The sequence below is a fragment of the Oncorhynchus mykiss genome, chromosome 10 (assembly GCF_057628025.1).
Source record: "Oncorhynchus mykiss isolate SJ-2025 chromosome 10, ASM5762802v1, whole genome shotgun sequence".
In the NCBI taxonomy this organism is placed as follows: Eukaryota; Metazoa; Chordata; class Actinopteri; order Salmoniformes; family Salmonidae; genus Oncorhynchus; species Oncorhynchus mykiss.
In genome coordinates, this window is record NC_143031.1 from 69,100,512 (window position 1) to 69,387,500 (window position 286,989).

Consider the following 286,989-nt stretch of genomic DNA (forward strand, 5'->3'; position numbering starts at 1 on the left):
AGATTTTTAAAAATAGATTAATGTAAGTCGCTCTGGATAAGAGCATAAATGCTAAATGCTAAATGATTCAAATGTATAAATGTAACGTAAAAATGTGAAACTAAACTTTGATTTGTTGACCCCTTTTAAATAAAACATACCATAGAGTGTCTCTACAATATACAGATGTAGATACATCAAACTCTGCTTCTTCCGTGATGTGAAACCCCTCCTCTGGAGACAGTGTGGCATCATTGATCTTGAGCTGGTTTCAGGTCAGGCATCTCTTCTCCATCTAATTGTACCTTTGTAAGAGCTGCCAATAAAGAGCTGGGCTGTTTGAAGACTGATATCACAGGCCTCTGGGAGTGGAACGCTAACCCCCAGACAGCTCTCTCACACGCACGCATGCACACACAAACACCCTGTCACTCTGATAGATGCTGGTCCAATAGAATCCACAACAGGTTAAACACTAGGCCTCATTAGATACCTCTCTGGCGGTTGGTGCAATTAAACAGGACATTTTCGTAAATATCTACAGTATATATTTACAAAAATAGGTGTATGGGGGATTGGCAATGATGCAGAGAATATTAAAGCTGATCTACCCCCCCCCCCCCTCCCCCCTATTCAAAACACACACACACTCACATGCACACAAGTATGCATGGACACATTCACGCATACACACATACACACAATATAAACAATGTCATTCATCTCTTCAGGACCAAATGTTAAAAAGGACACAGCACAACTTCACTGATGTGATGTTGCGGCCAGAGGATGGTGTATCTACATAAACAGCATCTTTTAAATCACTGACCTCTGCTTTCTTCTGTGGATTACAGGCTAGTCTTCAGTACAACATGTTGAAAAGGGTATATAGCACAACTTAATTGATGTTGAGGATGCAGTATCTACATGTGCAAAGTGATTTGTAATTTACCCTCAGAATGGCCACCCCATGAATTACCTTAATTAAGAATATCACCTCAAGCACTTCCTATTGATCGGCTGGATAGCCGAGGTAAAACACACACACACACACACACACACACACACACACACACACACACACACACACACACACATGGAAGTAATGTTAGACAATTACAAAGGGAAGCCATTGGTGATTTATTGAGTCAATCCACGATTCCATTCCATAATTATTCTTTAACATCATTTCTGTTTCCTTTTAATGTGTCTTGGGTAGTTTTTTACCCGTCTCTATCGTGTTTTGTATTTTTAATTTCCGCTTTTTGATGCTTTGTAACTTTTCATGCCTTGCCAATGGGCTCCAATGGAGCATTGGTTTCCTGTTTGAAAAGGAGTCATTTCCTTTTATGAGGGACGAGGGTGTGTATAAATATTTTCCAATTGATTAATATGATAAAACCGTCGGCACATCTTTGATACGGTTCCTACTGGGGTCCTGGGTATTGTCATAATGGCAAGATTCAGGATTCAGACCCTATGCGAGACATCCCTATCTGCCCCAGAGTGGTGGTTCGGTCCCACAGACTCCCTCTGTGTTTAATATTACAACACTGTTTACAGGGGCGAACCAAAGCGTAGGGAGATGGGGGTTTGTGTTCCTGCTGGCACTGTGGGGACCCGAGTGTGTTTAAGGTCATGCCATCGTCAACATCACAGATTGGTTGTTTTTCTGGTGATCTATCTTCAATCACGGTGTCGTTTTTAATGCATGATGTCATTACAGATGGATGATTATTTGGAGTGTTGATGTTTGACTGTAACTTTAGACTTTAGACTTTTCTTTATGAATGCTATATAAAGCCTTTATGAGTTGAAGTTCGTTCAAAGTGGGACCCAAACAGCTATTTAATCACTAGGCCCATGAATAGAATAATTCACTAATTCCTCTGACTACACATTAGAAATATGTATCACAGAAACTATTTTTTTAACGCAAAGTGTGTTGTGATTTTAAATGCACTTTAAATAAAGTTTGATTTCATTTGAATTTGATTTGTTTTTCTAAACCGGAGACATAAAGATGGTTAGAGGGTTACACTAAGAGTTAATCATCAGAATTTTTTTTTTCCTCCATGTCCCAGAGGCCATTGCTCTCATCTCTCTCACACACCCAAAGAGTCATCTGGTGTTTATCCTGCTAAACAGGAAAGAAATTCCAGCAGTTCCTCAAATCCACTGCTGTGACCTGCAGTCCTGGTTTAAAATACCCAACAATTAAACTTTTTAATTGCTTAATGTATAATGCATATGGACTTAGAATCTAGATGCTAACTTACTGCTGCTCATTCTGGGGGTTCCTCCGTTCAGTGAGGCAGGGGCAAAGTGTTGAGGAACGGGGGGTGAAGGAAAGTGGAACGCATGCAGACACGTCTGCTTGATTTACTTTTCCATTCCACTCTTTTTAAAAGGGGACTGTCTCCATTGAAATATTTGTCAGCCTTTTTGAAAAATATTTTAGTTGTTGAGATGATCTGACAAAGGTTACCCAGTACCCGATAGTAGATGATAAACAGAGAGAAGGAAAGAGAGAGAGAAAAAGAGAGATTGAGAGAGAGAGCTGCTGTCTGTGAGCTATCTAACTTGTGTCCTGGTTTCTCCCTGCTAGATAATGATCTCCTGAAACAGTATGTTCTCTTCTCCCCCTTCTCACTCTTTTTTTGTTTTTTTGTGTGTGTGTGTGTGTGTGTGTCTGTGTGTGTCTGTGTGTGTCTGTGTGTGTGTGTGTGTGTGTGTGTGTCTGTGTGTGTCTGTGTCTGTGTCTGTGTCTGTGTCTGTGTCTGTGTCTGTGTCTGTGTGTGTGTGTGTGTGTGTGTGTGTGTGTGTGTGTGTGTGTGTGTGTGTGTGTGTGAGTGAGAGAGATGAAAGCTAGTTCCGGGGCTAGGTGCGCTCCAGCGCTGCATCTGACTGAGACAGGTGGTAGAAATGGAGATGACTGGCGGAGACTAAAGACAATACAAATATGAAGTGAAAACGCTACTGGCACGCCTCCTCTGTTCTTAACACATGAAGACAATCAATTATTCATCCGTTTGTAGTGTGTGTGTGTTTGTGTGTGTGTGTGTGTGTGTGTGTGTGTGTGTGTGTGTGTGTGTGTGAGTGAGTGAGTGTGAGTGAGTGAGTGTGTGTGTGTGTGTGTGTTCGTGTGTGTGTGTGTGAGAGAGAGAGAGAGAGAGGAGGTGTCTGTTGCAGTTAAAGAGCAAGCCCCTCGTTGTCGTGGCAGGGGCCCAGGTCTGTCAGTACTCTCTCTCTCTCTCTCTCTCTCTCTCTCTCTCTCTCTCTCTCTCTCTCTCTTTCTTTCTTTCTTTTTCTCTCTCTCTCTCTCTCTCTCTCTCTCTCTCTCTCTCTCTCTTTCTTTCTTTCTTTTTTTCTCTCTCTCTCTCTCTCTCTCTCTCTCTCTCTCTCTCTCTCTCTCTCTCTTTCTTTCTTTCTTTTTCTCTCTCTCTCTCTCTCTCTCTTTCTCTCCACATAAAGCCCTCCTGCCCGAGCTGTTCTAATGATGGGATCAGGGGGCCACATTTGGTGGCTAAAGTGCAGCTTCAGTTATAAAAAGAAAGAAAGAGCGAGAAGGGAGAGAAAGAAAAGACGAGGACGGTGTGGGTGAGGAGGAGAGAAAAAGGGGGGAAAGCTTTGTACACTGGGGGTGTTTTTCAAAGAAGTGCAGACTCGAAGCCATTGGGAGACTCCTTTGACTTTAATCTTGGGCTGCTCCTTTGAAAATTATGGCCGAGGACCACGGTTGCTTCATTAAAAGACTTGTTCTTCTCTCTTCTTGTGTAGTTTCAGCCAGATTCTTTCTCTCCTCGCTCAGTGCTGATTTCAGCTTTCCCCCTCGGTGCCTCCCATCCCACTACTGATGCCCTCCTGAGCATCTTGACACCCACGTGTTAAGGGCCATCCACTTTGGAGTGTGTGTGGGTGTGTGTGCACATGTGCATGTGTGTGTGTGTGTGTGTGTGTGTTTCTGGCTACATATGTAAATAGAATTTAAATTGGACTTGATATCCTTCCTGTTGGCATTATGGTAGGCACCTCTCTGCCCCCTCTGCCAGGGTTCTCACCTCAATCAATTACCCACTTGAGTTTAGACGCACTAGTGTTGTGTTTCAGGTCATTTGTGGTAAATGATGTTTCAGTTAATGAGTTGTTGTTGATCGTGTAGAGATCAATGTACTGAATTAAATGTAAAACACATTTTCACTAGTGTCTGTAGACAGGCTCAAGTACATCCATGATGTCTGAGGACTGGTTAGACCTCAGGTTGGTCTCTGGTTCTTCCCTTCATAAAGGAAAGGTCACTGGAGCAGACTTTCTCTCTCTCTCTCTCTCTCTCTCTCTGCCTCTTGCTTTTCTCTCTCTCTCTCTCTCTCTCTCTCTCTCTCTGCTTCTTGCTTTTCTCTCTTTCTCTCTCTGTCTCCCTTCTTCTCTTGCTCTTCTTTCCCTCTCTTCTCTTTGCTCTCTATTGTGCAGATTAGATGCTGGGGCCGTTTGAAACAGAGGTAGAGAGGAGGGCCTGTGTGAAATGCCAAACTAGGTACTAATCGATCCCTTGCTGTGTTCGCACACTGAGAATGCACCAATCAGGGCACAGCAAGCTGCCTCTAATGACCCCAACAAGGCCACCCACACACACACATTCTGTTAAATATACTGTACACAACACACCCCATATACACACCCCACACACACACACACACACACACACACACACACACACACACACACACACACACACAAACACACACACACACACACACACACACACACACACACACACACACACACACACACACACACACACACACACACACACACACACACACACACACACACACTGGAGAGGGGATCTGTTGCATTTCTCTTTCTCTCATTGGCTATAGTATTTCCCCCTCTGTTAAATATACTGTACACACACCCCATATACACACACCCCATACACACACACACACACACACACACACACACACACACACACACACACACACACACACACACACACACACACACACACACACACACACACACACACACACACACACACGTTGAGTGGTAAATGCTTTATGAAGCAGCTAGTTGTGTAAATAAAGGTACTAGTGTAATTGCCCAAAGCCCTTTCAGCAGGATGCTACTGCAGGTTGTGATCCTCTGTAAACCGTGGGCTTTAACAGTATGCACTATTCATGGGGCACTAGTGCTGCTGTCTGCTAGTTTAAAGGCAGGGTAGGGCGTGTGTGTGTGTGTGTCAATGAAACTCAACGTTGTGTGTGTGCATGCGTGTGCGCTTCTGTGTGAGTGTGTGACAGACGTCTCACCTCGTTGGGGGTTTTAACCTGCAAGAGCTAAACGAGCAGTGACAACAGCAAGGTGGAGCTCACGGGTCTCCTCTCAGAAGGTTTTTCTCCTCAGCAAGACTGAGGAAGACGCGCCAGAACACACCTCCCCAAAATGACACCTGCAAAGAACAACAGTGACACATAGAATGTCAGTTAAGCAGAATGAATTTCAGCAATACAAGTCGTAGCATTGAATGTTCCTACAAATAATGGTGATCTGCATTTGATTTAAAAGGTCGGTCGTCAGTGTCATATTTTTAGGCGGCAAATCTGTCCAATGTTGAAATGAATGAACATCGGAAGACATGGAACGTTCTTTTGTAAATGTTTATTTCATTATGTTCAGAATAGATGTCACTACTATGTGACATTTCCTTTATTTCCTTCTTATTCTAGGTTACTGGACGACCTTAAAGCTGCACTCCGTAGCGATGAAACTGCCACGTCCGTTGTCAATGTTACAACAACAAAGACGTAACTTCAAACAACCAGCACAGTTTCTTTCTCCCTCTGACATCACAGCACATCACTGCACGCGTGACAGAACAGCAGAGTGCTACCATTTAGATGATTTTTTTTTTACCTCGTTGGATGCTCATTTCCTCAATGCAAAAACCAATAACAAATGCCCTGGGTCGGCCAGTGGCGCTGTTTCGCCTATCGCGGATCTCAGCTTTAACATGGACAAGCACTTCCTGAATATTACCATACTGTTGCTCTAGAAACCGACCCACACTGCATGTTATTGTTGCTGGTACTGTATATTTTGGACCCTAACACATGTGGTTATTCTCAACTTTTCACATGAAAGCTTCTCATCAAAGAGGGCGAGGAGCTGCGCCAGGCTGGGGTAGTGTTTTGGGGATACACAGTCAAATGTGGAATACAGGGAGTTCTTCAAAATCTTCTCGTCTTCTCGTTATAAGAATTATTGTGCGCTTAACAGATGGAAGATGGGGCCCGTCTTAGGAAAGAGAAGAAGAGCACACAGAACTCCCTAAAATTTGGACAGAGTGTAAAACGTTAAACTGAACCGACAATATTGTTGATGTGCACCATCGGAGGCTGGTGGGAGGAGCTATAGGAGGACAGTCTCATTGGAATGGACTAAATGGAACGGAGTCAAACGTGTGGCTTACATATGTTTGATGTGTTTGAGGCTGTTACATGAATTCAATTCCAGCCATTACAATGAGCCCGTCCTCCAATAGCGCCTCCCACCAGCCTCCTCTGATGCATTGATAGACACTTTGTTGTAGACTGTATGTAACTAAATCATGTGTTACATACAATCTACAGCAAACTGTCTATCAAGGCATCAGCTCAAAACAGTACATAAAAGAACAACAACAACCCATGGACACACTTTAAAATCCATCAGTTTTACATTTGCTATGGTTAGTTGTTGAGTAATTGCAGTCAGCATGATAATTGATGATTATCATCAGTGGTGTGAAGCACTTAAGTAAAAAAAAAACTTGAAAGTACTACTTGAGTACTTCACTATTTCTATTTTTGCCAACTTTTACTTTTACTCCACTACATTCTTCAAGAAAAGAATGTACTTTTTACTCCATTCACTTTCCCTGACAGCCAAAAGTACTTGTTACATTTTAACAGGAAAATGGTTCAATTCACACACTTATCAAGAGAACATCCCTGGTCATCCCTACTGCCTCTGATCTGGCGGACTCACTAAACACACATGCTTCGTCTGTAAATGATGTCTGAGTGTTGGAGTGTGCCCCTGGCTATCCGTCAGAAAATTGTGCCGTCTGGTTTGCTTATTATAAGGAATTTGAAGTGGTTTATATTTTTACTTTTGATACTTAAGTACATTTTAGCAATTGCATTTACTTTTGATACTTTAAGTATATTTAAAACCAAATACTTTTAGACTTTTACTCAAGTAGCATTCTACTGGGTGACTTTCAATTTTACTTGAGTCACTTTCAATTAAGGTATCTTTACTTTTACTCAAGTATGACAACTGAGTACTTTTTCCACCACTGATTATAATTAAGGAAGTGTCCAAACAGTGAAGAAAGACAACTAAATAGTCCATGTACTCACATCCAGTGAGGCCAACACTCACATTCCACTGTTGCTATAGTAGCACAACGAAACTCAAACTGTCTCCCCGGAATGTTTACATGAAACAGACATAGAGATGGAGGCGTCCCTTTGATCAATCAATCCATAAACAAATCCTACTGTAGCTGTAGGAGCCCTGCAATTGGTTACACGGAGATCAAACTGTGTCAAATCATCACCGCCAACCGCCAGCAAATAACAAGCCCCACCACTCTGCAGTAATGGGCAACAGTCACCACAGTCACCACAGTCACACCAGTCACACCAATCACACCAGTCACAGCAGCAAATAATAAGCCACATCGCTCTGCAGTAATGGGCAACAGTCACCACAGTCACCACAGTCACACCAGTCACAGCAGTCACACCAGTCACACCAGTCACACCAGTCACAGCAGCAAATAATAAGCCCCACCGCTCTGCAGTAATGGGCAACAGTCACCACAGTCACCACAGTCACACCAGTCACAGCAGTCACACCAGTCACACCAGTCACACCAGTCACACCAGTCACACCAGTCACACCAGTCACAGCAGCAAATAATAAGCCCCACCACTCTGCAGTAATGGGCAACAGTCACCACAGTCACCACAGTCACACCAGTCACACCAGTCACACCAGTCACAGCAGCAAATAATAAGCCCCACCACTCTGCAGTAATGGGCAACAGTCACTACAGTCACCACAGTCACACCAGTCACACCAGTCACACCAGTCACAGCAGCAAATAATAAGCCCCATCGCTCTGCAGTAATGGGCAACAGTCACCACAGTCACCACAGTCACACCAGTCACAGCAGTCACACCAGTCACACCAGTCACACCAGTCACAGCAGCAAATAATAAGCCCCACCGCTCTGCAGTAATGGGCAACAGTCACCACAGTCACCACAGTCACAGCAGTCACACCAGTCACACCAGTCACACCAGTCACACCAGTCACACCAGTCACAGCAGCAAATAATAAGCCCCACCGCTCTGCAGTAATGGGCAACAGTCACCACAGTCACCACAGTCACACCAGTCACACCAGTCACACCAGTCACAGCAGCAAATAATAAGCCCCACCACTCTGCAGTAATGGGCAACAGTCACCACAGTCACCACAGTCACACCAGTCACACCAGTCACACCAGTCACAGCAGCAAATAATAAGCCCCACCGCTCTGCAGTAATGGGCAACAGTCACTACAGTCACCACAGTCACACCAGTCACACCAGTCACACCAGTCACAGCAGCAAATAATAAGCCCCACCGCTCTGCAGTAATGGGCAACAGTCACCACTGTCACCACAGTCACCACAGTCACCACAGTCACAGCAGCCGTTAGACCTTAGTCACATTGTTATCTCTCTGTTTATCCTACAGCTGAGTTAGACAGACAGAGAGAGAGAGAGAGAAAGAGAGAGGGAGAGAGAGAGAGATGGAGAGAAAGGGAGAGAGGCCGCTGTGTACACATTACGTCCAATTGCTACCTCACACTCGAAAGCAGGCTGCTTTCTTTCAATGTCTGTGTGTTTTTTTTTTTATTCTTTGGGTATTTATGAACCATAAATGTTGCCTTGTTGTCGGCGAATAGAAAATGCACCTGACATCCCCATTGTGGCAGTAGTGTTCTTGTTACAAAGGAACCTGTATGTAGAAGGATGGTGCACACAAGGTGCTATCCCAGTGTGGGGCATTATGAGTATGAGTCTGAGTGGACATTGTTTGACATGTTGTACTGTTGCTACAGTCAAGTCAGTTACACCTGGTTGTCATGGATACAGTGGTCAGGTTTGAGTTGAAGTGTTGAGGTTTACAACATCTCTTTCTTCTGTTCTTGTTCCTAGTTGGAGCTCTACCCCATGCAGCGTACCACTCTTTTAGCCTCAAACAAGTCCATCCATCGGCTTTGTTTTAGCCTCTATGGGGACCCCCCCCCCCCCCCCAAAAAAAAAAATGTTTTGGAAGGCAAGCAGGCTGAGCGCAAGTAGAGTAGCAGACTTTGGAATCAATAGTGTCTTTTTTTTCTCCAACTTGATTTAAATGAGGACTACCAGGACTCTGAAGATCCCCCTCTTCTCTGTCATGTTTGTCTTAAAAGAATGAGTGGTGGAGGGCTCGATGCACAGCGCACCGACTCTAAAGGCCCATACTGTTACCATTGGCCTATTAATTATTCAATGCAAATAATAATTGAGTATGCGGTTTGTGCGTGCAAATTTGAGTCAAAAAAAGGGGGGGGGGGATATTTCGGTGAGGAAAATAAAATGAGATGTTACACAAGCTTCTTTCTTGTACGGCGGGTCCCCTGGGGGCCAACACTAGAACCAATCCCCTCAAGAGCCGTACACACCGTCTCGTCTAGCAGGCTGTGTGGATGAGTTAGGTTCCATCAACCTCTCTCCTCTCCCCAGCGCAATTGTAGCTGTCAACGTGTCATCAGACTAGGTTTTCTCTGAGTAAACGGTGCGCTGACAAGCTTAGCGCTACCTCAGTCTCCTCTTTAATCGCATCCTCATAAGTCTTCGTCCTCACCAACCAACCTGAAGCTATAATATAGCCTGTTTTTATGGCCAGGTTGAATGGTATGTGGTGAACAGGAAGACGCGGGACAGTTTGCATGTCGCACACCGCAGAAATAGCTGATATTAAAGATTCCCCATAGCCATGGCTGTTCTTCGGCTCCAGCTCCGACGCTCCAGCCCCACTAGAGACAGTCAATAATTCATTTCAAGGGTTTCAGCAGATATTTCTTCACCCCCATATTGATGAAATAAGAAGTCTCTCATATAACTCTGTACTTAGTCTGTAGGCTAATTCAGGACCGGGGATGGAGGAAGGGGATGGGTTTTGGGAGAAACGAACCAATGGGGTTTTGGGTTTAATAAGGTTCCCACGCTGACTTTCACTTCCTCCTTTCGCTCCCTTCTGTCTCTCAGATCTCTATTTCTCTCTCTCTCTCTCTCTCTCTCTCTCTCTCTCTCTCTCTCTCTGTCTCTCTCTCTGTCTCTGTTGTCTTGTCACTGGTAGACTGGTACTGGATAGATGGGAGTGTGTTTTCTAGTCAGGCGTGTGCAGCCAGCGGTCAACCCTGCAGCCATGCCAGGCTGACGTCTCACCACCATCTCTTTCTCATCCTATCTTTAATGGGCACCTCCCTAGAGCAGACCTGCTGGGGTGTTCACACAGACACAGCCTCAGGACTTGACTTCAGAGTGATATAAAATGGAGTGTTTTAGTGTAGTCAACGAGAGGGTCTGGACCACAGGGCCTTGACTCAGTTTAAGGGTACTAATTATGAAGCGCACATGAGTCAGAATGATTGAAAAGACTCTATAGTGAAATTATAGTAAAAATGGTTGTATCATCACACTGCTATAACAATCAATTAATCTGCAGTATGCAAAGGATGCAGTAGTGACACACACACACACACACACACACACACACACACACACATACACACACAGACGAGAGAATGAATCAGTGAGTGCCTGTGGACATTGTCATGGTGGAACATATTAGTGCGGGCGCCGGATTCCTCAGTGCTTTATGTGTGTAATTTCCCCCTGATGGGGTAGTGCTCAGTTCAGTGTGGAGGGAGGAGCTGATGTAGAGAGATGAGGGGGCTGGAGACAGGAGTGCTGCCCCCAGTAATGAGGCCTTTTATAGGCTTTAATTTGTCCCGGCTCCCCTGGGAGACTGATGGATGGCGCTCTTTATCCTCTCTCCCCATCTGTGATGCAGACCCCTGTATTTATACCCCACTAACAAGTAGCGTCCCTAACATTATGGGCTACAGCTTCTGGCTGCTGTGTGGTTCACATCCTTGAAAAGAGATAGGTAGATAGCCACACTGTCGACCTGAGTTGTGTTCTATTGACTACCTAGGGATGGATATAAGAACAGGGACTTTTATTATATGTTGAATGGGTTGGATTCGTTGTGGAAAGCAAGCAGTAATGTACCTAAGTGTGTGTGTGTGTGTGTGTGTGTATGATGTGTGCATGCTTGCATGTCTCTGTGTGTTCTCTAATAGCCCTCCTCATCTCTCTCTACTCTTCTTCTCTTCCTATTCTTCATGTGTTTCTTTTCTTTTCAGTGAGGGGTGGAAAACAGAGAGAACATTCCGCCCAAAGGCAGCTCATTGTGAATTCTGTCTGACTCCTGGTGGGCTTGACTCTAGGGAAATGAAATGTAGAAACTAACTTTAAAGTTTAACACCGGTTGGCAGTTTTGGCAAGTGATAAATATGGCCAAGCTAATTTAGTCTGAAAGGCTCGATGGACAGAAATAGCAGGGTAATGCACACATCTAACTACACCGCTTTCAAATGAGTGTGTGTGTGCATGGGCAGGAGGCTGTTGCAGCAGGCTGATCACTAGAAATAGACTTCCATTTCTGACTTTTGAAAAGGTCCTGAGACCGTCGTTATATTCCTTCCTCATCGCTCACCCTAAAAAAAAACACGTTATTGCCTAGCACTTGTGTGAACCCATGATGCTAGGAGTGCACTGCTCTGACCCCAGCTTGCTGCTCAGACCACTGCACCACAACAGTTCACAATGCTCTAGCAAGCCGGGAGAATACTTAATGCTACTTGATGGAAACAGCGCATTGTTTATAATTAGTATGTTTTAAGCCTTCTCCAAACCACAGCCCTGACCTTAACCACTTGGAATAAAACCTAAACTTAACCCTTTGAGTTGTTTCTGTCTAACCCTGTAACCAGATGAAATGAGTCCTTTAACCACAGAATAAATGCGCAGAAAATAGACATAATATGTCTAATTTCAAAGTGAAACTATGACTTCTTGTTGCAGCAGGCAGAGCTGCTATGCACACACACACACACACACCTTGCTGGCTTGCTGATGTTTGATGATTCAGTCCCTGCACAGGGAGCCTATCATTCTACCTGTCTGTCTATCTCTCTATCTATCTCTCTATCTACCGCTCTATCTATCTACCTCTATCTATCTCTATCTATCTCTCTATCAATTCAATTCATTTCAAGGGGCTTTATTAGCATGAGAAACATATGTTAACATTGCCAAAGCAAGTGAAGTAGATAATATACAAAAGTGAAATAAACAATAAAATGAACAGTAAACATTACACTCACAGAAGTTCCAAAAGAATATAGACATTACAAATGTCATATTATGTATATATACAGTGTTGTAACAATGTGCAAATGGTTAAAGTACAAAAGGGGAAATAAATAATTATAAATATGGGTTATATTTACAATGGTGTTTGTTCTTCACTGGTTGCCCTTTTCTTTTGGCAACAGGTCACACATCTTGCTGCTGCGATGACACACTGTGGTATTTCACCCAGTAGATATGGGAGTTTATCAAAATCTGATTTATTTTCAAATTCTTTGAGGGTCTGTGTAATCTGAGGGAAATATGTGTCTCTAATATGGTCATACATTTGGCAGGAGGTTAGGAACTGCAGCTCAGTTTCCACCTCCGTTTGTGGGCAGTGTGCACATAGCCTGTCTTCTCTTGAGAGCCAGGTCTGCCTATGGCAGCCTTCCTCAATAGCAAGGCTATGCTCACTGAGTCTGTACATAGTCAAAGCTTTCCTTAATATTGGGTCAGTCACCGTGGTCAGGTATTCTGCCACTGTGTACTCTCTGTTTAAGGCCAAAAAGCATTCTAGTTTGCTCTGTTTTTTTGTTAATTCTTTCCAATGTGTCAAGTAATTATATTTTTGTTTTCTTATGATTTGGTTGGGTCTAATTGTGTTGCTGTCCTGGGGCTCTGTGGGGTGTGTTTGTGTTTGTGAACAGAGCCCCAGGACCAGCTTGCTTAGGGAACTCTTCTAGTGGTTCATCTCTGTCACGACTTCCTCCGAAGTTGGAGCCTCTCCTTGTTTGGGCAGTGTTCGGCGATCGACGTCACCGGCTTTCGAGCCTCCACCGATCTACATTTCTTTTTCCATTTGTTTTGTCTGTATTGTACACACCTGGTTCCCATTACGTTTGAATTATTTCCCTACTTAACCCTCTGGAGCCATCATGGTTTTCTGTGTGGTTATTGTTATCAGTTGTCTCATTTATGTGATTCTGGATTTTCGTTTTCCTTGTTGGAAGATTCTTTTTGAGTAAAGTTACTATTAATACTCATCTCTGTGTCCTGCGCCTGACTCCGCCTTACCCACATCACCTAGACTCTGACAATCTCTCTGTAGGTGATGGCTTTGTTATGGAAGGTTTGGGAATTGCTTCCTTTTAGGTGGTTGTAGAATTTAACGTCACTTTTCTGGATTTTGATAATTAGCGGGTATCGGCCTAATTCTGCTGTGCATGCATTATTTGGTGTTCTACGTTGTACACAGAGGATATTTTTTGAGTCTCAATTTGGTGTTTGTCCAATTTGTGAAATATTGGTTAGTGAGCAGACCCCAGACCTCACAACCATAAAGGGCAATGGGTTCTATAACTGATTCAAGTATTTTTAGCCAGATCCTAATTGGTATGCCAAATCTTTTGTTCCTTTGAAAGGCATAGAATGCCCTTTTTTGGAACACCATTATTTTTGTCTTACTGAGATTTACTGTCAGGGCCCAGGTCTGGCAGAATCTGTGCAGAAGATCTAGGTGCTGCTGTAGGCCCTCCTTGGTTGGTGACAGAAGCACCAGATCATCAGCAAACAGAAGACATTTAACTTCAGATTCTAGTACAGTGAGGCCGGGTGCTGCAGACTTTTCTAGTGCCGTCGCCAATTCATTGATATATATGTTGAAGAGGGTGGGGCTTAAGCTGCATCCCTGTCTCACCCCACGGCCTTGTGGGAAGAAATGTGTGTGTTTTTTTCCTATTTTAACCGCACACTTGATGTTTGTGTACATGGATTTTATAATGTCGTATGTTTTTCCCCCAACACCGCTTTCCATCAATTTGTATAGCAGACCCTCATGCCAAATTGAGTCGAAGGCTTTTTTTGAAATCAACAAAGCATGAGAAGATTTCCCCTTTGCCTTTGTTTTGGTTTGTTTGTTTGTCAATTAGGGTGTGTAGGGTGAATACATGGTCTGTCGTACGATAATTTGGTAAAAAGCCATTTTGACATTTGCTCAGTACATTATTTTCACTGAGGAAATGTACAAGTCTGCTGTTAATGATAATGTGGAGGATTTTCCCAAGGTTGCTGTTGATGCACATCCCATGGTAGTTATTGGGGTCAAATTTGTCTCCACTTTTATGGATTGGGGTGATCAGTCCTTGGTTCCAAATATTGGGGAAGATGCCAGAGCTAAGGATGATGTTAAATAGTTTTAGTATACCCAATTGTAATTTGTTGTCTGTATATCTGATAATTTAATTTAGGATACCATCAACACCACAGGCCTTTTTGGGTTGGAGGGTTTTATTTTGTCCTGTAGTTCATTCAAGGTAATTGGAGAATCCAGTGGGTTCTGGTAGTCTTTAATAGTTGATTCTAAGATGTGTATTTGATCATGTATATGTTTTTGCTGTTTGTTCTTTGTTATAGAGCCCAAAAGATTGGAGAAGTGGTTTACCCATACATCGCCATTTTGGATAGATAATTCTTTGTTTAGTTTTCCAATTTTCCCAAAAGTGGTTGGAGTCTATGGATTCTTCAATTACATTGAGCTGATTTCTGATGTGCTATTCCTTCTTTTTCCGTAGTATATTTCTGTATTGTTTTAGTGATTCACCATAGTGAAGGTATAGATTCAGGTTTTCCGGGTCTCTGTGTTGTTGGTTAGACAGGTTTCCCAATTTCTTTCTTCAATTTTTGCATTCATCATTAAACCATTTGTCATTGTTGTTCATTTTCTTTGGTTTTCTATTTGATATTTTTAGATTTGATAGGGAAGCTGAGAGGTAAAATATACAGTACTGTTAAGATTTTCTACTGCCAAGATTACACCTTCACTATTACAGTGGAATGTTTTGTCCAGGAAATTGTCTAAAAGAGTTTGAATTTGTTGTTGCCTAATTATTTTTTGGTAGGTTTCCAAACTACATTCCTTCCATCTATAACATTTATTTGGCTTTGATGCCTCATGATTGAGTATTGATCTGTTCAAGTAGACTGTAATTTTGCTGTGGTCTGATAGGGGTGTCAGCGGGCTGAATGTGAGCGCTCTGAGTGACTCTGGGTTGAGGTCAGTGATAAAGTAGTCTACAGTACTACTGCCAAGAGATGAGCTATAGGTGTACCTACCATAGGAGTCCCCTCAAAGCCTACCATTGACTATGTACTGAGCTGCAGGAGTTGTGACCCGTTTTTGTTGGTTATGTTGTCATAGTTGTGCCTAGGGGAGCATATGGGGGAGGGAATGCTGTCACCTCCAGACAGGTGTTTGTCCCCCTGTGTGCTGAGGGTGTCAGGTTCTTGTCCGGTTCACTCTCTCTCTCTATTTCTCTATCTCTCTATCTCTCTATATATCCATCTATCTCTCCATCTCTCTCTCTCTCTCTATTCATCTCTCTCTCTCTATCTCTCTCTATCTCCCTCTCTATATATATTTCTCTCTCTTTGGGCAGCAGGTAGCTTAGTGGTTAGAGAGTTGGGCCAGTAACCAAAAGGTTGCTGGATCGAATCCCCGAGCCGACAAGGTCAAAATCTGTCATCCTGAATAAGGCAGTTAACCCACTGTTTCCTGGAAGGCTGTCATTGTAAATAAGAATTTGATCTTAACTGACTTGCCTAGTTAAATTTTAAAAAATCTGTCTATCTTGCTCTCTCTCTCTCTCTCTCTCGTGTTGTGTAAACTTCAAATAGTTGTGTCACTCTAAAATAAACCCAATGTATCGCTGACCAAGTATGTCCAGTAGGGACGATGTCTACATGTATGTGTTTGTAACTGGGAGGTAGGAGATGTATGTATGCCACCCCATTACGTGAGCATCTTTCCTCCCCTCACAGATTCCAGGTAAGACACACGCGGGAAGCTAAAACAACAGCTTTCCACCTATTTCCTTCCTCACTCCATCCCTCCTATCCTTCCTCACTCCATCCCTCCTATCCTTCCTCACTCCATCCCTCCTATCCTTCCTTCACTCCATCCATCCCTCCTATCCTTCCTCACTCCATCCCTCCTATCCTTCCTTCACTCCATCCCTCCTATCCTTCCTCACTCCATCCCTCCTATCCTTCCTCACTCCATCCCTCCTATCATTCCTTCACTCCATCCCTCCCTCCTATCCTTCCTTCACTCCATCCATCCCTCCTATCCTTCCTCACTCCATCCCTCCTATCCTTCCTTCACTCCATCCCTCCTATCCTTCCTCACTCCATCCCTCCTATCATTCCTTCACTCCATCCATCCCTCCTATCCTTCCTCACTCCATCCCTTCTATCCTTCCTTCACTCCATCCCTCCTATCCTTCCTTCACTCCATCCATCCCTCCTATCCTTCCTTCACTCCATCCATCCCTCCTATCCTTCCTCACTCCATCCCTCCTATCCTTCCTTCACTCCATCCATCCCTCCTATCCTTCCTTCACTCCATCCCTCCTATCCTTCCTCACTCCATCCCTCCTATCCTTCCTTCACTCCATCCCTCCCTCCTATCCTTCCTTCACTCCATCCATCCCTCCTATCCTTCCTCACTCCATCCCTCCTATCCTTCCTTCACTCCATCCATCCCTCCTATCCTTCCTTCACTCCATCCATCCCTCCTATCCTTCCTCACTCCATCCCTCCTATCCTTCCTTCACTCCATCCATCCCTCCTATCCGTCATTCACTCCATCCCTCCTATCCTTCCTCACTCCTTCCCTCCTATCCTTCCTTCACTCCATCCATCCCTCCTATCCTTCCTCACTCCATCCCTCCTATCCTTCCTTCACTCCATCCATCCCTCCTATCCTTCCTTCACTCCATCCATCCCTCCTATCCTTCCTCACTCCATCCCTCCTATCCTTCCTTCACTCCATCCCTCCTATCCTTCCTTCACTCCATCCCTCCTATCCTTCCTCACTCCATCCCTCCTATCCTTCCTTCACTCCATCCCTCCTATCCTTCCTCACTCCATCCCTCCTATCCTTCCTCACTCCATCCCTCCTATCCTCCCTCACTCCATCCCTCCTATCCTTCCTTCACTCCATCCCTCCTATCCTTCCTTCACTCCATCCCTCCTATCCTTCCTCACTCCATCCCTCCTATCCTTCCTTCACTCCATCCCTCCTATCCTTCCTCACTCCATCATTCCTATCCTTCCTCACTTCATCCCTCCTATCCTTCCTCACTCCATCCCTCCTGTCCTTCCTCACTCCATCCCTCCTATCCTTCCTCACTCCATCCCTCCTATCCTTCCTTCACTCCATCCCTCCTATCCTTCCTCACTCCATCCCTCCTATCCTTCCTCACTCCATCCCTCCTGTTCTTCCTCACTTCATCCCTCCTATCCTTCCTCACTCCATCCCTCCTATCCTTCCTCACTCCATCCCTCCTATCCTTCCTCACTCCATCCCTCCTATCCTTCCTTCACTCCATCCCTCCTATCCTTCCTTCACTCCATCCCTCCTATCCTTCCTCACTCCATCCCTCCTATCCTTCCTATCGCTTTCCCTTTGACTGAATAGAAATGTGGAGCGTGGGAAGAAGAATAACAAAAGAGAGCAAATAGAAAATATTGGTTTGCTTGGCTTTTTTTTCTTTCTCGCCCCCTGGATACGTTACTGCCAGGTGAATCCCATCATATGTAAGAGGCTGTGTTGATAGCTGGCTGCACATCGGTTGTAAGTAATTCTCAACACACACACACACACACGCGCACACACACACACACACACACACACACACACACACACACACACACACACACACACACACACACACACACACACACACACACACACACACACACACACACACACGCAGCTATGGGGCCCTGCAGCTTAGCTTACATCATCCTCTGATCTGTGTGTGTTTCTGGAGGAGGGCCGGGAGAGCAGATGATTGACAAACACACACATCTTGAAAGCAGACTGGCTTCATTCCTGGCAGCCACGACCACTGCGAGTGTGAACGTTCTTGCCAAATATAGGCTGCAGACAGGCAGAACAATAGACATGTTCTGAGGTGTAACAACTATGCTACTAATTGTTAATACACAGCAATTACATGGCATGCAACTTTACTCAAGAATATCATCAAGGGCCAAGCTAAACCCTATATTCGATCTTGACACATCACCCATCCCCTTCCAATCCTTTGTCTTTGTTGGGAAAAGGGGTGTCTTCTCTCCCTCACTCCTCTACACACACACACATACACACACCACTGGTTTTGGGAGTGGAGCCCTCCTCTCTGGGGTGGGTGGGGAGCCCCCTTTGGCTGTTCGCTCCCACTTTTTTCTTCAGTGTCCCGTGGTCAGTCTTGGATCCTCCAGTAAAGTGTCTTACTTAGTTAGGCCTATTGTAGCTGATTTTATGTCAAGCACCGTGGTGAAGTGGTGAATTATACCTCAGAAACACCGCTATTACTGGGCTGGAGAAATGACAACGTCTGAGATTTTAAAGAACGTGAACTCCAGTTTATTACCATTGATAAACCAAATCAATGTCATCGATGAATGGTTGTCAAGCTGTGGTATGAGCATAAAGACGGACATTCAGAAAGTCATAAAACCCCTTGACTTTTTCCACATTCTCTTACGTTACAACCTTATTCTAAAATGTATTACATTGTTTTTCCCCGTCATCAATCTGCACACAATACCCCATGATGACAAAGCAAAAACTGGTTTTCAGACATTTTTGCAAAAAAAAGTAAAAATTATAAATGATATCACATTGACATAAGTATTCAGTCCCTTTACCCAGTAGTTTGTTGAAGCACCTTTGGCAGAGATTACAGCCTACCGTCTTCTTGGGTATGACGCTACAAGCTTGGCACACCTGTATTTGGGGAGTTTCTCCCATTATTCTCTGCAGATCCTCTCAAGCTCTGTCAGGTTGGATGAGGAGCTCAGTTTAGCCGGGCGGCCTGCTCTAGGAAGAGTCTTGGTGGTTCCAAACTTCTTCCATTTAAGAATAATGGAGGCCAATGTATTCTTAGGGACGTTCAATATTGCAGAAATGTTTTGGTACCCTTCCCCAGATCTGTGCCTCGACACAGTCCTGTCTCGGAGATCTACGGACAATTCTTTCGACCTCATGGCTTGGTTTATGCCCTGACATGCACTGTCAACTGTGGGACCTTATATAGACAGATGTGTGCCTTTCCAAATCATGTCCAATCAATTGAATTTACCACAGGTGGATTCCAATCCAGTTGTAAAAACATCTCAAGGATGATCAATAGAAACAGGATGCACCTGAGCTTAATTTCGAGTTTCATAGGAAAGGGTCTGAATACTTATGTAAATAAGGTATTTATGTTTCTATTTCTGTTCGCTAAAATTTCTTAAAACCTGTTTTCACTTTGTCATTATGGTGGATTGTGTGTAGATTGATGAGGAATTAGTTTTAATTGAATCTATTTTAGAATCAGGCTGTGACGTAACAAAATGTGGAAAAAGTCAAGGGGTCTGAATACTTTCCGAATGCACTGTATATAGTCACACACACGCTATCCCCTCTCTCTCTCTTTCTCTTTCTCTCAAACACACACACACAGAGTGGTAGGCTGCAGTCATCCATGACATTCGGTCGTGAATTCACTCAGGGCCTTGTGCCATCATGTCTTCATCTGGACCATGGATGATAAGAAACCGAGAGACGTTCTGTCATGAATTCACTCAGGGCCTTGTGTTAACAAACCTCCAAACGAGCTTCAATGCCATACAACACTCCTTCCGTGGCCTCCAACTGCTCTTAGACGCTAGTAAAACTAAATGCATGCTTTTCAACCGATCGCTGTCCGCACCCGCCTGCCCGACTAGCATCACTACTCTGGATTGTTCTGACTTAGAATATGTGGACAACTACAAATACCTAGGTGCCTGGCTAGACTGTAAACTCTCCTTCCAGACTCATATTAAACATCTCCAATCCAAAATTAAATCTAAAATCTGTTTCCTATTTCGCAACAAAGACTCCTTCACTCACGCCGCCAAACATACCCTCGTACACTGACTATCCTACCGATCCTCGACTTCGGCGATGTCATTTACAAAATAGCCTCTTTTGTCACCAAAGCCCCATATACCACCCACCACTGTGACCTGTATGCTCTCGTTGGCTGTCCCTCGCTACATATTCGTCCCCAGACCCACTGGCTCAAGGTCATCTATAAGTCTTTGCTAGGTAAAGCTCCGCCTTATCTCAGCTCACTGGTCACGATAACAACACCCACCCTTAGCACACACGCCAGCAGCTATATCTCACTGCTCATCCCCAAAGCCAACACCTCCTTTGGCCGCCTTTCCTTCCAGTTCTCTGCTGCAAATGACTGGAACGAATTGCAAAAATCGCTGAAGTTGGAGACTTATATCTCCCTCACTAACTTTAAACATCAGCTATCTGAGCAGCTAACCGATCGCTGCAGCTGTACACAGCCCATCTGTAAATAGCCCATCCAATCTACCTACCTCCTCCCCATATTGTTTTTATTTACTTTTTTGCTCTTTTGTGCACTAGTATTTCTACTTGCACATCATCATCTGCACATCTATTACTCCAGTGTTAATTTGCTAAATTGTAATTACTTTGCTGCTATGGCCTATTTATTGCCTTACCTTCTCACGCCATTTGCACACAATGTACTGTATATAGACTTTATTAAAAAATATATATATTGTGTTATTGACTGTACGTTTGTTTATCCCACGTGTAACTCTGTGTTGTTGTGTGTGTCGCACTGCTTTGCTTTATCTTGGCCAGGTCCCAGTTGTAAATGAGAACTTGTTCTCAACTGGCCTACCTGGAGAAAAAAAAGGTGCATTTTTCTTGTCTTCATCTGGACCATGGATGATGAGAGACCGAGAGACGTTCTGTCATGAATTCACTCAGGGCCTCAGATCTCTCTCAGAGGACTCAGCCTTCATCACCTCAGCTCTCCAAAGACAAATTATGCATCTCAAATGGCACCCTATTCCCTATAGGTCAAAAGTAGTACACTATATAGGGAATAGGGTGCCATTGGGATGCAGGGAGAGTTTATGCTCCTCTCCACATGGCACACTTTTAGAAGCCCCTTTATTTTGAGGAATGCGTTTCAAACACTTTTGCTGACTTTTGCACTTTTTTCTTCCAGATCTTGACAGATGTAGCCTTACTGTGTATCTGCAGATATGTCTAGGCAATTGTCTTATTGTCTCATGTAGCTTGTTGGGTCACTAGCCTGAATGAGATGACAGATTGACGAATCACTCATCTGTCTCAGTGTCTGTTGACCTGTGGAAAAGGTCAAAGGGGCTGTCTTTCCTCCTTTCTCTCTCCTTCTGTCTGCCAAGTCTTTCTTTCCTCCTCCATCGATAACATCAGTGTGACAGCCACCAGACCCAGAGCCGAGGGAGAACATTATGTTGTGACCCTAAGTACCGGCCTCCAGCTCCACTTCTGGTACAGGCCCCTTCTCCCAGTAGGCTGTGTGGGTGGGAGGCCAGGCGCTCGCCCTTCATGGCCCCTGTGTCCCCGGCCCGAATTAATCCCTGTGCTGTGACTCAATACAAATGATCCGCTGCTGTCCATGCTTCACTCTGCACTGTGTGTGTACCACCAACTATGAGCAACTAGCCATGTGACTGAAGACTTAGGCCTGCTATGGTGAGGGTGGATGGTGGATCTTGTCTGTGTGTGTGTGTGTGTGTGCTGGTCTGTGTGTGTGTGTGTGTGTGTGTGTGTGTGTGTGTGTGTGTGTGTGTGTGTGTGTGTGTGTGTGTGTGTGTGTGTGTGTGTGTGTGTGTGTGTGTGTGTGTGTGTGTGTGTGTGTGTGTGTGTGTGCGTGCGTGCGTGCGTGCCTACGAGAGAGAGAGAGAGAGAGAGAGAGAGAGAGAGAGAGAGAAAATAGCCAATCAGCATTGAGCTAAACTGAGTAGGCTCAGCCCAGAATGGTCCTGGCGCACCAAACAAAGTGTCAAAGGAAGCCAATTTGGATTTGGCTTCAGACCAATCACATCACAAACCAGCTAAACATCATTATAGACAGAAAAAAAACTTAGATTGTTGCATCTCGTGTTGTTCTCTTCCGGTGGCTAGCTAGCTAAAATCGTCAGTTTTCTAAATTAGCCATGGATGGGGATAGAGATTTGGACTTGTGGTTTTACTTAATTCTATGTACTGGCCAATGACTATAACAGCGATTCTGATCCAACCATAAATTACTACATTGGGCCCCTGGCCTGACAGGATGGAAGTTCAACTTGTAGCTAGATGTAGTATGCTAATGTTAACTAGCTGGCCTGGCGTATCCTTGTCCATGAAAGGAAGTTAGGTTAGCAAGCAAGTATTTTAGCCAGACAAAAACAAAAACTAAAAGCTTGTACTGTATGACAGAGTCATAGACCGTTTAGGCAACATGAAATAGTAGGGTGGCATTGGTGTTTCTCTACAAGTAGGGTGAGTCAACATGTTTTTCTACTTGCAAGCACACACACACACACACACACACGCACACGCACACGCACACGCACACGCACACGCACACACACACTCACACTCAGAAATCAGTCCCATGGACAGCCACAACATATTTAGCTTACGTTTGGACTAAATCGTTTTTGGTATATTTTAGTTGTCATTGTATTAGACTAAGCAGAGGTGATTAGATGTTGAAATGTTGAAGTTGGAATGGGGCTGGAATAGTGGAGGAAGCTGTGACTCTCTGTGGTTCTAAATCAATAGTTGTTTAGTAGTCAGAAAATGTCGTAAACATGACCTTGCTTGACCATGTTGTAGGTCATGTAACTGTTTGCTACATTCAATGTTTTGTGGACTTCACCAGACAGATGTTGCTCTCCGGTTTTGTAATGAAACAAATGTGTGGTTGAATTTATTCTGCCACTGTGTCTTCTTATTGTCTCGGCCTTCAGTCTATATATAACGGCGTTAAGGCATATTAACTAATTACAGAGCAAACAACACACAGGTTGTAATATGGCTTTTTTTTCTGGATTGGCTTATCCAGTGATTTTACCCACGTACCACTACTGACTCCCAGGGGTCCCCATGGACCCCTGGCCCCGCCTGTCTGTGTGTGTGTGTGTGTGTGTGTGTGTGTGCGTGTGACACCCTCCCACCCCCGGCAACCAACAGTAAGTCTACTGTGGCAAAATTGTGTTAATTTACCCAGCCAGTACTATTAACCATATTATATCAAATAACTGCCACAGACAATTGGCCAGCCAGCGCCGTGACTTCATTTTAATTGATTTCCTTACATGCTCTCAGCCCGCGGTGATTCAGTTTCGTCTGACAGAATGTTTATTAAAGGTTCATTGCATAAAGAAATAAATAGATATTGTTGGGCCGGTTTATATGAGCTTTGAAGGAGCGGAGGGTAGTCGAGGGTAACCTCACTGTTTTAATATAAGCCAGTGAGGAAGAGTTTAGTTCACTTGTGATCACAGTCGGTTTCAGGTTTAACAAAGGGGCTGAAGGATTGTTGCCTTAACTGCCTTCTCTTGTGTGTGTGTGTGTGTGTGTGTGTGTGTGTGTGTGTGTGTGTGTGTGTGTGTGTGTGTGTGTGTGTGTGTGTGTGTGTGTGTGTGTATATATTTGTTTGTGTATACACCCTGGCTATGCCTAAGCAAACACTACAGTCAACAATTTAGGTAGATTTGATTCAGTTGTATATATATGTGTGCAGTTGAGTGCTGATCGAATGCAGACACATTAGCCAAAAGGAGGTGTTTTTTATGTCTCACTTCAAGTGTAAATGCTGTGAGGAGAGGAGACCCCAGGAACATTACTGTAAGGAGACCCCAGGAACATTACTGTAAGGAGACCCCTGGAACATTGCTGTAAGGAGACCCCTGGAACATTACTGTAAGGAGACCCCTGGAACATTTCAGCCCTTACCAGCTGTCTCAGTCTTACAGGCATGCTGTTTGGCCCACAGAAAATACCACTAATCATATTTTTGTGTTTGAGGGCACAATATGCTGAAACAGGCAGTGTGCACACACACACACACAAACACACACACACACGTTCACGTAGGTTCCAGCAGCCTGCCTGCCGCTCTCATGTCCCTATGCCTTGAGGGGGGAAGAGGAAGGGAGGTGGAGCTCCGGTATAATCACTTGTTAGAGGTCTGACTTGGATCCCCCAGTTTCTCTCCTCTTAGGCAGCCTCTTCTCCCATGGACCCTCTCTCTCTCTCTCTCTTGCTCTCTCTGTCTCGCTGTCTCTCTCTCTCGCTGCCTCTCTCTTTCTCTCTCTCTCTGTCTCTCTCTCTCTCAGCCTCTCTCTCCCTCGCTGTCTCTCTCGCTGTCTCTCTCTTTCTCTCTCTCTCTGTCTCTCTCTTGCTCTCTCTCTCTCTCTGTCTTGCTGTCTCTCTCTCGCTGCCTCTCTCTTTCTCTCTCTCTCAGCCCCTCTCTCCCTCGCTGCCTCTCTCTCTCTCTCGCTCTCTCTTTCTATCATTTCCCCTCTCTACCATCCCTCTTTTTTCTCTCTCTCTCTCATACTCTCTCTCACTCTCTCTCTACCCTTCTCTGGCCCACTCCGGTTCCCCATCAAGGCCTTGCTTTATTCCATCCACTTCAGGTCAAACTGTGACTGGCACATCCTCCAGCATGTATTCTACAGTTGATACAGTTCCCTTAATGTAACGAGCCCTCTTAACAACAACACAGTGTTTGTACTGTGTAACTTCCCCGTGCGGTCAAATGACTTTATAAATGCACAGCTAATGGATCATTCTCTCACTGACTAATGCCCCGGTTCATTTTCTCCTCTCCGCTTGGTCGTACGTTGCCCAGCGCCGCAGCAACACTGATTAATGTCATCCCTGTAAATTAGATAGCCGCATAGCAACATGTTCATCATGCTCAAAACATTAAGAAATGTACCTGGGGTCCCGCCTTCTCATTTTCTATCAGTGTTTTCAAGTGGAGTGATCACACATCAAGTTGATGCATGTATTAATGCATAGAGGGGAAATATGAGCTGCAGTGTAATGCGCAGATGTGACCTCTCTTTCAAAAGGTCGCTAGATAGAGGTCTAAGGATAAGGTAGACACATACGTTATGATGTCTTTCCTTGAAGGAGAAATCCCTCATAAAGAATGTGGGTGACTGGGCCTTGACATACACTGTGTATGAGTTAACACAAGTTATTGTCTTGAAGCAGTATTGTTTTATCGTTGTACAAAGTACTGGATTCTAGCATTAGACAGCAGGAGCACCTTGAAAACACACACACACACACACACACACACACACACTCAAAAGCCCTACAAATATCACAAGCCTCAAGTTTTCCCCCAACACCCCCTCAACAATCACCTACCTTACATGCTGCTCCCCCAAGGACATTTTCCCCTTAGTCCTGCATGTTGGAACTTAAAGCCTAATATGTTCACTGTACCCTGCAACCACACCTACAACCCTGTACATATGACTATTAAACACTATGCATCTGAATCTAACTTGGCATTATTTGGAATGTTCTCACCCAACGTTCCCTCTCCCAGACTCCACATCACATCATAAAGAATAGATAAACTCCATCTTCCCAAAAAATGCCCCATCTCCAAGGCATCACCGCCTTGCCTACCACTGTTCTCCCTCTAACTCTGAGAAAAGAAAATAGGACGAAACAAAATAACTTCCCTCCACCAACTCCCTCAAACAGCCAAGCGCTGTAAAAAAAACAAAAAAAACAAAGACAATGCTAATAACGCTAAAATATGAATGGCGACTTGACATCATATTTACAAATGGGCTGCGAGGCGCCCCGCTAAACCCGCTGAACGGGGAACAAATGGCGTGGAAGAAAGCCCTTTCTGTGCTCCATCTCTTTCCGTAAGATGTTTCTCTGGGAGCTGTCAACAGAAGGCACATTTGCCTGCCAAGCCTCCCCTCTCTCTGAGCTCTGAGCGGAGCGGTGTGCCTCCAGCACGCCCCGAGCTCCTCTTTGACTTAAAGGGTTCATTTCACTTCTTCTCTTAGCCTCATTCACATGTGCTGCTGTGCCAAGCAAGAGACAGGGAGAAGAGAGCAGTGAGGGTTGTTTTGTGTGCTTACGTGTGTGTGTGTGTGTGTGTGTGTGTGTGTGTGTGTGTGTGTGTGTGTGTGTGTGTGTGTGTGTGTGTGTGTGTGTGTGTGTGTGTGTGTGTGTGTGTGTGTGTGTGTGTGTGTGTGTGTGTGTGTGTGCGCGTACATGTGTGTGTGTGTATGCATGTTCAAGACCCCTGCTATGATGGGCACAGCACAGACTGACGGCAGGGACCTCGTTAGCACACGATGGCCAGAGGGAACATATCCCAGTTCTGGAGAAAGAAGGGGGACTGGAGACAACAGACGGCCTGGTCCATCTTCACCTCATAACGACCAGTAGCTTTTAGTACCATGGTATCATATACTTCTGCTGTATAGCGTAGCATGCTAACTAATTGGCCCATCTTCTCCTCATAACAACCAGTAGCTTTTAGCATCATGATATCATCTACTTCTGCTGTATAGCATAGCATGCTAACTAATTGTACTGCAGACACTAGCACGTTTGATATTGATAACCTTCATTGGCTAGGTTAATCGATTCAATGACAGCCATCTTAAATGATTCAATGAACAAGAATTGATTCGATGATTTTGAGTCGACTCAGTTCAATTCTTATTTCTCTAGTACGAAGCCAGTGTGTTTTTGTGAGTAGTAGAGTTGTATTTGTACAGTATAGTCTGTGTATGTGTTTGTTTACGTCCTCACAGGGAATATTTCAATTGCATACTCCTCCCATCCTCTGTCCTCTCTGTCTTTGTCTCCTTCTCAAGACCTATTGGAGGAGAAGATCAGAGGGGCGGGACCTCCGGCTTTCTCATCCAATGCTTTTTGAAAAGGAAACGAGAAGAGAGGAGAGAGGTCGCGAGCAGTATGCAATTGAGATCTTCACATACTCTGCGGCTACTCTCTTCCTCGCCCCGCAGCCCCTGGTCAACCCAGTGAAGTAGAAGTTAAAGAGGAGGCCTTTGAACGTAATAGGTTTTGACTGGCATGTGTTACGCGCTCCACCGCACCATTGATTGAGAGGCTTGTTTGCTAAATCACTGCTGGTTTCCCCTGTTTGGCAGGCCGGTGACATATGGGTGGTCACTACTTAGCTCGAGCAGGAGAGTCCAGAGAGAGAGATGGGGAAGGACGGAGGGAGGGAGAGGGGTCTGGCCACAGTGAGATGGAGAGGAAGGGAGAGTGAGAAGGAGAGTGTGAAAGATGGAGAGAGAGAGAGGGAGGGAGGTGTGAGATGGAAAGGAGTGTGGTATTGTAGGCTTTTACTTCCTTTGTTGTGATTGACAGCTGATGGAATGTGAAGGGGAGACACACCTCATTTCATTCATGTGTCTTTTTACTTGGAGGATGGGCACTTACACACACACACACACACACACATACACACACACACACACACACACACACACACACACACACACAAACACACACACACACACACACACACACACACTCTACCCACTCAGCAGCCCCTCCTCCCAACTCATTCCCCCAGACATGCTTTTTACAGCTCTGAGACGGGGGGAGGTGGAGAGAGGTCAATGTCACTCAGTCATCACCACACAAGCACAGACAGGGGACAGCCCTCAGAGAGACGACCACCTCCACACCACCACCACCACACCCCTGGCAGCAGCCATGACGCACACTGACATCATCATAACCAGCTGGCAGACTGTTGTTTTATTATTTTGCTGTTGTCTAGTGCAAGGGAAGGAGAGATGAGACATACTGTAGGTCGAGAACTCTAGAAAACCTCATTATATTCCATTCCCCCTCTCATTCTAAAGACGTATTTGCGTAGTTGTGTGTGTGTGTCCATATGTGTGTGTGGACATATACTGTAGAAAGTTGTTGCCCAGGCTGGTTGGGGAGTCCTGGATATATCTCTCTGCCATGGGAAGGCTTGGGCGAGTAAACAATGTCTTTGCTGATTAGAGGCCCTCTCTCTCTCTCTCTCTATCACCCAGGATACACTGAAACAGTTTGATCTGAAATTGATTCGTTCTCTCTCTCTCTCTCTCTCTCTCTCCCTCCCTGTCTCCCTCCCCTCCCCCTCTCTTTCTCTCTCTCTATCACCCAGGATACACTGAAACATTTTGATCTGATATTGATTTGTTCTCTCTCTCCCTCCCTCCCTCTCTCTCTTGTCAGAACAGTGGGTAGAGTTGCAAAGAGAGGGTATATTACTGGAAACTTTCTAAGTTTACCAGTAAACTAGAATTTTGTTATCTTTCAAGGGTTTTATGTAATTCATCACAAGATATCTAGTGGCTCTTTGGTGGGTACTTCAGATTATCACAGGTCTCTAATTATCTCTGGCCCTGATCACATGTCAAATATATACAATTATTGAACACAATTATTTTAAAATTACAAAGCTGTAAAACATTATCCTAAATATAAACCATCAACTTTCATCATGAAATATCCTTTATATATTTTTGTACAAACTTTTATTTATTTTAGTATGTCAATATGTATTTGTTGTCAGTGTTCTGGTGACAAACTGGTGGCAGGTGTGAAAAAAGTAAAGAGTTGGAAGAGTTGCAGGGTTAATTGAAAATAATTAATTAGGCTATTTTCTCTTGAACCATAGGGTCTATCTACTAGAAACCGATGGACAATATGGACACAGATATGATACATGAATGCTGTACTGTATATAAATACATTTTGTACACCTATTCAAGCATACATTTCTGAAGAAACCACAGATTACCATAGATTTTCTGAACCTCTTAAGGATCCGACTCTTTTTTTATATTTTCGCCTAAAATGACATGTCCAAATCTAACTGCCTGTAGCTCAGGACCTGAAACAAGGATATGCATATTCTTGATACAATTTGAAAGGAAACACTGAAGTTTTCTGGAAATGTGAAGTTAATGTAGGAGAATATAACACATTAGATCTGGTAAAAGATAATACAAAGAAAAAACACCATTTTTTTTTTTTTTTACCATCAACTTTGAAATACAAGAGAAAGGCCATAATGTATTATTCCAGCCCATGCGCAATTTAGACGTTGGCCACTAGATGGCATCAGTGTATGGGCAAAGTTTTTAGACTGATCCAATGAACCATTGCATTTCTGTTATTTTCTTTCTCATTAATAGCTACTGTAAATTGGACAGTGCTGATCCTCAACACTGGGGCCCCTCATGGGTGTGTACTTAGTCCTCTACTGTACTCCCTGTTCACCCACGACTGCATGGCTAAACACGACTCCAACACCATCATTAAGTTTAAATTGGACAGATTAACAAGAATTTAAGCTTTCTGCCCATATCAGATCTATGTCTATGTCCTGGGACTTTTTTTGTTACTTACAACCTCATGCTAATCACATTAGCCTACGTTAGCTCAACCATCCCGCGGGGAGGACACTGATCCCATAGAGGTTAATTACCAAAATTACTGAAGATTCCGGTAACTTTGGTAAATTACCGGTAGCTTTGCAACCCTACGTAGGCGGCTAGTCTGCATGTAGGTGGCTAGTCTGCCGGTAAGCCGAGTTAGAAAAACAAGACAATGGCCTCTCTGGTGTTTCTTGCTATTACTGGCCTAAGACCAGAATATGAAATGGAGTGTGAAAATGAACACATTCAGCAGACAGTGGACGTTTTAGGCTAGTACGCGTCCTAGATGACTGCAAAGCTAGGATTCTATGTTGAAAGAATGGTGTTTTTTAGATGATTATGCAGACTACAGTAAATAGAATATTTGTCACATACAACGAATACAACATCTTACCATGAAATGCTTACTGACAAGTTCTTAACCAACAATGCAGTTCAAGAAGAGTTATGAAAATATTTACCAAATATACTAAAGTAAAAAATGATAAAAAGTAACACAATAACATAACAATAACGAGGCTATATACAGGGGGTACCGAGTAAGTGTGCGGGGGTACAGGTAAGAGATCATTTGTACATGCATGTAGGGGTGTAGTGACTATGCATAGATAATAAACAGTGAGTAGCAGCAGTGTACAAAACAAATGGAGGGGGGTCAATGTAATGGTCCGGTGGCCATTTGATTAATTGTTCAGCAGTCTTATGGCTTGGGGGTAGAAGCTGTTAAGGAGCCTTTTGGTCCTAGACTTGGCACTCCGGTACTGCTTGTCGTGCGGGAGCAGAGAAAACAGTCTATGACTTGGGTGACTGGAGTCTCTGACTATTTTATGGGCTTTCCTCTGACACTGCCTATTATATAGGTCCTGGATTGCAGGAAGCTTGGCCCCAATGATGTACTGGGCCATTCGCACTACCCTCTGTAGCTCCTTATGGTCAGATGCCGAGCTGTTGACATACCATGCGGTGATGCAACCGGTCAGGATGCTCTCGAAGGTGCAGCTGTATAACTTTTTGAGGATCTGGGGACCCATGTCAAATCTTTTCAGTCTCCTGAGGGGGAAAAGGTGTTGTTGTGCCCTCTTCACGACTGTCTTGGTATGTTTGGACCATGATAGATCGTTGGTGATGTTGACACCAAGGAACTTGAAATTCTCGACCCTCTCCACTACAACCCCGTTGATGTTAATGGGGGCCTGTTCGGACCGCCTTTTCCTGTAGTCCACGATCAGCTCCTTTGTCCTGCTCACATTGAGGGAGAGATTGTTGTCCTGGCGCCAGATCTCTGACCTCCTCCCTAAAGGATGTCTCATTGTTGTCTGTGATCAGGCCTACCACTGTTGTGTCGTCAGCAAACTTAATGATGGTGTTGGAGTCGTGTTTAGCCACGCAGTCGTGGGTGAACAGGGAGTACGGTAGAGGATTAAGAGGATCAGCGTGGGAGACGTGTTGTTGCCTACCCTTACCACCTGGGGGCGGCCCATCAGGAAGTCCAGGATCCAGTTGCAGAGGGAGGTGTTTAGTCCCAGGGTCCTTAGCTTAGTGATGAGGTTTGTGGGCACTATGGTGTTGAACGCTAAGCTGTAGGGAATGAACAGCATTCTCACATAGGTGTTCCTTTTGTCCAGGTGGGAAAGGGTAGTGTGGAGTGCGATAGAGATTGCATCATCTGTGGATCTGTTGGGGCGGTATGCGATTTGGAGTGGGTCTAGGGTATCCGGGAGGATGCTGTTGATGTGAGCCATGACCAGCCTTTCAAAGCACTTCATGGATACCGACACGAGTGCTACGAGGCGGTAATCATTTAGGTAGGTTAACTTCGCTTCCTGGTACAGTAAACTATCAGGTGAAAACCCATAGACAAATGAAGGAATCAATCAAACACAGTCAGGGATGTGTTGAAGTGTTAGAGCTATCCAATATTTGGTTATGCTTGACGTCTGAGGGTGATTAAGGTGTTCTGAAGAGCCAACTGCCAAGTTACTCAGACTCCTCTAACCTTAATGAAAAAGTATGAAGAAGTAGGGTCTAGTCTCTTCAGATAGTCTTTTTTCTTTCTTTCCTTCATTCAGTTTTTCCCTCTCTCTCTCCCCCCTCTCTCTCCCCCCTCTCCCCCCCCCCTCTCCTCTCTCCTCCTGGCTGTGAATAGTGTGTTGTGGCTCTGGATGATGAAGTTTCAGGCTGACGTGGATGTGCTATCCATTACAGGCAGGGTGCACACACACACACACACACACACACACACACACACACACACACACACACACACAGATAAATCACCTTATCAGGCCATGCCTCCCCCTACCTTCTCCCCACAGAGCACAGGGAGCAGAGCAGGCCAGGGGGGAAATCCATCAAGCTCCACAAAATGGGACACGACTCAGAGTCCCACATCATTCCTTCCCAACATTACACTACCTCTATCTGTACTATACCATTGTATGACTGACTGAACCTGCCAACACAGCTTAACACATATCATTGCAGTGCTTTACCTGCGACACTATCAACACCTACAGTTGAAGTCAGAAGTTTACATACACCTTAGCCAAATACATTTACACTCAGTTTTCACAATTCCTGACATTTAGTAAAAATGTCCTATCTTAGGTCAGTTAGGATCACCACTTTATTTTAAGAATGTGAAATGGTAGATAATGGTAAATAATAGTAGAGAGAATGATTTATTTCAGCTTTTATTTCTTTCATCATATTCCCAGTGGGTCAGAAGTTAACATACACTCAATTAGTATTTGGTAGCATTGTCTTTATATTGTTGAACTTGGGTCAAACGTTTTGGGTAGCCTTCCACAAGCTTCCCACAATAAGTTGGGTGAATTTTGGCCCATTCCTCCTGACAGAGATGGTGTAACTGAGTCAGGTTTGTAGGCCTCCTTGCTCACAAACACTTTTTCAGTTCTGCACACAAATTTTCTATAGGATTGAGGTCAGGGCTTTGTGATGGCCACTCCAATACCTTGACTTTGTTGTCCTTAAGCCATTTTTCCACAACTTTGGAAGTATGCTTGGGGTCATTGTCCATTTGGAAGACCCATTTGCAACCAAGCTTTAACTTCCTGCCTGACTGATGTCTTGAGATGTTGCTTCAATATATCCACATCATTTTCCTCCCTCATGATGCCATCAATTTTGTGAAGTGCACCAGTCCCTCCTGCAGCGAAGCACCCTCACAACATGATGCTGCCACCCCACAACATGATGCTGCCACCCCCGTGCTTCACGGTTGGGATGGTGTTCTTCGGCTTGCAAGCGTCTTCCTTTTTCTTCCAAACATAACGATGGTAATTTTGGCCATTTATGTTTCATCAGACCAGAGGACATTTCTCCAAAAAGTATGATCTTTGTCCCCATGTGCAGTTGCAAACCGTGGTCTGGCTTTTTTATGGCGGTTTTGGAGCAGTGGCTTCTTCCTTGCTGAGCGGCCTTTCAGGTTATGTTGATATAGGACTTGTTTTACTGTGGACATAGATACTTTTGTAACAGTTTCCTCCAGCATCTTCACAAGGTCCTTTGCTGATGTTCTGGGATTGATTTGCACTTTTCGCATGAAAGTGCGTTAATTTCAAGGAGACAGAACGCGTCTCCTTCCTGAGGTATGACGGCTGCGTGGTCCCATGGTGTTTATACTTGCGTACTATTGTTTGTACAGATGAACGCGGTACCTTCAGGCGTTTGGAAATTTCTCCCAAAGATGAACCAGACTTGTGGAGGTCTACAATTTTTTTCTGAGGTCTTGGCTGATTTATTTTGATTTCCCCATGATGTCAAGCAAAGAGGCACTGAGTTGGAAGGTAGGCCTTGAAAGACATCCACAGGTACACCTCCAATTGACTTAAATTATGTCAATTAGTCTATCAGAAGCTTCTAAAGCCATGACATCATTTTCTGTCATTTCCAAGTTGTTTAAAGGCACAGTCAACTTAGTGTATGTAATCTTCTGACCCACTGGAATTGTGATACAGTGAATTATAAGTGAAATAATCTGTAAACAATTGTTGGAAAAATGACTTGTGTCATGCACAAAGTAGATGTCCTAACCGACTTGCCAAAACTATAGTTTGTTAACAAGTCATTTGTGGAGTGGTTGAAAAACAAGTTTTAATGACTCCAACCTAAATGTACAGTACCTTGCGAAAGTATTCGGCCCCCTTGAACTTTGCGACCTTTTGCCACATTTCAGGCTTCAAACATAAAGATATAAAACTGTATTTTTTTGTGAAGAATCAACAACAAGTGGGACACAATCATGAAGTGGAACGACATTTATTGGATATTTCAAACTTTTTTAACATATCAAAAACTGAAAAATTGGCCGTGCAAAATTATTCAGACCCCTTAAGTTAATACTTTGTAGCGCCACCTTTTGCTGCGACTACAGCTGTAAGTCGCTTGGGGTATGTCTCTATCAGTTTTGCACATCGAGAGACTGACATTTTTTCCCATTCCTCCTTGCAAAACAGCTCGAGCTCAGTGAGGTTGGATGGAGAGCATTTGTGAACAGCAGTTTTCAGTTTTTTCCACAGATTCTCGATTGGATTCAGGTCTGGACTTTGACTTGGCCATTCTAACACCTGGATATGTTTATTTTTGAACCATTCCATTGTAGATTTTGCTTTATGTTTTGGATCATTGTCTTGTTGGAAGACAAATCTCCATCCCACTCTCAGGTCTTTTGCAGACTCCATCAGGTTTTCTTCCAGAATGGTCCTGTATTTGGCTCCATCCATCTTCCCATCAATTTTAACCATCTTCCCTGTCCCTGCTGAAGAAAAGCAGGCCCAAACCATGATGCTGCCACCACCATGTTTAACAGTGGGGATGGTGTGTTCATTGTGATGAGCTGTGTTGCTTTTACGCCAAACATAACGTTTTGCATTGTTGCCAAAAAATGTTGGTTTCATCTGACCAGAGCACCTTCTTCCACATGTTTGGTGTGTCTCCCAGGTGGCTTGTGGCAAACTTTAAACAACACTTTTTATGGATATCTTTAAGAAATGGCTTTCTTCTTGCCACTCTTCCATAAAGGCCAGATTTGTGCAATATACGACTGATTGTTGTCCTATGGATAGAGTCTCCCACCTCAGCTGTAGATCTCTGCAGTTCATCCAGAGTGATCATGGGCCTCTTGGCTGCATCTCTGATCAGTCTTCTCCTTGTATGAGCTGAAAGTTTTGAGGGACGGCCAGGTCTTGGTAGATTTGCAGTGGTCTGATACTCCTTCCATTTCAATATTATCACTTGCACAGTGCTCCTTGGGATGTTTAAAGCTTGGGAAATATTGTTGTATCCAAATCCGGCTTTAAACTTCTTCACAAAAGTATCTCGGACCTGCCTGGTGTGTTCCTTGTTCTTCATGATGCTTTCTGCACTTTTGACGGACCTCTGAGACTATCACAGTGCAGGTGCATTTATACGGAGACTTGATTACACACAGGTGGATTGTATTTATCATCATTAGTCATTTAGGTCAACATTGGATCATTCAGAGATCCTCACTGAACTTCTGGAGAGAGTTTGCTGCACTGAAAGTAAAGGGGCTGAATAATTTTGCACGCCCAATTTTTCAGTTTTTGATTTGTTAAAAAAGTTTGAAATATCCAATAAATGTCGTTCCACTTCATGATTGTGTCCCCCTTGTTGTTGATTCTTCACAAAAAAATACAGTTTTATATCTTTATGTTTGAAGCCTGAAATGTGGCATAAGGTTGCAAAGTTCAAGGGGGCCGAATACTTTCGCAAGGCACTGTATGTAAACTTCTGACCAACTTTACAATTCAATCTCAATTGATACAGTCCTCAATACATACAGCATCCATGCCATACTTTACTAACTATTCTCTACTAACTCCTTACAAACCTACCTTGTCCATACATTGTGTTACAGGACATAGGGACCATACAATCATTTGAACACCTAAATAATACAAGTTACACAATGAAACACCCATTTGTGTGTAATGTACTGTAGGTCTCTCACACTCACTTAATTACGCCTATGTCTTCTCATACAAGGTTGCTAAGCAACAATAACGATAGTGACCTTTTAGAAATCAGTGGGATCTGCCTCCTCCCTGATCCAAAGATCATGAGACAGACAGACAGACAGACAGACAGACAGACAGACAGACAGACAGACAGACAGACAGACAGACAGACAGACAGACAGACAGACAGACAGACAGACAGACAGACAGACAGACAGACAGACAGACAGACAGACAGACAGACAGACAGAGCCATATTGTTAACACCTGTTTATAGTGAAAATGTACACTGATCAAAAATATCACAAAAATGTGAACGCAATATGTAAAGTGTTGGTCCCAATTTTCATGAGCTAAAATAAAAAATCCCAGAAATGTTCCATGAGTAGAAAAGGTCTATTTCTCTCAAGTTTTGTGCACAAATTTGTTTACATCCCTGTTAGTGAACAGAGTGCCCCATTGTGGCGGTGGGGTTATGGCATGGGCAGGCATAATCTACAGACAACGAACACAATTGCATTTTATCCCAGTCATGTGAAATCCATAAATAATTTGTATTACTTTTTTACCTTTATTTTAACAGGGAAGATAATGAGACCAAGTTGATACAACATAAATATACAGTATGTATTATACACTATATATATATATATATATATATATATATATATATATTTACAGTGCATTCGGTAAGTATTCAGACCCCTGGACTTTTTCCACATTTTGTTACATGACAGCTTTATTCTAAAATTGATTAAATTCATATTTTTCCTTATCAATCTACGCACAGTACCCCATAATGACAAAGCAAAAAATGTTTTTTTAGACATTTTTGCACATTTATAAAAAAAAAAATAATGAAATACCTTATTTACATAAGTATTCAGACCCTTTGCTATGAGACTTGAAATTGAGCTGAGGTGCATCCTGGTTCCATTGATCATCCTTGAGATGTTTCTACAACTTGATTGGAGTCCACCTGTTGTATATTCAGTTTATTGGACATTATTTGGAAAGGCACACACCTGTCTATATAAGGTCCCACAGTTGACAGTGCATGTCAGAGCAAAAACCCATGTCAGGGAGGTGACCAAAAACCTGATTGTCCCTCTGACAGAGCTCTAGAGTCCTCTGTGGAGATGGGAGAACCTTCCAGAAAGACAACCATCTCTGCAGCACTCCCCCAATCAGGTTTTTATGGTAGAGTGGCGAAGTACAGGATTCAGTTGCAGAGGGAGGTGTTTAGTCCCCGGGTCCTTAGGTTAGTGATGAGCTTCTTGGGCACCATGGTGTTGAACGCTGAGCTGTGGTCAATGAACAGCATTCTCACATAGGTGTTCCTTTTGTCCAGGTGGGAAAGGGCAGTGTGGAGTGCGATTGAGATTGCGTCATCTGTGGATCTGTTGGGGCGGTATGTAGGTCTAGTGTATCCGTGAGTATGCTGTTGATGTGAGCCATGACCAGCCTTTCTAGGGAGCCAGCCAGCTAACGTTAGCTAGCTAACAGTACACTTTAGCTTAAGACATATATCTAGCCATCTAGCTAGCTAGGTAAACAATTAACCTAGCGAGGTAAACAACGTTTAAGATCACACACGTAAAGTTAGCTAACGAGCCAGACAGCTAAAGTTAGCTAGTTAAACAACAATGAACAAAGTGCAAACAATGCCACACAGTGCTGGGGACGCTAGCTAACATTAGGCTTTAACTGGAAACAAATAATAACAAATAATAACGTCAGCTAGGCGGCAGGTAGCCTAGTGGTTAGAGCGTTGGACTAGTAACCGAAAGGTTGCAAGATCGAATCTCCGAGCTGACAAGGTTCTGCCCCTGAACAAGGATGTTAACCCACTGTTCCTAGGCTGTCATTGACTTGCCTAGTTAAATAGGTCAAAAATATAATAAACATAAATTAGTTTAACAGTTTTTTGGTTATTACATGATTCCATATGTGTTATTTCATAGTTTTGATGGCGTCACTATTATTCTACAATGTAGAAAATAGTACAAATAAAGAAAACCCCTTGAATGAGTAGGCGTGTCCAAACTTTTGACTGGTACTGTATGTCGATAGATACACTAAATTGACCAAAAGTATATGGACACATTCCTTTGCAGCTATACCAGTCTCTACTCATCTGGGAAGGCTTTTCACTAGATGTTGGAACATTGCTGCACCGACTTGCTTCCATTCAGCCACAAGAGCACTAGTGAGGTCGGGCACTGATGTGGGGTTGAGGTCAGGGCTCTGTGCAGGCAAGTCAAGGTCTTCCACATCGATCTCGACAAACCATTTCTCTATGGACCTCGCTTTGTGCATGGGGGCGTTGTCATGCTGAAGCAGGAAAAGGCCTTCCTCAAACTTTTGCCACAGAGTTAGAAGCACAGAATCATCTAGAATGTCATTGTATGCTGTAGCGTTAAGATTTCCCTTCACTGGAACTAAGGGGCCTAGCCCGAACCATGAACAACAGCCACAGACCATTATTCCTCCTCCACCAAACTTAACAGTTGGCACAATGCATTGGGGCAGGTATAGTTCTGCCAAACCCAGATTTGTCCGTCGGACTGCCAGATGGTGAAGTGTGATTAATCACTCCAGAGAACGCGTTTCCACTGCTCCAATGCCCGGCAAGCTTTACACCACTCCAGCCAAACCTTGGCATTGCGCATGGTGATCTTAGGCTTGTGTTCGGCTGTTTCCCAAGGAAGCCCATTTCATGAAGCTCCCGACAAGTTCTTGTGCTGATGTTGGTAGTGAGTGTTGCAACCGAGGACAGATGATTTTTACGTGCTACGTGCTTCAGGTCCCATTCTGTGAGCTTGTGAGGTCTACCACTTCCCAGCTGAAACGTTGTTGCTCCTAGACTTTCCCACTTTACAATAACAGCACTTACAGTTGACCGGGGCAGCTCTAGCAGGGCAGAAATTTGACAAACTGACTTGTTGGAAAGGTGGCATCCTATGATGGTGCCACGTTGAAAGTACCTGAGCTCTTCGTTAAGGTCATTCTACTGCCAATGTTTGTCTATGGAGATTGCATGGCTGTGTGCTCGATTTTATACACCTGTCAGCAACGGGTGTGGCTGAAATAGCTGAATCCCCGAATTTGAAGGGGTGTCCACATACTTTGCCCTTGAGGAAATCCTAGAGAGGTAGCAACTAGTGTTTCACACACACATGTGCACACATTCACATACACACACACACACCTTGTTTTTTCCCCCTTCATTTCCATACTGTCACTTTGGGGTACCCTATTGGTATTCACCAGCAGCAGGTATCTTAGAGAGTCAACGTCTTTAAAACATCTTAGCCGTTGTTTGTTCCGTCTCTAGAGGGCAGGTACAGTACACTGGGGGTTTGACAACAGACGAGAGGAATTTGCTAATTTGTTTTCCGAGCTGTATTTTGCTCTGTAAATACGTTGCTTGTGTTGTATCATGGTGTTCTATATTAGGCCTAGATCACAGTGTTGTGTTGTGTTTTGTTTATTCTGTAAGATGGGTTTCATTTTAGTCAGAATTAATGAAACAACCTCTTTTAACTGTGTTTACATGATGTTGCCTGGTTTATGCTATTTGCCTCCTGCGGTTCAATGGTGATAGAGGACTTTGTTGTCAGGTTATTCAAGGCAAAGGTACACAGGTTCAAATGATCCCTGACCTTGCTGTTGTCGTTGATGTGACATAATGGTAGGTTGATTGGACCCAGTTTCTTTGTGGTACCTTTAGTATCCTGGCTGGATGTACCTTTAGTATCCTTGTTGGGTATACCTGTAGTATCCTGGCTGGGTATACCTTTAGTATCCTGGCTAGATGTACCTTTAGTATCCTGGCTGGATGTACCTTTAGTATCCTGGCTGGGTGTACCTTTAGTATCCTGGCTGGGTATACCTTTAGTATCCTGGCTAGATGTACCTTTAGTATCCTGGCTGGATGTACCTTTAGTATCTTGGCTGGATGTACCTTTAGTATCCTGGCTGGATGTACCTTTAGTATCCTGGCTGGATGTACCTTTAGTATCTTGGCTGGATGTACCTTTAGTATCCTGGCTGGATGTACCTTTAGTATCCTGGCTGGATGTACCTTTAGTATCCTGGCTGGATGTACCTTTAGTATCCTGGCTGGGTGTACCTTTAGTATCCTGGCTGGATGCGCCCTAGTGACATTTTCTTGGCAGAGATTTAAGTCCACAGGTCTGCTGTCCTGTATGTGTCCAGTGTTACTAGGTTTTGTCCGACTTTAACAGCAGACATAACACAACTCACGCCTCCTCTGCTTGAAATCACAAACGAAACAAAGGACCAAAACAAAGAGGAACACCTTGCGAGAGATCAACGACAGTGGCTCTCATATCCTCCTGGCCAGGCATCTGAATGACAAACCAGTGTCTCTGTCCCCTTTTAAGAAATCTGTTACAAGCCAGAGACACAGACACAGACACAGAGGCCTGGGCTGAAGAGCTGTATATTTCTATTCATAATTGATGACCCAGTGCCCAGACAGACGGCACACAACACATGTAATATGGATTCACTCTGAGTTTCAGATGCATGGGTCTCGCCTGGACTACTGACACACTGTGTGTGTGTGTGTGTGTGTGTGTGTGTGTGTGTGTGTGTGAGAGAGAGAGAGAGAGTGGTCCTGCTGTGTGTGTTTATTCATGTTGTTCTTCCTGTCTACAGTGTGGAGCTTGTTAGCACTTCAAGTGTCAGGTTGGCTTTGGTTGGGTGTTGGAGTGTCTGATTATAGGATACAGAGGCATGGTTGGTGACTGAAGTTACTTTAATAAATGTTGTTTTTATAATTTTTATAGTATTTGTTTATACCAAGTTGGTTATATATTGAACAAAAATATAAACGCACCATGCAACATTTTCAAAGATTTTACTGAGTTACAGTTCATATAAAGAAATGAGTCAATTGCAATAGATTCATTAGGCCCTAATCTATGGATTTCACATGACTGAGCAGGGGCTCAGCCATGGGTGCGCCTGGGAGGGTATAGGCCCACCCACTTGGCAGCCAAGCCCATCCACTGTGTAGCCAGGCCCAGCCAATCAGAATGAGTTTCTCCCCACCCCCTCACCCCCACTCAGATGATCCTGCAGGCGAAGAAGCCAGAGTTGGTGGTCCTGAGCTGGCGTGATTACATGTGGTCTGCGGGATTGTGAGGCCGGTTGGATGTACTGCCAAATTCTCTGAAACAAAGTTGGAGGTAGCTTATGGTAGACAAATTAACATTACATTCTCTGGCAATGGTGGACATTCTTGCAGTCAGCATGCCAGTTGCATGCTTCCTCAAAACGTGAGACATCTGTGTTGTGTGACAAAATTGCACATTTAAAGTGGCATTTTATTGTCCTCAGCACAAGGTGCATCAGTGTAATGATCGTGCTATTTAATCAGCTTCTTGATATGCCACACCTGTCAGGCGGATGGATTATCTTGGCAAAGGAGAAATGCTCACTAATAGGGATGTAAACAAATTTATGCACCAAATTTCAGGGATTTTTTTTTTCAGCTCAGTAGTATACAGGTGTAGGATCTTAATTTGACCAGTATTGCTGCAGCAACAGGATTTGAATGTTTAGTCCATAATGTTTCTTGATCGGTGGTTAGGCTATTAGTGGGCCAAAATTAGGCTACATGAAAAGTGCAATACTGTTAATATGACCGTGTGTTAGTGTGGGTTTTCAGTGAATTTAGATCAATCACAAAGCTCATCTGCATTTGCTGCGGTGCAGCAACAAAAGAGTGATCAAATTAAGATCCAACATGTGTATGGCAACACTGTATCAAGGCATTACGTAAAATGTAATTTTTGACAGAACAATCCACAATCACGTTTGTTTTCATATTGAAATTGTGGGTCACAATGGACTTCTGTAATATACGACCAACCCCTCTCTTGTCTTAAGTAAAGTTCACAGAGGTTGATAGTTCACCGCCTTAAGCTAACCCCTGTTCCCATATCAACACATGGCGAGTCACCCTGGGCCAGTAAATATCCCCCATCAGCCAACAGTAATGGTTTTGACCCCTGACCCCTAGTACTCTACCACTCAACGCAGATCTGACACACGTCCATGTGTGAAAACACAATCATCGTAGCCTGCAGCTCTCCGCAGCCCTCTCATCCCCACTGCATTACACCCCATAGCCTTCACAACCATGAAAGGGTTAACCATAGCTCTGCAATGACACCTGCCAGCTAAGAGGATAAGCTTATCTCAAAGTTGAACACCATCACTATACTATATGTATAGTGGGATACCACCACTGTAGCTTAATCAAATATCAGATGGAGGAAAGGTATGATCATGTCTTTACTTTGACTTCTATAATGTGGGTTTCATGGTTTGGCAGTCAGGTGTGTTGCTAAGCTGAATCCTTCAGTCCCTTTAACACCATCACTGGTAAAAGCACCAAACATTGTATATCTTAAACAATCTGCTTGAAAAGATATTACCTATGTCTTAACACAGACCCATGGGTCTATATTGAGGATCTCAAGGGTTGAGACAGTGTTTCTCAGTTATATGAGTCACTCAGTCACTTACCACCACAATCTTACTCACTCTGACCTCACAGAGGTCCCCTGTCAGGCTTTGGCCCAGACAATCTCGTGCTCCGTTAGCCTCACCCGCTGCATTATTAGTGAGAGCTCATCAGGACACTTAGCTACCATGCTACACTACACTATGCTAGCTAGCCACCCCATCGCTAACACCGGCATCCTGACCCAACCCTGCCCCGCTCCCAACAGTCTCAGCCCATGTTCACGTTAGCTAAGCTAACAACGTTAATAATGCTAGCTCGCTATGCCCAGGCCTGGGCTCTTACAGTATGTGCCATGCCCAAGTCAGGAGGCCCTTGGTGGGCATCCTACAGCCTCTAATTGCTAACAACAGGCAGGTAGCAGCGATGCTACGCTAGCATACAGAACAGAGAGTTATTTCCAGGGACTTGGCCTGTGAGGAGCCGGCTATCAGGCTCCATTATTGTTGTAATTAGCTTTCCCCTCCATGGTGGCTCCCCCCCTGGCTTGATATGCCCGACCTCCCTGTATCTCAGTCTGTTAGAGATGGAAACACACACACACAACTGTTGAGTCAACACGGCTCCCAGAGCTTTCGGCTGTGCTTGTAGAGCAGCAACACAGATATTTATTCATTTGAATTGCGGACACAGGAGAGTTTTTATCTCTCACCGCTGTCCCTCTGTATTCTGTTGACGTTTATCCTACCTGGGTTAGTTGCGGCAAAGGTAAATAAAGGTTGGAATATGAGAGAGACCCACAGCAGAATCACTTGTGTCCGGTGCAGGTTAATATGAATACATCTCAGTGTTTTTGTATTATCTTGTTGTCTGACTGGATTATACTCAAGTCTTTGAACCAAACTTCACCCTGCTAGAGTGTCGCAAGGGGCCAGTCAGAGTCCTGGAACCCAGGTGAAGCAACAAGAATCCATATGTGAATTCGAAATGCCTTTTTCCATTTCCATTTTAGTAATCCAGAACGACTTAAAGTTTGTGCATTCTAAGTACATTCTAGCTAGGTGAGAGAACCACATATCTCAGTCATAGTAAGTGCATCTGTCCAATAAAGGAAGACAATGGCGTTAGTTTTATTTCTCTGAGAGACATACTTCTCATACAGGTAGCCTAGCCATCAGCCACTGTTAGCGGTCCCCACCATGTACCTTTTATATAACACCTTGGCCTTCGACCGTCAGAGGCCACCACCCTGCAGGACAGCTGCACCTGATCACCAAGCAGTAACTGTCCCCTTCTGTGAGTGAGGGGGGGGGGGGGCCTGGAGGTCTGGATGTCTGCATGGAGAACCAGAGAGTACCAGGGAGGCAGGGGTTGAACTGGAAGGCAGGGGGGAGGACCAGAAGGGTGGAGGTCCCATGAAGGACACTGCTCCCAGGGTGGCTGTCGGGGTGGGCAGGAGAGCGTGAAGGACTGGGATGGGTATTTTTCCACAGAGGGTTGGTATTCCAGCCAGTTAGTTAGGACTGGGACTCAGCACAGCTCACTGCTCTCTCTTTCCTTCTGTCTATATCTCCATCTGTCTAATTCTCAGTCTGTCTCAGTATGTACAGTGCATTCGGAAAGTACTCAGACCCTTTGACTTTTTCCACATTTTTTGTATTTGGGGAGTTTCTCCCATTCTTCTCTGTAGATCCACTCAAGCTCTGTCAGGTTGGATGGGGAGCGTCGCTGCACAGCTATTTTCAGGTTTCTCCAGAGATGTTCGATCGGGTTCAGGTCCGGGCTCTCTCCCTCGATATATATATCGATCTATCTCTTTATCCCTCTATCTCACCCTAGATCTATCAATCTATCTCTTTTTCTCTCTCTCTCCCTAGATCTATCTCTTTCTCTCTCTCTCTCCCTAGATCTATCTCTTTCTCTCTCTCCTTAGATCTATCTCTCTACCTGTCTGTCAGTCAGTCTGTCTGTCTCCCATGTTTAAAGTGCATCATTGTGCGGTGGCATGCTCTTTGAGATTGTGTGTTTGTTTTACGTGTGGAAGTGTGCTGTGACATTTTGACCCCTAACATCTCTAGGAGGTGTGTGTGTGTGTGTGTGTGTGTGTGTGTGTGTGTGTGTGCGTGTGTGTTTGTGTTTGCTATGCCTCTGGCTCTAGACCATCTCCAGGGTATGTGTGTGTTATTGTCTGTGTGTGAGTTTGTTTAAGTGCCCCTGTATGTATTGGTGTGTGTGTGTGTGTGTGTGTTAGCTGATAAAGATGAACCATCACCCTCCCCATAGTGTTAACCCTGCTAGCCTGCCTTGTCCTCCTCTCTCCTTCCCGCATTGAGAAGGATAGACCTTGGCTTGATGAACATCCCCATAGTGCTTACCCTGCTAGCCTGCCTTCTCCTCTCTCCACTCCTCTTCTTATTGTATCTGATATGAGCCCCCTGTGACACGCTCGGTAATGAGGCCTATAAGGTGTTAGAGATAGAGAGATGCTACTGCAGAGCTCTGCTCTGAGTTATCGGCCTCAACACACACGCATACACAAACACACACACACGCCACACCTCGGAGACAGAGAACAGCAGCGTGCATATCGATCTAATATTGTTTCTTTGAACCCAACAGCTTCACTAGGCTGTGAAGTGCTCTCACAGAGGAGAGAGAGAGCATTCCCCCAGTGTACTGTAGTGTAATGCTCCTATCAGGGAAAGTGTGGGTGTTTGTATATGTGTGTGTGTATGCGTGTATGCGTGCGTGCGTGCCTGTGTGTGTGTGTGCGTGTGTGTGCGTGTGTGTGCGTGTGTGTGTGTGTGTGTGTGTGTGTGTGTGTGTGTGTGTGTGAAAGAACGAGAGAGAGAGAGAGAGGGAGAGGGAGAGAGAGAGAGAGAGAGAGAGAGAAAGAGCGTGACATTATCATTGAGGTGTGTGGTGTTCATTGTTTCTCTCCAGGAAATAGATCTGTAGTAAAATGTATTATGTGGATCATGGTTCTGATCACTTTGCTTATTGCTATCTTTAAATCACTTCTGTTTTATAATGGTAAATATCCAGCAAATAATCAAATCACCTGCTTAATTGAACCTTAAAACACTACTCCACATTAGTTTAGAAAAGTTTTTTAAAAACACATCTTAATGTGATGTGTGTTTTTGCTGTAGTTCAAGTATGTTACATCTGCCTCAACCCCTGCCGTGTTCCTCAGACACACACAGTACATGTCTATTGAATATGAATTGGACCTTTCAGATATATCTCATGGTATTGAAAACAACCTTGGCTTATTGTCCGGTTCAGTTCATTCCCACACGGTGTGAATGTGTATGTGCGTGAGTGTTCCTGCGTCTGTGTGGAGATGCCCCAGTCAAACAAGAAGGACTAAAGCGCCATCTTGTGGCAGCAGTGAGAATGGCGAGTAGAATGATCTTCAGAGGTGTTTGGGTTATATGATACTTTTTTACCTTCGCCTTAGAAAGAGACCGCCATACAAGTTAAAATACTTTCAAGTACTACTGAAGTACTTTTCTGGGGTATTTGTAGTTTACTTTACTATTTATATTTTTTAGACTTTTTTATTTTAACTTCACTACATTCCTAAGGAAAATAATGTACTTTTTAATTTTTTTTATTTTTTATTTCACCTTCATTTAACCAGGTAGGCAAGTTGAGAACAAGTTCTCATTTACAATTGCGACCTGGCCAAGATAAAGCAAAGCAGTTTGACAGGTACAACAACACAGACTTACACATTTTTACTCCATACATTTCCTTCATTTTCTTTCACTTTGAATGCTTAGCAGAACAGAAAATGGTCCAAATCGCACACTTATCAAGAGAACATCCCTGGTCATCCCTACTGCCTCTGGTCTGGCGGACTCACTAAACAGAGAACATCCCTGGTCATCCCTACTGCCTCTGGTCTGGCGGACTCACTAAACAGAGAACATCCCTGGTCATCCCTACTGCCTCTGGTCTGGCGGACTCACTAAACACAAATGTTTTATTTGTAAATGATGTCTGAGTGTTGGAGTGTGCCCCTGGCTATACGTAAAGAAGAAAAAAACAAGAAAGTGTGCCGTCTGGTTTGCTTAATATAAGCAATTTGAAATGATTTATACTTTTACTTTTACTTAAGTATATTTTTGCAATTACATTTACTTTTGATTCTTAAGTATATTTAAAACCAAATACTTTTAGACTTTTACTCAGGTAGTATTTTATTAATTTTCTATAAAGGTATCTTGACTTTTACTCAATTATGACAATTTGGTACTTTTTCCACCACTGCCATTATATGACAGTAATGACCCACAGCATGTCCCCAACAGCTGGTTGGTAGTGTTTTAACCTAAATTATAAGAATATGTGGCTTTGAAATGATTATGTGTAGGCTCCTCTGCAGCTTATAGGGTGTAATTATTTCATTTTCAGTTGTAGTATGATTCACCTCACATAACTCAATACAATATGTGTACTGTTTAAGGACTTGACCCTGGGGATATTTTACACTGAGATTACATTTGACATTTTTTGTCATTTAGCCGAAGCTCTTATCCAGAGACAATTCCAGGATCAATTGCACAAAGGCACATCGGCAGATTTTTCACCGGTGCTGGCTCAGGGATTTGATCCAGCGACCTTTAGGTTACTGGCCCAACACAGCCCTCACAATACCATGCTGCATGTTTACCATTGCGTCTATAACTTCTGAGCACACTGGCAAATACATACAAATTTAGATGTTTTGGAAGTTACATACAGAAGGAGTGGAAGTTATATACAGAAGGAGTGGAAGTTATATACAGAAGGAGTGGAAGTTATATACAGAAGGAGTGGAAGTTATATACAGAAGGAGTGGAAGTTATATACAGAAGGAGTGGAAGTTATATACAGAAGGAGTGGAAGTTATATACAGAAGGAGTGGAAGTTATATACAGTAGGAGTGGAAGTTATATACAGAAGGAGTGGAAGTTATATACAGAAGGAGTGGAAGTTATATACAGAAGGAGTGGAAGTTATATACAGAAGGAGCGGAAGTTATATACAGTAGGAGTGGAAGTTATATACAGAAGGAGTGGAAGTTATATACAGAAGGAGTGGAAGTTATATACAGAAGGAGTCAAAGACAGTTTGTTTTCGGGCTTTGCGCCAAGCGTCCAAGTTTAGTAGTAACCAAAACGACCCATGCACTCGATACACAGAAAATGCTCTCTCTTATTGCAACACAGTAATACTACTTTGTTCACAGCAAACCCCTTATCAATGTAATATTGATGCTGGCTGAAGGGACAGCCCTGCTATGTCTTCCCTAACGAGTATTGTCATGTGTCCCCTGGATGGGTTGTTCCACTGTCTGTTCCCACACAACGCTGTCCACATGAAGAAAGAAGGGAGAGACAGTTAAACACAAAAAGAAGAAGAGAGGGGAAAAACTAAAGGAGGCAGGATAAGAGGAGGAGAGAGGAGGAAGGAGGAGAGAAGGTGAGGAGAGGAGAGGAGAGGAGAGGAGAGGAGAGGAGAGGAGAGGAGAGGAGAGGAGAGGAGAGGAGAGGAGAGGAGAGGAGAGGAGAGGAGAGGAGAGGAGAGGAGAGGAGGACCTACTTAAGAATGATCTCCCGACAAGAATAGAAGTCTGGCACAGGCCCCCCTTCTCTTCTCTTCCCTTTCATACATAAATAGTTGTCTTTCCTTCACTCAGCATCTGAGCAAACAATGGTTGATCAGTGAGGAAGGTAGACCTAACCAGATAGAGAGAGAAAAGGAGAGAGAGGGAGGGGAAGCTATAATGCTACATGACAATAGTGCTACTTTGATATTGACTATCATTAGCTTCGTTAGACTGGTAAATGCCACTGATAAGATAGAATGGGGAAATAGACGCGGAAGGATGACTCCTTTTAAGTTGTGGGGAGAGATGTCATGTTAAAGTGTGAGGCGCATAGGCAAAGTCATTGTGTCTCTTTCTTTCTCTCTCTCTCTCTCACTCTCTTCTCTCTCTTTGGTCTGTTTGTGGCTGGTCTTATCTCTTGTTTTGATGGGACACTGTGTGTAGAGTCTTACTCCCCAGACGATCACTTTGGACCTCTGTTTAATTCATTCCAATGTCTTTACAACGAAGAAGAACTCGCCTCTGATCTTAACTCGATGTTTCAGATTGTTGGATACTTTCTCTGGAGTGACAGCGTTGATTAATAATGGAAATATGTCGGCATCTTCATCTGAAATGTTCATGAAACTTCTCTGTGGTGATTAAAGTGTTCGTCTTCTACCTGGAGTCACTCAGTGACTCCTCCCTTTGTTCATTGGGGAGTGGCAACAAATCATTAGACAGCATGTCAGTTCACGGAAAATCAGTTCTTCGTCGTAGGGAAAATGTCAGCCCTTTTTTTCCCACCGACATTTTGATCCTCAAAAAGCGAAAAAGATTCCATTTCAATTCATTTATTTGAATAAACCACAGAAAACCACTGATATGAATAAGAAGCATATTATTGTTTTGTTTTTTAAACACACCTAAATGTTTATACAGTATATATACAGTGCATTCGGAAAGTATTCAGTATTTTTCCCACATTTTGTTACGCTACAGCCTTATTCTAAAACGTATACAAATGTTTTTTTCCCCTCATCAATCTACACACAATAATGACAGAGCAAAAACAGGTTTCTAAAAATGTTTGCAAATTTCTAAGGAATAAAAACCTGAAATATCACATTGACATAAGTATTCAGACCCTTTACTCAGTACTTTGTTGAAGCACCTTTGGCAGCGATTACAGCCTTGAGTCTTCTTGGCTATGATGCTACAAGCTTGGCACACCTGTATTTGGGGAGATTCTCCCATTTTTCTCTGCAGATCCTCACAAGCTCTGTCAGGTTAAATTTGGACTCATCAGACCAAAGGACAGATTTCCTCTGGTATAATGTCTATTGCTCATGTTTCTTGGCCCAAGCAAGTCCCTTCTTCTTATTGGTGTCCTTTAGTAGGGGCTTCTTTTCAACAATTCGACCATGAAGGCCTGATTCACGCAGTCTCCTCTGAACAGTTGATGTTGAGCTGTGTCTGTTACTGCATTTATTTGGACTGCAATCTGAGGTGCAGTTAATTGCAGATTTTTGAGCCTGGTAAATCTAATGAACTTATCCTCTGCAGCATAGGTGACTCTGGGTCTTCCTTTCCTGTGGCAGTCCTCATGAGAGCCAGTATCATCATAGCGCTTGATGATTTTTGCGACCGCAACTTTCAAAGTTTTTTAAGTTTTCCGTGTTGACTGATCTTCATGTCTTAAAGTAATGACTGGCTGTCGTTTCTCTTTGCTTATTTGAGCGGTTCTTGCCATAATATGGACTTGGTCTTTTACCAAATAGGGCTATTTTCTGTATACCAAACCTACCTTGTCACAACACAACTGATTGGCTCAAATGCATTAAGAAGAGACCTGGGCACACCTGTTAATTGAAATGCATTCCAGGTGGTTACCTCATGAAGCTGGTTGAGAGAATGCAAAGAGTGGGTGGCTACTTTAAAGAATCTCAAAAATAAAATAAATTTAGATTTCTTTAAAACTTTTTTGGTTACTACATGATTCCATATGTGTTATTTCATAGTTTTGATGTCTTCACTATTATTCTACAATGTAGAAAATAGTACAATAAGGAAAAACCATTGAATGAGTAGGTGTGTCCAAACTTTTGTCAGGTTCTGTAAGTATTCAGACCCTTTACTCAGTACATTGCTGAAGCACCTTTGGCAGCGATTACAGCCTCGAGTCTTCTTGGTTGGCACATCTGTATTTGGGGAATTTCACCCATTCTCTGCAAATCCTCTCAAGCTCTGTCCGGTTGGATTGGAGCGTCGCTGCACAGATATTTTCAGGTCTCTCCAGAGATGTTTGATCGTCCGGGCTCTGGCTGGGCCACTCAAGGACATTCAGAGACTTGTCCCGAAGCCACTCCTGCGTTGTCTTGGCTGTGCGCTTAGGGTCGTTATCCTGTTGGAAGGGGAAGCTTCGCCCCAGTCTGCAGTCCTGAGCGCTCTGGAGCAGGTTTTCATCAAGGATCTCTCTGTACTTTGCTCAGTTCATCTTTCCTTTGATCCTGACTAGTCTCCCAGTAACTGCCACTGAAAAACTTCCCCACAGCATGATGCTGCCACCAACATGCCTCACCGTAGGGATGGTGCCAGGTTTCCTCCAGATGTGACACTTGGCATTCAGGCCAAAGAGTTCAATCTTGGTTTCATCAGACCAGAGAATCTTGTTTCTCATAGTCTGAGAGTCTTTAGGTGCCTTTTGGCTAAATCCAAGCAGGTTGTTGAGCCTTTTACTAAGAAGTGGCTTCCACCTGGCCACTCTACCATAAAGGTCTGATTGGTGGAGTGCTGCAGAGATGGTTGTCCTTCTGGAAAGTTCTCCCATCTCCACAGAGCACTCTGAAGCTTTGTCAGAGTGACCATCGTGTTCTTGTTCACCTCCCTGACCAAGCCCTTTCCCACCGATTGCTCAGTTTGGCTGGGCGGCCAGCTCTAGGAAGAGTCTTGGTGGTTCCAAACTTCTTCCATTTAAGAATGATGGAGGCCACTGTGTTCTTGGGGACCTTCAATGCTGCAGAAATGTTTTGGTAGCCTTCCCCAGATCTGTGCCTCAACACAATCCTGTCTCGGCGCTCTACGGACAATTCCTTTGCCCTCATGGCTTGGCTTTTGGACTGACATGCACTGTCAACTGTGGGACCTTATATAGACAGGTGTGTGCCTTTCCAAATCATGTCCAATCAATTGAATTTACAACAGGTGGATTCCAATCCAGTTGTAGAAACATCTCTAGCATGATCAATGGAAACAGGATGCACCTGAGCTCATCGCAAAGGGTCTGAATACTTATGTAAAAAATACATTTATTTAGTATATTTTGAAAACATTTGCAAAAATGTATAAAAACCTGTTTTTGTTTTGTCATTATGGGGTATTGTGTGTAGATTGACGAGGGACATTTAAATACATCTATTTTAGAATAAGTCTGTAACAAAAAAAGGTGGAAAAAGTAAAGGGGTCGGAATACTTTCCGAATGCACTGTATATTCACTACCGGTCAAAAGGTTTAGAACACCTACTCATTCAAGGGTTTTTCTTTATTTTTACTATTTTCTACATTGTAGAATAATATGAAATAACACATATGGAATCATGTAGTAACCAAAAAAGAGTGAAACAAATCAAAATATATTTTATATTTGAGATTCTTCAAATAGCCACCCTTGACAACTTTGCACACTCTTGGCATTCTCTCAACCAGCTTCACCTGGAATGCTTTTCCAACAGTCTTGAGAGAGTTCCCACACATGCTTAGCACTTGTTGGCTGCTTTTCCTTCATCCCAAATTATTTCAATTTGGTTGAGGTCCAGGGATTGTGGAGGCCAGGTCATCTGATGCAGCACTCAATCACTCTCCTTCTTGGTAAAATACCCCTTACACAGCCTGGAGGACTGCAACTTTCAAAGTTTTTTAAATTTTCCGTGTTGACTGATCTTCATATCTTAAAGTAATGACTGACTGTCATTTCTCTTTGCTTATTTGAGCTGTTCTTGCCATAATACGGTCTGGGTCTTTTACCAAATAGAGCTATCTTCTGTATACCACCCCTACCTTGTCACAACACAACTGATTGGCTCAAAAGCATTAAGAAGGAAAGAAATTCCACAAATTAATTGAAATGCATTCCAGCTGACTACCTCATGAAGCTGGTTGAGAGAATGCCAAGAGTGTGTAAAGTTGTTATCAAGGCAAAGGGTGGCTATTTGAAGAATCTCAAATATAAAATATATTTTGATTTCTTTAACACTTTTTTGGTTACTACATGTTTCCATATGTGTTGTTTCATAGTTTTGATATCTTCACTATTATTCTACAATGTAGAAAATAGTACAAATAAAGAAAAACCTTTGAATGTGTAGGTGTTCTAAAACTTTTGACTGGTACTGTACAGTACATATAATATGAACTGTATTTCTCTACTCAGCAGCACCAGTTATACAACCAGGCAGTATTATATGACAGAGTAGAACCCAGAGAGAAATCAATGTTTCTGTACTTTAGGGACAGGCACTGTGACTTGGAACACAACTAATAATGTTTTTTATGTCCCCCTCTTTGTCTTGATCATTCCAACTGTGGGGTTTAAGCATTTCATTCAAGCCGTTATAGGACTTTATTAACAAGGAATAACAAGAGAAGAGCACACCCAGTGGGCACAGACGTCCTTTCAACATCGAGTTTTGATTTACATTTGGTTGAGTTGTCAACTAACGTGAATTCAACGTGAAATCAACAACAGAAAACTGACCTTGTCATTGGATTTAGGTTCGAATTTGGGTGTGAAAAAAATATAATTCCTTTACGTTGATGACATCAAATCAGTTTTTCACATTGATTCAACATCATCACGTTTTGGGTTTGAAGTGACATGGAAACAACGTTGATTCAACCAGCTTTTGCCGAGTGGGCAGCCTTGAAAATTTTGAGTGGAAAGGTTTTCCATTCTCAGCACAGGCCAAGTTTGAGAGTGGACAACTTGCCCTTCGGTCATCAATATTACTACAGTATCACCTGATGATATAAAAATGGATACTAATGTTTTTATTATGTCAAGTCCACTCTTTCATTTGTATTAAATTACATGAATATAAGTTCAAATCATGTGTTTCAGGACTTGATGTGTGTCATACATTATCCCACTTAAAAAGAACAGTGGGACATTAAAATGCAAATGTTAAGGTTATATTTATACTTTTTAAAGAAAAAGACAATGATACATTATTTTATGTCGTGTGACTTTTGGCAGTGACAATTTTGTAGAGATGAATAAACTTCAAATGACTTTGACTTCCTGTGTGCCAAGTGTGTCTCCCTCTCGCTCAGTGAAAAGTGATCTATTTTTTAGGAGAATTTAATGACATTTCTGTTTTTGCGCCTTGGACAGGCTTCAGAAATGCAGCTTTTTTTATTTCCGTTCTTTTTTTAAAGGATAAATGCATTTGCAGTTTTCCGCTCAGAAAAGTGTATTTATATCTTAGGAGGCATTTTAAAGCTCTATTCGCTGTCACGGTGAGACAAGTGTGCTCTCACATTGGATTGCGAGGTGCAAATGTATGAAAAAAGGCACAGAGGCTGAGACTCAGCAGTAGGCAGCCAGGAGTGTTGTGGAAGCGAGAAAATCAGATCACTTGAATGCTTTCTCAAACATTTCTAGAGGAGACACCAGTATCAGCGCTGTTAGTATCTCTCTCTCTCTCTCTCTATCTTTCCTCCCTTTCTCTCTCTCTCTCTTTCTCTCTCTCTCTCTCTCTCTCTTTCTCTCTCTCTCTCTCTCTCTCTCTCTCTTTCTCTCTCTCTCTCTCTCTCTCTCTCTCTCTCTCTTTCTCTCTCTCTCTCTCTCTCTCTCTCTCTTTCTCTTTCTCTCTCTCTCTCTCTCTCTGTCTTTTTCTCTTTCTCTTTTTGCTCTCCCTCCTCTCTCTTTCTCTCTCTCTCTTTCCTCTCTCTCTCTCTCTCTCTCTCTCTCTCTCTCTTTCTCTTTCTCTCTCTCTCCTTTCCTCTCTCTCTCTCTTTCTTCTCTCTCTGTCTTTTTCTCTTTTCGCTCTCTCTCTCTCTCTTCTCTCTCCCCCCCCCTCTCTCTCTCTCTCTCTCCCCCTACTCATGACCTATATACAATCAGTTGTATTAGAGCATTTCCACGGTACTGTTCAGTGTACTGTATGCATGGTTCAGTTTTTTTCTTTAACGATGTTGTCAATACATTCCTCATTACCCCAGTAGCCTATTACATTTCAATTCAGATTTTAAAAAATACATTTTGTTATCACTTTACAAACATTTTCCAAGCAAAATGGTATATTATTGACTGCACTATTTCTCATCAAAAAATGATTCATTATTCTGAGTGATCCTTCAGGTATTTGTTTTTCTGTGTAGCTACCATGGAGGCTACATTAAGTTCAGTCAAATAGTCGCGCTTGTCCATTTTCCATTGAATTGTAGTGACACCAACTCTGTCCTCTCTTTTCTCCAGAATTGTGCAATATCTATGGTAAAGTTTTATTATTTTAGTCAATGTGAAACTCTCAGCACACGAGTACATCAGCAATCAGTCTACTGTACGTTAATGTGATGTATTGTTATGCTCGTATTCTCCATAATACTCCATAATACATGTTATGAATCATCTCATCATGGGTCTGTGGTAATACTCTGATCTCACTCTACTGTATGTACAGTACTGCTCCTCAGATCATCTGATCTCACTCTACTGTATGTACAGTACTGCTCCGCTGATCTGCTGATCACACTCTACTGTATGTACAGTACTGCTCCTCAGATCGTCTGATCTCACTCTACTGTATGTACAGTACTGCTCCTCTGATCTGCTGATCACACTCTACTGTATGTACAGTACTTCTCCTCTGATCTGCTGATCACACTCTACTGTATGTACAGTACTTCTCCTCAGATCGTCTGATCTCACTCTACTGTATGTACAGTACTGCTCCTCTGATCTGCTGATCACACTCTACTGTATGTACAGTACTGCTCCTCAGATCGTCTGATCTCACTCTACTGTATGTACAGTACTGCTCCTCAGATCGTCTGATCTCACTCTACTGTATGTACAGTACTGCTCCTCAGATCTGCTGATCTTACTCTGGACGTCTCCCACTCCCCTCTGTCAGTTATAGATCAATTTAAAATGGACCACGACACCTAGAACACTCTAGAATCCTTATTATGGCTTAATCTAGCTCTCATGAATTATACTGTAGCGTTGTCAATGCTGGATTCGTTACAATATCTAAGGCAACAATTTGTTCTGAAATGTAAATACATTAAAGACGAGGGGTCTTCTGCTTCTATTATACTTCACATCCAACACACTTATACTCTAAAGAGCAAGCACTGTAAATTGAATAAAAGTATATGTGTATAAATGAATAATAAAATTATATGTGTATAAATGAATAATAAAGCAATGATTAGAATTTCTTCGATATTAAAACAGGGGTTATAGTTATTTTATATTTTTCTAAATTCCTTCTCTCTACCTCTTCGCATTCTTTTCCCAAGGCCAAAAATACAAGCTTTTACATATATTACCTTTGTGATTAATGGAGTTATAGTCATTATTCTGCCCTATTGCTAATTAGACAACTCACCGCACCGCTAATGATATACAGTTGGAATAATGCTTGCCCACGAGGCACAATACCACATCAGACTCCTGCTCTTGCACTCTTGATACAACCCACCTACGTATTACCTCCTTCCCACCACCCCAGTCAGGCTTTGTCCATTACCAACGGAGTCACGGCCAACGCTGTCATTGTTTTTGTTCTCACATAATGAGGCCGGTTATTCCCTGGAGAGTTGTCGTAAGTAGAGAGCGCTGTGAGGAGGTACTCACAGTGTGTGTGTGTGTGTGTGTGTGTGTGTGTGTGTGTGTGTGTGTGTGTGTGTGTGTGTGTGTGTGTGTGTGTGTGTGTGTGTGTGCGTGCGTGCGTGTGGTCTAACTTCACTGTGCTTTTGGGATCCAACTGTCCTCACAAGGATGGTAAAATAAGGACAATTCTGACAAGTGGGCCATTTTGCAGGTCCCCACAAGGAAATATATTTTATGTTTACAATTACAGGTTAAAATTAGGGGTTAGGAATTAGGGGTTAGGAATTAGGGGTTAGGAATTAGGGGTTAAGTTTAGTTTGAGAGTCAGGAGTTTGAGGTTATGGTTAAGGTTAGGTTAAGGGTTAGGGAAAATAAATGTTTTGGTCCTCACTTGGATAGTAAAACCAACGTGTGTGTGTGTGTGTGTGTATAGGATGGGTAGGCTAACTGCTTTAGGGTGAATCCTCTATCTTGTAGCTGTATATATTTCTGTGACCATCCCAGCACTCCTTATTCTCTGTGAAATGATCCAGACGATACAACAGAAACGCCAACATAAAACCAACCGTAGACATTACCTCCACACCTGTCAGCTCATATTCTGACATCCAAATCATCTGCTTAACAAGGCAGCAGGAAGTCACACACTCACCCTGTCACACACACACACACACACATAACCACGCGGTGTATCCGAGGTCTGAACACCAGAGATTGAATATGTGTGTGTATCTTTGACTTGAGCGCTTAAAGCCAGTCTGAATGGGGCCCTGAGTGGCCTTTCTGTCATAGAAGACACACTGTTCCAGTATGACAGTGACAGGCTCATCACTAAACCACTAAACTAAATCATCTGCGGGTCTATTCCCCTGGCCGCCGCCCACTCTGTGTTAATGGCAAGGTGGGAGGGGACAGATGTATCGGTGCACCGGCGTCATGATGGAACGGTGACAACTGTTCCGTCAGTTGTCTGTTCAACTGTTCAGTCGACAACTATCTCGACAGCCAGCCGAGCCAAGCCACTAAGACCCCCTCTATCCCTGCAGCTATACACACCCACACACCCAGCTACGCCAGCCTGTCCTCTCTTTCCATCCTCCAGCAGTGCAATCGCTCAGTCCTTTGCAAAACCGGAGTGCCTGGCTGCAAAACGAAATGCGCTTCTTTCCTTCTTCATTTTCCTTTCATTTCTGCACCACAGATTGGTGGTTACGTAGTGTAGAAGAGAGTGATGGGAGGAAGCCAGGTGGAGGGGGTTGGGGGGGGGGGGTTAGGGGATCACAAGAAGCAGTGGGTAAATAGTGAGAAAAGGTCAAAGGTTAAGGTCGGAACATTGGAGAGAGAGGCCAGTGAGTCGTTAACAGTTCTCTCACTTACTTTCTGTGGCACAGAGGTCAGCATTTTCTGGAAATGACCTCTTGATTTCCCATTCTCTCCTTCCTCTATGAAAGCCCAGTATAAGGATATCATTACTACACAGTTCAACCAGACATACTGTAGGATCATTACAGTTGAGCAGAACATGGTGTAGAGTAGTAATGGGACCTTGAAACCTCTGGAGGGTACTAACAGTAGCCTGTTGGTGGAGGCGTTAGCTAGCAGGAATGACCATGGAGGTCAAGCGCCCAGAGTGTTCAGTGTTCACTCGTGTTGTCAGCCTCTCTCAATGAGTGGTCAGCCATGTTGGGTTCAATGAGTGGTTATCTGTTAGTTAATCATCTGTTTGTCTGATTTTGTCTGTACACACATGCACGCACACACACACAGAGAGACACACACACACACACACACACACACACACACACACACACACAGTGTGTGACATTATGTTAAACACAGCCTCTCTGTATCTGGGGCAAGACTCCACAAGAACTCTCAGGTGGCAGCTGAGTGCATGTGGAAGTTGCGATACAATCACACATTCTGTACCGGGTCTGTTTACTGTACATCTGATGCAGAAACTAAAGGCCCTGTTCAGTCAAACTGTTTACCAGGTTTGTGGAGCAAGACAAAAATAACAGTTAGACAGTTTTTTTCTTTGCAGGTTTCTCTGTCTCTCCAGCCCATTGGTGGTAGCAGCGGTATAAAGCTGAACTAGAGGTGAGTGTTATTTCATACAGTCATATCCATCATCCCTCCGTGTGCAACATCTTAGTCACATTGCTTTAAACTGGCAACAGACTTGGCTTGTATTGGACTACTTGCTGTCACTACAGTACAACCTCAAAGTTTTTTGAGGGTGAGGCAGTCCAAGTTAAGTTTGGCTCCAACCTTTTAATGGAATAACTAAAAAAATAAAAGTAACTTGATTCAAATTGTGATTTTATATATACATATTTTTTCATTTACCTAGTGACCAGAATCCTTTGGGCTTCTTTGATGCTGTCTCTTATCAACATTGCATGGCGGGGAGTGATAGTTCAACATCGCACTCTGTTTGCACTTTTCTGAGCCCCCTCCCACATTCTTGTTAAGTAGTAGTCAAGTCTCCACCGCTACGCCTCCGCTGCGGGCCTGGGTCATCATGGGAAATCGTAGTGCCATCCTTCACGACCGTCCCTCCTCCCCCTCTTCCTCCACACAGGCCAACCGTACGCTTTCAAATAGTTGGAAGTTCAAGGTGTTCGACTCAGGCTGGGGTATTGGCTCAGAAACCTAGGGAACTCAGGGACAGGGCTAGCCAATTATAAAATTATGAGAGAGGAGAGGAGATGTCTTTTTTCCCCCGTTGTCCCCAAGAACCCAGGAAGCCAGATAAGAAGACAAGAAGCCTTATCTTTGAACACCTCTCGCTCGCTCTCTCCCTTGCTACAAGATAACACAACCTTTCGCTTCCTTCGACTTCTGTCAGGGCAAAGCCTCCATGGCAGCCAGGAGCAAGGTTTATTTCCTTTTTTCTCTTCTTCCTGTGTTCCTCATAGCACTTTGGGAAGGGAACGGGTGTTGTCACATGTTCCAAGCTGGTGTCTCTCCACTTAACGTCGGCAACGTTGGCAACATGACAGACAAGAAGAAACATCCCGAGAGCCACAAATGACATGTTCCCCATCCTTTTCCAACGTGTCATCCTCCTTCTTCTGGACACCTGATTGATTCTGACAGCCTATATTGGGTATTTCATATGAAAGAGAATTTTGCCATTAAAAGTTAATGCGTTGGAATTTCTCTCAGTGCTTTTTATTACCAGGCCGCCAGTTTTGAACAATTTTTCAAAGTAACACACCCCAAATTCCACTGTTTGCAATGAATTAATAATAAACTCTTGTCACTGAAGTATCATGCGTTCTTTAATCAGGGCGGGTTGAAACAGAAAGCTTCTTGAAAGGTATTTTTTTTTCATGATCAGAACAATTAACTAAGCTAGCGCCGGGGTTCTGTGCAAAGCGTTGGAGCGAGGGTTGGAGTCATGCATGGATGTGCGACCCCCCGGTATCCTGTCTGTCTTGTAGTTTTCTCTATTTGATACAATTACAGCGTCTTGACTGCATCACAGCAGTATCACTCGGACGAGCATCACTCGTCCGGGGCGCCAGAGAAGACCCCGGCCGAAGGCTTTGTGAACTACAAGAACAAAAAGAACAGAGACAGTTCTAAGTCTTTGTTCCGTCATGTTCTGATTGCGCTATCCAGCCAAGTTCTAGAATCTAAAATAAACATCTGCAAGTTTAGTTGAGTGCCCCCAATCCATACAACTTGCAGCAAGCATATTTTGGATTCTGTCTGTCTGTCTGTCTGTCTGTCTGCCTGTCTGTCTGTCTGTCTGTCTGTCTTGTCGTTGATGTCTTGTGTCGTTGATGTCTTGTCTGTCTGTCTTGTGTCGTAGTTTGTTGTGTTTCTTTTCTTTGTGTTGTGCGGTATAGGAGGTGACACCTGTCTCATGTCTCCTCTCTGATTCACACCTGAGCACCACTCAACTACAAGGGAGAGAAGAGAGAACGAACGGCGAGACTGTTTCTAAAATGTTATTTCATCATCTTCAATGAGGGGTGGGCAAACTACAGCCTACGGGCCGGATCGAAAGCATGTAGGAATTATAATGGACCTATATCTTTTCAAATAACTGCTCTTTGTCTGGTCTGCAAATTGTTTTTGACGAACAAAATGCTTCCCAAAAAGTATGTGCGGCCTTCCGTTGAATTTCTAAGTCACAATGTGGGCCTTGAGCCCAGAATTTGCCCATCCCTGTCTTAGATTATAGCCTACCTCCTACCTCAACTCTTCCTTTACCATTTACTATACAGTACCCCCTTTTACCATTTACTGTACATTACCCCCTTTTACCATTTACTATACATTACCCCCTTTTACCATTTACTATACAGTACCTCCTTTTACCATTTACTATACAGTACCCCCTTTTACCATTTACTATACAGTACCCCCTTTTACCATTTACTATACATTACCCCCTTTTACCATTTACTGTACACAGTGGTAAAAAAAAGTTCCTAATTGTCAAACTTGAATAAAAGTAAATTCACCCTAATGGAAAATTATTCAAGTTAAAGTGAAAGTCACCCGGTAAAATTTTACTTGAGTAAAAATCTAAAAGTATTTGGTTTTAAATATACTTAAGTATCAAAAGTAAATGTAATTTATTAAATATACTTAAGCATCAAAGGGAAAGGATAAATCATTTCAAATTCCTTATATAAAGCACATTTTCTTGTTTTTTTTTATTTACGTATAGCCAGGGGCCTTTTCCAACACTCAGACATCATTTACAGACTAAGCATGTGTGTTTAGTGAATCTGCCAGATCAGGGGCAGATAGGGATGACCAGGGATGTTCTCTTGATAAGTATACGAATTAGGCAATTTTCCTGTCCGGCTTAGCATTCAACATGTAATGAGTACTTTTAGGTGTCAAGGAAAGGTATGACGTAAATAGTTCATCAATTTCTTTAGGAATGTAGAGAAGTAAAAGTAAAAGTTCAAAAATAGAAATAAAATATAAATAGTAAAGTACAGATACACAAACAAACTACTTAAGGAGTACTTTCAAGTATTTTTTCTTAAGTACTTTACATCATTTACTTTACAGTACCCTCTTTTACCATTTGTGTGCACTTAAGGTTCACAATCACAGAACAAATGGCAACAAGACAATATAAGACATAAGAATAAAGCAACAAAGCAAGCAGATACACCATAAAACAATTCAGCAATATGTGGAAGGTGGACAAACATATTGAGTTTTTCCTCAAAAATTGCTGCAGCAGCATAGTCCAATTATGTAATTTTGTCCAAATGGAACCTTTGCTGTACAGGAATGAGAGTTTCTAATGCTGTTTCTAGGTATCTAATGCTGTTTCCACTCCGGGTGCCATTGTGCAGCGTGTTATTCTCACTCACTCTGTACAGGCAGTTCTCATTGGGGAGAGCAATGAGAAGCTGTAGGAATAGCAGTGATATCACCAGTTAGGGTTCAACTAGGAGCTAGGAGCTAACAGAAGGGGTCGATGATGTTGAAATGAGTCAAAAGGCCCCCGTAGCTGGTGTGAGAGTTGAGTTTGGCAATCTCTTGCTTTGCGTTTGTTTTAAAGAGAAGAGCACACTCCTTACAAGCACTCTGGAAACCTTCACACTCGTTCTTTCTCTCTCTCTCTCTTTCTTCTCTCTCTCTTTCTCTCTCTCTCTCTCTTCCACCCCAATCCTCTCTATCTCTCCATCTCACTCTGTCCGTCTCTCTCTCTCCATCCTTCTGTTCCTAAGAACAGGAAACAGCAGTCTGAACAGTTGGCGTCCCTCAATAAGTTATACCCACAATCCCACCGAACACGCAACAGCATGGAAAGAAGAAGACTATCGCAGGTGAAGGCTAGTATAATTAGTCCTTATCAAAAATGTAATTCTTTTCCTGGAATACCGCCGCGAGGGAACCAACGCCGAGCCATGGCCAAAAGCGAAGCTACCTGGACTGAAGTAAAATAATGAATAAAGATATTCTAACCTCCAGCTATGGGTCCATTTATATGGCTGACGTGACTCGCCATCAATGTTGGGTCGAATTCTAATTTAATTTCTGAGGAGATGTAATGTAATGTTACCATGAATATGGATGTTAGTCACCCTAAATATTAATCCACACACCCCGCTCGTGGATATTGGGAGCATATTATCATACATCCTTCAGGAGAACATTAATTAATTTACTATTTTTGATCATTTAATATAATTGAATTTTTAGGGACTTTTCGCTCGTCTTGAACATATCTAAGATGAAATATAAGAGTGATTTAGTGTTTTAGAAAACGATTTAGTGAGAGTTACAAGGTGGTTAGTTGGTGGGCCCCTGCACCTAACACACAGATGACGCAATGTTTTTGCAACGATGCATCAATGTGTGGCCTTTATTTTGGGGGACTTTTCACTAGAAAATATGTTAGAAAAACTGTAGGTGAGATGACTCAGTAAATTGAGTAGGCAAGGTATCTGGTTTGCTGGTGGGGCCCTTAACCCATAACATTGTGTCATGATGATGTCCTCGTAATCCAGTGGTATTGATACTGTTTTAGCTGGGACCCTATTTTTCCGCCGGACATTCTGGGGACCCCATTTCTTTCCCAATAATTTCTCGCGGCCCCATCCCAAATCTAATGACACAACCTTAAAATCATCAAATGTAGATTTTTACATCAACAAATAATGTTCAATTCATTGCATTTTCATCTCTTAACCAAAATGAAAAGAAGCCCACGAATACATTTACTCAATAAGATGGTATTATTCTAAAACATTTGGGCTACCGTGACTTTGAATACCCGTCTTAATCTCATCTTTTAAATAAAGGTTAAATAAAAAATATATAAATAAAAATCTTATCTTGCAACGTGATCTCGATGTGTGGCCTTTACGATTTTAAATAATAGATTAATTAACAGAAGAATTAACATGATTCATTCCCCAGGTTTCAGAAGATGTACCTCGGCGGCGTCAGATTGAATCTGGCCCGCTGACGTCTGAGGGCCCTGTTACGGGGTCTCCTGTTGTTCATTTTCCCGACAGCACCGCCTGCCTCCTTCTAAAAGCTCGCAAGTGCCATTTGTCTGTAGGTTAACAGAAAGACGAGATATAGGCCAGGACGGCAGGCAGGCCGCTGAATTATTCACAACTCCCACAACACATGCACTTTTGCTTTTCAAGCATGAGTTATAATTTAATTAGAAACTTCTGGTGCGTTGCGTTTCTCTGGCTATTTAAATATTAAAATCTTCCGCTGATCACTTTCCATTAGCCACCCCGATGAAAACCTCCCTGAGATGTCCGGGTTGTGTTTCTCTTCTCTTCTTTTTCTTTCTATACTTTCTCTGTCTGTCTTCCTCTTCCCTCCTTCCTTTCGTTTCGTGTTTTCTCAGTGTTCCCGCGTTCGGAGATTGTTTGTCGACGTGGCGGAGGAAGGGGTCGCGTGGGTAATTATGTCTTCTCCTTTAGAGTCAACACAGGAGCCGACTCAGCCGAGGTATCTGGGAGGGATAATGGGGACATCAACGTGTGTGTGCCTGCGCGTGTTTGGGTCTAAGCATCCCTGTGGGTGGGCACAAGGGACACGTGTAAGTGTGTGTGTGTGCGGTGACTGACAGCCAGGGGAGAGCAGCTGGCATAAGAGGAGAGGCCTACTCTCATTACCAAACCCCCCACTTACCCAGGAGGACAGGTTAAGGCAACGTTCCATCAGTGTTGTCCGAATTCAGAGTGGCAAGATGGGGGAAGGGGGTTGGTCATCAAGGGACAATGAGGAAACTCTGACAAGATGTGATTCCACTCTCTGTCTGTCTATCCAGACCTGTTTGTCACGAGCCTCTTGTCTCCTAAATGCAACCTGTCGAAATGTTTGATTCTGGAGTGTGTGTGTGTGTGTGTGTGTGTGTGTGTGTGTGTGTGTGTTCGCGCACCCCTGTGTGCTTGTGTGTGGTTGTCTGTGTGTGTATGTGGTTGCATCTTACTGTATGACTTGACAGAGAGAGAAGGGCTGTACGTGTGTGCTGACATGTATTTCCAGTCTGGTGCTCTGTTGGATCAGATGTGTTCATCAGGGAAAGCTATGGTTCACCATCATACTGTACCATTTAGAAATAGGCCCCTTTCCTGAATTACAATGAATATGTGTGTGTGTGTGTGTACATCTGCGTGTGTCTACATGTGAATCTGCGTGTGCGCGTGTCTACGTGTGTGTGTGTGTGTGTGTGTGAATTACACACTTCTGTGTGTGTGAGTTATCTCTCTCTCTCCTGGATGACAGGTTGCTCAATCCTTCCCTAGCCACCCCTGTGACATCCACACTCCATCAGCTATGGCAGAGATGTACTAGTGATCCCTAGCTGAGGGCGACGGGGCTAATTATAACACCAGCATCTACTTTCATCTTCCCCTGACGGGTATTTATTCCTTTATGTATTAAAGCTATCTGTTAGCTTTAGCCGCGCCGCTCGGCACTCACGGTCCGCCAGAGACCAAGGGTTAGAGGGGCAGAGAGAGGAAGTGTGTGTGTGAGAGAGAGAGGGATAGAGACCAAGGGTTAGAGGGGCAGAGAGAGGAAGTGTGTGTGTGAGAGAGAGAGGGATAGAGATCAAGGGAAAGAGGAAGAGGAGAGGAGGAGGAGAGGCCATCATGTGTATGGCGGGAGGAGAAAAAGAACAGAGTAACAGAGGGAGAGATGGATTCTTTACCTGTCTGTGATTCACAAATAGCTCCAGTCAATTCCTTACCCTACCAACAAGCAGTAAGGGAAGAGTGTGTGCATGCACATGTGTGTATGTGTGGTTTGTGTGTGTGTTGTATATTACAGTGTGTGTGCGTGTCTATTCGCTAATGCTGTGTATGTGTACCGGGGCTCCAAAACGCCTGGGAGTGTTTCTTGTACAACAGCGTAGCAGGGTTGTGTCAATCAGGTAGTGCTGTTGACAGCAGGTGTGTGTGCAGCCGTGCGTGTGTGCGTGCATGCATGTGTGTATGTGCATGTGTGTGAGTGTGTCAATCAGGCAGGAGAGAGAGAGAGGAGAGAGAGAGAGAATACATCAGACATAAACAGTCAAAGTTTCACATTCTCTTGCAAAGTCAATGGACATGGATGTGCACTGATAATTTGTTTTGGTTCACACACGGTTCACACATTTAGCAGTTATGGTAAGTTGATAAGGGCTCTAAGTACGCTTTTATGCCTTTTCTGTTCAGTCTTTCCATTTGTAATGAAAACATAAGTGGACCAAGGATCAGTTCAAAGTCCGTTCTAAGGGCCGGCTCTAAGATAGAAGTCAAAGAGTGTTTTTTCTTCTGAGAGTAGGACCATCAGATTGCACCGACGATGAATATCATGGCGCGAGGCCGGTAAATTATTAACCCCGCGTTACATTTGAAGAATGCTTGCGAGGCGTGAGATTTAAAAGAAGTTAATGTTTCACTATCAAGCCATTTCATCCAATCTTCATAACGGATCTGTGTGTCGGCGAGGGCATTAGTTTCGCCCGTTACGCCATTTCTGTCAAATATGACGGTTCCTTTTTTTCTCCTTCCTTTTTTTTCTGTCAGGGACGAAGTCGTGGCTCGTCTTCTCCAAAGGAGAGAAGTGTCTTCTTCTGACTGGTCATTGGTTCTAAGTGGCTTGTGCATTTTTCATGGGACGGTCGTTCCACGACTAGGTTTGTCTCCCTATTAGGGAGGTTGAAGAGGTACGGGAGCAGAGAGTGGTTGAAGTGGGCATTGAAATATTCATCTCTGACTGCAACATACAACATGCAGCATCATGTGTGGTAATGTTCATTAAAGAATGTAGATATCGGTGGTCCCCTGCTTTCTACATAACATTATGGAAGCTTATGGAAGGCTTAAAGTAGAATGGCATTTAGCTTCAAGTCCCTTCTTAAGTCAAGTCCCTATCAGAACTTAAAATAAGTGATACTCAGTATATTCTCCACTTGTATACCAATTGCCACTGTAAGGGGTGTGTACTGGTGGCAGAGAAGTCAGGCGCAGGAGAGCAAAAACTGTGTTACAACGGCGCAGTTTAATAATAAAAATCACCATAAACAGAACAATCAATACAATGGGTACAAAACAATTCCGGACAAGGACATGGGGGGAACAGAGGGTTAAATACACAACATGTAATGATGGAATTGAAAAAAGGTGTGTGGAAGACAAGACAAAACAAATGGAAAATGAAAAGTGGATCGATGATGGCTAGAAGACCGGCGGCGCCGCCCGCCGAACGCTGCCCGAACAAGGAGAGGAACCAACTTCGGCGGAAGTCGTGACTGTCAGGTGCGTGAATGAGGACCCAAAAGCGAATTAACAAAACAGAGTTTCTTTAATGACGAAACACACGTAGGCTCAGATGGACAGGCAGATTCCGACAGGACAGGACAAGGTTAGATGAACAGGCAGATTCCGACAGGACAGGACAAGGTTGCAGCTAACACGACGATAGTCTGGTTCAGGCATGAGAAACACAAACGAGAATCCGACAAAGACAGGAGCAGGAACAGAGAGAGATATAGAGACCTAATCAGAGGGAAAAAGGGAACAGGTGGGAAAAGGGGTGAACGAGGTAGTTAGAGAAGACAAGGAACAGCTGGGGGAAAGAGGGGAAGAAAAGGTAACCTAATACGACCAGCAGAGGGAGACAGGGTGAAGAGAAAGAACAGGAACAAGACACAACATGACAATACATGACAGTACCCCCCCACTCACCGAGCGCCTCCTGGCGCACTCGAGGAGGAAACCTGGCGGCAACGGAGGAAATCATCGATCAGCGAACGGTCCAGCACGTCCCGAGAGGGAACCCAACTCCTTTCCTCAGGACCGTACCCCTCCCAATCCACTAGGTACTGATGACCACGGCCCCGAGGACGCATGTCCAAAATCTTACGGACCCTGTAGATAGGTGCGCCCTCGACAAGGATGGGGCGGGGGGGGGGAAGACGAGCGGGGGCGCGAAGAACGGGCTTAACACAGGAGACATGGAAGACCGGGTGGACGCGACGAAGATATCGCGGAAGAAGAAGTCGCACTGCGACAGGATTAATGATCTGAGAAATACGGAACGGACCAATGAACCGCGGGGTCAACTTGCGAGAAGCTGTCTTAAGGGGAAGGTTCTGAGTGGAGAGCCAAACTCTCTGACCGCGACAATATCTAGGACTCTTAGTTCTACGCTTATTAGCAGCTCTCACAGTCTGCGCCCTATAACGGCAAAGTGCAGACCTGACCCTCTTCCAGGTGCGCTCGCAACGTTGGACAAAAGCCTGAGCGGAGGGGACGCTGGACTCGGCGAACTGAGATGAGAACAGCGGAGGCTGGTACCCGAGGCTACTCTGAAAAGGAGATAGCCCGGTCGCAGACGAAGGAAGCGAGTTGTGGGCGTATTCTGCCCAGGGGAGCTGTTCTGACCAAGACGCAGGGTTACGAAAAGAAAGACTGCGTAAGATGCGACCAATAGTCTGATTGGCCCGTTCTGCTTGACCGTTAGACTGGGGGTGAAAGCCGGAAGAGAGACTGACGGAAGCCCCAATCAAACGGCAAAACTCCCTCCAAAATTGAGACGTGAATTGCGGACCTCTGTCCGAAACGACGTCTGACGGAAGGCCATGAATTCTGAAAACATTCTCGATGATGATTTGTGCCGTCTCTTTAGCAGAAGGAAGCTTAGCAAGGGGAATAAAATGAGCCGCCTTAGAGAACCTATCGACAACCGTAAGAATAACAGTCTTCCCCGCTGACGAAGGCAGTCCGGTGATAAAATCTAAGGCGATGTGAGACCACGGTCGAGAGGGAATGGGAAGCGGCCTGAGACGGCCGGCAGGAGGGGAGTTACCGGACTTAGTCTGCGCGCAGACCGAACAAGCAGCCACGAAACGACGCGTGTCATGCTCCCGGATGGGCCACCAAAAACGCTGGCGAATGGAAGCAAGCGTACCCCGAACGCCAGGGTGGCCGGCTAACTTGGCAGAGTGAGCCCACTGAAGAACGGCCAGACGAGTAGGAACGGGAACGAAAAGAAGGTTCCTAGGACAAGCGCGCGGCGACGGAGTGTGAGTGAGTGCTTGCTTTACCTGCCTCTCAATTCCCCAGACAGTCAACCCGACAACACGCCCCTTAGGGAGAATCCCCTCGGGGTCAGTGGAGGCTACTGAAGAACTGAAGAGACGAGATAAAGCATCAGGCTTGGTGTTCTTAGAGCCCGGACGATAAGAAATCACGAACTCGAAACGAGCGAAAAACAGCGCCCAACGAGCCTGACGCGCATTAAGTCGTTTGGCAGAACGGATGTACTCAAGGTTCCTATGGTCAGTCCAAACGACAAAAGGAACGGTCGCCCCCTCCAACCACTGTCGCCATTCGCCTAGGGCTAAGCGGATGGCGAGCAGTTCGCGGTTTCCCACATCATAGTTACGTTCCGACGGCGACAGGCGATGAGAAAAATACGCGCAAGGATGGACCTTGTCGTCAGAGAAGGAGCGCTGAGAAAGAATGGCTCCCACGCCCACCTCTGACGCGTCAACCTCGACAACGAACTGTCTAGAGACGTCAGGTGTAACAAGGATAGGTGCGGATGTAAAACGATTCTTGAGGAGATCAAAAGCTCCCTGGGCGGAAACGGACCACTTAAAGCACGTCTTGACAGAAGTAAGGGCTGTGAGAGGAGCTGCCACCTGACCGAAATTACGGATGAAACGACGATAGAAGTTTGCGAAGCCGAGAAAGCGCTGCAGCTCGACGCGTGACTTAGGGACGGGCCAATCAATGACAGCTTGGACCTTAGCGGGATCCATCTTAATGCCTTCAGCGGAAATAACAGAACCGAGAAATGTGACGGAGGAGGCATGAAAAGTGCACTTCTCAGCCTTCACAAAAAGACAATTCTCTAAAAGGCGCTGGAGGACACGTCGAACGTGCTGAACATGAATCTGGAGTGACGGTGAAAAAATCAGGATATCGTCAAGGTAAACGAAAACAAAGATGTTCAGCATGTCTCTCAGGACGTCATTGACTAATGCCTGAAAGACAGCTGGAGCGTTAGCGAGGCCGAAAGGAAGAACCCGGTATTCAAAGTGCCCTAACGGAGTGTTAAATGCCGTCTTCCACTCGTCCCCCTCCCTGATGCGCACGAGATGGTAAGCGTTACGAAGGTCCAACTTAGTGAAAAACCTGGCTCCCTGCAGGATCTCGAAGGCTGAAGACATAAGAGGAAGCGGATAATGATTCTTCACTGTTATGTCATTCAGCCCTCGATAATCTATGCAGGGGCGCAGAGACCCGTCCTTCTTCTTGACAAAAAAAAACCCCGCTCCGGCGGGAGAGGAGGAGGGGACTATGGTACCGGCGTCAAGAGCTACAGACAAATAATCTTCGAGAGCCTTACGTTCGGGAGCCGACAGAGAGTATAGTCTACCCCGGGGGGGAGTGGTTCCCGGAAGGAGATCAATACTACAATCATACGACCGGTGTGGAGGAAGAGAGGTGGCCCTGGACCGACTGAACACCGTGCGCAGATCGTGATATTCCTCCGGCACCCCTGTCAAATCACCAGGCTCCTCCTGTGAAGAAGAGACAGAGGAAACAGGAGGGATAGCAGACATTAAACATTTCACATGACAAGAGACGTTCCAGGAGAGGATAGAATTACTAGACCAATTAATAGAAGGATTATGACAAACTAGCCAGGGATGGCCCAAAACAACAGGTGTAAAAGGTGAACGAAAAATTAAAAAATAAATGGTTTCGCTATGATTACCAGAGACAGTGAGGGTTAAAGGTAGCGTCTCACGCTGAATCCTGGGGAGAGGACTACCATCCAAGGCGAACAAGGCCGTGGGCTCCCTTAACTGTCTGAGAGGAATGTCATGTTCCCGAGCCCAGGTCTCGTCCATAAAACAGCCCTCCGCCCCAGAGTCTATCAAGGCACTGCAGGAAGCTGACGAACCGGTCCAGCGTAGATGGACCGACAAGGTAGTGCAGGATCTTGAAGGAGAGACAGGAGTAGTAGCGCTCACCAGTAGCCCTCCGCTTACTGATGAGCTCTGGCTTTTACTGGACATGAAGTGACAAAATGACCAGCGGAACCGCAATAGAGACAGAGGCGGTTGGTGATTCTCCGTTCGCTCTCTTTAGTCGAGATGCGGATACCTCCCAGCTGCATAAGCTCAGCACCCGAGCCGGCAGAGGAAGATGGTAGTGATGCGGAGAGGGGGGCAACGGAGAACGCGAGCTCCTTTCCACGAGCTCGGTGACGAAGATCAACCCGTCGCTCTATGCGAATAGCGAGTTCAATCAAGGAATCCACGCTGGAAGGAACCTCCCGGGAGAGAATCTCATCCTTTACCTCCGCGCGGAGACCCTCCAGAAAACGAGCGAGCAAAGCCGGCTCGTTCCAGTCACTGGAGGCAGCAAGAGTGCGAAACTCAATAGAGTAGTCTGTTATGGATCGATTACCTTGACATAGGGAAGACAGGACCCTGGAAGCCTCCTCCCCAAAAACAGATCGATCAAAAACCCGTATCATCTCCTCCTTAAAGTCCTGATACTGGTTAGTACACTCAGCCCTTGCCTCCCAGATTGCCGTGCCCCACTCACGAGCCCGTCCAGTAAGGAGAGATATGACGTAGGCGATACGAGCAGTGCTCCTGGAGTAAGTGTTGGGCTGGAGAGAAAACACAATATCACACTGGGTGAGGAACGAGCGGCATTCAGTGGGCTCCCCAGAGTAACACGGCGGGTTATTGATTCTGGGCTCCGGAGATTCGAAAGCCCTGGAAGTGGCCGGTGGATCGAGGCGGAGATGGTGAACCTGTTCTGTGAGGTTGGAGACTTGGGCGGCCAGGGTCTCAACGGCATGTCGAGCAGCAGACAATGCCTGCTCGTGTCTGCCTAGCATCGCTCCCTGGATCTCGACGGCTGAGTGGAGAGGATCCGAAGTCGCTGGGTCCATTCTTGGTCGGATTCTTCTGTCAGGTGCGTGAATGAGGACCCAAAAGCGAATTAACAAAACAGAGTTTCTTTAATGACGAAACACACGTAGGCTCAGATGGACAGGCAGATTCCGACAGGACAGGACAAGGTTAGATGAACAGGCAGATTCCGACAGGACAGGACAAGGTTGCAGCTAACACGACGATAGTCTGGTTCAGGCATGAGAAACACAAACGAGAATCCGACAAAGACAGGAGCAGGAACAGAGAGAGATATAGAGACCTAATCAGAGGGAAAAAGGGAACAGGTGGGAAAAGGGGTGAACGAGGTAGTTAGAGAAGACAAGGAACAGCTGGGGGAAAGAGGGGAAGAAAAGGTAACCTAATACGACCAGCAGAGGGAGACAGGGTGAAGAGAAAGAACAGGAACAAGACACAACATGACAATACATGACAGTGACAGTACCCCCCCTTGACGCAAGGCTCCAGCAGCGCGCCGACACCGGCCTCGGGGACGACCCGGAGGGCAAGGCGCAGGGCGATCCGGACGAAGATGGTGGAACTCCTGCAGCATTGAAGGGTCCAACACGTCCTCGACCAGAACCCGTACGTACCCCTCCCACTCCACGAGATACTGAAGGCTCCTTCGGTCCATACTTGAATCCAGCATGGAGCAAACGGAGTACGCCGGGGCCCCCTCGATGTCCAGAGGGGGCAGAGGAACCTCCCACACCTCAGACTCCTGGAGCGGGCCAGCCACCACCGGCCTGAGGAGAGACACATGGAACGAGGGGTTAATACGGTAATCGGGGGTAGCTGTAACCAATAACAAACCTCATTCACTCTCCTCAGGACTTTAAATGGCCCCACAAACCACAGACCCAGCTTCCGGCAGGGCAGGCAAAGGGGCAGGTTTCGGGTTGAGAGCCAGACCCGGTCCCCCGGTGCGAACACCGGGGCCTCACTGCGGTGACAATCTGCGTTCTCTTTCTGGCGCTGCACGGCCTGCTGAAGGTGAACACGGACAGCTTCCCATGTCTCCTCCGCGTGCCTGAACCAGTCGTCCACCGCAGGAGCCTCGGTCTGACTCTGATGTCAAGGCGCCAGAACCGGCTGGTACCCCAGTACGCACTGGAAGGGAGAGAGGTTAGTGGAGGAGTGGTGAAGCGAGTTCTGTGCCATCTCGGCCCAGGGCACGAACGCCGCCCACTCCCCCAGCCGGTCCTGGCAATAAGACCGCAGAAACCTGCCCACATCCAGGCTTACTCTCTCCACCTGCCCATTACTCTCGGGGTGCCGAAAGACGTGAGTAAACAGTCTGTAGGTCCGTAGGGAGACCGGGCAGAGGGAGGAGACGACAGGACTTAGAGAACCGATCCACAACGACCAGGGTCGCAGTGTTACCCTGTGAGGGAGGAGATCGGTAAGAAAATCCACCAACAGGTGCGACCAAGGCCGTTGTGGAACGGGTAAGGGGTGTAGCTTCCCTCTGGGCAGGTGCCTAGGAGCCTTGCACTGGGCGCACACATAAACCCTCACGTCCTTAGCCAAGGTAGGCCACCAGTACCTCCGGCTCAAACAGCGCACTGTCCGACCGATCCCAGGATGACCAGAGGAGGGTGACTTGTGGGCCCAATAGATCAACAGGTCATGAACAGCAGATGGGACGTACAGACGCCCAGCGGGACACTGGACGGGAGCGGGCTCTGCACGTAACGCCTGCTCAATTTCCACGTCCAGCTCCCACACTACCGGCGCCACCAGGCAGGAGGCAGGGAGTATGGGAGTGGGATCCGTGGGCCGCTCCTCTGTGTCATGCAGCCGGGACAATGCGTCTGCCTTCACGTTCTGGGAGCCTGGTCTGTAGGCAAGGGTAAACACAAAACGGGTGAAAAACATGGCCCACCTTGCCTGGCAAGGGTTCAGTCTCCTCGCTGCCCGGATGTACTCCAGATTGCGGTGGTCAGTCCAGATGAGAAAAAGCTGTTTAGCCTCCTCAAGCCAATGTCTCCACACCTTCAAGGCCTTGACGACAGTCAACAGCTCCCGGGTTCCCCACGTCATAGTTTCGCTCTGGTCCCCCACGTCATAGCTTCTTCGAGAAGAATGCACAGGGGCGGAGCTTCGGTGGCGTACCCGAGCGCTGAGAGACCACAGCTCCTATCCCAGCCTCGGACACATCCACCTCCACTATGAACGCCAAATAAGGATCCGGATGGGCCAGCACGGGAGCCGAGATAAACAGAGCCCTCAGGTGACCAAAAGCCCTGTCCGCCTCAGCCGACCACTGCAAACGTACCGGGCCCCACTTCAGCAGTGAGGTAATGGGAACCTCTACCTGACCAAAACCCCAGATAAACCTCCGGTAGTAGTTGGCAAACCCTAAGAACCGCTGCACCTCCTTTACCGTGGTGGGAGTCGGCCAATTATGCACGGCTGAAATGCGGTCACTCTCCATCTCCACCCCTGAGGTGGAAATGCGGCAACCTAGGAAGGAGACGAACTGCTGGAAGAACAGGCATTTCTCAGTCTTGATGTACAGTGGGGCAAAAAAGTATTTAGTCAGCCACCAATTGTGCAAGTTCTCCCACTTAAAAAGATGAGAGAGGCCTGTAATTTTCATCATAGGTACACTTCAACTATGACAGACAAAATGAGAAAAAAAATCCAGAAAATCACATTGTAGGATTTTTTATGAATTTATTTGCAAATTATGGTGGAAAATAAGTATTTGGTCACCTACACACAAGCAAGATTTCTGGCTCTCACAGACCTGTAACTTCTTCTTTAAGAGGCTCCTCTGTCCTCCACTCGTTACCTGTATTAATGGCACCTGTTTGAACTTGTTATCAGTATAAAAGACACCTGTCCACAACCTCAAACTGTCACACTCCAAACTCCACTATGGCCAAGACCAAAGAGCTGTCAAAGGACACCAGAAACGAAATTGCAGACCTGCACCAGGCTGGGAAGACTGAATCTGCAATAGGTAAGCAGCTTGGTTTGAAGAAATCAACTGTGGAAGCAATTATTAGGAAATGGAAGACATACAAGACCACTGATAATCTCCCCCGATCTGGGGCTCCACGCAAGATCTCACCCCGTGGGGTCAAAATGATCACACGATGAGCAAAAATCCCAGAACCACACAGGGGGGGGACCTAGTGAATGACCTGCAGAGAGCTGGGACCAAAGTAACAAAGCCTACCATCAGTAACACACTACGCCGCCAGGGACTCAAATCCTGCAGTGCCAGACGTGTCCCCCTGCTTAAGCCAGTACATGTCCAGGCCCGTCTGAAGTTTGCTAGAGAGCATTTGGATGATCCAGAAGAAGATTGGGAGAATGTCATATGGTCAGATGAAACCAAAATACACATTTTTGATAAAAACTCAACTCGTCGTGTTTGGAGGACAAAGAATGCTGAGTCGCATCCAAAGAACACCATACCTACTGTGAAGCATGGGGGTGGAAACATCATGCTTTGGGGCTGTTTTTCTGCAAAGGGACCAGGACGACTGATCCATGTAAAGGAAAGAATGAATGGGGCCATGTATCGTGAGATTTTGAGTGAAAACCTCCTTCCATCAGCAAGGGCATTGAAGATGAAACGTGGCTGGGTCTTTCAGCATGACAATGATCCCAAACACACCGCCCGGGCAACGAAGTAGTGGCTTCGTAAGAAGCATTTCAAGGTCCTGGAGTGGCCTAGCCAGTCTCCAGATCTCAACCCCATAGAAAATCTTTGGAGGGAGTTGAAAGTCTGTGTTGCGCAGCAACAGCCCCAAAACATCACTGCTCTAGAGGAGATCTGCATGGAGGAATGGGCCAAAATACCAGCAACAGTGTGTGAAAACCTTGTGAAGACTTACAGAAAATGACCTCTGTCATTGCCAACAAAGGGTATATAACAAAGCATTGAGATAAACTTTTGTTATTGACCAAATACTTATTTTCCACCATAATTTGTAAATAAATTCATTCATGTGATTTTCTGGATTTTTTTTCTCATTTTGTCTGTCATAGTTGAAGTGTACCTATGATGACAATTACAGGCCTCTCTCATCTTTTTAAGTGGGAGAACTTGCACAATTGGTGGCTGACTAAATAATTTTTGCCCCACTGTACAGGTCATGCTCCAACAGGCGACCAAGCACCCTGCGCACCCGGGACACATGCTCAGTGCATGTAGCGAAGTATATCAGAATGTCATCAATATACACCACTACACCCTGCCCGTGCAGATCCCTGAAAATCTTGTCTACAAAGGCTTGGAAGACTAATGGTGCATTCATAAACCCGTACGGCATGACGAGGTACCCATAGTGCCCTGAGGTGGTACTGAAAGCCATCTTCCACTCGTCTCCCTCCCGGATACGCACCAGGTTGTAAGCACTCCTGAGATCTAGTTTGGTGAAGAAGCGCGCCCCATGCATTGACTCAATCGCTATGGCTATGATTGGTAGCGGGTAACTGTACAGTGATCTGGTTCAGACCTCGATAGTCAATACACGGGTGCAGACCTCCCTCCTTCTTCTTCACAAAAAAGAAACTTGAGGAGACGGGTGAAGGGGAGGACCGAATGTACCCCTGACGCAGGGATTCAGAGACATATGTTTCCATATCCTCCGTCTCCGCCTGTGAGAGGGGATACACGTGACTCCTGGGAAGTGCAGTGTCTACCAGGAGATCTATCGCACAATCGCCCCGTCGATGGGGTGGTAATTGTGTCACCTTCTTTTTGGAGAAGGCAAGAGCCAAATCGGCATATTCAGGGGGAATGCGCACGGTGGAGACCTGGTCTGGACTTTCCACCGTAGTAGCACCAACGGAAACCCCTAAACACCTCCCCGAGCATTCTCACGACCACCCCGTGAGAGCCCTCTGTTGCCAAGAAACAGTGGGGTTATGACAAGCTAACCAGGGTAGGCCTAGCACCACGGGAAACGCAGGAGAGTCAATAAGGAAGAGACTAATTCTCTCCTTGTTACCTCCCTGCATCACCATGCCCAGAGGAGTGGTGGCCTCCCTAATCAACCCTGACCCTAATGGCCGACTATCTAAGGCATGAACAGGGAAAGGCACAGCCACAGGAACAATAGGGATCCCTAAACTATGGACAAACGATCTATCTATAAAATTCCCATTCGCACCTGAATCGGGAATGCGGGGAAAACTCAGGAAAAGTGACATACAAAAACATATGTGCAACAGAGGACACTGGGTGAGAATGGTGCCGAGTCACCTGGGGTGACGCCAGAGCGCCCTGCCTGCTAACTTGATCCCCAGAGGAACCGACCGGCAGTGTGACCGGAAACGGCGGGTGAACCTCCTCAAACTGGTCCAACGCCGCATCTCCCTCTCTCCACACCGCGTTGGCCCACTCCAGGGCTTTCCCGGTGAGGCACGAGACGAGGGCGGACACCCTCTCACGGCCCGAAGGAGCCGGGTGGACGGTTGCCAGGTATAAGTCTAGCTGCAACAGGAACCCCTGGCAGTTCGCAGCCGTCCCATCGTATTCCTGGGGATGGGAGAGACGAATCCCACTGGGACCAGGAGAAGGAGGGGCGCGTAGTTGAGACCCCGGTTGTGCGGGTGGAGGCCATTGTCCATTGTCTGGACAACATGGTCCATGGCGATGCCAAGATGGTGGAGCATTGCTGCGTGCTCCCAGACGTGCTCCTCCACCCCTATACCCGGGGTACCTGCTCCTGCTGACTCCATAGTTTGGGTCCGTAATTCTGTAAGGGGTGTGTACTGGCGGCAGAGAAGTCAGGCGCAGGAGAGCAAAGACTGTGTTTCAATGGCGCAGTTTAATAATAAAAATCACCGTAAACAGAACAATCAATACAATGGGTACAAAATCCGTTGCACACCAGAATAAGGTGCACAAGCACTTACAATAAACAATTCCGGACAAGGACATGGGGGGAACAGAGGGTTAAATACACAACATGTAATGATGATATTGAAACCAGGTGTGTGGGAAGACAAGACAAAACAAATGGAAAATGAAAAGTGGATCGATGATGGCTAGAACACCGGCGACGCCGACCGCCGAACGCCGCCCGAACAAGGAGAGGAGCCAACTTCGGCGGAAGTGGTGACAGCCACTTTCAGTTCTTTATTGTTAATTAAGGCAGAAGCAGTGAGATACAAGTAAAATGCATAAAGCAGCAAGTATGATACTCATATAAATGTAGAAGTACTGTATAAAGGATAGGTAGCATAAATGTAACCACATGTAACATGGATTTGCATTAGTACATGCATCAATAGTCCCAATGGAAAGTTACACAACACTTTTGTATGTTTTGAGTAATTACATATACAGTGCCTTGCGAAAGTATTCGGCCCCCTTGAACTTTGCGACCTTTTGCCACATTTCAGGCTTCAAACATAAAGATATAAAACTGTATTTTTTGTGAAGAATCAACAACAAGTGGGACACAATCATGAAGTGGAACGACATTTATTGGATACTTCAAACTTTTTTAACAAATCAAAAACTGAAAAATTGGGCGTGCAAAATTATTCAGCCCCTTTACTTTCAGTGCAGCAAACTCTCTCCAGAAGTTCAGTGAGGATCTCTGAATGATCCAATGTTGACCTAAATGACTAATGATGATAAATACAATCCACCTTTGTGTAATCAAGTCTCCGTATAAATGCACCTGCACTGTGATAGTCTCAGAGGTCCGTTAAAAGCGCAGAGAGCATCATGAAGAACAAGGAACACACCAGGCAGGTCCGAGATACTGTTGTGAAGAAGTTTAAAGCCGGATTTGGATACAAAAAGATTTCCAAGCTTTAAACATTCCAAGGAGCACTGTGCAAGCGATAATATTGAAATGGAAGGAGTATCAGACCACTGCAAATCTACCAAGACCTGGCCGTCCCTCTAAACTTTCAGCTCATACAAGGAGAAGACTGATCAGAGATGCAGCCAAGAGGCCCATGATCACTCTGGATGAACTGCAGAGATCTACAGCTGAGGTGGGAGACTGTCCATAGTACAACAATCAGTCGTATATTGCACAAATCTGGCCTTTATGGAAGAGTGGCAAGAAGAAAGCCATCTCTTAAAGATATCCATAAAAAGTGTTGTTTAAAGTTTGCCACAAGCCACCTGGGAGATACACCAAACATGTGGAAGAAGGTGCTCTGGTCAGATGAAACCAAAATTGAACTTTTTGGCAACAATGCAAAACGTTATGTTTGGCGTAAAAGCAACACAGCTCATCACCCTGAACACACCATCCCCACTGTCAAACATGGTGGTGGCAGCATCATGGTTTGGGCCTGCTTTTCTTCAGCAGGGACAGGGAAGATGGTTAAAATTGATGGGAAGATGGATGGAGCCAAATACAGGACCATTCTGGAAGAAAACCTGATGGAGTCTGCAAAAGACCTGAGACTGGGACGGAGATTTGTCTTCCAACAAGACAATGATCCAAAACATAAAGCAAAATCTACAATGGAATGGTTCAAAAATAAACATATCCAGGTGTTAGAATGGCCAAGTCAAAGTCCAGACCTGAATCCAATCGAGAATCTGTGGAAATAACTGAAAACTACTGTTCACAAATGCTCTCCATCCAACCTCACTGAGCTCGAGCTGTTTTGCAAGGAGGAATGGGAAAAAATTTCAGTCTCTCGATGTGCAAAACTGATAGAGACATACCCCAAGCGACTTACAGCTGTAATCGCAGCAAAAGGTGGCGCTACAAAGTATTAGCTTAAGGGGGCTGAATAATTTTGCACTGCCAATTTTTCAGTTTTTGATTTGTTAAAAAAGTTTGAAATATCCAATAAATGTCGTTCCACTTCATGATTGTGTCCCACTTGTTGTTGATTCTTCACAAAAAAATACAGTTTTATATCTTTATGTTTGAAGCCTGAAATGTGGCAAAAGGTCGCAAAGTTCAAGGGGGGCGAATACTTTCGCAAGGCACTGTAACCAGTGGTGGAAAAAGTACTCAGTTGTTATACTTCAGTAAAAGTAAAAATACCTTAATAGAAAATGAAAGTGAAAGTCACCCAGTAAAATACTACATGAGTAAAAGTATAAAAGTATTTGGTTTTAAATATACTTAAGTATCAAAAGTAAAAGTGTAAACCATTTCAAATTCCTTATATTAAGCAAGCCAGATGGCACAATTTTATTGTGTTTTCTTTTATTGATGGACAGCCAGGGACACACTCCAAATCTCAGACATCATTTACAAACCACGCATTTGTGTTTAGTGAGTCCGACAGATTAGAGGAAGTAGGGATCACTAGGGATGTTCTCTTGATAAGTGTGTGAATGGGACCCTTGTCCTGTCAAAATGGAACGGGTACTTTTGGGTGTCAGGGAAAATATATGGAGTAAAAAGTACATTAGTTTCTTTAGGAATGTAGTGGAGTAAAAGTACAAGTTGCCAAAAATATAAATAGTGAAGTAAAGTACAGATACCCCAAAAAACGACTTAAGTAGTACTTTAAAGTATTTTTACTTAAGTACTTTACACCACTCCATATAACCAATCACAATTCCATAGGAAGCTGAAGTCATGTCGGAAAATCTTTCTCCGGGGTGTGACGTCATAACATCACATGGAGAAACCGGCGAGCCAGCGTATTCCCTATAATGTAAACTCCAACAGAAATAACTTCAAATGTACAACCAAATCGTTGGCACTCTCCTCGCTTGGTGAAATAAAAAAAATAGGAAGGAAGAAAAAAAACGGCCCTTTCTGGAGAAGACAGATTCTGGGCCCAGTTATCCCGCTCGCTACGCCTCTTCCTCTGGTAGCACAGAGTAGACTGTCCACACCACGTTGAGAAAAAGGGCATTGTGGGTAGTTTAGAAGATATCCGGAAATAAGTTAAGAAATACATAATAACCCAGAACATAACTATATTTGTAGTTATAGGTCAACAGATCGAGACTAACAACTAAGTGACTAAGTCTTTGACTACACGGTGTTGTTATTGTGGTGAGTAAAAACGTTATGCTTCCTACCCTTTAATATGCTTCACACTTTTTCTCAACCAGACTCGGCATGTAGCTCACCTATAGATAATTCCCCTGGTCTTTGCGTCCATGTTCCTGCTGCTTCCACTCCTTCACCCTGAAATTACACCACCGTCTTGCAGTTTATTAACCTTTATGTTCAAATATCCAGAGCATAAAGCCAGCATTAAATATTTACATACGCACTAACCACCACGAGAAATGAAGAAACCTAAGGTTTTATTAACCTGTAGTAATGTATGTAATGTCTACTCAAGGCCAACCCAACACACAAAAAATATGAATAAAAATGTCTTATTTTTGCACATTAAACCATTCTAGTGGTGGCTGCATACTAATATATGGTAAGGCGGGCTCCTAAGTAGATGCATTGATTAACTTCCTTTTAATATAACATTAGGTTTCCTTTCAACTGGCTTTAATCATCCAATTATGGCTTCATTCAAGGTGGGGAAAGGAGAAGAAACGTCAAGATTTTGCCTCGAGAAATAAACCGTTGCGACAAAGTATTAGCGTACCCCAACACAGTGAATTATCGTGACGTACAAGAGGACTTCTGCGTACACCACCATTCCATGAGCGTATAAGCAGGGCTCACTTGATTGTCAATGGGACTCAATGTGACTTCCTTGGCTAAGTAAAGGATAAATAAATGATAATGTCTGTCCCTGTTAAAGTTCCATTGACCACGTCCATGTTAGGTGTGTTTGATCTACAGCCCTTAGTCCTCTAATGGTGCGAAGCGACTTCACATAATTCCAACATTTTCAGGCCGAGGCAGTACAACAGTCTCTCTCCTCGGCCCCTGGCAATCCATCCCCTTTGCAGATAGATCCCTGGATGAGCTCAGTACTGAAAGGCCGAGGCAGTACAACAGTCTCTCTCCTCTGCCCCTGGCAATCCATCCCCTTCGCAGATAGATCCCTGGATCAGCTCAGTACTGAAAGGCCGAGGCAGTACAACAGTCTCTCTCCTCTGCCCCTGGCAATCCATCCCCTTCGCAGATAGATCCCTGGATCAGCTCAGTACTGAAAGGCCGAGGCAGTACAACAGTCTCTCTCCTCTGCCCCTGGCAATCCATCCCCTTCGCAGATAGATCCCTGGATCAGCTCAGTACTGAAAGGCCGAGGCAGTACAACAGTCTCTCTCCTCTGCCCCTGGCAATCCATCCCCTTCGCAGATAGATCCCTGGATGAGCTCAGTACTGAAAGTCACACCTTCAGTCTCTCACACATCCACGAAATCACAATCCACAGAATCTCAAGGCTGCGTTCTGAGATGTGTGTTTTTTTTTTTAAATCAATGAGTTATTGTCATGTGATGGAGCTTGAACTCTACGCATCTGTGGCTCTTGTAGTTGTGAACGTCCCTCTTATCTATGTAACAGGTACACACTGAAGCACTTATTGTCCCTTGGTCCATTGACCAGGCTGACTATCATTGATTCCTAGAGGGCTGTTCCATGTCTTTGATTAGTCCAGTTGAGCATGCAGTGCTGGTTGTGTTTGACGCTGGGTAACTGGTCCTGGAGGCTGGCTCCTGCCTGTCACCCAGTCAAGCCCTGGTAAAACGGAGTGGAAATACTGCCCATTTGACCACAGCGTGTGCTGGGCTCCCATCATTAGCACCACACACGGCCCCGGGTCCTCTGTAACCTCCGTGAGCGGTGTGGAGCGTGGGGTATTAATGTTAATATCACCATGCTGTAATGTTCCTGTAATCAGCCTGCTCTCACTGGAGCCGGAGCTTGGGGTAGAAACACAAATCTCTCTCTCATTTTCTCTCTCTCTCTCTTTTTCTCCCTAATTTTCTTGTTCTCTCGCACTCTCTCTCTCTCTACCTTGTTCTCTCGCTCCCTCGTTCCTTTGTTCTTGCTCTCTCCCTCGTTCACGCTCTCTCTCTTTTTGCATCTCTCTCTTTCTCTCTCCATGTCGCCCTGAACCTGCCGAAGGACAATCTGCCACAGGCGTCCCGATGAGAGAGACGCTAACAAGGACAGGTAGAGAAGGAAGAGAACAGGAAGAGACGGAGGAGAAACGAACGACAGAGGAAAGAGAGATCAGAGTGCCACAGAGCCCGTGAGTTTCCTGACAGACCAGGAAATTCAGAGAAAGAGACTGGCGAGAAAGAGACTGGCGAGAAAGAGACGGGAATGAGAGGAGAGATAGTTAGGAAAGAGAGACGTGAGACTGAGAGCTGGCTGAGTTGTAGGTGTTAATCTTTGATGCCTCCTGTGGGGTGTCGGTGGTGTGGTGTGGTCCATGAGAAGTAAGTTACAGACCTAGGGCCAGTGAACAGGCAGGCAGACAGAGAGAGAAATATCCAGGGTTATCCATGATTTAAGGGACGTGGGGCCGTCAGGACTCTGACAGGGTCTGACGCCAGCCAGGGCCTTTCAGCTCATTTCATCATAGATCCATGAAGCTGTAATGATGCCTGAGCAAACTTCTCTGAGCTGGGCCTCCTGGGGGGCGATGGAGGTGAATCTGAAGGGGGTATCAACGGCCATGCCCCAACCCCCAGGCCACAGGAGTACGGTGTGGGTGTAGGGGGCTGCTCCAGGGTAGGTCTGGAGAACCCTCTATGTCCCCGGGCTGTGTGAAAAGGTCACAGAGCTATACGTGCAATTCCACACAGTTGGGCGATCTAGATGTCGGGGGAGATTATTTTCTATTGCAAGCTCTGTCAAATGTATTTTCATTGGGCCGATAAAGTACAGTCTGATAACTATAGAATGCCATTGCTTGTTCGCAGCTCTGTAACCATGGTTTTGTGAAGCAATTCCATACCGGGGACTTTATCCCATTGCCACATCTCAGCTCTATCTCCAGATCTGTCTGGAGAAATATTCCCCAACCCCAGCCCAGACACCCACCACGTGGCAGACAGGCAGCATGGGTGCTTCTATAATGAGACTACTGCCCGTGGGGGTATGGGTGGGGGGGGTTGAAAGAGGAGGGTTCGGGGAGTCAGACGACCTGTCTGTTCACCCCGACCATGCCCTTTGTACAGCGTTAATGATGGTCCTAATATGTTCTTATAACGCCGCGCACACAGTGATTCATGGCTTTCATTAGCCCTTGTGCCAGGGTGTCTCTCTCCTCTCCTCTCTCTCCTCCTCTCCTCCTTCGTTTGCTCCCTCCTTTTATTTTAATGATGGCCTGGAGACGATGGAGGTGGCACGCTTGACCCTTAATCATAGGAGAGTGGAGCGGGCACACACACACACACACACACACACACACACACTGGTAGAGGCGGCGCAAGGGGGGCAGGCGATGCTGAGCCACTGGAGAGGTGTTGGGAACTTTCGGGAGAGAGGGGGAGCGAGGGAGAGAGGGGAAGAGAGGAAGAAAGAGGGAAGCAGGAGGGGGAGAAAGGGGGAGAGAGGAAAGGAGGAGGGGGAGTGAAGGAAGCAGGAGGGGGAGAGAAGAGAAGGAGAGAGAGGGAAGCAGGAGGGGGAAATAGGGGGAGAGAGGGGGGAGGAGGAGGGGAGCGAGGAGGAGGGGGGAAGGAGGAGGGGAGCGAGGAGGAGGGGGGAAGGAGGAGGGGGATAGAGGAGGAGGGGGAGAGAGAGAAGGAGGGGAGAGAGGGGGAAAGAGGGAAGCAGGAGGGGGAGAAAGGGGGAAAGAGGAAAGGAAGAGGGGGAGAGAGGGAAACAGTAGAGGGAGAGAAGAGAAGGAGAGAGAGGGAAGTAGTAGAGGGAGAGAAGAGAAGGAGAGAGAGGGAAGCAGGAGGGGGAGATGAGGGGGGAGGAGGAGGGGAGCGATGGGGAGAGGGGGAAGGAGGAGGGAAAGGAGAAGGGGAGGAAGGTTGCCCAGCTGGTATCTCTTCATAATCCTCCACTCCCTGGAGTTTGTTAAGCAAGAGAGCCCCATTCCCTAGAGGGACTGCATATAGAGGCTAATTCAATAGAGGCTATGCCTCTCACGTGCACAGGCACACACACGCAGGCATTCACAGGCACGCGCACACACACACACACACACGCATAAACACACACACATAGATATGCACAAACACACACACACTCGCTCTCACCCCTCTCATTAGTACCCATTCATCTCAGCAATATGCTCATGTAAGGCAGCTTGGGATGGTGTTAGCGTTCTCTGGTGTGTGTGTGTGTGTGCGTGTGTGTGTGTGTGTGTACCACCACACTGAGAGCCGTCTGTAGTTAGATCATGGTGGCTAGATAAATAAATGACAGGCCCTGCTTGTTTCCAGGTTGCCTCGCAGGTAGAGAGGTGGTGGTGGAGGGAGCAGGACCGTGCAGCACGGCTGTAGTCATGTCTCGTGTTGTGTTGTATTGTTGCGGCGAACGGCGTGGATAATTTGAATAATTCACTGTGTGATGTGATCACATGAAGTGCCTCCCGTGTCCCTGTTTAAAAATGCAGCCAGGGCTGTTAGGTACCCCCTGGCCCTGCCCAACGGCCACACACACACACACACATATGCACACCTGTAGCCATGCACACACAGAGACACACACACACACACACACACAGACACATATGCACACACGTAGCCATGCACACACAGAGACACACACACACACATACACACACACAAATGCACACATGTAGCCATGCACACACAGAGACACACACACACACACACATATGCACACACGTAGCCATACACACACAGACACACACACACACACACACATATGCACACACGTAGCCATGCACACACAGAGACACACACACACACACACAGACACACACAAGTAGCCATGCACACACAGAGACACACACACACAGACCACACACACAGATGCACACACATAGCCATGCATACACAGAGACACACACACACACAGACACATGCACACACACACACACACCCCTCTAGTACAGGTGAGCCCCGGTCATAAACGGCAGATGTTTACCCGACCGGGGGCCCTGCACCTCTGCCATCAGTCAAAGGCCTTTTTCGTCTCTCTCTCTCTCTCTTTCGTCTCTCTCTTTCTCTATATATATATCTATCTCTCTTTCTTTCTTTATCTCTCTCTCTCTTTCTTCTCTCTCCTCTCTCTCTCTCTCCTCTTTTTTTGGTCTCCATTCAACCCTCCAACTCGGCATTCTTTTTTTTCTTGGTTCCCTGCCGTACGAGAGACAGATTACAGACTAATCCCCTGCAATTTGGGCCGGGGCCTTTGCCACCTTTTGTCCGTGCAATCAGACCGTCACTCTGCTGGGCTCCCATTAGCTGGAGATCAGGAGGTTAAACCGACCCCATGATTGAGGAGTAGTGGGCAACTGGATGCTGGGCGGGAGGCAGCCATGTTTGGAAAAATGATGAGACGGCCCTTGAATAAACAGAGAGTCTGTGGAGAGTCGGGGTGGCTTCTCTGTGTGGGAGTGTTTAAGGGTGAGCGTTCCTGGAAAGAGGCGAGGGAGGAAGGAGAAGGAAGGGGCAGAAGAGAGAGAAAGTCCATGCGGTTTAGACTGGGAGACTCTGTTGTTCTCTTCAGAAGCTGCTGGCCAATCCTCTACCCCTCAGCTCTCAGGTTCATGGTTCAAGTCCATGGAGATTCATAGATACCAGAGGACTTGTCGAAAAGCCACAAACACGTGGAAATGATTATTCATGTGAAATGAAAGTCCAACTCTTATCTACTGTCTATGGATACAGTTAGTTAGAGAAGGTAGAGAAATGTATCACTCCACAATGAGACAACGATACAACATACAGATCGAGTGGAACAGTCAAATTGGAGTAAAAACAGTCAAAACAATCATGGTCAAACATGGTACATGACATCATCTATAGTACATGACATCATCTATAGTACATGACGTCATCTTTAGTACATGACGTCATCTATAGTACATGACATCATCTATAGTACATGACATCATCTATAGTACATGACATCATCTATAGTACATGACGTCATCTATAGTACATGACATAATCTATAGTACATGACATCATCTATAGTACATGACATCATCTATAGTACATGACATCATCTATAGTACATGACATCATCTATAGTACATGACGTCATCTATAGTACATGACATAATTTATAGTACATGACATCCTCTATAGTACATGACGTCATCTATAGTACATGACATAATCTATAGTACATGACATCCTCTATAGTACATGACGTCATCTATAGTACATGACATGACATCATCTATAGTACATGACATCATCTATAGTACATGACATCATCTATAGTACATGACATCATCTATAGTACATGACGTCATCTTTAGTACATGACATCATCTATAGTACATGACATCATCTATAGTGCATGACATCATCTATAGTACATGACATCATCTATAGTACATGACATCATCTATAGTACATGACATGACATCATCTATAGTACATGACATCATCTATAGTACATGACATCATCTATAGTACATGACGTCATCTTTAGTACATGACATCATCTATAGTACATGACATCATCTATAGTACATGACATCATCTATAGTACATGACATCATCTATACACATGGATGCATAAGTACAGGGGATAAAAGGATCCTTAGAAATAAAGGTCTCTGTTGGAGGATAAGATGGTAGGCTTTGGCCCAGGCATTTACATTATACTTATATTGGTCAAAATGTCACATCGTTTTATATTTTCCTCAATACTGTTAACATTTTCATTTTGTCTGGACAGCTGACAAAAAAGCGAACCCCTAATTGCGTTGTATAACTCTCCGTAAAACAAGACATACGCTTCAGTTTCAATGGCACCATCGTTGCAAAAATGAACATACACGTTTATCTAGGCGAGTGTTTGTGTCTCCACCAGTCTCAATAGCGAGAGGGGCCACTCCACATCAACATTTAGCTAAAGAGCTTTGATATTGCTTCAATATTGCTTGGATATGTCCACCTTGTTGTTAATGCTTTAGTCATGTTTAAGTATCACTATTGAGCAGTTACCACCTCCAAGTGGTCAAATACCATCACAAAGCAGTCTCCCTGTGTCGTGTTTCCACAACACAGTTTATAAAGCAAATACTTTTCTATACATTACCCTCTCCTCCATTCCAGACCTGTCAACCTCCCTTACACTCACAGCACAGGAGGCTGCTGAGGGGAGGACGGCATAATAATGACCCGAACCGAGCGAATGGAATGGCACCAAACACCTGGAAACCATGTGTTTGATGTATTTGATACCATTCCACTGATTCCTCTCCAGTCATTACCACAAGCCCGTCCTCCCCCTTTAAGATGTCACCAACCTCCTCTGACTCACAGGGCCACAGAGGGACGTGAAGGGCCTCCTCTCTTCTCCTCTTATACCCGTTGATCATCTAAGCCTGATGGCATGTCACATGAAAAGGCCAGGCTATCGTCCATCTGACCCCATTATTCATCCATATCTCCCAAAGACTTGCAACTCTCAGTGGGGGAGAGTGCAATAATCTAACCCCAGGCTTCAGGCTTCAGGCTCCAGGGAGGCCTTCCCAGTGGATTATGGGTCGTCAGGCCCAGTAATAGAAGGAGTCGTCCTATGAATGAGGATTACCCAGAATCCCAAGTACCTCTCCCTCATAGAGAATGATAGAGGCCAAAAGGCTGTTTTAGCATGGGCAGCGCCATTAAGGGCTTCCACCATTTTAATGTATTCAAATGAGTGGAACTTCTAACTTTGGAGTCATGTCCAATGGGTCATCAGAAGGGATCAGCCAATTGTGAAGAAGAAAATGAACTACTTCAAAATGGAGATTGCCTCAATGGCGCTGCCCGTGCCCTCACAAACGCAACTATATGGGAACTACAAACAGGAAACCAAACCCACTAAAGCCCATCTCTAGGAGTGTACATGTTTTCCCTTTTTCACAAACAGGAAAGACCACCAGACTTACAATTGTTTGTTTTCATGAAAACAGTCTACGTAACAGTAACTTCTTCACCGCAACAATCAAACATAACCACCATCTATCTCCCCTCTAACTCCATCCAGGAAGAGTTTTGATATAGCGTCAGTTAGTTAGTTAGTTAGTTACCTCAGCCCTGACTTCAAAGCACTGCAGTCCTAATGAACAACCACTGAACACAAAGACAAGTGTATGGTAATGTTAGCTCTCTCTCTCCAGATGCTAGCTAGCGCTGAAAGATACAGTCTCAAGTAGAGCTAGCCCCCTAGCCACACACACGGTTTCCAATAAGCATTTAGATAAACCTTTGTACATCTGCTTGCCTATAGGGCCCATCATTAGGTTTTTGCAGAGCCTCACACACACACTGTAAATCAATAACGACTGCTAGCCCCATGCACTAAGGAAGGTTCGCCAAAGCTTTTTTTAATTAAGTTCCATTTGTATTTAAAAGTAACACGAAGGGAAATGAATGAGCTCTATCCCATTTCTTATTTAGTATCTACATTTGAACAGAAAGTGGGGCTGGCTGCTGTATGTTGCGTCAAGTGTGTGGTTACATTTCTCTGAGTTCGCGAACTGAACGTTATCTAGTGTTGTCTCATGTCTGAGGAGTTAATGGCTGATGTGTGTGTTCACGCGCGTGTATAACGTGCGTCTGGAGGCTGTTCAGGTACTTTCAAATTAGTGTAGAAATGAAAACAGTCAACATGAATGCAAACATTGCCATCACCCTGCTCCCCCCATGCTGCACCATGTGCTCCCACCATGCTGCACCATGTGCTTCCCCCATGCTGCACCATGTGCTCCCACCATGCTGCACCATGTGCTCCCACCATGCTGCACCATGTGCTCCCCCATGCTGCACCATGTGCTCCCCCCATTCTGCACCATGTCCTCCCTCCATGCTGCACCATGTGCTCCCACCATTCTGCACCATGTCCTCCCCCCATGCTGCACCATGTGTTCCCCCCATTCTGCACCATGTGCTCCCCCATGCTGCACCATGTGCTCCCCCATTCTGCACCATGTGCTCCCCCATGCTGCACCATGTGTTCCCCCCATTCTGCACCATGTGCTCCCCCATGCTGCACCATGTGCTCCCCCATGCTGCACCATGTGCTCCCACCATGCTGCACCATGTGCTCCCCCCATGCTGCACCATGTGCTTCCCCCATGCTGCACCATGCCAGTTTAGGTCATGCTGACTGTTCACGCGCGTGTATAACGTGCATCTGGAGGCTGTTCAGGTACTTTCAAATTAGTGTAGAAATGAAAACAGTCAACATGAATGCAAACATTGCCATCACCCTGCTCCCCCCATGCTGCACCATGTGCTCCCACCATGCTGCACCATGTCCTCCCCATGTCCTCCCCCCATGCTGCACCATGTGCTTCCCCCATGCTGCACCATGTGCTCCCCCCATGCTGCACCATGTGCTCCCACCATGCTGCACCATGTCCTCCCCATGTCCTCCCCCCATGCTGCACCATGTGCTTCCCCCATGCTGCACCATGTGCTCCCCCCATGCTGCACCATGTGCTTCCCCCCATGCTGCACCATGTGCTCCCACCATGCTGCACCATGTGCTCCAACCATGCTGCACCATGTGCTTCCCCCATGCTGCACCATGTGCTCCCACCATGCTGCACCATGTGCTCCCCCCATGCTGCACCATGTGCTCCCCCCATTCTGCACCATGTGCTCCCACCATGCTGCACCATGTCCTCCCTCCATGCTGCACCATGTGCTCCCACCATTCTGCACCATGTCCTCCCCCCATGCTGCACCATGTGTTCCCCCCATTCTGCACCATGTGCTCCCCCATGCTGCACCATGTGCTCCCCCATTCTGCACCATGTGCTCCCCCATGCTGCACCATGTGTTCCCCCCATTCTGCACCATGTGCTCCCCCATGCTGCACCATGTGCTCCCCCATGCTGCACCATGTGCTCCCACCATGCTGCACCATGTCCTCCCTCCATGCTGCACCATGTGCTCCCCCCATGCTGCACCATGTGCTTCCCCCATGCTGCACCATGCCAGTTTAGGTCATGCTGACTGTTCCCAGCTCTATCACAGCTGAGAATGCCTCCAAGGCAACATGCAGCTATTCTTCAGTTAAGTGTTTCTCTCTCTTTATCCACACCTCTCCCTCTCTACCTCCCCCTCCCGCTCTCTCTCTCGCTACCTCTCTCTGATCCACTGTATATTTGAATCTCTCTGCAGCAGGTACACACCAGAAAATACACACTCTTTAATCCACGTTTACCTCGTTTCTGTTTTTTCTTTCTATCAGACACACAGAACCATACAGTCTTGGCAAAATTACAACATCAAAAAAAGCTGAAGGCATGTGTTTTGTTTTTTAACCAAAACTATTTAACATTAGAGTGAACCGTGGATATTTCCTCCAGATATGACTTTCTATCTTGCTGATGTCATTCAGATAAACAGCTTGACGGCAGCCTGTACCAGCTCTGACATGTTTTTTTACATTATTTTCTAGACCCTCTTCTCATTCTAATACGCTCTTTGATATAATGCTCTTATGGGGGATTCTCTCCCAGACCAGGTAAAACATAAAAGAGTTCACTTTTATACAAACAGTTCTGATTTACATTGGGGGTGTTTTGCGTTTGTTTGTTGGCTTTCAGTTTTTAGTGGTTTCCTCATTACTTCTGGGAAAGGAAGGTGTGTTTGACTTGTTTTTGTTTGATATGATATTATAAAATACTCCCAGTGGGTTGGTTGATTGTATATCGCCATTTCATTTTCATAGGCGCCACCACCACCACCAACTCCCAACAGAAGTCTCAACAGAGAAGACGAACATAGCCTCAAAACGACTAACGTACGAGCAAATGGCCTCTCGCACGACTCCCTCGGAAACCAGAGCGATCGGGAAACTAAAGTAGAACAACGGCTCCGATCCGTAAGGTACCCCCAATGCGACATCACAAACCGTGACAGTAAGAGCTACGTTTGTTTGTACACAATGTGCAACAAGTCTACTAAGCTGTAACAACAACGTTGCACTACCTGATCCCTTTTTTTAATCGTCCCACGCTAACGTTATTAAAAGCTAACCTACCTACTGCTAGTTTTTCTGGCAAAGTAATTACTAAGCCCGGTCTCCCGTGCCCATTTGTGTGGGATGTGGGAATACTGGTGCAGATCATTTGTGAGAAATCCCCCGCTCCCCTGCCAGCTAAGTGTGCCACGCTTACAGCTACAGTAGCAGCTGCAGTAGGAAGGGACCCAGCCTGCAGCAACACTAAAATGTGCATCAGAGAAAAACAGTTGTTTACTTTGTTTGAGCTGCAGTATCTCACCCCAGGGAGACGGTGCGCTTGAAGTTTCGCATCTTTCGATTTCTCGACTCGCGACAAAGACACGGATGAATAACAATGTCGTTCTACCCCTCCCAGCTTCTTTCTCCTTCTCCCTCTTCCTCATTCCCTAAATCTTTTTTTCTTCTCCTCCTCTCCTGCATCTGTATGTCTGTCTGGTGTCTCCAACTGTCACCTCAATTAAAGAGAGATGAGCTGCTGCTTCTGTTGGTTGACTTTTTAAAAAGGAGTGAAAAAACATAATGTGGTTTGTGTGTCACCATCAATTTACTGCATGCTGAAACTTTAAAGGACCCAATGAATAATTTCAGAGGAGAGGAGAGAGGGATGGGGGGAGAGGGGTAAAAGAAGAGTGATGGAGAGAGTGGAGGTAGAGGAGGGGAGGAGGGCAAGGAATGTGGGTAGTGAGAGAGTGATGGAGAGAGTGGAGGTAGAGGAGGGGAGGAGGGCAAGGAATGTGGGGAGAGAGAGAGTGGAGGAGGGCGAGGGGGGAGAAAGAGATGATGGAGAGAGAGAGAGAGAGACTGGAGGAGTGCATTGTGTAACTCAGTTAAAGTGAAGCGACAGGCAGTGCTCCTAAGTGACCTGGGTTGGCTCTGTGAGGAGAAGTGTCGCCTTTTGTTTATCTCCTAGTGTAGGCCACTAGAGACAAGCTAATGTGGAGGAACTGAGAGGTACAAACCCCGTGCCAGGCCTCTGCATACTACCTTAACGAAGAGCATTAGCTTTCCTTCCCCTAAACTGTCCTGTCAACCTTTGGTAACATGTCTACTTCACTCTGATACATAATCACTGTATTGTTCACTAAAACATATCTGTTTAAAGGTTGAAACATCTTGGTGTTCCAGATGCTTTGTAACTTGTGTGTAACCCAGTGACCTATACCACCTAATTAACCAAGACAAACCTCTAATGCAGGGGTGTCAAATATCCAGGCCGCAAGGGTTTCCTATGTGGCCTCCAGGTTGCCTGAGTAAAAAGAAAATATATGTATTCTTTTTTTTTTTGGGGGGGGGGGGGGGGGGGTGAACTCGATATACTTTAAAATGACTCAAATCTAATCAAAACTGTGTGGAAGTAATGGCCATACATGTATGTGTCCAGATCACTAATAATGACTGAAATGAAAGCTAGACAGTCAGGTAACAAAGGAAATTCCCCAAACTATGGATAGAGGACCTTTCTTTGCTGATCTTAATGGTGAGGAAATACAGCCAGCTTTCAACGCGGCACTCCAGACCTCTTTGAAGACCGAATGCGGTCTTTGACACTCCTGCTCTAATGCATTGCAGAAGATCCATCTGCAGACACATTCGATGACAGAAGAAGAACCCCCCCCCATTCCACTGGATGATGAAAAAGGGATGTGTACGAAGGTGGGATCTCGGTGATGTGTACCAACCACACACCCCCTCACTCTACTCCAGGGGGGTTGTAGTACTGTGATGCCTCTGGATAAGAGCAACAAATGATTTATTGATTAGTGCAAATGCAAGTGTCGCTCCTGTCATTCCTGCTCAGGCTGAGTTTTAAGTGTCCAAGTCCTCCTTTCTAATCCAGTTGATTATTCTGTCTTAATTATCCTGGTCTATAGGGAAACAGGGAGCCTGGAGTGTTATAGCCTGGTCCCAGATCTGTTTTTACCCAGGCTAGGAGTGTGCTAGGTGATAGAGGATACTGTAAGATAAAGCCTCAGGACTGTGGTTGGGTCTGGTTTGATGTTACTACACCCTTAGAAAAAAGGGTTCCAAAAGGGTTCCAGGTAGAACTCATCAAATCAAATGTATTTATAAAGACCTTCGTACATCAGCTGATATCTCAAAGTGCTGTACAGAAACCCAGCCTAAAACCCCAAACAGCAAGCAATGCAGGTGTAGAAGCACGGTGGCTAGGAAAAACTCCCTAGAAAGGCCAAAACCTAGGAAGAAACCTAAACTCATTTGGGTTCCATCTAGAACCTTGTGTGAAAGGGGTTTTACTTGGAACCGAAAGAGTTCTATCTGGAAACAAAAGGGGTTCTTTAAATGGTTCTCCTATGAGGACAGCCAAAGAATCCTTTTAGGTTCCAGATAGCACCTTATTTTCTGAGTGTAGCCACTTCGTTTAATTTAAAAACTCAAGTATTCGAGGTCAAGCATAACACAAATCTTTCTTGGGAAACCGGTTATTGTAATACTCTTTCTCTGGCTTGTTCTGCTTCTCTGACGTGCGATAGGGTCTTCAGTAAAGCCCCTTGCAGCTGTGATCAGAAGCAGATGTGTGTGCTGTGCATAGCTTCCTAGCTCACCTTCCACTACACACCTCAGTGGAACCGCGAGAGGCATTTCAACTAAGCATAATTCTGTGGCCACAGAGAACAGTATCACTCTGACTTAGAAGGTATTTATATAACCTAAAGTGATGAGAGAGAAAGTTAAACATCTGTGTTTTTACCCCAAACCCCAAACTTCTGGATTTGACTCAATGTTTTATAACAGTGTTTTGGGTTGAGATAAAATACTGTTAATGTGTCAGAATAAAGACAACTTGTTTACTTCTTCTTTCACACTTTGTCTCCATTTCCCTCCAGTGATGATGGGGGGGATGAAGAGAGAGAGAGAGAGAAATAAAAGGAGAAAAATGGAACATTTTTACCGCGACACGGCAAGAGACAAACAGGGCCGGGAGATCAAAGCAGTACAAAATGTTGTGGAGTGTCGCGTCGTCGCGGTTACGTACTGGGGACGGGTCCATCTCACCTCGCTGTCACTTCCTGCTCTTTCATCGCCGTGGTAACCCCACTCGAACAGGAAATAAATAAGTCATATTTAATATCTATCAGCCCATGTGAATGAGGACAGGAGGGAGAGCCCTGGAACGGAGGAGAGACCGAGCGTCTTGAGCACCACCAGATTAAGCAAAGTGTTGAGTAGAGGGATTATTTTTGCTTCACTTGAGAAAGGTCTTATTTTTCAAAGTGGCACTAAAAGCATGAGAGACTTATGTCACTCCCCGCTATAAGAAACAAGGAATGGAGACAGTAAGGGAGTGGGTAATTATAGGATCTTACTGGAGATGAATGAGTGATAGAGTAGAGAATGAGAGCAAAACCCATCCTCCTCTTTTCTCCAGTTCCTGACATTTCAGCCTGTTCAGTTAAGGCTCATTTCCTACAGTAAGACAGTGGTGCTGCTATGCTATATTTATAGCACAGAGCCCACAGCCAAAGCTAATGTTGTGAGAATCCACTAGTGCCATTCATATTGTTTTACCTCCCAGAGCCTGTGGTGGAAAATAAATAAAGTCAGTGACTGCTGCTGCCTGATACAGTGCTACGGGATAACGTTGTTTCTTGGAAGCCGCCGCTTGAATTTGAAAGCGCTCCTCTCCTGCCGGAGAGTGAGAGCGAGGGAAGGGGTGAGGGACCCTGTCACTTTGGGTCGGGTAATGTTTGATGAACGCATCATGGCGTCATGCTTGACAAGGGGAATGTGGCCGCGGCCTGTACATTAGAGGAGCTAGTCACAGCCAGCAGCTGGGGACAGGTAGTAATGTAGTCCCAGAGAGGAGGACTCTCTCTCTTTCTTTCTTTCTCTCTTTCTTTCTCTCTCTCTCTCTCCCTCTCTTTCTCCCTCTTTCTCCCTCTCTTTCTCCCTCTCTCTTTCTCTCTTTCTCTCTCTCTTTCTCTTTCTCTCTCTCCCTCCTCATCTGCTTACAACTATGTACTTGTCTACAGGCACAAAGAGACCCCCCCACCCCTCCATCCCTCCTCCACCCCTCTCCCCCAGCCCTCTATCCCTCAACAGAAATGACTTTAGTCAGAGGAAAGAATCCATTTACAATGTGTGCTTTATAACATCTCCTTGACAATGCAGCCAGTGGATTAGAGACATTTTATGATTAATCTTTCATAACCATCTACTTCTCCTTCTGCCACAGTGACAACTAAAGCTCAGAGTCCTGCCCGGTGAAATGAACGGCATGCACCAAGTGTCTGTTCGGATTCATCACACACACACACAGACAGAGAGAGAGAAAGAGAGAGGGAGAGAGAGAGAGAGAGAGAGAGGCAGCGGGTCCTTCATGAAAATAAAAGAAGAGGGAAGAAGAGTGACACAAGATCGTCGGAGTGGTGCATTAAAATTTATCTGCAAGTCAGCGGCTGCCATGATAGCTGGAATAAACTTCTCTTTGAAAGGCACTCTTTCTCTCTCTCTCTCTCGTCACTTCACTTGTCCTCAGCCATTCTCTGCTTCCCTCAGAACCAAGACAACTACCCTCTCTGTCCTCATCAATTCTTCACCGCTATTTTGATGTTTATTTCCATAATTTGCATAACCTCTCTCTCATCTGTTCTTTTTTTCACCCCTCTTTAGTTCGCACAGAGCTGCCGTTCCTCTTTCCTTAACTTTAAAACGCTACTTTAAAATGAATGCAAAGGAAATATATAAATATCTAAAGTTGGCATGATGTTGTTGTACATTATTCCCTTTGAAAAGTGATTTTGTTCTCACTTTAAGGGCACTCAGACAGATCAGAACAGGCTAACACACACAATCATCTCTGTCTTCTCAGGCCTCACCATCGCTCCTGTCTGTCTGTCTGTCTGTCTACACATGCGGAACACCAACCTTCTGGGAATGAGACCAATGACGTTCCCTTCTCTGTGTTTCTCTAACATGTTTCTCTGACATGTTTCTCTGACATGTTTCTCTAACATGTTTCTCTGACATGTTTCTCTGACATGTTTCTCTAACATGTTTCTCTGACATGTTTCTCTGACATGTTTCTCTAACATGTTTCTCTAACATGTTTCTCTGACATGTTTCTCTGACATGTTTCTCTAACGTGTTTCTCTGACATGTTTCTCTGACATGTTTCTCTGACATGTTTCTCTGACATGTTTCTCTGACATGTTTCTCTAACATGTTTCTCTGACATGTTTCTCTAACATGTTTCTCTAACGTGTTTCTCTGACATGTTTCTCTGACATGTTTCTCTGACATGTTTCCATGTCACTGTGGCGCCACCGTTATATCTTGTATTCAGGTGGTTCAGTCCTGCTCTCATCCACACTACTCACTAATCAAGAGAAGCTGTTGAAAGGAACGTTGCACGACACCAATACAAATAAAACTGTTATTGAAAGGGGATGTTTCCCCGTGTGGAAACAAGCTGAACAGGTAAAGCCACGGGGACAACTACAAGCTTTTATTTAGTTCGGTGATAAAGCCCTCATATAAAAAATAATATAGGTTCTGACTCAGAAAGCACGTAAGACAAATGTGCCTTGAACTGTACGTTTCTCAAACTATCTGATCACTGAGAGTTTGAAAGGTACCGATGCCCCTCAGTAAAAACACGCTGAATAAACCATTTCTAAGCCTGTACATGTCTTACTCCAGTTCTGAAGGGTTGGCAACACGGATGGGTTTTTCTCTTAGTCGTTTCATTCCTGTTTCTCTACTTCAAAACTCACACGTCTCTCCCATTGTCCGTTTGACAGAGGAGAAGAGAGACGGAGAGAATCCAGAAGAGAGAGAGAAAGAGTGCTGGCAAATGCCGCACAAAAAAAAAATATTAAAAATGTATCCCGTTCCATTTCAATTCGAGGTACGCATCACTCTCCATAAGCAGGGGCTGTCTCTTTAAATCAGAGGAACTGTCACTTCCCCAGCTGTCTGTTTACAAAATAGGAGGCTGAAAATTAGACCTGGTCCCCGTGGACAACCTTGTATAAATCTAAATAATAAATAAATATTAGATAAATAATTTCTGGAGTTTTAATAATGTAAGAAGTTAAACAATTCCCACACACGGTAGAAGGAAACGGGAGGTTGAAAGGGAAAAGGATAATGCCGTAAGTACAATGTGTGTGGAGAGGTAGACTGGAGAGTGATGTGTCCGGAAGAGAGAGGACATTAAGGTTCAGTAGGCTTTGTTACCCCGTTAACACCCCATAGATGCGTGTCATACTGGGAACAGTTGAGGCTGTACGGTGGGGGGAGATGGAAGAAGATATCATGGACAGATAATGCCCAGGTCTGGAGGGACAGCCAGGTGGAGGATCAGCTCAAACTTTAACCCAGCTATGGGAGGGTCTACCTGGGGGGAACAGGTTAGTTTGCATTGGGGTGGTCTGGATGTTGGACCCATTTAGGGCCTCTGCTAACTGGCTGATCATGAGCACCATGTGGAGAGACAGATATGATTATGAATGGGGGATTATAAAACGCTCACGCCATGTGCCAAAGCTAGATGTAATTAGCCTTAATTGGCTAATTGGGCTAGATTGGAGGATGGCACAAGATAAACGGCTCTGCTCTCCTCAATGTAGAAATGACTGTAGCTTCAAGTCAAGTCTACAGCTATCATGCAGAGTCTTTCTCGCAGTGCTTCTAAGAGTACATGTGCACATCAGTGGAGGCTGCTGAGGGGAGGACGGTTCATAATAATAATGGGAATGGAATGGTATCAAACGTACGAAAAACATGTTTTAAATACCATTCCATTTACATTTACATTCCATTTCATCCATTATTATGAGCCGTCATCCCCTCAGCAGCCTCCACTGGTCCACATGATATACAGTAAAGTCAGTCCCTCGACTGAATGTGGCAAAACGTACTGCGCTCTTTCTCACACCAACCCATGTGACTGTATTGTTACCACTCCCTCCCACATGTACAGTAGCTGATGTGATTCTCTCTGTAGCCAATAACCCAGCTATGAAACACCTTGTTAACTCTTATAGTTAACACTCATATGGGCTCATTTACACCTGGGAGATGAAATGTCAGGTCTCAGGCCTTCCTACCTCTTCCTTCCTTCCTTCCTTCCTTCCTTCCTTCCTTCCTTCCTTCCTTCCTTCCTTCCTTCCTTCCTTCCTTCCTTCCTTCCTTCCTTCCTTCCTTCCTTCCTTCCTTCCTTCCTTCCTTCCTTCCTTCCTTCTCTTTCTTTCTTTCTTCTCTCTGAGTGAACCAAAAGAACAGGGGCTAGTTTCCCCACTCTACTGACTCCCAGGGAGAGCTGCAGACAGAGAGAGCTAATAACACCATCTAGAATTCACATCGTCCAAATAGGTTCATGTGTTCTTGCCCAGAGGGCCCCATATACCTTAGCAGAGAAACTCTCTTTAGTTCAGGTTCCATTAACCAAAAACACCAACACCTATTAACCTATTAGCTGCTTCGGTGTATATGAGAAGTTGAAGTGTGTGTGTGTGTGTGTGTGTGTGTGTGTGTGTGTGTTGTTACTACCTGGAGGGTTCTTGTCCCTGGTTTTAAATGTTCTGAGAGAACAAAGTCTTGGCCCCTGACAGGTTGTTAAAGACAGTGCTGTGTTGAGGTCACTCCCTATGTGGTATGCATTAGCACTCTGTTCCAACCCTAAAGACACACACACACACACACACACACACACACACACACACACACACACACACACACACACACACACACACACACTCACTCACTCACTCACTCACTCACTCACTCACTCACTCACTCACTCACTCACTCACTCACTCACTCACTCACTCACTCACTCACTCACTCACTCACTCACTCACTCACTCACTCACTCACTCACACACTCACACACTCACACACTCACATACTCACACACATTCACACTCACACACCTCCACACTCACCTGCAGTAGAGTTTGGACATTATCATAGTGTAAATCAAAATGGCAAGTGGTGTGTACACCGTGCAGGTGTGTTGGTGTGTGAGAGAGCATCACACACAGTGTTAAACACCCTGGGGAAGTGAACAGAGGCCCGTTCTATAAACCTTTCCAAAGGCAAATCCTCTATTTGTGAAACCAATATTTGTTTAGACTGCAGATTCCTAGAGTGTCTGTGTTTTTTTTCAGTGCACAGTATATATTGTTTATTAATAAAGAAAGCACACATGAGATTGCAAGGAGTACACTTGTCCCTACACTGCAAGCAGAGCAGAACATAGAAATGGAACAGTCGTTGCTCACACTTCCTTACATTCAGTGTAATAAAGTTTCTCCTTCTCTTCATTTAGAAAGACTGAGGTGGATAGAGAGAGAGAATATTCCCCGTTGGAGAAATGCCAGAGATCCTCTTAGTCCTGTTCTAGTTTTAGGAGTGGGTCTATTGTTTACTGCAATTCTCTATCCTCCTTTCTCTCTCGTTCTCTCTTTCTCATCCTTTCCCCTCTTTCTTTCTCCTTCTCTCTTTCTCATCCTTTCCCCCTCTTTCTTTCTCGTTCTCTCTTCCTCATCCTTTCCCCTCTTTCTTTCTCCTTCTCTCTTTCTCATCCTTTCCCCCTCTTTCTCTCTCCTTCTCTCTTTCTCATCCTTTCCTCCTCTTTCTTTCTCCTTCTCGCTTTCTCATCCTTTCCCCCTCTATCTCTCTTTCTCATCCTTTCCCCTTCTTTCTTTCTCCTTCTCTCTTTCTCATCCTTTCCCCCTCTTTCTCTCTTTCTCATCCTTTCCCCCTCTTTCTTTCTCCTTCTCTCTTTCTCATCCTTTCCTCCTCTTTCTCTCTCGTTCTCTCTTTCTCATCCTTTCCTCCTCTTTCTTTCTCGTTCTCTCTTTCTCATCCTTTTCCCCCTCTTCCCTTTTTTTGATTCATCCCTTACTTTCCTCTTATTTTCTCTCTCTCTTTCTCTCTCTCTCGATTTCCTGTTGACACGTGCCTCTGCGTTCTTCCTGGTGCATTCGGCAGCCCTTGAAATCGTCCACGCACTTCTACTGAATCTAAAAGGTTGAAGAATGGCCTTTAATCAGGCATGTGATGCACGGGCGGTGCATTTGAGCGAGATCGATCTTGATGTACAGCTTGCTTGATGTATAGTCTGTGTAGTGTTAATCGTCGCGGTGTTGGGAGAAGCCGAGGGTGTGTTGTACACTGTAATATGCAGCTGCTGTGTCTTATGAAGCCAGAGGCCTTTTCTGTATCGCCCTCTTAGTGCACCTCTGAGAGAGGAGCCTACCTAAGGGCTTAGCTCACTGCAAAACTAGTCATTGTAGTTGACTTTTATGCATTGAATCACTCAAGTGAAATGATGCATGGGTTACCAAAGGATTATGATATAATTTAAAGATAGTTGGTATTTAGATGTAAATGACCACGTTTACATGTGAACATGTCTTCTGGATAGTAGCTCATATCCCGCTTACGGTCTTATTTCGGGATAAGCTGTTTACATACACCTTTGATACCGCGCTCCATGAATAAACAGAATATTCCTCATTTACGTTTTTTAGGGTTAAATGAAATAGTAACTGAACTATGGAGACTGACTGTGGACGAATAACCTCTCACATGCGGTAGTATACTATTAACTATTAACTCTGCAGAATTATGCATTTCTAGCAGTAAAACAAAACAACAAATGCACATTTACTCTCGATAACAGGAGAGGAGAAATATGATTTCTTTCTTTCAGCATCTTGAGAAAATGCGAATGCACTTGTAATGGGTTATCTTTGACCCTGTTATGCAATCAGACAGTATTTCAACCACATAAAGTATGCACCCAAGACGAACTGAAGTCTTATCAGAAACGTGTTTGATTGTTTTCTCAGCTTTTCATTTCCTTCAAATCGGTCAAACTGATGACATTTGGACATTTTGCACAGGACCGATCTTACCACTGTATATGAAGTTGCGTTTTCTCCCTGAAACAGACAACTCTACTGGTGTTAAATAGGCAACAAGTTATGACAGAAGAGATGCTGCATGTATCTAACTAGTTGACAAACAAAATGGCCTACCAAATGTGTGAAATGATAACATGGTCTACCGAGTAAATTATAAGCAGAAATGTAGGGGTGACAGTAGCCAGAAGGCCTATAGGGTTCTCCAGTGCGGAGTATTAGCAAAACAAATTATTATGGTGGATCGATCTGCGGAGGTAGGCTCCTTTTTTAAGTGTTTTGTTTGACAATCAGATGGAAACATCATCATCACACAACACCCATGACATGCGAAACTGAGCCTGCGCAGGTCGTGAAAAACCACAGTCAACGGGATAGGATGTTTACATGCCACAGTATCCCGTCTAAGATCAGCATATTGCAAGCATCTTATCCGGGTTTCTCATAACCTAGATTCCCCTTTTTTCGGGTAATTGTAAACGGGATATGATGTTTATGTGCGTCATCTCAAAAACAGAATACTTGAGTATACCGAACAATAACGGGATATTGGTGTGCATGTAAACGTGGTGACTGACTCATATGAAAGGTTTACTGTGGTCACTTTCATTTCTCATTTTGACTAGTTATTCAGACTGTCTTTACCATATCTACTACAAGGTTGTTTTCTGAACACGTTGTTTTGATTTCCCTTATTATGAAGCAATTTACCCGTTTATATTTATTATTACCCCAAATATACCCCAAATATATTTATAATTCAAATCTGGGTGGTTCGAGCCCTGAATGCTGATTGGCTGAAAGCAGTGGTATATCAGACCGTATACCACAGGTATAACAAAACATTTATTTTCACTGTTCTAATTACGTTGGCAGCCAGTTTATAATCACAATAAGGCACCTCGGGTGTTTGTGGTATATGGCCAATATAGCACAGTTAAGGGCTGTATCCAGATACTCCATGTAGCGTTGTGCTTAGGAACAGCCGTTAGCCGTGGTATATTGCAGTGGTGTAAAGTACTTAATTAAAAATACTTTTAAAAATTACTTAAGTCATTTTTGGAGGTATCTGTACTTTGCATTAGTATTTATATTTTTGACTACTTTTACTTTTACTCCACCACATTCCTAAAGAAAATAATGTACTTTTTACTCCTTACATTTTCCCTGACCCCCAAAAGTACTTGTTACATGTTGAATGCTAAGCAGGACAGGAAAATTGTCTAATTCACACACTTATCAAGAGAACATCCCTGGTCATCCCTACTGCCTCTGATCTGACAGACTCACTAAACACACATGCTTCATTTGTAAATTATGTCTGAGTGTTGAACTGTGCCCCTGGCTATCCGTAAAGTTAAAAAAACAAGAAAATCGTGTCGTCTGGTTTGCTTAATATAAGATTTTTAATAATTTATACTTTTACTTTTGATACTTAAGTACATTTAAAAGCAAATACTTAAAGACTTTTACTCAAGTAGTATTTTACTGGGTGACTTTTACTTTTACTTGAGTCATTTTCTTTTAATGTATCTTTACTTTTACTCAAATAAGAAAAGTGGGTACTTTTTCCACCACTGGTATGTTTGCCATATACCACACCCCCTGGTGCCTTATTGTTAAATATAGCCCATTGGTTTGATAGGCCATTGAAAATGATTACAAAGAAATTAGATGGGAAGATTTTGCTGATACAATGTCCTCATAGCACCAGATCCAATTGATTAAGCTTTGGGTTTGTAGACCTCACTCTCCCTGCACCAGTAGCAGGTGTTAGAGCGTGTTAGATGCTGAATGTACTGTGTATGCCTGACCCCTAGTGGATACGTAGAGAACTGCTACAAGCGGCACATACCACCAATAATCACTGACTTCTCTCCCATCCTCTTTAGGAAGTTCTGCACTCAGAACAGCAGGAAAAATGTATACAGTATCAATGCCAATTTGAAATATCTATTTATATTATTATGTTAATTGTAGGTCTAGCCATTCATTTAGAGTATCCGATTTGACAACAAAAAAAAGATCCCTGAAGCTTTTAATTCCAGACAACCAAACTACATGTATTTAATTCTAAATACATCAAAATTCAATCTCCAATTATTTATGATATTTTCCACTTCAGTCAATAAAAGATCCACAGACACACGATTGAAGTAACTTAGAATCCTCTGAACTGCAATAACCGCCTCTGTCTTTGAAAACAATATTTATTCTGCTCAATATGTATTAGGTGTATTACGTCTGAATAGTCCTAAGAGATGCAATGCATATATTTGATGAATTCTGTCGGAGGCGGCTGGACCAGTTAAGGAAGAGACAGGGAAACTAATGAAATGGATTAAAGATGTATAGGGCCTCCTAGAGTATGTCAAATGAATAGTACTGAACCACTTTGCCTCCCAGCCACCTGATCTGCTACAGGCAGCCCTGAACCACTGGAAAGCGCTCTGGAGAGAACTTGTTCTTGAGTGTGTGTGTAGTGTGTTTCTGTGTAGTTGCATGCGGACAGACTTTTTCATGTGTGTATGTACTGCATGTGTGTGTTCAAAGGCATGTTTAATTTTCAACTATGTGTGCATTGCATGTTTCCATGTGTATGTCTCTGTGAGAGTGTCTTCAAGTGTGTCCATCTGTGAGTCTATCCTCATATGCACTGTTGTTAGAACACTGCACCAGAGCAGTCCCCCCGCCCCCCCTGTCTCCTACAACCCACCCAGGTGGCCCCTCTGGCGACTGTGTTCTCCTTAAGAGGCCCTGCCCAGGGCCATGCCTGGGGCTGTCGTGTGGGGTGTCCCCAGCTCCAGGCCACTCTGGTGGGACTTTCCAGCCCCAGCACAGGTCTCTCCTGGGGCTTCAACCACCACACTCACCCCATCCTGGGCCTGAGGATGGATGGGTAGGGTATGTAGGAGTTGGGGTTAAGGGGGGGGGGGGGGGGGGGGGATATTCCTCCCCCTCCTCCCCCCATGTGACCTGTCTCAGTTTCAGAGTGGACAGCCATGTTTAGACAGAGAGAGAGAGGCCTCCCAGGCAGCATGGACTCACAGTGTGTTTACTCTACTGGGCCCTGGACAGGAGCCAAACAGCCAGGACTGGTAGACGAGAGGAGGGCAAGAGGAGGAGAGCAGGAGGAGGAGGGCAGGAAGAAAGCAGGAGTAGGAGGGCAGAGGGGAAGGTTAACACTGTTTTTCATGTCTGGGTGGAACTTACTGGAAGTGTACAGTGTGTACATTACAGTCGACCAAACTCACAGGCTTTTCTGACCGGGATTGTCAACGTTCTAACTGCAGATATACTCAGAAATATGATAATAATGGCTATGTGTATGTGATGATAATGTGATGATAATGGATGTGTGTATGTGATGATAATGTCATGATGATGGGTATGTGTATGTGATGATAATGGGAATGCGTATGTCACAATAATGTGATGATAATCTGACGATAATGGGTATGTGTGTGTCATGATCATGTGATGATAATATGATGATAATGGGTATGCATACATCACGATAATGTGAGGATAATGGGGATGCATATGTCATGATAATGTGATGATAATGTATGCGGTGATAATGGGATGATAATACGATGATAATGGGTAAATATGACTATGATGATAATGATCTCAATGCATATTAACCATGACACTGAGAGACAACAAGTTGTGAAGCCAGGTATTTCTTTCTCATGCACTGACCTTTCCACACAGCGTAAACCTCAGCAGAATAATGCCTCAATGCTGGTGTGTTGCTTGGTGGAGAGACCAGTACCACACAACACCACTAGAGGGCATCTAAGTGACTGAATATGACACAACCCCAGGACTCTAAGGAGACTGGGCAGGGCCTGCCAACTCGCCTGGCCTTGGCCATGCACCCAGGGAGGCATCATTTATTTTAGGAGCCTAAAACTATATGGCAGCTGTGAGAGACTGGGAGGAAGGGGTGAGGAGAGGGAGAGGAGGGGTGAGAAGAGGGGGAGGAATGGAAGGTAATGCTAACTCCAGTGACACAAAAAGCATTGTCCTGATTTAACGGCTGTGAGGTTTTGGTTCCGTCTCCCCCCGGTCCAAGAAGCCAGCCACGCTTAATTAGGACACAAATACACACACTTTCTCTCTCACACCTCTACCCCTCCTCCTCCTCCCCCTGCCACCTCCTCGCCACCTAAAATAGGATTCCCTCTGACTCAGTCATCATGGGGGTTGAGTTTTGAAAATGGGGCGTTTTTTTCACAACATATTCCATCACCCTCCCAGAGGGGCAGGACGCTGTACAATTATCACCAGGGGTTTTAATGTGAAGTTTGTGAACCATTTGATGAGTCACCATGTGTACTAACAACAGGCTGGTCGCTTGTGATTAATAACTACAGTATGCAGGTAGATGTTGTGATTTATTACAGTATAGGAAGGTGTGATTCATAACCATACATGGATAAGTTGTGATTCATTACTGGAACTTGTGATTCATACTGTTTCTATACTTGGACAAGTTGTGATTCATTACAGGAACTTGTGATTCATACTGTTTCTATACATGGATAAGTTGTGATTCATTACAGGAACTTGTGATTCATACTGTTTCTATACTTGGACAAGTTGTGATTCATTACAGGAACTTGTGATTCATACTGTTTCTATACATGGATAAGTTGTGATTCATTACAGGAACTTGTGATTCATATTGTTTCTATACATGGATAAGTTGTGATTCATTACAGGAACTTGTGATTCATACTGTTTCTATACTTGGATAAGTTGTGATTCATTACAGGAACTTGTGATTCATACTGTTTCTATACATGGATAAGTTGTGATTCATTACAGGAACTTGTGATTCATACTGTTTCTATACATGGATAAGTTGTGATTCATTACAGGAACTTGTGATTCATACTGTTTCTATACATGGATAAGTTGTGATTCATTATCAGTGGTGTAACGGCTTTCTTCAGTAGAAGGAGAGTCGGACCAAAATGCGGCGTGTAGATTACGATTCATGTTTAATGACAAACACACTAAACACAAACACTACCAAAACAATAAACGTAACGAAAACCGAAACAGCCTATACTTGTGTAAACTAACACAGAACAAGGACATCAAGACACTAAGGATAATCACCCACGAAACACCCAAAGAATATGGCTGCCTAAATATGGTTCCCAATCAGAGACAACGATAAACACCTGCCTCTGATTGAGAACCACTTCAGACAGCCATAGACTTCACTAGAACACCCCACTAAGCTACAAACCCAACACACCACATACAAAAACCCATGCCACACCCTGGCCTGACCAAATAAATGAAAATAAACACAAAATACTTTGACCAGGGCGTGACAGAACCCCCCCCCCCCCCCCCCAAGGTGCGTACTCCCGGACGCACACCAAAAACCATAGGGGAGGGTCCGGGTGGGCGTCTGTCCATGGTGGCGGCTCCAGTGCGGGACGTGGACCCCACTCTATCAAAGTCTTAGTCCCTCCTCCTCGCGTCCCTGGATAGTCCACCCTCGCCGCCGACCATGGCCTAGTAGTCCTCACCCAGAACCCCACTGGACTGAGGGGCAGCTCGGGACTGAGGGGTAGCTCGGGACTGAGGGGCAGCTCGAGACTGAGGCAGCTCGGGACTGAGGGTAGCTCGGGACTGAGGGGTAGCTCGGGACTGAGGGGCAGCTCGAGACTGAGGCAGCTCGGGACTGAGGGGTAGCTCGGGACTGAGGGGCAGCTCGAGACTGAGGCAGCTCAGGACTGAGGGGCAGCTCGGGACTGAGGGGTAGCTCGGGACTGAGGGGCAGCTCGGGACTGAGGGGCAGCTCGGGACTGAGGGGCAGCTCGGGACTGAGGGGCAGCTCGAGACTGAGGCAGCTCGGGACTGAGGGGTAGCTCGGGACTGAGGGGTAGCTCAGCACTGAGAGGAAGCTCAGCACTGAGAGGAAGCTCAGCACTGAGAAGAAGCTCAGCACTGAGAGGAAGCTCAGGCAGGTAGTTGGATCCTGCAGATCCTGGCTAGCTGGTAGTTCTGGCAGATCCTGGCTGACTGGCGGATCTGCAAGAGTCTGGTTGACTGGCAGATCTGGAAGAGTCTGGTTGACTGGCAGATCTGGAAGAGTCTGGTTGACTGGCAGATCTGGAAGAGTCTGGCTGACTGGCAGATCTGGAAGAGTCTGGTTGACTGGCAGATCTGGAAGAGTCTGGTTGACTGGCAGATCTGGAAGAGTCTGGTTGACTGGCAGATCTGGAAGAGTCTGGCTGACTGGCAGATCTGGAAGAGTCTGGCTGACTGGCAGATCTGGAAGAGTCTGGCTGACTGGCAGATCTGGAAGAGTCTGGCTGACTGGCAGATCTGGAAGAGTCTGGCTGACTGGCTGCTCTGGCTGCTCCATGCTGACTGGCTGCTCCATGCTGACTGGCAGCTCTGGCTGCTCCATGCTGACTGGCTGCTCTGGCTGCTCCATGCTGACTGGCTGCTCCATGCTGACTGGCTACTCTGGCTGCTCCATGCTGACTGGCAGCTCTGGCTGCTCCATGCAGACTGGCAGCTCTGGCGGCTCCTTGCAGACTGGCAGCTCTAGCGGCTCCTTGCAGACTGGCAGCTCTGGCGGCATCCTGCAGACTGGCAGCTCTGGCGGCTCCCTGCAGACTGGCAGCTCCTTGCAGACTGGCAGCTCTATGCAGACTGGCAGCTCTTTGCAGACTGGCAGTTCCTTGCAGACTGGCAGTTCCTTGCAGACTGGCAGCTCTATGCAGACTGGCAGCTCTATGCAGACTGGCAGTTCTGAACAGGCGGGAGACTCCGGCAGCGCTGTAGAGGAGGAAGGCTCTGACAGCGCTAGATAGGCGGGAGACTCCGGGACAGGCGAGGCACACTGTAGGCCTGATGCGTGGTGCTGGCACTGGTGGTACTGGGCCGAGGACACGCACAGAAAGCCTGGTGCGGGGAGCTGCTACCGGAGGGCTGGGGTGTGGAGGTGGTACTGGGTAGACCGGACCGTGCAGGCGCACTGGAGCTCTTGAGCACCGAGCCTGCCCAACCTTACCCGGTTGAATGGTCACGGTCGCCCTGCCAGTGCGCGAGGTGGAATAGCCTGCACTGGGCTATGCAGGCGAACCGGAGACACGTGTTCATGGCACTTGGCTCGATGCTCACTCTAGCCCTGCCGATACGCGGAGCTGGAATGTACTGCACCGCACCACAGCATAACACGGTGCCTGCCCGGTCTCTCTAGCCCCCCCGGTAAGCACAGGGTAGCCATACTCCCTGTTAGCCCCCCCCAAGAAATTTTTGGGGCTGACTCTCGGACTTCCATCCGCTCTGCCGTGCTAGTGCCTCATAATGCCGCCTCTCCGCTTTCGCCGCCTCCAGCTCCTCTTTGGGGCGGCGATATTCTCCTGGCTGAACTCAGGGTCCTCTTCCGTCTAATTCGTCCTCCCAAGTCCATTTCTCCAAGTAGTGCAGCCTCTCCCACTGCTGCTGCTGCTCCTGCCTGTCACCACGCCGCTTGGTCCTGTTGTGGTGGGTGATTCTGTAACGGCTTTCTTCGGTAGAAGAGAGTCGGACCAGAATGCGGCGTGTAGATTACATTCATGTTTAATGAAAATAAACACAAAATACTTCGACCAGGGCGTGACAAGTGGTGCAAAGTAAAGTAGGTAAAAATACTTTAAAGTACTAATTAAGTAGTTTTTGAGGTATCTGTACTTTACTTTAGTATTTATATTTTTGCCAACTTTTACTTTCACTTCACTACATTCCTAAAGAAAATTATGTACTTTTTACTCCATACATTTTCCCTGACACCCAAAAGTACTTTAACAGGAAAATGGTTCAATTCACACACTTATCAAGAGAACATCCCTGGTCATCCCTACTGCCTCTGATCTGGCGGACTCACTAAACACACATGCTTCGTCTGTAAATTATGTCTGAGTGTTGGAGTGTGCCCCTGGCTATCCGTCAATAAATATAAACATTAAATTGTGCTGTCTGGTTTGCTTAATATAAGGAATTTGAAATGATTTATACTTCTACTTCTACTTTTTACATTTGAGCAATTCCATTTACTTTTGATACTAAAGTATTTTTAAAACCAAATGCTTTTAGACTTCTACTCAAGTAGAATTTTACTGGGTGACTCACTTTTACTTGAGTCTCTTTCTATTAAGGTATCTTTACTTTTACTCAAGTATGACAACTGAGTACTTTTTCCACCACTGTTCATTATAACGTGTGATTCATAGCTATACATGGACAAGCTATTGACTAGAGGAAGAACCAGAAGAACCAAGTGGAATGTTCTGATGTCAACATTAGCATATCATTTAGAATATGCCCAATACATGACTTCGTTTTAAATAGTATGCAGATGTGGATAGTGTGGAAGAGTTGTCTGTTGTTGTAGGTATTTACAAGTGAGGTTGTTCAGGTATGTAATGATACGCTCTCTCAGTATTAAACCCATAGTCAATGTATTGAGGAAATATGTTTGTCGATTTTTATGAATGATCTACTTCGATAGAAATACACTGTTTTTTCTGTTAGACTAAAGTCAGCGGTATGATTTATTAAATACAATGTTTTGATGTCTGGCTGTGTTTTGAAAATGGCTAAGTCATTTTTTAAATCTATAAACCAAGATGGTATGATTGAAAGGTCTCTGTTAAATGATTTAGAATATTGATTGCGTTGCATTAATAACCATGTGAACAGAACTCGTTCACATGCAAATCCCAAGGCCTAGACAGACAGCATTAATATATATATATATATATATATATATATATATATATATATATATATATATATATATATATCAGATGGTAGTTGCCTTTCCTTTTTGTGTCGTGCTCAAATGAGCATGTCTCCCATTTGTTCTAGTTTCTAGTTCTCACAAAAATATATCGCTCATTCTCTATGTTTAACCACTGTGAAATATGCAGTGTGACATATTAAAATGTATATTTGACAGTTTCTTTGTTCAAAAATGAGTCTTAACACATAACCGTGTACAAGCCAGCGCAAATATATGCAAAAGTGTAATCTTTAAGGAATTTACAGTACATTGAAATATATACAAACTACCAACTCTATTATCTATCTGAAATGCATATTTTTGTTAATTATTCATTGTGAGGCATTGTAGCACCCAGGTCTTGTAAATGATTCATTCCCCTGGGGGGTCCAGTTTTGGGCTGTGGGAATTGCTGCGGGCCGAGCTGACAGGATTCTCAGTCTCCAGGCACCTCTTTCTTTACAGCAGAGGAAAGGAACAGATCCAGGTCAATTAAAATGGAACAAGAGGGTCCGTGGAGCTCAGCAGACACGCCAGTGACGCCAATAGTAACTGGTGGTAGTACCAACATTCACCACAAGATGACAGAAGGGCCTTAGTTTTGAACAGAGTGGCCAGTCAACAACACAGCAATCAAGAGGTGAAGGACTTTGAATCAGCCAAGTAATGGGACGTGTGGACGTACAGAACCTCACATGACAGCTTTAACTTGATGTCGAACTTACAAGCTAGCAATAGAGTGAGGCCTCCTACATTAACGTATTCAGGTGATATAGCCTTGCAGTAGTCACTTCAATAAAGGTGAGACGTTAAGGTGACATCAGCTTAGATTTCACAGCAGCGATATAATAGCTTGTAATGTATGATACCTAAACGTCTCAGACCCTTCACTTCTAGAGTGGCAGACAGTTTATAAAAGTCTATCAAGCGTCCTGGGCTGGGGGTGTTACCTGTGTGTGTTTCCTGTAAAACTGGTGTCTCCCTTCCCTATTGGTCCGTCCCTGGCAGGTCCTTGTCCTCCAGTCTGACTCGTCTGCATCCCAAATGGCACCCTATTCCCTTTATAGTGCACTACTTCTGACCAGGGCTTTTGACCGGGGCCCAAGAGGTTTGGTCAAAAGTTGTGCACTATGTAGGAACTAGGGTGCCATTTGGAACGGGGCCTAGGTGATATCGGACCCAGCAACCCCTTCTCCGCTCCTCTGACGCTCGTTAAAGCTCTCAAAGTGACACACCAGTAAAAACAACATAAGTGCCCCAACCTGGGTGGGAGTCACATTGAATTTAACGACCTCTTGTTTTGGTTTATTGGAATCATATCTTTATCTGATAGGTGCCTCTGCCTCCCTGCCTGGTACACACACACACACACACACACACACACACACACACACACACACACACACACACACACACACACACACACACACACACACACACACACACACACACACACACACACACCCTGCCTTGCTGTCCCTGTAATAGGCAGTGACACAGGGAGAGAGTGGAGGGATGAGGGACCCAGCGTCGGCCCAGGTCTGAGAGCCTTTAATTGTGTTTATGACAGTGCCCTGGCACTGGCACGAGTCCAGAGAGCAAAATGCGTGTGTGTGTGTATGTGTGTGTTTGTGGCATGCTTGACCTCCCTGATGGCCGGAGATGGGCTGAAGTCATAACTCTTCTGTCTGGGTTTACCCTTGAGCAATATCACAGCTTCTCTTTGAGCTGCGCAGCGTGCACTGAGTCAGGCCGATGAGCTTCTCTCAGTGTCACACACTGGCACACACACACGCAAACACACACACACACACTAACCTGCCCGTCCGCCAACCCAGACATACACTCTCTCTCTCTCTCACACACACACACACACACACACACACGCTCACAGGCTCTCTAAGGCATTGCATCATAACGTCTCCAAACAATCCCATTTGTAAGTAACTCGATGGGACATTATACTGTTAATCAAACAGAAATATGTCATATACAAAGTAATTTATCCTATATTCAAATGAGGAGGAGGGTGTTAATCTAAATTGCTCATGGCCTTGAAATGAAACCTTCCGTGCTCTGTGCAGTTCCATTAAACTACCACTATTCAACATGAAAGCAGTCAGCTCGCTGAAGGGGAGTCGTTTCACAATGATCTAAGACTATGCTGGGTTCCAAAATTAGACCCTGAAAAGAACACTTTGATAGAGAAAGTAAAAGAAAGAATAATCAGATACTGAGAGTGAGTGTTAACCTTCCATCTGGCCTCTCCCTCCAGCAGAGGTCAAGGGTCATCCAATGATTCCTGATCGCACAGCCAATGTCCCCTGAACTCCTCTTCCTCGACGGCTCACCCAGTGACACCACACAGCCGACACACTCACACACACTACACTACACACACACCACACACTACACACACACACACTACACACACTACAGCCGTTTACTTCGAGTAGGGAAAGAACAACAAAAGACTCTTGCGTCCATCAAACAATTCCATTACCATGTTGGGCGCTTGCCAGCGACACTCTGCATTACCTTCGGCGGCGGACAAATTGGCACTCGGAAGCGTGTTGTAATGGAGGCTAATTGCCTGAGAGCAGGGTTAGTTTGTGTTTCATGCAAATTGCAAATCTCCAAATGCAACCGGGAGAGACTGGTGGTGGACAGAACAGGATGTACTGTACTGTTGTATCCCGAAATGGAAAGAGGAGAAAGGAGAGGAAGACATAACCTGCGTACTGTTTGACAAGGCTACCACGGCACTGTTACTCAGATGTACCATTAAGTGGGGTTAGTTTGGGTTTCATGGAAATCTCAGAACGCACAGCTAGGGAGACTGGTGGGTTTGGGGGGATGTTAAATGGTGCTGTGCAGGGTGGTGCTCAGAGCAGTAGGAAGTGGGCTGGCCAGGTGCAGTGGTGCGACGCCTTAACTGACCCCCCCACCACCGCGTGTCCCAGGCAGCTCGTTACTTGCGAAAGTATTCGGCCCCCTTGAACTTTGCGACCTTTTGCCACATTTCAGGCTTCAAACATAAAGATATAAAACTGTATTTTTTTGTGAAGAATCAACAACAAGTGGGACACAATCATGAAGTGGAACGACATTTATTGGATATTTCAAACTTTTTTAACAAATCAAAAACGGAAAAATTGGGCGTGCAAAATTATTCAGCCCCCTTTTAAGTTAATACTTTGTAGCGCCACCTTTTGCTGCGATTACAGCTGTAAGTCGCTTGGGGTATGTCTCTATCAGTTTTGCACATTGAGAGACTGAAATGTTTTCCCATTCCTCCTTGCAAAACAGCTCGAGCTCAGTGAGGTTGGATGGAGAGCATTTGTGAACAGCAGTTTTCAGTTCTTTCCACAGATTCTCGATTGGATTCAGGTCTGGACTTTGACTTGGCCATTCTAACACCTGGATATGTTTATTTTTGAACCATTCCATTGTAGATTTTGCTTTATGTTTTGGATCATTGTCTTGTTGGAAGACAAATCTCCGTCCCAGTCTCAGGTCTTTTGCAGACTCCATCAGGTTTTCTTCCAGAATGGTCCTGTATTTGGCTCCATCCATCTTCCCATCAATTTTAACCATCTTCCCTGTCCCTGCTGAAGAAAAGCAGGCCCAAACCATGATGCTGCCACCACCATGTTTGACAGTGGGGATGGTGTGTTCAGCTGTGTTGCTTTTACGCCAAACATAACGTTTTGCATTGTTGCCAAAAAGTTAAATTTTGGTTTCATCTGACCAGAGCACCTTCTTCCACATGTTTGGTGTGTCTCCCAAGTGGCTTGTGGCAAACTTTAAATGACACTTTTTATGGATATCTTTAAGAAATGGCTTTCTTCTTGCCACTCTTCCATAAAGGCCAAATTTGTGCAATATACGACGATTGTTGTCCTATGGACAGAGTCTCCCACCTCAGCTGTAGATCTCTGCAGTTCATCCAGAGTGATCATGGGCCTCTTGGCTGCATCTCTGATCAGTCTTCTCCTTGTATGAGCTGAAAGTTTAGAGGGACGGCCAGGTCTTGGTAGATTTGCAGTGGTCTGATACTCCTTCCATTTCAATATTATCGCTTGCACAGTGCTCCTTGGGATGTTTAAAGCTTGGGAAATCTTTTTGTATCCAAATCCGGCTTTAAACTTCTTCACAACAGTATCTCGGACCTGCCTGGTGTGTTCCTTGTTCTTCATGATGCTCTCTGCGCTTTTAACGGACCTCTGAGACTATCACAGTGCAGGTGCATTTATACGGAGACTTGATTACACACAGGTGGATTGTATTTATCATCATTAGTCATTTAGGTCAACATTGGATCATTCAGAGATCCTCACTGAACTTCTGGAGAGAGTTTGCTGCACTGAAAGTAAAGGGGCTGAATAATTTTGCACGCCCAATTTTTCAGTTTTTGATTTGTTAAAAAAGTTTGAAATATCCAATAAATGTCGTTCCACTTCATGATTGTGTCCCACTTGTTGTTGATTCTTCACAAAAAAATACAGTTTTATATCTTTATGTTTGAAGCCTGAAATGTGGCAAAAGGTCGCAAAGTTCAAGGGGGCCGAATACTTTCGCAAGGCACTGTATGAGAGGTTCATGCACACACATAGTAGCCTAGACATGGTGTCTGACTCTAACCCTAAACCTAGACATGGTGTCTGACTCTAACCCTAACCCTAGACATGGTGTCTGACTCTAACCCTAAACCTAGGCATGGTGTCTGACTCTAACCCTAAACCTAGGCATGGTGTCTGACTCTAACCCTAACCCTAGACATGGTGTCTGACTCTAACCCTAACCCTAGGCATGGTGTCTGACTCTAACCCTAAACCTAGGCATGGTGTCTGACTCTAACCCTAACCCTACACATGGTGTCTGACTCTAACCCTAGATATGGTGTCTGACTCTAACCCTACACATGGTGTCTGACTCTAACCCTAAACCTAGGCATGGTGTCTGACTCTAACCCTAACCCTACACATGGTGTCTGACTCTAACCCTAAACCTAGGCATGGTGTCTGACTCTAACCCTAACCCTACACATGGTGTCTGACTCTAACCCTAGACATGGTGTCTGACTCTAACCCTACACATGGTGTCTGACTCTAACCCTACACATGGTGTCTGACTCTAACCCTATACATGGTGTCTGACTCTAACCCTAACCCTACACATGGTGTCTGACTCTAACCCTACACATGGCATCTGACTCTAACCCTACATATGGTGTCTGACTCTAACCCTACACATGGTGTCTGACTCTAACCCTAACCCTACACATGGTGTCTGACTCTAACCCTAACCCTACACATGGTGTCTGACTCTAACCCTACACATGGTGTCTGACTCTAACCCTAACCCTACACATGGTGTCTGACTCTAACCCTAACCCTACATATGGTGTCTGACTCTAACCCTACATATGGTGTCTGACTCTAACCCTACACATGGTGTCTGACTCCAACCCTACACATGGTGTCTGACTCTAACCCTAACCCTACACAGGGTGTCTGACTCTAACCCTACACATGGTGTCTGACTCCAACCCTAACCCTATACATGGTGTCTGACTCTAACCCTACACATGGTGTCTGACTCTAACCCTAACCTAACACATGGTGTCTGACTCTAACCCTACACATGGTGTCTGACTCCAACCCTAACCCTATACATGGTGTCTGACTCTAACCCTACACATGGTGTCTGACTCTAACCCTAACCCTACACATGGTGTCTGACTCTAACCCTACACATGGTGTCTGACTCCAACCCTAACCCTACACATGGTGTCTGACTCTAACCCTAACCCTACACATGGTGTCTGACTCTAACCCTATACATGGTGTCTGACTCTAACCCTAACCCTACACATGGTGTCTGACTCTAACCCTAACCCTACACATGGTGTCTGACTCTAACCCTAACCCTATACATGGTGTCTGACTCTAACCCTACACATGGTGTCTGACTCTAACCCTACATATGGTGTCTGACTCTAACCCTACACATGGTGTCTGACTCTAACCCTACACATGGCATCTGACTCTAACCCTAACCCTACATATGGTGTCTGACTCTAACCCTATACATGGTGTCTGACTCTAACCCTATACATGGTGTCTGACTCTAACCCTACACATGGTGTCTGACTCTAACCCTAACCCTACACATGGTGTCTGACTCTAACCCTAACCCTACACATGGCCCAATGGTGTCTGATTCTCACCAGCAGGGCAGTGGGCTACATATGTGTTTCCCAGATAGTGGGTCACAACTCAAGACATAGGCTTTGTTTACCGTTTGGCTCATAGCACAACACAATTTGATTACTACCATATATGGACTAACAGTGGTCTGTGCACTGTAGGCTCTTTAGGGTTAACAACAGTGGGAGCATGTATGTCAGTGTAGTGCATTGTGGGTATATGCCCCATGGCCTTCTTCCGAAGGGTACCTTCTCTCCTCACCCTCCTCACCCTGCTTAGACCAGCTGCACACTGTTGCCATTTGGGGCCAAGATAAATCACAGCACCCCTGCCCTGGGGCTTGGAATAGCTCCTTTCAGATAAGAAGGTCAGAGGTCACATTCCTGACCAAGGTTGACTGTGTGTATGGCTATGCTAGCTGCCGGGCTAAATTAAGAGGTTTGGGGTGGCGGGATGGCGGGTCCAGGGTCTCGGCCTCCGACTCAATCAGAATCAAAACACTACTGGAACTTGAGTTTGGTGTCTGCTTTTGGAGTGGACTTTCTCATGCAATAAATATTAAGGTTTAACATTGTGTTGTGAAAATGTGTATTGCTAAGACACTATTGCATTCTAAACCACCATTAATGTGTCAAACATTTACGTTAACTATTTGATTTTATAAAGAAACAGCATGTTGGGAAGAGCATGGCCTTCAGCAAGTATGGTTGACCAACACTAACACACTTTAAACAGCCTGTATAATGACTGCATTTTCCCTGAACTTGGAAACTGGATCTGAGGTGTTTGTTCCAGTGTAACCATTAACCTCTGACCCCTGACCCTGGAGTGGAATGGGAGACGAGCGAGAGGCCCCGTGCGGGAGGTGGTTATCATTTACACATGACAGGCAGGCAGTTAGGAGTTAAGACAGGGGGGGGGGGGGGGGGGGGTATAGCGGTTAAAGACAGGTCAAGTTCACACAGGACAAAGCCCAGATCCCTTTCCCATGCCTTAGGGTTTTTTATATATATACAGTGCCTTGCGAAAGTATTGTATCCAAATCCGGCTTTAAACTTCTTCACAACAGTATCTCGAACCTGCCTGGTGTGTTCCTTGTTCTTCATGATGCTCTCTGCGCTTTTAACAGACCTCTGAGACTATCACAGTGCAGGTGCATTTATACGGAGACTTGATTACGCACAGGTGGATTGTATTTATCATCATTAGTCATTTAGGTCAACATTGGATCATTCAGAGATCCTCACTGAACTTCTGGAGAGAGTTTGCTGCACTGAAAGTAAAGGGGCTGAATAATTTTGCACGCCCAATTTTTCAGTTTTTGATTTGTTAAAAAAGTTTGAAATATCCAATAAATGTCGTTCCACTTCATGATTGTGTCCCACTTGTTGTTGATTCTTCACAAAAAAATACAGTTTTATAAATTTATGTTTGAAGCCTGAAATGTGGCAAAAGGTCGCAAAGTTCAAGGGGGCCGAATACTTTCGCAAGGCACTGTATATGTTTATACACACACACACATTCTCACCTTGATGGTGTTGTGTGCAGTATTTAAATCATACATTGTCATTTTTACGACATCAACAAAACAAAACAGGCCTCCAATTCAGACATCCAGAAATGTTGCAAACAAAAACATGAACAACACATGAAATGTGACAAGTCACTAACACCTCCTTGCCCAATTTGAGGACAGGTATCCAGGCAGTATAACCTGAACAAAGCAATACCAGGTTATCCTTCTGGGTTTCTATGGTTGTCCTCGTCTATTTGATCCTGATGATAGACAGTGCTGCAGTGTGATCAGTCAGGGTCATGCTATCGCCCTGTCTCTTTCTCTCTCTCTCTCGTGTAGTTATAGGCTTTGGCAGCTGGTGGTGCTGTAAGACTTTGAGTCCTCTAATGGCTCCTCCGTAACAATGTTAGTGTGATAGAGAGAGTGACAGAGAAAGAGAGTGTGACAGAGAGAGAGAGTGTGACAGAGAGAGAATGACAGCAAGGGGTTACAAAGGGAAATGTGCAGTTGCAAAAGTAGACTGCCTGAAACCAATACATGTACATATATACTCCCAGACACACACTACTAACACATACACACACTGCTAACACATACACACACACTACTAGACACATACACACACACTGCTAACACATACACACACACTACTAACACATACACACACTGCTAACACATACACACACACTACTAGACACATACACACACACTGCTAACACATACACACACACTACTAACACATGCACTGCTAGACACATACACACACACTGCTAGACACATACACACACACTACTAACACATACACTACTAGACACATACACACACACTGCTAGACACATACACACACACTACTAACACATACACTACTAGACACATACACACACACTGCTAGACACATACACACACACTACTAACACATACACTACTAGACACATACACACACACTGCTAGACACATACACACACACTACTAACACATACACTACTAGACACATACACACACACTGATAGACACATACACACACACTACTAACACATACACTACTAGACACATACACACACACTGCTAGACACATACGCACACACTACTAACACATACACACACGCCGCTAGACACATACACTGCGTTAGGGCAGCGTACTCGGGAGTGTGTGTCTGAACAGTCCGGGCCAATAGCAGTACAATAGCGTGAGGTCTGCCACCAGGTCATTACTGTGAACAGGATTAATTGGGCTTCCTGCGAGGCCGCACAGCCAGCAGCTCCGTTATGATTCCACTAGGTAAATATTTGCCGGCGCTAACCTCGCTAGCGGCCATAATGATTCTACGCGTGTCTGTGTCAATGTGTGTGTGCGTAAAAGAGAGTGTGTGTGTGTCTGTATCAGTGTGTGTGTGTGTCTGTGTGCTCTGCAGCGTGCCCGTCTCTCCCCTCTCACTCGCTCCAGTCGCGGCTCGGCGGAGAGTTTGATCAATAACGCGTCCTTCATCCTGAAGTCAGACCTGACCTTGGCAGCCTTTTGTCTCCTAGCAGAGGCCAGAGTGCGCATGTATAGGGTGGAAAACAAGGCCCTGCAAAGTCTCCCTCCCCCCAAACCACCACAAGCAGTTGAATCCTAATGAATCATATATTCATTACGTTCTTCTCAGCATAATGAACTGGTTTGAACACATTGGCTAAATTACTAGTACAGATGACCTAAATGGGTTAAACATCCACATCTTTGCACACGTTATGCATGGTGTTTCAGGAGGTAGGCAGCAGGAATCAACTGAGGGGAGGATAAAGAGACAACTCATTGAGAACAAAAGCATCTATCCATCTTGTAGTTATGAGGGGTTCATGTGTTTGAGGAGTAAAGAAACGTGTGTGTGAGTGTGCTGAACGAGAGATACTTTGTGTGCGGGTCGTGAGAAATCCAATCACATGGCACACTAGACAGAACACCAACAGGCTGTATCACATTCAGTAATCACACCTCCCATTAACCATCTATATTCCTTCAATATAAAATGAAAATACTTCAAAACTCAAGTAGGGGAGTATACAGATGTACTATATACTGATACTTCAATATATAAGTATACAATATATGTGCATAATCTTTTACAATTATGTTAGGGTCATCATTAGACAAAAGAAAGGCAAGCTTTTGCTCTAAATTTAGGTGGAGAAAAACAGACTCTAGGAACAAAATTAAACTTCCAAAAACATTTATTGGATTGTTCTCCTTTTTACAAAAAACTAAACACTATTCAGCTCAGAGACATTAAACAATAGGAAAAACAATGTTCTCATATAACATAATCAACTGGAACAACGTCCGGGATAATACAAATTAAAAAAGGGACAAATCCTCTGCATCACATCTTCCTCTTCTGGGTGCTGATGTATAACACTAAGGAAGGAAATAGGAAATAATTAGTACAGAAAAAAACTCAGATTTTTTGCGAGTGCAAGATCTTGTATCGTGCTCATCTTGCAATATCTACGGTACATCCTGCTGTCTGTGGCAACGTCATATATCGGAAAGTCTCAGTTAATTACGAGTCATATCTGCCGTGTTCACGTGCTAGTCGGAACTAGGAAACTGACATTTCCGACCTGTTAACTGGTTAAAGTTATACACATGCCGCGTTCAACCAGTTAGCAAGTCGGAAATTTCAGTTTCATAGTTCCGACAATCATGTGAAAAGGGCAATCATCAAAAATAAGTAATTACTAAAATAAATGGGAAGGAGTAATACACTATTCTCCATAGCTATTCAATATCATGTTGACTTCTACACAAGTGCCACCAAGTAGTTAGAAAAAGCAAGTGTCTAGTTCTGGAGCTCTTACCATTGTTTCCTCTCAGGAAGGCGTCACCATACTTGTTCTTCAGCTGGCCATTGACATACTCCTCTGTCTGCTCCACTGCAATGTTCATATAGCCATCCAGACAGGCTAGGACACCTATAGAAAAGGCACAAACTAATGTCAATGGCACAGACAGGCACAGTCTATGGGCAATCTTTAAACATCAGATCAGGCATAGAAGTCAAATGCATTCTGTGTGGAGTAAGGATAGCACCAATAGTACTGTAACACAAACAAACATTTGCTGCTAGTCTTATTATCGATCCTGATGCCTAGTCACTTTACTGCCTTCATGTACATATCTACCTCAAACCTCTGCACATTGTTCTGGTACTCTCTGCATAGTGTTATTCTTGTATTATTTAATTCTGCATTGTTGGGAAGGGCTCCTAAGCAAGAGTTTCACGGTAAAGTCTACACCAATTGTATTTGGCGCATGTGACAAATAAAATGCAGTTCTTGGTTAACAGGCAGTCTAGAAATATCACATACTGGCCAACTAGGTGATGACTTATAAAAGGTGCAGTGTTACCTCTGTAATCCACTCCAGAGTTGAGCTTGACCACAACTGGTCTGCCAATGATCTGCTTCAGAAAGTCACTGGGGGTCTGCTTTCTGAGACTCATGATTCTGTCTGGAAGAGGAACATAGAGGAACAATAACTATGTATCATTTTGTATGATTCAAAATACATAGGAAACGTTGCATCAGATCTGTATCCTACTAACATGGAGAAGATGCTAAATAGCTGTATTAGCAGGATGCACATGATGAGAAATGCATCCTTGCAATGTAGGAGGCTAACTAGCTTGCTAATGAACAGGTAGCTAGCTAGTTAGCTTATCAGCAAAACACAGAAACGACTGCGCTGGCTGGGCTAATGTGGCTAACAGGCCTAGCTATTAGTTAGCCTGCTGAAAAGCCACATTGAATCAGTCTTCATGGACAAAACTGCATATGCTAGTAGCATAACATTTCACGGTACTGAAAATAGAATTACGTATCGAATCGTTACTTAGCTATGTTAGGCATCTACCGAATTAGCATTAGCTTGTTAGCAATCTAGCTACCCACCTGTACTTCACGTTCGTAGCTAGAATAATTTCTGTTGTGTTTTGGCTGTGAGAACAGCAGCCAATCAGCTACTTTTACCGAGCTCTGGTGTACGGTATCCAATAAAGGACAAATATCTGTCTTCAAAACCACGTTGTGGATTTCTCACTATTCTTGAGGGTATCATATTTAAAATATTTTTTGAAAACTCTCATAAAACAATTAAATGAATAGGTGGATATTTTGTTGTATGAGTGAGATAATGTGAAAGCTTTTATTAATTTGCATGCATTAAACAGTCTACTAGGTCTTCTGTCTAATCTGCATATCAGAATAAATTATTTCGAAATATAGGCTTAAAGTTTTTTTACTGTCATTTGAACCACTTCATGGAGACAGCACTATTATGTAGATACATTATATGTAGTTTAAATACCTGTATTTGCATTGCATTACCTTGTAATACTATGCCCCGTGATAATGACCGACTGACATGCAGGGCATTATGCTTTCATTGCCACTTATAACCACTTCATTAAAAATGCATGAGCATTGTAGCTGCAACCACTAACCACTATTTGATTCCTACACATCCATTTTATCTCACCATCACCAATAGAATAATGCTCATCATAGGATGGTGCAATACACTCAGAATTGTTCTATTGGAAGTGGAGGATTCCCATTCTGTTGATAATGTTTTCAGATCCCTGTGATTTTTTTCCTGTATAAGGTACATTATCACTCACCAAGATAAAGTATGTCATCTGATAACCCAGAGATGCTGGGGTGTGAGCCGTGACCCAAAAACCACACAGGTTTGGAGGTATATGAGAAATTAGTTTGTGAGAAGAAGAAGAAGGATGGGGGTATATGGAGGAGAAAGGAGAAGGAGGAGAGAGCATTGGGCTGTGTGTGTGTGTGTATTGGGAGAGAGGCAGAGGAGAGCGCATGGGCTGTGTGTATGTGTGTGTGTGTATTGGGAGAGAGGCAGCGGAGAGAGCATTGGCTGTGTGTATGTGTGTGTGTGTGTGTATTGGGAGACAGGCAGAGGAGAGAGCATGGGCTGTGTGTATGTGTGTGTGTGTGTATTGGGAGAGAGGCAGCGGAGAGAGCATTGGCTGTGTGTATGTGTGTGTGTGTGTGTGTGTATTGGGAGACAGGCAGAGGAGAGAGCATGGGCTGTGTGTATGTGTGTGTGTGTGTATTGGGAGAGAGGCAGAGGAGAGAGCATGGGCTGTGTGTGTGTGTGTGTGTGTGTGTGTGTGTGTGTGTGTGTGTGTGTGTGTGTGTGTGTGTGTGTGTGTGTGTGTGTGTGTGTGTGTGTGTGTGTGTGTGTGTGTATTGGGAGAGAGGCAGAGGAGAGAGCATGGGTTGTGTGTATGTGTGTGTGTGTGTTTTGGGAGAGAGGCAGAGGAGAGAGCATGGGCTGTGTGTATGTGTGTGTGTGTGTGTATTGGGAGAGAGGCAGAGGAGAGAGCATGGGCTGTGTGTATGTGTGTGTGTGTGTGTATTGGGAGAGAGGCAGAGGAGAGAGCATGGGCTGTGTGTATTGGGAGAGAGGCAGAGGAGAGAACATGGGCTGTGTGTATGTGTGTGTGTGTGTGTATTGGGAGAGGCAGAGGAGAGAGCATGGGCTGTGTGTGTGTGTGTGTGTGTGTGTGTATTGGGAGAGAGGCAGAGGAGAGAGCATGGGCTGTGTGTGTGTGTGTGTGTGTGTGTGTGTGTATTGGGAGAGAGGCAGAGGAGAGAGCATGGGCTGTGTGTGTGTGCATGTGTGTGTGTATTCGGAGAGAGGCAGAGGAGAGAGCATGGGCTGTGTGTGTGTGTGTGTATGTGTGTGTGTATTCGGAGAGAGGCAGAGGAGACAGCATGGGCTGTGTGTGTTTGGAGGGAGGGAGGGAGGAAGAGAGAAGAATGAAGCAGTGAGAGGAGGAATCATAAAGTACATGTAGCTTGGTCTAGACAGGTTTCTTGTTAGCGGGGCATGGCTAGCCCTGCGGAGGCTAGAGGTTAATTTGGTATCTGCTGCTGTGTTAAACTGAGGTCAGTGCTACAAGTCCTTAAATCATAAACAAGAGTAGTTAAGAGTCTTGTATACACCTAGGCACAGGTTAATGAATATTCAATTAGCTGTTTTTTTTCTTCCCCCTGTTGCCGTCTTCGGAAATCGGGCGCTAGTGTGTAAATAGGATTTTGCCAGGGAAAGACCAAAGACCAAAGACAATAATGTCTACATTCATTATAGAGATGTACAGTAGAGAGCATCTTTAATTTGAATTTATAGTTATGAATGTTATGTTATGGCTCCTGTGTGGCTCAGTTGGTAGCGCATGACGCTTGCAACTCCAGGGTTGTGGGTTTGATTCCCACAGGGGACCCGTATGTAAATGTATGCATTCACTACTGTAAGTTGTTTTGAACGTAAAACTTAAATGTACTGTTGTTTCCCTCTCATTGTATTGGCACACACATGCTTAACTATAATGGCTTGGAGCCATGAATTCAGTTTGTAAAGTCATACTGAATTGAAATACATGGTCAACGGCCATGTAGAAACACACGGGTCACGTCGTCTTCTCCATCATCATTGTATCTTGGTGGGGGATTTTCTAATATCACCTCTGGTGTGAACCCAACCTGACCGTGTACGCCCCTCTGCCTTTGTGCGGAAAATCATACCCTTAGAATGACATGTCAGAGAGGTATCATCAGAAAAGGCATCCAAGCTTTATATATATTTTAGCTATGTATTCATTCCAACTCTGTGCAGAATTCATACAGAAGGGAATGCTATCTGCTGAAAGGAAAAAGCCAAGACAGATTCACATTCATTACAGTGACTTGCAGTGACCCAAGCTCCCTCCACATTGTGTATCAGAAGCTTAACCGATCACACTGACCATTACAGGGGGATATTGAAAGTTGAAAATGGCAACCTCTAATATAATAACTATGTGCTGTGGCCAGATGTGGCTTCTCTTTGCTCTGTCTGACCAGCCTAGTATCTATAACAACAGAGGTCGGCTCAAATGGACAGCCAACAAGAGCAACAGTCGATTCTCAGACAAATCCCTCCCTCTCAACCTAGAGACCCCTAACCCCTAGAGGAAGGGCCGCGAAATGGAAAGATTATGGCGGTGAGAGATGCTGTTGTTGCTTAGGGGTTGGAGGGATAGAGAGAGAGGGGGGAGGTAAGGAGAGGTTGAAGGTGAGAGGAGGTGGGAAGAGGTGGGGGGCGGCCCTCCATCCTTCCATCCCTCTAGTGTCCGCAGGCAGGATGGATGGAGGGCGGAGGAAAGGAGGGGGGTTGGGTGCAGAGCGTCTAGACTGAGTTGACCCTCCGAGGCCAGGTTTTCTCTCCAGGTCAGGCTGGATATGGAGGGGGATAATGGAAAACCTCGAGGGAGTTTTCAACTGAAAAACAGATTGCCTGCTGGCGTGGTCTTGTTCTATCCCAATACTAATCCCTTACTGTATAGAGGTAATCGGTTGGAAGTGATGGGCAACGGTCCCCCTTGATCAGAAAAGGACCATGGAAACCACAGCTGCCACCTTCACTATATTCCCAGATACCTGGATGTCTTTAGTCTGGTGCTGGGATGGTGTGATGTTATGAAGGCCAGTTCCATTCACTGGTGGTGCTCTTATGATTTCATCCAAGGTTTGCCTGTCTCTCCACACTAGGAGATATACCAATAACTGTCATCCACCAAGGCTACTGTGGTGGACAGGTCACTGCTTCAGTTCAGATGCAGCACTATTGATATAGAAATACATTGCCAAGTGTAAACAGGTGGATAAAAGATGAAAGTATTCCTAGAATGCATTTACAAGCCCCTGCCAGATATACAATTCTAGATTTACCTGCAGAAACATAATGTGCATAATATGCATACTTCAATGCTTTTGTATTTTATTCCTCCTTATTATTTCCAGTCCAATGACACATCCGACTGACTTCCTCTTAATGAGTCAGCGGTGAGCATTGACGGTTGACAGCGGTGAGCTGGCCCCCAAGGCCCTCGGTGAGCCGGGCACGGTTCGAGGCGGGGGAGGTGGAGTGTAGTCACTCCCTGTAATTTGGGAGGAACTCCACCGAGACATTCTGAGAGAGAGAGAGAGAGAGAGATGAAAGCCCCTTCTCTTTTTCCACAGCCACCAAGCTCCAACCGCCGACAGCCAACCGGCTGCCTGAAAGAGTGGCTAACAGAACCCAGCCTGCCTGGTTGGTATCCTCCGGGGGTTAGTGCTTGGACCGGCTCAAATCAGCCTAGCCCTGGAGGCATGTTCTCTCCCTCAGGAGCAGTGGGACCACAGACAGCCAGACAGTCAGTCAGTCTTCCCGCACCCTCCACTGCATAGCAGCCCAGGAGCGGGCCAGCCAACACGGGGCTGGATCCCTTGGGATCCCCGTCTTAGTGGGAGAGTGCTTGCTGGAGCTTTACTCCAAGTCTGATTCAGTCTGACGCCCTCCCATGTTTCTTATTTTACTCTGGCTATGACGTTGATCTCTCCATTTGTGGCATCTTCTGAAGTGGTGGGAAGTAAATGAAAGCTGGTGCTGTAGTTCTGTACCAAATCAAGTGTTACTACAACACAAAGTCAATCACTATGATAAAGAACGATGGTGCTGCCTTCTTTTTTAATATTAATACTATGCTTCCAAGGACAATAATTGACACCAAGGGTTCCCCTATTTTACTTTAAAAAAATAAACAAGATAACAATCAAGCAACAATTATGTAATCATCCACAGTATATTTAAGATCTCATATAGAAAACGACAGTATGAGATTTACAGTATCAATCAATCAATCAAATTAATTTATAAAACCCTATTTACATCAGCAGATGTCCCAAAGTACACAGAAACCCAGCCTAAAACCACAAAGAGCAAGCAATGCAGATGTAGAAGCACAGTGGCTAGGAAAAACTTCCTATCATCACATGATCAGGTTGCCCATTTGACTAGAATGTGAGCTAGTCGCCAGCCATGTAGCCGAAGTGTTGAAGACAGAGAGTGGTTGTGCTTTTGTCAGACCATCGCTAGACGGAGGGATGGTGAATGGATTGATGGTGCTTATACAGGGAGCCACTCCATCGGCAGGCCATAAATATGCATCGTGACATTTGGAACAAAGCCTTCTCGTCCTGCTTTCATTATGAGCCCCTCTGCCTAGCAGCATCCCGTAACATCGCCATACTGTCACACCTTGTGTTTCATTGCCTATCTCTCTGTTCATCACCCTGGCTGAGTTACCACGAGATGTTGGCAGGTGATATGAAGATGGTGGAGTTGCCCAATGCTCTGTGAATGAATGGACATTAGGGAGCAGCAATTTCGATATTGACAGAGAACAAATTATTTGGGAGGTTGTACACTGTGTTTTGTTGTTTTTCTCTCGATGTGGTGACGACATGCGATACAAACACGCTCGTTACTGATTCTGAATTTACCCAAGAGTGGCATTTCGGGATCAAAAGAGGCTCTGTACATATCAGAGAATGTATTTGCTGTTGGTTTACTGTATAGTTCATGGGATCAACACAGTGTAGTCAGATAGAGGAACCTGAGTTAACAGCTCCCTGCACCGACAGTATAGCATTTAGAACACTGGCTGGCCTTTTTCTCCAAACACCTCATTGCTTTAGAAAGGAATAAATATCCAAGACAGTCAGCCAGGAGCTGTTCCTTTCAAATCCCACACATCTCTCTTTCTTTTTCTCTCTCTCGCACTTGTTCTCTCTGTCTCGCCCCCTCCTCTCTCTTTCTTTCTTTCTCTCTCTAGCTCTCTATTTCTCTCTTTCTCCTCCCCTCTCTCTCGCTCTCTCTCATCCTCCTCTCTTTCTCTTTCTCTCTTCCTCCCCTTCTCTTTCTCCATCCTATCTCTCTCCCACTCTCTTTTTCTTACTCTTACTCTCTCCCCTCTCTCTCTTGGTTGCCATTTGACCAGGAGTGCTTCCTGCCACAGAGGACCTGTGACTCAACAGACAGTACAGCAACATTCTCCACTCACCCTCATGAATATGCACGGAATTAAAACAGGAGCACTGACTATGTGGTACTGTGAAGGTTCTGGTTTGATTCTCAAGTCGCCATATCGACCAAAAAAAGAAGAGAGACTGTAGGGAAATATCTCGACGGCGTGGGGGGAAATGTTTAACACTAATTTCTTTATCCCTTTCACAGGAGTACCATGTTACAAGAGAAGTCTTCGCGGCGGGCCAGCGTGCCCCGATAAATCTCAGCTGTCAGCTGGCAAGTGCCCAAGACACCGAGACGTTCTTTTCAGAACGTGCCAATCTCACAGAAGAGCTAGGACTCTAGAACCCCGCCCCGAGTGCCAATGCTTCACTGTGATGGGAGGGGATTCTAGCGTCCTAGCTCGATGGACTGGCAGACAAATGAACGCGGCCTTGTCCCTTTATGTCGGCCATCACTGAGGAGACATTTCACACAAACCCCTCTGATGACCCAATCCTCCCGACCCGGCGGTTAACCATCGACTGATTGCGTGCCACCCAGAGAGGAACCTGGGAGAAGAGACATACGACACAGAGTCAGCTGGTCTTCTGCTCAGGACCGCCGTGTGAGAATGGATTTGAAAATGAGACCGGATTTATGATGTCGTTCATCAGAATGAGAGTTAAGAATTCTTCTAGTCTTCACATAGATAAATGGCCAGGTGGCTGGAGCTGCTGAGTGGGAGAGAATATGGTGTTTGTGTGAAGATGCAACAGCACTCTCTCTAAATAGGGATACTTTGCCACACTTGGTTTTTGTTCACTCTATTTAAAGGTAGGGGGGTGAGCGCACAACCACTTGTTTCTCAGAATGAGTCATGAATGGATCGGTCATTTGCCAAGCACACACACACATACACTGAGTGTAAAAAACTTTAGGAACACCTGCTCTTTCCATGACATAGACTGACCAGGTGAATCCAGGTGAAAGCTATGATCCCTTATTGATGTCACTTGTTAAATCCACTTCAATCAGTGTTAAAAAAAATAAACAATTGTGACGGTTATTTTGCTTAATATAAGCAATTTTAAATGGTTTATACTTTTACTTTTGATACTTAATTACATTTGAGCAATTCCATTTACTTTTGATACTTTAAGTATATTTAAAACCAAATACTTTTAGACTTTTACTCAAGTAGCATTTTACTGGGTGACTTTCACTTTAACTTGATTCATTTTCTATTAAGGTATCTTTACATTTACTTAAGTATGACAATTCAGTGCTTTTACCACCACTACCTGTTTTGTATGAGCACGAAAACACACTTGTACAAGAATGCGCGCACACACACACACACACACACACACACACACAGTACTTGCATGAACATATAATGCACACAAACAAATGCGCACACACACACACACACGCCTCAGGTCTTCCTTTTGAATGCAATATACCAGATGAATATCTAATTTATGTGGCAGTATTTAATCAAATAAAGCTAACCAAAAGACGCCGATTCCTCCTCGTCCATTTCACAACATTACTTTCCCATAATCCTTCACTTTCTCTGCCTCTGAAATGGCATCCTATTCATTATATAGTGCATTGCTTTTGGTCAAAGGTAGTGCACCATTTAGGGAACAGGGTGCCATTTTGGACACACCCTTTGCCTTTTACAGTGTAATTTACCTAGCCCTGACAGCCAGCCACCACACTGTCATTTTGACGAAGGCAGTCACCAACACCTACCTATTTAAATGGTTCACGTTACCACATGACAATTGGCATGATCGTATAATAACGGATGTGTGCCAATGCCAAGTAGAGCTGGCTGGTAATGGGGCTCTAGCTTGGCCGCTTTTAATATTTGAATGTGTTTTCATTACAACAGCATGGAGCAGATAGCCTTTCTGACGTCCAGGCAATTGTCTACAAATGAATGAGATTACATGACAAGCAGTGAATGACAGAGAGAGCAGCTACCCAGGCAGCAAGTGGCTGCCAAGTGCCAACCCCCGCCAGTTATCTGATGGTAGCCTAGCAACAGATCCCTGACCTGGCTTTGACCTCCACCCGATAAGGTCAACACCTGAAGACAACGCCATTGGACGACTGGCTGGGGAGGTGGGAGGAGCCTGGGAGGAGTGTAGGTGGGCTGAGACAAAGGAACCACAGAGAGAACAAACGCAGACTCCCTGTGAGTGAGAGTGATCACGCTCCTCACAGACAAAAACATGTCGGTGGCACATCTCGCCTGCACTACCAGTGTTTTGTTACCCGTGTGTGTGTTATTTATCTTTGCCAGTGGAAGGTCAACATGAAAATACTAATAGTAAAATGTAAATATGAGTTAGAGCGCTTTCACACCACGATGCAGCTAATTAGTATTCGTTTTCTTTCATGCACTGCTATTTATATTTCATTTACAGTCGCTGGTTACACTTAAATCATTTTTACGTTTCTAATTCACAGGTCTCCAGTTTGACACAGGTCACATGTTTTTCCTAAATATATTTTTATTCAGAAGAAGAAAAAAACTTGAAATGCTGGCAATATTTTGTATTTGTGAAAATAAATAGTGGGGGTCATAATAAGAGGGATGTTCTGGATAAGGAATTAATGGAGCGCAACCACGCACACACACACACACACACACGCACACACACACACACACACACACTCAGTCAGTCAGTTCAACAGCAGCGGCACGGAAGTTAATCCAAATTGCGATAGTGGCAATATCCTATTAGGAGCATGGCAATAAAATCAAGCTGGGACTGGGAACACATTAGAGTTATCAGAACATGTTCAGCGCGCCTCATTTACACAATGAACTGGCAGTAATCAGGGGCCTCTCTTCCCCTGACATACAGTAGGTACACACACACACACACACACACACAACGAGACACATATCATACACTCAAACAACGGCATACAGATAAACACCAGTGTAGCATGTTGTATGACACACACACACTGCATCCAACATTATCAGTGTAACGTTATACAAAGAATCGGTATATCATACAAGGATATACACACACAATGAAAGAACCTCAATTAAAATCATCCCACGGCTGTTACCGTAGTAGGCCATACAGTACAGTATACATGTTAAGTAACCTTCTAGGGATGACCCTTCAACTAGTCAGGACTGCCCTAGAGGCTAAAATAACTCTCTGAGTTGAAGGACCCACACTTGCCCCCCCCCCCCCCCCCCCCCCCCCCCCCCCCCCCCTTGGGGCCTTAGTAAGACCTCTACCCTAGTTCTCCAGGGGCAACCTAGACTCCTCCTCTGTGTGTGTGTGTGTCTGCAGTATGGTGACTGTCTCCCTACTACAGGGGAAGTGTTGAAGGTCATAGGGCAGGAAATAGGCCACCTGCCTCTGTCACACAGTCGCAGAGAGAGAGAAAGTGTGCCTGTGTGTGTGTTTTGTAGGAGTGAGTGAAGCTACAGTATTAGACTGAACCAAAGCACGGTGGGTGGGGTGTTATGTAAGGCTCTGTCCCAAATGGCACCCTATTCCCTATATAGAGCACTACTTTTGACCAGGGCCCATAGTGTTCTGGTCAAATGTTGTGCATTTTGTAAAGAAATGAGTTGCCATTTGGGATGTGTCCTAAGTCATGTCCTCTCTCCTGTCCTGTGATATTTGGTCAGGGGAGGACAAGGCGAGGCGACAACGGCCCATCTCTACGCCCAAATGTCCGCACCGGGGGTGAGAGCTCGGAAGGCCAGAGGGCAAGAGAGGGAGCGAGGCCACCTGCTTCTGTCAAACTGTCAGGCCAGCTAGCGAAGGGTGTGTGTGTCTGTGTGTGTGTGTGTCCAGCGTCAGGCCAGGTGAAGGGAAGGGGGGGGGGGGGGGGGGGGCAGGAGAGAGCAAGAGGGGAGGGCAGCATGTGTGTGTGTCTGTGTGTGTATAAGAAGGACAATGTGTGTGTGTGGGTTGGTTTTACTATCCTTGTGGGGACCAGAAGTCCTCACAAGGATAGTAAAACAAGGAAAAAGTGGGGATTTTTTTTAGGTTGAGGTGTTAGGTTTAGGGTTACAATGAGGTTAGATGAGGTGTATGGAGTATTTGGGGAGTATGGTGTATGGAGTAGTTGAGGTGTATGGTGTATGGAGTAGTTGAGGTGTATGGTGTATGGAGTAGTTGGGGAGTATGGTGTATGGAGTAGTTAGGGTGTGTGGAGTAGGTTGGGTGTATGGAGTAGTTGGAGTGTATGGTGTATGGAGTAGTTGAGGTGTATGGAGTAGTTGGGGAGTATGGTGTAAGGAGTAGTTGGACTGTATGGTGTATGGAGTAGTTCGGGTGTGTGGAGTAGGTTCGGTGTATGGAGTAGTTGGAGTGTATGGTGTAGTTGGGGTGTATGAAGTAGTTGGGGTGTATGGAGTAGTTGGGGTGTATGGAGTAGTTGGGGTGTATGGAGTAGTTGGGGGGTATAGAGTAGTTGGGGTGTATAGAGTAGTTGGGGTGTATAGAGTAGTTGGGGTGTATGTTGTATGGAGTAGTTGGGTGCATGGAGTAATTGGGGTGTATGAGTAGTTGGGGTGTATGGAGTAGTTGAGATGTATGGAGTAGTTGAGGTGTATGGAGTAGTAGTTGGGGTGAGCAGGAGGGGAGGGGTGTGTGAGCTACCAGCTCTCACAATCTTACGCCAGAATTAGACGTTCATCCATGTTTCTCAAACCAAAAATGTGGAAGTTGTTCAAACAAATGTAATGCTTACACCCATCCTCCATCCCTGTCCTGTCCGCAACGCAAAACCAAAACCTATGTGAAGGTAACAGTGCTCACTGTTGCCCCTAGTGGCCGGTTTCCATGGACGTCGAATACTGACTTGTAATCATGGGTGACCTGCCTGGTGTAAGGGGTGTGTGTCTCTGTGTGTAGGTGGTGTGTGTCGGGGGGACAGGTGACATATACTGGAAAACCCTGGCACCAGCCACCTTGTGAGGATTTATCAGCCTGCGACAGTCGCGGCTGGACAGGGGCCAGATGTTGCGGTTTACCCCAAGGCTAGGCTACATCCAGCTAGTGTTAGCCTAGCGCTATAGCTAGCCTAGACTAGGCCACATGGGACAGTACGAATAGAGATGGAGAGAGAGCAGAAAGTGGAGAAGCCAGGCTCATGCACCCTGAGCCAGAAACTCTCCGCTGAAGCACCTGAAATGTCCATTTCGCTAACTGCCACGCCGCTGCAGGGAAGCATTTTAATAAGTCGTATTAATGCCAACTGACAAAATTCGCTGTTTTTAAAAGCAGCGGAACACCGGCAGTTATCAGTAAAGCTAAAGGAAATATAATTAGCTAAGGGGATTTTATTTCCTACAAACTGTGCTACTTATATATTATGATATATTATTGTATAGGAGGAAGGATATTACATGTGACAGGTGTGATGAGGCCTCCCTGGTCGAGTTGTACTGAATTTTAGGCACTATTTAATATTTATGTATGTATGTAAATTCATGGGCAGTACTGACTGTGGCCAAGACGTGGCAAATGTGTTTTGTGCCCATCAATAGATTCCCAAGTAATTAAAAAAGTTATGAATAACACTTACACTACTGAAGTTTAAAAGCCACTTTTGATTGATCCACTTTCCCTACTCTGTTGTTTTTCTAACTTAGAAATTTGACATAGATTGCGAAACCGTTGATAGAGCACGATGTCAGAGCTTTGACCTTTAGGTGCAACCCTGAGTGAGGTCATGCTGGCGTTGCCATGGCTACTATCAGCGGATTGTCTTGTTTGCCCGCATTACCTCAGCGGCCTGGCATTGTTGGGGTCAGAGAACAGACTGTGACCTCGCCATGGTGACCAACCTCTACTCAGAGAACAAAAACAGGACTGCGGCCCGCCACACTCTCTCTCTTCCTCTCCGTAGCTCTCTTTCTCTCTCCATGAGTTGACATAGTTTATTGCGTCAAATGATCTGGATGAATATGCCATTGTCAAAGAAGGCTTAGTTTCACTTGTTCATCAGGAGTATCATCTGTAAACTTTGTCATCACAACTTTCACAGATGTCTAACAGATTGCTTGATAAGATATAGGCTAAAGGCTACTAAAGTATACTTCATGTTTTATGGTGTACATATAAAGTATGTTTTGATGTTTTAATATGTAATTACATGCAGTATATTCTCAACAGCAGGAAAAGAAACGATCTGGCTTCAGACTGACTGTACAGTATGTAAATATAGAGAATGAATAGGATGGAAGCAACAGTGAGCATTTAACCCCTCGTTTCCAACTATGCTGTGACCATGCTGGTCGTGGGTGGAGGGAGGGGTGGGCAGTCAACACCTGGTCCCCTGTTATGAGTGCTCAGTTGCTGGTGCAGGTGAAGCACACACCCCAGCTGTCCTCACACACACACACACACACATATATTCACACATGCCTGCGCCTGTACTGGTGTCAGACACCCTATGGTTTAGTCCCTTTCAACACAACACAGGAGTGGAGAGGCTGGAGGTACACCAGAGTTCAACCTACTGCCATGCACATGCACTATGTACTGTGAATTCTCACTAACCTTGGATTTCCTCAACAGGACCTTTATACAATAACACACGTTTCCTTATGTGACGTTCAGCCTATACATACACTGCATGGCAGATAGGGCGGCAGGTAGCCTAGCAGTTAGAGCGTTTGAGCTAGCAACGGAAAGGTTTGAATACCCGAGGTGAAAAGGTGAGAAATCTGCCGATGTGCCCTTGAGCAAGGCACTTAACCCTAATTTGCTTCAGGTGTGACCGTACTACCAAGGCTGACCCTGTAAAACAACACATTTCACCGCACTTATCCGGTGTATTTGACAATAAAAAAGATTTTTACAAAATAAAAATTCACAATAGAATATACTCATTCCTTAGGCCTCTTTCTTGTACTTCTAATGTGGTCATATGACTCGCATGTGTTCTCTACATATGTCTACTGATTACTGTTACTTGACTAGGACTTGTCCAGCTTCTCTCTGGACCTTTATGATAGATAATAGACATTTTAATCATGTTATGCTCTTTCCTAATTAGAAAAATGCAAAGTGGCCGTGTCACCTGTGGACATGATACAGGCAGTCCAGCCAGGAGGGCTAATTTGGGCTTCTGCTAATTGCCACGGTAACGAGCCTCCTGCGCCTCTCATAATCTGCATCTCAAATGGCACTCTGTTTCCTATAGAGTGCACTACTTTTTGACCAGAGCCATATGAGCCCTATTGGCTCTGGTCAAAAGTAGTGCACTCAATAGGGAATAGGGTGCCATTTAGGACTATTCTCTCAGAGGGAGGAGGTGGCAAGGGATGGAGGGATGGAGGGATGAAGACACAGCTCTCCTCACACACTGAGAGGTGTGAAAGAATGTGCCGGGCCAAGTGAACACAGCCTGCAGGAGCCCAGCAGCAGGAAGAGAGACGGGACAGGCTGCGCTGTGAAAAACTCAACCCAACGCCACCACCGCGAGGGAGAGGAATGGAGATTTCCATTTTTAACGTTGTTATTAAATGTATATGACATGACCCAACGTGGAAATGCAACAAGTGAAGGGTAAAACATGCAGTAATTTAGATGACGTGATTTACAGAGGGATAAGTTGGGGGTGAACTCAACTCTTAGGTAAACGCCATTGCTGTTACATGTACAGTGTGACACAAAACACAATGTGGAAATGCAATAAAGTGTTGTTTTCTACTTTAGCTAATTCTTTTTTTCCCCCACAGAGGAGAGTTACACTATTGTTGAGACCAGGGGAAGTGATAGCAGCAGTTACTTACAGTTCATGTGACATACGGCATTGAAACATTTTTAAACATTAGCAAGAAATGAAATGTGTGCATCTGTAGCCTAATGAATATGGGGGTTATGCAAGTGTGAACATGAAAGGGTTCATTTCAAATGTATGTTTCATGCAAATTAATCATAATTATTTATTTGGGAAAACTGGGGCTTTCCATTGGGCTTCTGAATTACTATTCAATCCATAATTTCATCAATTCAGGAAATGTATATTTCACATTTTGGAAAATATATTTATAATGTATGTGTAAAATAAATACAAAATTAAATGCAATCAATATGGAAAATACTGTATTGATACAGTATTTCAGTATATTTGCCATATTTATTATTTATAGAAGTTATCAAATACATGTTAAAAAAAAATATGTAGGGGTTTTGCAGTCAGCAATACACCCTGTAAGCTTGGGGGCACCTTGTCTGTTTCTACCCTGCTATCGCGGGCGAGCTCCTCTAGAGCGTGTGTGCGAGCTAGTGTGTGTGAGCGTGTGTGTGTCTGCTCTGCTGTTGCTGCCCTCTGATCCCTGCATTAGTGTTAGTTAGGGGCTCGGAGACACACTTACAGAGAGCAGCCATAGTCAAGACACGGCAACAACAACAGCACAGAACCCTCCTCCTCCTGTGGTCCTATACCCAACAATACACTTTAAACCGCGAGGACAAGACAGGTATACAGTCCCTGCCATCACTCTCGCCTACAATCTCAATGGGAAAAAACCTTTTTTCTTCTTATCCCTAAAACAAGGAGGAGAATGTGACAAAAAGGGGGAAAATGCCAAGGAGGAAGCAGGAGCAACCCAAACGCCTGCCTTCACGTAAGTCGTTTGCTGGTTTTGTGCAATTTTAATGGGTCTTCGTGTGTTTTGCGCAGTAGTTTAGGGTTAAAGAGGTGAAACAGACAAAGACACGGCGTAGGTTATTTCTCCTTTTTTTAGGTCTGAGCAAGGCAGCCATGTTGTTGGCGATGAGTAACGTTAGCTAACCAGCGAGTGCATGAGCTGTACGTGGCTTTAATCGAGTATAATCGATAAAGGTCCCCTTTCCCCTAAAGGTTGCGGTCAGATAGCTTGTGTATCGGTTGTATATGGTATAATGTCTGAGCGTTTTCGTTTATCTGTCCGTGCGAGCGAGTCTCTTTCGGGGGAGAAAGGGGAGGATCTGAGAATCTGGCCGCAATAAAATGAAGGGTCAGTCGGATCAGACAAGCCAGACTCGGGGCTAACCGTACCTCAGTGTTCCTAGTAATAGCGCTATCTAGCAACGCTCGGTAGCTAACTTCAAATTTCGGTTAATATAAACGTCTAACTTTCTCTCTCACCACTCAAAACGGGTGTATTGGTTCCCTCGGTAGGCGCTCGCTCTGTTTTTACGTCGAGTTCTTGAAAGTCTGGAGATTATATATTTTTTTGAAGCAGAGGCATTTTCTTCCGCCCAGTTCAGCGAGGTTCTTGTCTGCATGCAGGCTATGTCAAAGCCATGGTCGGTCACCTGAAGTTCAGTTTTTTTCTCCTTCCCTTTGCAACCATTCATTGCAGACAGACTACGATCAATAACGCGGGCTAGAGACGCGAAATGACACTTTCCCCATTTCTCGTCATGTCGTTACTCCGAATGTACATCAGAATGTGCGATTTTGGTATATATATTGTTCATTTGACCCTGTGTAGCTTGGATGTTTAGATTGTGCTTTTATCAGTCCAATAATGAAAAGCTGCAGTGACACAATTCGGCCGCTAGAGGATGACTTCTAGGTAGAATGTGTGGATAAAATGATCAGAGGAATTGGCTTAGTGTGGCAATTTCCCCTGCTGTAGTGCAATGTCCTGAAGACCTGCGCAAGAACATGGCTTAATGAGTTATATTGGTATGCAAATGTAATTAATCTCATAAATCAATGATGACTTAATGAATGTACCATAATGACACAGTGTAGTCTTTCTTAAATGTCAAACAATGCTACTGTTCAGTGCTATTACTAGCTGTGATCAAAAGAGGATTTATATACTTTGTTGTATAAAGTATACAAAATGTGAAAACAGTGCAGTAAATATCAAATTAGCCTTTGTAGTGCCATAGTGTGAGCTATTCGTGACCTCTTTCCACGTGTGAGTATTTAGGCTACTACAAACATCCACATATCCAGTCCCAGAGTCATAAAACATCCCCAAAAATAAGACCGTTGTCTCCTCATCCACTGATACAGCGCTCAGGTGTTTGACCCAGAGTTGAACTAGAGAAATTGCGTGGGTTGGCTGGATGAGAGAGTGGTATTTGGACAGTAAGCTCTCACTCACATGTTACTGACGGCGAATGTACGTACCTAGAAACGCCGCTGGAGTGGACGGAGCAGGTCATGCTCTGTAGCGTATAATGACATCAGTGGAGGCTGGTGGGAGGAGATATAGGAGGACGGGCTCATTGTAATGGCTGCAGTGGAATAAATAGGGAAACCACGTTTGACCATTCTATTTATTCCATTGCAGCCATTACAATGAGCCCGTCCTCCTATATCTCCTTCCACCAGCCTTCACTGACTGACGCACCATACAGTACCCTGGGGCTCCAACTATTTAGTTCTATTATATGGGTTAGGTCACATGTAAAACTCATTTCATGGCGGGCCGAGTGTCTGCGGGTTTTCGCTCCTCCCTTGTACTTGATTAAGGAATTAAGGTCACTGATTAGTAAGGAACTCCCCTCACCTGGTTGACTAGGTCTTCACTGAAAGGAAAAACCAAAAACCAGCAGACACTAGGCCTTCCATGGAATGAGTTTGACACCCCTGGATTAAGTAATGTTATAGACATGTTACAGCCTACTGTATGCATCAATTACAGGATTTCATATAATAACAAAGAGAAATCCTTTTCTCTTTAATAAGTTGTGGCCAATATTTTACTTCTCCATTCAATCACAAAACTGATACAGGACAACCTTTATTTATTCTGTATAGGTTTTCCTCCCACACTGACTGGAAGTCAGTGCCACTTCACCTCATTGGCCGACTGTCTGTCTGTTTTCATTGTTCAGCTAACAACACCTACACCGATTGGTCACGTGCCAGGAACAAGCACAACATTGAAGTTCAGATGTCTGCATCTGTACTGAGGCCCTGTGGTGAAAAGAGCACGATTACACATTGCCTTTAAACTACTAAAGGTGCTTTATCTTAGCCCAGACACATGCAGGTCTAGATATTTGGGGTTGTGTACTCTGCTTTGCTCTGTGCAGGCCAAGTGTCATGCTGTGTATATTAGCATACATGGCATGTGAGAGAGGGCACACACACGTACACATACTCACAAGCTGGCCATGGAGGTCACAGTACAGTGCAGCGCCCTCACTCAGACAAGTAAACATGACCTTTGGCGCCACAATGAAAACGGCCACTCTTTATGATTTTGGTACGCCCATGATTATCTATGTTGCCGATTACTTACTGTAAATATTGACGGTAAAATGATCACATGGATAAAGCATAGAGATTTTTACATGTAAAAGTAGTACCTTTTTTAAACGTGTAGATTATGCTGGAGGTCGGTTTTGAAATATTGTCAACGCAAGCAGCATTCTTTCAGGCCCAGAGGTTTCTAGGTCATTGGTCATACTTGTGTTATGTCACCAAATATTACTTCTAAAACCTCTCTCTACTCTTGATCATTTCGGCAATCATTCTGAATTAGCTTTAGGCTATAGGACCTATCTCCCGAATAAATGTTGAAGTAGGCTTAAACTCAAGATATGGATACGAATTGTAAGCTAAAAATAAATGAGAGAGAGATACCCGATCATGAATGGCAAAAGGTCAGGGGCATTGGGAGAGCGAGAGAGGGAGACATTTTCTCCTCTCCCTGTCTCCTCCTCTGCTGGTTCCTCAGGTTATCTGCATTTGAAATGGAGGGATTTTAGCCCCTGCCTCTACCTGACCGACCGAGTGCTCTTCTCCCTTCCTCCTCACCACCAGCCAATGGCTGGGTGGTTCTGTACCTTACTGTAATGGCGGGTCACTGGCGCCCTTCCACTTTCTATGATTATAATGACCTTGGCGGGGCCGGGGCTTGAAAACATTGGATTAAGGGGAAAGGAAAATGAGGGGAGGTTTCCATTTTGCTCTTGGCATCAAATTTGTGGGGAATTTCTGCCAAGAATCCCCCTCCGCCACTTTCAACCCCCCACCACCCCTCAACTTGACGGGGCGCGGGCTCTCATGGACCGCGGTGTCTGCCGGCTGGAGCTGAAGCGAATAATGATACACAGGCTTTCACTTAGAAATGAATTAAAGGGCAGGGGGAAGGTGGTGGGATGCCTCCTTCAGCATACGCTTACATAGAGGGGAGTTTGAGACCCGCCGCGTTCAACACCATTCAGATTCAGTGGGTAGGACTAAAACTGGCCCCATTCAGTCTCTCCGTGACTTGATGGAGACTTGAATGGATAGTAATTGGGAGGCCGCTACAGCGGTTGATCTTAAATGAAAGTTGTTGGGGTAAGTTAACTTTATAATGGGCCTGGTTCCAGAGAAGCTTCTGGGGTTTGATCAATACACATTTAAAATGTGTTGTTGCTTTCTGCATCAAACAGGTAGGCTGTCTGGCAATACCAAGGCCTGCATTCCAATGGGCACCCACTACGGTTGGGCGGTATGCAGATTTTCATACTGTCATACCGTTTCTGTACCAACCGTTACCGAGTCAAAATATATAGGCAGTTTATGGTAGAGCAAATTAACATTCAATTCTCTAGCAACAGCTCTGGTGGCCATTCCTGCAGTCAGCATTCCAATTGCACGCTCCCACAAAATGTGAGACATCCGTGGCATGGTGTTGTATGACAAAACTGCACATTTTAAAGTTGTATTTTATTGTCCCCCGCACAAGGTGCACCTGTGTAATGATCATGTTGTTTAACCAGCTTCTTGATATGTCAGGTGGATGGATTATCTTGGGAAAGGAGAAATTCTCACTAACAGGGATGTAAACAAATTTTTGCACAACATTTGAGAGAAATAAGCTTTTTGTGCACACGGAACTTTTCTATGATTTTTATTTCAGCTCATGAACATGGGACCAAAACATTACGCGTTAATATTTTTGTTCAGTGCATATGTAACTTACCCATATAAACAGTGGCGTAGCATGCATCCCCCAACCCTCAAACATTAAAAAAAATATATATTCATATTTTTTTATGAGGTATTGAAAATCATTCGGCGGTATTTAAAAATATCCCGGTGTACCGGTATATATGGTATATCGCCAAAGCCTAGCATCCACTGAGAATCCCTCCAATTCATCCAGAATGCTCTTTTGAATCAAGGTTGTCAATGAGGTGACACTTCGTTTAATTTCCAATGCCCTGAGTAATTACAAAAACATGTCTGATAAGCAACTCGCTTCACAAAAACTTCAGGTGCCTACTTGTGAGTAATTAACTCTGTTTTGGACACTTTTCATCAAGTGTCAAACTCACTATAGGTCTAAGCAGGTAATTTAAGGTAGGATTTCTTTATGCCCAACAAAAGGGACTCAGGGAAGCATAATATGCAAATCTCCTAAAGTAATTATTTATGGATGTCCATTGCCTTCCCCCATAATACTTATTCAGTTAGGCTTAATTAGAGCGTTTTCTTGACAAAGATCCAGGGATGACTTCCCCATCTGATTGTCGGCCATGACACTTGATCTGGTCTCTTTCAAACAACATCTTCAGCGTGGCCTCTGTATTTTACATTGACCTAATTTAACAGAACAAATGAAAGCTCCATGTCCACTAGGAGGCCTAAAAATATATCACAAAGTTACCAGCAATCTGTTCCACACAGTACCTACCTGGTCTCAGTCAACCACCCCCCTTCCTACTCCTCTGTGTGGAATGGAAGTGCCTTAGCCTTGGTAACGATTTTCTCCATGTTGACAAGCCACAACAGGGAGATGTACAGCTTCGGAGAGCAGCCCTTTGGCTAGGACGTAGCCCCGGCACTGAGTAATACCAATCTCACAGGAGTAGCACAGGCACTCAGTTGGCCGCAGTTCATAAGGAACTGCGAACAGCTCGCTGGTGCAGCTGGGAAAGACAGAGGGGAAGAGAGAGGAAGAGTACTGGTGGTGGTGGGGAAGCTGCTAAGAGCTTTGGGCGGTTTTCTCTGTTGTACCACACAAAGTGCATCTAGGGCCCTGCAGGACAGGCCTTTAACAGGCGTGAGGGATGTAGAGATATAGAGAACGAGAGAGAGGAGGGAGGTCTGGGGAGCAGGAAGCTCTAGTCGGCCAGTCGTGCCAGACTGCTGCCTCTGCTTCTAAACAGGGATGTGATTTATTATCGAGGCTCATTTCACTCTTAAAAGAGAGATGGAAATGACATCGCAGAGAATTAGAGAGGTCTCCTCAATTGTCTCTGAGAAGAAAGCCATAGCTGTAGGCGTGGGGATATTTCGGAGCATGTGGTACGCGTCTAACTGGTGCGTGAAATCAGAGGAGGGTTTTTGCTTAGGTTGGCATAGATTTTTCTTTCCTTTGGTGGTGAGGCCTTTTTAGTTTAGATAGTGGATACTGATTCGGTCACTGCGTTTGATGGCCCTTGCCAAGGGGCCAGTCTTGGTTGCCCTGTATAACCAAATAACTGCACTCCACTCTCTATGTTGCCAGGTTTGAAATACATGGTAATTTTATGTAGCTCTACTGTCTTGATGTATGTTGTTGTTAGGGGGGCTTAAAATGGCTCTCGTCCAACACGCTGATCTTGTCGCCCTGGCGGAGAGCACTCTAGCACGGCGGAGTGCTAATGTCATGACCTCACTTCCTGTGTGGGTGGAAGAGAGGCAAGGAGGCCCCCACACTTGCCAGGCTCTTGTTAGCCTTTGGCAGCAGCAGCCAGGCAAACTCTGTCCTCTCTGGTCTGGAAGTCAGTACTAGGCTTAGGCAGTATCCAGATTTTCATACCATCATACTGGGATTTACGGTATGACTGCATAGCACACAAGGGGGCGCTAAAAACGCAAAAATGCCCGTTGCGCATCTATTACCAGAATGCTCCAGAATTAGCACAAGTAATATCAAAGTCCCATAGACACTTTTAACTGAATGCTAACAAGCGAAAATGGACAAACTAATTGCAAAGACAGGCAAATTCAGCTCGTAAAGTTGTACAAGCACGCTACCAAATGTCATTTTTGTTGAGTGGGTACAAGTGAAACTGAACAAGAGAAATTGTGCAAATGAAAAAGTTGTGATGCATGCTTATTTGAAGGAAGAGCAGCATGTGTACAGAAAGCAGAGGGGAGGAGAAAAAAACTACTAGGAAGCACAGGGAAAAAATAGCAGCTGGAACAGATAACTCACCAAGAAATCTTGGACTTCTCCAACACGGCAGAAAGCCGTTATAAGGTATCTGATGGCAAACATTTGGTAGTGAATTGCATTCAAGCGTAACTTCCTCACCTCATGTGCGCCACACAACAGAGACCGTGTCTAGACTTGACAGTTCGTGCAGCTTTAGTATTCTGATCATAGAGTTCTGATCATGGAATTCCGAACACGTCATGCGTCTACACCTACATTTAAATGTGTCCACAGTGTGTCCAGATTCCCTTTTCCCGTGCTATATTCAAATGCCAGTATGCATTCTAGAAATGGTGGAATAGGCTAAATATGATATCGCAACAACTCATGGCAGTAGCTTACTACTGTAGCTAACTAGCCAGCTAACCTCTGTAGCTAGCCAGCAAGCAACGCTGAAGAGATTGCAAACGGATTAGCATAACTCTAGCCAAACAAAAAAAAAAATCTGAAGATTAGCTGGCTAGCATTTGAGTCCAGCAAACACGTTCCACGCGTTTCCTCCTATGTTTATTATGAAAAGGTCCCTCACGGTCCCAAAACACAAGTTTTCTGGAGACTTGTGGAAGAAGTGTTGATGACGTCGCCCGCTGTATGCGCTTTCGGTAGCCTGACTGTGTCCAGACTGAGGAGAAATCCACACACAATGCAGCCCTGACCACCTCCTGAAGTAGTCAGACAGATCTGAACACAATCACACCACAAAGACACTTTTGTGTGTCTAGACTAGAGGTCGACCGATTATGATTTTTCAATACCGATTATTGGCGGACCAAAAAGCCTATACCGATTAATCGGCCGATTAAAAAAAAAATATATATATATTTTTTTGTATATATATATATATATATATTTTAAAATATTTTAAATTTTTAATTTGTAATAATGACAATTACAACAATACTGAATGAACACTTATTTTAACTTAATATAATACATCAATAAAATCAATTTAGCCTCAAGTAAATAATGAAACATGTTCAATTTGGTTTAAATAATGCAAAAACAAAGTGTTGGAGAAGAAAGTAAAAGTGCAATATGTGCTATGTAAAAAAGCTAACGTTTAAGTTCCTTGCTCAGAACATAAGAACATATGAAAGCTGGTGGTTCCTTTTAACATGAGTCTTCAATATTCCCAGGTAAGAAGTTTTAGGTTGTAGTTATTATAGGAATTATTGGACTATTTCTCTCTATACCATTTGTATTTCATTAACCTTTGACAATCGGATGTTCTTATAGGCACTTTAGTATTGCCAGTGTAACAGTATAGCTTCCGTCCCTCTCCTCGCTCTTCCCTGAGCTCGAACCAGCAAAACAATGACAACAGCCATCATCGAAGCAGCGTTACCCATGCAGAGCAAGGGGAACAACTACTAGAAGGTTCAGAGTGAGTGACGTTTGAAACGCTATTAGCGCGCGCTAACTAGCTAGCCATTTCACTTCGGTTACACCAGCCTCATCTCGGGAGTTGATAGGCTTGAAGTCATAAACAGCGCAATGCTTGACGCACAACGAAGAGCTGCTGGCTGTTTGAATAAATGTTTAGGCGCTTGCTTCTGCCTACCACCGCTCAGTCAGATACTTAGATACTTGTATGCTTGTATGCTCAGTCAGATTATATGCAACGCAGGACACGCTAGATAATATCTAGTAATATCATCAACCATGTGTAGCTAACTAGTGATTATGATTGATTGTTTTTATAAGATAAGTTTAATGCTAGCTAGCAACTTACCTTGGCTTACTGCATTCGCGTCACAGGCAGTCTCCTTGTGGAGTGCAACGAGAGAGAGGCAAGTCGTTATTGCGTTGGACGAGTTAACTGTAAGGTTGCAAGGTTAGATCCCCCGAGCTGACAAGGTGGAAATCTGTCGTTCTGCCCCTGAACAAGGCAGTTAACCCACCATTCCTAGGCCGTCATTGAAACTTAGAATGTGTTCATAACTGACTTGCCTAGTTAATTAAGGTTATAAAAAAAATATATATAAAAAAAATACAGATTTCCGATTGTTATGAAAACTTGAAATCGGCTCTAATTAATCGGCCATTCCGATTAATCGGTCCACCTCTAGTCTAGACTCATCTATTCAATGCGATCTTCGTATTCTGATAGCAGAAGTCAAATGTAAGTGTCAAGTGTAGACACGACCAGAGACTCGCCGATAGATATCAAACGCTATGGACTCACCAGCTCCCACTTTCTCCCGTTGTGCTATTTACAAACACATGACAGGCTGAACTGTTCTGGGGAACTATGGTAAGCTTCATAACACAGAACACAATCTGCTTTTTCTCCTAATGTATTGCACTCCTAACGTATTTGAACACAGGTGTTTTTTAACTTAAAAAGTAGCTACAAATATTCACATTTATTTTTAAACTTCAAAGAAGCCATTTTGACGGTATTGAAAAACCATCCCGTAGCTTTTTCCAATTACCCGGGATATAGTATGTATGGTATAATGCCCCAGCCTAGTCAGTACCTCCTTCCACAACACTGTAATGTACAGTTAGGTTGAGCAGCGAAGAGCGAGTCTGCCACACTAATGCATTTAACTAGCCAGGCTAACAGCTGTGTCTGGCTGCTTTGTGGGGGGTTTTGGGGCCTTGATTGGGGCCGTTTCATTGCCGCGGGGAGATTCAAAGTGCCAGGAACGAACGAGGCAGGACAGAGGGACCGAGGCAGTCAGGCCAGGCAGATGCAGTGGAACCACACGGTATGTAAGGCTCTCAAGGGAAACAATATATCACATCCAGAGAGAGTGGAAGCGTTTGGCTGTGTTACAACAAAGCACCACTCCAGACCAGATAAGTTAAATTCATTAACGTGAAGTCATCTCTGTGAAAGCCATTGTCAGTGGCGAGTGGAGGTTATTTATGACGCTGAAACGCAGGTGAGTACCTGGCGCTGATGATTCTGTGGATGCCACGTGTGGAGAATGCCCTTCCATTTGGCACAATGCAGATGATGACTTCACCACGTCTTCTGAGTGAACCGCTGTGACCTTGAGGTAGAGAGGCTCAGGTTCTTTAGCGTTGTCCCATTGTTGTCTAAACAAGGGCATTTTGCCGTCTGATTCGTCCTCATCGCGGTAATGAGATGAGTGCATTATTGGACGTCTAGTACTAGACGAGTATCACTCATCATGACGGCTCAGACATTCTAATTAGCCAGATATCTCGTCATCAACAAAATGGAGACAAATGCCCCCAAAAAATCTGGAACTCAGGATAGCTCCTAAAAACCTTTTGGTGAGTTGATAATGAACAGGGTTTAGTTGGACTGATCTGTATGTGATTGCCTCTTTCTGTTCCCGAATTACCTGTGTGTTCTCAATGGACAAGTCAGTCAGTTGTTGGTTCAGATTGCTAGGGCTGCATCCGCAAATGCCACCCTATTCCCTACATGGGTCCTAGTCCAAGGTAGTGCACTATATAGGGAATAGGGTGCCATTTGGGACACAGCCTAGGTCATTAATCCCTGCACTCTACGGGGAGTGGTCAGCACCAGATGTATTGACACTTCCTACCAGAAGGTTTTCTAGATTAGCGACAAATCCTCCCTGGGAAAAAAAATGCTTAAAAACCTAATTTGGCACGCACAGCCAGACTTTGTGTTCGTCAACTCTGGGCCAAAGGAAGCATCCCAGCAATTCCTCCCTCTTCTTTTTCCTCTCCTTCTGGTCCTTTGGCCAGGAACCGCCTGATCCTTTTTTGGCGGAAGTACATTTTGTTGTTCTCATGTAGCATCTCTTGTGAGAGCCAGTGGATTGACCTTGATGACCCTCCCAGTCAGTGATGAGGTCTTCAGAAACAAGACCGCTCCAACCCACTGTACCCAGAGGGCTTAAGTGATGATTGTCATAGCGATCGTTATGCCGCAGAGAACGGCCTCTCTCACGGGTGAAAGACAACGACAAGGCTTTGAATGCTGCAGCTTTCAGGTCACAACCTGGTTATGACAGATGTGGACGGAACCAGAAAAGGCTGGATGGATATGGATGCAGTGCACACAAGACAAACAACAGACGTACATCAATGTCTGGTCTGTATAGATTTCAGGTCAGGATTTGAGATCGACATTATCTGCCACGCAGGACATGTCTTTTATACCTTGCAAGCGAGAAAAGGCGAGATGGCTATTGGTCTGTGTTCCAAATGGCATCCAATTCCCTTCATAGCCTACGGGCCCTGGCCAAAAGAAGTTCACTATGTAGGGAATAGGGTGTCATTTGAGATGTAGCCTAGGTGTGACGGGGAGCAGCGGCGGGCGAACAATGCCTCTTCATTCCCACTGGCTGCCCTGGCCAGGCGTTTTAACATGGAGATTGGAAACAGAAACAGCTCCCCCCCACCTCTTCCTCCCCTGGACCTGCATGCAAATGAAGGTTAGCCTCTCCTGCTGTGCCACTGCGATTCTTCCCTCTTTTTTTCTCTCTCCCTTTTTCTAATGGACGCAAACTGGCTCTGGCTCCCCCCCTCTGCTATTCCTAGGGAAGAGGAAGAAGGGACCGGGACCAATCCTGATTAGTGTCCCTGTCCTGAGTGACAGGCTAGAATCCAAGCAGGCACTGCCTCAGGCGCCTCTGCCAAACTGCTGCCAACCCAATACCACCATAGAAAAAGCCATATTTTTTTTATTCATTCGCCCCCCCCCCCAGCTCTATATCGCTCAGCTCTTCACTCCATGCTCACTCGCTCTCCCCAGCTCTCTCATACACACACACACAGTCTCTCTCTTATACACACATAGTGCCTCTCTCTCACACTGTCTCTTACACCCACAGTCAGTAACACACACATTTTCTCTTTCTCACACACTTTCTCACAACCACCCACCATCTCTCTCTTTCCCTCTCTCTCTCTCTCTCTCTCTCTCTCTGGGGGTGATTGGCTGCTGTAGTGGGACCGGTCGACCGTGTTCTTGTGCCAGTGGGCTCAGTGTGATTTACGCTGGCTGGCTGGAGGACCGCCCCCCTCCCCATTGTGCCCCCCCCCCCCGTCTCATACCGTATGGCCCATACACACACCGCGCTCTGCTCTCTCACTCCTCTCTGTGTCTAAGTGGGCAGCCTGCCCCTCAGTGTGTGTGCCAGAATGTGACATACTAGTGGTGCTAGCTATGTTAGCGTCATTGCTACTTAGAGTAAGCCCACCTCTTAGGGTCGTCACCAGCCACAAAGTCATAATTATGGTTAAAGCCTGCCTATTTCTACAATTTATCTTCTTAAAATATGATTTTAAACCTAACCTTAACCACACTGCTAACCTTACGCCTAGCCCTAACCTTAAATTCAGATCAAAAAGCTCATGTTTGTTTTCATGAAATTATATAGCTAATCTTGACTTTGTGGCTGTGGTAACTAGTAACAGCCACCTCTTAGTTCTTGACATCAGTCCTCCTGTTGTTTCACCATTAATAACAGGGCTGTATCTGTTCTGTTCTGGAACAGTGTTGTCGTGGCACACATTTTTACTACAGAAAGACTTGGCAAATTACCCTCAAAGTCATGATACCAAATTTATGGGATGGATGCTGGCAAGGTTCCCCTTTAGTAGTTATTTATAGTCCTACATTTGAGTGTAATCAAGTGTTCACATACTGTACATAGGAACTCTACAGCAATATCGTACTGTAGCCTAAATTTAGGGTTTACTGTATTTTTGGCACAGTGAGTGAACTGGTCTTAGGGCTGTTACGGTGACCGTATTAACGCCACACCGGCAGTCGGGAGTCATAATCGCAGTCAAATTCCACGTAACCGTTGAGTCACGAGAATCTCCTCTTATGCACTCTGGTCGTGCGTTGGTAGTACCCAACTCACTAACGATCATCAGGTTGCTAATCAAATCAAATTGTATTTGTCACATGCGCCGACTACAACAGTGAAATGCTTACTTACAAGCCTTTAATCAATCAATCAATCATAATCACTAGTTAACGACACATGGTTGATGATATTACTAGTTTATCTAGCGTGTCCTGTGTTGCATATAATCGATGCGGTGCACATTGGTGAAAAAGGACTCTCGTTGCTCCAATGTGTACCTAACCATAAACATCCATGCCTTTCTTAAAATCAATACACAGAAGTATAAACCTGCATATTTAGCTAAAAGAAATCCAGGTTAGCAGACAATATTAACCAGGTGAAATTGTGTCACTACAGGAATATCTAATGCTCGTATTTCTGTGTGTTATTATGTTATAATTAAGTCTATGATTTGATAGAGCAGTCTGACTGAGCGGTGGTAGGCACCAGCAGGCTCGTAAGAATTTATTCAAACAGCACTTTCGTGCGTTTTGCCAGCAGCTCTTCGTTGTGCTTCAAGCATTGCACTGTTTATGACTTCAAGCCTGTCAACTCCCGAGATGAGGCTGGTGTAACCGATGTGAAATGGCTAGCTAGTTAGCGGGGTGCGCTCTAATAGCGTTTCAAACGTCACTCGCTCTGAGACTTGGAGTGGTTGTTCCCTTTGCTCTGCATGGGTAACGCTGCTTCGAGGGTGGCTGTTGTCGATGTGTTCCTGGTTCGAGCCCAGGTAGGAGCGAGGAGAGGGACAGAAGCTATACTGTTACACTGGAAATACTAAAGTGCCTATAAGAACATCCAATAGTCAAAGGTTAATAAAATACAAATGGTATAGAGAGAAATAGTCCAATAATTCCTATAATAACTACAACCTAAAACTTCTTAACTGGGCATATATTGAAGACTCATGTTAAAAGGAACCACCAGCTTTCATATGTTCTCATGTTCTGAGCAAGGAACTTAAACATTAGCTTTCTTACATGGCACATATTGCACTTTTACTTTCTTCTCCAACACTTTGTTTTTGCATTATTTAAACCAAATTGAACATGTTTCATTATTTATTTGAGGCTAAATTGATTTTATTGATGTATTATATTAAGTTAAAATAAGTGTTTATTCAGTATTGTTGTAATTGTCATTATTACAAAAAAATAAAAATAATTGGCCGATTTAATCGGTATTGGCTTTTTTTGGTCCTCCAATAATCGGTATCGGCATTGAAAAATCATAATCGGTTGACCTCTAATAGCGAGGCTATATACAGGGGGTACCGGTACAGAGTCAATGTGCGGGGTCACCGGTGTTAAGGTAATATGTAGATGTTGGTAGAGTTATTTAAGTGACTATGCATAGATAAAACAAGAGAGTAGCAGCAATGTAAAAGGGGGGTGGGGGAGGGGGAGCAGTGAAAATAGTCTGGGTAGCCATTTAATTAGATGTTCAGGGGTCTTATGGCTTGGGGGTAGAAGCTGTTTAGAAGCCTCTTGGACCTAGACTTGACGCTCTGGTACCGCTTGCCGTGCAGTAGCAGAGAGAACAGTCTATGACTAAGGTGTCTGGAGTCTTTGACAATTTTTAGGCCTTCCTCTGAAATCGCCTGGTGTTGCGTTCCTGGATTGCAGGAAGCTTGGCCCCAGTGATGTACTGGGCCGTACGCACTACCCTCTGTAGTGCCTTGCGGTCGGAGGCCGAGCAGTTGCCATACCAGGCAGGGATGCAACCAGTCAAGATGCTCTCGATGGTGCAGCTGTAGAACGTTTTGAGGATCTGAGGACCCATGCCAAATCTTTTCAGTCTCCTGAGGGGGAATAGGTCACCACAATCATCTGCTTTGTCTTGATCACGTTGATGGAGAGGTTGTTGTCATGGCACCACACGGCCAGGTCGCTGACCTCTTCCTTATAGGCTGTCTCGTCGTCGTCAGTGATCAGGCCTACCACTGTTGTCATTGGCAAACTTAATGATGGAGTTGTGCCTGGCCTGCTACTCAGAGCTTTATTGTCCCTCCATCAGGTCCTAATGGTCTGGTACTCAGGACTCTATTGTCCCTCCATCAGGTCCTAATGTCCTACTAGTTTATGCATATGCCTATATATGTCACGCAGAGAGAGGCTGCTTGCTTCTCAAACAGTAGTTGATGCGAGGCGTGAAAAAATCCAAAGTTTATTGGTCACGTACACAGATTTGCAGATGTTATCGCAGGTGCAGCGAAATGCTTGTTTCTAGCTCCAATAATGTAGTAATACCTAGCTATAATAATTATAATTTTAAAAAATACACACAATCCATAAAAAATCTAAATGAAGAAATACAAATAAATAAGTGTTCTTCTAAGCCCAGACGTGTTCTATATGTGGTCCCGTGTGAAAGCAGAGTTTTGATAGCTGCCACTAAAAAGAGGAGGATCCCAGCTGCTACTATATGTATTTCTCAGCTGTGCTATGAAACCGGAGAAGCCTCCCCGGCATGATTGGAAAAACGAACTGCGGGAAGCGGCTCCCATTCGCTATTCGAGTGCATATCGACTGCCCCTGTTCCTGCCCATTTGATAATAGGCCATTCTAAATCAAAACACATTTTACATATTAGTAAAGACAAGATTAAATTGAGAATAGTCTGGGTGAAAATATGATCAATTGATGAGAGAACAGTGTGTGCAACCTGAGGCAAGGAACAGAGCGCACGCTTTTTTTGAGACTTTTTCAAATCATCAATAGCAGCCCATATATGTTCTGATTTCTAAGACATTCTAAGGTTTGTATCATTCACAACTAAAGTTCCCAAATAACTGTAAATCTAGTGTATAGGACCTGTTTCAAATGGTCACTTTTATGCTCAACATAGCCACTTCATATGTGCACTCGCTCCAGAATGGGGAAAAATATTATTTCTATTGTATTCAGCTAAGTTAAATGATATTCTTCTTACCATAAAATCATCATCTAAAATAATGACACTGGACTTCTAAGCCTATATTGCCTGCTAACTGAAGTAGCCTGCAGTCTATGGCATGGTGCGTAGCCAGATAACATACAGGAGGCCGACTCATATTCTGCTCTACTGAAATACATTTTCTTCATATCATAATGTTTCTTTAAACCTGCCTTAAATAAATAATAGATTTACTGTGATGGTGTATGTTAAATTGATTTATTAGACCTTTTTAAAGGATGTTCCCAAGGCACTCATCAGCGGCTTGTATGCTGGAGGCCTGGAGATACTACATGTGTTTATGGTAAATAACGGTCAGTTACCGTGAGACCGACAGTCTAACCGTCTGACAAAATGTCATGACTGCCACGGCTCTAACTGTACTCCTATAATCTACATACGTAGCCTACATACATACTAGTACCTACCTATGATTGGTGACATAGTGAGGATGCTAAGGGAATGTCAGTGTATTATGGACATTATTCTTAGCACTGTGACAGCTGTAACGAGACACAATTATTCCCATCGATTTACATCTAAAAGCTAGTTGTCCGTCAACCTCTGAGAAATAGGCCTTTGCTTTGTGGCGGTTGCCAAATCTGAAGCAACTTTGGGACTGAGGTACACTGAAACTGTTGTTTTCACCTGAGAGAAGTAACCCAGGACTGGCCTATATCAAAATGGGCTATCTACCAAGTATGCAAGTGGCAGTAAAAGTATAGGCTAGTCAATGTAGCCTACCTGGGCTGGGTTTCCCTAAAGCATCGTGGCACTAAGATCATATTTTGTCCATTTTAGTTTCCTAGTGCTACGATGCTTTTGGGAAACACAGCCCTGACTTCTCTTCAATGCTATCCACTGGTTGTAGTTTCTATGACAACTTTATCCTATCAACTGTCCTTGTGACCTCTTTCAATATTATGAAAATAATGCAAACGTGGTATTACGCGTCATAATGTATCCTCCTTGTCTTATAGCTTTCACTGTTGTACTACTGCTACTTTTTATGGTTCACCAGGGTAATGTTTAGGCTGAATCAGGGTATAAAATGTACTTTTTGGTCCACCAGCCACTTTTCTTTACCAGCCAAAATGCTATTTTTATTCACAAATGTGAGTGAAATGCTCGACCTGTGGAGCCCTGACCACCCGCCAACGTGGCTAGTGAAATATGGTAGGTGGCGGGTGTTAATTTTAGGCCCTGGGCTGAATGGTAAATTAAGAAATACCCTGTTAATTGCAATTACAGGCACTCGGTGAGATCTGAGTAGCCTATTTCTGTAGTGAAAGTGTGTGTTTCTCCCTGGCGGTTGTTTTTTTTGTGCTCTGTGAGGCGCTTTGATGGCACATCTAAGATTATGGGCATGTGTTGTTTCTGTAACATAAAAAAAAATAGAAATTCTAAAAATGGACGGGAAAAATAAACGCGGGTGCAAAGGGCGCTCCATCTGCGCTGAGGAATTTCAGAGGTCTGGGGGCCTCGAGTCGACTCATTCTCTTCCAAGAACACTTCTCCTTCCTCTTTCACCTCTGGCACGAGGCCCGAAGTACCCACAAACTGCCGGGGCCAAGGCCAACAGTACACAGATGGTTATATGCTGCGCTACATTTCAATACGACGGACAGAACCGAACCACAGACATTACTGTATAGCAGGGGCAACATGAGGCCCACGGGACAAACCCAGCCCGCAAAATATTTTTGGGGGGTCCCCTCAAAGTAAAAAAAATAATAACAAAAATAAATAAAAAAGACTAAAATCATCAGGAATTCCGCAAAAAATGGTTTAATTTAGTAAATCTGTTTCCAAGTATTCCCACAAATAGAAAAATTGTATATGATTGTATCTAATAAAGGTATGAAATTATTGTTATTTTCAAATACAATCTCTTTTTGGGATTAGTTGTGGTTAATTAGAGGTGTACAAATTATTGTAATTATTTTTTGACAGCGGTAGGCCCATGGCTGAATCTAGTTGCTCTATATAGCTTGGACTAACAACTACCCCGGATCCCGGTCCATGCTGAGAGTGTGATCTAGATCAGGGTTTCCAAACCTCTCAACCAAAACCTGTACCTAGGGGCGGCCCCGGAACCGCGTTTGGGGAAACCCTGGTCTAGGCTAACTCCTGAGCCACCATGAATGATGGGTTTTCCAGTTTCCACTTCCCCCATGTTATCTATGACAGATAATGGAAACTGGAGTAGCCATTTTGGCACTGGCATGGGATAAAAGGTGATGGGTGCGTTTGTGGTTTAAGAATGGGTTGTGTGTGGACATAAGCCTACTATAGGTGTAGATGATTTAGAGTATGGGCTTCTTTCTAACTCGGGCTGTTAAAAGCACAGTTCTAGTTAAGTGCTGTATTTTTAAACTGGTAAATGCCTGGTGGTGCTCCCAGAACTCCAAAGGGCATGAACCCTCTTGAGTTTGCCCACGCATTGCCGTCCATATGAGCCTGGACCAGTGAGCCGCACTGAGAGCTGAATATCTCCGTCTTTATCTCTTTCAATCACTGATCTCAGACCAGTCTTTCACTCACAGTCCCCTTGGGCTCTGGTCAAATGTAGTGCACTATAAAGGCAGTGCACTGTACAGGGAATAAGGGTGCCATTTGGGACTGGGAGGATTTATGACAAACAGCTGACTAGTCAGTCAGTGACATGGTGCCTTTTGTAACGTGGGATGTATCGTGATAGATGCACAATTATTTTATCCTTTTCCCCAAAAGAAAAGGGGGGAAAAATGTGCACTTAACATATTGATGTCCCGTATAAAGTCCTGCGATGGGGGTTTGAATTTACGACCGCCGGTTCAGGCACAACCAGCTGGTTATATTTAGAGAGTGTGTGTGTTTTTTACACACACACACACACACACACACAAGCACACACAAACTGAGTGAGGGCAAGACTGAAGAGGTAGATGGAGAGAAAGTCCCAGTGAATGGAATTACCTTCCTCTCCGGGAGAGGGGGGGGGGGGGGGGGGGGGGGGGGGGCTGACTGCTAGTCGTTTACAGCGACATGAGCCTGCTGGTGGACAGGGCTAGCTGCTAGGGTCTCTCCCACCATATTGTCCGGTACCGCACGCTAATAAGGCAGAAGCCTGGACTGCAGGGAACGCTCATTAGCATAGCCCGCGGACATGGCAACCCCCGCCAGGGCTCAGCATGGACACTTAATTACCGCCACGGCTCCTTCTCCTTTCTACACTCCGCCTCCTCACTACACTCACCCCTCCTCCCTCGTATTACACCTCTCCACTCTTCCCTCCTCGTACAGTGTACAACCCCTAACCCAGGCCAACAGCAGCCAGCCACTCCTAGTCACAGGAGAGCATGCTGGGATAGCCCAGATGTGGCTCAAGCTGTGCTGGCTGTGTGGTGAGTTCCGTAGCTGTGCTGTAGCTGTGTTGGATTTAAATAGCCAGTCTGAGTGGTGGACTTGACTGTGGTCTTGAACCCACCATCTTCATCTTTTACTTATGTCTCTCTCTCTCTCTGCCTCTCTCTCTCTGGGTCTCTCTCTCTGCCTCTCTCTCTCTCTGGGTCTCTCTCTCTGCCTCTCTCTCCAGGCCTCTCAAAGCTTCTTGGCATCGTAGTGGCAGTATTGATGCTTCTACTCCAGACTTAATCGGCTAATGGCCTTCCTCCCTCCTTCCACCCTAGCCCTGGCCTGGAGGTCAGTGGGGCCATCTTGTATGCCTGGCTAAGTCACAGAATAGTTGCAGTGTGTTTGTTGGTAGCTAGGCGAAACCTCATGCAAGTCATGTGGTCTGGTGACCTACGGAACAACCCCCCCCTTACCCCTCCTCCCCCAGCGTCCCCCTCCGGCACAGGGATCATTGTGTCTGATGAGGCTGGCTGAAATCTGGTTGACTCCACTGTCTGGCTGCAGTGACTGCCTGGGCCCAGCACAGTAACACTGCTCCCCAGACAGTCCGGAACAACCACGTCAGCCAAAATATAACCCGCCGCCATGTTCAAACACGGAGACAGTTGACATGGGGTTGTCTCGTCTTGTATACAATAAGATGAGGAATAAGCTGTGATGTACTTCAGCTGTCATGAGTGTCTCTCTTGTCCCCCTCTTTGACTTGTATATTCTTCTTCCTCAAAACCTCTCAAAATAGATAGCTTGACCACTTCCTGGTAAATAAACCGACTACACAATCACAGGACGCAATGTTCCTCTTACTTGGCAGCTACATCATCAGCCCAATCAACTCAATCCAAGATGGCGTAGCAGTCAGACGTCTTTGTCTTGTTTCATCCCATGTGTATATATCTTTTTCTTCGCGTTCTTTTTTAAATTCTTCCTAAACCTCAACTTCAAAATACTCTCCTGCAACCCGTCTCACCCAATGTGGTGTGGATCTGTTTTTTTCCCCCCTAAAGTATTTTTATTTACCTCCGAACTGGAATACCTCAACTGAAGCTAGCTAGCTAACTAGCTACCAGCTATCAGCCAGCTAACCACAGCTTGCGGTCATCAGCTAACCTTTAGCTGGGAAAGTTTTTGCCAGTTTCTATAACGCGTTTCAAACCAGAGCATACCGGACCTATTTTTCTCTCCATATCCCTGAATTCCTACCACAAACTCTGAACCTTTTTATCTGGATCATCACAGCTGGCTAACCGCAACCCGGGTTGACTACACCTGGCTAACGCTTCCGTCCTGGAGCTAGCACCAACTAGCCTGGGGCTGGTCCATGCTAGACTCATCTCCCAGCTCACTCCTGGGCTACAATATCTGGACCCCTTCTACTGCCGGTACGGGGCACGGAACCCCACCGATCCTCTACAACTGGAATACCGACATAATCTGCCCGAGGATTCCAACAGGCCCCTCAGGCGCGACGTCCACTGAAGGCCCATTCTGCTAATCTGCTAGCTACCTAGGTACTTGGAACCCTACTAATTCCACGACTGGTCTATCGACGTCACCGCACGAAGAGGCAAAAACAGACTTACCCCCATCGCAACGTCCCCTATAGGCTAACTTGCTAGCCCCGGTCTGCTAACTGCTAGCTTGCCTGCCCCGGTCTGCTAACTGCTAGCTAGCCTGTCCCGGTCTGCTAACTGCTAGCCCCTACTAACTGTTTGCTTGCTAACCCGGTCTGCTAACTGCTAGCTTGTTTAGCCCCGGCCTACTAACAGTTAGCGTGTTAGCATCGGCCTGCTAACTGTCTGAATCGCCATGTTCCCAGTCAGCCCAACCACTCACTGGACCCATGTGTTCACTTGGCTACGCATGCCTCTCTCTAATATAGAAATGCCTCGTCCATTAATGTCCTGGTTAGTGATTACTGTAGTGATTATTTCACTGTAGAGCCCTGCTCACTATGCCTTAACCAACCATGTTGTTCCACCTCCTACATATGCGATGACATCACCCACCTGGTTTAAACGTCTCTAGAGACTAGAGGTCGACCGATTAATCGGAATGGCCGATTAATTAGGGCCATTTTCAAGTTTTCATAACAATCAGAAATCGGTATTTTTGAATGCCAATTTTGTTTTTTATTTATTTATTTTTTACACCTTTATTTAAGTGAACCTACCAGGTACAACTCCAAATCCGTAAACACGGGCACCCTCATAGATGTCATCCTAACTACCTCGCCCTCCAAATACACCTCAGCTGTTTTCAATCAAGATCTCAGCGATCACTGCCTCATTGTATGCATCCGAAATGGGTCTGCGACCAAACGACCACCCCTCATCACTGTCAAACGCTCCCTAAAACACTTCTGCGAGCAGGCCTTTCTAATCGACCTGGCCGGGATATCCTGGAATGACATTGACCTCTTCCCGTCAGTAGATGATGCCTGGCTATTCTTTTAAAAGTGCCTTCCTCACCATCTTTAATAAGCATGCCCCATTCAAAAAATGTAGAACTAGGAATAGATATCGTCCTTGGTTCACTCCAGACCTGTCTGCCCTTGACCAGCACAAAAACATCTTGTGGCGTTCTGCATTAGCATCGAATAGCCCCCGTGATATGCAACTTTTCAGGGAAGTTAGGAACAAATATACACAGGCAGTTAGGAAAGCTAAGGCTAGCTTTTTCAAACAGAAATTTGCATCCTGTAGTACTAACTCAAAAAAGTTCTGGGACACTGTAAAGTCCATGGAGAATAAGAGCACCTCCTCCCAGCTGCCCACTGCTCTGAGGCTAGGAAACACTGTCACCACCGATAAATCCACTTTAATTGAGAATTTCAATAATTATTTCTCTACGGCTGGCCATGCTTTCCACCTGGCTACCCCTACCCCGGTCAACTGCCAGGCACCCTCCACAGCAACCCGCCAAAGCCCCACCATTTCTCCTTTACCCAAATCCAGATAGCTGATGTTATGAAAGAGCTGCAAAATCTGGACCCCTACAAATCAGCCGGGATAGACAATCTGGACTCTCTCTTTCTAAAATGATCTGCCGAAATTGTTGCAACCCCTATTACTAGCCTGTTCAACCTCTCTTTCGTATCGTCTGAGATTCCCAAAGATTGGAAAGCTGCCACGGTCATCCCCCTCTTCAAAGGGGGTGACACTCTAGACCCAAACTGCTACAGACCTATATCTATCCTACCCTGTCTTTCTAAGGTCTTTGAAAGCCACGTTAACAAACAGATTACCGACCATTTCGAATCCCACCGTACCTTCTCCGCTATGCAATCTGGTTTCAGAGCTGGTCATGGGTGCACCTCAGCCACGCTCAAGATTCTAAACGACATCATAACTGCCATCGATAAGAGACATTACTGTGCAGCCGTATTCATCGACCTGGCCAAGGCTTTTGACTCTGTCAATCACCACATACATATTGGCAGATTCGACAGCCTTGGTTACTCAAATGATTGCCTCGCCTGGTTTACCAACTACATCTCAGACAGAGTTCAGTGTGTCAAATCGGAGGGCCTATTGTCCAGATCTCTGGCAGTCTCTATGGGGGTGCCACAGGGTTCATTTCTCGGGCCGACTCTCTTCTCTGTATACATCAATGATGTCGCTCTTGCTGCTGGTGAGTCTCTGATCCACCTCTACGCAAACGACACCATTCTGTATACTTCTGGCCCCTCTTTGGACACTGTGTTAACTAACCTCCAGACGAGCTTCAATGCCATACAACTCTCCTTCCGTGGCCTCCAACTGCTCTTAAATTCAAGTAAAACTAAATGCATGCTATTCAACCGATCACTGCCCGCACCTGCTTGCCCGTCCAGCATCACTACTCTGGACGTCTCTGACTTAGAATACGTGGACAACTACAAATACCTAGGTGTCTGGTTAGACTGTAAATTCTCCTTCCAGACTCACATTAAGCATCTCCAATCCAAAATTAAATCTAGAATCGGCTTCCTATATCGCATCAAAGCATCCTTCACTCATGCTGCCAAACTTACCCTCGTAAAACTGACCATCCTACAGATCCTCGACTTCGGCGATGTCATTTTGAAAATAGCCTCCAACACTCTACTCAACAAACTGGATGCAGTCTATCACAGTGTCATCCGTTTTGTCACCAAAGCCCCATATACTACCCACCACTGCGACCTGTACACTCTCGTTGGCTGGCCCTCGCTTCATACTCATCGCCAAACCCACTGGCTCCAGGTCATCTACAAGTCTCTGCTTGGTAAAGCCCCATCTTATCTTAGCTCACTGGTCACCATAGCATCACCCACCTGTAGCACGCTCTCCAGCAGGTATATCTCACTGGTCACCCCCAAAGCCACTTCCTCCTTTGGCCGCCTCTCCTTCCAGTTCTCTGCTGCAAATGACTGGAACGATCTGCAATAATCTCTGAAGCTGGAGACTCATATCTCCCCTCACTAGCTTTAAGCGCCAGCTGTCAGAGCAGCTCACAGATCACTGCACCTGTACATAGCCCATCTGTAAACAGCCCATCTATCTACCTACCTCATCCCCATACTGTATTTATTTATTTATTTATCTTGCTCATTTGCACACCAGCATCTCTACTTGCACATTCATCTTCTGCACATCTACCATTCAAGTTTGTAATTGCTATATTGTAATTACTTTGCCACCATGGCCTATTTATTGCCTTAACTCCCTTTTCTTACCTCATTTGCACTCACTGTATATAGACTTTTTGTTTTATTTTTTCTACTGTATTATTGACTATGTTTTGTTTATTCAATGTGTAACTCTGTGTTGTTGTATGTGTCGAACTGCTTTGCTTTATCTTGGCTAGGTCACAGTTGCAAATGAGATCTTGATCCCAACTACCAGGTAGGCACCTGGTTAAATAAAGGTGAAAAAAAAAAATTATAATACAAAAAAAAAAACTTGAACCAGGAAGCGGTGTTTTAACCCAGTAGCGCAGACTGTCGCAGCAGCCTGTTCACTCTCTCTCCATGATATGTCGCTAGACACCTCTGTCCTGGGAAAAATGCGCACACACACACTGTACGAGCACACACACACAGACACACAGACACAGCACTGAATCACCCGGTTGTGTGTGTGTGTGTAGTGAGTGCTAACAGACCCGGACTGCTGAGTACCCTGCAGCTGTTTGTCTCAACATGCAAGTCATCCCCGCCATTACACCGCTAAATGGTTCTCTTTCACACTGAGCACAGCAAACATACAGATGCTCTCTGCCTTCCTCTCTCTCTCTGCCTCTCTTTCTCTCGCTGCCTCTCTCTCTCTCGCTGCCTCTCTCTCTCTCGCTGCCTCTCTCTCTCTCGCTGCATCTCTCTCTCTCGCTGCATCTCTCTCTCTCGCTGCCTCGCTCTCTCTCTGCCGCTCGCTCGCTCTCTCTCTCTGCCGCTCGCTCGCTCTCTCTCTGCCGCTCGCTCGCTCTCTCTCTGCCTCTCGCTCGCTCTCTCTCTGCCGCTCGCTCGCTCTCTCTCTGCCGCTCGCTCGCGCTCTCTCTGCCGCTCGCTCGCGCTCTCTCTGCCGCTCGCTCGCGCTCTCTCTGCCGCTCGCTCGCGCTCTCTCTGCCGCTCGCTCGCGCTCTCTCTGCCGCTCGCTCGCGCTCTCTCTGCCGCTCGCTCGCGCTCTCTCTGCCGCTCGCTCGCGCTCTCTCTGCCGCTCGCTCGCGCTCTCTCTCTCTCTGCCGCTCGCTCGCGCTCTCTCTCTCTCTGCCGCTCGCTCGCGCTCTCTCTCTCTCTGCCGCTCGCTCGCGCTCTCTCTGCCGCTCGCTCGCTCTCTCTCTCTCTGCCGCTCGCTCGCTCTCTCTCTCTCTGCCGCTCGCTCGCTCTCTCTCTCTCTCTGCCGCTCGCGCTCTCTCTCTCTCTGCCGCTCGCTCGCTCTCTCTCTGCCGCTCGCTCGCTCTCTCTCTCTCTGCCGCTCGCTCGCTCTCTCTCTCTCTGCCACTCGCTCTCTCTCTCTCTCTCTCTGCCTCTCGCTCGCTCTCTCTCTCTGCCGCTCGCTCTCTCTCTCTCTCTGCCTCTCGCTCTCTCTCTCTGCCTCTCGCTCGCTCTCTCTCTCTCTCTCTGCCTCTCGCTCGCTCGCTCTCTTTCTCTCTCTCTCTGCCTCGCTCGCTCGCTCTCTCTCTCTCTCTCTGCCTCTCGCTCGCTCGCTCTCTCTCTCTCTCTCTCTCTGCCTCTCGCTCGCTCTCTCTCTCTCTCTCTCTCTGCCTCTCGCTCGCTTGCTCTCTCTCTCTCTGCCTCTCGATCGCTCTCTTTCTCTCTCTTTCTGCCTCTCGCTCGCTCCTCTCTCTCTCTCTCTCTGCCTCGCTCGCTCGCTCTCTCTCTCTCTGCCTCTCGCTCGCTCTCTCTCTCTCTCTCTCTCTGCCTCTCGCTCGCTCGCTCTCTCTCTCTCTCTCTCTGCCTCTCGCTCGCTCTCTCTCTCTCTCTGCCTCTCGCTCGCTCGCTCTCTCTCTCTGCCTCTCGCTCGCTCTCTCTCTCTCTCTCTCTGCCTCTCGCTCGCTCGCTCTCTCTCTCTCTGCCGCTCGCTCTCTCTGCCTCTCGCTCGCTCTCTCTGCCTCTCGCTCGCTCTCTCGCTCTCTCTCTGCCTCTCGCTCGCTCTCTTTCTCTCTCTGCCGCTCGCTCGCTCCTCTTTCTCTCTGCCTCTCGCTCGCTCCTCTCTCTCTGCCTCTCGCTCGCTCTCTCTCTCTCTGCCTCTCGCTCGCTCTCTTTCTGCCGCTCTGTCTGCCTCTCTGCTTCTTTCTCTGCCTCTGCTTCTTTCTCTGCCTCTGCTTCTTTCTCTGCCTCTCTGTTTCTTTCTCTGCCTCTCTGTTTCTTTCTCTGCCTCTCTGCTTATTTCGCTCCCTCTCTGCCTCGCTCTGTCTCTCTCTGCTTCTCCTCGCTGCCTCATAGCAGCCCCATCAGTCTCATTCAGTCAGGGGCATTTTATGCTTTAGCTTCCCCAAGTTGTTGGACTGTAGGGTGTGTGTGTCAAATCAAATTTTATTTCACATGCTTTGTAAACAACAGGTGTAGACTAACAATGAAATGTGTACTTACGGGCCCTTCCCAACAATGCAGAGAGGGAAAAGAAGCGATAATAACACGAGGAATAAATACACAATGAGTAAACGATAACTTGGCTTTATACAACTTTTTAGAGCCTTCCTCTGACACTGCCTGCTACAGAGGTCCTGGATGGCAGGAAGCTTAGCCCCTGTGATGTACTGGGCTGTACGTACTACCCTCTGCAGTTTCTTGCGGTCGGATGCCAAGCAGTTGCCATAGCAAGCAGTGATGCAACCAGTCAATATGCTCTCTTTGGTGCAGCTGTAGAACATTTTGAGGATCTGTGGGCCCATGCCAAATCTTTTCAGGCTCTTGAGGGGAACCAGGCGTTGTCGTGCCGTCTACACGACTGTGTTTTTTGCATGTGGACCATGATAACTCCAAAGGAACATGAAGCTGTCGACCTGCTCCACTAAAGCCCTGTGGATGTGGATGGGGGCATTTCCTGTTTCTCTCTCCCTGGCTCACTGTACTGTTTCTCCCCCCCCCACCACTGTACTGTAGACTGCCTCTCCCCCACCACTGTACTGTAGAGACTGTATCACCACCACCACCACCACTGTACTGTAGAGACTGTATCACCACCACCACCACAGTACTGTAGAGACTGTATCACCACCACCACCACCACTGTACTGTAGAGACTGTATCACCACCACCACTGTACTGTAGAGACTATCATCCCTCCCCCCCACCACCACCACTGTACTGTAGAGACTGTATCACCCCCCCACCACCACCACCACCACCACCACCACCACCACCACTGTACTGTAGAGACTGTATCACCACCACCACCACTGTACTGTAGAGACTGTATCACCACCACCACCACCACTGTACTGTAGAGACTGTATCACCACCACCACCACTGTACTGTAGAGACTGTATCACCCCCCCACCACCACCACCACCACCACCACCACCACCACCACCACCACTGTACTGTAGAGACTGTATCACCCCCCCCCCCCCACCCACCACCACCACTGTACTGTAGAGACTGTATCACCACCACCACCACTGTACTGTAGAGACTGTATCACCCCCCCCCCACCCACCACCACCACTGTACAGTAGACTGTATCACCACCACCACTGTACTGTAGAGACTATCATCCCCCCCCCCACCACCACCACTGTACTGTAGAGACTGTATCACCCCCCCCACCACCACCACCACCACCACCACTGTACTGTAGAGACTGTATCACCACCACCACCACTGTACTGTAGAGACTGTATCACCACCACCACCACTGTACTGTAGAGACTGTATCACCCCCCCCCCCCCCCCCCCCACCACCACCACCACCACTGTACTGTAGAGACTGTATCACCCCCCCACCACCACCACCACCACCACTGTACTGTAGAGACTGTATCACCCCCCCCCCCACCCACCACCACCACTGTACAGTAGACTGTATCACCACCACCACTGTACTGTAGAGACTATCATCCCTCCCCCCCACCACCACCACTGTACTGTAGAGACTGTATCACCCCCCCACCACCACCACCACCACCACCACCACCACTGTACTGTAGAGACTGTATCACCACCACCACCACTGTACTGTAGAGACTGTATCATCACCACCACCACCACTGTACTGTAGAGACTGTATCACCCCCCCCCCCCCCCCCCCACCACCACCACCACCACCACCACTGTACTGTAGAGACTGTATCACCACCACCACCACCACTGTACTGTAGAGACTGTATCACCACCACCACCACTGTACTGTAGAGACTGTATCACCCCCCCCCACCACCACCACCACAGTACTGTAGAGACTGTATCACCGCCCCCCACCACCACCACCACTGTACTTTAGAGACTGTATCACCCCCCCCCCCCCCCCCCACCACCACCACTGTACTGTAGCGACTGTATCACCCCCCCCCCCCCCCCACCACCACCACTGTACTGTAGAGACTGTATCACCCCCCCCCCCCCCACCACCACCACCACCACCACCACTGTACTGTAGAGACTGTATCATCCCCCCCCCCACCACCACCACTGTACTGTAGAGACTGTATCACCCCCCCACCACCACCACCACCACTGTACTCTAGAGACTGTATCACCACCCCCCCCCCCACCACCACCACCACAGTACTGTAGAGACTGTATCACCCCCCCACCACCACCACCACCACTGTACTGTAGAGACTGTATCACCACCACCACCACCACCACTGTACTCTAGAGACTGTATCACCCCCCCCCCCCACCACCACCACCACAGTACTGTAGAGACTGTATCACCCCCCCACCACCACCACCACCACCACTGTACTGTAGAGACTGTATCACCACCACCACCACTGTACTGTAGAGACTGTATCACCCCCCCCCACCACCACCACCACTGTACTGTAGAGACTGTATCACCACCACCACCACTGTACTGTAGAGACTATATCACCACCCCCCCCCCCCCCCACCACCACCACCACAGTACTGTAGAGACTGTATCACCCCCCCACCACCACCACCACCACTGTACTGTAGAGACTGTATCACCACCACCACCACTGTACTGTAGAGACTGTATCACCACCACCACCGCTGTACTGTAGAGACTGTATCACCACCACCACTGTAGAGACTGTATCACCACCACCACCACTGTACTGTAGAGACTGTATCACCACCACCACCACCACTGTACTGTAGAGACTGTATCACCCCCCCCCCCCACCACCACCACTGTACTGTAGACTGTATCACCCCCACCACTGTAGAGACTGTATCACCACCACCACCACTGTACTGTAGAGACTGTATCACCACCACCACCGCTGTACTGTAGAGACTATATCACCACTACCACCACTGTACTGTAGAGACTGTATCACCCCCCCACCACCACCACTGTACTGTAGACTGTATCACCACCACCACTGTAGAGACTGTATCACCACCACCACCACTGTACTGTAGAGACTGTATCACCCCCCCCCCCCCCACCACCACCACCACTGTACTGTAGAGACTGTATCACCCCCCCCCACCACCACCACTGTACTGTAGAGACTATCACCTTCCCCCCACCACCACCACTGTACTGTATGTAGAGACTGTATCACCCCCCCCCCCCACCCCCACCACCACCACCACTGTACTGTAGAGACTGTATCACCCCCCCCACCACCACCACCACTGTACTGTAGAGACTGGGCTATGGGAGGGGAAAGGGGGGTTTAGGTTGTTTTCAATCATATCCTTGGCTGTACAGTAATGTGTAGTAGTGGACTAGTACAATGTGTGTGTGTGTGTGTACAGTCTAGTGTGTGTGTGAGTCCCAGACAAAGCCCCCCTCCCCTCGTAGCCTGGGTCAGAGATATGACCTTGTGAAATGTCAGCCCACCCACGGGGTGGCCCTGCCTGTGTCTCTCACTCTCTCTCACACACACACACACACACACACACACACACGGTGGTCCTGCCTGTGTCACACAACCATGGCGACGGTGCGGCAGAGGCAGCATTGTAGCGTTACGGCTAGCCTAGCGTCTTGAGGTGTAGTGTTGCGTGGAGGAGTCTCTGGACCTCAACACTAAACCCAGGAAGGAGAGTTAGCGAAAGAGAGGGGGAGGGCAGCAAAGGGCAAGAGAGTTGAAGGGAGAGAGGGAGAAGGAGAGGTCGATAGAGGGAGGGAAAGGGGGGATAGTTCAAATCCACCCCCCCTCAACCCTCCACTGTGTACTCCTGAGACTTTAGGTCAGCAATCTAGCCATTTCCCACTAACGACATTACAGCCATTAGGGCGTGGCTGCTTTCTTTCTGTAGCATGTCACATGGACGCGGGTCATGCCTCGCATACTTCGCCCCTCTGGCCCGGCTCAGGTGACTAAAAGCTTTCAGTGGGAGTGAACGGCAGCCATGGAAAAACAGTAGGTCTTAGACCTGCTGACATTCTCTCTCACGCGCTCGCTCCCTTTCTCCCGCTCTCTATTTCTCTCCTTCTCCCGCTCTCTCTCTCTCCCTCTCTCCCTTTCTCTCTCCCCCTCTCTCTCTCTCTTTCTCTCTCCCCCTCTCTCTCTCTCTCTCCCTCTCTAACTTTCTCTCTCTCTCTCTCTCTCTCTCCCTTTCTTTCTCTCTCTCCCTCTCTCTCTCTCTCCCTTTCTTTCTCTCTCTCCCTTTCCTCGCTTAATGTCGTCTTAGGAAATGTGAAGGAAGACACACACACACGGTGCATAGAAACACACACAAAAGGTGCACCCACACACACATCATAAACTGTGTAAAAAAAGAGAGGTCAGGTCTCTGGTTGTAAGGTGTAGTGTCCTGACTCCTGTAAATGTTCAGTGTCTTCTTTTCCCTGCCCTGGCCTCTGCCACGGTGTGTGTGTGTGTCCTGACTCCTGTGTGTGTGTGAGATGGAGTGTGTACTAGCGTCCCTGCGTGGTGGGTAGATTTGTAGCGGTGCATGTACGCTTGGTCAGAGTGTTTGGGCCACGGTTGCGGTCACCTCTCTGGCCCATAGTCGGTGACGACCAGACCAGATGTGAGCTGACTCTAATGACCCCTGCGGGTGGGGTTGCCGAGGCAACCGCTTTCCCCTCTGCCTGTAAACAGAGAAGCAACCCACCAGTGTTCTTAGACGGGGTCGCCAAGGTGAAGACTAGCCTTGATGTGTGTGAGCGAGAGGGAGAGAGAAGAGAGCTCAAATTACGTGCGTGCCTGCCTGCGTGCGTGCATGCGTGCCTGCCTGCGTGCGTGCGTGCCTGCGTGTGGAGAGGAGAGATTGTGTCTCAGTGTATGAGTGTCATGGCTTCTCTTGACCTTTTTTTTGTTATTCTTGCTCTGTTTTCTTCGGTTGATGCTCAATGGGTTTATTTTTTGTTGTAGCTTCTACTGTCCCCCCCCCCCCCCCCCCCCCCCCCTCCTCCCAGTACAGTAAAGTTTTGACATTTTCTTAGCCCAGGCTTGTTGCGTTCTGACATCTTCTTATGGAAAGGGGTTAATATGTTTCAGGAATACTCACTTTCTTTTGTTCGCCCTTGTCTGGCAAGCTGTAATGTTTTTCTTATGAATATTGATACACCAAGTGTATATTAATGACCCTGGGTGACCTTAACCCTATCCTTATTGGCTCCCTGGTGGTATCTGCATCCTCATGAATATTAAACAGGCTCTGTAACCTCCATTACCCTAATCTTTGCTGTCTAGCCTCCCGGAAGGTACTGTTGTCATGGTAACCACATTACTAAACTCCTTGGGAGAAAAAAAAGTTGACCCTGGGAAAAAAATATATGTTGAAAATAAAGGATTGAAAAATCATTCAAGTTATTTTATCGAACGTTGCTGGTGATTCTCAGTGCTGAGAGAAAGTCTTGGGGAAAGCTGGTGGATTGTGTTGCATTAAAGCTCCTTGGTTTTTCGGTGTTATTATGATTTTCTTCAGTCATTGCCAAGGCAGTGAGTTACCCCTTGCTGAGAGCGCCAAAGTCTATTTGCTATTTTGAATAGGCTGTTCCCTTTGTACTTAGCTGGTAAATAGAATTGAGAGTGCTCACTTGTGATAAGGAGGCGTCAGAATGAGTGTATAGTGTAGTAGTCTGGCTCACTTTGTAATCCAGGTGACAGGTGACTGCTGACTTGTTGAATTACAACGGCAATCCTCAAATCAAGGCTGTTCATGTCAATGCCTCCTAGATTGTCATATAAGGATGAGCTCTCAAACCTTTATCATTTTTTGCCAGTAGTTTTGAAATTGGTTCTCAAGAGCCTAAATTGTTCCCTGTTTTTTTTTTGTGTACTCCGTCATCAAATTGTGTACTACGTCATCATTTGGTATGATATGTTACGTCCCGCAATTTTGTAAAAAAAAAAAGTAATCCTACTATATGTTACAAATTTCTTGTGCTAAAGATCCTGGAGTTTATCTTTAATGACAAAATCCAGTCCTTTCCTGGGCAATATTCATTGGGGAAAACTGTAGTAAAACATTGTGCAACAGAAAAAGCTAAAACAAGTGTTTTCATATTGGATAAGTTCAGGTAGCACCTCCATGTTTCCCTCCGTTTATGATCCAATGAACGTGACCCTGGTTTGTCCTCAGCTCTAATCATGATGATCCCTTCCTCCTCTCTCTTCCTCTCACCATACGTCTCTTCTTCTTCTCTCCTGTAGATGTGGACAGCGTCGAGGAGAGTGGGCCCGACGGGGGCTGCTGTCCCGTGGAGGACGACGGCGGCGTTGGCGGCGGTGGCTGGTACGGGAATGCCTCCGACACGCGCTCCGAATCGTCGTACAGCGGTGACATCCATGACGACCATGAGCTGTTCCTCCCCGGGGGCTCCTCCCCCACCCCCTCCCCAGACCGACCTCCGGAACACCCCGACACCTCGACCGAGAGCTCCCTGGGGGGCTGCCCTACGCCTGTCCACAACCACCACCACCACCACCGGGCCTCCCTTGAACTCCTGAGCCTAGGGGTGGAAGGAGGGGTGTTCTCTGCCCAAGATACCCTTTCCTCCGTGGTATCCTCGCTCTATGGAGAGGCTGCCTCCGAGGCTCTGGGGAAACCCCTGAGTAGTAACCTGCGTCGCCTCCTAGAGGCTGGGTCGTTGAAGCTGGATGGGGAACTTCTGGGCAGAGTGAGAGGAGGGGGAGGAGAGTCACCCCCTATAGGCTTAGCTCCAGCCCTGACCCTTTCCCCCTCCTCCCATCATGCTCAGCAGCTAAGTGCCCTCGCCCGAAAACTGGCGGCCAATAACAACAACAACAACAGCGGAGGCTCCGCCTCAGCCTCGCCTGCCTCTGTTGCCATGTCGACCACTGCCATCAAGCAGGAGCCCTGCGACCCCTTCGCCTCGGTGGTCGCCCCGAGCAACGGCGCTGGCTTCGTGTGGGTGGGAGTGGCAGGTGACGGGAAGTGGCCCCCGGCGGGTTGCTCCGCCTCCAGCGGCGGGTCCAGCCTATCACCGGACTCGGCCATCCAGAAGCTGAAAGCGGCAGCCAACGCGGTTTTACAGGACAAGAATGCCACCGTAGTGGCCTCGTCTACTTCCTCTTCATCATCCTCCTGCTCTACCATACCCACCCTGGGAGGAGGGAGCCGGGGAGGAACAGATGACTCGGTACGCTTCGATGCCTTCACCTCCCCCTTTAGCCCTCAGTCGGCCAGCTCCACGCTAGCCGCCCTGTCCAAGAAGGTGAGCGAGCGCTCCCAGACCACATCCACCCCCTCATCATCAGACCATCAACACCAACCCTCCACCGGCTCCTCCTTCCTCTCCCTGGTCTCTATGACTTCCTCGGCTGCGCTCCTCAAGGAGGTGGCAGCCCGGGCGGCAGGGAACCTCCTTGCTGATAAGATGGAGGCCACAGCAGGAGGAGGGGCCATCCAGGAGGACATCAAGCCCCTGCTGGACAGGAACCAGAAGGCAGGGACCCCCACAGGGCCCCAGAGCGCCATGGACCTGCTGCTGCCCTCCACCCCTAAGGGAAGGGCCAAACCCAGCAGCCAAGCAGGTAGGCCATTCTACCCTGACCCTACACAATTTCTTCCTGAGGTGGCATTTGTTGTCTAAAAGCCTTATGGTGAGTTTTTGGATTTACAGTAGTAAGCTACATTCTGTTTTTGTTTTGCAGTTTGGTAAATGTAATAGTGAGTTTATCAAGATATTATGTCAGCTACGTTTTTGTCGTCGTGACAAGGTTCGGAACATTGGAACGTTGTTAAGAACCCTGGACCTTTTGTATAAACCTTGTGACAAACAAAGTGCCGCTATCCATCAATCCCAGAAGGTGTTGTTTCTCTAGCAAGGCTTTCTACAACAATGAACCGTTGTGGAAGACCTTCCCAGGTTGAACACCACAACAACAGCAGATTTTTTTAATGCATTTCAATCAGTTATTTCACCTTGCATTTTTCAAGGTTGTTTGTCGGTACTAGTTCATTTCACCTTGCACATCCTGAACTGTCCTCGGATATTAAATCCTCTTCAGCTTTTCAACTTGTTTGGAAACTATCGTTTACGGATATTCTCCAAGCTTCTGCTTATTATATGGAATTAAAGCTGGTCTCTAAGCAAATGTTCTACTATGTTGAATCCCTTTATATTACACTTTAAGGACATACCCATTTGATTTACTGTATTACGAATGCCCCACTTCACAAACAAAATATATATACATTTTTATTTAGAAGAAATTATTAAACTATTATTTTTGACAAATTGCATGATTCGCTTCACAGTGGTAGGCATTTGGTTCAATCGCGGTGAATCGAATCATGCGAATCAAAATAATAATTTGTGAACCGGGGACAGTAAAATAAAAAATGTAGAAACCTTCCTTTTGGCTATAAAACCTGTTTTGTAGATACTTTTAATAAGTTGATTTCGGAAGCTAGCCAGTAGTCAGCTTGCAGTGAACTCTTCTAAACTGAGATAAATGACTAAACTAGAATAGGAACATTTCCCAAAGAAAATGTGTGTGCTTGCTTCAGCTGTCCAAAAATGTCTTTTTTATAGTAGTGGAAGGTGTTAAATGAAGATTTCAAGCTGAATAGAAGCTGAAGCAGTTCAATATAGTAAGAATACGTCTGATTACTTTAGTGGAATGATATATATTTCAACTAGCACATCAATCATGAACAATGGCAGAACTCTGCCTTCACTGCTTTCAATAGGGCTATTTAACACGGGAACCAACGTAGTTAATTAAGTGATGATGCCTGAAAAGCCGGTGTTTGGAGGATATATTGGCACGGGTTTGTCTCGGGCCGGGCTTGGGCTTCGAGGGCATTATCACTTTTATACAAAGGGTTACCGGTTACCAACATATTCAAATAACGATTGACATATTTTCATTAAAAACGTTATTTTGATGAATTTATTCATACCATTTCATCCTTCCACAAGATATAGTCCCGAAACAAATCTAGAGTTGCTACCCAAGCCGGCTTGTGGTTCGTTCTATTGGTTCGGTTGCTAAAGATGCGACCCAGTCGTTCAATCTTTTTGTTCTGTATCTATGGATGAGACCTAGTCGTTCAGTCTTTTTGTTCTGTATCTATGGACGAGAACTAGTCGTTCAGTCTTTTTGTTCTGTGTCTATGGACGTGACCTAGTCGTTCAGTCTTTTTGTTCTGTATCTATGGACACGACCCAGTCGTTCAGTCTTTTTGTTCTGTGTCTATGGACGTGACCTAGTCGTTCAGTCTTTTTGTTCTGTATCTATGGATGTGACCTAGTCGTTCAGTCTTTTTGTTCTGTATCTATGGACGTGACCTAGTCGTTCAGTCTTTTTGTTCTGTATCAATGGACGTGACCCAGTCGTTCAGTCTTTTTGTTCTGTGTCTATGGACGAGACCTAGTCGTTCAGTCTTTTTGTTCTGTATCTATGGACGAGACCTAGTCGTTCAGTCTTTTTGTTCTGTGTCTATGGACGTGACCTAGTCGTTCAGTATTTTTGTTCTGTATCTATGGACGTGACCTAGTCGTTCAGTCTTTTTGTTCTGTATCTATGGACGTGACCTAGTCGTTCAGTCTTTTTGTTCTGTGTCTATGGACGTGACCCGTCATTCAGTCTTTTTGTTCTGTGTCTATGGACGTGACCTAGTCGTTCAGTCTTTTTGTTCTGTATCTATGGACGTGACCCGTCATTCAGTCTTTTTGTTCTGTATCTATGGACGAGACCTAGTCGTTCAGTCTTTTTGTTCTGTATCTATGGACGTGACCTAGTCGTTCAGTCTTTTTGTTCTGTATCTATGGACGTGACCCGTCGTTCAGTCTTTTTGTTCTGTATCTATGGACGAGACCTAGTCGTTCAGTCTTTTTGTTCTGTGTCTATGGACGTGACCTAGTCGTTCAGTCTTTTTGTTCTGTATCTATGGACGTGACCTAGTCGTTCAGTCTTTTTGTTCTGTGTCTATGGACGTGACCTAGTCGTTCAGTCTTTTTGTTCTGTATCTATGGACGAGACCTACTCGTTCAGTCTTTTTGTTCTGTATCTATGGACGTGACCTAGTCGTTCAGTCTTTTTGTTCTGTATCTATGGACGTGACCCGTCATTCAGTCTTTTTGTTCTGTATCTATGGACGTGAACTAGTCGTTCAGTCTTTTTGTTCTGTATCTATGGACGAGACCTAGTCGTTCAGTCTTTTTGTTCTGTGTCTATGGACGTGACCTAGTCGTTCAGTCTTTTTGTTCTGTATCTATGGACGTGACCCGTCGTTCAGTCTTTTTGTTCTGTATCTATGGACGCGACCCAGTCATTCAGTCTTTTTGTTCTGTGTCTATGGACGAGACCTAGTCGTTCAGTCTTTTTGTTCTGTATCTATGGACGAGACCTAGTCGTTCAGTCTTTTTGTTCTGTATATATGGACGTGACCTAGTCGTTCAGTCTTTTTGTTCTGTATCTATGGACGTGATCTAGTCGTTCAGTCTTTTTGTTCTGTATCTATGGACGTGACCTAGTCGTTCAGTCTTTTTGTTCTGTATCTATGGACGTGACCCCGTCATTCAGTCTTTTTGTTCTGTATCTATGGACGTGACCCGTCATTCAGTCTTTTTGTTCTGTGTCTATGGACGTGACCTAGTCGTTCAGTCTTTTTGTTCTGTATCTATGGACGCGACCTAGTCGTTCAGTCTTTTTGTTCTGTATCTATGGACGCGACCCAGTAGTTCGTTCTAAATGTTCCATTGTCATACTGGCTGGCAACGTTCTTATCCCTTGCTTGCTAACTAGCCAACAACGGCTAACTTTACCGTCACGTCAAACGGTGCAGAAAGACCAACAGTGGCTGCATTTGTTTAAGCTGTTTTCTAGTGACATTTATTTGGATGCATCCGTAACACTGAGCTAACGAGGCACGATTTCACCTGGCATAGAACATGTGTTCTCTCGTCAGGACACGGTTGTTCAGAGGAGCTAGCCAACAACACTGCTAACACAATCACTTCATCCTGAAGCTGGAAAGACTAGCAAACTAGCTACACTTTTCGTTTTACCGTTTTTCAATTGGCTTTTCTTTGTATACATCCATAAAAATGATGCCAGCTGATTAATGACTTAGAATGGCTGAGAAATGCTGCCTGCCTCTCTCTCGTTCCGACTCCCGACCCCTACACGTTCATTACTATGGGACAGTTGGAGATCTAATTTGACTATTAAAACAATTTTGCAAATGTCGGTGAGACAGTAAGGTTTATAAAACTGTCTGCTGTTGAACACTAAATGTTAGTCTAGAAGAAATGTGAGATAATGTCTAGATGCTTTTTATAGTGGAGATCAAGTTTATAACTTCCCTGCCTGGGCTGAGGAGACAGTGGATTGGGCAGTCAGATGGAACAGACTAAATAGGCATTTTAACGTCATAGATTTAGCTGGTGGTACCTTGTGGAATAGACACCGGGTGGAATGCGCTTTTAACCAATCAGCATTCAGGGTTAGACACACCCATTGTATAATTTGTAGGGTACCCTGACTGGGACTCAAACCCTGGTCCCTGTGACTCTCATTATAAATGGCTAAAATCTCTTGGTGAGGTTTCTAGGTTTGTATTTATTTTATTCATGTATTTAAAAAAAAAAAATAGCTCGCCCCAGAGAGAGAGAGAGAGAGAGAGAGAGAGAGAGAGAGAGAGAGAGAGAGAGAGAGAGAGAGAGAGAGAGAGAGAGAGAGAGAGAGAGAGAGAGAGAGAGAGAGAGAGAGAGAGAGAGAGAGAGAGAGAGAGAGAGAGAGAGAGAGAGAGAGAGAGAGAGAGAGAGAGAGAGAGAGAGAGAGAGAGAGAGAGAGAGAGAGAGAGAGAGAGAGAGAGAGAGAGAGAGAGAGAGAGAGAGAGAGAGAGAGAGAGAGAGAGAGAGAGAGAGAGAGAGAGAGAGAGAGAGAGAGAGAGAGAGAGAGAGAGAGAGAGAGAGAGAGAGAGAGAGAGAGAGAGAGAGAGAGAAAAAAAAAATATATGAGAATCCCCGTCTGGCCTGAGTCTAGGAAAAGGTCTGTGGGCCTGGCAGGATGTCCAACCCAGACCATTTGCGCTCAGCTCTGCGGTGTGTGCTCTCAGCACAGTAGGAACCGAGAGTCCGTGTCTGTTCTGCAGACACTTCTGGCTCCATCAACCTCCCTTTACCAGTCACCTCTGTACAGACTGGTGGAGGTTGGAGCCAGAGGAGTCTGCAGTCAGGGCCTTCTCTTCTGTCCTCAGATCAGCATTCAGCAGACTCCCAGCCAAACACAATCCCATCAGTTTACACTGGGCAGGTCCAGAACAGACTATGGGAGGCGCACAGTACTACACAGAGCCATGACTACATGGAACTCTATTCCACATCAGGTGACTGTAGAATCAGATTTTAAAAATCGATACAATGAAACCTTATAGAACAGCAGGGACTGTGAAGAGACACACACCGGTACAGACACATGCATACACATGCTAACTCACGCACTCTGCACACTTAATGGGTTGTGGACACACTTAATGGGTTGTGAAATGTAATGTCATGTAATATTTATAATTGTATATAACTGCCTTAATGTTGCTGGACCCCAAGAAGAGTAGCTAACGGGGCTCCTTAATAAATACAAAATACAATACAATACACACAGACACACACACACACACACCACACACACACCACACACACCACACACCACACACCACACACACACACACACACACACACACAACTCTCTCCTCTCTCAAAATGAGCAGCCTTTAGGGAGAACAGTGGAGTGTGTTCCAGGGTAGATGGATGGGCACTTTTGAAGGATTGTGTCGTAACCCTTAAGCCAAATCTAAAATGGCTGGATCAAATTGACTTGAGACGGATGAGAGGGAGAGAGGCAGTCAATGCAATATTCTGTGATCTGCATGTTGAAAAGGGTTGTCGGCGGTAACCTGCAGCCATCAAGGTCGCGGTGGAATGCTGTACAAATGCAGTTACTTGTCTGCTGGCCAGACAGAAAAAACATGTCCTTGGTTATTGATTGTTTTGTTTAGTTTTATTGCAGTTGGCTGGTCTGTTATGAAATTGTTACACATTTAGCCTATATTTAGTGTTACATAAATCCGTGTAATTCTACATAGTTTAGACATTTCTTGATAATTTACCTTGATTGCCCTGGAGAGAGAGAGAATCTGCTATCTGACGTACTGACCAGTTAAACGCTGTTCCATCTTTTGTCTTTCTCCTCCATCTCTTCCCCTACATCCTCCAATGAGCAAGGAGTCCACGGTTATCTTCTCTCCTCTCTCTCCTCCCCCCCTCTCTCTCCTCCCCCTCTCTTCTCTCACTCGCTCCAGTCGGTTGGGCCGCAGATGGCGGTTTATTGTTGCAAATAGGCAGTCTCGAGGTTTTACACCCGGGGTCAATGAATGGCTGAGCGAGGTAATTTCACCAAACACTGATTACCAGATGTTTTCCAAGGAACAGGAGGAGAATACTTATGAAGCCATCGATGACAGGCCCGTGGTGAATTTGTAATGCAATCATGCCGTGTCCTAATAAGCACAATTAAACGGCGTAATAGAGGCCGGAAATGAAGCCAACAACAATAACCGAGATAATAAAACATCCTTGAGTTTGACTTCTTTTGTTCGCAGACGCACAGCAGGCTTTGTTGAGCGTTCTCAGCTTGAGGTGTCCAGAGGTCGTGTCTCACCTAGTAGAGGTGTGGGAATAGTGACAAAGTCAGTAACCTTAGAGAGGCTCCATAGTCCGTAACTCCTCTCTGGTAAGGAAGAAATGGACTAGTGATTGGGGGGGGATCGATAGTTGCATATCGCAATATTATTTTTGGACAATGTTGTATATATTTGTTTTAAAAAATCCAGGTAGTGTTAGCTAGCGCTAGTCGGCTGTACCTGCGCCATAACTAACGTATTTCTGATCCTATAGCTTGTTCTCCATCTTCTTTTTAAATAGGGAGCCAAGATGTTTTCAGCACTTTTATTTCCATGACTGATCAAGACTCGTGTTCTCATGGCTCTCTCTCTTGTCTCTCTGCAGCAGACATATGGTGAGCAATATGTTTGGAACATCAAATCGCAGTAAAACTGCAGTATATGGAATCGCAATACATATAGAATGGTGAGAATCGTAATGCACATCGTATCGGCACTTTAGTATCGTGATAATATCGTGTGGTGAAGTCCCAAGCAATTCCCAGCTCGAGAAATGGACCTGTTCCAATACTTCAGAAATGTATCCCTCACCTTCCTAGCTTCCTTCTTTTCTTCCTTGAAGTAATCACAGATCTGACATGGCCTGGATTGGGGAAAGCTATAAAGTGGAAACCTTACTTACACCTTACCTGTCACTTATAGATCGGATAGGTGCACTGACATCAAGCAAACGAGGAAGGAAGGATGCATTGCTTAAGTATTTGTTCAGGGGACTGTATGCACTAAATGACTTGTATTTTTACTGAGCTGCCATTCTCAGCCAGGTATCCCTTGGTAAATAATTATTCTGACCTCACTGGAACTCCCTGGTTAAATAAAGGTGAAATAAATAAATGTCTCATCCCCTCTTTTTCCTCTCCTCTCCCAGGTTCCCCAGGGGAGGACGGAGGGAAGCCGTTCCAGTGTCCGGTGTGTGGCCTGGTCATCAAGAGGAAGAGCTACTGGAAGAGACACATGGTGATCCACACCGGCCTGAAGAGTCACCAGTGTCCCCTGTGCCCCTTCCGCTGCGCCCGCAAAGACAATCTCAAGTCCCACATGAAGGTGAGATGATGGGAGCCTGTGATGCCTCCTTTGACCTTTGACCTGTAACCTTGTTGTGTTATCCATCCCCTGAGGTCGTAATTGTGGAAGTGGTGCTAATGCTACTAATTGCTCAAAGGCCAGGAGGTGTAAGCTCTAGTCAAAGTCACCTCTAGTGTAGCGGGGTAACGTGCCTCAAATGATACTGTAGTTAGTAGACCAAAGCTAGAGGGGGTTTTAACAAGAGCGAGAAGCTCCAGGTGCTGAGGGAATCCTTACTGTTTTACGCTCTTATTTAATCTCTTTTACTCATTTTATTTCAATTATTTATTTGCATAGGGACAGATTCAATTAGCCCGAAACATTGACACATGTTGAATGGACAACACTGTGATGCATTGCTCCATTGTAGCGTAGGAACATTTTCAGTGTCTTGTCCTCAAATGAGCATCATTGCTTTGAATGTTGTTGCCGTAACAATGCGGAGGTACCCCCACCACTCATCCTATCCCTGTATCCCAGGTCCACCAGCATCAGGACCGGGGCGAGACGTTCCAGTGCGAACTTTGCCCTTTCACCTCCTCGCGCCACTTCAGCCTCAAGCTCCACATGCGCTGCCACCAGCACTTCCCCCGCTCCGGTTCCGCCTCCGACGGGGTCAAGGTCAAGGAAGAGGCCACCACGGACACGGAGGGCGAGGGGTCACTCCTGGGCGATTTCAACCCCGGGGAATCCCCCCTCCAGTCGGACGCAGGGAACCAGAGCTCCCCTGGAGTCTCCAACCACCACGTCTATATAAAAGAAGAGCCCCAGGAGAGGGAGCTGTCGGTGCTGTCGCCCTTCACCCTTTGCAGGGACAGGGAGCGGGAGCGGCCTGGTAGCAGTGGCAACTCCCTGGACCTCTCTATGGGGGGAGTCGGGGTGGGAGTCGGGGTGGGGGTGCGGTCCAGTCCTGGTGGAGGTCCAACGGCAGCGTCCCTCTTCAGCCCGGACATCACCACCAAGACAGCCACCGACCTGCTCATGAAGCTCTCAGGTAAAATCAAATCAAATCAAATCAAATCAAATTTATTTTATATAGCCCTTCGTACATCAGCTGATATCTCAAAGTGCTGTACAGAAACCCAGCCTAAAACCCCAAACAGCAAGCAATGCAGGTGAAGAAGCACGGTGGCTAGGAAAAACTCCCTAGAAAGGCCAAAACCTAGGAAGAAACCTAGAGAGGAACCAGGCTATGTGGGGTGGCCAGTCCTCTTCTGGCTGTGCCGGGTGGAGATTATAACAAAACATGGTCAAGATGTTCAAATGTTCATAAATGACCAGCATGGTCGAATAATAATAAGGCAGAATAGTTGAAACTGGAGCAGCAGCACAGTCAGGTGGACTGGGGACAGCAAGGAGTCATCATGTCAGGTATTCCTGGGGCATGGTCCTAGGGCTCAGGTCCTCCGAGAGAGAGAAAGAAAGAGAGAATTAGAGAGAGCATATGTGGGATGGCCAGTCCTCTTCTGGCTGTGCCGGGTGGAGATTATAACAGAACATGGCCAAGATGTTCAAATGTTCATAAATGATCAGCATGGTCGAATAATAATAAGGCAGAACAGTTGAAACTGGAGCAGCAGCACAGCCAGGTGGACTGGGGACAGCAAGGAGTCATCATGTCAGGTAGTCCTGGGGCATAGGTAACCATGACAGCAACTCCCGTCAATAACAACACTCACTAACGGCCAGGTGTTAGACTGGTGGGCAACTTTTGATGGCCATTTCAGGACTTTTGAGCGTCTTAGCATATTTCTTAGGGTTTCGTCATGAATGTCAATGAACGTCAACTCATTAATCCAATAACCCCAACACTCCGCTTTGCCTCTCCAATAACCTCATCAACAACAAACACGCTATCGTTAGCCAGAATAACGCTAGGTATTATATCAGGTTTGTTGAGATGCATTCCACCGTGTTGTGACGATGGCAAAGGATCAGTTACTTTGAGACAATGGCTGAAGATTGATGGGGGAAGGTGTGCCCGGGGTTGGGTGCCAAGGTCGGGGTTGAGGCTGCCACTCTAACTCCTAATGCCAGCTAATTAGATTGAGATCTCCTGAACGAGGGATGCGGAAGGAGGAGAGGGACAAGGGATGAGGGAGGGGGGGTAGAAAACCCTCGGAACATTAGATTAATTAAAAATGTATGCATAATTCATAAATTAAGAAGAATTCATAATTTGAAATGATTAGCGCCCTTAACTTCTGCTCCGTGACCCTGGCTAGGATGCGCCGTGCGATATGCGTCGCGGAGGGACTGGACAGGTTTAGTTAACCCCTCCCTCTCCAGTTCGGCTCCGCACCGGTGCCCCCCGGGTGCCAGTCGCACTTCACTCCCAGACTTTGCAATCGAGCCAGGAAAGTCCCAGAGGAGATGGAGCCAAGATGGCTTCTTCTCTCACAATGTCAGCCCAGTGTAGAGTGGCGGACGGGCGGCGGACATCTTAGTTCAAGGGCGGCGTCATTCATGCAGTACCGGAGGGAATTTGAAAGATGGGAGGACACACTTTTTTGTTTTTAAGGAGCGGATAGTAGTGGACTTGAGTGATGTTAGAGATAACGATGATGTTTAAATAGAATACTGGTCCTTTTGATTACCGAGGGCTTTCATGATCATCTCTGAGCGCGGTTGGTAAAAAAGAGAAGGGGGGTTTTGGCCCAAAGCTTTACTCAGATCTTTTGCACTCTTTGCTGGGCCGTACAGCAGACAGGGAGGGTAGAGAGGAGGAGAAAGGGAGGGGGGGAGGTAAAGCTTCTTCTCAGGGGAACCTCGGGACTCTTTCTTTTGACCTCCCTGCCAAGAGCGATTGAGTGTGTACATGCGGCAGCTCATCTCCTGATTTACCACTGCTGTCACAGTGCCTGTCTCAATCCCACAAGGGCTGTAAAAGAGAGAGGGAGAGGGGGGGGGGGGTTGGAGGATGGAGAGAGAGGCTGGGAGAGGGGACGGGAGAGGGTTTGAAGGGCTGTAAGAGAAAGAGAGAGGTGTAGGATGGACAGAAGGGCTGTAAGAGAGAAAGAGGTGTAGGATGGACAGAAGGGCTGTAGGAGAGAGAGAGAGAGGTGTAGGATGGACAGAAGGGCTGTAAGAGAGAGAGAGAGAGGTGTAGGATGGACAGAAGGGCTGTAAGAGAGAGAGAGAGAGGTGTAGGATGGACAGAAGGGCTGTAAGAGAGAGAGAGGGGTGTAGGATGGACAGAAGGGCTGTAAGAGAGAGAGAGAGAGAGAGAGGTGTAGGATGGACAGAAGGGCTGTAAGAGAGAGAGGTGTAGGATGGACAGAAGGGCTGTAAGAGAGAGAGAGGGGTGTAGGATGGACAGAAGGGCTGTTGGAGAGGGGTGCAGGATGGACAGAAGGGCTATAAGAGAGGGAGAGGGGTATAGGATGGAGAGAAGGGCTGTTAGAGAGGGGTGTAGGATGGACAGAAGGGCTGTAAGAGAGAGAGAGAGAGAGGTGTAGGATGGAGAGAAGGGCTGTTAGAGAGGGAGAGAGGTGTAGGATGGACAGAAGGGCTATAAGAGAGGGAGAGGGGTGTAGGATGGACAGAAGGGCTGTAAGAGAAGCAGAGGGGTGTAGGATGGACAGAAGGGCTGTAAGAGAGGGAGAGAGGTGTAGGATGGACAGAAGAGCTGTAAGAGAGGGAGAGAGGTGTAGGATGGACAGAAGGGCTGTAAGAGAAGGAGAGGGGTGTAGGATGGACAGAAGGGCTGTAAGAGAGGGAGAGAGGTGTAGGATGGACAGAAGGGCTGTAAGAGAGTGAGAGGGGTGTAGGATGGACAGAAGGGCTGTAAGAGAGTGAGAGGGGTGTAGGGGGGTGGATAAAAAGACAATAGCCTTGCTATTGAGGAAGGCCGACGTAGGCAGACCTGGCTCTCAAGAGAAGACAGGCTATGTGCACACTGCCCACAAACTGAGGTGGAAACTGAGCTGCACTCCCTAACCTCCTGTCAAATAAATGACCATATTAGAGATACATATTTCCCTCCGATTACACAGATCCACAAAGAATTTGAAAATGAATCAAATCTTGATAAACTCATATCTACTGGGTGAAATACCACAGTGTGCCATTACAGCAACAAGATTTGTGACCTGTTGCCACACGAAAAGGGCAACCAGTGAAGAACAAACACCATTGTAAATACAACCCATATTTATGTTTATTTACATTCCCTTTAGGACTTCTACTATTTCCACATCGTTACAACACTGCATATAGACATAATATGACATTTGAAATGTATTTTATTATTATTAATTTTAGTTTTTCACTTTTGTATATTATCTACTTCACTTTCTTTGGCAATGTTAACATATGTTTCTCATGCCAATAAGCCCCTTGAATTGACTTGAACTGATAAAAAATTGCTAAATAAAGTGACAGATGACAAAGGAGAGAGAAAAAGAGAGCGAGTAGGATCTGACTTGAGTTCCCCAGGTATAAACTCTCTCTGACCTCATCATTTTTAGGCTGCCCTGATTCTCCTCTGGGTGTTCTGACCAATCCCCTTTGATTTCTCCCCCGCACGGCAACTCTGACACAACCGGCAACCTACCCAGTGTGACCCTCCACATTCTGATTTGAGAGGGGAAAGATGAAAGTCCGCGGAGGTACTTTGAAATGCGTGGATGGTGCCCGGTTAGGACGCTACTCGCAGGACCCCTCAGACGGGTGTCCCCGCTGAGACCCCGTTTGGAGGTGACAGCGAGCGTGACCCCGGGCCGGGTGTGAATAATTGGCACGCCGCTGAAGCAAGGGCTTGTGGGAGGAAGTGTCGTTGGTGCTGAGGGTGTCTTATTTATCTCAGAGGCGAGAGAGTGAAAGGGAGAGAAAAAGAGTGAAGGCGTTTGATGCAGTTGGAGTGTCTTAGTGATGTAGTAGTGTGTTTGTCTGTGTGCTTGTGAGTTGACACGTTTTATACCCAACCAATATGTCTACATAATAGTCACCTATTCTCTCTTTCAAATATTGTTTAAGATTCATCTGACAACACCTGTCGGGGTGGGCAGACACATGTTACAACCTCTTCTCAATAATGTATTTTCCTCTCGACCACGACACATGAACAGAGTCAGCCAGTCAGTCAAGACTTCTCATCTGTGACCTCTGGTCCATCCGCTCTGCTGTCAGCCCTCAGTATCTACACTACTCTGTGCAGCTCAGTATACACACTGTCAGCTATTGTTGCTGCCTTCCACTCCAGCTGCCTGTGTGTGTGTTTGCGCACAGACACTAGCCCAGCAGCCACCTCTTTCTCCTCTCCTCTGGAGAAAACAGGAGCCAGTTGTTAGAGGGGGAGCAGGCCAGCGTGACAGAGGTGGAAAGCTAATGAAGTTATTTGACGGCAGGCCCGGCCGCGGAGCGAGAGGTGAGGAGCATTGGACAAGCGTCTGGCAGAGAGACGGATGAGGCGAGAGGAAGGAAGTGTGGCTGGAGAGGAGAGAGACCATAGTAAAGAGAGGGGAAGGCAGGAGGGATTGGTAGAGGGGGAGAGGGAAAGGTAGAGGCAGAGGCAAGGGGGAAAGGTAGAGGCAGAGGCAAGGGCAAAAGGTAGAGGCAAGGGGAGAGGGAAAGGTAGTGGGGGGAGAGGGGAAGGTAGAGGGGGGGAGAGGGAAAGGTAGAGGGGGGGAGAGGGAAAGGTAGAGGGGGGGAGAGGGAAAGGTAGAGGGAGGAGAGGGAAAGGTAGAGGGGGGAGAGGGAGGAGAGGGAGGAGAGGGAAAGGTAGAGGGAGGAGAGGGAAAGGTAGAGGCAAGAGGGAGAGGGAAAGGTAGAGGCAAGGGGGAGAGGGAAAGGTAGAGGCAAGGGGGAGAGGGAAAGGTAGAGGCAAGGGGGAGAGGGAAAGGTAGAGGCAAGGGGGAGAGGGAAAGGTAGAGGCAAGGGGCAGAGGGAAAGGTAGAGGAAAGGTAGAGGCATAGGGAGAGGGAAAGGTAGAGGCAAGGGGGAGAGGGAGAGGCAGAGGCAAGGGGGAGAGGCAGAGGCAAGGGGGAGAGGCAGAGGCAAGGGGGAGAGGCAGAGGCAAGGGGGAGAGGCAGAGGCAAGGGGGAGAGGCAGAGGCAAGGGGGAGAGGCAGAGGCAAGGGGGAGAGGCAGAGGCAAGGGGGAGAGGCAGAGGCAAGGGGGAGAGGCAGAGGCAAGGGGGAGAGGCAGAGGCAAGGGGGAGAGTCAGAGGCAAGGGGGAAGGGCAGAGGCAAGAGGGAAAGGCAGAGGGAAGAGGGAAAGGTAGAGGCAAGGGAGAGCGAAAAAGCAACAGCAGGAGGAGTAGAAAAAGGGACAAAAGAACAAGAAAGCCAGAGTCTGAGGTGGAGCGTGAAAAAGAGAGGAAAAAAAGAGAGAGGGAGAGCAGTGTCCGGCTGGCTGGCTGATGGCATGTCAACAGGGCGTGATAACAGAGACAGGCTGATAGCACCATCACCCCTGGGCCACAGACAGACAGAGACGGGATGAACCCTAGTGTACTACTACTACACACGACGGGGAAGCTGCCACTGAACCGCTACATTGAAGGCAGGCAGAGATGGATAGTCACCTCTCAGCCAGAGACAGTAAAACTGCTACTCACGACATGGGGCTGCCACAGACCTGCTACACTGGCGGCAGAGATGGGATACATATCCATTCACTCAGGCCAGGAAGGAACCTTTACTACACACAGGAGGCTGCCACTGACGAAGGTGCCCCGCCTGCTACACTGGCGACAGAGATGGGTTACATCTCCATTCACTCAGACCAGGCCAGGCAGAAAGCTACTCATCACATCACCCAGTCACCCAGAGATGGCTGTTGGTTATTTCCTCAACTCTGACCTAAACACCGACAGCATTCTGGGGGAAGTTGACGTGCTACAGAGTGCTACAGCGTGCGCAGAGGGAAAGTACTGTAATTCGACTTCTGTAATTTTATTTGGTTGAAATAAACCCAGGCACAGCATATCACCATAAATAACAGCTTAAACTATGGTGATTGGTGGTGGTAGCAGCAGTAGTAGAAGTAGTAGTAGAAGTAGCAGCAGTAGTAGTAGCGGTAGTAGTAGGTGCGGTAGTAGTAGTCGTGGATGTGGGTAGGAGCAGCAGCAGTAGTAATAGTCGTGGATGTAGTGGCCGTAGTAGTAATATTCATGGATGGTGTAGCAGCAGTAGTAATAGTTGTGGATGTAGTAGCAGTAGTAGTAATAGTCATGGATGGTGTATCAGCAGTAGTAATAGTTGTGGATGTAGTAGCAGTAGTAGTAATAGTTGTTGATGTAGTAGCAGTAGTAGTAATAGTTGTGGATATAGTAGCAGTAGTAGTAATAGTCGTGGATGTAGTAGCAGTAGTAGTAATAGTTGTGGATGGTGTAGCAGCAGTAGTAATAGTTGTGGATGTAGTAGTAGCGCTAGTAGCAGTAGTAGTAATAGTCGTGGATGTAGTAGCCGTAGTAGTAGTCGTGGATGTAGTAGTAGCGGTAATAGCAGTAGTAGTAGTCGTGGATGTAGTAGCAGTAGTAGTAGTAGTCGTGGATGTAGTAGTAGCGCTAGTAGCAGTAGTAGTAATAGTCGTGGATGTAGTAGTAGCGGTAATAGCAGTAGTAGTAGTCGTGGATGTAGTAGCAGTAGTAGTAGTTGTGGATGTAGTAATAGCAGCAGTAGTAGTCGTGGATGTAGTAGTAGCGCTAGTAGCAGTAGTAGTAATAGTCGTGGATGTAGTAGCCATAGTAGTAGTCGTGGATGTAGTAGTAGCGGTAATAGCAGTAGTAGTAGTCGTGGATGTAGTAGCAGTAGTAGTAGTAGTCGTGGATGTAGTAGTAGCGCTAGTAGCAGTAGTAGTAATAGTCGTGGATGTAGTAGCAGCAGTAGTAGTAGCTGTAGTAATAGTCGTGGATGTAGTAGTAGTAGTAGTAGTAGTAATAGTCGTGGATGTAGTAGTAGCAGCTGTAGTAATAGTCATGGGATGTAGTAGCAGCAGTAGTAATAGTAGTTGATGTAGTAGTAGCGGTAATAGTAGTGGATGTAGTAGTAGTAGTAGTACCAGTAGCAATAGTTGTGGATGTAGTAGCAGCAGTAGTAGTAGCTGTAGTAATAGTTGTGGATGTAGTAGTAGCGGTAGTAGAAGTAGTAGCAGTAGTACTAGTCGTGGATGTAGTAGTAGCGGTAATAGTCGTGGATGTAGTAATAGCAGCAGCAGTATTAGTAGTAGCAACAGTAGTAATAGTTGTGGATGTAGTAGCAGTAGTGATAGTTGTGGATGTAGTAGCAGTAGTGATAGTTGTGGATGTAGCAGCAGTAGTGATAGTTGTGGATGTAGCAGCAGTAGTAATCGTTGTGGATGTAGTAATAGCAGCAGTAGTAGTAGCAGCAGTGGTAATAGTTGTGGATGTAGTAATAGCAGCAGTGGTAATAGTCGTGGATGTAGTAGCAGTAGTAATAGTTGTGGATGTAGCAGCAGTAGTAATAGTTGTGGATGTAGTAGCAGTAGTAATAGTCGTGGATGTAGTAATAGCAGCAGCAGTAGTAGTAGCAGCAGTAGTAATAGTTGTGGATGTAGCAGCAGTAGTGATAGTTGTGGATGTAGTAATAGCAGCAGTAGTAATAGTCGTGGATGTAGTAATAGCAGCAGTAGTAGTAGTAGCAGCAGTAGTAATAGTTGTGGATGTAGTAGCAGTAGTAATAGTCATGGATGTAGTAGTAGCAGCAGTAGTAGTAGTAGCAGCAGTAGTAATAGTTGTGGATGTAGTAGCAGTAGTAATAGTTGTGGATGTAGTAATAGCAGCAGTAGTAGTAGCAGCAGCAGTAGTAATAGTTGTGGATGTAGTAGCAGTAGTAATAGTTGTGGATGTAGCAGCAGTAGTAATAGTTGTGGATGTAGTAGCAGTAGTAATAGTCATGGATGTAGTAATAGCAGCAGTAGTAATAGTCGTGGATGTAGTAATAGCAGCAGTAGTAGTAGTAGCAGCAGTAGTAATAGTTGTGGATGTAGTAGCAGTAGTAATAGTCATGGATGTAGTAATAGCAGCAGTAGTAGTAGCAGCAGCAGTAGTAATAGTCGTGGATGTAGTAATAGCAGCAGCAGTAGTAGTAGCAGCAGTAGTAATAGTTGTGGATGTAGCAGCAGTAGTGATAGTTGTGGATGTAGCAGCAGTAGTAATAGTCGTGGATGTAGTAATAGCAGCAGTAGTAATAGTCATGGATGTAGTAGCAGTAGTAATAGTCATGGATGTAGTAATAGCAGCAGCAGTAGTAGTAGCAGCAGTAGTAATAGTTGTGGATGTAGCAGCAGTAGTGATAGTTGTGGATGTAGCAGCAGTAGTAATAGTCGTGGATGTAGTAATAGCAGCAGTAGTAGTAGTAGTAGTAGTAGTAGCAGCAGTAGTAATAGTTGTGGATGTAGTAGCAGTAGTAATGGTCATGGATGTAGTAATAGCAGCAGTAGTAGTAATAGCAGCAGTAGTAATAGTTGTGGATGTAGCAGCAGTAGTAATAGTCATGGATGTAGTAATAGCAGCAGTAGTAGTAGTAGTAATAGTCGTGGATGTAGTAGCAGTAGTAATAGTCATGGATGTAGTAATAGCAGCAGTAGTAGTAGTAGTAGCAGCAGCAGTAGTAATAGTTGTGGATGTAGCAGCAGTAGTAATAGTCATGGATGTAGTAATAGCAGCAGTAGTAATAGTCATGGATGTAGTAATAGCAGCAGTAGTAGTAGTAGTAGCAGCAGTAGTAATAGTCGTGGATGTAGTAGCAGTAGTAATAGTCATGGATGTAGTAATAGCAGCAGTAGTAGTAGTAGCAGCAGTAGTAATAGTTGTGGATGTAGTAGCAGTAGTAATAGTCATGGATGTAGTAATAGCAGCAGTAGTAGTAGTAGCAGCAGTGGTAATAGTTGTGGATGTAGCAGCAGTAGTAATAGTCATGGATTTAGTAATAGCAGCAGTAGTAGTAGTAGTAGTAGTAGTAGCAGCAGTAGTAATAGTCGTGGATGTAGTAGCAGTAGTAATAGTCATGGATGTAGTAATAGCAGCAGTAGTAGTAGTAGCAGCAGTAGTAATAGTTGTGGATGTAGTAGCAGTAGTAATAGTCATGGATGTAGTAATAGCAGCAGTAGTAGTAGTAGCAGCAGTGGTAATAGTTGTGGATGTAGTAGCAGTAGTAATAGTCATGGATGTAGTAATAGCAGCAGTAGTAGTAGTAGCAGCAGCAGTGGTAATAGTTGTGGATGTAGTAGCAGTAGTAATGGTCATGGATGTAGTAATAGCAGCAGTAGTAGTAGCAGCAGCAGTAGTAATAGTCGTGGATGTAGTAATAGCAGCAGTAGTAGTAGTAGCAGCAGTAGTAATAGTCGTGGATGTAGTAGCAGTAGTAATAGTCGTGGATGTAGTAATAGCAGCAGTAGTAGTAGTAGCAGCAGTAGTAATAGTTGTGGATGTAGTAATAGCAGCAGTAGTAGTAGTAGCAGTGGTAATAGTTGTGGATGTAGTAATAGCAGCAGTGGTAATAGTCGTGGATGTAGTAGCAGTAGTAATAGTTGTGGATGTAGCAGCAGTAGTAATAGTTGTGGATGTAGCAGCAGTAGTAATAGTCGTGGATGTAGTAATAGCAGCAGTAGTAGTAGTAGCAGCAGTAGTAATAGTTGTGGATGTAGCAGCAGTAGTGATAGTTGTGGATGTAGTAGCAGTAGTAATAGTCGTGGATGTAGTAATAGCAGCAGTAGTAGTAGTAGCAGCAGTAGTAATAGTTGTGGATGTAGCAGCAGTAGTGATAGTTGTGGATGTAGTAGCAGTAGTAATAGTTGTGGATGTAGTAATAGCAGCAGTGGTAATAGTCGTGGATGTAGCAGCAGTAGTAATAGTCATGGATGTAGTAATAGCAGCAGTAGTAGTAGTAGCAGCAGTAGTAATAGTTGTGGATGTAGTAATAGCAGTAGTAGTAGTAATAGCAGCAGTAGTAATAGTCGTGGATGTAGTAGCAGTAGTAATAGTCATGGATGTAGTAATAGCAGCAGTAGTAGTAGTAGCAGCAGTAGTAATAGTTGTGGATGTAGCAGCAGTAGTAATAGTCATGGATGTAGTAATAGCAGCAGTAGTAGTAGCAGCAGCAGTAGTAATAGTTGTGGATGTAGTAGCAGTAGTAATGGTCATGGATGTAGTAATAGCAGCAGTAGTAGTAGCAGCAGTATTAATAGTAGTGGCAGCAGCAGTCGTAGTGGCAGCAGCAGTCATAGTGGCAGCAGCAGTCATAGTGGCAGCAGCAGTTGTAGTGGCAGCAGTTGTGGTAGTAGTAGCAGCAGTAGTCGTAGTAGCAGTGGTAGTATTAGCAGCAGTAGTCATAGTAGCAGTAGTAGCGGCAGTAGCAGTCGTAGTGGCAGCAGCAGTCGTAGTGGCAGCAGCAGTCATAGTGGTGGCAGCAGTAGTCGTAGTAGTAGCAGCAGTAGTCATAGTAGCAGTAGTCGCTTTAGCAGTGGTAGTAGTAGCAGCAGTGGTAGCAGTAGTGGTAGTAGTAGCGGCAGTAGTCGTAGTAGCAGTGGTAGTAGTAGCAGTAGTAGTCGTGGTAGTAGCAGTAGTCGTAGTAGCAGTGGTAGTATTAGCAGTAGTAGTCGTAGCAGTAGTCGTAGTAGCAGTGGTAGTAGTAGCAGTAGTAGTCGTAGTAGTAGCAGTAGTCGTAGTAGCAGTGGTAGTAGTAGCAGTAGTAGTCGTAGTAGTAGCAGTAGTCGTAGTAGCAGTGGTAGTAGTAGCAGCAGTAGTCGCAGTAGCAGTGGTAGTAGTAGCAGTAGTAGTCATAGTAGTAGTAGCAGTAGCAGCAGTCATAGCAGCAGCAGTAGTAGCAGCAGCAGCAGTCCTGTGTGGCTCAGTTGGTAAGAGCGTGGCTCTAGCAATGTCAGCGTCATTGGTTAGATTCCTGCAGGGGATAAGCATCTGGTAAGTGGAATAGATATGGTACACTTGTGTGTTTTGTGTTACTTGAGTTCCCGACTGGAGAAATGATAAACGTCACATTAGGGTACTAAATAATTGAGTGATTTCCGTAACTCAGATTGGGAGAGTTTAAATACGATGCTATTTATAGGGCCCAAAAAGGTCATTGTAGTGGAGTGACTTTGTGTGTGTAAGCACCGCGTCTACTGCGTCTTGATGGTTGTTATTGTTCCGGTGGAGTACTGTCGGAGGGGGGTGTGTATGTGTGCGCACAGGTCGTCTGTAATAGAGTTTGTGTGTGTGTGTGTGTGTGTGTGTGTGTGTGTGTGTGTGTGTGGGCCTCGCCAGGGCCACAGTGAAGCGTGCTGTCCCTGTCTGATCCAACACGGCCTGAACACACTCCTAATTAGAGGACGTCCTTCCAGGTGCTGACCAGGTTATACTTAGCCTGCCCGCTGACATCCGACACACACACACACACTCCACCATCGAGCCTGCCCGCTGACATCTGACAGTGTGACATTTCCAGCTGGTGGTGCTGCCGCGACCCCTAACCCCTTGTCGTGAAAGTCACTGTCCCCCATTCGCAAGCCTCCCACTTGGCCTCACACACCCCTCCCACCCACTACAAGCCTCCACCAGCACAGCATGGGCGGTTTAGGTCTAGCAGGTCCACCCACAGGGAGGTTCTGCCAGTGTGGCTCCTGTCCTCCCTTACCTGAGCGCTCTGTCCCTCCAGCGTGCATCATCATTAATCAGATGGCCGGAGCTGCCACAGATTTATGACACGGGCAGGGGGGGTGGCCCCACTGCAGGCCTGTGGCGGCCGGAGATGTTAGGTGTGACGGGAGGGAGTGAGGAGTAGGTGGGGGGGGGGGGTGAGCAGGGGAGCGGATCTATAGTGGGGCTGGAGGAAACGGGACAGCCGTCGACCCAAGAGTGATAACAGACCCAAGTGTGTGAGAGAGAGAGAGCAGTGAGAGACAGAGAGTAAGAGAACCATCACCACAAAGCGTTGAGGCACCGTGGTCTCTGGGTTTTCTTGGCAGAGATCAGAAATTGCGCCATGTCTAATTATTATTAATTATTCATCTAAGGCGGGATTAGATGTGACCCAGTTTCCCTACACACACACACAAACACACACACACACACACACACACACACACACACACACACACACACACACACACACACACACACACACACACACACACACACACACACACACACACACACACACACACACACACACTCTCACACACACACACACTCTCACACACACACACTCTCACACACACACACATACACACACACACACACACACACACACACACAGGTGTGTGATATTTAGTTCATTATTATCTGTGTATTAGCAAGCCTAACTTAAGTGTGTGTGAAATAAAGATGGAGAGAATGAGAAGAGGAGGAGTGGATTTGGTTAGAGATGCCCTGCAGACCTGGATAGAGTGAGAGAGTCAGTCATTAGGTCCTACCATCTGTGCTGGCCCACTGTGCTCCAGGATCCTAGGATTCACTGTTCACTGATGGTCCAGACCAGGGACTTTTAGTTCTCTCTCTAAATAACAGACAGCTTACAAAACCTACTCTCATCCTCAATCTGATCGTCTCTCTCTCTCACATGTTAATGGTCAGTGTGTGTGTGGTTTGAGGTACAAACTAAGAACACAGAAGACCGTAGAATGCAGACACACGGCCACGTGTTGTGCCATGTGACCAGCGTTATGTTATTGTTGGGTTTATGTGATCAACTGTCACATGGAGAAAACCCCAGTTGAACCCTGCTCTTCTGCCACAGTCCACACTGTATCATTCCACAAATAGTTGAGGATCTCTCACACACAACCCTCCTCAACCCTCTCTCTGTCCTCGTCGTCCCTCTCATTCCTCTTGACAATCACCTCTCTCACCAATCTGGCTCTACTCTCTCTCCCTTTTCCCTCCCACCTCTTCCTCTCTCCTCTTTCATTTGTCCTCTTCCCCTCTCTCCTTCTCACCTTTTCCTCCTCTCCAACCTTCTCGCTATCCTCTAACTCTCTCTCCCTCCCTCCCCTCTCTCTAACCCTCCCTCCCCTCTCTCTAACCCTCCCTCCCCTCTCTCTCTAACCCTCCCCCTCTCTCTCTAACCCTCTCCCCCCCCCCCCTCTCTCTCTCTGTATAGCGGCCAACCAGAAGGAAGCCCTGAAGGCTCCACAGTCCTTCCATCTGAAGCAGGAACCCCGGGCAGAGGAAGATGAGGAAGAGGTGCGGAGGAGCCCCCGGAGCCAGCCCAGCTATTCCTCCTTCTACCAGGAGCAGGGCGCGGCGCTGGGGGCCACAGGGCCAGCAGAGGTCACAGCAGACAGTGGGGGGCACAGGGGGACCCTGAAGGGACGCGAGGGAAGCCCCATGGGGAACAAGAACAGTCTCCTCAGCCAGGACATCAACTTCAAGGTGGCGTCGGAGCTGCTGATGAAGCTATCAGGTAAGGTAATGGGCTGTGTGGGTTGGGGGGTGGGATTGTGTGTGTGTGTTCCGGGTTAGAAGTGTTTTTTTGACAGCACAATACACACATTCACAGCCAATTTGATCATAAAAAATAGTTAGAACATAGTTGATGTTTCTCTATATAGGATAGTGCAAGTAGAGATTGGATTGGATTCAAAAGAGCTCCACAAAACTTAACTTGACCTATGTACTGACAATGCGTGCAAGTCTTTTAAAACTCTACTCAGTGATCTCACACATCTGAGTATATAATTCACCCATGTTGATCTGGAGATTGCAGTGAAAGGGTAGTCCTCAATCTATTCTGCTCGTGACTGGGTTAACATGGTACAGCTAGTGCCTTAAATCAGCCAATAGGAATGAATCAGTAGAGAGGTCAAAGGTGACCCAGGTCCCTGCCATGTAATGACACGGGTAAAAGCATTGTATGTAGAGAAGTCAAATGGAACAGTTGTCAAACGTGAGGCTCAGTACAGGTGAAAACCATTCTACTGGGAAATGTTTATCTCTTACACTGAGACTCAAAGCTCTCTATTTTGGCACCAAAGCCTTTGTGTCCTCCCATGGTAATATCCAGGTCAAAGTCCTCTCTCAACACCTCTCTTCTCTTTCTCTCCCTCCTGCGTATTCCTCTCCACTTCCTTCTGTTTTTCTTTCTTTTTCTCTCTCCCCCGGTTTCTGTTCTCTTTCTTTCCCTCCTGCCTCTTCCTCGTCTCAAGTTTTTTTGGGTGGAAGATGGGCAGAAGGTTCAATTATTTTTCATGTTCAGTCAATATCTTTTTCCCGTCCTGCGGTCCCCCGTCCGAAACAAACCAATCGATGGCTGCTGGGTCCATCTCCAACGGTGCGCTACAGTGAACCTCAAACCTGACCCCCTCTCACCCTCGCCCCTCTCTATGAAAACAGAGATGACGGAGGGAAGAAAGAACACCCTGTCCTAAACCGTCTTCTAGTTTTAGCATGTTCTCTGTTATTTCTGCTGCAGTACGGGTTATGTCATACGAGAGGCCCCTCTCACCCTCGACTATATGAGACAGAGATAGGCTACACTATCTGCTTATTTCATTTTAGCTGAAAGTGTGGTCAAGTGTGTGGCACAGATCACGCGTGTGTGTTGGGCATGTGTTTGTCCACAGTGTGAGAGCTCAGTGTGTCTCTCCGCTAATCAAGTGTCAAATTGGTTCAAGTGTGTGTCTGTGTGTAGCTTGTAGGTTGTGTGTGCTGTAGATGTTGGTGGTGGGTGGGTGTTATCCTGTGTGTGTGTGTGTGTGTGTGATCTCTTGATTTCATGTAATTCCATGCTCCGAGGGAACAGTAGTGTGTGTGTGTGTGTTTGCTGCGGGGTGTGTAGTGTAACACAGCAGTTGATAACAGTACAGTGATCTCTCAGCTTCATGGCCCCTCATCTCATCCTGTACCCTCACAAACCAGCTGCCATTGTTCTGTTCTCTTGTTCTCTCTGGGTCACCCTGTGTCTACAGTGAGTCATAGTCACTGCCTGGGAGCGCTGCTACACTATACACTGCATTACACTATACATTGAACAGAGAGGAGGTGATTCCTCCACTACTGCTGCTTGTCCTTTGCTCTGTTTCCTCACCATCATTCCCCACCTCTGGGCCGACATGCTCACCACACCACCACGTCCTCCTTTAGCCTCCGCTAGCATTCAGAGCCCAAGCCGTTAGCCTGTCAGTGTAGTTTAACATTGGCCAGTTAGCCTGTTAGCCTTTGTAATTTAGCAGCATGCGCCAAGAAAAATGAAGGATTCTAGCTTTAATACTTCAAATATCTTTCATTGTGCTCACCCCCTCCCGGAGCTTAGTAGAGAGAGTAGTGCCGTCGTCCATTGTCATGACAACAGCAGCAGGGTCGTCTGAGGGAGTAGGAGAGAAGGTTGTCTGGTGTGATGGCTGTGACAGTGAGTCTGGCCCCTCAGTCAGACGGCCTTGAGGTTAGAGAGAGGAGCGGGTGAGGGGGAGGCCAGGGGGAAGGTAAACTCCGTATGAGTCATCTGCGTCACACGGCTACGAGGTTCCAAGGGCGTCTACTCCGTCACCTCTGACCCCTTGCCGAGGTCAACTCCGGCGCAGGGAGGCACGCTGTTGGCTAAAAGAAAGTCACATGGGTGCGATTGAGCACAGATTGAAAAAAAACTAGGAGATCTTACAATAGACTGGTTAAACGGATTGTTACCAGAGAGGCTCCGCCTTAAACCCACTAATATGGAATAGGCTAGATGTAATTAAAGACCGGACTAGCTCCTTTTCAGTTGACCAAGGCAACCATCAGGAGAGCAAGGAGGACTGGCATCAAAACTGGCCATTGTGTACTGTAATGTGTTGCATCACTGCTTTAACTAGGTCACTTCTGTTTCTCTCTTTTTCGCTCTTTCTCTCTCTCTCCTTATCAAATGACGGTGGTGGCGGTAGCGCCCTGTCTCCACCCTCCGCATCTGTTTTAAAACATGCTGTTAGCACGGTTAGCGTCTAGGGGCTAATTACAGTAGGGCTAAGCAGTCCCCTGCGCTGCTGGCTAACGCCTGCTAGTGCCTGTTAGCAGATGGGTACTGGTATAGAGGGTACAGAAGGACATCAGGGGACTGGGAGGATGGGGGGTATGGGGGGGGGTACAGTGCCTTGAGTGATACCCTTTGTCCCAGGCAGGCAGGCTGGCAAAGTGTGGGTGATGATGTCCCTGCCACCCACTGTCCCTGGTTTCATCTCCCCCTACCCCCCACCATGGGTGTGAAATCACACCCTTCTCCTAGCAGTGAGCCTATTTTTGTCCCAATATACCCCACTCCATTTTGTCTTTTGTTGCCCTCAGCGCCCAAGGTCATTACCTTGCTAGTTAAGACGAGTGTACCTGACATGGCGTCCCAGTTGGGGTCGTGTGGTTAAAATGATGTGGGCTGTAGTAGAACCTGATGACGTCTTGTCAAAGATTTTGGACTAGAGGATACACTCTCACACACATATACAGACCAGCATAGGAAAAAGCAGGGGCGTAATTTGCACTGGGATAGGCATTCCAGGATTAGTTGGTTGAGGGAATGCTAAGAGTGTGCAAAGCTGTCATCAAGGCGAAGGGTGACTACTTTGAAGAATCTCAAATATAAAATGTATTTTGATTTGTTGAACACTTTTTTTTTGGTTACTACATGATTCCATAGCTTTGTGTGTGTATGTATGTATGTATGTATGTATGTATGTATGTATGTATGTATGTATGTATGTATGTATGTATGTAGGTACGTGCGTACAGTGGGGAGAACAAGTATTTGATACACTGCCAATTTTGCAGGTTTTCCTACTTACAAAGCATGTAGAAGTCTGTCATTTTTTATCATAGGTACACTTCAACTGTGAGAGACGGAATCTAAAACAAAAATCCAGAAAATCACATTGTATGGTTTTTAAGTAATTAATTTGCATTTTATTGCATGACATAAGTATTTGATACATCTGAAAAGCAGAACTTAATATTTGGTACAGAATCCTTTGTTTGCAATTACAGAGATCATACGTTTCCTGTAGTTCTTGACCAGGTTTGAACACACTGCAGCAGGGATTTTGGCCCACTCCTCCATACAGACCTTCTCCAGATCCTTCAGATTTCAGGGCTTTCGCTGGGCAATTCGGAATTACAGCTCCCTCCAAAGATTTTCTATTGGGTTCAGGTCTGGAGACTGGCTAGGCCACTCCAGGACCTTGAAATGCTTCTTACGGAGCCACTCCTTAGTTGCCCTGGCTGTGTGTTTCGGGTCCTTGTCATGCTGGAAGACCCAGTCACGACCCATCTTCAATGCTCTTACTGGGGAAGAAGGTTGTTGGCCAAGATCTCGCGATACATGGCCCCATCCATCCTCCCCTCAATATGGTGCAATCGTCCTGTCCCCTTTGCAGAAAAGCATCCCCAAAGAATGATGTTTCCACCTCCATGCTTCACGGTTGGGATGGTGTTCTTGGGGTTGTACTCATCCTTCTTCTTCCTCCAAACACGGCGAGTGGAGTTTAGACCAAAAAGCTCTATTTTTGTCTCATCAGACCACATGACCGTCTCCCATTCCTCCTCTGAATCATCCAGATGGTCATTGGCAAACTTCAGACGGGCCTGGACATGCGCTGGCTTGAGCAGGGGGACCTTGCGTGCGCTGCAGGATTTTAATCCATGACGGCGTAGTGTGTTACTAATGGTTTTCTTTGAGACTGTGGTCCCAGCTCTCTTCAGGTCATTGACCAGGTCCTGCCGTGTAGTTCTGGGCTGATCCCTCACCTTCCTCATGATCATTGATGCCCCACGAGGTGAGATCTTGCATGGAGCCCCAGACCGAGGGTGATTGACCGTCATCTTGAAGTTCTTACATTTTCTAATAATTGCGCCAACAGTTGTTGCCTTCTCACCAAGCTGCTTGCCTATTGTCCTGTAGCCCATCCCAGCCTTGTGCAGGTCAACAATTTAACCCTGATGTCCTTACACAGCTCTCTGGTCTTGGCCATTGTGGAGAGGTTGGAGTCTGTTTGATTGAGTGTGTGGACAGGTGTCTGTTATACAGGTAACGAGTTCAAACAGGTGCAGTTAATACAGGTAATGAGTGGAGAACAGGAGGGATTCTTAAAGAAAACTAACAGGTCTGCGAGAGCTGGAATTCTTACTGGTTGGTAGGTGATCAAATACTTATAGCATGCAATAAAATGCTAATTAATTACTTAAAAATCATACAATGTGATTTTCGGGATTTTTGTTTTAGATTCCGTCTCTCACAGTTGAAGTGTACCTATGATAAAAATTACAGGTGTGTGTGTGTGTATATGTATTTATATATATATATATATATATATATATATATATATATATATATATATATATATATATATATATATATATATATATATATATATATATATATATATATATATGTGTGTATTTATATATATATGTGTATTTATATATATATGTGTATTTATATATATATGTGTATTTATATATGTATTTATATATATATATATATGTATTTATATATATATATACATATATATATATACATACATACATACATACACACATACATACATACATACATACATACATACACACACACACACACACACACACACACACACACACACACACACACACACACACACACACATATATACATACATACATACATACATACACACACACACACACACACACACACACAGTTGAAGTCGGAGCTTTACATACACCTTTACATACAGTTTTTCACAATTCCTGACCTTTAATCCTAGTAAAAATTCCCTGTTTTAGGTCAGTTAGACCACTTTATTTTAAGAATGTGAAATGTCAGAATAATAGTAGAGAGAATTGATTAATTTCAGCTTTAATTTCTTTCATCACATTCCCAGTGGGTCAGAAGTTTACATACACTCAATTACTATTTTGTAGCATTGCCTTTAAATTGTTCAACTTGGGTCAAACATTTCAGGTAGCCTTCCGCAAGCTTCCCACAATAAGTTGGGTGAATTTTGACCCATTCCTCCTGACAAAACTGGTGTAACTGAGTCAGGTTTGTAGGCCTCCTTGCTCGCACACACTTTTTCTATAAGATTGAGGTCAGGGCCTTGTGATGTCCATTCCAATACCTTGACTTTGTTGTCCTTAAGCCATTTTGCCACAACTTTGGAAGTATGCTTGGGGTCATTGTCCATTTGGAAGACCCATTTGCGGCCAAGCTTTAACTTCCTGACTGATGTCTTGAGATGTTGCTTCAATATAGCCACACCATTTTCTTTCCTCATGATGCAATCTATCTTGTGAAGTGCACCAGTCCCTCCTGCATTAAAGCACCTCCACAGCATGATGCTGCCACCCCCGTGCTTCACGGTTGGGATGGTGTTCTTTGGCCTGCAAGCTCCCCCTTTTTCCTCCAAACCTAACAATGGTCATTATGGCCAAGCAGTTCTATTTTTGTTTCATCAGACCAGAGGATATTTCTACAAAAAGTACGATATTTGTCCCCATGTGCAGTTGCAAACCGTAGTCTGGCTTTTTTATGGTGGTTTTGGAGCAGTGGCTTCTTCCTTGCTGAGCGCCTTTCAGGTTATGTTGATATAAGACTCGTTTTACTGTGGATATAGATAAGTTTGTACCTGTTTCCTCCAGAATCCTCACATGGTCCTTTGCTGTTGTTCTGGGATTGATTTGCACTTTTCGCACCAAAGTACAGTTGTGGCCAAATGTTTTGAGAGTGACACAAATATTAATTTTCACAACGTCTGCTGCCTCAGTGTCTTTAGATATTTTTGTCAGATGTTACTTTGGAATACTGAAGTATAATTACAAGCATTTCTTAAGTGTTTAAGGCTTTTATTGACAATTACATGTAGTTGATGCAAGGAGTCAATATTTGCAGTGTTGACCCTTCTTTTTCAAGACCTCTGCAATCCGCCCTAGCATGCTGTCAATTAACTTCTGGGCCACATCCTGACTGATGGCAGCCCATTCTTGCATAATCAATGCTTGGAGTTTGTCAGAATTTGTGGGTTTTTGTTTGTCCACCAGCCTCTTGATGATTGACCACAAGTAGTTCTCAATGGGATTATCAATGGGATGGTTGGGAGAAGTTGCCCTCTGAGGATGTGTTGGTACCATTCTTTATTCATGGCTGTGTTTTTAGGCAAAATTGTGAGTGAGCCCACTCCCTTGGCTGAGAAGCAACCCCACACATGACTGGTCTCAGGATGCTTTACTGCTGGCATGACACAGGACTGTTGGTAGCACTCAACCTTGTCTTCTCCAGACAAGCTTTTTTCCGGATGCCCCAAACAATCGGGAAGGGGATTAATCAGAGAAAATGACTTTACCCCAGTCCTCAGCAGTCCAATCCCTGTACCTTTTGCAGAATATCTATCTGTCCCTGATGTTTTTCCTGGAGAGAAGTGGATTCTTTGCTGCCCTTCTTGACACCAGGCCATCCTCCAAAAGTCTTTGCCTCACTGTGCGTGGAGATGCACTCACACCTGCCTGCTGCCATTCCTGAGCAAGCTCTGTACTGGTGGTGCCCCAATCCCGCAGCTGAATCAACTTTAGGAGACGGTCCTGGCGCTTGCTGGACTTTCTTGGGCGCCCTGAAGCCTTCTTCACAACAATTAAACCTCTCTCTTTGAAGTTCTTGATGATCCAATAAATGGTTGATTTAGGTGCAATCTCACTGGTAATATCCTTGCCTGTGAAGCCCTTTTTTTGCAAAGCAATGATGACGGCACGTGTTTCCTTGCAGGTAACCATGTTTGACAGAGGAAGAACAAAGATTCCAAGCACCACCCTCCTTTTGAAGCTTCTGCATGACAGAGTGATCTCCAGCCTTTTCCTCGTCAACACTCACACCTGTGTTAACGAGAGAATCGCTGACATGATGTCAGCTGGTCCTTTTGTGGCAGGGCTGAAATGCAGTGGAAATGTTTTTGGGGTGATTCAGTTCATTTGCATGGCAAATAGGGACTTTGCAATTAATTGCAATTCATCTGATCACTCTTCATAACATCCTGGAGTATATGCAAATTGCCATCATACAAGCAGCGGACATTGTGAAAATTAATATTTGTGTCTTTCTCAAAACCTTTGGCCACGACTGTATGTATGTGTATATATATATATATTATTTTCTGGATATATACATTTCTGGATCTTTTTTTTCAGCGCATGAAACCAACATTTTACATTTTAGGATTATATTTTTGTTCAGTTCATATATATTATGGTGGAAAATAAGTATTTGGTCACCTACAAACAAGCAAGATTTCTGGCTCTCACAGACCTGGAACTTATTCTTTAAGAGGCTCCTCTGTCCTCCACTCATTACCTGTATTAATGGCACCTGTTTGAACTTGTTATCAGTATAAAAGACACCTGTCCACAACCTCAAACAGTCACACTCCAAACTCCACTATGGCCAAGACCAAAGGACACCAGAAACAAAATTGTGGACCTGCACCAGGCTGGAAAGACTGAATCTGCAATAGGTAAGCAGCTTGGTTTGAAGAAATCAACTGTGGGAGCAATTATTAGGAAATGGAAGACATACAAGACCACTTATAATCTCCCTCGATCTGGGGCTCCACGCAAGATCTCACCCCGTGGGGTCAAAATGATCACAAGAACGGTGAGCAAAAATCCCAGAAACACACGGGGGGACCTAGTGAATGACCTGCAGAGAGCTGGGACCAAAGTAACAAAACCTACCATCAGTAACACACTACGCCGCCAGGGACTCAAATCCTGCAGTGCCAGATGTGTCCCCCTGCTTAAGACAGTACATGTCCAGGCCCGTCTGAAGTTTGCTAGAGAGCATTTGGATGATCCAGAAGAAGATTGGGAGAATGTCATATGGTCAGATGAAACCAAAATATAACTTTTTGGTAAAACTCAACTTGTTGTGTTTGGAGGACAAAGAATGCTGAGTTGCATCCAAAGAACACCATACCTACTGTGAAGCATGGGGGTGGAAACATCATGCTTTGGGGCTGTTTTTCTGCAAAGGGACCAGGCCTGATCCGTGTAAAGGAAAGAATGAATGGGGCCATGTATCATGAGATTTTGAGTGAAAACCTCCTTCCATCAGCAAGGGCATTGAAGATGAAACGTGGCTGGGTCTTTCAGCGTGACAATGATCCCAAACACACCGCCCGGGCAACGAAGGAGTGGCTTCGTAAGAAGCATTTCAAGGCCCTGGAGTGGCCTAGCCAGTCTCCAGATCTCAACCCCATAGAAAATCTTTGGAGGGAGTTGAAAGTCCGTGTTGCCCAGCGTCAGCCCCAAAACATCACTGCTCTAGAGGAGATCTGCATGGAGGAATGGGCCAAAATACCAGCAACAGTGTGTGAAAACCTTGTGAAGACTTACAGAAAACGTTTGACCTCTGTCATTGCCAACAAAGGGTATATAACAAAGTATTGAGATAAGTATTTTGTCAATATACCCTGACTGGCAATGCACAAACAATCCTTTAGAAGAGAGAAACTCTAAATACCAACATGTGAAAAATACTGTACTTTATTACTGTTTCAATGGAATCCAACAAATTAATTAATTGATTTAATTAAAAATCAATGTCTTCCAAATCAAGGTTTCAAAATTAATGGCACCCTTAAATATTATTGTAAATAACATCTACCAAAATTAAACCAGGAATTAAATTCCACTTATTTAAGTGTATCTAAGTGTTAAGGAACTATATTGATTTTCAAGTTTTCTACTCCGCTAGCCAGCACCTCGTCTTAATAGGTGTGCATTTCTTTTTCTTCTAGAAGGAACTATATTGAGCCATTACATCACTTCCTGTTTCACTAGGGTATAATGAGGTAACACGCATGCAATATCCCTTTGTCATCCAACACCATGAAGAAAAGAAAAGAACTGGACAGATGGTCGTAGACCTTCATAAATCTGGTAATGGCTACAAGAAGATCCACAAACGATTGAATATACCACTGAGCACTGTCGGCAATTATTAAACAATTCAAAAGATATGGAACAGTTGAAAACCTCACGGGTAGAAGACGCAAATGCTTTTTGCCCCCAAGGATATGGAGGAGGATTGTGAGAGAAGCAACAAAACCCCCAGAATCACTGTGAAAGAATTGCAGGCCTTGGTGGCGTCTTGGGGTCACCAGATTTTAAAAAACACCATCAGACGCCACCTCCACAACCACAGGCTCTTTGGAAGGGTTGCCAGAAGAAAGCCCTTAATGACCCCAAGACAGACGCAAGCACTTGGAGTTTGTTAAACGTCATTTAAATTATGATTGGAAGAAGGTGTTCTGATATGTTGAGACCAAAATTGAATGTTTTGGTCAGATACAGCATCGGCATGTTTGGCGTCGAAACAGAGATGCATACAAGGAGAGGCACCTCATACTCACGGTGAAATATGGTGGTGGGTCAGTGATGTTTTGGGGCTGTTTTAATTCCAGAGGTCCAGGGGCACTGGTTAAGACTGATGGCATAATGAATTCCACCAAGTACCAGGCAATTTTGGCTGACAATCTGGTTGCCTCTGCCAGAAGGCTGGGACTTGGCCGTAGGTGGACTTTCCAACAAGACAATGACCCAAAACATACCTCAAGATCCACACAGAAATGGTTCTGTGACAACAAAATCAATGTTCTGCCATGGCCATCCCAGTTGCCGGACCTCAATCCAATCGAAAACCTATGGGCTGAGTTGAAGAGGGCAGTTGATAAGGGCAAACCCAAGACTGTGAAGGATCTTGAAAGGTCTGCATAGAGGAATGGTCCAAAATCCCTCCAAATGTGTTCCTTAACCTTGACAAACATTCCAGGAAAAGGTGGTGGCACTAAGTACTAAATGAGGAGTGCCAATAATTATGAAAGCTTGATTTTGGTGAAATGTATTTTGTATTAAATAATTGTATGATTTTGGTGGGTTCCATTGAAACATTAATAAAGTACGGTATTTTTCACATGTTGGTATTTTGAGTTTATCTCTCTAATTATATTGTTTATATTTTTTTAAGTATTGTTTGTGCATTGCCAGTCAGGGGTGCCAGTAATTCTGGAGCCCACTGTATATATATACTGTATATACTGAACAAAAATATAAACCCAACATGTATAATGTTGGTTTCATGCGCTAAAATAATACATTCCAGAAATGTTCCATACGCAGAAAAAGCTTATTACACATTGGTTTACATCCCTGTTAGTGAGTGTTTCTCCTTTGCCAAGATCATCCATCCACCTGACAGGTGGCATATCAAGATGCTGATTAATCATTATGATCATTACACAGGTGCGACCAGCCACCAGGACAGCTGGTGCAACTTAAAAGTATTTCTGTCTGTAATAAAATCCTTTTGTGGGGAAAAACTAATTCTGTTTGGCTTTGCCTGGCTCACCAGTCAATGAGCCTGGCTCCCAAGTGGGTGGGCCTATACGCTTCCAGGCCGACCCATGGCTGTGCCCCTGCCCAGTCATGTGAAATCCATCGATTAGGACCTAATTAATTTATTTCAGTGGACTGATTTCCTTCAATGAACTGTAACTCAGTAAAACTAGTTGAAATTGTTGCATGTTCCGTTTTATATTTTTGTTCAGTATAGTTTAAACCGTACACTGACAATCAATTGTCCACACGTACTGCATAACAATAATTGATTGGATTTATGAAGTGCAGGAATACATGTTAATGTAGCCCAAGTGGTGGGTGGGAGGACATGACCCTGCCGTTTCATTTCATCACCACTGCACTGATGTATCCTGATGCTAAGCCTGTTCCACTCTGCCTCAGTGCCCTGGCCGTGCCCTCTCTGTGCCCTCCTCCCTCCCTTTCTCCTTCATTTCCTCCCTCCCTGGTAGATCTAGTCTTACAGTGGCACTGATATCTTTAGGCACTCACCCCCTTAGGGGACTATTGGGTCTTTGACCCCCCCCCCCTCCGCCCCCCTCTCACTCTGTAACAAACACACCACTCCATTAGTCTCTGTGCAAGTGTTGCATCATAATTGTACTGAATTATTGAACGCTACAGTACCAGCCGATCTGAGAACAGATGTAGCAGCAGTATCACCTCTCCCGCTCCTGGCTGAATAAGAGGTAACTGGTCTAAGATCAGTCTCTGTCTGCTGCAGGCTAGGCTGCTGCTGCTGTTTCCCTCCCCAGCTGACATGTTGTCTTCCACCACTGCATCCCTTTGAAGCAGCTGAACTCTTCACCCCTTTCTGAGCAGGTCAACCAGAGAGGGAGAGCGAGGGGATGAGGAGGGAGGATGTCATCTTATGACTCCTCCTCTTATCCGTCTCCTTCTCTCGCTCACTCATCTTTCTTCCTTCTCTCTCACCCTCAGGGCGTTCCTCTCCCTAGTACTCTCCTCCTTTATTTTGATCCTTTCCTCTCTTCCTCCCTGACGGCATCCATGTGTCTCTCCCAGCTCATCTCTGTATTCCCCCTCTATCGATGCATCAAAGGTATACCTCGCGGTATGATACGGTAGCTTTACATGTGTTGAATCGGTAATGGTGTGGCTGTCTGGCTGTTCGCTGTAGGGCTTTACTGCTAGTCCTCTCCTCACCTAGGTACACGCACACAGTCCGGCTGGCTGTACGTTCTGATTGGAGCAGACACTGAAGGTCAAAGGTGAACAGCGAAACAGAGCAGCGCAGTCATTTTCACTCTGTCTCAAAAATGAATAATGCATTGTCAAGTAAAAGCAGACATGTATTTGTCTGATAAAATGTGATATGTACAGTGTGTTAATATAACCTGATATAGAGAGACGATTACAGTATACTAGATAGCATATGGCTGTCTCTAAAGATACAGAATATATTAGCATGTAGCCTAAACACAATCCATACAATGTCAACATAATATACATTGGACTATGTATAGCCTACCTGTCATACATTGAGCGTTAAGGTATATGACAAAGTCAAGTAAACGTGATATCTATACATTAGACCAGGGTTTTCCAAATCTGTTCCTGGAGAGATACCTTCCTGTAGGTTTTCACTCCAACCCTAATCTAGCGCACCTGCTTCTAATAAATATCTGGTTGATAAACAGAATCGGGTTAGTTACAACTGGGGTTGGAGGGAAAACCTACAGGAGGGTATCTCCAGGAACAGGGTTGGAATTAACCTACAGGAGGGTAGCTCTCCAGGAACAGGGTTGGAATTAACCTACAGGAGGGTAGCTCTCCAGGAACAGGGTTGGAATTAACCTACAGGAGGGTAGCTCTCCAGGAACAGGGTTGGAATTAACCTACAGGAGGGTATCTCTTCAGGAACAGGGTTGGAGTTAATCTACAGGAGGGTATCTCTCCAGGAACAGGGTTGGAGATAACATACAGGAGGGTATCTCTCCAGGAACAGGGTTGGAGAGCCCTGCATTAGACTTTACATAGCCTGCCTGTGTACATTGAGAGCATTACAGTGTATGGTACCATACAACACTGTATATGATCAGTCAGAGCTGTGCAAGTGAGAGATTCTACACGACAGTACAGAGGTAGTGGGAGTTATCTGGTCACAACCCCTCTACTTGCTGTTAGAGGTGAACTGGTGTTGTGTTCCACTGCTCCTACACTAGAGGGGACGACACACACACACACACACACACACACACACACACACACACACACACACACATACACACTTAGGAACAGGATTCATATTTTTATGGCACCAGAACAAAGCCCTCATAGCCCTGGTCATACAGTGGCGTGTGTAGTGTGTGTGTTTTTATTGTGCTAGATAGGTAAGTGAAGGCCATGCAATTTGACACAAAAAAAGGCCACTTAGACCCCTTACTTTGATGTGTTTTCACTGTGAGAGTGTGTTTATTTACTTTCTGAGCGTGTGTGTGGGGGCAAAATGTTTGTGTGTGTGACCGTCTGACCGCTCAATGAATCTCAGCTGTGACGCAAGTGTACTTATCCCAGCTCTCTCGCTTCGTGTGTGTGTGTGTGTGTGTGTGTGTGTGTGTGTGTGTGTGTGTGTGTGTGTGTGTGTGTGTGGCTCAGCAGTACGCTCAACCCCTGATGGCAGGGGTGGTGAACCCCAGGCGGGAGCGTGCGTGAGACTGCCTGTCCCTTGGTTGACCCCGGCCTCGCAGTGCTCTCTACCCCCCCCCCACGACCGCTCTGCTCTTGCCAGGCTCTGGGCACCTGATTAAGGGATTAGTCGGCCGATGGTTGTCAGTTGTGTCTCCAGATGGATGGGGGGGGGGGGTCGGCTAGGCTACCACCGCCCCCAAAACCTGGGTCCGGAAAGAGAACGCACTCAGATGGACGCGCACACATACATCATGTAAACACACAGGAACACTGGGCCGACCGCACACACTGTACACACACACTGGTGCTCTAGCATGCACCTGCATTTCACTGTTGGTCCACACCTGTTGTTTACGAAGCATGTGGCAAATAACATTTGATTTGATGCACACACACACACACACACTGGCGCACTCACATACACTTTCAACTCCGAATGTAAACGCACCACTCAGGCTTGTACCTCACCACACACACACTGGCGCACTTACATACACTTTCAACTCCGAATGTAAACGCACCACTCGGGCGTGCACCTCGCCACACACACACAATGTAGGCCGGGTTCAGACAACGGTGACTAGCCTCGCCCCTCCCAGGCTCAGCCATCCAGGAGAGGAGAGGTCACAGAGAGGGCAGGGTCATCACTGGGTTACTACTGCCTCGCTGCCTCCTCACCCTTCCCTGCCTCTCTCCATCTATCGCTCTCTTTCTCCTACACTGCTGACCTCAGCCTACCCTCTCACCCCTCCCTCCTTCCCCCCTCTCTCACTCTTTCTCTCTCCAACTTCCATCTATCTCTCTCCTGTACTCCGGACCTCCCCTTCCCACCTCTTCCCCCCTCTCTCACTCTTTCTCTCTCCCCCTTCCATCTATCTCTCTCCCATCTCTCTCCTGTACTCCTGACCTCCCCCTCCCACCTCTTCCCCCCTCGCTACTGGCCCAATTTCATATATCCATAATCACCATGAGCATCCGTGTCAGCATGGCTGGAGCTCCCTGCTGCTCCTCACCACACACACACTTACACACACACACAGACACACACAACCTGGACGAGACAGTCAAAATCTGTTACCTCAGACATCCTGATGCCGTGTACTGCCGGCCACCGGGACTATTTTTAGCGTCTGCTATTTGGCTAACCTCTTGAACACTGTCTGATAACCAAAGCGATGGGGAGGTTGGGGGGAGGTTACGGGAAGGTTTTTCCTCCGTTAGGGATTCTCTAACCAGCTTTGTTGTTTTATATCAACCCCGATTTTTCAAATCTCCTAAGAGATGCCCTGATTTACGAAAACTTGATATGAAAAGACAACGACCGCTGTTGAATCAGAAGTGTTATTTCGTTTGACGGCAGCTGAAGCAAAAGGTTTGAAAGGTTTTCAAGGAAGCGTTTGAGTTCACAACATCATAACACCCCCTCCTCTTCAAAATGCCCATAGGGCTGGAATGAGGTTACTGTTGTACTGTTTCATATTTAATGGTGGTAGCATATTTTCTGTTTTGTGTGCTTCACTGAGCCACACACACACACACCAAACACTATCCCCTTTCCTGTATGTTGTGTGCTTCTGTGAACCATATATATATATATATATATATATATATATATATATATATATATATATATATATATATATATATATATATATATATATATATATATATATACACACACACATACACACACATACACGCGTACATTCATACATATATACAGACACACACACACACACACACACACACACACCATACACTATCCTCTTTCCTGTATGTTGTGTGCTTCTGTAAACCATATATATATATATATATATATATATATATATATATATATATATATATATATATATGCACGCACGCACGCACGCACACACACACACACATACACACGTATATACATAAATACAGTGGGGCAAAAAAGTATTTAGTCTGCCACCAATTGTGCAAGTTCTCCCACTTTAAAAGATGGGAGAGGCCTGTAATTTTCATCATAGGTACACTTCAACTATGACAGACAAAAAAAAAATCACATTGTAGGATTTTTTATTAATTTATTTGCAAATGATGGTGGAAAATAAGTATTTGGTCAATAACAAAAGTTTATCTCAATACTTTGTTATATACCCTTTGTTGGCAATGACAGAGGTCATTTTCTGTAAGTCTTCACAAGGTTTTCACACACTGTTTTCTGTGGGGTTGAGATCTGGAGACTGGCTAGGCCTATCCAGCACCTTGAAATGCTTCTTACGAAGCCACTCCTTCGTTGCCCGGGCGGTGTGTTTGGGATCATTGTCATGCTGAAAGACCCAGCCACGTTTCATCTTCAATGCCCTTGCTGATGGAAGGAGGTTTTAACTCAAAATCTCACGATACATGGCCCCATTCATTCTTTCCTTTACACGGATTAGTCGTCCTGGTCCCTTTGCAGAAAAACAGCCCCAAAGCATGATGTTTCCACCCCCATGCTTCACAGTAGGTATGGTGTTCTTTGGATGCGACTCAGCATTCTTTGTCCTCCAAACACGACGAGTTGAGTTTTTACCAAAAAGTTATATTTTGGTTTCATCTGACCATATGACATTCTCCCAATCTTCTTCTGGATCATCCAAATGCTCTCTAGCAAACTTTAGACGGGCCTGGACATGTACTGGCTTAAGCAGGGGGACACGTCTGGCACTGCAGGATTTGAGTCCCTGGCGGCGTAGTGTATTACTGATGGTAGGCTTTGTTACTTTGGTCCCAGCTCTCTGCAGGTCATTCACTAGGTCCCCCCGTGTGTTTCTGGGATTTTTGCTCACCGTTCTTGTGATCATATTGACCCCACGGGGTGAGATCTTGCGTGGAGCCCCAGGTCGAGGGAGATTATCAGTGGTCTTGTATGTTTTCCATTTCCTAATAATTGCTCACACAGTTGATTTCTTCAAACCAAGCTGCTTACCTATTGCAGATTCAGTCATCCCAGCCTGGTGCAAGTTTACAATTTTGTTTCTGGTGTCCTTTGGTCTTGGCCATAGTGGAGTTTGGAGTGTGACTGTTTGAGGTTGTGGACAGGTGTCTTTTATACTGATAACAAGTTCAAACAGGTGCCATTAATACAGGTAACGAGTGGAGGACAGAGGAGCCTCTTAAATAAGAAGTTACAGGTCTGTGAGAGCCAGAAATCTTGCTTGTTTGTAGGTGACCAAATACTTATTTTCCACCATAATTTGCAAATAAATTCATAAAAAATCCTACAAAGTGATTTTCTGGATTTTTTTTCCTTCTCATTTTGTCTGTCATAGTTGAAGTGTACCTATGATGAAAATTACAGGCCTCTCATCTTTTTAAGTAGGAGAACTTGCACAATTGGTGGCTGACTAAATACTTTTTTGCCCCACTGTATATACACACATACATACACAACAGTGAACCTGTACCGGCTGCCTAGCTCCCTGAGCCAGTGTGTGACCTGGTGATGCCCTCTAGCCCTACATAATCACACAACTAGACAATATCCACTCAGGAACGGAGCGCTTTAGGGGTTGGATGGATGTTATGGTCCAGGCTTTATTAAACATTTTGGGAATTCCAACCATTTTCATTTGGATTCAGGCTCATATTATTTCGGGGAGGTTGAGTGAGGACAGTCCGGAGTTTAGAGTGCTCCTGATGGATGGAGATTGATGTACGAATGGAATGAGAGATCTTGTCTGATTAAATGTACAGAATGTCCTCAGGGTATGTTAAAGGCATTAACAAGGTTTTTTTTAAGGTTATTTCTCTTTGAACATCCATGAGGTAATATGAAGTCTATGTAGGGTTTGTATGATAAATGAACTTAGCTATCTATATTTTGAGAGCGAGACACATCCATGCATCATCTGTAAAATGCAAAGATTAGGACATTACCGGGAATCAAATCCACTTACTAGTCAGCTTTGAGGAAAGCCAGTAGAGTTGTATACGGTATAAATATATTATAACCTTTTGGATAAAACAGAACTGGCTTTTCTCAAACTATAAGGCAAATTACTTCCCTCACTAATACACATATATATATATATATATATATATACACACATTGACACCTGCTCTTTCCATGACATAGACTGACCAGGTGAATCCAGGTTAAAGCCATGATCCCTTATTCCCGTGTTTATCAAGAATGGACCCCACCCAAAGGACATACAGCCAACTCAATATTAGGGAGGTGTTTCTGTACAGCACTTTGAGATATCAGCTGATGTAAGAAGGGCTATATAAATACATTTGATTTGATTCCTAATGTTTGGTGTACTCGGTGTAGATAGGAGTTGTCACAGGAATGCATAGATTCAACCATGTCACTCACTGTCCCTCTCATCCAATCCCCTACCCCAGAAAGCAACAAGGACGCGGGCCACTACCAGAAGGTGACGGTGAAGGCGGAGCCTATGGAGGTGGACCCGGACAGTGGCCCAGCCCCGCCCCCTACTCACCTGCTGGCCTTCAGCACTTTAGGGGTGTGTGAGAAGAGCGAGCCAATGACCAGCCTCCCTGAAGCGTTGTCCCGCCCCCAGAAGCAAGACCTCTTCTCCCAGGACATATCAGTGAAAATGGCCTCCGAGCTCCTCTTCCAACTCTCAGGTGCGCAATGTTCTCTATGATACACACACACACTTATGACACACACAATCTCTCAAACATACACACACATGTACACACACTTGTACACACACACGTACCCTCACACACCTCCCTGACTACATTCACACACACCTTTCTCTGGCACCTCAGTGCTCAGTGTCAACCTTGAAATGTGGTGTGATACTTAGCCATAAAACCTATATGTTTCTCTTCCATCCTCTGGAGGCTCTGCGGTTAGGGGACACTATATATTACCTGTAATGTGCTCTGTAGGTTTTATACACAGTTCTTCCCTGCTTGGCTGTGACCATGACATTGAGGCGGCAGACAGCTGTTTGTATTGCCTGATGGCAGAGCACTGAAGTGGAGCCTGCATCCCCCAAGATGGGGTTGTGGGGGGGGGGGGGTACAGGAGACCCAGGCCATGCCCCCCAGCTCTATCCCCCCAGCTCTGATTGCTACGCCTAAATGCCTCATACAGTAGCACCTTGGAAATTGTGGCAAAACATCTCTCTCCAGTGAGAGAGATGCACACACCGATGAGCACGCAAGTACACACACACAGATACGCACGCAGACACACACAAGCCCCCATGGGGAGCAGTGTCTACAAAGTGCCTGTCTTCCCCCACATCCCTCCCTCCCTCTTCTCCTTCTCTATCCCTCCTCTCTCTCTTCCTCGACTCCTTTTCAAACATGCCGACTCAAGCACACTTGGCTGCACACACTAGCCCCCCCGCACCCCGCCCCTCTCTCAACTAGCCCCCCACCCCTACATTTCTCCCGTGTGGCATCACCATGGCAACGCGGAAAGACCTCTGTCCTTGGCGAACCGTTTGACGGAGAGGGGTGTTAGGGAGTGGGGGGCGAGGAGGGGTTAGGGAGTGGTGGGCGAGGAGGGGTTGGGGGGGCAGCGACTAGAGCGGTGCCACCCAGGGAGCAAGAGGCTGCTATAATGAGGTCATCACTAGTAGGCTGCTGAAGCCAAGGGACAACCATACACCTTCCCTGGGTTTTATTACTCTGACCATAGAATTACAAATTTGAATACTAGAATGGACATGAAAGTTCTTATGACAGCATAAAAGGTCAGCCATGTTGGTCAACCAGTGTGCTGTGATGAGATATTGTGTAAAACAATCATTTTGAAGATTGTCTGCACAGTATGTTTGTTAGCCAGTTTAAGTGGAATAACTTTCTAATTTTTCGAACCAGTATGCCAACATTCCATACTAACAATGCAGTCAATCCACAGCCACTGGCTGAAATCAGTTGATAGGATTTAGACAAGTTGTAAATGCAACAAGTACTGATATTGTATCATAATATAAACACTCACAGCTTTCCAAGAAAACAAACTGAGAGACATTTATGGTCCTTCTACATATATTTCATAGGCTATTTATACAGTCTAAAACCTGTACAAACTTTATAATTATATGACATTATTTTAGGTTAAAAAAAATCACATGCCTTTTTATTTTTCTGCATAAGTGAAATCAGGAAATGCATCTCCTATGCCTCTACTACCATTTAATTCCAAATAGACTGGTTTGGATTTCTCCCTGGCCACAATGCTGCCATTTTTATACCATTCTGGAACTTTGAGGGTTTATGACATAGCCCCTCTAGTAATTGAATATGATCTCTTTGACATTGACCACTTAAAACAGTATATACCAAGGCAACAGGACAACCATGCAACTTCCCTGGGTTTATACAGGATGTTACTATGAACACAATGTTACTATATGCTACAATCTGGGATTGGTCTTTCAGCTAAAGGGTTAGGGAAATGTTACCCCTCTCAAATTCACAGACGGTGCTCTGGATGCAAGGACGGGCCATTGAACAGATTCCCAGATCCCAGATTGCTCCTTTTTAAAGCAGTATCAGACCAATACTGACCACTCGGTCACGTTGAATAATGAATATGCTCTGAATAACTGCTCTGTGGTTCCATCATGACCACAAAAGGCTTGTTAATGATTTCTCATTGTTGTTAATGACCCTCTTTGATATGGTGGTGTTTTTTGTGTTGCAGAAAAAGTCAGCAAAGCCAACGACCACAAAGACGGTAACATGGTGGGCATAAGCAGGTAAGACGACATCAACAACAAAAAATATGTTGTTTTAAAGTGCCTCAACAGTTTTTTTTTTCACCTTGCTGGCTCGGGTATTCAAACCAGCGACCATTCGACATGATGAACATAGTGGCTTCTTTTCCTCTTAGCTGCTATTTCTACAGTTAGTCTGTTTTGGTATATGGCTTATGGTCTAGCATTGAGATTGGGAGGCCTGGAGCTCTGCAACTTTATTTAAAAACAATTCCATATTGATTGCATATTGCTATCATATTTTAGCGTAAACATTTGTTTTAGTTATGGAGCTGTTATAGCATGATACTGCTCTGACTGTGTCTGTGTGTGGTTGTGTGTTCACTCCTAGCCCCTTCCTGGACGAGCGTTTCAGACAATCCCCCTTCAGCCAGCGCTCCAAGTCCTCCTCCCCCGCAGAGGCCAGCTCCTCTGCTAGGACAGCCCTCCACGGTGAGACACACACACACACACACACATCATGGATAGACTGACATATACACACTTACTGTCAGACAGATAGACAGACAGATGCAATTCAGTGGGCAGACTACTATGAGCCACACACTCAGAAAGACACACACACACACACACACACACACACACACACACTCGTAATGTAGACATGCAGCCAGAATGTTGGCCCTCACAGCTGATTACAGTAACCTCCCACCCTCCTCAGCCACATCTCTACCTCCCCAGGCCTTTCCTCGCTCTCTCACACATCTACCCAGCCACGAGGCCTCAACTCTGGCCAACCCTCTCTTCCTCCACCCCTCTTCCTCCATTCCTCCACCTCTAGAGCCTCCACCTCCCGTCTCACTCACACATCTACCCAGCCTTGGGGCTCCCTGCCCTGGATAGCCCTTCTCTCCCCTCCCTGGCCCTGGAATGGGGATGCTCTGTGGCTGTCCCTGTGGTGCCTGTGGCAGGCAGGCAGAGATACAGAGGGTAATTAGCCTGTGCCAGCCTCACCCGTCTCTCCCTCCATCACCATCCACCAGTTAATTAAAATCTGATTGGCTTCTACGTGTCAAGGGTGTCCTGATAGTTAATTCGCCCAACCGACGGTCTCCCTTCCCAGGGTGCAACGTGCAGAGCCGTGTCTTCGCTCTTTCTCTCTCTTTTATCGCTCTCACTTTTTCTCTCCCTCTGTCTCTTCACGATGCCCAATTCTTTCTCTTGTCTCCTTCAACCATCTTTTCTCTGCTTTCGGATTGCACTTTCCTCTTTTCCTGCTCCCTCTATCCCCTCCCTCCCTCCCTCTCTCCATATCTCCCTCTCATCTCTCCATCTTTGTCCCTCTCTCTCCCTCTGTCTCTCTCCTAGGTGCGCAGTCAGTCACACAGCTGTGTTCTGTGCTAAGGGTAGTGACCCTCCCCAGTGCTCCCATTAACCCAGTTTCCCAGTATCACCCCAGCACCACTCATTATCCAGACAGTTACTCTGAGAATCCCCTGTATTACTGAAACACCACTTTATGACAATTCAAACAGTTGCATGGTTTGATTTCATAATGACTGGTGCATTGTACCACTTTGCCCATACATTTCCACATTCAAAATGTGACCATCTCTGTGTGGCGGTAATTGGGGCTGTTTACAGCAAGTGCGTCTGTGTGTGTGTCAGCTGTGTGTGTGTGTGTGTGTGTGTCGTGATGGTGGCGGCTGTCCTTCCTCTCCCCCTGCCCCAGGTCAAGCTCCAGCCAGCCTTTCGGAGGCCGTGCGTCCGTCCCTCCCTCCCTCCCTCCTCTCTCCCTCGTTCTCCAGCTCTAATAACACTAATTAAACCATTAACCACTTCAAGGCCCACGCCGGTCCTCTAATTGCCCGATTATCAGAGCTCTGGCTGGGGTTGCTGGGCCACTGTGGCCCCAGGATGGCCCCTAGACCCTGTCCATGGGTGGCTGGATGACCCCCACCCGACCCTGCCTCGCCCAGCCTCTCAACCCCTTAGGACAGCTAATGTGATTATGTGGTCTGAGGAGATGAGATACAAGCCCCTTAAGGATCTCTGTGCCCATTCAGTACTAAGCCACACAAACGAAGGTGGTAGGAGGAAGAGTAAGGGAGAAGCCAATCCAAGACCGGCGTGCGGGGGGCGTCACCATGGTGAAACCTGTCGGTGAGACTTAACAGACAAGGGGTTTGGTGAATCTTTGATAGAGCTCAGAGCATCACCACTCTGCAGCCACTGATTCAAGGGGTAAAGTCCTCATGTGGGTCATACTGAAAAGTGTACTAATAAGTCATACACACCCCCCCACACCCTCCCCTCTACTCTGCCAACTCACATGCAGGGACACATATATATATATATATATATATATATATACACACACACCCCCACACCCTCCCCTCTACTCTGCCAACTCACATGCAGGGACACATATATCTACACACACACCCCCACACCCTCCCCTCTAATCTGCCAACTCACATGCAGGGACACATATATATATATATATATATATATACACACACCCCCACACACCCCCACACCCTCCCCTCTACTCTGCCAACTCACATGCAGGGACACATATATATATATATATATACACACACCCCCACACACCCCCACACCCTCCCCTCTACTCTGCCAACTCACATGCAGGGACGCATATATATATATATATATACACAGTGCCTATACAGTGCCTTGCGAAAGTATTCGGCCCCCTTGAACTTTGCGACCTTTTGCCACATTTCAGGCTTCAAACACAAAGATATAAAACTGTATTTTTTTGTAAAGAATCAACAACAAGTGGGACACAATCATGAAGTGGAACGACATTTATTGGATATTTCAAACTTTTTTAACAAATCAAAAACTGAAGAATTGGGCGTGCAAAATTATTCAGCCCCCTTAAGTTAATACTTTGTAGCGCCACCTTTGGCTGCGATTACAGCTGTAAGTCGCTTGGGGTATGTCTTTATCAGTTTTGCACATCGAGAGACTGAAATTTTTCCCCATTCCTCCTTGCAAAACAGCTCGAGCTCAGTGAGGTTGGATGGAGAGCATTTGTGAACAGCAGTTTTCAGTTCTTTCCACAGATTCTCGATTGGATTCAGGTCTGGACTTTGACTTGGCCATTCTAACACCTGGATATGTTTATTTTTGAACCATTCCATTGTAGATTTTGCTTTATGTTTTGGATCATTGTCTTGTTGGAAGACAAATCTCCGTCCCAGTCTCAGGTCTTTTGCAGACTGCATCAGGTTTTCTTCCAGAATGGTCCTGTATTTAGCTCCATCCATCTTCCCATCAATTTTAACCATCTTCCCTGTCCCTGCTGAAGAAAAGCAGGCCCAAACCATGATGCTGCCACCACCATGTTTGACAGTGGGGATGGTGTGTTCAGCTGTGTTGCTTTTACGCCAAACATAACGTTTTGCATTGTTGCCAAAAAGTTCAATTTTGGTTTCATCTGACCAGAGCACCTTCTTCCACATGTTTGGTGTGTCTCCCAGGTGGCTTGTGGCAAACTTTAAACGACACTTTTTATGGATATCTTTAAGAAATGGCTTTCTTCTTGCCACTCTTCCATAAAGGCCAGATTTGTGCAATATACAACTGATTGTTGTCCTATGGACAGAGTCTCCCACCTCAGCTGTAGATCTCTGCAGTTCATCCAGAGTGATCATGGGCCTCTTGGCTGCATCTCTGATCAGTCTTCTCCTTGTATGAGCTGAAAGTTTAGAGGGACGGCCAGGTCTTGGTAGATTTGCAGTGGTCTGATACTCCTTCCATTTCAATATTATCGCTTGCACAGTGCTCCTTGGGATGTTTAAAGCTTGGGAAATCTTTTTGTATCCAAATCCGGCTTTAAACTTCTTCACAACAGTATCTCGGACCTGCCTGGTGTGTTCCTTGTTCTTCATGATGCTCTCTGCGCTTTTAACGGACCTCTGAGACTATCACAGTGCAGGTGCATTTATAAGGAGACTTGATTACACACAGGTGGATTGTATTTATCATCATTAGTCATTTAGGTCAACATTGGATCATTCAGAGATCCTCACTGAACTTCTGGAGAGAGTTTGCTGCACTGAAAGTAAAGGGGCTGAATAATTTTGCATGCCCAATTCTTCAGTTTTTGATTTGTTAAAAAAGTTTGAAATATCCAATAAATGTCGTTCCACTTCATGATTGTGTCCCACTTGTTGTTGATTCTTCACAAAAAAATACAGTTTTATATCTTTATGTTTGAAGCCTGAAATGTGGCAAAAGGTCGCAAAGTTCAAGGGGGCCGAATACTTTCGCAAGGCACTGTATATATATATACACACACACCCCCACACCCTCCCCTCTACTCTGCCAACTCACATGCAGGGACACATATATATATATATATACACACACCCCCACACCTTCCCCTCTACTCTGCCAACTCACATGCAGGGACACATATATATATACACACACCCCCACACCCTCCCCTCTACTCTGCCAACTCGCATGCAGGGACACATATATATATATATATATATATATATATATATATATATATATATACACACACACCCCCACACCCTCCCCTCTACTCTGCCAACTAGCATGCAGGGACACATATATATATATATATATATATATATATTTATATATATATATACACACACACCCTCCCCTCTACTCTGCCAACTCACATGCAGGGACATATATATATATATATATATATATATATATATATATACACACACACACACACCCCCACACCCTCCCCTCTACTCTGCCAACTCACAATCAGGGACACATATATATATATATATACACACACCCACCCACCCCTCTACTCTGCCAACTGACATGCAGGGACACATATATATATATATACACACACCCCCACACCCTCCCCTCTACTCTGCCAACTCACATGCAGGGACACATATCTATACACACCCACCCTCCCCTCTACTCTGCCAACTCACATGCAGGGACACATATATCTACACACACCCACCCTCCCCTCTACTCTGCCAACTCACATGCAGGGACACATATATCTACACACACCCACCCTCCCCTCTACTCAGCCAACTCACATGCAGGGACACATATCTATACACACACCCACCCACACACTCCCACTGGTATGTCAGGTTATGAGTCACAGAGAACGGCAGGTCCAGGGGCCCTTATGAGGAGTGACTCAGTCCCTGCAGAAGGATTACAACTAAGGAATCTATTACTAGTTGTGTTAATACTGTATTGTCACTTGACTGAAATATTGTAGAATACCATCAGGGCACAGGCCTTGTGTTTAGTTTTATGTGTATGAGGGTGTGCATTGATGTGGGGGTTTTATAATGGTGTGTAGTGCTCATTCACTGAGATATTACCACACTTCACTTCAGGTAGCTACAGACACAGTAGGCTCTCTGCTCTCTTCCAACCAGCACATGTCCAGACAGATAAAGATGGTCTTTTAGCATCCCTCCTTCTGGTCTCTCTCTTTTCGTCGTACTCCTCCCTTCTCTTTTTTCAGAGAGAGAGAGAAGTCCAGACCTGTCAGCAACATACAACTCTAGCTAGACGTCCTTCAGACTTCTCCATCTCCCCCTCTGTCTTTCTCCAAGGCCAGTACATCTATTATTTTATGCCCCCACCATTAAACTCCCCCAAAATAACAGAGAATGAAGCCTCCTAGCCGCTCCTCCAACCCCCCAAATGCCCCCATCAATCCACCAGCTTGCATCTCTTATGACAGCTTTCGTTTTAAAAAATGAATTTAGTGACGGAGGGTGAATCCAATCACTAGCCTTTTTTTTTTTTTGTCTTCCGCACAGTTAGCGTCAAGATGCCTGTACCTGCAGTCAGACTGGAAACAGTCAAGAATAGATTTTTTGCTGTGGTTTAACAGTAGATTCATGTTAGATGACAATAACAATGGTTCTTTATTTGATTCTCTACATGCAACACCTTTGACCCTTTGCTAAGCCCCGCCCCCCTTGGTTACTGTGGGTACAGTCATTTCTGTACTTACCATTTGACTATTATTTTATTATAAGCTAACGCCAGGTAAATAGTGGACTTAAAGGGCTGATTTCCTGTGTTCCCTATTAAATGTCCCTGTGAAAGACCATCCTGTGTGGAGTACGGTATAGTCAGTCCACTCTCCCCTTACCCTGTCACTGAGAACAATATGATCCTAGGTAGTGTGGTGCCAGGCATCCATTTGAGACTAGCTGCATTGTGTCAATGACGGAAGCCCTCCCTGTCCATTTATTTATTTATTTATTTACCCACCCGATGGAGGAGTGGCATGGAATCCTAATTGAGAGCTGTGCCTTCATCAGAAGGTTAATTCTATATCTCTTCTTGTCATGTTCTCCCTTTTCTCTCACTTTCTCTTCCTCTCTCACGCTTTCCCCACACCGCCGTGCCTCCCTCTTCTCTCTTCTCTCTCTCTCTCCTTTTCTCCCTCTCTATTATGCTTTCTCACTCTCTCACTCTCTCCATCCCTGCTGTATCCCTGGGTGGTTGTGTATTACTATATAGTCTGATTAGCATGGACAACCACACACTAGAGGGCTTAGGACTGATGGGTGATGGAGGACACACAGAGAGAGAGAGAATATCAAGGGGCACAGTGTGGTATAGTCTGATTATCATGGAGATGATGAGAACTTGAGAAGGCTATAGTGTTGGTATGAGAAAGATGGGGGGTTGGAGTAATATGAAACAAGGTTGAGGGTTGGAGTAATATGAAACAAGGCTGAGGGTTGGAGTGAAGTTGGAGTAATATGAAACAAGGCTGAGGGTTGGAGTGAAGTTGGAGTAATATGAAACAAGGCTGAGGGTTGGAGTAATATGAAACAAGGCTGAGGGTTGGAGTAATATGGAACAAGGTTGAGGGTTGGAGTGAAGTTGGAGTAATATGAAACAAGGCTGAGGGTTGGAGTGAAGTTGGAGTAATATGAAACAAGGCTGAGGGTTGGAGTAATATGGAACACGGTTGAGGGTTGGAGTAATATGAAACACGGTTGAGGTTTGGAGTAATATGGAACACGGTTGAGGGTTGGAGTAATATGGAACACGGTTGAGGTTTGGAGTAATATGGAACACGGTTGAGGGTTGGAGTAATATGGAACACGGTTGAGGGTTGGAGTAATATGGAACACGGTTGAGGTTTGGAGTAATATGGAACACGGTTGAGGTTTGGAGTAATATGGAACACGGTTGAGGTTTGGAGTAATATGGAACACGGTTGAGGGTTGGAGTAATATGGAACACGGTTGAGGGTTGGAGTAATATGGAACACGGTTGAGGTTTGGAGTAATATGAAACACGGTTGAGGTTTGGAGTAATATGGAACACGGTTGAGGGTTGGAGTAATATGGAACACGGTTGAGGGTTGGAGTAATATGGAACACGGTTGAGGGTTGGAGTAATATGGAACACGGTTGAGGTTTGGAGTAATATGAAACACGGTTGAGGTTTGGAGTAATATGGAACACGGTTGAGGGTTGGAGTAATATGGAACAAGGCTGAGTGTTGGAGTGAAGTTGGAGTAATATGGAACAAGGTTGAGGGTTGGAGTAATATGGAACACGGTTGAGGGTTGGAGTAATATGAAACAAGGCTGAGTGTTGGAGTGAAGTTGGAGTAATATGAAACAAGGCTGAGGGTTGGAGTAATATGAAACAAGGCTGAGTGTTGGAGTGAAGTTGGAGTAATATGAAACAAGGCTGAGGGTTAGAGTGAAGTTGGAGTAATATGAAACAGGGCTGAGGGTTGGAGTAATATGAAACAAGGCTGAGTGTTGGAGTGAAGTTGGAGTAATATGGAACAAGGTTGAGGGTTGGAGTAATATGAAACAAGGCTGAGGTTTGGAGTGAAGTTGGAGTAATATGGAACAAGGTTGAGGGTTGGAGTAATATGAAACAGGGCTGAGGGTTGGAGTAATATGAAACAAGGCTGAGTGTTGGAGTGAAGTTGGAGTAATATGGAACAAGGTTGAGGGTTGGAGTAATATGAAACAAGGCTGAGGTTTGGAGTAATATGAAACAAGGCTGAGGGTTGGAGTAATATGAAACAGGGCTGAGGGTTGGAGTGAAGTTGGAGTAATATGAAACAGGGCTGAGGTTTGGAGTAATATGAAACAAGGCTGAGGGTTGGAGTGAAGTTGGAGTAATATGAAACAAGGCTGCGGGTTGGAGTGAAGTTGGAGTAATATGAAACAATGCTGAGAGTTGGAATAATATGAAACGAGGCTGAGGGTTGGAGTGAAGTTGGAGTAATATGAAACAAGGCTGAGGGTTGGAGTGAAGTTGGAGTAATATGAAACAGGGCTGAGTGTTGGAGTGAAGTTGGAGTAATATGAAACAAGGCTGAGGGTTGGAGTGAAGTTGGAGTAATATGAAACAATGCTGAGAGTTGGAATAATATGAAACGAGGCTGAGGGTTGGAGTGAAGTTGGAGTAATATGAAACAAGGCTGAGGGTTGGAGTGAAGTTGGAGTAATATGAAACAAGGCTGAGAGTTGGAGTAATATGAAACAAGGCTGAGGGTTGGAGTGAAGTTGGAGTAATATGAAACAAGGCTGAGGGTTGGAGTGAAGTTGGAGTAATATGAAACAAGGCTGAGAGTTGGAGTAATATGAAACAAGGCTGAGGGTTGGAGTGAAGTTGGAGTAATATGAAACAAGGCTGAGGGTTGGAGTGAAGTTGGAGTAATATGAAACAATGCTGAGAGTTGGAATAATATGAAACAAGGCTGAGGGTTGGAGTGGAGTTGAAGTAATATGAAACAAGGCTGAGGGTTGGAGTGAAGTTGGAGTAATATGAAACAATGCTGAGAGTTTGAGTAATATGAAACAAGGCTGAGGGTTGGAGTGGAGTTGAAGTAATATGAAACAAGGCTGAGGGTTGGAGTGAAGTTGGAGTAATATGAAACAATGCTGAGAGTTGGAGTAATATGAAACGAGGCTGAGGGTTGGAGTGAAGTTGGAGTAATATGAAACAAGGCTGAGGGTTGGAGTGAAGTTGGAGTAATATGAAACAAGGCTGAGGGTTGGAGTGAAGTTGGAGTAATATGAAACAAGGCTGAGAGTTGGAATAATATGAAACGAGGCTGAGGGTTGGAGTGAAGTTGGAGTAATATGAAACAAGGCTGAGGGTTGGAGTGAAGTTGGAGTAATATGAAACAATGCTGAGAGTTGGAATAATATGAAACGAGGCTGAGGGTTGGAGTGAAGTTGGAGTAATATGAAACAAGGCTGAGGGTTGGAGTGAAGTTGGAGTAATATGAAACAAGGTTGGGCTCCATTCCATTTCAGTTGCTGAATGCTTTCCTACAATATGGACTTTCAGGTCGCCTCCCGGTGCAGGTTATGAGAAGGTTGTGAGTCAAATATGGTAAACTGTGATGGTGACGGTACTCTGTCTGTGTTTCCAGACCCAGAGAAGGACATTGGAGAGCCGGGGGGGAACGGGATGTCCCAGGGGATACTGAGCAGTCAGCAGCTCCACCCCTGTCCTGTCTGTGGCAAGGTGTTTGGCAGACAGCAGACCCTGTCCAGACACCTGTCTCTACACACAGGTGAGTCCACTAACACACACACACTCCCTACGTACAGTTCCCTGTGTATGTTGTGACATGTCTTGTCAACGTTCCCTTGGCGTGTGTGTGACTGTGTGTGTAATACCCTGTAAAAAGTAAATAAGGTTTACTAGACTGGATTACCCTCTCCTTTAAAGAGATTACCACCATGATTAGTCTCAGTGGGAAAACTGCCCGCCTAATTACCAAGCCAGAAGGCTGCTCTGCATCCCAGTACACACACTGGACACAATGGACACACACACACGGACAGACGCAATATCGGATGCGCACACACACGTGTTTATTTATTTAAATGTATATATACACACACACACACACACACACACACACTGAGTGGATGGATTCATACACACAGTTACAGTAGGTGTACATACAGTGTAACAGCATTGGGGCCATACAGTATCCGATGCAAAACCACATACTACTGTTTCTGTACATGCTTTATGCATATTAATACACATAATATATACATTAATACATATACATACATATGAATACATATTAATACACATAAATACATACACTGAGTGGACAGAACATTATGGACACCTTAATATTGAGTTCCACCCCCCCCCCTCAGAACAGCCTCAATTCATCGGGGCATGGACTCCACAAGGTGTCGAAAGAGTTTCGCAGGGATGCTGGCCCATGTTGACCCCAATGCTTCTCACAGTTGTGTCAAGTTGGCTGGATGTCCTTTGGGTGGTGGGCCATTCTTTATACAAACAGGAAACTGTTGAGTGTGAAAAACCCAGCAGCGTTGCAGTTCTTGAAACAAACCGGTGCGCCTGGCACCTACTACCATACCCCGTTCAAAGGAACTTTAATAGTTTGTCTTGCCCATTCACCCTCTGAATGTCACATACACAATCCATGTCTCCAGGCTTAAAAATCCTTCTTTAACCCGTCTCCTCCCCTTCATCTACACTGATTGAAGTGGATTTAAAGTGACATCAATAAGGGATCATATCTTTCACCTGGATTCACCTGGTCAGTCTGTCAGGGAAAGAGCAGGTGTTCATAATGTTTTGGACACTCAGTGTATAAATACATGTAAATACATGTGAAAACAGCACACACTACTGTCTAAGCGATCCATTGGATGAGAGATCCAAACAGAGGTCCTGACTCTCAGTGGTTCAGATCAGAGATCTCCACTCCCCTGGCATTACCACAAGTCTAAGGGTCATTGCTGTAAAAGATAATGTATTCTCAATTTTAATTTTATTTAAATTGGTCTTTTTAATGCACCCACATTTATGTAAAAACCTACATATTATTGTGCATGAAAGCGCATGGTCCACACACACTAATACATAACGCGCACACACACTCTGACACACACTCCCCCTGTGAGTGGGTTGTTTGGCTGAGAACAGCTTGGGCACACCACAGAGAGCAGAAACGGGGGCATATGTCATCATGATGGTTGTTTTTGGTTTACCCGGGCCACAAAGGTTCCCTGGCTTCATGTCCTCGGGCAAAGTGTGTGTGTGTGTGTGTGTGTGGGGGGGGGGTCGGTCCACTAAGCAGACATTCTCATGCAGGGGGACGTACTCATTGTATTTGTGTATACGTGATGTGTACGCATGTTGTTTGCGTACGTACATGTGCCTGCATGCGTTTCGTATATGGCGTGCGTATTACACGTAAGTGTATGTACGAATGTGTGTCCCCGTAGACCCATCTCTCTCTCTCTCTCTGTGTCTCTCTCTGTGTCTGTCTCTCTCTGTGTCTCTCTCTCTGTCTCGCTGTCTGTCTCGCTCTCTGTCTCTCTCTCTCTCTCTCTCTCTCTCTCTCTCTCTCTCTCTCTCTCTCTCTCTCTGTGTCTCTCTCTCTGTCTCGCTGTCTGTCTGTCTCTCTCTGTCTCTCTCTCTCTCTCGGTCTGTCTGTCTCTCTCGCTCTCTCTCTGTCTCTCTCTCTCTCTCTCTGACCTTGTGTCTGTCCGTCCGTCTGTCCTTCCAGAGGAGCGGAAGTATACGTGTCACCTGTGTCCTTATGCAGCCAAGTGCAGAGCCAACCTCAACCAGCACCTGACCATCCACTCTGTCAAGCTGGTCAGCACCGACGCAGAGCAGATGGTCAGCGCCGTCGCCACCGCTGAGGGACGAGACGGGAAGACCTTCCCCTATTACTACAGGTGCTGCTACGCTGAATGAAAGAAACACTCCAAAGAAACATTGAATCTACTAGAGTCTGGTCGACGCACCTGTTCTCAGAGCGGTAGTCACAAGAACTGTCCCTGTACTTATGTACACAGACCCATAATAAAGGTCTGTCCCTATAGTTTTTGGCAAGTACGTGTTCATCCATAGCAGGCGTCAAAGATCTCACGTGTGTGTGTGTGTGTGTGCACAGAAGATCTAGCCGTATAAAGACTGACACATGCAATTTACTGATCCCATAAATTGGGAATTAATGATGCCCTCTTCCCTCTATAACCTGGTCTGAGGTCAGCCTTTAGGGTTTGATTAGGAATTAATTATGTCTTCTTGCCTCTATAACCTGGTCTGAGATCAGCATTTGGTCTATGTTCAATACCTCTCTCCTTTCCCCTCTAGCTGTGACCTGTTCTGAGATCAGTGTTTAACCCCTCCCTCTTCCTGTCCATCCAGCTGCCATGCGTGTGGTTTCCAGACGGGGCTGAATGCCCAGTTCGTCAGCCACATGTCTCTCCACGTGGACAAGGAGCAGTGGATGTTCGCTCTGTGCTGCAGCGTCTGTGACTACGTCTGTGTGGAGGAGAGTGACATGAAGTCCCACGTCAGTCACGGACACACAGGTAGATCATCTGTCTCCTGCTCAGGCATGTATTGTATGGAGAGATGGCTTTGGTCCACCTCTTGTCCCTGGGGGCAGCAATAGGACGAAGTCAGCTTGTACAACCAACTTGATGGCATTTCTTTTCCAGCTGAACTTGGTTTTGCTGCTGTCGAATTGTTCCAAATTGTATTGATTCCCTTCCTGAAGCGTGTATCTATCTGCTCGCTCGGACTCATGGGTTTTAAAGTGCTGTTTTGGTGTAAGGATAGGCTAGAAAGAGGGGGTTTATACAATTTCTTACACCCAGTCTATACCTTTTACACCCAGGCTATACCTTTTACACCCAGGCTATACCTTTTACACCCAGTCTATACCTTTTACACCCAGTCTATACCTTTTACACCCAGTCTATACCTTTTACATCCAGTCTATACCTTTTACATCCAGTCTATACCTTTTACACCCAGTCCTTTTACATCCAGTCTATACCTTTTACACCCAGTCTATACCTTTTACACCCAGTCTATACCTTTTACATCCATGAGGAGGACTGGAGAAGTCTGCACCTCGGATCGTAGCCAAACAATGTTTTAAAGCTTTCAGAAGAGACCAACCTTTCAGAATGATTCTCAGATCAGCTGTGACATGTTGTTGGTAGGGAGCTGTTGAGGGAGTGTTGCAGATTGAGGTGCTACTGCTGACTGCTCAGAGTAGAAACAGCTAGTTTAGTTCACAGCCGTTTATAGTAGAGGGAACCAACATGTTCAGTCTCAACACACTGAACTGATGTGACAATAAAGTAAAGCTTCATAAAACGAGTCCCTTCCCGGGAGAGAGAGGAGACTCTGTGACTCTGTAAACTCTCCAAACAGAAACAACTTCCACTTTGAATAACAAAACATGTAGATTATTTTCCCTCCCTCGACCTTCCCTGGACTTTTTAAAGCCACTGGTCCAAAACCCAGCCTGTCAATGTATTTTTTTGGTCCGTAGCGGCTTTGTCCGGTTTATCGTCCGACGCGGTTGCCCGTTTTGCCCCTCCGTGGCAGTGTGTGTGTGTGGGATTGTCCGGTAGTGTTGCAGACAGCTGAGGGGTCCTCACGGAGGCCGGGGAGCGACCTTGTTTATCTACGATGGCTGCCCCTTATCGTGCCTGAGGGGAAAAAATCAATAGGTCCTCTGGTCCTTCAGAGGCAGGCCAGGGTTCTCACACACACACACACACACACACACACACACATTCTTACCCTCTCTCACACAGACACAGAGTGGTGAGTTCATATCGAAGCTTGGCATTTAGGCTAGCCTCCACCCTCTAGCAAACATGGCTGCTGAAAACACACCACATTGGGGCTGTAGAAAAGACTGCTGGGTGTTATTTGTCAGCTGATAGTGTTTGTACACCACATCTCCCCCAGCCAAGCTCCAGACAGACATGGAAACGGCTGAACTCAGCAGGTGTTACGCCTGAAGTTGGCCCCCGCTAAGATGTGTGTCAGCCACATGGGCAAGGGGTCAGACTGGTGGCCCCACAGCAGGGAGCCTGTCTGCTGCTAGGAACAGGACAGAGATAGTGTGTGGTGGTACAGAACAGGACAGAGATACTGTGTGGTGGTACAGAACAGGACAGAGATACTGTGTGGTGGTACAGTAGGAACAGGACAGAGATACTGTGTGGTGGTACAGTAGGAACAGGACAGAGATACTGTGTGGTGGTACAGTGGGAACAGGACAGAAATACTGTGTGGTGGTACAGTAGGAACAGGACAGAGATACTGTGTGGTGGTACAGTAGGAACAGGACAGAGATACTGTGTGTGGTGGTACAGTAGGAACAGGACAGAGATACTGTGTGGTGGTACAGTAGGAACAGGACAGAGATGCTGTGTGGTGGTACAGGACCGAGATACTGTGTGGTGGTACAGAACAGGACAGAGATACTGTGTGGGTGGTACAGAACAGGACAGAGATACTGTGTGTGGTGGTACAGTAGGAACAGGACAGAGATACTGTGTGTGGTGGTACAGTAGGAACAGGACAGAGATACTGTGTGTGTGGTGGTACAGTAGGAACAGGACAGAGATACTGTGTGTGTGTGGTGGTACAGTAGGAACAGGACAGAGATACTGTGTGGTGGTACAGTAGGAACAGGACAGAGATACTGTGTGGTGGTACAGAACAGGACAGAGATACTGTGTGGTGGTACAGAACAGGACAGAGATACTGTGTGTGTGGTGGTACAGTAGGAACAGGACAGAGATACTGTGTGGTGGTACAGTAGGAACAAGACAGAGATACTGTGTGGTGGTACAGAACAGGACAGAGATACTGTGTGGTAGTACAGTAGGAACAGGACAGAGATACTGTGTGTGTGGTGGTACAGTAGGAACAAGACAGAGATACTGTGTGTGTGGTGGTACAGTAGGAACAGGACAGAGATACTGTGTGGTGGTACAGAACAGGACAGAGATACTGTGTGGTAGTACAGTAGGAACAGGACAGAGATACTGTGTGTGTGGTGGTACAGTAGGAACAAGACAGAGATACTGTGTGTGTGGTGGTACAGTAGGAACAGGACAGAGATACTGTGTGTGGTGGTACAGTAGGAACAGGACAGAGATACTGTGTGGTGGTACAGTAGGAACAAGACAGAGATACTGTGTGGTGGTACAGTAGGAACAGGACAGAGATACTGTGTGTGTGGTGGTACAGTAGGAACAAGACAGAGATACTGTGTGTGTGGTGGTACAGTAGGAACAAGACAGAGATACTGTGTGGTGGTACAGTAGGAACAAGACAGAGATACTGTGTGGTGGTACAGAAGGAACAGGACAGAGATACTGTGTGTGTGGTGGTACAGTAGGAACAGGACAGAGATACTGTGTGTGGTGGTACAGTAGGAACAGGACAGAGATACTGTGTGTGTGGTGGTACAGTAGGAACAGGACAGGGATACTGTGTGTGTGGTGGTACAGTAGGAACAGGACAGAGATACTGTGTGGTGGTACAGTAGGAACAGGACAGAGATACTGTGTGGTGGTACAGGAGGAACAGGACAGAGATACTGTGTGTGGTGGTACAGTAGGAACAGGACAGTAGGGACAGGACAGATATACTGTGTGTGTGGTGGTACAGTAGGAACAGGACAGAGATACTGTGTGTGGTGGTACAGTAGGAACAGGACAGAGATACTGTGTGTGTGGTACAGTAGGAACAGGACAGAGATACTGTGTGTGTGTGTGGTACAGTAGGAACAGGACAGAGATACTGTGTGTGTGGTGGTACAGTAGGAACAGGACAGAGATACTGTGTGTGTGGTGGTACAGTAGGAACAGGACAGAGATACTGTGTGTGTGGTGGTACAGTAGGAACAGGACAGAGATACTGTGTGTGTGGTGGTACAGTAGGAACAGGACAGAGATACTGTGTGTGTGGTGGTACAGTAGGAACAGGACAGAGATACTGTGTGGTGGTACAGTAGGAACAGGACAGAGATACTGTGTGTGTGGTGGTACAGTAGGAACAGGACAGAGATACTGTGTGTGGTGGTACAGTAGGAACAGGACAGATATACTGTGTGTGTGGTGGTACAGTAGGAACAAGACAGAGATACTGTGTGGTGGTACAGTAGGAACAGGACAGAGATACTGTGTGTGTGGTGGTACAGTAGGAACAGGACAGAGATACTGTGTGTGGTACAGTAGGAACAGGACAGAGATACTGTGTGTGGTACAGTAGGAACAGGACAGAGATACTGTGTGTGGTACAGTAGGAACAGGACAGAGATACTGTGTGTGTGGTGGTACAGTAGGAACAGGACAGAGATACTGTGTGTGGTGGTACAGTAGGAACAGGACAGATATACTGTGTGTGGTCGTACAGTAGGAACAGGACAGAGATACTGTGTGTGGTGGTACAGTAGGAACAGGACAGAGATACTGTGTGTGGTGGTACAGTAGGAACAGGACAGAGATACTGTGTGTGGTGGTACAGTAGGAACAGGACAGAGATACTGTGTGTGTGGTGGTACAGTAGGAACAGGACAGAGATACTGTGTGTGGTACAATAGGAACAGGACAGAGATACTGTGTGTGTGGTGGTACAATAGGAACAGGACAGAGATACTGTGTGTGGTGGTATAGTAGGAACAGGACAGAGATACTGTGTGTGTGTGGTGGTACAGTAGGAACAGGACAGAGATACTGTGTGTGGTGGTACAGTAGGAACAGGACATAGATACTGTGTGTGTGGTGGTATAGTAGGAACAGGACAGAGATACTGTGTGTGTGGTGGTACAGTAGGAACAGGACAGAGATACTGTGTGTGTGGTGGTATAGTAGGAACAGGACAGAGATACTGTGTGTGTGGTGGTATAGTAGGAACAGGACAGAGATACTGTGTGTGTGGTGGTACAGTAGGAACAGGACAGAGATACTGTGTGTGTGGTGGTACAGTAGGAACAGGACAGAGATACTGTGTGTTGGTACAGTAGGAACAGGACAGAGATACTGTGTGTGTGGTGGTACAGTAGGGACAGGACAGAGATACTGTGTGTGGTGGTACAGTAGGAACAGGACAGAGATACTGTGTGTGTGGTACAGTAGGAACAGGACAGAGATACTGTGTGTGTGTGGTGGTACAGTAGGAACAGGACAGAGATACTGTGTGTGTGGTGGTACAGTAGGAACAGGACAGAGATACTGTGTGTGGTGGTACAGTAGGAACAGGACAGAGATACTGTGTGTGGTACAGTAGGAACAGGACAGAGATACTGTGTGTGGTACAGTAGGAACAGGACAGAGATACTGTGTGTGTGGTGGTACAGTAGGAACAGGACAGAGATACTGTGTGGTGGTACAATAGGAACAGGACAGAGATACTGTGTGTGGTACAGTAGGAACAGGACAGAGATACTGTGTGTGTGGTGGTACAGTAGGAACAGGACAGAGATACTGTGTGGTGGTACAATAGGAACAGGACAGAGATACTGTGTGTGTGGTGGTACAGTAGGAACAGGACAGAGATACTGTGTGTGTGGTGGTACAGTAGGAACAGGACAGAGATACTGTGTGGTGGTACAATAGGAACAGGACAGAGATACTGTGTGTGTGGTGGTACAGTAGGAACAAGACAGAGATACTGTGTGTGGTGGTACAGTAGGAACAGGACAGAGATACTGTGTGTGGTGGTACAGTAGGAACAGGACAGAGATACTGTGTGTGGTGGTACAGTAGGAACAGGACAGATATACTGTGTGTGGTACAGTAGGAACAGGACAGAGATACTGTGTGTGGTACAGTAGGAACAGGACAGAGATACTGTGTGTGGTACAGTAGGAACAGGACAGAGATACTGTGTGTGTGGTGGTACAGTAGGAACAGGACAGAGATACTGTGTGTGGTGGTACAGTAGGAACAGGACAGATATACTGTGTGTGGTCGTACAGTAGGAACAGGACAGAGATACTGTGTGTGGTGGTACAGTAGGAACAGGACAGAGATACTGTGTGTGGTGGTACAGTAGGAACAGGACAGAGATACTGTGTGTGGTGGTACAGTAGGAACAGGACAGAGATACTGTGTGTGGTGGTACAGTAGGAACAGGACAGAGATACTGTGTGTGGTGGTACAGTAGGAACAGGACAGAGATACTGTGTGTGGTGGTACAGTAGGAACAGGACAGAGATACTGTGTGTGGTGGTACAGTAGGAACAGGACAGAGATACTGTGTGTGGTGGTACAGTAGGAACAGGACAGAGATACTGTGTGTGGTGGTACAGTAGGAACAGGACAGAGATACTGTGTGTGGTGGTACAGTAGGAACAGGACAGAGATACTGTGTGGTGGTACAGTAGGAACAGGACAGAGATACTGTGTGTGGTGGTACAGTAGGAACAGGACAGAGATACTGTGTGTGGTGGTACAGTAGGAACAGGACAGAGATACTGTGTGTGGTACAGAACAGGACAGAGATACTGTGTGTGGTGGTACAGTAGGAACAGGACAGAGATACTGTGTGGTGCTACAGTAGGAACAGGACAGAGATACTGTGTGTGGTGGTACAGTAGGAACAGGACAGAGATACTGTGTGTGGTGGTACAGTAGGAACAGGACAGAGATACTGTGTGTGGTACAGTAGGAACAGGACAGAGATACTGTGTGGTGCTACAGTAGGAACAGGACAGAGATACTGTGTGTGGTGGTACAGTAGGAACAGGACAGAGATACTGTGTGTGGTGGTACAGTAGGAACAGGACAGAGATACTGTGTGTGGTACAGTAGGAACAGGACAGAGATACTGTGTGTGGTACAGTAGGAACAGGACAGAGATACTGTGTGTGGTACAGTAGGAACAGGACAGAGATACTGTGTGTGGTACAGTAGGAACAGGACAGAGATACTGTGTGTGGTGGTACAGTAGGAACAGGACAGAGATACTGTGTGTGGTGGTACAGTAGGAACAGGACAGAGATACTGTGTGGTGGTACAGTAGGAACAGGACAGAGATACTGTGTGTGGTACAGTAGGAACAGGACAGAGATACTGTGTGTGGTACAGTAGGAACAGGACAGAGATACTGTGTGTGGTACAGTAGGAACAGGACAGAGATACTGTGTGTGGTACAGTAGGAACAGGACAGAGATACTGTGTGTGGTGGTACAGTAGGAACAGGACAGAGATACTGTGTGTGGTGGTACAGTAGGAACAGGACAGAGATACTGTGTGTGGTACAGTAGGAACAGGACAGAGATACTGTGTGTGGTACAGTAGGAACAGGACAGAGATACTGTGTGTGGTACAGTAGGAACAGGACAGAGATACTGTGTGTGGTACAGTAGGAACAGGACAGAGATCCATTCAATCTCACAGATTCTGGCCCATTAGCAGATATTTATGCATCTGTAACTTTTGTCACTCATCATTATTCATGACTCATTCATGATTATCCGTAATTGTAGCGTCCACATTAATGTAGAAGTGTTCAGAAACATATTATTGTTATTTTTTTACAATAAAACTGACTCTAATGACACTATATTATTTACCATTCATTTCTATTGGGCAAAACAATCTGATACACAACCAAAACAAGCTGCAAATGCATCCAACAAGTTACTAGAGTCACATGATTGATGTAGTCATTGCATGCTAGGAATATGGGGCCAAATCCTAAACTTTTAACTACTTTAATACACATAAGTGAATTTGTCCAAATACATATGACTGCTTCAAATTCGGGGACTAGATACGGCAGGGTAGCCTAGTGGTTAGAGCGTTGGACTAGTAACCGGAAGGTTGCAAGTTCAAACCCCCGAGCTGACACGGTACAAATCTGTCGTTCTGCCCCTGAACAAGGCAGTTAACCCACTGTTCCTAGGCCGACATTGTAAATAAGAATTTGTTCTTAACTGACTTGCCTAGTTAAATAAAGGTTAAATAAATAAAAAATACATTAGGTGCTTTCATTTCTGAACGGTGAAACACGTATAAAATACCCTCAAATAAAAGGTGACATTCTGTACTGTCGCATCATATTAAACGTATTCAAATCCAAAATGGTGGAGTATAGAGCCACCTTTTTAAAGTTTTCGCTTCACTGTCCAATCCGTAGGGGAGTGTAACACAGGTTTACAACGTTTTCCACCCTCATAAAAAGTCAAGTGCGTTTGACTAAACACATGCTTCAATAGCATCTTGGACCTTGTAAAAAGTGCTAACAAGGAATATGCCAACAGGGATGATAAATGATGTGGTTTCCCACAAGGGACAAGTACTCTTTGAATGTTCAGAGCATCATGTACTCTATAGCTCCCTTAGATAGTGGAGTGGTGAGCCTCGTTTTGTCTTTAATCTACCTCTAGAGGTCTTCGGTGTTGAGAGAGATGGATACAATGGTATTTCACTCTCTGCTTTCTGCGTTCCTATACCTGCATTCTCTCATTCTCAAGGATGAAAGTGTGTAGGCTATGCACAATATGTGTCTTTGAATGTGACTGTGTGAATGCCTCAGTGCGATTGTGTGTATGTGCCTGTGTCGTGTGTGTGCGCGCACATACAAATGTGTGTGAGGTAGCTGGCGTCGGCCATTTCACAATCCATGGCAGCCAGAAGCCCTATACTCCTTCACCTCCCTCCCTCCCTCTCCTTCTCCCTGACTGAATGCCCTTTGTTGAGCTGTGCCCTGAGTTGCTCCCGCCATCTTAGCTCCCTTAGCCGTGACCCTCCTCCTCCCCTCTTCTCTCTCTCTCTCTCATACTCTCTCTCTCTCTATCCCAGAGAAGTGCGGTCAAACAGAGAGAGGAAAAAGAGAGAGATCAATAAAAGCATACTGGCTGTTGATTGGACTGGCAGCAGGGCTCCAGTCAGAGGACATGGCCCTGAAGCTGAACCTGCCTGCCTGCAGTGTGTGTGATTTTCATTTTGTATTCAACAGACTCTGTGTGTGTGTTTCTGTTTGTGTGTGTGTGTGTGTGTGTGTGTGTGTAGTTTAGTGCTTTTCCTCTTATTGGTGAGAAAGCACTTATGATGACGGTGCTAGTGACAGAGTTGGGGTATATTACTTAATCATTCAGGAAGTAATTACAATGGTACATTTTCTGAATTTGATGATGATGATTGTCACGATGATGACAACAATGCTGATGATGTTGATGATGATTGGCCCCTCTTCTTCCTAGGTCTGAACTCGCGGAGCCCCCTCAGTGAGACTAAGAGCACCTCCTCCTCCCTGTCGGCCCTCAGCGATTCGCTGAACAGCTCAGAGGGTGGAGAACTTACCCATGCCAATGAGGAGCTCAAGAACCTGCTGGCCCCTCCCTCCTCTGCAGGCAGCCAATCCAGCTCCAGCAGCCACTCGGGATCAGGAACTGAAGAGAAGTCTGAAAAAGGCAAGGAGTTCTGGGATGTATAGGCTGGAACATTATGTAGAACTACAGTTAATTTAATCTACTTATAATTCTGTATCCTTAAAGGCCCAATGCAGCCATTTTTATCTCAAAATCAAATCATTTCTGGGTAACAATAAGTACCTTACTGTAATAGATTCCATTAAAAATGTGTAAAAAACTACTTCTCAAGCAAGATTTTTGCTAGGACTGTCTGGGAGGGGTCTGAGTGGAGAGGGGAAAATTGAAAACTAGCTGTTCTTAGCAGAGAGGTTTGGAACTCTCTTTGTTATTGGTCTATTAACTAATTTACCGCCTGGTGATGTCACCATGGACATCTGAAACTCCCGCTCATGCAAACCTGATGATTAGAAGGTCCTGTGTAGGTTGTATTTTCAACCAGCAGCTATCAGGAAATAACACTGATCACATTTCACACTTTTACAGTGTTCGTTTCATCCGCTGTTGTACAATATGATATTAATACCAGAAAACAGAATTTTGACTGCGCTGGGCGGTTAACACCTCTGGGATATGTGGGACAGTAGCGTCGCACCTGGCCAAAATTCAGGGAAAATGCAGAGCGCCAAATTCAAATAAATTACTATAAAAATTTCATGAAATCACACATCCAAGATACCAAATTAAAGCTACACTTGTTGTGAATCCAGCCAACGTGTCAGATTCCAAAAAGGCTTATCGGAGAAAGCAAAAGATGCTATTATCTGAGGACAGCACCCCAGTAAAACATTTTTTTTTATATATACAGTGCCTTGCGAAAGTATTCGGCCCCCTTGAACTTTGCGACCTTTTGCCACATTTCAGGCTTCAAACATAAAGATATAAAACTGTATTTTTTTGTGAAGAATCAACAACAAGTGGGACACAATCATGAAGTGGAAAACTTTTTTAACAAATCAAAAACTGAAAAATTGGGCGTGCAAAATTTGTTGACCTAAATGATTAATGATGATAAATACAATCCACCTGTGTGTAATCAAGTCTCCGTATAAATGAACCTGCACTGTGATAGTCTCAGAGGTCCCTTAAAAGCGCAGAGAGAATGAATGAAGATGAAGAACAAGGAACACACCAGGCAGGTCCGAGATACTGTTGTGAAGAAGTTTAAAGCCGGATTTGGATACAAAAAGATTTCCCAAGCTTTAAACATCCCAAGGAGCACTGTGCAAGCGATAATATTGAAATGGAAGGAGTATCAGACCACTGCAAATCTACCAAGACCTGGCCGTCCTTCTAAACTTTCAGCTCATACAAGGAGAAGACGGATCAGAGATGCAGCCAAGAGGCCCATGATCACTCTGGATGAACTGCAGAGATCTACAGCTGAGGTGGGAGACTCTGTCCATAGGACAACAATCAGTCGTATATTGCACAAATCTGGCCTTTATGGAAGGGTGGCAAGAAGAAAGCCATTTCTTAAAGATATCCATAAAAAGTGTTGTTTAAAGTTTGCCACAAGCCACCTGGGAGACACACCAAACATGTGGAAGAAGGTGCTCTGGTCAGATGAAACCAAAATTGAACTTTTTGGCAACAATGCAAAACGTTATGTTTGGCGTAAAAGCAACACAGCTCATCACCCTGAACACACCATCCCCACTGTCAAACATGGTGGTGGCAGCATCATGGTTTGGGCCTGCTTTTCTTCAGCAGGGACAGGGAAGATGGTTAAAATTGATGGGAAGATGGATGGAGCCAAATACAGGACCATTCTGGAAGAATGATGGAGTCTGCAAAAGACCTGAGACTGGGACGGAGATTTGTTTTCCAACAAGACAATGATCCAAAACATAAAGCAAAATCTACAATGGAATGATTCAAAAATAAACATATCCAGGTGTTAGAATGGCCAAGTCAAAGTCCAGACCTGAATCCAATCGAGAATCTGTGGAAAGAACTGAAAACTGCTGTTCACAAATGCTCTCCATCCAACCTCACTGAGCTCGAGCTGTTTTGCAAGGAGGAATGTGAAAAAATTGGAGTCTCTCGATGTGCAAAACTGATAGAGACATACCCCAAGCGACTTACAGCTGTAATCGCAGCAAAAGGTGGCGCTACAAAGTATTAACTTAAGGGGGCTGAATAATTTTGCACACCCAATTTTTCAGTTTTTGATTTGTTAAAAAAGTTTGAAATATCCAATAAATGTCGTTCCACTTCATGATTGTGTCCCACTTGTTGTTGATTCTTCACAAAAAAATACAGTTTTATATCTTTATGTTTGAAGCCTGAAATGTGGCAAAAGGTCGCAAAGTTCAAGGGGGCCGAATACTTTCGCAAGGCACTGTATATATATTTTTTATTTTACCTTTATTTAACTAGGCAAGTCAGTTAAGAACAAATTCTTATTTTCAATGACGGCTTAGGAACAGTGGGTTAACTGCCTGTTCAGGGGCAGAATGACAGATTTGTACCTTGTCAGCTCGGGGATTTGAACTTGCAACCTTTCGGTTATTAGTCCAACACTCTAACCACTAGGCTACCCTGCCGCCCCGACAATCCCATTTCAACCTTCCAGGTGCGACACAAAACGCAGAAATAAAGATATAATTCATGCCTTACCTTTGACGAGCTTCTTCTGTTGGCACTCCTATATGTCCCATAAACATCACAAATGGTCCTTTTGTTCGATTAATTCCGTCGATATATATCCAAAATGTCAATTTCTTTGGCGCGTTTGATCCAGAAAAACACTGGTTCCAACTTGTGCAACGTGACTACAAAATATCTCAAAAGTTACCTGTAAACTTTGCCAAAACATTTCAAACTACTTTTGTAATACAACTTTAGGTATTTTTTAACGTAAATAATCGATACAAAGGAAGACGGGATGATCTGTGTTCAATACCAGAGGAAAACAAAGTGTAGCTAGCTTTCAGGTCACGCGCCTCTAACAAACAGTAAACTTCCCTCGAGCCTCATTCTGAACATGGCTACTTCCTTCATTTCTCAAAGGAAAAACCTCAACCAATTTCTAAAGACTGTTGACATCCAGTGGGAGTGGTAGGAACTGCAAGAAGGTCCCTTAGAAATCTGGATTTCCAATGAAAACACATTGAAAAGAGAGTGACCTCAAAACAAAACAAAATCTGAATGGATTGTCCTCGGGGTTTCGCCTGCCAAATAAGTTCTGTTATACTCAGACATGATTCAAACAGTTATAGAAACTTCAGAGTGTTTTCTATCCACATCTACTAATAATATGCATATCCTAGCTTCTGGGCCGGAGTAGCAGGCAGTTTACTTTGGACACGCTTTTCATCCGGACGTGAAAATACTGTCACCTATCCCAGAGAAGTTAAAGGGATAGTGTAAGCCCTTTATCTACTTCCCCAGAGTCAGATGAACTCATGGATACCATGTTTACGTCTCAGCGTCCAGTATGCAGGGAGTTAGATGTAGTTTCGCAAGCTATTGCTAACTAGCGTTAGCGCAATGACTGAAAAAAGCACAGACTTTTTTCACATAAATTATGCAGTGACGTAAATATGTGTGTGATGTGTCCAGAATATGTGAGTTAAATACGAGCAATTATTTGAGCCACACACAAGGATATCACGGGGGTGATGTTTAATTAAGAGGACGAGGAGCACTGCAGTCATGCTAACTCCCTCTCTCCCCCACCAGGCTTCGAGTGCGTCTTCTGCAACTTTGTGTGCAAGACGCGGACCATGTACGAGCGCCACCTCCAGATCCACCTGATCACGCGCATGTTCGAGTGCGACGTGTGCCACAAGTTCCTGAAGACGCCCGAGCAGCTGCTGGAGCACAAGAAGTGCCACACCGTCCCCACCGGAGGGCTCAAGTAAGGAAAGCAAGTACAGACAGAGGTTCCTACTCCACCACCCCCCACCCTACCCTACCCCGACTCCTCCCTCACACATGTACAGACGCACAGGCAGACGGTAACCCACTGACCGACTGACTATAGCATGCACATTAAGTATGCACATTAAGTCAAAAACATGCGTGTAAGACCACATGCATAAACACAATACACACGCAGTCTGAACTGTAAATGTGTGCATGCATTCAGCCACACTTTCAAACTAGATGACGTCAACACACAGACACTGTCCAACATACACATTTACGTGCATAGGACATCTAGCTCACTGAAGCTATTAAGACATTCACAGAGTATATATAAACCGTGTTACATTCACAGCCCTTGATACCAAACACTGTCCCCCTCTGACCCAATACTCCTATACCCCAATAGGAGCCTCTGTTGTACTGTGTGATGTACACACACACACACACACACACACACACACACACACACACACAGTAAACCATACATAGCCATGTAGCCCGTCTGTTCATGTTAAACCAACGCTGCCAGGACATGAAGCTCCTCCAACACGCACACAACAACATGCTAATGGCATTAGCCTAGCCTAGCGCTGTGCTTTTAAAGCCTGCACACACAGATGCATATTTTATACCACATAGATGTTCTATTTTCCCAGATTGCATTTGAAACCATCTGGAATGAAAGTAGTACATGCAGTCACTTAACAGGAAATCTGAACAGACATCTAGGGAAATATTTAAGCGCAGTAGAAACAGATTGTTAGTTAACACACAACAGTCACTGTCATTTGTATGTGTTTCTTTTTTTTGTTGATCTATTTGTCGAAGTTGTTTGCCATGATACGCAGTCAGTCAATGCACGTGTAGAGCCATCGATATCAATCAGACGCCATTGAACTCATCTCGCCATTAACTGATCGGCCTTCACGGTCACTTGACCATGTTTAATGTCAAGCTGTCACCACTATTCACCAGATACTGTCCCTTGTCTAGCCATCGGTAGCATTAGATCAGTAGTTGGTTTGGTGTTTGGAGTGAGAGAGTCAGGGTCGTAGTTTTTCTGAGGTATCTGTTAGTGTCTTGTTACAAGGAGTAGAGGCACGGTCTCAATACGCCACCACCGATTCTCTCCACGTTCATTGGTCAATACAGGAACACACACACACACACACCATCAACACTGCTAACAGTATTAGTCCATTTTAGGTACATGGGCATGTATTTATTTCACATTTCAAATGTTCAAGGGTGCAATTAGTTCAGTCATTATAGTAGAGTGTTTTAATGTTTGTTAGAAATCCATCCTCTATCCTGACTTTAAAACCAGACAGACAGTCCACATTAGCTGTGCGGGGAAGGTTTGAGAGGTCAGAATTAAAAGCAGGTTGCCCAAACACAGTTGCCCCCTCAGTCCAGTTCAAGAGGGTATCTCTAGTCTAGACTCTAGAGTAGTGTGTCCAGGCAGGGTTGTGTACTAAGTAGTGTGTGCTCAGCAGTGGACGGTGGGGTGACGGAGTGGTGGTTATCCACTGCAATGGAGAACACTTTCAAATCAAGCCAGCTGAATACGCTGGACAAAAGACAGACGAGTTGTAGACAATGGAGAAAAAACACTTTATAAGAGAAAGAGACGAGGCTGTAGTGTGTACCGAAGAGGAGAGTGTACTGAAGACTGCACTCGGGGAGTGTGTACTGAGGCGTGTCTAGGACAGAGAAGGGCCTCCCTTTACCAGTGCATCCTTAGTGTACTCAGAAGTGTTCATTCAGGAGTGTATGTCCAGGAGTGTATGGGAGAGAGAAGGTGTGTGTAGGCTCTTCACCACGTGGCTGGTTGTATTCTGAGGTGATTCTGTTCTGCAGGGTTTGTGAAGCGCTTTGGGGCCCAGAGCAGATGAATGGTGCTATTTAAATGTAAGTGCCACATTTCCATTTATTTCAGTTATCCTTCCATTCCTAATTCCGTCCAATCCTGTTCTCTTTCCACAACCTGTCTCTGCCCAGTTCTACATGCCCCACCCACCTACCACCAACCCACTCCAAACACACTTTCAACCCCAACCCACCCTACACACTTTAACATTTCAACAACACACACACACACACACACACACACACACAACAATCATTCCTTTAGGGTCAAATATTCAGGACACATCACACACACCTTTCCTCCTTCACCTTCCCCCTCTTCATCCTCCCTTGTGTTGAAGTCTTAAGGTGTGTATTTTGGTCATCGTGTATTTAAGTCCTCTCTTCGTTAAACCTCCCCTCGCTATTGTGTGTGTATTTCCCATGTCCTGCCCCCTTCCACTTCCTACTTCCTGTTTCCCAGGTGCCCCGTCTGCATTTATTCCACCAATCGACCGGCGGCCATGGAGTGCCACCTGAAGACCCATTACAAGATGGAGTACAAGTGTCGCATCTGCCAGTCGGTGTGGTGCGACCAGCCCGCGCTGGAGAGGCACGTGCGCGAGCATCGCCTCGGCAACCACTACAAGTGTGAGCAGTGCGGCTACCTGTCCAAGACGGCCAACAAGCTGATCGAGCACGTGCGCGTGCACACGGGCGAGCGGCCCTTCCACTGCGACCGCTGCGGCTACAGCTGCAAGCGCAAGGACAACCTGAACCTGCACAAGAAGCTGAAGCACGCCCCGCGCCAGACCTTCGGCTGCACGGAGTGCCCCTTCACCACCACCCACCCCTTCATCTTCAGCCGCCACCTCAAGAAGCACCAGGGTGGAGGGGAAGGGGAGGAGGCCGGCGAGGAGGAGTTCCAGGCCCAGCTAGGGGGCTCTCTGGTGGGGTCTCTGCGGGGCGGGGAGCCCTTCCTCCTGGGGGTAGGTGGAGGTGGGAGTAGCGGGGGAAGCGGTAGCAGCAGCCCCCTCATGATTCTCTCTGCCTCCCAGGCCCTGCAGTCTGTCGCCCTGTCACTCATCACAGAGAAACAACACCACCGTCAACAGGAGCTCCCGCCCCCAGCCCAGCGTTATCTGACCACATCCAATGGAGGAGGCCCCTCCCTCTTCTTCCCCTCCCCACGCCACGTCTACGAGCAGTTGGGAAACTACGAGCGGGCGCACCTGATCCCCCTCACAACCCTGTTCACCCACCGCCACCGCTCAACATTCCACTCGCCCCTCTCCAGACTCCAGAGGCCGCCCTCCTCCTCCCCCATTTTCCTCTCCTCCACCACCTCCTCCCCCTCTCCTCCCTCGCCCACCTCACTCAAACACTCCTTCCTGGCTTACCTAGGACTGGGACTGACGGAGAGAGCCAAGACTGTGTGACTGTTCTCCTCTCCTCCTTCTCATCCCTATCTCTCCCCCATCCTTCTCGTTCCCCTTTCTCTCCATCCCTCTCTCCCTGGACAGTGGTGTGAATGATCGTTATCCACTGCGATGGGGAAAACTTTCCAATCAAGCCAGCTGAATAAGCTGGACAGAGACAGACACAAGTAGTTATTGTAGACAATGAAAAAAAAAAAAAAAAAAAAGAATTTTATCAGAGAAAAGGCTGTATGTGCTAAAAAATGCATTTATATCAAAAGCTGCTTTTCTTATCTGTTATATCGATTGAATTATTACTCTCTATCTCTACTTTTTATTTTCTAATGTTTGTTTTTTGGACTTTTGAATGACCAGGACCCAACTGCATTACCTGTAAAACGGATCCGTGTTTTATTTTTGTTTTTGTTAGAAAAGTAGAAAAAGAAGAAGAAACAAAACAAGTGCTCTGACATTTTTAGTGCGTTTTTGTCTTTTGGCTTCTACGCATCAGAATAGCATGCCTGCCTCTTTGTTTCCGCTAGCTTTGATGCACGTCATTTAATAGGGTATGATGAACCAATCCCCAGGCTGTTAAATTGTGATGCGCCGCGAACAAGAACCAATGAAACGGAACGCTTTTTCTCAAAAGTCTCGTTTCCAAAGCAACGCCTCAAACCACGCACTTATTGAATTATTTAACAAAGGAGTTCTGTACATAGTTTTGAAGCCTTCAATCTCCCCCACAACTAAGCTTTGACTTTATCTGTTTGGCTTTGTGTAATGGTGAAACCATATGCATAAATCGCCGACTGAACTCACCTTTGTCTCAGGTGGCGGTCGTCTTGGCAACCCATACACACAGGTGACATCTTGTACGTTGTTTGTCGTTGTGTGGTGGGGTGGACAGAACAAGTGACATTCTCTACTCAAGGCCCTTTGCCAATTCAAACGGTTTTCAAATCAATGTAACACACGTTATAGCCTCATGTCTTTGCTTTCCCCAACTTAGCCCTTGTGTAACCGTAGCCTAGTCCCAGGTCTGTTTGTGCTGTCGTGACAATGACCGTAGGAATTGGCAAGACACCACAAACAGATCTGGGACCAGATTGGTTTTACCCCACCAGCCCACATCAAAGGATCCACGAGGACACCTGTAACCCCTGAGACCAGGGTCCTATTCATTAGGCACCAAACGGAAGAAAAAGGACTGAATCACCAGAACTTGTCGTTATGCTACGTTGCGCCCTAATGAATACGACCCAGGTGGTGTTCAGTCCAGCATCATGTGTAGAACTATGTATGGACTGACGCACCATTACGTTAGATAAGCTGTAAGAGAGAAGTGTTTTGTGGAGGTGACCAGCTAACGGGGTGTTAAAACCCCCAGCGGCTCCGGGCACCACAGGCCGATTCAATGGTGCTTTTTCGAGCTCTTTTGTAATTTTGTGTAAAAGAAGAAACAGAAAGAAACTGCTCAAAAATGACTTGAATGAATGTATTTTTCGTTGTTGATGTACGTGATGCGAACGTGATACAGATGTGCGGTGTAGTTGCAGGCAGGGACTGTTGGGTACCGTTGCCTATATGACAGAAAGCAAGGGGTTGGTTTTTATAGGTCGGTGGCCTTCTGTGTCTTTTTATGTTGTTCATTGGTTTTTTTTCCCCTCTCTCTTTCTCTTTTTTACTGAGCCTTTTAAACGTAGGACGATGAGCGTTTTCTACTAACGTGCATCGCTATTATGAAGCCATTTTGATGAAGGCTCCGATAGGTCCAATGTTGTTGACGAGGAAGCAGCCATATTTTTGGTTTTGGTGGTGTAGCTTCTATCTCAGTGAGAAGACATGGTACTGCTTTCTATTCCCCCTTCGCTCCATCTCTCAGTTGTAATTGCACTTAGCTTAGTCCCATTTCAAAACCAAAAGCACTTAGCTAGTTCATATTGTTATAGTGTAAACGGTTGAGCTGTCGGTCCGATAGGATATCACCGGAAACAGACTTATTACCTTTTTAAGATGTTTGCTGTGAACGATCTGAATCAAAACCGTGGTTTCCTGATTTTTGTTGTGTAGACATTTTGTGGTTTAGTGCGGAGGGTTTTTACCTCTGTAAAATTGCAGAGCGCAGATGAACACAAATTGCATGAATTAGGCAGTCGAGGTTGAACTATACTACGCTGGGAGACCCAAAGGGCCCAGGCTAAATTGTCAAAGCCAATTTTGCACAGTGCTGCACTTTTTGAACATGAAAAATGTATTTATCTGTACAGACGGAGATGCTCAACATGGAGAGTGTACATGAGACCAGGCAGCATAATAAAGGCATTTCGTTATTTTTTATTCAAAAGCATTACCCATTTAATTGACCTTGCTTGCATTCCCAAGTGGTCTTTAAGCCAAAATGGTTTCTCATTTGTAAAGGGATATTTTTTTTTTACCTTAATTGTTTTGCTTGTTTCTTGTACTTTTCATTTTCTTGTGATTTTTATTTTTTTATATATTTGTTTTATTTCTTTGTAATGACAACAAAAAAATTGAGAGAACAATGCATTGTTAAGACCAAATGAAACTTAAAAACGAGGTTGTGATGCTAGGATTAAATCCGTCACTTCCTGGTAACGGAGGGGTGTAACAGTTAAATCTCTCCCCCGTGGTTGGTTTTCTTTTAGTCCCCTTTGACAACATAGCAATGTTCAGCATGCTGTCCGCTGGTCGCTGCTACATTATAGGAGTACAAGGAGCCCCCACCCCTGCCACACACACACTCCTAGGTCAGCTCCAGCTCCTTATCTATCCTCTAATATGTAATACTCTAGTGCCACTTGGTGGAAGGGAACCGCCTGAGACCACTGAGAATGAGTCAAACTGATTTTCAGGGTCCAAATCTAAAAACAAAAAATAAGAGGAACAAAAAAAAGAATGTGCCCGTCTTTTTACGACTGACTGTATGCCTTTTTATATATATATATATAGCTACCGCATAATCATTATGTAATCAAGAATGTCTGCAGTTGTTTCTTCTTATAAAACGGCCCCTTGGTCTGGTTGGTGTGTCTAAGGAGAAGAAAAGGCCGACAGGGATCGCTTCTCTGTCCTTTCCAAACCCAGTATTTTTAAGCACTTATCGTTTGCTTATAATTTTTTGTCTAATTGTAAAGAAGCAGCAGAAGGTGATTTTTAAATTTTTTAATGTTATGTCGGGTGACTACCTTTCTGAGCACTTCGGAGTATGCATGACATCTCTCTATTTTATGACTCGACAAGACTCAACTATCTTCTTTTTTGTGTGTTTTCGTTCATCTTTTTGGCACTCAGTAAAAATTGGTATGTGCTGTATAAAGCTTTCTGATTGGTTAATTGTTAAGGCTGTACAGGGTTGTTTGTGACAATAACTGGTAAATAGATCATTTGTACTTTTTTGGTTTTTGTATTCGTTTTTTCTTTGTTTTGGCATTATTTTATGTTCAAAAGTTGCCAGATCTAAATGTAACAGGATTTGAAAGTAAAGCTTACAACAGATGTTCCACCTCAGGTCTGGTTTTTCTTTCGCCTCTATAATGTCATTTTCGATGTCATGTTGTCTTGATTGTATATAGTTGAAACGGCCTCTCTCCAGGTACAGCTGCTACACCGGTGGAGACGTTTACAACGGGAAAGAAAAGAGCAGCAATGGATCCTCCCAAAAATCTAATTATGGAATGCCTCAAAGCAATCTAACCGGGCAACACTCACAGCGGAGGACTCTTTGATGCAACGCAGCTCTCTATAGGTTTCATAGGTTGTGTCTGAAATGGCACCCTTTTCCCTATATAGTGCACTACTTTTGACCCCTGTTCCCTATAAAGTGAACTACTTTTGACCAGGGCCCGACAGGGTTAACTGACAACGACGAAAACGATGCACGCGCTCCAATGGGGCAGAAGGCCGCAAGTTGCTATGATTCTGGACTGCCAGATAGTTAGCAACAGTAACAAGAAGCTGCCATGTAGTGAATCGCAAGTGGCTCATTTCAACTAGATTGTTCTTGATACCATGTCTTGTTTTGAGGTGTTTTGACTCCTGTCACGTCTATGCTAATATGGCTAAAATTAGCTAGCTCGCTAACCAACAACAGTAACAATGTATTTGAGAAACAAGTGCTCATTGTGAAAATGTATTTATTATTTCAATGAACATTAGAGACTAGGTATAGTTTACATGTTGTCAACAATCTAAGGCAACACCGTCCGTTTTGCTCCATAGTTGCGCACGCCTCGGTTTTGTTGCTAAACAACCAACCTGTCTTGGGGCCCTGGTCAAAAGTAGTGCGCTACATAGGGAATAGGGTGTGATTTGGGGCGTATCCACAGTGCTGTAATGGAGGCAGCAGACAGCAGCAGCACGTTCTCACCCAGCCAGAGGTTGGGGCCAGCCTAATGAAAACAGATGAAGCAGAGATAAAGTGTTTGCAGAAATTAAGGGACTCATTTATCACCGTTAGGCCCCGAGCTATAGAACACCTTGGTCTAAAGTTCTCCTTTAACAGGCCTGCAGTCAGTATCCCAAACACACACACTCTCTCCCTCTGTCTACCCCCCCTCCCCCTTCTCTCTCCCCCCTCCCTCTCAAATCAATGACTTTATTGGCATGGGAAACACATGTTTACATGAAGTAGATAATAAACAAAAGGGAAATAAACAATTAAAGACATGTCTAATTCAAACTGAAATAGTGCATATTATATAAACAGCCAATACTTTGAAGGGGTGAGACCCCCCCTCTCACCCCTTAAGTATTGACAGTTACATATGGCTGTTTATATGATATGCACTATTTCAGTTGAAAGTCAGTGTGTATTATGCAGTAATGTTATCTGTTCATATTAGCCAATGATCTGTACATACAGTACCTCATCCACATGATTTCAGTGTTGCTCAGAGTAAAGTATGGAGCTTCGGTGATGCTAGACCAAATGGTCACCTCACTGCCCTGGATCTTAACCTTTACAGAGTTCACCCGTGTTCAAGTCTGAAACTCCTCTCTCTTCTCTATGTAGTTCAGATGTTGGCGTCTAGATCCGGTCTGGCCGTTTGCCATACCGTGGTATTAATGAGTCTCCTCTCCAGTGTGTTTAAAGCTGCTTAATTAAGTTCAAAGCAGTGCCAGGGTCACTAGAGGCCTGCTCAGCTGACCTCCCTATGAGTGGAAGTGTTGATTAGGAAGTGGAGATGGAGACACTCGCGCGGGCACATAACTTACATACACACTAGTGGAGACTCACGCACGCACGGCAGGACCTGTATTGATTTGGGGGTATATAGACGTCTAAAGATTGACTTCCATTCATATAACACCTTAATTACTATACAATGCTATTGTCCAAAATTGAGAATTTCTCCTTCCTCACAAAAAAGGTGTATATATATTTATAATAATATCCCTCCACCCCTGGGCTCAAGCTGTCTGCACAGCGAAGACCTTTCGACACCACCTCGTGAAAGTTGGCCGGCACCGATCGATAGCGTGTTAGCTTTTTGTTTGTAGGTTCAGGCTGCCTTGGCTTTATTACAGCTGGTTCGAGTCACGGGGGAGTCGCAGCGGCGCGGATTTGCAGGCAGAGGGAGAGGGAAAGAGACAGAGAGGGAGAGCGAGAGGAGCTCCCTCTTGTTTGCCAAAAGTGTAATCCCACTGTGACCTGGGCTGACCCCGCCCTGAGAGGAAAGCTGCTTAGACAGAAGTGTGTGTCGGCAGGAGGGAGCTGCCACCCAGCGGCCTGCCTCCCTCTGTCTTTCCACTTCTCCCTCTCTTTCTCTAGTATGGTGGTTCTCTCTATCTACTCTTTTTCTTTCTCACTGTACCCCTCTACCTTTCTCTCTCCCTCCACTCCTTTCTCTCTCCCTCCACTCCTTTCTCTCTCTCTCCACTCCTTTCTCTCCTTTATTTCTACCGCTCACTTCCTCCCCTACCCTCCTTTTCTTTCACTCTCCCTCCAGCTCTCTCCACCTCCCTCTTATTCCCCCTCTTTCTCTACTTCCTCTACTCTCATGTCTGCCCTGAAGCATCGATACTTCTCAGGCTCCCTCTCTTCACCCCTGTCTGACCATGGTGGGTTTGAGGTCTTAGCATGTGAAGGAGAAGGAGCTGAGGCAGAGCTAAGTAAAGACAGATCCTCTCTACCCTCCATAGAGAAAACAAACTGGGGGGGCAAACAGAGGCTATGTCAAAAATGGCACCCTATTCCCTATATAGTGCACTACTTTTGACCAGGGTCCATAGGGCTTTGGTCAAAAGTAGTGTGCACTATAAAGGAGATAGGGTTGCCATTTTGTACATAACCAGAGAGACAAAGAGAAGGCCTGCGGTACTAGGAGAGGATTGTTGGTGCAGAGAAAACTAAGGGGGAAAATAACTCTGGAATTGATTTAGCATGGGGTATACCAGCACTAATGCAACTTTTCAGAAATGACTAGTTTCCAGACCAAACTTATTTTATAAAGTTCATGTCATTTCAGATCGAGTTCAATGAAATCCAAAGTGCTACAACCTTATCCATTCGTTGATAATCACATCGTTCTATTACGTCTGGACAGCTTCCACCTCAGGTGAGAAAAACACCTCTTATCCAATCAAGAGCTGGGATCTAGCCAAATAAAAAATGGATAGGGGGACGATCTGTAGTCTGGGTTAGGTCCCAAGTGCACTACTTTTGACCAGAGCTCTATGGATCCTGGTCTAAAGTAGTGCACTTTATAGAGAACAGGGTTCTATGTGGGAGCCCTGCAGTCTCCTGTGGTGTATCATTAATTTGCCCGTCCAGGATAGGCAACAGAGAGGACATGCATTTACTTGCTTGTCCTTCTGCAGCCAATCCCACCAACCAGGGCCAGACGTCACCATTACTAGCCAACCACCCCATGCCGTGTGAGCTCCTAATCGCAGGGGTGAGACATCGCTCGGCAGGGGGGTCTGCGACAATCTGATTCAGGAAGCTCCACAGGGGGTTCCATCGCCACCGAGGAAGAGGGATTACGAAGAAGCCACCGGGCTCTGGCGTATCCAGACTTGGGGCCGCCCCGGAACATTATAGAGGGATGGATCGTATAGCCACACACACACTGCCTCACTAAACAAACCCAAACATAAGCTGGGTGATTTTGATTGGACAAGGAAGGCATGTTTACTGTATATAAGGGGGAGGGATATACTGTAACTTGGTGAAACAGATGTGGGGGGGGGGGGTCATACCACTTAGCTAGGAAAAGTCATCTGATATGGAGACCCAGTAAATCTCACGACTGTTGTCAGGGCTAGACTGTTACCATGGCACTACGGGACACTGACCAGCCATAGGTTACTTGGTTTCTATGGATATGAGCTCTTCGGTCAAAACACAATGGCATGAATAGGTCTTTTCATTTTCCTATTGGACATCACGCTCAGTGATACTGGCATCATCTTCGGTTTTGGTTTTGTTGACATTTAGAACATGATAGTATGTGCAGTCTTTTAAAATGTGGTAATTTACAGCATCAATCAGTTGCCATCAAATGCAATCTAAAATGTATCTCTTCTAATTATGCCACTCTACTCTATTCTATCTTTACATGTATTAATGCTTTATATTTATATTCCTCACAATGTCTGTCTATTACAAGACCAGCACTGATTTCAATGATTCAGGTCCGTAGAGATCTGAGGCTGGGAGGTTTTTGTGCGTCTGGCTTCTTTTTAAGAGCAGATCCAAGGTCAGAGACAAGCTAATTCTGCTCCTCATTCCCCTGGTGAAGTAATGAAGTGTAACACTGACCCCAGTCTCACCCCCAACGATCTGCTCCGGCTGGCCAGGTGAAAAACTGATCTGGAGACAGTTGTACTTTATTCTTGGTTTGGAAATACAGTAAAACCAGGTACAGTGGTTGTTTACTGAGGAAACCACACAGAGAAACATAAGGGTATCATTCTCGTTTTACAAATCCACCACAATATCCAACGTGACATTGAACCAGTGGGGTGTATTCATGGATGCCAAGGGAAGCCAGTCTTTCCCAAAACATTTCTAAGAAACAAACACAAAATAATGTTTCATAATTGTCCTTCAATTTGCAAGAGGCTGAATGTATTTAACCGGAGAAAGCATTCGAGCAAGCGAAACAGCACCCATCTATCTGATGCTGTCTGGTCCAAAAAAGTATAACATCGTGCCACCCAGAGCATTGAATGCATATGGGAAGCCAGCGAGCATTTGGCCTCCCTTGATTAAAAACAAAGCATCAAATAATAGCCAATCAGCATTGAGCTAAACTGAATGAGCTCAACTGTGAATGGTCCTGGCACACCCAAAAAAAAATGCCATGGGAAGCCCATGTCAAATCGCATCGTTAGCGTACGTCATTGACAGAATGTTGTTCATCTACTTGCACCAACACGCACACAGACACAAATCACAACCATGAACAGCCGCATTTTATTTAGCTTACGTTGATTGGACTAAATAGTTTTTGTTATCTTTTAGTTGTCATTGTATTAGACTAAGCAGAGGATTAGATGATGTTGAAGTTGAAGCAAACAACACAATTATCACAACACAGGTTGTAATGTGGCTTTTTCTTCTGGATTGGCTTCCCCAGTGATTTTACCCACGTACCACTACTGCGTTGAACAGTTGAACATGTTTAGAAACAGAAACCACCATCTTTAATAGAATCCTTCCTATTTGTGTTGAGACCTGATCACTGCCTGGTTAGTAGTGTTTTAAATGATTCCATGTACTTGAGCATCTAACGATTTCTACAATGCATTTCAATTAGCCTAATCCAATTGCGGTCTTCAATCAATTACGGGACCGCCCCCTACTCGTTTGTCTTCCAATCAAGACATTGGGAATCCTACCATCAATTCTCATTTAAGAGGAGAGCGGGTCAAACAAATTAACTTGGATCGCATCCATCCAGATGTCTGGTCTAGTCGTTGTACGTGGCTACTACTACACGATAAAACACATTTTTGGGCAAGTCAGACATCTTGTATTCCCATCTTGAAATAAACGACTTGCATATCATATAAGACTGCTGTGGAGTGTGGAGATATCATCAATTAGTATTTCATGTCCACCATCCGGATCATTACACAGTAGCTTACAAGGCAAGTTAGCGTTGTTCTGGAGACAGTTATGCAAAGTGGTCACTAGCTGGCACAGCCACAATATAAACCTAACCTTAACCACACTGCTAACCCTAACCTTAAATTAAGACAAAAAAACACTTTTCATGTATTTTTACAATAAACCCAATTTTGGCTATCTACGTTCTGCCTCCAGGCAAGACTCAGGACAATAACACTGGGTGAATCAACGTTGTTTCCACATCCTTTCAATGAAACGATGTTGAACACACGTGAAATAGACGTTGAATTGACGTCTGTGCCCAGTTGGAAACGTCAACCTGAATACAAGCTTACTGTACGGAATACATATTAGAAACTTCCTCATTCCTCCTCAGACCTGCTCTAGTCATGTATCAACCCTGCACAAGTCAAGCGTTAACCCTCCCCTAGTCAAGTGTCATCCCTCCTCCTCCTCAACCCTCCCCTAGTCAGGTGTCATCCCTCCTCCTCAACCCTCCCCTAGTCAAGTGTCATCCCTCCTCCTCCTCAACCCTCCCCTAGTCAGGTGTCATCCCTCCTCCTCAACCCTCTCCCATAGTCCAGGGTTTCCCAAACTCAGTCCTGGTGCCCCCCCCCCTGGGTGCACGTTTTGGTTTTTACCCTAGAACTACACAGCTGATTCAAATACCCAACTCATCATCAAGCTTTGATCATTTGAATCAGCTGTGCAGTGCCAGGGCAAAAACCAAAACATGCACCCAAGGGGGACCCCAGGACCAAGTTTGGGAAAGCCTGAAGCGTCAACCCTGCATTGGTCAGTTATTACCTCTGCTGTAGTCAAGCATGTTATTACTCCAACCTTGTGAAAGTGACAATCTGACGTGTTCATTTACATCAAAAACAACTTCATATCTGGGACTTCTATTGGAGAAGCAGTTTCTGCCCATCTTCATACTGTACTGTCTTTGCCTCAAAGGTTTACATATCTTGGTTAATAAGATTCTCAATTACACTCACACACACGTCACATATCACCATGACTACAGTAACAGAACATGATTATAACAGCATTTGTTCTGAAAATACAATGTACCAATGTCAGATAACACATCAGTTTCTTTACCAAAACAGACAGATCGGCAGAGGCGGCACTGGCACAGTACAACTAACAAATAAACAAAAGCTTACTCTACAGTCTTGAGTTCAGCCCGTCCAGATGTAGGTAGCGACTCAGGAGCAGCACAGCGATGGTTGCCAAGGTGCCCAGATAGTCATTTAACCCTCATTGGTGGAGAGACACACAAGCTGAAGGGCAAATTCATTTTTTCAAACTGGGCTCTTTCCATTCTCAATATCTCCCCTGTCGTATAACAGATAAATACCGATTTTTAGAGGGATTTCTGTAATCTGCAAATGCCAGCCATGCTCTTTCATTTCAGTAAGAAGACTGCATTCTGCTGTTGGGTGTGATTTAGGCTAATTGAGAGAAACAACGATAATCACTTCTATTGGAAACAGAATAGAGCAAGTTACACCACTAAGGTCAATAGCAGGAATGGCTGGACTTCAAAACTCTAATCTCGTTAGTTTCTCACTGCAGTCCACCATGAAATCGAGGCAGAATAATACAAGTAGGGAATATACGATCTGAAAAGGTCATCCTATAGGGAGACCTTCCTCTACCACACAAGAGCGCTCTCTCAGTCAGTTCTCAGGGCCATAGCATGTTTGGATGTCGATGAGCATGCATTCCATGGCACTGACTTCCAACAGACGCCCTGAGAGTACCACAGGAATGGTTATCACAACAATTAGACTGACAGCTCTTTTCTAAACCAATCTTGATTTATTTTGTTTTCCTAAGATTAATGTCCGGCCTGTACAGTAAAGTTGGCTTTGGTTTGCAGTATAAAATGGGGCAATCTCTCTCCCTCTCTCATAAACACACACACTGCTAGCATGGATTCATTTAGGTGGTCATGTTAAATGATGCATACTAGCACATTCCTCTCCTTCTCTCTGACACACACACAGCTTGCTGCTGGAGGGAGACACCTGGCCCATATCCTCGTGCCAGAAAAACGCCACGTCCGGCTGTCCAGTCAGTCTGTGTCCAGTTGCCAGACCAGTGGTCCAGTGTGGCTGGCACCGGTTACCCTGCCCATCTGCCACCAGGCGCTAACTCGCCCCGTCGCCCGCTCTACCTGCTCCCACGCAACTTGTCCGGGGAGAGCGGGAAGTGGCGGGAACAATGAGTCACGGCGGTGCCCACTGCCCTGGCACGGCTCCCTGACATGTCAACGTGATGTGATGAAGCCAGCTTCGCCAGCCACGGCCACAGCTTCCTGCCCACCTCACAGGCCTTTTACTGTGGGCCGTGTCCGCTTTGCCCCCGGAGCAGAGAGAGGAGCCAGGAACATGCCAGGGCAGTAAAACAGCCAGTGATCAACTACCAGGGAGCAGAGCTCAGCTGCCATCTTGTTACCTCAGTGGGCAGAACAGGGTCGTGTTCATTAGGCATCAAACGGGAAAAAAATGGACTGAAACAGGGATGGACCAGTTGAACCATGTCCAATAGGAAGCACTATTTTGTATATTTTTTTTTTACCCCTTTTTCTCCCCAATTTCGTGGTATCCAATTGTTTTACTAGCTACTATCTTGTCTCATCGCTACAACTCCCGTACGGGCTCGGGAGAGACGAAGGTTGAAAGTCAAGTCCTCCGATACACAACCCAACCAAGCCGCACTGCTTCTTAACACAGCGCACATCCAACCCGGAAGCCAGCCGCACCAATGTGTCGGAGGCTACACCGTGCACCTGGCCACCTTGGTTAGCGCGCACTGCGCCCAGCCCGCCACAGGAGTCGCTGGTGCGCGATGAGACAAGGACACCCCTACCGACCAAGCCCTCCCTAACCCGGGCGATGCTAGGCCAATTGTGCGTCGCCCCACGGACCTCCCGGTCGCGGCCGGTTACGACAGAGCCTGGGCGCGATCCCAGGGACTCTGATGGCACAGCTGGCGCTGCAGTACAGCGCCCTTAACCACTGCGCCACCCGGGAGGCCTATTTTGTATTTTCTGTTGTAAAACGTTTTAATACGGTATACCCTGATGAATACGACCCTGGTAGGCTTAGGGCAGGGTGGAGAATGGGCTGTATCCATTACCGGCCATTAGTGAACCAAATCAAAACACACCCCTTTATATCGCATATTAAAAAGGTGCATTTTTAGGAATACAAATATTTGTTTATCATTTCATATAGCCCAATTTTCAGATTATGTTAATCAAAAATCCAGGCAAACAAGCGTGTGCAGTTATTTTAACCAGGTTTGAGTGGTAGCCTAGTCGATTGGAGGGTCTGGTGCTTGGCTGACCCAGTCCAGCAGCGGGCAGGGTTACCCCATGGCAGAGGCACTGAGTGGTCATTAACATATGGCCAAGGAGAGGGCAAGGCAGAGTGCAGTCTATCGGTAGTTAATAGCAACTATCCAATATAAACCTCCTCCGCTCCAGAAAGTAAAAACTAGATTGCGTCCCAAATGGCACCATATTCCCTATATAGTGCACTACTTTTGATCCAGAGCCCCTGGTCAAAGGTAGTACACTATGTAGGAAATAGGGTGCCATTTGGGACGCGGACTAGAACACTTTTTACTGGTTGCCAAGGCTTTAAGTGCTGTAGCATTAATTCCTCCATCATAAAAGACACTGGGCTCAAAGCACAGTGGAATAAAATACAAGATTGTACCGTTCTTCTTCTGCCTCTCCACATGAATCAATTTAGCGGAGTCTGGGATTGTGGCGTGCAGGGAGCTGTCTGGTAGTTTTCCCTACACAGCAGAGAGAGAGAGTGTGTGTAGCTGTGGACAGGTGTGACAGGCTGACCTCCGTATGCAGCCAAGGAGGAGTGAAGGAGTGTAGTCCAGCACTGCCTCTCAAAACATGGTCTGTCTGGAGCACAGCCTGGAGAGACCACTGGTTTCCCAGCCTGGAGAGACCACTGGTTGCCCAGCCTGGAGAGACAACTGGTTCCCCAGCCTGGAGAGACCACTGGTTGCCCAGCCTGGAGAGACCACTGGTTGCCCAGCCTGGAGAGACCACTGGTTTCCCAGCCTGGAGAGACCACTGGTTTCCCAGCCTGGAGAGACCACTGGTTTCCCAGCCTGGAGAGACCACTGGTTTCCCAGCCTGGAGAGACCACTGGTTTCCCAGCCTGGAGAGACCACTGGTTGCCCAGCCTGGAGAGACCACTGGTTGCCCAGCCTGGAGAGACCACTGGTTGCCCAGCCTGGAGAGACCACTGGTTGCCCAGCCTGGAGAGACAACTGGTTGCCTAGCCTGGAGAGACAACTGGTTGCCCAGCCTGGAGAGACCGCTGGTTGCCCAGCCTGGAGAGACCGCTGGTTGCCCAGCCTGGAGAGACCGCTGGTTGCCCAGCCTGGAGAGATCGCTGGTTGCCCAGCCTGGAGAGACCGCTGGTTGCCCAGCCTGGAGAGACCGCTGGTTGCCCAGCCTGGAGAGACCGCTGGTTGCCCAGCCTGGAGAGGCCGCTGGTTGCCCAGCCTGGAGAGACCGCTGGTTGCCCAGCCTGGAGAGACCGCTGGTTGCCCAGCCTGGAGAGACCGCTGGTTGCCCAGCCTGGAGAGACCGCTGGTTGCCCAGCCTGGAGAGACCACTGGTTGCCCAGCCTGGAGAGACCACTGGTTGCCCAGCCTGGAGAGACCACTGGTTGCCCAGCCTGGAGAGACCACTGGTTGCCCAGCCTGGAGAGACCACTGGAAAGACACTGATAATAGAGACTGGCAAGATGGCAGCAGGACCAGGAGAGCGGGACGGGTAGAGAGAGAGTACAGGGGATATTCACTTTTGTATATTATCTATTTCACTTGCTTTGGCAATGTTAACATATGTTTCCCATGCCAATAAAGCCCCTTGAATTGAACTGAGAGGAGAGAGAAGTGCCAGGAGTGAGAGATAGGAAGAGAGAGGTGGAGTGAGGGCTAGTGAGAGAGCCAGAGATAATAAGGGGGAGCTAGCAGCTTAATTTTCACCCTACATATCACTGATCTAGGACACAGCCTCTCAAGGCAGAGAGCTGAGGCAGAGAGAGAAGAGATGGGAGGGGAGAGACAGAGAAGAGAGGGGGGAGGGGGAGAGAGGGGAGGCAGAGAGAGAAGAGAGGGGAGGCAGAGAGTTGCCAAGCCAGGACCTCTCTGCCTGGGTTGATGTCTCTGTCTCTGCCAGAGAACACTGAGTACTAACAGACACACACACCAGAGGGAGGAGACCGGGTCCAAGACGTCCATCCACCTTTTGAAAGATGCACTGTGTCCGCCGGGTCTCGTCGGACATCCTTTTGTTTAAACAAGACGTCTCAGTCGGTCAGATGTTATTCCAGACATTCTCAGGGTAGTAGAGGCCGATTATTGGCCAGCAGTAATCGAACAGCTGAATTCACTTAGGCCCAGAGGAGGCACAGCCAGGCCAATTAGACTGTGGATTAAGAGTGATTGCCTTCTGTGTCCTGAGGTGGCACGGACTGGCGCTGGCTGCCATCTTGAGAACCGCTTTCATTAGGTTCTATTATCATGGCGGCTGCTGGCTGTGCTAAGATAAGCTAATACGCACGCGCAAACGCTAAGCACCACCACCGCTGGCTTAAAAAAAATAATGGACCCTTCCTATAATGTATTTTACCTGGAGTCTGGAGTGGGGGCTGTTTTTAAGATTTTAACAATGCAATCGAGGTGGGTGATGGGTCGGTAGTTTGTAGTTTGGGCTGGGAAGGGGCAGCGTGAGAGAACCCTTTTTCCTGACCAGACCAGCCAGGGCGTTTTTTTTTTTTTATCAGGCAGTGCGCGCGGGGAGCCTAAGCAGCTGGATTTCATTAATTGAGTGCTGGCAGCACCGTCTCTCTCTCCATCTCCCTCTTTTACAGCAGTGGTGACTCACACAATGGGATTCATCCTTCTCTCCCGCTCCCGCCGATATCATCTTCCAACCATAACTACAAATAATTATTCACTCAAATCCATTACCAGAGGTCAACCAAGTTCCCCCAATCGGCTTCTAAAGTCCAATTACTGGGCGCCAAGGAAGGCTCCTTCTCTCTCTCCCTCTCCATATGTAGATCATCGTCCACAGGCCCATAGGCAGCAGGCAGGCGGGCGGGCGAGCAAATTACACACAGCAAACACAGGTCTGTGTGTGAAAGAGAGGAAGAGAACATTAGTGTGTGGATGAGAATTAGTTTTCCTCAGAAGCTTTAATAAAGGGGCAGACTCACACTAGCTGACCACCTGAGAGGCCCTGTCATACTATGTACCACCATGATCTGCCTACTAGGTTTAATAGAATGACTAGACCCCACTACCACCATGATCTGCCTACTAGGTTTAATAGAATGACTAGACCCCACTACCACCATGATCTGCCTACTAGGTTCTGTAGAATGACTAGACCACACTCTACCACCATGATCTGCCTACTAGGTTCAGTAGAATGACTAAACTCCACTCTACCACCATGATCTGCCTACTAGTTTCTGTAGAATGACTAGACCCCACTCTACCACCATGATCTGCCTACTAGGCTCAGTAGAATGACTAGACCCCACTCTACCACCATGATCTGCCTACTAGGTTCTGTAGAATGACTAGACCCCACTCTACCACCATGATCTGCCTACTAGGTTCAGTAGAATGACTAGACCCCACTCTACCACCATGATCTGCCTACTAGGCTCAGTAGAATGACTAGACCCCACTCTACCACCACGATCTGCCTACTAGGTTCTGTAGAATGACTAGACCTCACTCTACCACCATGATCTGCCTACTAGGTTCTGTAGAATGACTAGACCCCACTACCACAATGATCTGCCTACTAGGTTCAGTAGAATGACTAGACCCCATTCTACCACCATGATCTGCCTACTAGGTTCAGTAGAATGACTAGACCCCACTCTACCACCATGATCTGCCTACTAGGTTCAGTAGAATGACTAAACTCCACTCTACCACCATGATCTGCCTACTAGGCTCAGTAGAATGACTAGACCCCACTCTACCACCATGATCTGCCTACTAGGTTCTGTAGAATGACTAGACCCCACTCTACCACCATGATCTGCCTACTAGGTTCTGTAGAATGACTAGACCACACTACCACAATGATCTACCTACTAGGTTCTGTAGAATGACTAGACCCCACTCTACCACCATGATCTGCCTACTAGGTTCTGTAGAATGACTAGACCCCACTACCACAATGATCTACCTACTAGGTTCTGTAGAATGACTAGACCCCACTGAAACTGGTAGTGAGACGCAAAAAAAACTAGCCAATCAGTGCCTCATCGTCCGTATGAAGACACCCTATAGATAGATTATCCCTACGTTCCATCCTACACTCCTTATAATATCACATGTCCCTACGCCACTAGGGTCCTACTGCTAGAGCAGAGAGAGAGATGCTATGGTGTTATGAGGTGGGCTGCTTAGAGGGTGAGCACACAAACAACAAAAAGCACAAATCTCTCTCACACACACACAAACACACACACACACTCTCTCTCTCTCCATCCTCTCTGCTCACTCCAGTCCACTCCATCCCTACTAGTGACAGTGGGTCCTTGGATCGTTTTGCAGCAGTCTTGAAACTGAGCTGTGAGCCTGAATGAAATGCTTCACACACACTCATCTGTCACGTGAGAGAGACGGCAGAGCAGCCAGCCGAGTCGGTGCGACCCGGGCGGGAGGAGTGTGTGTGTGTCATGGAAGGAGGAGGGCAGTGTGAGTGAGGGAGGTATGTGTGTGTGGAGGGTTTGTGTGTATGAAAGAGGGACATGGGGATGGTGTGTGTGTGTGTAAGCAGGGGGCACTGTGGGGGACGAAGAGAGCCAACACAGCAGGGAGGGAGAGGCTTTGTGGATCGGCAGACCATGACCAGCGGCCACACTACACTACACACACACACACACACACACACACACACACACACACACACACACACACACACACACACACACACACACACACACACACACACACACACACACACACACACACACACACACACAGAGAGAGAAAGAGCCCAGCGTTAGCGTGATGGGAGGGCCCAGGTGACATTTCAGTCAGTGTCACGCATCCCACTCTCTCTGATCAGAGCAGACAACATGCCCAAATACAACACCAGCAGAACCCACAACAAAACCACCACCACCTAGGGGCTATTCTCAATCCTTACCACTGAAGCATTACAGATTTCCAGAGAGAAATGGAAAGGTAATTTAGGATTGAGCTGACATATGTAGCGTTTACCAACTCCGCCAACTTGGGAACATTACCTTTCAATTTCAAATTGGGCTTTAGTGATGAATTTCCCCCGATACGGATTGAATAGAGCCCTAGGTCTCTGTCTGGTGCTACACACGACAAGTTACCACGACAACGCTTTACACTAACCATTCATCATTCTAAGACATGGTTCTGTACACCAGCAACAGACTGCATTTCTAACAATAAGACTTGGTTGTCTTTATTTATTGAAACAACACTCATAGGAATGTGACTGTCATGTCGCTACGACAACGCTCTACTACTAACCATTCATAAGGAGTACGTTGTTATGTAATTAGTCATCATTTGCAGACGTTGTCAAGTGGAGCTGGGTTTGGACTGCAATTAAACACAATTTCAAATAAAGAGACGTTTGTGTGTTGGATGAAAATGTGGGGATGGACCGCCGCTCTGACGGACACACAAAGCATCAATCCAAGTCTTGAGAAATGGAAAATCCCACTCCGACCCCATCAAAGACCGTGTCCATGTCCTGTGCTTACATTAAAGAAATGTCTCTAAATGGTAAACACATGTGGGCTGGTCTGTGTTTGGGCTAAAATGGCTGAATGTTGAACATGATACGACAGCATTTGAGTTAATCTTTCCACTGAGAAACCGCATCGGGGTGTTTACACTGAAGCCTAGTGTACGTTGTGTGTGTGTGTGTCCAGAGATTAAGCTAGGACTGACTGTTCCCTAGAGCAGTACTGTGTGTGTGTGTGTGTGTGTGTGTGAGAGAGAGAGACAGTGTGATGAAGGGGAAGGGTGTTACTCAAAGCCTAATGAATCCATCTGCATTCAGGGGGCAGTCTTCCTCCAGGCGCAGACAGGAGCAAACGACCGCCAACCTGCGAGCAGAGAGACTCTGGAGGCTGGGGCTCACTTCTCCGGAACAGACAGATGTAAACGATCAAGGAAAGATGGAAGTGGATGGAATAATCGGGGGGGACTGGGACGGATTTGACTAAGAATCCAGGGATTCTTTCCTAACAACAAACATAGGTTTGTGGCTTTGGACTGCAGCATAGAAGCAGTTTTCTCCCCACTATGTACAGACTGTCCTTTACAAACTTTACACTGGCGCTGTACGATGAGGGCAATTCCCACTGTTTTTTAATTTATTTTTTATTTACAGAGGTTGATGCCTACTGTGCCCTGGGCTGGTGTAACGGACGCTTTATGATAATACTACTGTCTCTTTGATCATTCCTCTGCCCAGCGGTACGTAGGTAGCCTAGTATCTGCTTGAAGCCCGGCTCTGACTGGCATGGAGGATGGATGTGAAGGATTACCATGGTGTCCTCAGAGCTCCAGGGAAGAAGGATCTGGTGTCCTAGCAGCCTCTCTGACCTGTCACCCAGCACATCCTGAGGGGAGGAGCGGTGGAGGGGTGGAGGCTGGCTCTCGGGCCAGTCATTATAATAATGGTTTAGATGAGGTTGTGAAGTTATGGGGACATCTGGTGGTCAAGTGGCATCATTGCAAAAATGTGGTAATTTTGTCTGGATTAAATGTAAAACTTTACCAGGACAACGGGAATGATATGACGCTTGTATTAAAAAGTTGTCATGTTCAGAAGCTTCCTTGGTTCAGCAGCTACACCTCCACACAACGCTTCCTAGCCCTGGTTCAGCAGCTATGTCCACAAACAAAGCTTCCTAGCCCTGGTTCAGCAGCTACGTCCCCAAACAAAGCTTCCTAGTCCTGGTTCATCTGCTACGTCCCCACACAACGCTTCCTAGCCCTGGTTCAGCAGCTACGTCCCCAAACAACGCTTCCTAGCCCTGGTTCAGCAGCTACGCCCCCCACACAAAGTTTCCTAGCCCTGGTTCAGCAGCTACGTCCCCACACAGGGCTTCCTGGCCCTGGTTCAGCAGCTACGTCCCCATACAAAGCTTCCTGGCCCTGGTTCAGCAGCTACGTCCCCACACAAAGCTTAATAGCCCTGGTTCAGCAGCTATGTCCCCAAATAAAATAAAATAAAATGTATTTATACAGCCCTTCGTACATCAGCTGATATCTCAAAGTGCTGTACAGAAACCCAGCCTAAAACCCCAAACAGCGAGCAATGCAGGTGTAGAAGCACGGTGGCTAGGAAAACTCCCTAGAAAGGCCAAAACCTAGGAAGAAACCTAGAGAGGAACCAGGCTATGAGGGGTGGCCAGTCCTCTTCTGGCTTTGCCGGGTGGAGATTATAACAGAACATGGCCAAGATGTTCAAATGTTCATAAATGACCAGCATGGTCAAATAATAATAATCACAGTAGTTGTCGAGGGTGCAGCACCTCAGGAGTAAATGTCAGTTGGCTTTTCATAGCCGATCATTAAGAGTATCTCTACCACTCCTGCTGTCTCTAGAGAGTTGAAAACAGCGGGTCTGGGACAGGTAGCACATCCGGTGAACAGGTCAGGCTCCATAGCCGCAGGTAGAACAGTTGAAACTGGAGGAGCAGCACGGCCAGGTGGACTGGGGACAGCAAGGAGTCATCGTGCCAGGTAGTCCTGAGGCATGGTCCTAGGGCTCAGGTCCTCCGAGAGAGAGAAAGAATGAGAGAAAGAGAGAATTAGAGAGAGCATACTTAAATTCACACAGGACACCGGATAAGGCAGGAGAGGTACTCCAGATATAACAAACTGACCCTAGCCCCCCGACACATAAACTATTGCAGCATAAATACTGGAGGCTGAGACAGGAGGGGTCAGGAGACACTGTGGCCCCATCCGATGATACCCCAGACAGGGCCAAACAGGAAGGATATAACCACACCCACTTTGCCAAAGCACAGCCCCCACACCACTAGAGGGATATCTTCAACCACCAACTTACCATCTTGAGACAAGGCCAAGTATAGCCCACAAAGATCTCCGCCACGGCACAACCCAAGGGGGGACGCCAACCCAGACAGGAAGATCACATCAGTGACTCAACCCACTCAAGTGACGCACCCCTCCTAGGGACGGCATGAAAGAGCACCAGCAAGCCAGTGACTCAGCCCCTGTAATAGGGTTAGAGGCAAAGAATCCCAGTGGAAAGAGGGGAACCGGCCAGGCAGAGACAGCAAGGGCTCCAGAGCCTTTCCGTTCACCTTCATACTCCCGGGCCAGACTACACTCAATCATATGACCCACTGAAGAGATGAGTCTTCAGTAAAGACTTAAAGGTTGAGACCGAGTCTACGTCTCTCACATGGGTAGGCAGACCATTCCATAAAAATGGAGCTCTATAGGAGAAAGCCCTGCTTTCAGCTGTTTGCTTAGAAATTCTAGGGACAATTAGGAGGCCTGCTTCTTGTGACCGTAGCGTACGTGTAGGTATGTACGGCAGGACCAAATCAGAGAGATAGGTAGGAGCAAGCCCATGTAATGCTTTGTAGGTTAGCAGTAAAACCTTGAAATCAGCCCTTGCCTTAACAGGAAGCCAGTGTAGGGAGGCAAGCGCTGGAGTAATATGATCACATTTTTTGGATCTAGTCAGGATTCTAGCAGCCGTATTTAGCACTAACTGAAGTTTATTTAGTGCTTTATCCGGGTAGCCGGAAAGTAGAGAATTGCAGTAGTCTAACCTAGAAGTAACAAAAGCATGGATTAATTTTTCTGCATCATTTTTGGACAGAAAGTTTCTGATTTTTGCAATGTTACGTAGATGGAAAAAAGCTGTCCTTGTTCGTCAAAAGAGAGATCAGGGCCCAGAGTAACGCCGAGGTCCTTCACAGTTTCATTTGAGACGACTGTACAACCATTAAGATTAATTGTCAGATTCAACAGAAGATCTCTTTGTTTCTTGGGACCTAGAACAAGCATCTCTGTTTTGTCAGAGTTTAAAAGTAGAAAGTTTGCAGCCATCCACTTCCTTATGTCTGAAACACAGGCTTCTAGCAATTTTGGGGCTTCACCATGTTTCATTGAAATGTACAGCTGTGTGTCATCCGCATAGCAGTGAAAGTTAACATTATGTTTTCGAATGACATCCCCAAGAGGTAAAATATATAGTGAAAACAAGTGGTCCTAAAACGGAACCTTGAGGAACACCGAAATGTACAGTTGATTTGTCAGAGGACAAACCATTCACAGAGACAAACTGATATCTTTCCGACAGATAAGATCTAAACCAGGCCAGAACTTGTCCGTGTAGACCAATTTGGGTTTCCAATCTCCCCACACAAAGCTTCCTAGCCCTGGTTCAGCAGCTACGTCCCCACACAAAGCTTCCTAGCCCTGGTTCAGCAGCTACGTCCCCACACAAACATTTCAGCAACAGAAAACGCCCACCACTATATAATTAATTTAATAATTTATTCAACTCATTGATTATGATAAAATCTATAAAACTGCATCCATTGATACTCTTCAAGTATAAACCAATAAACGGCAATGTCAAGTCTTATATGAGGAAGTAGGTCAGTGTTTCAATTTGAAGGCAGTGTGTTGTGTGTGGGATTGGGAGGGGGACCAAGACCTAGAATTCCTTCCCTTCTCTCATCAACAATCAACAGTCCTTAAAGAGCAGTGACCTGAGAGACAAGGCGAGAAGTGTAATCAATATTACAGTATATGGATAATTCTGTTGGTATTAGATCTCCACTTCAGCTAGGTCACTGTGAGGAGGAGGATGATGAAGAAGAGGTGAAGGCCTTCAGTAACAGATCAGCCGCCAGGCCCGGTGATATAGCTCCCCTGGTGACCCTGTCCTCTAGCTGGGGTAGCTCCCCCCTGACGGCAGGGTGTTCCTGGAAGTGCCTCAGGACATTCTCCTGGATCAGGCTCCACATCCACACCTTGTGCTGGGCCCTACGTCTGTCCTGGAAGTCCCCGCTGGACAGGGTGGCTGAGCGGAAGGCCTCCATCTTACCCCACAGCTCTGCTACACCCTCGCCTGTCTGGGATGACACACGCACTACCTGGTGGGGGGGAGAACCACACACACACACACACATTATATGGACTTTGGGGATTTTCAGTACCCACAAGGATAGTAATACAAGCCCCCCCCCCCCCCCCCCCCACCCACACACACACAGTGCATACAGACATACATATACTCTCACATATGGTACTAGTCAAACGTCTGGACACACCTACTCATTCAAGGGTTTTTCATTATTTTGACTATTTTCTACATTGTAGAATAATAGTGAAGACATCAAAACTATGAAATAACACATATGGAATCATGTAGTGACCAATTTAAAAAAAAATCTAAATATATTTTAGATTCTTCTAAGTAGCCACCCTTTGTGTTGATGACAGCTTTGTACTCTTGGCATTCTCTCAACGAGCTTCACCTGGAACGCTTTTCCAACAGTCTTGAAGTGGTTCCCACATATGCTGAGCACTTGTTGGATGCTTATCCTTCACTCTGCGGTCCAACTCAACCCAAACCATCTCAATTGGGTTGAGGTCAGGTGATTGTGGAGGCCAGGTCATCTGATTCAGCACTCCATCACTCTCCTTCTTGATCAAAAAGCTCTTACACAGCCTGGACGTGTGTTGGGTCATTGTCCTGTTGAAAAACAAATGATAGTCCCACTAAGCGCAAACCAGATGGGATGGCATATCGCTGCAGAATGCTGTGGTAGCCATGCTGGTTAAGTGTACCTTGAATTCTAAATAAATCACAGTGTCACCAGCAAAGCACCCCCACACCATCACACCTCCTCCTCCATGCTTCACGGTGGGAACCACACATGTGGAGATCATCCATTCAACTAGTCTACGTCTCACAAAGAAACAACGGTTGGAACCAAACATCTCAAAGGACAGATTTCCACTGGTCTAATGTCCATTGCTCGGGTTTCTTGGACCAAGCAAGTCTCTTCTTATTATTGGTGTCCTTTAGTAGTGGTTTCTTGCAGCAATTCGACCTGATTCACACAGTCTCCTCTGAACAGTTGATGTTGAGATGTATCTGTTACCTGAACTCTGAAGCATTTATTTGGGCTGCAATTTCTGAGGCTGGTAACTCTAATGAACTAATCCTCTGCAGCAGAGGTAACTCTGGGTCTTCCATTCCTGTGGTCCTCATAAGAGCCAGTTTCATCATAGCGCTTGATGTTTTTTTTTTTAAGTTCTAGACATTTTCCAGATTGACTGACCTTCATGTCCTGAAGTAATGATGGATTGTCATTTCTCTTTATCTGAGCTGTTCTTGCCATAATATGGACTTGGTCTTTACCAAATAGGGATATCTTCTGTATACCCCCCCTACCTTGTCACAACACAACTGATGGGCTCAAACACATTAAGAAGGTAAGAAATTCCACAAATTAACTTTTAACAAGGCACACCTGTTAATTGAAACAGATGACTACCTCATGAAGCTGGTTGAGAGAATGCCAAGCGTTTGCAAAGCTGTCATCAAGGCAAAGGGTGGCTACTTTGAAGAATCTCAAATCTCAAATATATTTTGATTTGTTTAACACTTTTTTGGTTACTACATGATTCCATATGTGTTATTTCATAGTTTTGATGTCTTCACTATTATTCTACAATGTAGAAAATAGTACAAATAAGGAAAACACTGGAATGAGTAGGTGTGTCCAAACTTTTTACTGGTACTGTATGTGAACACACATGTGTGGACCCCCATGCAGTTGGTAATCAATCCCCCCATATGCCCATGCAGGCACAGTGACACACCACAGATATCACACACCCAGTGGGGTCTCTGTATTCCCATATTCACCTCAGGCCTGTCCAGACAACACCAGTGATTTAAGGGCTAAACAACTCAGTATTGACCAGTGCTTGAATGAGAGTGAGGGCACTACAAAAAGGGAACTGTGTGAAGTCATATCTCAATGGTGCAATACTCTATCAAGCTGTATTCTATCTAGTCATTCCTAAATTGGTCTATTTACAATTCAAGTGTGCCAATAGAAATGTGTTTCTGACATGGGGAAATACTGTAGAAATGTCTTACAAAGCTACAGTCAAAATGATTCATCTGCTAGAAGGGGGCCTTCCAAAGTACCCTCCCCTGAACCTAATATTGAGATATGGCAGAGGAGGAATCATGTGGAGACCCATTAAAATCACTGTGGTGGATATCTCCTGTCCTGAAGTCAGTGTTGCTGCCTCTGGTACTAGTGGAAAGAGGAACAGGGCCAGAGAGCGAGAGAGACAAATGGAGCAAAACAGAGAGAGATGAGATAGATGGAGATGAAGAGAGAGAGAGAGGTGGAGAGAAATAGAGACAGAAAAACAGAGAGAGAGAAAGGGAGAGAGAGAGAAAGGGAGAGAGAGAGAAAGGGAGAGAGGGAGAGACAGAAAATTGGAAAAAGAAGCGAGAGAGACAGAGAACCAGAGAGCGAGACAGGTCTGGGAGTCTTTCATCTGAGTGGGTGGGCTGCTAATCAGGAAAATACATGACACAGCAGCTCTCTATTCAGAGTGGGGAGGAAGAGGAAGAGGGGGATGGAGGGAGAAGGGTGGGTGGGTGGCGGTAGGGGACTTTGGCAGGTTGCCAGGTGGGCAGATGCTGCATTGGGCCGCACGCAGTCGGTCTGAGACAAAGAGACAACGCCACAACGCTCGGCCCAGGGCGGGAGACATGCAGAGAGCACCCCCTCCCCACCCCGGGAACACTGCGACAGACTAGAGTGCCCTGATGATGACATCACATTAATCCCTCTCCCCCGGGTCAGCTGACCTCGCTGTACAGTGGCACGGCCTGTCGGTTCTGGTGATGTGTGCGTATGGAGAGTTGAGGGTGGCAAAAAATGATTTTCAGAGGAAATGTAACACAGCTCTCCAATAGAGGATATGAAGAAGAACATCAGGTTCCAACCCCGAGTTACCTGGAGTTTGAGGCAATATGCCTATTTTTTGTAGGTATGCATTTATTTCTCATTATCTGTTTGTATTTCTTAATTCTGTGCACATGAAGGTATGAGCACAAACCCACACAACACTAACCACGTTCCAGGTCTTGGACTTCTTCCTGAGCAGCTATTTGAAGCACTTTTCTATATACAGTGGGGCAAAAAAGTATTTAGTCAGCCACCAATTGTGCAAGTTCTCCCACTTAAAAAGATGAGAGAGGCCTAATTTTCATCATAGGTACACTTCAACTATGACAGACAAAATGAGAAAAAAAATCCAGAAAATCACATTGTAGGATGTTTAATGAATTTATTTGCAAATTATGGTGGAAAATAAGTATTTGGTCAATAACAAAAGTTTATCTCAATACTTTGTTATATACCCTTTGTTGGCAATGACAGAGGTCAAACATTTTCTGTAAGTCTTCACACACTGTTGCTGGTATTTTGACCCATTCCTCCATGCAGATCTCCTCTAGAGCAGTGATGTTTTGGGGCTGTTGCTGGGCAACACAGACTTTCAACTCTCTCCAAAGATTTTCTATGGGGTTGAGATCTGGAGACTGGCTAGGCCACTCCAGGACCTTGAAATGCTTCTTACGAAGCCACTCCTTCGTTGCCCAGGCGGTGTGTTTGGGATCATTGTCATGCTGAAAGACCCAGCCACGTTTCATCTTCAATGCCCTTGCTGATGGAAGGAGGTTTTCACTCAAAATCTTACGATACATGGCCCCATTCATTCTTTCCTTTACACGGATCAGTCGTCCTGGTCCCTTTTGCAGAAAAACAGCCCCAAAGCATGATGTTTCCACCCCCATGCTTCACAGTAGGTATGGAGTTCTTTGGATGCAACTCAGAATTCTTTGTCCTCCAAACACGACGAGTTGAGTTTTTACCAAAAGGTCTATCTTGGTTTCATCTGACCATATGACATTCTCCCAATCTTCTTCTGGATCATCCAAATGCTCTCTAGCAAACTTCAGACGGGCCTGGACATGTACTGGCTTAAGCAGGGGGACACCTCTGGCACTGCAGGATTTGAGTCCCTGGTGGCGTAGTGTGTTACTGATGGTAGGCTTTGTTTCTTTGGTCCCAGCTCTCTGCAGGTAATTCACTAGGTCCCACCGTGTGGTTCTGGTATTTTTGCTCACCGTTCTTGTGATCATTTTGACCCCACGGGGTGAGATCTTGCGTGGAGCCCCAGGTCGAGGGAGATTATCAGTGGTCTTGTATGTCTTCCATTTCCTAATAATTGCTCCCACAGTTGATTTCTTCAAACCAAGCTGCTTACCTATTGCAGATTCAGTCTTCCCAGCCTGGTGCAGGTCTACAATTTTGTTTATGGTGTCCTTTGACAGCTCTTTGGTCTTGCCCATAGTGGAGTTTGGAGTGTGACTGTTTGAGGTTGTGGACAGGTGTCTTTTATACTGATAACAAGTTCAAACAGGTGCCATTAATACAGGTAATGAGTGGAGGACAGAGGAGCCTCTTAAAGAAGAAGTTACAGGTCTGTGAGAGACAGAAATCTTGCTTGTTTGTAGGTGACCAAAAGCTTATTTTCCACCATAATTTGCAAATAAATTAATAAAAAATCCTACAATGTGATTTTCTGGATTTTTCTCTCTCATTTTGTCTGTCATAGTTGAAGTGTAACTATGATGAAAATTACAGGCCTCTCTCATCTTTTTAAGTGGGAGAACTTGCACAATTGGTGGCCGACTAAATACTTTTTTGCCCCACTAAGTTTAACCCCTTCGCACTACCACTCAGACAAAAAACATTCAACCCAATACAACCCACCTTAGGGTTCCAGGACTTTGATTTCTTCCTGAGCAGTTTCAGAGCGCTGGTATACTCTGCCTGGATTCTCCTGGCTGGAACTAACAGGTCTCCGTCTGCTTTAGTGACCACCACCAGGTCTGCCTTCTCTATGATGCCTCGCTTAATGCCCTGGCAATGGAGAACACACACAGATTCAGTACTGTGCCCTGAACTTTACAAAATGTCCCTAGATGGCTACCACCCGGTTACTCAACCCCGCACCTTAGAGGCTGCTTGCCCTATGTACATAGTCATGGAACACTGGTCACTTTAATAATGTTTACATACCGTTTTACCCATTTCATACGCCTCACAAGTCCTCAACTAGCAGCTTCATTAAATAGTACCCGAAAAACACCAGTCTCAACATCAACAGTGAAGAGGCGACTCCAGGATGCTGGCCTTCTAGGCAGAGCTGCAAAGAAAAAGCCATATCTCAGACTGGCCAATAAAAAGAAAAGATTAAGATGGGTAAAAGAACACAGACACTGGACAGAGGAGCTCTGCCTAGAAGGCCAGCATCCCAGAGTCGCCTCTTCACTGTTGATGTTGAGACCGGTGTTTTGCGGGTACTATTTAATTAAGCTGCCAGTTGAGGACTTGTGAGGCGTCTGTTTCTCAGCCAGTTTGCGCTGTTCTGTGAAGGGAGTAGTACACAGTTTTGTACGAGATCTTCAGTTTCTTGGCAATTTCTCACATGGAATAGCCTTCATTTGTCAGAACAAGAATAGACTGACGAGTTTCAGATGAAAGTTGTTTCTGGCCATTTTGAGCCTGTAATCGAACCCACAAATGCTGATGCTCCAGATACTAAACTAGTCTAAATAAGGTGAGTTTTAATACAACTTTAATCCGAACAACAGTTTTCAGCTGTACTAACATAATTGCAAAATTATTTTCTAATGATCAATTAGCCTTTTAAAATGATAAACTTGGATTAGCTAACACAACGTGCCATTGAAACACAGGAGTGATGGTTGCTGATAATGGGCCTCTGTACGCCTATGTAGATATTACAATAAAAATCAGCCGTTTTCAGCTACAATAGTCATTTACAACATTAACAATGTCTACACTGTATTTAGGATCAATTTGATGTTATTTTAATAGAGAAAAAAATGCTTTTCTTTCAAAAACAAGGACATTTCTAAGCTAAGCTTTCCAAACTTTTGAACGGTAGTGTATATGAGATTCTTCAAAGTAGGCACCCTTTGCTTTGATGACAGCTTTGCACACTCTTGGAATTCTCTCAACCAGCTTCATGAGGTAGTCACCTGGAATGCATTTCAATTAACAGGTGTGCCTTGTTAAAAGTTAATTTGTGGAATTTCTTTCCTTCTTAATGCGTTTGAGCCAATCAGTTGTGTTGTGTTGTGGGTGGTATACAGAAGTTGGTCTTACCCAAATAGGGCTAAGTCCATATTATGGCAAGAACAGCTCAAATAAGCAAAGAGAAACAACAGTCCACCATTACTTGAAGACATGAAGGTCAGTCAATCTGGAAAATTTCAAGAACTATGATAGTTTCTTCAAGTTCAGTCGCAAAAACCATCAAGCGTTATGATGAAACTGGCTCTCATGAGGACCGCCACAGGAAAGGAAGACCCAGAGTTACCTCTGCTGCAGAGGATAAGTTCATAAATTGCAGCCCAAATAAATGCTTCACAGAGTTCAAGTAACAGACACATCTCAACATCAACTTCATGGTCGAATTGCTGCAAAGAAACCACTAAAGGACACCAATAAGAAGAAGAAACTTGCTTAAAAGACAGTAACACGAGCAATGAACAATAGACCGGTGGAAATCTGTCTTTGGTCTGATGAATTCAAATTTGAGATTTATGGTTCCAACCACCATGTCTTTGTGAGACGCAGAGCAGGTGAAGGGATGATTTCCGCATGTATAGTTCCCACCGTGAAGCATGGAGGAGGTGGTGTGATGATGCTTTGCTGGTGACACTGAGTAATTTATTTAGAATTCAAGGTACACTTAACCAGCATGGCTACCACAGCATTCTGCAGCGATACGCCATCCCACCTGGTTTGTGCAACAGGACAATGACCCAAACACACCTATCTGTGTAAGGGCTATTTGACCAAGAAGTAGAGTGATGGAGTGCTGCATCAGATGACCTGGCCTCCACAATCACCTGACTTCAACCCAATTGAGATGGTTTGGGATGAGATGGACCGCAGAGTGAAGGAAAAGCAGCCAACAAGTGCTCAGCATATGTGGGAACTCCTTCAAGACGGTTAGAAAAGCATTCCAGGTGAAGCTCGTTGAGAGAATGCCAAGTGTGCAAAGCTGTCATCAAGGCAAAGGGTGGCTACTTTGAAGAATCAAAAATATTTAGATTTGTTTGACACTTTGTTGGTTACTACATGATTCCATGTGTTATTTCATTTGTTTTGATGTCTACAATGTAGAAAATAATAATAAATAAAGAACAAACATTTAAAAATGTAATGAGTAGGTGTGTCCACACTTTGATAGAAATAACGTCTGCTAAATACGTGTATGTGACCAACACTATGTGCTTTGAATCAACTTTATTGATCTCCAGAGGGGAAATTGGATGTAAATCTTGTCTATACGTCTAAGCTGATTGATGGACAGTGCGACAGCCTGTGATCCTGTTTGAATACTTAAGTGCATCCTGAGACAGAATAAGTGAAGACAACAGGGTGGAAAGAAACCATTTTGTTTCTTTTGCAAATATGAAAGGCATGAGGAATCAGATATGTACACTGCTCAAAAAAATAAAGGGAACACTTAAACAACACAATGTAACTCCAAGTAAATCACACTTCTGTGAAATCAAACTGTCCACTTAGGAAGCAACACTGATTGACAATAAATTTCACATGCTGTTGTGCAAATGGAATAGACAACAGGTGGAAATGATAGGCAATTAGCAAGACACCCCCAATAAAGGAGTGGTTCTGCAGGTGGTAACCACAGACCACTTCTCAGTTCCTATGCTTCCTGGCTGATGTTTTCGTCACTTTTGAATGCTGGCGGTGCTTTCACTCTAGTGGTAGCATGAGACGGAGTCTACAACCCACACAAGTGGCTCAGGTAGTGCAGCTCATCCAGGACGGGACATCAATGCGAGCTGTGGCAAGAAGGTTTGCTGTGTCTGTCAGCGTAGTGTCCAGAGCATGGAGGCGCTACCAGGAGACAGGCCAGTACATCAGGAGACGTAGAGGAGGCTGTAGGAGGGCAACAACCCAGCAGTAGGACCGCTACCTCCGCCTTTGTGCAAGGAGGAGCAGGAGGAGCACTGCCAGAGCCCTGCAAAATGACCTCCAGCAGGCCACAAATGTGCATGTGTCTGCTCAAATGGTCAGAAACAGACTCCATGAGGGTGGTATAAGGGCCCGACGTCCACAGGTGGGGGTTGTGCTTACAGCCCAACACCGTGCAGGACGTTTGGCATTTGCCAGAGAACACCAAGATTGGCAAATTCGCCACTGGCGCCCTGTGCTCTTCACAGACGAAAGCAGGTTCACACTGAGCACATGACAGACGTGACAGAGTCTGGAGATGCTGTGGAGGACGTTCTGCTGCCTGCAACATCCTCCAGCATGACCGGTTTGGCGGTGGGTCAGTCATGGTGTGGCATTTTTTTGGTGGGCCGCACAGCCCTCCATGTGCTTGCCAGAGGTAGCCTGACTGCCATTAGGTACTGAGATGAGATCCTCAGACCCCTTGTGAGACCATATGCTGGTGCGGTTGGCCCTGGGTTCCTCCTAATGCAAGACAATGCTAGACCTCATGTGGCTGGAGTGTGTCAGCAGTTCCTGCAAGAGGAAGGCATTGATGCTATGGACTGGCCCGCCCATTCCCCAGACCTGAATCCAATTGAGCACATCTGGGACATCATGTCTCGCTCCATCCACCAACGCCACGTTGCACCACAGACTGTCCAGGAGTTGGCGGATGCTTTAGTCCAAGTCTGGGAGGAGATCCCTCAGGAGACCATCTGCCACCTCATCAGGAGCATGCCCAGGCGTTGTAGGGAGGTCATACAGGCACGTGGAGGCCACACACACTACTGAGCCTAATTTTGACTTGGATCAGCCTATAGTGTGGTTTTCCACTTTAATTTTGAGTGTGACTCCAAATCCAGACCTCCATGGGTTGATAAATTTGATTTCCATTGATAATTTTTGTGTGATTTTGTTGTCAGCACATTCAACTATGTAAAAAAAAAGTATTTAATAAGAATATTTCATTCATTCAGATCTAGGATGTGTTATTTTAGTGTTCCCTTAATTTTTTTGAGCAGTGTGCTATAAAGACAGTTGAACTAAACTCATGAGACATTTATTTTCATCAAGAATCAATGGATATATTATTCATTTAAATGATCAAAAATGTCTGTAAATTTCACAAGATTTTCACTGGTTCTTTAATGGCATTGTAACAGGGGAGTGTGATGGAGGTGCAGTGCAGCCTGTCTGACCTGTAGTTCATCGCCCCCTGCTGGTGGGATCAGCAACACAAACATGTCCACCATGTCAGCCACAGCAAACTCTGACTGGCCTACGCCTGAGGACACAACACACAATGAAACTAAGTATTTATGAAACGCTATCTACCTTAGGATTTTTATTAATAAACTATGAGCTATGATATGTCATTTCATAATTGTATCCTTTATGCCATTTAGACTTTAGAAACCACGTAATGTGGAAGATGCAAAGCATGAATCACAATGAGATTAAATCTGGTTCAATAAAAACTGTGCAGGTGGCCTATCCCAGGTGAAGATGTGTCCCTTCTGAGGCTTTTAAAAACAGTCGACTCAACCATTGAGTTCCTCACCTACAGTTTCTACCAGAACGATGTCGTAGCCACCCCCCTCACACAGTACTATGGCCTCATTGGTGGTCCGGGTGACTCCTCCCAGTGTTCCAGAGGTGGGGGAGGGTCTGATGAAAGCACTCATGTCTCTGGAGAGCTCAGTCATACGAGTCTTGTCACCCATCAGAGACCCTGGGGAGAGGGGGAGGATTTATGCGTAACACCAACATAAAGTATAAAAGTGGTAGTATATCAGTATAGGTATCAATATTTAATAATAATCCTTTGCCTAGCTTGAAGAAGATATATGTCAGGAACACAGGAGGCTGCTGAGGGGAGAACGGCTCATAATAAATGTCCAGAACAGAGAAAATGGAACGGCATCAAACACCTGAAAACCATGTGTTTAATGTGTTTGATACCATTCCACTGACTCCGCTCCAGCCATTACCACGAGCCTGTCCTCCCCAATTAAGGTGCCACCAACCTCCTGTGGTGAGGAAATTATGTTTAACAACATTGAACAAGGAGGAATGGTTGTCAATGTTCACAAAATCCCACATATTACGGTGCAAGAGTCTGTCTGGCATGACGAGGCATTCTAACAGACCCATTTAAACCAATACATATACCCCACAACACTGATGAAATACCACGCACAAACACAGCGATGAATATGTAGAATGATGTGGAAACATACCTCCTGTAGTGCATGATGAGGGGTCGACAGCCAGAACAGAGACTTTATGTCCTTGTCCTGTGAGCATCTTCCCCACCACCTCAATGAAGGTGGACTTCCCAGCTCCGGGTGGGCCAGACAGACCTACAGAGAACAAACATGCACGTACACCAAGCCCACACTCTTCCCCATTTGGTATTTTAGACTTAGCTACATCAAGAGTACGAGTACAAACATCTTCAATAAAAAGCCCACATTGCAGCCACCAACTCAAGCGGTCCAACTCTAAGGACTGCAAGCCACTAGATCAAATGTTCACATATTATTGGGTCTGCGTGCATTCTATGTACTGGGCATAGACACAACAATGTTGAACGTAACAATCCACATACTAACCCACTCTGAAGGCCAGGGGTTTCCCTCCGTTCTGTTTCTCCTGCTCCTTCCTGTGGGCCAGTACTCTCTGCAGCAGGACCTGAGCCAGCTCTTTCTTTCTAGGATGCTGGGTCTCCACCAGGGTAATGGACTCAGCCAGACTGGCCCGCTGACCTGAGATCAGTCCTTCATACAGCTTATTCAACAGCCTCTGCTCTGGTGGACTCAGCTCCTTAATGTGGCTGAGGGTGGATTCCACACACATACCGCGGATGTGTTGGGAGTTAAGCCCAGGGAATGAGGTGGTACAAGGGGTACGAGTGCAGGATGGTGGGGGTAGCTGGCGGAGGAGCCATCGGCCCCATGTTGGGGTGACAGTTCGTAAGGGGGAGGACAAGCGGTGGAGAAGCGGAAAGAGTACTGGGGGTCCCATGATTGCCTGGCACTGGTCCCTTCTCTAGGGGAGAGAGTCTGATAATGATGTAACGTTAGACAACAGGCATTCAATAGAGGTTTGTGACACATTTCAGTTCATTCAACAAGACAGAACCAAAACAAAACTGATGCTGATTACTCTATGACACTCACTTTGGGCTATTTAGACTGTTTGAGGTTGTGGCATTCAGGAACAAATTCTGACAGTAGAAACGAATGGATATATGCATGCCTACAGTACATACACCGGTAACTGACTGACAAGTAGTCATATAGCTGAACAATTACAAAACGTGTACATACAATGGAGAACTCACCTTGATAGCTAGCTATTTGTACATACATCTGCTTCGTTCGTCTTTGCTGTTGTCCTCTACTATTGCTCTAAACATTTTCATAAGTGTGCATTCATTTTTGTAGTAAAGAAAATAAGGATAATTCTGTCATTTGATTCTCAAAAGCAACCACACGTTGACCAATGTTTGGTCGTCACTAGCTACCACAGTCACAAAGTAATAAACTCCGCCCATTTCTACAATTGATCTTCTTAAAATGTGATATTAAACCTAACATTAACCCTAACCTTAACCACACTGCTAACCTTATGCCAAGAAATAACCTTAAAGAAAGCCAAAAAGCACATAATTATTTTCATAAAGCTTTTTACTTCGTGGCTGTGCTATTTAGTGAAACCCAGTGGGTATTGTTTTTTGTTGTTGCTTCGTTCACTTCCTACTCCCTGTGACGTTGCTCACCGCCCCTTTCTAGAAAAGTAGTACTACTCAAGGCCACGCGGTGGTAGCAGTTAGTCGTGGTTGAGCTCTTGTCTTCACAATTCACTCAAATTGAAATTCAAGGGAATCATTTTAGAAGGCATTTATCAAGGGATGGATAACTCTTGCACAATGTTGCTTGTATTTTGCAAGATTTTTCCATTTTCAGCCATTGTGGCCATACAAATTTCATGTTAGTGTCTTGAGTTGTAATATTTGTGTGGGTGCTTATACAGTTCATGTCCTATTTCACACAGGAACACGTATTAAAATCAAAACAAATCTAAGTTTATTTGTCACCTGCGCCGAATACAACAGGTGTAGTAGACTTTACAGTGAAATGCTTACTTACAGGCTCTAACCAATAGTGCAAAAATGGTGTTAAGGGAACAATAGGTAAGTAAAGAAATAAAACAACAGTAAAAAGATAGGCTGTATACAGTAGCGAGGCTATAAAGTAGCGAGGCTAAATACAGACACCGGCTAGTCAGGCTGATTGAGGTAGTATGTACATGTAGATATGGTTAAAGTGACTATGCATATATGATGAACAGAGAGTAACAGTAGCGTAAAAGAGGGGTTGGCAGGTGGTGGGTGGCGGGACATAATGCAGATAGCCCGGTTAGCCAATGTGCGGGATTGGTCGGTCCAATTATTATTATTTTTTAAAAATATATATTTAACCTTTATTTAACCAGGTAGGCTAGTTGAGAACAAGTTCTCATTTGCAACTGTGACCTGGCCAAGATAAAGCATAGCAGTTTGACACATACAACAACACAGAGTTACACATGGAATAAACAAAACATACAGTCAATAATACAGTAGAAAAAAGAAAACAAAAAGTCTATATACATTGAGTGCAAATGAGGTAAGAAAAGGGAGTTAAGGCAATAACTACAGTGCCTTGCGAAAGTATTCGACCCCCTTGAACTTTGCGACCTTTTGCCACATTTCAGGCTTCAAACATAAAGATATAAAACTGTATTTTTTTGTGAAGAATCAACAACAAGTGGGACACAATCATGAAGTGGAACGACATTTATTGGATATTTCAAACTTTTTTAACAAATCAAAAACTGAAAAATTGGGCGTGCAAAATTATTCAGCCCCTTTACTTTCAGTGCAGCAAACTCTCTCCAGAAGTTCAGTGAGGATCTCTGAATGATCCAATGTTGACCTAAAGTACTAATGATGATAAATACAATCCACCTGTGTGTAATCAAGTCTCCGTATAAATGCACCTGCACTGTGATAGTCTCAGAGGTCCGTCAAAAGCGCAGAGAGCATCATGAAGAACAAGGAACACACCAGGCAGGTCCGAGATACTGTTGTGAAGAAGTTTAAAGCCGGATTTGGATACAAAAAGATTTCCCAAGCTTTAAACATCCCAAGGAGCACTGTGCAAGCGATAATATTGAAATGGAAGGAGTATCAGACCACTGCAAATCTACCAAGACCTGGCCGTCCCTCTAAACTTTCAGCTCATACAAGGATAAGACTGATCAGAGATGCAGCCAAGAGGCCCATGATCACTCTGGATGAACTGCAGAGATCTACAGCTGAGGTGGGAGACTCTGTCCATAGGACAACAATCAGTCGTATATTGCACAAATCTGGCCTTTATGGAAGAGTGGCAAGAAGAAAGCCATTTCTTAAAGATATCCATAAATGTGTCGTTTAAAGTTTGCCACAAGCCACCTGGGAGACACACCAAACATGTGGAAGAAGGTGCTCTGGTCAGATGAAACCAAAATTGAACTTTTTGGCAACAATGCAAAACGTTATGTTTGGCGTAAAAGCAACACAGCTGAACACACCATCCCCACTGTCAAACATGGTGGTGGCAGCATCATGGTTTGGGCCTGCTTTTCTTCAGCAGGGACAGGGAAGATGGTTAAAATTGATGGGAAGATGGATGGAGCCAAATACAGGACCATTCTGGAAGAAAACCTGATGGAGTCTGCAAAAGACCTGAGACTGGGACGGAGATTTGTCTTCCAACAAGACAATGATCCAAAACATAAAGCAAAATCTACAATGGAATGGTTCAAAAATAAACATATCCAGGTGTTAGAATGGCCAAGTCAAAGTCCAGACCTGAATCCAATCGAGAATCTGTGGCAAGAACTGAAAACTGCTGTTCACAAATGCTCTCCATCCAACCTCACTGAGCTCGAGCTGTTTTGCAAGGAGGAATGGGAACAAAATTTCAGTCTCTCGATGTGCAAAACTGATAGAGACATACCTCAAGCGACTTACAGCTGTAATCGCAGCAAAAGGTGGCGCTACAAAGTATTAACTTAAGGGGGCGGAATAATTTTGCACGCCCGATTTTTCAGTTTTTGATTTGTTAAAAAAGTTTGAAATATCCAATAAATGTCGTTCCACTTCATGATTGTGTCCCACTTGTTGTTGATTCTTCAAGTTGCAAGTTCAAACCCCTGAGCTGACAAGGTACAAATCTGTCGTTCTGCCCCTGAATAGGCAGGGGTGTGACCAGATATAGTGGAGGCTGATGGGAGGAGCTATAGGACAGGCTCAAATTATACTGGCTGGAATGAAATGAATGGAACCGAATCAAACACATCAAACAGCTCCTCCCAACAGCCTCCTCTGATATAGACTGAGGCCTTCCCTGTCCCTGCTGAAGAAAATATGAGAACTCACCCTTCAAAGATTCATACTTGCAAGATATGCATTCTTGACTAAATATGAATGATTTTGTGATGTAGGTTATTTGAGGCTAAATATCATCATGGTGTATTCTTCTGTTTGCTTAAAGGCGCTAGCTACATGGCCATTAGGACGTCTGCATTGGCCATGCAGCATTTATGGTGATACAGCCTCTGCAGAAGTCAGGGCATTCTTGGGCTTCACCAAGCAGCGCAGAGCAGTTGTGAAGGAAGTTTTCAAGGGAGTGAGTTTGTGTTTATACAGAACCTCTCGCCCCCACCTACCATTAACAAATCATGTCAATGCGGAGCTATACAGAGCCATCCGCATTTGTTACAAAATTTGAGAGGAGCACAGCGATGGGGTAGAGTTCAATTTGGCCTCTGCGTGCCTCTAGAGGCTCCGCGATTGCGCCACACCACCCATACCGCGCCTCCGATCACATTTCAGATCAAGCTTAAATGGGCCCTTATGCAATTTTATACTGAACTTTCTTGAGCGTCAACTTGAAACTTATGTAGCTTATGATACCAACATTACACATGTTGACATGCGTGGACATTAACTTTAGTTTGGACATTGACATTAACGTTCTTTTATTCTTAAAAAATGAAAACAATATAAGGACACAGGTAATGAAACAACTTTATTTATTGATTCTTCCAGTAGAGACTTGATATTCATGGAATAAAACTGCTTTCTGGGAGTACTACTCAGCAAAAACAGCGCAAAGAAAAAACTAAACAAAAAAACTAAGAGAAGAGGCAACAATCTGTGAAAGTGCAGATAACAAGAAACATCAAGAAAACATATTCAAAACAATACAAAAATCAATACAACTTGTAATAGCGGATGGGGTTTTCTAAGCCTAAAATAATTGAAAGATAAAAACAGTCTGCATTTTTATAAAATGATCAAATCATGTATTAGGGCCATCAGTAACTTACTCACCAGTGAAACTAATATTTATTTTTCGGTCAACAAGTTCTGAAGGATGCCATTGTTTTATTAACTGTCTTTTTGTAAGTTTTGCTGAGTTGATGCCTTTAGAGAATGTAACAGAAGAGATATATCCCCAATAGATTACCACACGTGTCATAATATCCATAAACCCTAGCGGTCAAACAGAGAAATGGTTCCAATCGTTTTTCCACCATTCATTTTCCCATAAGGGATTTTAGAAACATTTCAAATGAGGGCTGTATTTCATGAAGGCTTACCCTGGCGTGACATTTTGATAACCGTGTAAATCTCTCTAGGACAAGGTGACTTTTAGTAATATATTCGCCTCCAAAAATGAAACGCTAATTAGCTGCTAATGTGGCTATCATAAAGAACTACAAATGCCGTGATGATCTGGACGAGCCTGCCGAATGGAGGCAAAGGTAAGAATCTCTGGATTAACTATCTAATATTAGCTAAATGCAGTAATGAATAAATTGGTAATATTTCTTTAAATTAACAATTCTGTAAACTGTCTTGTGCAAGTTCTAAATTGACAATACCTGTTAGCAAAGGTATCAGCTAGCGATGACGTGCAGGAGCTTGAAGGGATTTGTAAATCTAAGAGTAAATAGCGTAATATACTGATAAAAGTGACCTTGTCCAAGATAAATTTACATGGTTATCAAAAACGTCACGCCAGGGTAAGCCTACACAAAACACAGTCCTTATTTGAAGTGTTTCTGAAATCCCCTATGGGAAAAATTATTGGAACCATTTCCCTGTTTGACCACTAGGTTTTATGGGTATTATGACACCTCCACTGTGGGGCTCTATGTGACTCTACAATTGATTATTTTCTTTTTTTTGCTGTACCATGCACAGCTAGGGTCAAACTGAACTATCATATACGCTTGTGCCCGTCTCTGTATCTGTTTAGTGTCATTCTTCAGTCACTACCTAAACAAGCCAAACGGTGATTTGCTACGCGTTTGCAAAACCGACTGCACAGCACTTTGCTCTAATGTTGAGTATGCCTAAAACACGATTAAAATCGTTTAATTCAGTTGTAACACGGGTGTAACACAAGAAGAGAAATATTTATTTATATACAATTTTTTAAATCTTATGTCCTGTGAGCACAATCCCACAATGCCCACCTCACTCTCCCACCCCGCTCCCACGGATGCCCTCTCCTGATTTCTCCTCATGACAGGGTTTGTAAATAATCTAAAGGGATTTTATGTAGGGGTCTTTTTCTTCAACTCTTTTTATTTGCCAAAACCTTTAAAAAAAAACATTTTTAGGGTTCTGGGGGAGACATTTGTATTTACTGACCTCAGTATCTTCCTACGTTCTAAATATGTTCATATCAATTTTTTCATCCATATTGGTTGTCTTCCAATCCTTCCAATTCTGTACACATTTATTATCGTTGTAGCAACACATGAAACTGGCTGTATGGGTTTCCAATGATAACCCAAAAAAACAGGGGAAGGGAAAAGAGGGAAAACTGCCAGAACAAGATCAGGGACCCATATTCACGTATTAGAGTGCTGATTTATGTTCAGGTCCCCCCAGTCCATTTAAATGTATTCATTCTGATCTAAAAGGCCAATCTGATCCTCGTTCAGACTCTTTCTGAATATGGGCCCCATATGAGGAGGATACTTTGCGTAATGCTGAATTGATGATTCGTTTATAATGATTTGAGTCTGATTGATAATTATTACAGTTGGTCACAAAGATCAAGTATCTTCCAGATGCTTCTATCTCACCACCCCCCACACACACATCCCAGTCTGCAATGTGCCCAATTTCAGACATAATCCCTCAAGTACAAACCCACCAGGGTTGGGGTCAATTCCATTTAAATTCAGTCAATACAGTAAATAAACTGAATTTCCTATTTTTATTTAGATTCTCTTAAAATTCCAGTTTACTTCCTGAATTGACTGATTTCAATTAGAATTGTCCCCCACCCTGAAACCCACCCATCCCACTGGAACCTAAATGCTGGGTTTGGACAGCCCTGGGGCCTGGGGAAAGTTTAGTCTAGGACACGGAGGAGATGGGGTTGTGGGGGGAGCCCATCTGGGTTAGCACCTTGTCCAGCCACTGCAGAGGACCGTGCAGGTGGATCTCAATCCAGCAGGGGGTGCTGGTCACGTCCTGGCGGTGGTACTCTGCACCCCAGCCCTGGGAGAGCAAGAGGAAGAGAGATATTCTCTTTAGGGACAGGTATTATCATCATGGCTCTTTCTCAATCGCATTTCCTTTATTCTTTGAATTTCCTCGTCTTCATCTCATGACCCCATTATTCATTCTGAACCATTTAACATTATATTCTCTATATTATGGGATGTATGTCTATGACGGTTACCTTGACGAAGCTCATGCGGATGGTGCACATCTTGGTCAGCTCGTAGACAGCCTCAAACCCGTGGTTGACGGACTGGGCCAGCAGCTCAGCAAACTCCTGGTTGTTAAAGATCTTGAGGCTGCAGCCGCTGGGGATCTTACAGACGGTGGTGGGGTGGAAGCCATGGTGGTAGTTACAGTTCCGACTCTGGACGAAGATGCTGCTGTCACTCAGACATTCAGCATACACTTCACCACCCACATAGTACAGGTGGACTCCTGGGGAGAGGGGAAGAGAGGGTTACATGGGACTAGAATGGAGTAGAGTAGAGTACACTAGATTAGAATGGAATAGAATATTCTTGCCTTTGGCAATTTGCCATTATCTTGGCCAGTTCGCAGTTGTAAATGAGAACTTGTTCTCAACTAGCCTACCTGGTTAAATAAAGGTGAAATAAATCAAATTAAAAAATAAACACTGACACTAACAATTGAACCAGTCCTGTGGACAGTGTGTCCATGGCCTTATATTTGGGATAATAAGAGTGTTCCCATCCATGGCCATTTTTACCTTTGCCAATGTGTCGCCGGGTGTTCTCTATGGTTGAGTTGCGGTTGACGTTGGAGAGGAGGCCCAGGCAGAAACGGTTGCGGTTGTTGGACGGGTCGGTGAAGCCGTCGACCAGGACGCTGGTAGAGTTGGCCTGGAATGCCTCGCCCACCCGGTTGTTCAACTCGTAGTACACTATAGAGCACCAGTGTTTAGGTTCCTCGTAGGCCACCGGCTGAACATCTAGGAGAACGGGAGGAGAACGGGAGGAGAGGAGACAGGGATGAGAGGGAGGTTGTTCAGCTTGTCGTACACTATGAAGCACCAGTGTTTGTCGTCCTCATAGGCCACCGGCTGAACATCTGCACAGGATGTCAAACACACACAGAAAGGGTGAGATGTGTGTGTGATCTGACACACACACACAGTGAGACATTTAAGCACACATGCACGCACGTGTAGATTGACTGGAGTGGCTCATGAGCATCAAGCCTTCTGTTCTGTTAAAGTCTGTCTGTCTAGTCTGACTTTGAGCTGCAGTCTGATATAGCAGATGTTCATATTTCATCTCCTGATTTGTATGTTGATGACAAAACGTGGGAAAGGTGTATGAAATGTGTGGTATGTGACGTTAAGTCTGAGTTCATGTTTGCATACAACAGAAACAGAAAATCAATGCTGACAAATCCATCCAACCCCAGTAGACTGACTGTGGTCAGTCTGGACAGGGCCAGTCTTGATCAAATACTGTCCACTGACTGCGGGCAGTCTAGTCTGGTCTGGGATCAGTATTTATTGAGTCAAGCAGTCAGTCAATAGACCAAGCCGGTGCCCGCCTGGTGCCGTCTCTCTCTGCCCGGTATCTTGGGTGAGCTTTATGCCAGCTGGCCCCCTCTCTCTAAGGGACGGAGGGAGAGTTTATCCAAGCGGCATACTCCTCCCTAACTTCCTCTGCTGAGAGTAGCGGCCATCAGGTGTATTTGGTCTATGCTTTTCCTAGATCCATCGGCCCGGCCCACAATGGAAACAGCCCGGACCTCTAGAACACTACATAGGATGCAGCTTGGGGAAGGACAGAAAATTCCCCAATCACCACTTCCAGGGAGTATTTCTCCACACCCATTGCAATATCCATCTGTGTGGGTGGGGATACTACTGTGACTGGATGTGTGACAATTATATAGGGAGATTGGTGAGGAGATTGCAATACTGGTTTTAGCGAGCGTAAAACAGTTTGTACAATTCTGCCCAATACCTTGGCTGCTGAAAGTATCCACAGACTGTGTACTGTAGACACTACAAAATTGCTTCAACTTCAAAAATCAAACCCCTTTGACACATTATCTTTTGCCATGTAAACAGCCTGCATGACTGGTGGCATACATGACTTTTGCGTATGGACTGGCTGTTCAGATGTGTGATGTGTAGGAATGCCAGATCTCCACAGCAACTAACGATTGACGGAACCACAGTTGAGGTAGGTGGTAGCAAACAAGGGTTCTCAACAAGGTTTTTAAAAATTTGAAACAAGTGTTTCAGATATAAAAGTTGGATGTAATTAGTGAGGCCAAGTTCTTAACGAGCTTTCAGTTAATTACCACCGGCAGAGATGATGTCAGCCAGAAGCTTTTAAAGGCCTCGTAAAATCTGCTCTGAGACCAGATTTAATTGGCAGACTCTCTGATCTTTCCTCTGGGTTGCAGGTATAGACTGACACTTTTGTGTTCATCATACTAAAATCTAAAACCTAATGCCTCAAAATGGTGCGAGATACTCTGCTTTTCTGAACATGGATACGCATTCATGTTATTTCCCCATTTACCCTGCATTAATGATCATATAAAATTCCCTTTTAATGAATATATTAATATCATATTAATTATATTAATATATGAAGGAAATTGTTTTCTAGCTAATCTTTTCCAAATCATGATGTGCAATTTTGAAAGTCATCACATGAATCACCCCTTATTTTAACAGAGGGATAAAGCACCTACATCCGTTTTTCTTGTTAGCTTTACAGCATGCATGTAATTTACAACTTTAATGAACACTGCCACAAACTCCAACAACCACAACTACATAGCTTATTAAAACTGAGTTTGATTCACCACGACAAATAAAAAGCAGAGTGTGTCATGGTTGTGTACTTGTACCCAGAAAACCACTTGCACCTGTAGTACGAGCTGGTGGGGCGCTGACAGCTCTAAGAGGGTGATGTCACAGCTGATTACCTGGCCTGTTGCTGATCTCCAGGGGCAACGCGGGGACCATCAGGTTGGTGTCCATGGGCTGAGGGCAGTCCTGAGTCATCCGCTCCTCTGGGGGCAAGTAGGCTGGAGGGGGGGTCTCTGGAGGAGGGCAGGGAGAGGGGTCGGAGGGGGTTTAAACCAGAGAGAAAGAAGTGTTCCAACTGTCACTCTATACAGAACATTGACTCACCAGCTTTATCTGTTTTAGAGCCTTTGGTTTAGTCCACCTGCTACCCTACACCAGGGTTTCCCAAAGTCCTCGGGACCCCAAGGGGTGCACGTTTAGGGTTCTGCCCTAACACTACTACTAACACTAGCCAACAGGCTTTGATCATTTGAATCAGCTGTGTAGTGTTAGGGCAAAAACCAAAACGTGCACTCATTGGAGTCCCGAGGACCGAGTTTGGGAAACGCTGACCTATAAAGTACAGCTACCTGAATATTCCTGGCATACGTCCTTTACTTACTGTCATCACCTACAGTAAGTGTATTGCTGCTTAGCCTATTCCATTGTTTATATTGGATCAGCCATTTGACAAGCACACACATATACACTGAGTGTACAAAACATTATGAACACCTGCTCTTTCCATGACACAGACTGACCAGGTGAATCCAGGTGAAAGCTATGATCCCTTATTGATGTCACTTGTTAAATCCACTTCAATCAGTGTAGATGAAGGGGAGGAGACATGTTAAAGAAGGGATGTTTAAGCCAATTGAGACAATTGAGACATGGACTGTGTATGTGTGCCATTCAGAGGGTGAATGGGCAAGACAAAATATTGAAGTGCCTTTGAACGGGGTATGGTAGTAGGTGCCAGGTCGAACTGGTTTGAGTGTGTCAAGAACTGCAAAGCTGCTTGGTTTTTCAAGCTCAACAGTTTCCTGTGTGTATCAAGAATGACCCACCACCCAAAGGACATCCAGCCAACTTGACACAACTGTGGGAAGCATTGGAGACAACATGGGCCAGCATCCCTGTGGAATGCTTTTGACACCTTGTAGAGACCATGCCCCAACCAGTTGAGGCTGTTCTGATGGAAAGGGTCTGCAACTCAATATTAGGAAGATGTTCATAATGTTTTGTACACAGTGTAGATACCCCAGAGGGTTTTGGCATAATTCAATACATTGTTACCACACTAACCGTTATAAAAGTTATTAGTGAATTGTACCTGGCATCTGACCTGGCGGCTCACCTGGCATCTGAAATGGGCTGCCTGGGTCAGAGCTGGTGGGGGAGTGGGGGAAGGTTGCACTGCTGCCACTACCAGGGGAGCCGGGGTAGCTGTTCCCCCCAGGGGAGTGTGTCTGTGTCTGGGGGAAGTTCATCTGTGTGTTCGCCTGGGAGAAGGACTCTGGGAAGGTGGCGTTCTGGGGCATGTGGGGCTCGTTCTGGTGCAGAGGGTTGCGGAAGCGTGGTAGCATGCTGTGTTTGGCATTGAACTCGCTATTCCGCGGGACCAACACCGGGGGCAGCACTGAGACAGAGGGGAAGGGGAGAGGACATCAGGGTCATGTTCAGTTGGCATGAAACCGAAGAAAACAGACAGAAACATGGAGGGACAACCTGGACTTGCCCAATAAGAAATCAATTTTGTTTTCAGCTGTTAAATGTTTTCTGTTGTGTACTCTAATGAACACGACCCAAGGTTAGTTACAGGAGCAGTTTCTGTATCTCTATACTGCTTTGAATGGTAAGTTATGGCCCGATTCTGCACAAAATGGCTGCCGGGTCTCTTGCACCATTGCATAGATAGACACTATATAACACATTCATAATAGGTGAGGCCAGGTCACGTTTCAAATGAAAGGCACATCCAAATACACTCTGCTCTATAATCAATATTCCAATCATTAAATATTCTAGTCTTTACAACTCTCACCAGACCTATTATTATTCCCCATTTAGTTTCATTGAGATGTTCAGAACCTTTTTAGTTGAATACCTGCTATGATGCAAAGGCTGACCCTGCTAGCAAGGGTATTGTGGGTAGCGAGGGTAGGGGGTTAGCCCTCTCTTTGTGCCCCTAAGCCCCATGAGTCCAGTTAGCGCTCGCACACACACACACACAGAGCCAGGATGGACAGAGTTCTTTAATTACAGCATCATAAAATGCCTCTCTCTTTCTCTCTGTCTCTCTCTCTTTCCCTCCTCCCTCTCTCTCTATTCGCTGTGCACATTTGCAGATGCCCCTGCATTTTTGGAATTGCAGCTTGCAGCGTGTTGGTTTAGCCAGCAGTATTTGGCCTCTGTACCAGACATCCTGTTCAGAGAAAACATCTCTGAGGTGAGTGAGTCCATTTATGAAGAATTTATCACATGGAGAAAAATATGATTGTATGAGATCAGATATAAACCACTAGAGATCTGTTCCACCAATATCCACAAATAGGTAATTAATATATCATTAAATAATACTGAAACTAAGAGTTTTGTCAATGGAGGCAGGTAGCCCAGCAGTTAAGAGCATTGGGCTAGTAATCTGAAAAGTCGCTGGCTCAAAGCTCCAAGCTGGCAACGTGAAAAATCTGCCGTTCTGCCCTTGAGTAAGGCAGTTAGTTAAACCCCAGAAACAACTGCTCCCCAGGTGCCAATTATGTCAATTAAGGTAGACCCCCACACCTCTCTGATTGGGTTAAATGCAAAAGACACATTCCGGTTGAATGCATTAAGTTGTGCAACTGACTAGGTATCCCCTATCCCAATAAAATGCTACAATGAGAAAGATTACTGGTCAAAAGTTGTGTTTTAAATTCAAAGTATTATTTATCTCCTATTGAATACTATTGCATAACCAAATCCCAAGGTTGAGTCTGAACCCTGGCTATTGTTCTATATAAAACTAGTGTCAGGGCGTTTCATGTTATCTGTTCTATCCTGGTGTTACTGCTTTGGGACTAGCTCTGTCTGTGTCTCTGTGTGTGTGTGTGTGTGTGTGTGTGTGTGTGTGTGTGTGTGTGTGTGTGTGTGTGTGTGTGTGTGTGTGTGTGTGTGTGTGTGTGTGTGTGTGTGATGGGGGAGGTGTGGACGGACAGGTGCTACATCCCAGTTGTTAAAACAAGTGTGTGAGGCGGGCATCCGCTCCTCCCTCCCATTGTGTGTTGCTTCCTGTCCCCTTCTTCCTCAGAGAAACACCACGTGTGTGTGGTGTGTGTGTGTGTGTGTGTTCCCCGGCCCGACCGGTCGCACAGATCATGCCAAAAACAAAGCCCTCATTCTCCCCCGGCTGGAATTTCCTGCTACACACACACACACTCGCCCCCCTTCCTGTAGCACCCTGTGGACAGCTGTTTCTGTCTAGTCAGCTGGGCCTCATCTTCTGCTTAGCAGACAGACAAACGAGGACATTTGATAACCTCTGTCCATTAGGGAAACAAATATATTTCGGTTTCACATACACCCACACATACACACGTACACACACACGTGCATGCGTATAGGCACACGCACACACATGCATAAATACAGTACACGCACACAAGCGCACACACAACTGAGTTTTCTGAGGCATATCTATAGTGTGTGGTGGTGTTTTGTTTCTCCTGACTCTCAGTTCAGACAGATTAGAACACCTGGCTGGCATGGGGAGGATATGAAAGGGGGGGGGGGGGGGGGGGAGGAGAGAACATCTGCAGAAACCATAGGAAGGGGAAAGCCACGAGCAGAGACGAGATAACATACGGCTGATGATAGGGGAGGAACAGGCTGCTGGGGTGGGTATGTTATGGGGTTATGTGTATTAATGTTTCATGTTCAAGAGTGATGTGAAGGATCATTGGAAATGTAGGAACTATCAAAACACATTTCGAAAGGGGTCATAAATCAAACATGAAGTAAATGGGGAATTGGGCTGGAAAGATCTAGTGGAGAAACTTTTGATATATTTACACAAAACTGAATTAAAAAGCATATCATCCTGATAATTTTACGTTAACTTTTCAGCACAACATAAACCCTCTAATGTAGAGGTCGACCGATTAATCGGAATGGCCGATTAATTAGGGCCGATTTCAAGTTTACATGACAATCGGAAATCGGTATTTTTGGGCACCGATTTTTGTTTTATTTTATTTATTTTATTTTGTATACCTTTATTTAACTAGGCAAGTCAGTTAAGAATACATTCTTATTTTCAATGACGGCCTAGGAACGGTGGGTTAACTGCCTTGTTCAGGGGCAGAATGACAGATTTTCACCTTGTCAGCTCGGGGGATCCAATCTTGCAAACTTACAGTTAACAAGTCCAACGCTATAACCACCTGCCTCTCGTTGCACTCCATGAGGAGACTGCCTGTTACGCGAATGCAGTAAGCCAAGGTAAGTTGCTAGCTAGCATTAAACTTATCTTGTAAAAAACAATCAATCAATCATAATCACTAGTTATGGTTGATGATATTACTAGTTTATCTAGCGTGTCCTGCGTTGCATATAATCATGCAACGCTGTGGGATGATTTAATAAAAGCGCATTTGCGAAAAAAGCACAATCGTTGGACGACTGTACCTAACCATAAACACCAATGCCTTTCTTAAAATCAATACACAGAAGTATATATTTTTAAACCTGCATATTTAGCTAAAATAAATCCAGGTTAGCAGGCAATATTAACCAGGTGAAATTGTGTCACTTCTCTTGCATTCATTGCACGCAGAGTCAGGGTATATGCAGTTTGGACCGCCTGGCTCAGTGCGAACTAATTTGCCAGAAATGTACGTAATTATGACATAACATTGAAGGTTGTGCAATGTAACAAGAATATTTAGACTTAGGGATGCCACCCGTTAAGATAAAATACCGAACGGTTCCGTATTTCACGGAAATAATAAACGTTTTGTTTTAGAAATTATAGTTTCCGGATTCTACCATATTAATGTAATTGTAAATTGTAAATTGTAAATGAGAACTTGTTCTCAACTTGCCTACCTGGTTAAATAAAGGTGAAATAAAAAATACATAAATAAAAATGACCAAAGGCTCATATTTCTGTGTGTTATTATGTTATAATTAAGTCTATGATTTGATAGAGCAGTCTGACTGAGCGATGGTAGGCACCAGCAGGCTCGTAAG

General features: G+C 45.4%; 4 protein-coding genes across 12 annotated transcripts in view; 1 reads left to right on the forward strand and 3 right to left on the reverse strand.

Moving 5' to 3' along the window:
* Nucleotides 1-119,274: 119,274 nt before the first annotated feature.
* On the reverse strand, nucleotides 119,275-121,101 carry LOC110534533 (U6 snRNA-associated Sm-like protein LSm6). Its single transcript, XM_021619423.3, has 4 exons — nucleotides 121,012-121,101; nucleotides 120,470-120,571; nucleotides 119,920-120,033; nucleotides 119,275-119,476 (listed from the first exon to the last, which is right to left on the reverse strand). Exons 2-4 carry the CDS (start codon nucleotides 120,561-120,563, stop codon nucleotides 119,442-119,444), a joined length of 243 nt encoding a protein of 80 aa, XP_021475098.2. The 5' UTR covers nucleotides 120,564-120,571; nucleotides 121,012-121,101; the 3' UTR covers nucleotides 119,275-119,441.
* A 14,115-nt stretch (nucleotides 121,102-135,216) lies between these two features.
* On the forward strand, nucleotides 135,217-242,512 carry LOC110534527 (zinc finger protein 827). Of its 4 annotated transcripts, none has more exons than XM_090187627.1 (15): nucleotides 135,217-135,590; nucleotides 167,463-168,806; nucleotides 175,835-176,010; nucleotides 176,512-177,025; nucleotides 190,094-190,396; nucleotides 208,342-208,587; nucleotides 210,632-210,686; nucleotides 211,036-211,136; nucleotides 220,080-220,223; nucleotides 222,213-222,387; nucleotides 222,863-223,029; nucleotides 231,687-231,896; nucleotides 235,542-235,719; nucleotides 237,591-237,641; nucleotides 238,063-238,195. In XM_090187627.1, the coding sequence occupies exons 1-14, from the start codon at nucleotides 135,548-135,550 to the stop codon at nucleotides 237,637-237,639; spliced, it is 3,705 nt and encodes a 1,234-aa protein (XP_090043753.1). In that variant the 5' UTR covers nucleotides 135,217-135,547; the 3' UTR covers nucleotides 237,640-237,641; nucleotides 238,063-238,195. The 4 variants fall into 4 exon arrangements, with proteins under 4 accessions (XP_090043753.1, XP_090043755.1, XP_090043751.1 ...); XM_090187629.1 differs by having other exon boundaries at nucleotides 176,521-177,025; XM_090187625.1 differs by lacking the exon at nucleotides 237,591-237,641 and having other exon boundaries at nucleotides 238,063-242,512.
* Nucleotides 242,513-260,700: 18,188 nt separating this feature from the next.
* On the reverse strand, nucleotides 260,701-273,100 carry LOC110534531 (methylmalonic aciduria type A homolog, mitochondrial). Of its 2 annotated transcripts, XR_016483899.1 has the most exons (8): nucleotides 272,679-273,100; nucleotides 271,948-272,397; nucleotides 271,573-271,695; nucleotides 270,894-271,064; nucleotides 270,532-270,617; nucleotides 266,351-266,477; nucleotides 266,042-266,191; nucleotides 260,701-261,319 (listed from the first exon to the last, which is right to left on the reverse strand). XR_016483899.1 is itself a non-coding variant. In XM_021619421.3 (7 exons), the coding sequence occupies exons 2-7, from the start codon at nucleotides 272,357-272,359 to the stop codon at nucleotides 261,014-261,016; spliced, it is 1,248 nt and encodes a 415-aa protein (XP_021475096.3). In that variant the 5' UTR covers nucleotides 272,360-272,397; nucleotides 272,679-273,100; the 3' UTR covers nucleotides 260,701-261,013. The 2 variants fall into 2 exon arrangements, 1 of the variants encoding a protein (XP_021475096.3); XM_021619421.3 differs by lacking the exon at nucleotides 266,351-266,477.
* A 3,343-nt stretch (nucleotides 273,101-276,443) lies between these two features.
* The window catches only part of smad1 (SMAD family member 1), a 24,915-nt gene continuing 14,369 nt past the window's right edge, over nucleotides 276,444-286,989 (reverse strand). For 2 of the 5 annotated variants that reach the window (XM_021619416.3, XM_021619417.3), the window contains 5 exons: nucleotides 283,094-283,399; nucleotides 281,898-282,014; nucleotides 279,685-279,906; nucleotides 279,136-279,392; nucleotides 276,444-278,951 (listed from right to left, as the gene is read on the reverse strand). In XM_021619416.3, coding sequence (XP_021475091.1) covers nucleotides 278,808-278,951; nucleotides 279,136-279,392; nucleotides 279,685-279,906; nucleotides 281,898-282,014; nucleotides 283,094-283,399 — 1,046 coding nt within the window. In that variant the 3' untranslated portion in view covers nucleotides 276,444-278,807. The remainder of the gene's footprint in view (nucleotides 278,952-279,135; nucleotides 279,393-279,684; nucleotides 279,907-281,897; nucleotides 282,015-283,093; nucleotides 283,400-286,989) is intronic. The other 3 variants (XM_021619419.3, XM_090187630.1, XM_021619420.3) reach the window with 2 other exon arrangements.

What these genes read in the sequence shown, in the direction of transcription:
- LOC110534533 (XM_021619423.3), bottom strand. Translation starts at nt 120,563, where the DNA reads ATGAGTCTCAGAAAGCAGACCCCCAGTGACTTTCTGAAGCAGATCATT. An exon ending in CTCTGGAGTGGATTACAGAG is followed by an intron (nt 120,034 to 120,469) that starts GTAACACTGCAC and finishes CCTTTTCTATAG; the next exon opens with GTGTCCTAGCCTGTCTGGAT. An exon ending in CTTCCTGAGAGGAAACAATG is followed by an intron (nt 119,477 to 119,919) that starts GTAAGAGCTCCA and finishes TTCCTTCCTTAG; the next exon opens with TGTTATACATCAGCACCCAG.
- LOC110534531 (XM_021619421.3), bottom strand. Translation starts at nt 272,359, where the DNA reads ATGGGACCCCCAGTACTCTTTCCGCTTCTCCACCGCTTGTCCTCCCCC. An exon ending in ACCCCTGGCCTTCAGAGTGG is followed by an intron (nt 271,696 to 271,947) that starts GTTAGTATGTGG and finishes TGTTCTCTGTAG; the next exon opens with GTCTGTCTGGCCCACCCGGA. An exon ending in CAGGGGGCGATGAACTACAG is followed by an intron (nt 266,192 to 270,531) that starts GTCAGACAGGCT and finishes CTCCATTGCCAG; the next exon opens with GGCATTAAGCGAGGCATCAT.
- LOC110534527 (XM_090187625.1), top strand. Translation starts at nt 135,548, where the DNA reads ATGCCAAGGAGGAAGCAGGAGCAACCCAAACGCCTGCCTTCAC. An exon ending in AACATGGTGGGCATAAGCAG is followed by an intron (nt 210,687 to 211,035) that starts GTAAGACGACAT and finishes GTTCACTCCTAG; the next exon opens with CCCCTTCCTGGACGAGCGTT. An exon ending in CGTCAGTCACGGACACACAG is followed by an intron (nt 223,030 to 231,686) that starts GTAGATCATCTG and finishes TCTTCTTCCTAG; the next exon opens with GTCTGAACTCGCGGAGCCCC.